This window comes from Lutra lutra, chromosome 13, assembly GCF_902655055.1.
Source record: "Lutra lutra chromosome 13, mLutLut1.2, whole genome shotgun sequence".
In the NCBI taxonomy this organism is placed as follows: domain Eukaryota; kingdom Metazoa; phylum Chordata; class Mammalia; order Carnivora; family Mustelidae; genus Lutra; species Lutra lutra.
The window spans coordinates 88,340,074-88,576,906 of NC_062290.1; the positions used below are offsets into that span (position 1 = coordinate 88,340,074).

At 54.7% G+C, this 236,833-nt stretch overlaps 12 protein-coding genes, 1 long non-coding RNA gene, 1 other non-coding gene and 1 pseudogene across 52 annotated transcripts; 11 read left to right on the plus strand and 4 right to left on the minus strand.

Annotated features, from left to right (window-relative positions):
- Positions 1–6,427: 6,427 nt before the first annotated feature.
- Positions 6,428–10,386, plus strand: LCN2 (lipocalin 2). Its single transcript, XM_047700519.1, has 7 exons — positions 6,428–6,652; positions 7,201–7,337; positions 8,737–8,816; positions 8,938–9,057; positions 9,294–9,395; positions 10,048–10,081; positions 10,207–10,386. The coding sequence occupies exons 1-6, from the start codon at positions 6,515–6,517 to the stop codon at positions 10,068–10,070; spliced, it is 600 nt and encodes a 199-aa protein (XP_047556475.1). The 5' UTR covers positions 6,428–6,514; the 3' UTR covers positions 10,071–10,081; positions 10,207–10,386.
- A 3,601-nt stretch (positions 10,387–13,987) lies between these two features.
- On the plus strand, positions 13,988–17,563 carry BBLN (bublin coiled coil protein). The gene is made up of 2 exons (XM_047699868.1): positions 13,988–14,272; positions 17,093–17,563. The coding sequence occupies exons 1-2, from the start codon at positions 14,194–14,196 to the stop codon at positions 17,263–17,265; spliced, it is 252 nt and encodes an 83-aa protein (XP_047555824.1). The 5' UTR covers positions 13,988–14,193; the 3' UTR covers positions 17,266–17,563.
- CIZ1 (CDKN1A interacting zinc finger protein 1) lies at positions 15,040–35,288 on the minus strand. Of its 10 annotated transcripts, none has more exons than XM_047699859.1 (18): positions 35,000–35,220; positions 34,081–34,198; positions 33,724–33,839; positions 31,645–31,716; positions 29,843–30,072; positions 27,347–27,425; positions 27,069–27,177; positions 25,999–26,543; positions 25,678–25,796; positions 24,889–25,086; positions 24,074–24,198; positions 21,890–21,977; positions 21,494–21,607; positions 21,150–21,302; positions 19,619–19,688; positions 19,287–19,408; positions 18,700–18,855; positions 15,040–16,195 (listed from the first exon to the last, which is right to left on the minus strand). In XM_047699859.1, the coding sequence occupies exons 1-18, from the start codon at positions 35,151–35,153 to the stop codon at positions 16,106–16,108; spliced, it is 2,658 nt and encodes an 885-aa protein (XP_047555815.1). In that variant the 5' UTR covers positions 35,154–35,220; the 3' UTR covers positions 15,040–16,105. The 10 variants fall into 10 exon arrangements, with proteins under 10 accessions (XP_047555815.1, XP_047555814.1, XP_047555822.1 ...); XM_047699858.1 differs by having other exon boundaries at positions 27,347–27,440; positions 35,000–35,219; XM_047699866.1 differs by lacking the exon at positions 35,000–35,220 and adding an exon at positions 34,697–34,848 and having other exon boundaries at positions 27,347–27,524.
- A 4,913-nt stretch (positions 35,289–40,201) lies between these two features.
- Positions 40,202–85,126, plus strand: DNM1 (dynamin 1). 13 transcript variants are annotated; one of them, XM_047699033.1, is made up of 23 exons: positions 40,202–40,486; positions 54,492–54,565; positions 54,833–54,982; positions 55,266–55,469; positions 55,676–55,774; positions 55,871–56,031; positions 56,972–57,114; positions 57,221–57,356; positions 57,568–57,635; positions 58,752–58,890; positions 67,167–67,253; positions 70,321–70,391; positions 70,560–70,611; positions 70,817–70,828; positions 73,394–73,507; positions 77,395–77,504; positions 78,145–78,256; positions 78,696–78,707; positions 79,061–79,231; positions 80,297–80,538; positions 80,904–81,119; positions 83,216–83,252; positions 84,798–85,126. In XM_047699033.1, exons 1-22 carry the CDS (start codon positions 40,326–40,328, stop codon positions 83,235–83,237), a joined length of 2,556 nt encoding a protein of 851 aa, XP_047554989.1. In that variant the 5' UTR covers positions 40,202–40,325; the 3' UTR covers positions 83,238–83,252; positions 84,798–85,126. The 13 variants fall into 13 exon arrangements, 10 of the variants coding, with proteins under 10 accessions (XP_047554989.1, XP_047554991.1, XP_047554990.1 ...); XM_047699035.1 differs by lacking the exon at positions 58,752–58,890 and adding an exon at positions 60,480–60,618 and having other exon boundaries at positions 84,119–85,126; XM_047699034.1 differs by lacking the exon at positions 58,752–58,890 and adding an exon at positions 60,480–60,618 and having other exon boundaries at positions 84,122–85,126.
- A 962-nt stretch (positions 85,127–86,088) lies between these two features.
- Positions 86,089–104,267, minus strand: GOLGA2 (golgin A2). 11 transcript variants are annotated; one of them, XM_047699019.1, is made up of 28 exons: positions 104,117–104,267; positions 102,530–102,652; positions 101,324–101,404; positions 98,402–98,518; positions 98,100–98,143; positions 97,916–97,979; positions 97,246–97,302; positions 96,982–97,062; positions 96,160–96,198; positions 95,814–95,876; positions 95,628–95,721; positions 95,423–95,529; positions 94,380–94,438; positions 93,949–94,090; positions 92,553–92,642; positions 92,338–92,445; positions 92,046–92,133; positions 91,335–91,672; positions 90,978–91,091; positions 90,298–90,543; positions 90,133–90,208; positions 89,819–89,907; positions 89,307–89,522; positions 89,109–89,211; positions 88,916–89,022; positions 88,682–88,835; positions 88,037–88,563; positions 86,089–87,502 (listed from the first exon to the last, which is right to left on the minus strand). In XM_047699019.1, the coding sequence occupies exons 1-27, from the start codon at positions 104,195–104,197 to the stop codon at positions 88,340–88,342; spliced, it is 3,105 nt and encodes a 1,034-aa protein (XP_047554975.1). In that variant the 5' UTR covers positions 104,198–104,267; the 3' UTR covers positions 86,089–87,502; positions 88,037–88,339. The 11 variants fall into 11 exon arrangements, with proteins under 11 accessions (XP_047554975.1, XP_047554974.1, XP_047554972.1 ...); XM_047699018.1 differs by having other exon boundaries at positions 88,679–88,835; XM_047699016.1 differs by having other exon boundaries at positions 88,670–88,835.
- Positions 104,268–104,430: 163 nt separating this feature from the next.
- Positions 104,431–112,948, plus strand: SWI5 (SWI5 homologous recombination repair protein). 3 transcript variants are annotated; one of them, XM_047699038.1, is made up of 6 exons: positions 104,438–104,632; positions 104,930–104,978; positions 106,806–106,927; positions 108,375–108,469; positions 111,702–111,772; positions 112,809–112,926. In XM_047699038.1, exons 1-6 carry the CDS (start codon positions 104,535–104,537, stop codon positions 112,827–112,829), a joined length of 456 nt encoding a protein of 151 aa, XP_047554994.1. In that variant the 5' UTR covers positions 104,438–104,534; the 3' UTR covers positions 112,830–112,926. The 3 variants fall into 3 exon arrangements, with proteins under 3 accessions (XP_047554993.1, XP_047554994.1, XP_047554995.1); XM_047699037.1 differs by having other exon boundaries at positions 104,431–104,632; positions 111,702–112,948; XM_047699039.1 differs by lacking the exons at positions 111,702–111,772; positions 112,809–112,926 and adding an exon at positions 110,017–110,356 and having other exon boundaries at positions 104,449–104,632.
- Positions 112,949–119,361: 6,413 nt separating this feature from the next.
- On the plus strand, positions 119,362–124,377 carry LOC125084061 (uncharacterized). Its single transcript, XR_007122454.1, has 2 exons — positions 119,362–119,710; positions 124,154–124,377. It is a non-coding gene; the product is annotated as an uncharacterized LOC125084061 (long non-coding RNA).
- Positions 124,378–134,770: 10,393 nt separating this feature from the next.
- On the minus strand, positions 134,771–144,859 carry TRUB2 (TruB pseudouridine synthase family member 2). The gene is made up of 8 exons (XM_047700181.1): positions 144,636–144,859; positions 144,148–144,279; positions 142,271–142,345; positions 141,036–141,097; positions 139,789–139,870; positions 136,719–136,791; positions 136,041–136,177; positions 134,771–135,284 (listed from the first exon to the last, which is right to left on the minus strand). The coding sequence occupies exons 1-8, from the start codon at positions 144,844–144,846 to the stop codon at positions 134,959–134,961; spliced, it is 1,098 nt and encodes a 365-aa protein (XP_047556137.1). The 5' UTR covers positions 144,847–144,859; the 3' UTR covers positions 134,771–134,958.
- A 259-nt stretch (positions 144,860–145,118) lies between these two features.
- COQ4 (coenzyme Q4) lies at positions 145,119–153,186 on the plus strand. 2 transcript variants are annotated; one of them, XM_047700182.1, is made up of 7 exons: positions 145,119–145,247; positions 145,321–145,452; positions 146,549–146,645; positions 147,176–147,278; positions 151,383–151,512; positions 151,995–152,088; positions 152,608–153,186. In XM_047700182.1, the coding sequence occupies exons 1-7, from the start codon at positions 145,178–145,180 to the stop codon at positions 152,780–152,782; spliced, it is 801 nt and encodes a 266-aa protein (XP_047556138.1). In that variant the 5' UTR covers positions 145,119–145,177; the 3' UTR covers positions 152,783–153,186. The 2 variants fall into 2 exon arrangements, with proteins under 2 accessions (XP_047556138.1, XP_047556139.1); XM_047700183.1 differs by lacking the exon at positions 151,995–152,088.
- A 5,379-nt stretch (positions 153,187–158,565) lies between these two features.
- Positions 158,566–158,656, minus strand: TRNAR-UCU (transfer RNA arginine (anticodon UCU)). Its single transcript is given in 2 exon segments — positions 158,566–158,601; positions 158,620–158,656. It is a non-coding gene; the product is annotated as a tRNA-Arg (tRNA).
- Positions 158,657–159,017: 361 nt separating this feature from the next.
- SLC27A4 (solute carrier family 27 member 4) lies at positions 159,018–173,235 on the plus strand. 2 transcript variants are annotated; one of them, XM_047700499.1, is made up of 13 exons: positions 159,018–159,325; positions 160,628–160,794; positions 163,153–163,547; positions 164,984–165,142; positions 166,235–166,304; positions 166,395–166,486; positions 167,521–167,630; positions 167,840–168,049; positions 168,399–168,525; positions 169,164–169,301; positions 169,469–169,633; positions 169,728–169,874; positions 172,385–173,235. In XM_047700499.1, the coding sequence occupies exons 2-13, from the start codon at positions 160,634–160,636 to the stop codon at positions 172,540–172,542; spliced, it is 1,932 nt and encodes a 643-aa protein (XP_047556455.1). In that variant the 5' UTR covers positions 159,018–159,325; positions 160,628–160,633; the 3' UTR covers positions 172,543–173,235. The 2 variants fall into 2 exon arrangements, with proteins under 2 accessions (XP_047556455.1, XP_047556454.1); XM_047700498.1 differs by having other exon boundaries at positions 159,019–159,306.
- Positions 173,236–180,204: 6,969 nt separating this feature from the next.
- URM1 (ubiquitin related modifier 1) lies at positions 180,205–195,578 on the plus strand. Its single transcript, XM_047700413.1, has 5 exons — positions 180,205–180,341; positions 184,487–184,557; positions 192,732–192,813; positions 194,125–194,173; positions 194,507–195,578. Exons 1-5 carry the CDS (start codon positions 180,274–180,276, stop codon positions 194,573–194,575), a joined length of 339 nt encoding a protein of 112 aa, XP_047556369.1. The 5' UTR covers positions 180,205–180,273; the 3' UTR covers positions 194,576–195,578.
- Positions 195,451–201,420, plus strand: LOC125083027 (uncharacterized). Its single transcript, XM_047698922.1, has 3 exons — positions 195,451–195,470; positions 197,186–197,654; positions 199,319–201,420. Exons 1-3 carry the CDS (start codon positions 195,451–195,453, stop codon positions 199,496–199,498), a joined length of 669 nt encoding a protein of 222 aa, XP_047554878.1. The 3' UTR covers positions 199,499–201,420.
- Positions 201,421–207,899: 6,479 nt separating this feature from the next.
- On the plus strand, positions 207,900–208,080 carry LOC125084206 (uncharacterized; annotated as a pseudogene).
- Positions 208,081–213,018: 4,938 nt separating this feature from the next.
- CERCAM (cerebral endothelial cell adhesion molecule) lies at positions 213,019–227,110 on the plus strand. 4 transcript variants are annotated; one of them, XM_047700765.1, is made up of 18 exons: positions 213,305–213,386; positions 214,568–214,748; positions 215,564–215,637; positions 215,849–215,989; positions 216,218–216,374; positions 216,973–217,120; positions 218,524–218,634; positions 218,823–218,940; positions 219,488–219,622; positions 219,727–219,931; positions 221,969–222,088; positions 222,417–222,493; positions 222,595–222,701; positions 223,541–223,673; positions 225,110–225,237; positions 225,435–225,638; positions 226,003–226,261; positions 226,774–227,110. In XM_047700765.1, exons 2-17 carry the CDS (start codon positions 214,616–214,618, stop codon positions 226,259–226,261), a joined length of 2,250 nt encoding a protein of 749 aa, XP_047556721.1. In that variant the 5' UTR covers positions 213,305–213,386; positions 214,568–214,615; the 3' UTR covers positions 226,774–227,110. The 4 variants fall into 4 exon arrangements, with proteins under 4 accessions (XP_047556722.1, XP_047556721.1, XP_047556723.1 ...); XM_047700766.1 differs by lacking the exon at positions 214,568–214,748 and having other exon boundaries at positions 213,019–213,386; positions 215,875–215,989; positions 216,218–216,358; XM_047700767.1 differs by lacking the exons at positions 213,305–213,386; positions 214,568–214,748 and having other exon boundaries at positions 215,529–215,671; positions 215,875–215,989.
- Positions 227,111–236,833: the final 9,723 nt, after the last annotated feature.

The window sequence follows — 236,833 nt, forward strand, 5'->3', positions numbered from 1 at the left end:
TTGTTTCTCATGCATCATAGGGAATACAGTCCATGGTATAGCATGAGACAAAAGGAAGCTACACTTGGGGCAAAGCATAACCAGAAGCTGAGTCACTGTGTTGTACACCTGAAACTCATGTAACCTGGCGTATCAACTGTACTCAAATAGAAGAAGTTGTTTTAATTTATTTCTCACAGTTCTGGAGGCTGGGAAGTCCAAGGTCAAGGCGCTGGCCGGTTCAGTGTCTGGCGAGCGCCCGATTCCTGGCTCATAGGTGGCTGCTGTCTCGCCGTCCTCACATCGGGGAAGGGGTGAGAGGGGTCTCCGGGGTCTCTTATAAAGGCACTAATCCCATTCATGAGGGCTGCACTCTTATTATCTAATCACCTCCAAAAGATACCCCCCCCCCAGCAAATACTACTGCCCTGAGAATTAGCTTTCAACATAGGAGTGGGGGGGTGGTATGACACAAACCTTCAGTCCAGGACTCAGGGACCAAAGAACAAGGGAGAGAACAAGGAGCCATGGGACAGTCCAGTCCTGGCAGACCTGGCTGAGCAATTCAGGAGGGACACCTGCAGCTGCACTGACCTGGAGGGGAGGCCGGTGTCCACCCAAGACCTAAAGGACTCTGGGCACAGAGAGAGGTGCCCAGACCTGTGCCCTGTGTCCTCTGGCCTCTGTAGAGGGCTTGGTGCACGCTCTCGGCATTTCCTCCACCCCCTCACCAGCCTCCTGGCCCCTCTCCCCACTCCCCATTGGTCCAAGTTGGCCCCTTCTCCTGAAGCTGAACACACTCTCCCTTTGGGGCCTGACCTCGTCCTTTGCCTGTCATAGCCTGTCTCATGACCCCCTCCCCCAGGGAAAGGCTCAGTCACAGACCATACCGCATGTGAAATAAGCACAGGGTGAGAGGAAGAGCCACTGTGACCCCAGCCTTCCTCAACCTGGCATGAACGGGGAGGGGCAGAAGGGCTGGAGCCCTACACTTCCAGGAGGACCTCAAAGGAGCCTGAGTACCTCTCAGACATCTGTACTCTTTTCACCTTTCCAGAACCCATTCCCCTGCTCCCTGGGCTGGGCACTCTCCTGGTGGGTCCTGGGTTCTCAGAGTGCAAAGGAGAATCAGTCTTTTTTTTTTTTTTTAAAGATTTTTTATTTATTTAACAGAGAGAAAGAGAGATCACAAGCAGACAGAGAGAGGGGGGTAAGCAGGCTCCTCGCCGAGCAGAGAGCCCGGTGCGGGGCTTGATCCCAGGACCCTGAGACCATGACCTAAGCTGATGGCAGAGGCTTAACCCACTGAGCCACCCAGGCCCCCCAAGGAGAATCAGACTAGTCTTCTCACACAAGCTACCTTGGATGGTGTCCCTCAGAGGCCTAGCCAAGGGCCTGGCGGGCAGGGAGCATGGGGGTGCTTGACCAGGAGTGGTCAAGGTGGAGATGATCTTTCCTGGGGTGCTCAGGGCTACAGCCCCGGCAGGAAGGGTGCACAGCTGGGAGGAGCCAGGTCTTGGCTAGCACCAGGACCCTGCCAGGTAGAGGTGTCTCCTGCCCAGCCCCACAGGAGCCCAGTATCTACCCACTAACTGTCAGATGCCCGGTGCCCACGGCAGGGCCTGCCCAGAGCAGTGGCCTCCAGTCCCCACTGAGGTCATCATGGACCTTCTAGCCTGCATGGGAGCCCAGGCTCCAGAGTGAGAGGCAGGGGCACCCAGCTAGGAGGCATGCTTGGGCCAGGTACCTGAGGGCCAGACTGAGGAGGAAGCCCTGGGCCAGATCTCATATGGCAAGGCCTGCTGCCCCCTGCCCAGTGGGCCCAAAGGACATTTGCAGAAGGAGGGACCCAGTGGGTGCTTGTGGGAGGGATAGGGAGGGCTGCCTTTTAGAGGGTCCCAACCAGATGGAAGGGGCAGGAACCAGGAGATCCTTGAGGCCCCCTCATAAGCCCTAGCACAACAGATGGGGCCTGGGGATTGGAAAGCTGCTTCTGGAAACTAGAAACTCAAGCCAGGGCTCTGGAGGAGCAGGCCTTCCTCCTCCAGGGTGTTTGGACCACAATGGCCAAGGAAGGCTCATCTCTGGACACCAAGAGTTCCTGCGGCCGTGACTGGTCTCCTGGAGGCATTCCCCCAGCACTCAGGGGGATCATGGTGTGGACCTGCTGTTTGGACTCTGGCCAACTCCAAGGGCTCCAGGGTAGACGGGACCCTGAAGGCCACAATGCTCACTCATTTGAGTCCATAACACATCACACAGAAGCCTTGGGGCCAAGTCCCTCCTGGGAGAAGCTGGGGCTGGGGCCTTCGAAGTCCTGCTCTGGACTTTTTTTTGACACAAGGAGAGAGACAGTGAGAGAGGGAACACAAGCAAGGGGAGTGGGAGAGGGGAAAGCAGGCTTCCCACCGGGCAGGGAGCCCAGTATGGGGCTCAGTCCCACAACCCCACGACCCTGGAATCATGACCTGAGCCAAAGGCAGATACTTAACGACTGAGCCACCCAGGCGCCCCTATCCCCTTCACTCTTACCCTTCCCTTGGCTTCTGAGCTGAGCCACCAGAGGGGAGAGGTAGCTAGGCTAGGAAGGGCGGAAGAGGTGGCCATCACCAGTTGTCAGCTGAGGCCAAGCACACACAGAGATAACAATAGACAGATAAGGCCCAGACACGCCTAGAGCCAACACCCATAGAAGACTGGGTTTGCTTAGAAGCTCCGAGTCGGCCTCAGGTAGAGACGGCGCCCCATGTGCGTGCCCAGCCTCTGTTAAACAACACAGATTGGGCTGAGTAATTTAAAACATCAAACTGGATTTATTGACAACTCATGAATCAGGCAGCACCCCATCTAGCAAAAAGAATGGAGCTTTGTTGAGCTGCAGAGAAGGAAAGGTTTTTAAAGGTAGAGAAGGAACAAAAGAAAGGAAACTATTATCAAGGAATCCATTGTTTTAGGCAAGGTCACCCACATAAGGGAAATGGGAGGGATCTCTCAGTAAATTCCCTGGCGCTGGGCTTCCTGGGTGGCTTGGTCATTAAGCATTTGCCTTCGGCTCAGGTCATGATCCTACGGTCCTAGGATCGAGCCCCACATCGGGCTTTCTGCTCAGGAGGAAGCCTGCTTCTCCCTCTCCCACTCCCCCTGCTTGTGTTCCCTCTCTCGCTGTGTCTTTCTCTGTCAAATAAATAAATAATCTTAAAAAAAAAATTTTCGTGGTGGAAATTCCATGTGGACTGGTCAAAGGATACATGGGGGAAGGTGTGGTGCAGGGGGGTCAGGACCACAGTTGAGTTAGGCCGTAGGTCTTGGCTTTGCTGATTTAGGGCCCTTAACATAAGTGAATCCATCTTGGGCCTGTGGTTTTCCTTTCAACACCTCACAGCATCTGCAACGCAGCTGTCTTTAGGGAGGGAAAAACTGGCAGGGGTGGGGTGGGCAAGGGTGGGCACCTCCTCACGGAGTCAGGATTCAACTAGGGGCCCCTGAGCCGGGCCTTCTCCCTTCTTGCAACTGGCCCTAACCCCTCCCCACTTCATACCTTCATGAGCAGGGGTGTGAATTCATACCAAAGGAGTGTTGGCCATGCTACCTCATGACTTCTCAAGTCTAGAATATTCTGTCCAGTGATAGGCACTGCCTGTCAGTCTCCCTCTGACCCAGCAGTCACGGCAAACTCAAAGATAATCTTTTAAGGTCAAAGGGAGGAGCAGGGGTAGAGCTTCTAGGGCTGTGAGTGGGGATGACAGAGGTGAGAGGTGGCCCTTGGTGACTTCAGAGGGCACGTGGGCTTTGGTAGCAACATCATTTCCCCAAAGCTTTGCTCATCCTCTCTTTCTGCTTTTTCATCATCCTGAGAGGTCTGAGTGGGCGGGGGGTTCGCTGGGGGCCTTTTTGGCATCAGGGAGGTAGAGGCTGCCCTGACCCCCCCCCATCTCAGGACCCCTTGAGTCCCTTCCCTCAGGGTCCACCACCCAAAGCCCAGACTAGGGGAGCGGGTTCCCCTGTAGCAGCTAGAAGAGCCAAGGAGGCCCCGGAAGTCATCTGAGGCCAGTGAGCCCTCAGTTCTGCCTCAGGCCAGGCGGCTCTTCTGGTGACTTCTAGGAGACACCACCCAGGGGCTAGGACCCTGCACTGCCTCCCGTGGACAACCAGGCCCCCATGAGGAATCTGCTTCCCTCTAGGACAAAGCTGGGATCAACCATGGCAGAAACAGTTCTGGGGGCCCAGGCCTAGGCCCCTGGGCTCCACAGCCCAAGACTGTGGCCAGAGCCGGCAGATGGTATCGATGCTCTCTCAAGGATGAGACCGAGTCCTTGCACGCACTGTGACCCAAAGTACCTGGTGTCCAGAGCAGCAAGGTAGAGAGCCCTGCTTTGGGCCCCAGGCCCCCAGCCTGCTTCACCCAGTGCAGGGCCATGTCCTTCATTGTCCCCCCACCGGGATGGAGCTGGGACTGCTGCCCCAGAGCCCTGCTTTGTCAAGCTGTCTCATTTGCAGCAGCCAGACCCAGCTTGAGGGTCTCTGTCCCCTGGGCCTACAGGAGGGGCCAAGTCCCTTAGGGATCAGCTGAGGTCCGGGGCCACCTCTGCCAGCTGGGGAGCAGCAGACTCACCATGAGAACACTGCCTAGTGGGCTTTCATTGGAGAAAGGGTATCTCACCCCGGGCCAGGCCCTGGTGTGGGGTCCCTGGGAGGGCCAGGATCTGGGTCCATGAGTGCAGGGTACATATTCTGTCCTTCCCTGCCAGGAAGGTCCACTTTCAGCTGCCTCCCCTTCCCTGGAGGGGAACCAGGAAGTAGTGATGGGGTTTTGGAATATAAGTGAGGTTCAGGCGGACCAACGACCAAGAAAGAATTCTTGAGGGCACCTGGGTGGTTCAGTCAGTTAAGCGTCTGCCTTGGGCTCGGGTCATGATCCCAGAATCCTGGAATCAAAGCCCACACTGGGCTCCCTGCTCAGCAGGGAGTCTCTTTCTCTGCCCCTCTCCTGGCTGGTGCTTTCTCTCTCTCTCTCTCTCTCTCTCTCGCTTGCTCATTCTCTTTCTCTCTCTCAAATAAATAAATAAATAAATAATTTTTTGAAAGAATTTTTGAGACGTCTTTGGTGCAAAATGATGTTTTATTAAAGCACAGGGACAGAATCCTTGGGCAGAAAAAGCTGCCACCCCAGGGTTGTGAGCGGTGACTAATTATATACTTGGGAGTTGTGCAGGGGTAAAGAGGAGGGAGATTTCAAATGGATTTTCCTAGTTAAAGAAGACTCACAAGATACTGCCTTTGTTGGGGCACCTGGGTGACTCAGTGGGTTAAAGCCTCTGCCTTCGGCTCAGGTCACGATCCCAGAGTCTTGGGATCGAGCCCTGAGTCGCATCGGGCTCTCTGCTCAGCAGGGAGCCTGCTTCCTTCTCTCTCTGCCTGCCTCTCTGCCTACTTGTGATCTCTGTCTCTGTCAAAAAATAAATAAATAAAATCTTTCAAAAAAAAAAAAAAGAAAAGATCCTGCCTTTGTCAAGTTAAGGTTGTTTTTCCCTCTAGCAAGACATTAATACAAGGGTAGTTGGGAGCCTCCTGGAGGAGCATATGCTCCGCCCGCTTCAAGCATCTGTCAATGGGCTGCAGCCTATAAGGACATTTTTTTTTTTAAGATTTTACTTATTTATTTGAGAGAGAGAGAGAGCAAGAGAGAGCACAAGCAGGAGGAGCAACAGAGGGAGAGGGAGAAGCAGGCTCCTCGGTGAGCAGGGAGCCCCACCCCGCCAGGCTTCATCCAGGGTCTCCAAGATCCTGACCTGAGCCAAAGGCAGACGCTTAACCAACTGAGCCACCCGGGCGCCCCGGTTATAAGGACATTTCATTGTATCTACATTTCCTTCTGGAAGCTAGGTCGATAGAAATGCTGATTGCTAAAACTTTTGTAAACTGAGAGAGATTCACTTGTTGCAGGATTGTGATCTCTGTAAGTTAACTGTTTTTCCTTTCCTTAGCTTTGGGGCATCCAGGAGTGCCTGAGGAATGTCACATATATGGGGGGTGGGTTGTGGGGTGTCAGCTTGCCTTCTGTTTTCCCTCATCAGTACCACAGTCTGTTGGCGAGAGGCACTGTCTGTCTTCATCAGGCGCCGGAAAGGGCCTCTCCGCACTTACCCCACCCTGGACTTGAGCTGAGCAGAGGCTCCTAGAGGTCAGGGATGACAGCTTGTCCAGATAGGAGACGGTGGACCACACACAAAGGATTCCTTGTCCCTGGCAGAGATGTGGAGCTCTGGGGAATGCCCCTCCCCCCTCCCTGGCCGTCCTGCCCCTCACCTTGCATAATCCTGACCTGGGGGAAAGGGACCGAGAGCTTGCCCAATGTTTCAGCCTGAGCTGCTGGCAACTGCCTCACCCTTCCTGGATTTGGCAAAGGATAAATTCGCTCCACCCTGGCGTGAGCCACTGGTCAGGGGACCATAAATAGGGTCCCCGGGGCAGCCTTCTCACTAGCTTCTCCTCCTTAGCTGCTGTCCGGCACGCCAGTTTCCTAAGCCCTGAAGTCATGGCCCGAGGTATCCTGTGTCTGGGCCTCGTCCTGCTGGGGGCCCTGCAGGCTCCGGCCCAGGACTTCCTCATAAGTCCGATCCCAGTCCCACTTCTGGACTCGATCCCCCTGCAGCCCGACTTCCAGGAGGACCAGGTAAGGGGCCTGGAGGGGCAGCTGCAGGGAGGCGCCTGGGGCAGAGTGTGAACAGAATGAGGAGAGGCAGAGTCTTAGGGAACGTGTCAGGGCCGGATGGGCTCAGGCTTCAGCTCAGCTCACCCTCAGGTCGCTTGATGGAAGGCACACCCCATACCCCCGTCCTCACCCCAACTTAGCTGTCAAGAGAGTCACTTGAGCGGAACTTGCCAGGTCCACGATCCCTTCCATAATCCCCACAGTCCTTGCAAGGTAGGGACATCTTCAGGCCCTCCGCATGATAAGGAAACAGGAACAGGGACTTTAGTGGGCCACTTGCCAAGGGTCACCCTGTCCCTACCAGACTCAGGGCTCCCTCCTGGCTGGGGGCCCCCAACTTCTGTGGCTGCATCAACGCAGGCCTGTGTGGCCAGTCAGGGTCCCTGCTGCCCAGCTCCTGGCTCCCAGTCAGGCTGCCTAGAGGTACCTGCAAGGACAGAGCAGCAGGGGGGCCCTCCGGGGGTGGTTCCTGGGCTCTACATATCAACTGCCACCCCTCCCCGCCCTAGTTCCAGGGAAAATGGTACGTCATAGGCATAGCAGGGAACTCGATTAATGCAACAAGAAGAGCCCGGTTCAAGATGTACACCACCACATACGAGTTGAAGGACGACCACAGCTACAATGTCACCTCCACCCTGATCCGGTGAGAGCCACCACCTCCTGGGTGGGGGGTGGGGGGTGCGGCAGGGACGTCCCGGGGGTCTGAGTGGCAGACTGATGTCAAAGCCCAGCGATGATTGAAGGTGAAAGGTGGACATTCATCCTACCGTTGGGTACCAGATCCCCCTGCATTCATCCCCTCCTTCATTCTCTAGATCAATATTTATCGGTCACTTCAGTGCAGACACACAGACAGTACTGGGGATGGATAGTACAGACAGCCCTAGGGAAATGGGAGTGGAGAGAGCAGGGGCATCCTCGAGTGGGAGGAGGGTCACTCGATCCAGCCTGGAATCCCACCCAGGGCTACATCAAGGGCTTCCAGACAGGTGGTCTCTAGGCTGGGCCTCAAGGAAGTTCCAGCTCCTTCAGGAGATCATCACAGGGCTGCCCTGAGCTGGGGCTGATGAGCAGCCTGGAGAGGGGCGGTGGCCGAAAGGCAGGGTCCTCAGACACCAGTACCAAACGGAACTGGTGACAAGCAGGTATGGCTGCAGCAAGGAGAGGAATGAGGGAGGCTGGTCAGTCCCAGGTCGAAGATGACCAGGATGGGGGCAGATGAGGACCTACAGAAGGGAGCCAAGAATTACCCAGCTCCTGTGGGCTTCTGGCTCTGGAACTTGGGGGATGGGGCTGGAGCACTTGCGGTGAAGGGAACAGAAGAAGGGCAGGTTTGGGGAGATGAGCTCTGGGGTGCCAGGGTACCAGATGGGATGCCCGTGAGAGAGCAGGGTCGGCCCAAGAGCTAAGGGCATCCTCGGCATCAACAGACTGTAGCCTTTGGAGCGTGAATCCCCCAGGAGACTCTACGGCAGGAAGCTGTAAGATAAGAGGGATGCGTTCACTAGGGAAGAGCCAGACCCACTGGAGCAGGGTAGGCTGTGGTCCTCCTGAGGCCAGGTGGGCTGTCACCTTTTTTAAAAAATATTGTATTTAGGGGCGCCTGGGTGGCTCAGTGGGTTGAAGCCTCTGCCTTCGGCTCGGGTCATGATCTCAGGGTCCTGGGATCGAGCCCCACATAGGGCTCTCTGCTCAGCATGGAGCCTGCTTCCCTTTCTCTCTCTCTGCCTGCCTCTCTGCCTGCTTGTGATCTCTCTCCCTCTGTCAAATAAATAAATAAAGTCTTTTTAAAAAATATATTGTATTTATTAGAGAGAGAGAGAGCGCGCATGTGTGCACACATGAGCAAGCAGGGGCGGGAATAGAGGGAGAGAGGATCTCAAGCAGCCTGTGCCGAGCACAGAGCTGGACTGGGGGCTCCATCCCAGGATCCTGAGATCAGGACCTGAGCCAAAATCAAGAGTCAGATGCTTCATCGACTGAGCCCCGCGGGCGCCGCTGGACTGTCACCCTCTTACCCACCACCCATCTCGTTTCCACAGGAACGAGAGCTGTGACCACTGGATCAGAACTTTCGTCCCAAGTCTCTTGCCTGGCCAATTCACTTTGGGCAACATCAAGAGTGAGTCCTGAGCAGGGCGGGTCTCCACAGGGCACAGACGCCATCCTGCGGGGGCTGGGGAGGAAAAACCGTTCCCGGCCCCCGACCAGGGTGGGCTGACCCCCTCACGGCCACGCTGCAGGTCATGTCGGGGTGCAGAACTACACTGTGCGTGTCATGATGACCAACTACAACCAGTTCGCCATGGTGTTCTTCAAGAAAGTTCACGACAACCACGAGTTCTTCAAGATCACCCTCTACGGTGGGTCCTCTCCCACTGCCCCTGGGACCGTGCTCCTGTTCATGCTGGGGGCGAAGACGCCCATCCCACCCAGGCCCCAAGGTCCCTTTACTCTGAGCCCCTGGGAGGTGGGAGAGGGGTCTTCCCGCAGGTCTGTCCCTACCCCTCCCATGAGGAAGGGCTCTGAGGCCTCATTCACAAGTTCAAGACTATTTATGGAGCATTTGCCTGCCACTCACTGGCCATCTTGACCATAGGGAGGACCAAGCAGCTGAGCACCGATCTGAAGAAGTATTTCACCCGCTTTGCCAAATCCCTGGGCCTCACCAATAACCACATCATCTTCCCTATCCCCATTGGTAATTGTCAGCTACGGAGAGGAGAAGGGGACATGGGGGACTGTCCAGGTCTAATGTTGCCTCACAAGGGAAAGGGGAAGTGGGAAACTTGGGCCCCTGCTGCCATCACTGGAGACCCTGGGAGCCACTTTGGGATCATGAAGACCCTGCCACGCCTAGGGGTCTGTGGGGCACCCAGCAGGGTGGGTCCCAAGGTCCAAGTTTCCCATCTCCTTGCCTGGTCACCTTCCCCTCTGCCCAGGTCTGCTTGTCCTGGGCTGGTTCCCCCTTGGCCCTGGGGCTTGCTCACCACTGACTTGGGAGGTGCTCAGGGGGCCTGGCCTGGACAGGCACCTTCCCAAGGCTGCAGGGCAGTCAGGACTCAGCAGAGAAATGGGCAGAAGGTCTGGTACCCAAGCAGGCATGTGGCTGGGCCTCAGTGGCCACCTCTGGAGAATGGGGGTCACCCAGGTCTGTTTGTCCTCTGGCTTCTCTCCCCATCCCCTGCCCCCATCATCCACCCCTCTGCTGTATCATCCTTGAAGGGAACCCCAGATCATCTGTGGCTGGGCCAAGCAGGGGCCCAGGGCATCCCAGGGGAAGTATAGGGGCCCTGAAGGTCAGGGATCCCCCCATACACCCCTGCCCATGCTGACCACTCTATCCCCCGCAGACGAGTGCATTGATGATGAGTGAACGAGCATGCGGTGAGTATGGCCCAGGAGGAAGGGGCTGATGAGAGCCAGAATGCAGCGGGAGAGGGTCCCAGGCTTGCCTTTGCCCCCCCTGCCCATCACTGCTGCCCTCTTTGTTCCCCTGACTCTCTTTTTAGGTGCATTCTGTCCCCACCCCGTCACCCTCATGCCGACCTCTGCCCAGGGCACCGCCTAGCTGTCCCCACCAACCTGGACACCAAGAGAGAGCCGGGAGACCCTTCTCACTGCACAGCCCACCAGCTGCTCCCCAGGCTGCCCTTCTGATGGAACCCCTCCTTGCTCGCTAAATAAACACATGCCCCCAAGTCCCGAGTCTGTGCTCCTTGACCCCTAGGCCGTCTGAGAGGGAGAAGAGCAAAGGGTGGGCTCCTGTTAGCATCACTCCCAGGGACTTGGTCCCCAGAGAGAGCTGGGGGCCGCGGAAACAGAGTCCACCTCTGACCAAACACCTGCAGCTCCCAGCTCCGGGCCCAGCCCCAGCCCCAGCAGCAGCCCGCACTGACCCCCACCCCCCGCACACTGATGGGCACATCTCATACCCATGTTCAGCCACCTGCAGCAGGGTCCGGGAGATGTGGGGGTTTGGGGGGACTGAGTGCTGTCACCCACACTTCACCAGGGCCCTGTAGATCCTGGAAGACTGCAGCCAGGGTTAGGGGTGCACAGCAGATAGGGCAGAAGCGTGTCCAGCTTGAGGCCGTGCCAGGCACAGAGGGCCACTGGAGGTGGTCCCCTTTCCCTCTGCCAACCCCCCTGTGGGCCCACTGGTGGGTGGCAGTGTCCATGCTGACCCTATTCCCAGTGCTGTCCCTCCCCCACATCCCACCTCTGTGATAACCTTTGGATCACCAAGGTCAGGGCCAGGGGAGGCAAAGAGGAGAATATGCCGCCAGGAAGCCAGATTCCAGAAGCCTTGAGGGCTCCAGGCCTATACCCAGCACTTGGCTGGGCCTGTGTGTGGGGCCTGACCAGCCCCTGTCCACCCCTGTGTGTCTGCATCACACCACATCGTAAACTTGAACTCCCTCCCTGGCCTCTTCTGCCCTTGCAAGGTCAGAAGCCAGAGGCGGTGAGGTTCTGAAGAAACCCAGGTGTTCCAGCGACTTGCACACTTACCCTTGGGCGGGGTGGGGGGTGGGGAGGGTGGGATAGTGGGGAGATACTGGAGCTCTGAGCAGTCCTAGACTCAGCCCCAAGGCAGCCAGACAGGCCTGAGACCCAGGCCCACCAGATAGGCTGCAGCCTTAGAAGTCTGGATCAGGGAACGCTTGGATGGCTCAGTTGGTTAAGCGTCTGCCTTCTACTTAGGTCATGATCTCAGATTCCTGGGATCAAGCCCTTAATAAAGCCCAGCACAGAGCCCCATGGGGCTCTCTGCTCAGCAGGGTGTCTGCTTCTCCCTCTCCCTCTGTGTTTTCTCTCTCATTCTCAAAACAAAACAAAGCAAACAAACAAACACAAAAACAGTGGTCTGGGGCAGGTTCCAGGAAGAGACCAGCTTGCTGCAGCGTTGGCTGAGGGAGGAAGGATGGAGGCTCTCCCCAAGCCCAGAAAGACCCACACTGAGAAGGGCACCCAAGGGACGGCTGGCCAGGGCCCACTAGCTGGCCAAGGGGGTGGGAAGCCGGCCCAGGCATGCCTGGTGCTGGGGCTCCGCTTCGGGGAACGGAAACCGACCGCTTCTTTGCTTTGGCCCAAGCCATGCAGCCTCCTGGCACCACATGGGCCTGCTGGGTCTTCCAGGATCAAACTCAGGCCACAAATGGGCTTTGTGTTTCTTCCCAGGGTCACTGGGTTTTTATCAGTTTCCTATTGCTGCTATAATAGATTATCACACACTGGCATCTTTTTATTTATTTATTTATTTATTTATTTATTTGACAGAGATCACAAGTAGGCAGAGAGGCAGGCAGAGAGAGAGAGGAGAAAGCAGACTCCCCACGGAGCAGAGAGCCCGATGTAGAGCTTGATCCCAGGACCCTGGGATCATGACCTGAGCCAAAGGCAGAGGTTTTAAACCACTGAGCAACCCAGGCACCCCCACACACTGGCATCTTAAGACAATATACACTTATTTTCTTACAGTTCTGGAGGCCAAAATTCTGAAATCATTTTCACTAGCTAAAATCAAAGGGTCAGCAGGGCTGTGCTTCCTCCAGAGGCTCTTGGGGGAGAGTCCCCGTCTTTGCCTTGGGGTTCTTTCCTCCTTCTTTAAGATAGCAGTGCGGCATCTCCGAATCTCTCTCTTTGCTGAGGTCCTCACGTGGCCTTCTTTCTTGTTTGCAGTCAAATTTCCCTTGGCATCCCTCTCTCTAGGGACACTTATGATTACATCCCAGAATACTTCCTGTAATCACATCAGCTCCCGCCCTTTTTTCAAATAAGGTATTGTTCTTAGGTTCCAAGGATTTCGATCTAGATATCTTTGGGGGCAGACCACTACACTGAGTCCAGAGGGAACCATGGCAGGGCTAATGAGACGGGGACACAGAGGGGAACAAGGACTGCAGAGGCAGGGCAGCACCAGAGCACATCCCTTTCCCTCATCAGGGCTGGATGGAGTAGGTCGCTGTTTTGTCCTGTGGTCTGGTTTATGGACCTTGATCAAGGCAGTGAGGTGGGCGGAGGGAGAGGCCTTCCCTGGGACCCCAGCACTGCACCAGACTCCAGCGTGCCTGGGGCACCTGCTGTGACTGACCGTGAGGTATGCAGATCTGTGCGGATCTATGCGAGCCGAGGTTTGTTTCTGAGAAACTACGTGACTTTCTGAGGGTTTGTCTGATCCTTCCCCTGTGCCCTGGAGTCTGCGTGTTTCTCCCGTGGTCTAGACATCGAGTCAGGTCCCATTGATCTCATGTGTGATTTCACATTTAAGAGGAAAACACTTGTCTGTGTTTTTGTTTGGGTGTCTCGTCCCTACAGCGATAAATGTGTTTGGATTACATGGGCACATCCACACCGGTGACCTGTGTTTCTGTCCTGTCTCTGCAGACCTGTGTGCCATGCTCGGATACAGGTGTTTCTATGCCAGTCAGGGCTCATGGGGCTTTGCTTTCTTGGTTGGTGAAATGCCAGGTGGTCCTAAGGAGGGCCTCTAAGCCACCTGCCGAAGGCAGATGCCCAGGCCTCTTGCTTTCTCAGCCCTGCTTACTGGTTCAAGGCAGTCCTCACCTCCATTCCACCTGGGTCTGGGAGAAGGCGAGGCTGCCAGTGTGCAAGTCAGTGGAGGCACGAATGATAGGCTGTAGACTCCATCTTCCTCAGGGGGATATGGTGGGACATACCCAGGTCTGACGGCTATCCCAAGGATGTCCTGCCCACAGAAAGCACGAGCATGAGACCAGCACCGGGCAGCTACAGGGACGGGACTCCCAATAAGTCAATCAGCCAGACCCCTGGCCAGGATAATACCTCTGGGTCCAGCTCAGGAGGGACAGTGGCTTAGTGGGTGACTTTGGGCAGGCCTCCCTTTCTCACCAGGTAAAAGGGGTGGGGGGTGATGGCGGCTGGGCCAACCTTCTCCTGACGCCACGCGCACCACTGTGCCACACAGACCGTGACTCTCACAGAGGCTGTGAACCTAAATCTTCCGAAGCCATACGGAGCCTTAGAGACAACGCGTTTCAGATTTCGCGCACGCGGAGGCGCCGATTCGCCAACCCGCAAGGCCGCAGCTGCAGGAAGAGCTGAGTGGAGGGGCCGGGGTGCCCGCCTCCTTCTCCGGGGCTCCACGCCTCTTCCACCACCTAGGCTTCTGGGAGGGCAACCGCGGTTGGCCCCGCCCCGCGGCCGGGAAGGGGCGGGGATGGGGCGGGGCGCGACTGTGAGGCAGGGAGTGGGCGGGACTCTGGATGTTGGGGCGGAGTCTGACGGTGGGCGGAGACGCAGTTCTGGCGGTGGGGCGGGGAGGGGGCGGAGCTCGCGCCGCGAGGTTCCGGCCTTGGGGGCGGGGCCCCGGCCGCCCCGGCGCGTTCCGCGGTGCCGTTCCACTCTTCCGGCCTCGCGTTCCATCCGGCGCCTCCACCTTCCGCCCGGCGCCGGCAGTCGGCGCGAGGGTCGCTGGGTTCCACCGTCGCGCGGCCCTCGCGGCGCCCGAACCCGCAATGTCGGGCCCCAACGGGGACCTGGGCATGTCGGTGGAGGCGGGCGCGGAAGGCGAGGACGACGGCTTCGGGGAAGCAGGTGACCAACGGCGGGCTGCTGAAGCGACCTTTGCTTTCTCAGGGCTGCAGTCCTGGAAAGGGGAAGCGGGGCCGCGCTGGGGGGTTGGAAGGGACCGCAGAGTCCTCCTACTCCTCGTCCCTGGTGCTGCGGCTGCAGGCGCCGGCGGGTGGGTTCAGGGCGAGCATCTGCGAGTGGGTCCCTGGAAACCGCAGTACCAGAGAACTGCGGGCAACCGGCCCCGTTTTACAGATGGGGAAGCTGAGGCCGCTTCAGGATCACTCTCCCTTTTGGCATTTGCTCCAGCCGCATCCTGTAGCCCCTGGGGAGACGGAGACTCCTGAGGGGATGGGGCGGGTGGTCCGTCTTGGCTTAGCGGGTGGATCTGTCTGGGTGGGCGAACCCGCCTTGCTGAGTAAGCATCTCTAGCCACCTTTGCTGGTGTGACCCGGAGCCTTGGCGAATGTGACCTGCTTATAGAGCAGCCTGTTGCCTGCCCAGCACTGCGGGGGAGGGAGGCAGAGAGAGACCCATCAGCTCCCTCTCACCTTGGGGAGCCTCAGTTTCCCCGACTGTTAATTAAGTCTATGATTGGTGTCTCCGGCATTGAGATGTGTCAGGATTAAATGAAGCAGGAAAAAAAAAAGGAAAATATTTAATAGGATTGAAGCATGCAGGTGTTTGGTGAGTGGTTATTTTTCTCTTTAGTGTAATAAAGATTGGTTTCCCAAGCCGAAGGGCAGGACTTAGTAAATGTGAGAAAAGTATGCAGTCTGCTTTTTGTTTTGTTTGGCTAACAGCTTTATTGAGCTCTAATTCACATATTATACAATGTATCCATTTAAATTGTACATGTCAGTGGGTTTTAGGATGTTCAGAATCATGCATCCATCACAGTAGTTTCAGAACACTTTGATCACCTGGGAACTGCGTTTAATAAAGAGGGAGAGGACCTCCCACAGGGTGGTAAGTAGTAGGCTGGCTAGTTTGCCCTGGGCGCTGCAGGTGAACAGCAGCTGGATGTGTAGAAGGAAGCCTGCAGTGGCAGCGAGAGCCTTCAGGAAAAGCCGCTCAGGTGTCACACTGAGTGAGTGTTGGCAGATTCACGGGACTTAGTGCAGTGGGGAGGTGGCTGTCCCAGGCAGAAGGCAAAGGCTTAGCACTGGGAGTGTCCTTGACACAGATAAACCCTGGCCCCAGTGGTGTGGGGACACCACCTGCCTCTGGCCTTGTGTCACCTGACAAAGAATGTGCAGTGTTGATAATAATGACCATCTACTAAGTACTTGCTGTGGCCAGACCCTATCTGAGTTTTTAGTACATTGGAATCCTCACAATCTGGTCCTTATTCCCGTCCCAAAAAGACGCAGTCACTGGCTGGGGTGGAGCAGGGCGGGACCGAAATCCAGGTGCCCTGCTCCCTCTGAATCTTGGCTGTGCCACCAACCAGCTGGCGGATCCTGGGTAGGTCCCTTCCTTCTTGGGCCTCAGTTTTCCCATCGGTACCACAAGGGGCTTGGACTCTACAATCCAGGAGGGACTTTCCAGGACTGTCCTCTGTGAGGTGTGCCAGCTTCGGGCGATGGTGCTCTTCCCCCAGAATGCACACTTGCACCCATATCCCAGACACACTCCTCCAGCCCTGGCCTTTTCCAAACACTGCCAGCGGCTTCCCTCTTTGTCCCAGGCTGGCAGCTGAGTGTGTCTGAGTCACAGGGCTGGCTCTGAACTGGGTCCGCAGTGGGCACAGGCCCAGATCTTGGATCCTAAGGGACACTGTGCTGCTGAGAGGCAGGTCAGGAGTGGCTGTGGAGGAGGGGGTGATGGTTTCTGGTGGAGACCAGGGAAGGCTTCTTAGAAGAGGAGGCGTTTTGAGCTGGTCCTTGAATGACTTGTGGTTGAGGCATTCTGAGTGGCAGAGACAGGTGAGCAAAGGCAGAAAGGCTAGAAAGTCAGAGGCTTTGTTCACTCATCCATCCATCCATCCATCCATCCATCCATTCAGCTTGTGCTTACTGTGTGACCACGAGGGCACCATGGAGACAGCAGGGAACACAAGAACATTCCCTGTCTCACGAACTCTCTAGTCTGGTGGGGGACACAGCAGCACACACTCACAGTAGTCTAACCTGAGGTGGGAGGGCTGTGGAGGTGTGTGGAGGACAAGGGGATCAGGAATAGAGGCCCGATCCCGTCTGGGGAATTGAGAAAGCTCCCTGTGGCTACATCCATGCTGAGACATGAAGGATGAGAGGGACACATCCAGGAGGAGACGGGGAGGGGAGACAGGAGGACGCATTGCAGGCAGATGCAACAGCAGGTTCAGGGGGCGGGAGGTGGGTAGAGACCAGTGAGAGGAAAGGAAAGGGTGTGGGAGGCGGGGCTAGAGGGGGCGGGACTCGGGGCGGGGCCTTGGAGTCTGGGCGGTGCTTTTCCGGGGCGGGGTTAGGGAGCCTCGGAAGAGCTGGAGAGTAGGGCTCTAGCCTAGAATGGCTGATTCTGAAGGTGGGCTCTGGACTCTAGGCAGTTGATGAAGGAAGTGGAGAGGAGACTTGGCACCTGGCAGGACTTCCCGGGCAGAACACTGTCTGGCTGACTTCCCCCGAGCACCCTAATCCTAGAAAAAAGGGTGGGGCTGGCTGGGGGCTCTAATAATACCACAAAGGTATTATTTCTTTTCACTTTTGATATCCACCCATTTTCCAGATGGTGACACAGAGGGTCAGAAAGGAGGAGTAGGGACTTGTCCAAAGCCCTTTTGTCCCACAGGCAGGGGGACAGTTTGGGGGAAGGTCTCTTTGAGCCCTGAGGAGACTTGGCTCTCTTTTCCCTTCCTCCCAGAATATGCTGCCATCAATTCCATGTTGGACCAGATCAACTCCTGTCTAGACCACCTAGAGGAGAAGAACGACCACCTCCATGCCCGCCTCCAGGAGCTGCTTGAGTCCAACCGGCAGACACGCCTTGAGTTCCAGCAGCAGCTCGGGGAGGCCCCTAGTGATGCCAGTTCCTAGGTTCTGGGAGCCCCCAGCAGGCCCCAACCCTGCCTCCCTGGGCGAGATTCTGGCCTGGGAACTCACCACCTGGCTTAGATACCTTCTCAAGAGCTGGCCTACTGGTGGGTCTGCCTGCCTCAGTCACCCTTCCGGTATACCCCTTGGCATGCCTGGGCCAGACCCCACCACCCAACATCCCCTTCTGGGGTCAAACGTGGGCCCACAACCCACCCGCCTTGCCTGCCTGCCAAGTTCCGGGGCACTTCCCACTCTACCCAGGCCTTGAGCGTCCACATTAAATGGGTCTCCGACACCACTGTGCCTTTCCTCTGTATCCTGAGTGAGGACTCCACTGGCCCCCAGAGGTGACTGGCAACTCACGGGCCTGCTGGTGGGGTAGGGGTTCTTGGCCTTCTTGTTATTTCTGGACACAGAGGGAGCAGGTGAGGGGTGAGGCAGGGCTTCCTTCCTACCTGGTGCCCTCCTGGACAACAGTGGATTCCCCAGCCCAGCTGAGACAGCACGGGACGTGCTGTGTGACCCTGTGGATACACTCAGCTTCTCTGGGTCCTAGGGCCTTTCACTAAGACAGCCAACTCCTATTCATGCTGTGTAACCTCGCTCCTGGCCTCAGTCTTCCCAGCTGGCCAATCATGGGGTTGATCTGTTTGTCCACTCTCTAAGGGTTTTTTCCAAATGGGGAAGTAGCAGAACTAAAGAACCAGCCCCTCCTGGGCTCCATTCGCTGATGATTCATCTTAGGGTCACCTGACAAGGATGGGCCCTGCTGTTGAGCCACAAACTCAGAGGACAGGGCGACACCCAACTCCTGTGCTTCAGTTTCCAGAGTCCCCCTGGAGGGAGAGGCCAGCGCAGGGGTCCAGAGCCCAGGCCCAGGGCAAATTCTAGCCACTCATCAGATGTATGACCTCTAGCAAGTCACTTGACCTTGCTAGGCCTCAGTTTTTTCACCTATAATTTGGGAACCACAATAAGACCTACCCCCCCAGGGTCCCTGTGAGGAGTAAGTGAGATCTGAGTTGAAATGAGATCTGAAGGTGAAGGCGCTTTCCTAGCCCTGATGACCCTATTAGAGAGGGAGACAGGCTGTGAGAGATAAAGTGCCTTGTGACCCCAGAGGCCCTGCTTAGGGAGCCTGTCTGGCCTCCCAGCTTGGCCACTAGAGAGGGTGGATGCTGGCTGAGAGCAGGCTGGGGTGCTCCCTTCCCCCATCCACCCAGACAGAAGGGCTGGTGGGTACTGCACAGCCAAATTACCTTCTTTTATTCGACTTTCAGGAAAAACACCAACCTTGTCAAATTTCTACACAAGACTTCTGTAAAGCACAGCGGACCCCGACCCAGACAGGGGGGGCATGAGGCGCTCCCTCCATCAGGGTTTGAGGCGTGTTGAGCGCCGTGGTAGTGGGGGCGGAGGGGGTTGGGCTGTCACCTTGCTGGGGGTTTTCGCTGGGTCCTGGGTGCTGGGCTGGGTGGATGTGCGGCTGCCAGAAGTGAACAGAGCAGTCAAGGCGTTGCGGGCGTTGATCGCACACTGGCGGCTCACGGGCCTGCTGGTAGGGCTGGGGTTCTTGGCTTTCTTGTATTTCTGGACACAGAAGGTACAGATGAGGCAGGGCCTCTCCCCAACCTGGTATGCTCCATGCCAGCAGCTGCCTCCCCAGCCTGGCCAAGACTGCATGGGACATGCTGTGACTGCACGTGTGTGTGTGTGTGTGTGTGTGTGAGAGAGAGAGAGAGACCCCATGCTGTGACTGTGTGTGTGTGTGTGTGTGTGTGTGAGAGAGAGAGAGACCCCATACGGTGCTCTCAGCCTCCTGGGGCCAGAGCTCTGGCATTAACAGCCTGGCCCTCAGCTCCCCCCAGAACAGTAGCAGGAAAAGCTGGGTCCCACCCCTACTCAGGTTCCCTCTGGGCAGGGCCTCCTAGGGGGTGTGCCCGTAGGCTGAGGCCAAGCGCAGGAGGAAGATGGCTGCTGGCCGTGCTGGGTGGGCAGGTGGGGCAGGAGGCCCCGCTCACCTGCAGGTTCTCGAAGTGGGCCAAGGACTTGCAGTGGGAGAGCTGTGCCCCTGAGTTGCTGTGGTAGAACTTGTGGCAGATGCGGCAGATGTAGCCCATCACGGGCACCAGGAAGTCCACACCTGTGGGACAGCAGCGTCCAGGGACTCACCCCACTAAGCCAACCCGGTGGCCCTCCCTCTCTGGGGCCCCATATGTTCGTCCACCCTCCAGGTGTGAGGAGAGAAGAGGACAAGGGGAGAGGCGGCCTGGCCAGGATGCCGTGGCTGGGATCTGGGGGCTGGGCCTGGGGGCCTCAGCTGCTGCAGGTGAGGTCAGGATCAGAGTCTTACCGTATGCGGTATTGGGGCTATAGGTTTCTGAGCCTTTCCACTCCTCTATGGATATATCTCTGGACCTCACCTAGAAATATACAAATGTGGGCCTTGGTTCCAGCTTCCTCTGTGCTCCTCCCACACACAGGTGGGGCCTGGTTCCCACCCATGCTCCTCAACACCACTCCCTTGATTCCCAGGAGGATATCCAGGAGGTTGTGGGTGGCATTCTCTGAGCCTTTGCACACGCTGATCCTGCCAGAGTGTCCTTCCCAATCTATAATCTTTGAGTTCAGCTCAATCAGTCCCCTCCTCCAGGAAGCCCTCCTGCTTCCGAGTGACCATAATCCATGCCAGGTGTGCCCAACACATCATGAGTGTCCTCTCTGAATCCCCATGGTTCACCCATTTTACATAAGAAGAAACTGAGGTCCAGGCACAGTAACTCACTTGTCCAGGGTTCACAGAGGAGCAGGGTAGGTAACCCTGGTGAGCCCTAAGCCCTGGATACACTCTTAACCACGAGCCCCTGCCAGCTCCCTGAATGCCTGATGTTGCAGTGACCTCAGTCCCGGGGGGCTGGGTTTCAGGTGATCAAGGAAGCCTCATCTCACCTGCTGGACACGAGCCCCTTCCGGAGGAGGCCCCTTCGGACTCCAGCCGCACAGCCCCACCATGCCTGGTAGTGCCCTCGTCCCCTTACCAGGCAAACAAATGTGCCTTCCAAGAGTGACAACCATTCCCCTTTGCCTGGGCTTTGACCCACCTTCACAGCCTGAGCTGGGACTCCAGAACTGGGGCTCAGAGAAGCCAAGGGGCTTACCTGAGGTCACGCCACGGCTGGTTGCATGTAACAAAGTGGCCTCACCCCAAACCCACTTGGGGCTGAAGACTGCCCTCGCAACCGTCCATCCACAGCCCCTCCACAATGCCCCTCTGGCTGCCCCTCTCCACTCCGGCCTGCAACGGGCAAGCTCTGGGCAGGCAAGGGCCTTGATCCCCATGTAGTGCCACATCCAGCACCAGGGCCTGGCTCTGAGTAGCTCCTTTTCATTTCTTACACAAAAAGAACGCAAGTTCCTCCAGGTCCTTGCTCGTTATGAGCACAGGCTCTGGAGCCTCACTTCCCAGCATCCAAGTCAGTGAGATTCAGCCAGGAATGTGCTTGGTATATACCTGGCATATAATAAATGCTTGGTGTTGACTGCTACTACCACCATCATCCTCATCTCACACTGATGCTTCCTGTGTACCCCGCATAGTTCTCTCCAGTGCCCTTACTGGCCTGAGATGCCCTCTCCCTCCCTCAACACACGTCCAGATTTCAGGCAGGCTTCGAGGTCCTGTTGCCGGCCACCCTGTGGTCCTCACGATGTGTGTTTGCACCTAGTCATATGGAATACAGTCTTGTTCATACTAAATCATGGCACGCGTTAGTGCCTACAAATGCCAGCACTGTGCCCCTGGCCTCTGGGAGGGGGGTGAGGTCCCGGCTGGTCTGGGAGTTTAGTCTCCAGCCTGCCTCCCACGCCCCCCCTGCCCCAAGCACCTGCTTGCAGAATTCCTCCTCAACCTCGATCTCTTCTTCCTCGTCGTCGTCATCCTCCTCCTCCTCTTCATCACCCTCAAAGCAGCCCACGGCATCCACCGTGATGAAGTGGTCCTCATCCTGGCCAGCCGTCTCCTTCTCGAGCATCTTCAGCTGCCCAGGGGGATGGGCCAGGGCTCAGGTCCACTCTAGGCGGCCGAGATGCCACCCACCCCCAGCCCTGAGAGCCCCAATCCCTCTGGACTTGCCGAGTTCAGACTGAGCTAAACCTCAGCCCGCTGTGTGGCCTCGGCCAAGGCTCTGGGCCTCTCTGGGCTCATGTCCTCCGAGGGAGCTGGGGTTACCTCCTTGGCTTTGTCCTTGTGTCCCTGGGACTTCACGTGCTCCACAAACTTGCGGGGGGTCTTGAAATAGCGGTTGCAAATGGTGCAGAAAGGTCGCAGGGATTGCTTGGCGATCTGACGAAAGGAGGGCAGGTGGCGAGCAGTGTCCCCAGGGGCAGCCAGACTGTGCCCAGTGACACCTCCTCTCCCACCTGCAGGCCGCCACTTCTGGCATCAGCTGGCTGTGCTCTGCCCCTTCCCCAGAACATGGGCACACGTCCCCCTCCCCGTGCCATGGGCTTCCAGCAGGTGGCAACGGAGGACAGAGATAGGGCAGGGCAAGAGAGGAGCTGCCAGAGGACCCCTACGAGCCCTGTGGCTGGGAGACAGCATTGTGGGTGCCCTAGCAGCTCAGACCTTGTGGTCCTGCGTCCTGCGGTGCTGGATCAGGTCCCCCATGTAGTAGAGCTGACAGGTGTTACACCAGCGCCTCGGCGGGGGCTCTCTGAATGGTGACAAACAGAACGAATGTGACACTGCCCTTGTTGGGAAGACAGCCACTCTCCCAGGATGCGCCATAAATGTAACGCAACTCCAACATGATGTGTTTTTAGAAACTTAACAACGGTTCTGAGATGCATCTGGAAAAATACTTAGACAAGAAGAATAACCACAGAAGCTGGGCGGGGAGAGACTGAGAAGCATCTGGGACACCAGGAGGCTAGCAGGACGGTGACAGACCTGAACCTACCTGACCTTGACAGATCAGATGCCCTGTCCTTCCTGGACCTGTTCTTGCCCCCCCCAGTAAGCCAGATTCCCCCCTGGTACCCCAAAGGGCCACTGCCACAGCATTTTCTACAGCAGACAGGGAGGACCTGATCCCCTCTCTGCCTCCACTGGACTGTGGCGACCTCTGGGAGGCCAGGGACTCCCATTGCAGGGTCCCAGGGCCAGGCACGGGATCAGCCCCGAGTTTCTGACTGCGTGGGACGAAGGAAGGACAGGCAGCCTATTGGAAGGACTGTGTGGCCTCAGGGGCCCCAGTCAGGCTTCAAGGGGCGACATCATCAGGAGACAGTTCAGTGAGTTCCCTGACCCTAAAGCCTGTTTGCAGGATGGGCCACATCTTTCTAGTTTCCTTGCATCCACAAGATAGGTTTTTATATAACTGAGCTCATTCTGCAAATGTGGATTGGAATCCTGTTCTTTTTTTTTTTTTTTTTTTTTAAGATTTTATTTATTTATTTGACAGGCAGAGATCACAAGTAGGCAGAGAGGCAGGCAGAGAGAGAGGAAGGGAAGCAGGCTCCCTGCTGAGCAGAGAGCCTGATGCAGGGCTCAATTCCAGGGCCCTGGGACCATGACCTGAGCTGAAGGCAGAGGCTTTTACCCACTGAGCCACCCAGGTTCCCCTGGAACCCTGTTCTAACCTGACGTTTCCACAACCTCCTAAATTCCCTGCTACTGTCCTACTTAGGAGCTGTTCCACCACATGGACAAGCCTGAGCTAACCTATCCCACAGGAGTGGAGATCTGCCACACTTTCCAAAGAAAATTATTCAACCTGACCATCCTCTGCAAGGAACGTTTTCAGGAGTCACCTTTCTTCTGTATTTATGATTACTTCCACCAAGGAGAATTCCTGGGTCCCCTCCCTGAGCAGGGGGAGGTTTAAGGCTCAAGAATGTGCTACACGCCGTGTCGGGAAGTTCTTCTCAAAGTGAGAACCACCTAATGGAGAGGCCGCTGCCTCTGGAGAGAGCGCTCTGTCACCCAGGGCATGCAAGCCGCAAGCTCTGAGCTGTGACCCTCTGTGAGTGCTCCCAGCGGAGTCCCCAGCCACTGCCTTGGGGCCTGTCCAGCCCATGATGGGGTTGGATTTGGCCTCCCTAGGCTTTGTTTCATTTTGATTCTGAACTAGCTGCTAACATTCTGAAATTGGGAGACTTCACGTACAAAGCTGGGTTTCTAGATTCTCCAGAACAATCAAGAGACCTGAGGCGGAGGGGCAGCAGTCCTGTGGGACAGAGCCCATGCCCCCCAGCACAGCCTGAAGCAGCGCTGACCTGCTTCTCCCCTTCCCGTAGGCCTCTGTGACCTCCCACAGAGTGGTGAAAGGTCTCCCAGAGTCTACCAGGCCTCCTCAGCCCATGAGCTAGTCCTGGACTCCACAAGGGCTCATATTTTGGATCAATGACGCACCCATGACAATAAAAGGGGGAGATGGAGGGTAGCTGTAACCTCGGGCTACAAGATGACCAATGGGGAGGGGTCAGCACCTATGCCAGGGAACCAGGGGTCTGTGCCATGACCCACTTCCTTCCCATGTGGGTGGTCACACTGTTCCTGCCTGGATGGCACCTTAACAGACTATCTAGTTCATGAATTCTTGCACTGCACCCTTCACGAGGCAATTTTACAGATGAGGAAAACTGAGGTCTACAGGTAAACAGTTAACGGTGTGAAGGGGCCTCTGGCGGTGAACAATACTGAACCCAAAGGGAGACCTTGCAGATGGTGGACTCAGGGCCCCCCCATCAGCCTGGCCTGCAAGGCCATCCACCCCCCAGCATGGAGCCTTCGAGATCCCCCACTCACTCATCTTCTCTCTCCAGCACATCCCGGGGCACGGGCAGCAGGGACAGGAGGCAGGCCTGGCTCGTGTGCTGGAGCTCCCCGAGCCGCTGCTGGTGCTGGGCCCCTGACATGTGGTTCTGGAACTCCTGCGGCGGGATGAAGAGTGAGCCCGGGATCGGTGGGGGAGGGTGGGGCCTGGCCTCAGCTTCATGGCCACCCCGTTGTCACCACCACCATCACTGAGGCCATTTTTCTTACAACAGCCCTGCGGGGGCCAGAGAATGATGGCAAACAGAGGCACCGAGTGAGCACACAGCAGCCAGGGCTTCGGCAGCTCCCCTGGACACTGCGTGAGCCCCTCAGAGACAAGGAGCAGTCCGACTGGCCTCCAGACCCCACGGCTCTGCTCAGGACGACACGGGCAAGCAGTCACAACAATACAAGCATAGTGCTATTAAGGCTACTACGCCGCTCGGGGCTGGGCCGGGGGCTCTGGACTTCAAGGTCAAGTCACCGAATCTTCAGAGCCTCCTAGCAAGGTGGGTTCTTGATGTTTCTTCATCTGATACACATGGAAGCGGAGGAAACGGAGGGGAGTCTGCCCTCCGGCGTCTACACTGCTAGCCAGAGCTGATTCAGACCTGGCCTGCTGGACCCACAGATCCTAACTTCTTGGCTGGTCGGGAAATGTCTCCAGAGCAGATGCACAGCTGCCGTGGATGGCGCTCACCGTGCTCAAGGGGCCACTCGGGCAAGGCTGCCTGGCCTGGGCACACCCTGCAGACACCCCCACCCTGCCCACCGGAAGCCCCTCCCGGGGCCCGAGCCTACAGTACCTGCTGGCTGCTACAGTTGGCCTTACAGAGGCAGCAGAAGAACTGGAGGGTCTGCTTAGAAGGCGTGCTGCTGGAGGCTGGGGCAGTGGACGTGGAGTCGCCAGCGCGAGGCACAGGGGTGATGGGGACGGTGCTGAAGGCCCGGCTGTCGCTGCTCTGCAGGATGGTGACCTTCAGGGAGCCCGCGGCACCCCACACCTGCACCGGGAGCAGGGGCAAGAGCTACCACCGGTGGGGCACCTGTGATGGGCCAGGCCCCCCATGCTCTGGCATCTTGCTGGAACCTTCCTGACAGCCCCCTTCACAGATGGGGAAACTGAGGACTGAGCTGGTAGGTGACTGTCCAGGCTCACAGAGCTAGGGAGTACCACAGCCAGGACTCGGCCCTAAGCCCACCCTGCCCCACCCTCCCGTGACAGATGGAGAAAGGGAGGCCCAAAGAAGGAACCGGGTTTGGCCGCAGTGACACCCTGAGGCAGAGCTGGAACCCGAACCGCATGCATAGGTGTTGGCTCTGTGCTCTCTTCCCTGGAGCAACGTTCCCCCTGTGAGGGGACCAAGGGGTCCAGTCTGGGGACAAGCAGGTTGGAAGGGACTTGTCGCCACAAGTACCTCCAGTTCTTCCAAGCAAAGGCATGCGAAGGCAACGGAGCCACAGTCAAAGCCAGTCTGCTCTGCCCAGGGCTCATGTGGTGGGGAAGCAGGAGGGGCCAGAGGGGTTGGGGTGGACGACCCTCCCGCTGCTGGGCCCCCTGGTCCCCAAGCAGCCCCAGCAGCACACCAACCCACCCCTAGCATCTCTCTCGCTCTTTTTTCACATTCTCCCACATCCAGGCCACCGGTCAACTCGTCCTGGCTCTCCACGCTGACCTGGGTGCCCCCTGGCTCTGGCGAGGCCTTCTCCGCGCCTGAAATGATAGATGGGTCCATCTCCCACCGGCCGATGGACCTGGGATTGATAGTCCCCTTCTCTACCCACAGCCAGGCCCTTGAAGCCTCTGGTGGGGACAGCCCCAAGCCCTGGTCAGGACGCCCGGCGCCAGGGGAGGAGCCAAGGGTCCGGGCAAGGCTGTCCTATGCCGCGGGAACTGGGTGCCAGGGCTCACTTACCGGCTGAAGTATCTCTCTTATCCGGCGGCGACTCCGGCGCTGTGGAACTAACCGGAACCGGCGCCGGCTCCAGTATGGGCACTGACACCCGTGGCGGGGGCTGAAGCCGTCCCTCAGTCTGGTCCGGCGGCTGCCCGGGCGACGGCGCTGGAGGGTGCCCCTGTGGCTGATCCGGGGGCTGGACCTGAGGATACGTCTGCGTCTGTGCCTGCTTCTGCAGCTGGGGCTGCACCTGTTTCTGCGGCCCCGCCCCCTCCCGCCCAGGCAGTGGCCCCACGTGCTCCGGAGAGGTCTGCGTCTCCGCCTGCTTCTGTGGTTGGCGCCTCGCCGGAGTGTCCACGGGGGGTGTCAGTGGCGGCGTCTGCGGCTGCACCTGGGCCTGGATCTGCAGAACCCGTGGCTGGAATCGTGGCAACACTCGGGCTTCCGGTGGCTCGGGCAGCAGCTCAGGTGTCTGTGTCTGCTTTGGTGCCGTGGTGCGGGCCCGAGGCGGGACCTTCGCCTGCAGCTGCCCGGGGAGCCCCTTCTCTGTGGGCAACTCTGAGCTAGAGAGGATCAAAAGATAGCTTCCAGCGTCTCCCAGCTGACCCTTCAGGGACTTCTCAAAAAGGCCAAGATCCAATTTCAGTTCTAGTTCTAGCACATACAAGCTGGGCATTCTGGGAAGGGCCTACAGTTCTCCCAGCCCCAGCCGCGCCTAAATAAATTGGGAGGATCACTCAGCCCTACCTCCCACAATCTGCTAAAATGAATCCAAGGCCCTGTAAAGCTGCCCACCCTCCGCCCACTTGGAGGTCCCAGATGCACACGTTCACTTGTCCAACCCAGCCACCTAGCCTGCCTCCAGATGGCTCAGTCCCAGGGAAGACACCAAAGACTCTGGCGAGGGGCCTTCCCAAGTGAGATGCAGAAGTGGGTTTGACCTTCTTCCAAGCCAGATGCCAAGGCCCTTTTCTTCCTCCAGCTCTCTGAAGGGTCCTCACCACCCCCCCAACGCCCCTCGCCCCCAGCCTTTGCGAGAATGAGGGTATCCGTCCCCTGGGCCTGGGCAGGTTTTGCGCATCGGTTACCTCTTTGACCTCTTAGCTGGTGGCTCAGATGCCTCGCAAGACTCGGGGGTAGGTGCTGGAGTGCGCTTCTCCTTCGTGATGTCGTCTGTGCAAGGTGGGGAGCCTTGGTCTGGAACGGAGGGCAGAAGAGTGACTGCCGATGCCGTGTAGAGCACAAGCTAGCTCCGAGAGATGGGGCCTGGGCTCCCGCTGCGCCAAGAGCCCTGCTTCCCAGGTCTGCCCCCATCACTGCCCCAATCCGTGGCCCCTCCAAAAGCCCAGCAGCCTCCCTCCCTTACCTTTTGGCATGTTTGTTCGGGACTCGTCAGCTTCCTCAGACCCCTCTGGGGGGTCTGACTCGTCTTCCACGGGCGTGGTCTGAGAAGAAGAATCCTGCTTCCTTTCAGAAACTGGTTCTGACATCTGCCGCCCACCCTTGCAAGTACACTCTGTCCCAGCAGCAGAAGCGATGGTCCCCTAGGAGATGAAGGGGCCTGGGGACCTCTGGTGGGCCTGGTCCAGAAGAACCTACAGATGATCCTAAGCACCCCAGGAATCGTCTCTAGGTGGGTCCATCTAGCTGCCTGGCTGTTCACCCAGATTTGGAGGATACAGAGGGGCCCTCCTAACTCCACAAGCATCTTCTCCACGAAGCAACCACAAGGATCCTTCTAAAATGCAAACTTGATTGTGGCTTTTGCCCCTTTCAGTCTGAAGTCCTTCTCTGACTCTAAAGTAGACCTTCCTTACCCAAGCCCAAAACCACCACCCAGTCTCACCTCTGCCCGCACGCCCCCACCTCCAGCCAGCTTCCCTGCTCTCCCCTTCACCCTCTCTAGGTCCACACTGGCCTTCTCTCCGGTTCCCCAAAGTCCTAGGCTTCTTCCTGCCCTGGGCCCTCACCCTCTCAAAGGTACTTCTTACAGGAAGCCCTCTTGACCCCAGAGCAGACCCTTCATATGGGTTCCCAGAGAAGCCTGGGCTTCCTTTTTGTGGCTTTTTCCAAAGTCTTAATTCATTGGTGGCAATTTTATTTGCACGAATGTCTCACCACTGCTGCCACCTTCTGCCTGGACCTCCCCAGCCTAAGACCTACAGGAGGGTCAGGCCAGATGTGCCATTGGCACCAGGGAGGCCCTTAGAGGACTCACAGATGTTTGCTAAATAAATGCATGGCTCCAGCAGGTCCCGGGCACTCCAGTAAGCCCCAGGAGCCTGCTCCCGCCTTCCTGAGACCGAGGAACAAGCACGGAGCGGAAACGTACACCACATCAGGACTTCAGCCCTTCGGAAACTATCTGGCTCTCATCCCGCACAACAGGCGCATTGCTGGCCTGCAAGTCAGGAGGCCTGGGCTCTGGGCCTGTGCAGCCCAGGGCAGCCTCCACCCCACTCCCCGAGCCTCAGTTTCCCCAGATGTAAAACGAGTGGCGGGGAGCACTAGACAAGAAGACCATGTGAGGACAGGCCCCAACTGGCAGGCTGGAGGCTGGGATCCCTCTCTGGAGGGAGACGCCTCACCTTCAGATGTGGGCTGGCCTCAGGGTAGCCCAAAAGGGGGAATGGGGGTTGCCGCGCCTGCCCCAGAATGTTCTCAAGAGCGTGCTGTGTGTGAGGAGCTGCTGGGACACTCAGGGACAGGACAGTCCCGGAGAAGTTATCCCCTCGCAAGTCTCCTTGACTCTCTCTGCTTATGTCAGGGAGAGCCTCCTCTGATACCTTTCAGCACCCCCCGCCCCGGCCCCATCTCCCAACAAGGCTCAAGGAGCTGGGGGTACAGTTCCAGAACCTTCAGATGGCAACAGTGTAGAGTTTAGGGTTTCGTAACATTGTTTTACCCCCCCATTACCTTTCTTTTACTTGCACAGACAGCAATTAATTTAGATTGTTTTTGGAATTTCAGGTAGTGACATAATGTTTCCTTATTAAATAAATGTAATGGAGAAGATAATTCATTTAAAGCTAGGCCCCCACCCCAGGTGCCTGGCTTTTCAGCTCTCCAAATGTCACCAGCCAAACTGACATACAGGTTTTGAAGACTTGGTACAAAAGACCAAGGAAGGGGCGCCTGGGTGGCTCAGTGGGTTAAGCCGCTGCCTTCGGCTCAGGTCATGATCTCAGGGTCCTGGGATCTAGTCCCACATTGGGCTCTCTGCTCAGCAGGGAGCCTGCTTCCCTCTCTCTCTCTGCCTGCCTCTCTGTCTATTTGTGATCTCTCTCTGTCAAATAAATAAAAATTAAAAAAAAAAAAATCTTAAAAAAAAAAAAAGACCAAGGAATATAAAATGCCTCGTTCGTTTTTTAAATATTGATTAAAGGCTGAAATGATAATATTTTTTTTTCCATACTGGGTTCACTAAAATCTGTTGGTAAAATTAATTTCACCAGTTTCTTTTTCCTTTGTTAATGTGATTACGAGAGAAACGTAAATTCCATATATGGCTCATCTTTTCTTTCTACAGGGCAGCATGGATTTACTGAGAACCATTAAAGGGCACCTCAAACTACTAGAGTGTTCTGTCATTTGTGTCTCCGTGAGTTTGCAAAGAGAGATACATCAGGTCAATTAAGATTACTGGTGGCGTTTGGATAGGGAAAACATCGCATCAGAGGTTCACGAATATCTGAAATTTGGGAAACCCTAAACAAGGCCAACTTACACTCCTCTTTTTACATATGGGGAAACTGAGGACCAGACTGAGCCAGGTGGGTGCAGCTGGGCTGATGCCCAGGTATGACCTTCCCGTGGCCATCCCCGCTCTCAGCACCACCAACCCCCATCGGCCATCACTTACCTTGTGATGGGGGGTGCTGGAGGTGGGGGTACGGGCCCGTTTCTGGGGAGTCCGCCCTGAAAGGTTGATCTGGGAGGGGTTCATGGGGACCCCGACAGGAGGGGGACCCAGCAAGGACTGCCGAGTGGCCTGGGGGAAGAACTGCTGTAGATTCGGGGTAGCCAGCTGCGGGGGAGTGAGGCTGGGGGGCGTCAGGTTCGGGGTCGCCAGGCTGTAGCCCCGGAGGTTACCTGCAGGCCGGAAGAAGGGAGAAGGGTTACAATGCTATCACATGCTAGAGGCCAGGGTCAGGCCTCAGCCCCCCAAAGCAACATGGAAACAACACAGATGACTTTAATAGGGACCCTTCCCATGCAACAGCAGCCAGGGGAGAGAGGTGAGAACCGAAGGCCCACTCCCACCTTGGCCATTGGTGATGAAGGGACTTTAGGGCTGGTTTTCTGCTCAAGCTGAGGAGGAGCGGGACACCCTGATCAGCAGCTTGTGCACACCCGCAACTCCACTCCCTCCAACATGCTTTGGGGCACACCTTAAGGTATGTGAGACCCAGCACAGTACCCCTAGGGAGAATCAAGAAGTTGACTGAGTGGTCCCTGGAATAATAAGACATTGTCCTATCCCACCCACCCTCCATCAAAAGTCTACTGGGAACCAGGCACTCGCTAAGCACTTTGCATGCACGGCCTCAGTCACTCGGCCCAGCCACCCCTCAGGGTGGGTGTTATGGTCCCTACCAATGACAAAACAGACATAAAGTGTAGGTGTAGCTTGCCCAGGGTCTCTGCTCATTCTGCCTTCACTCCTCTCCACCTGCTTAATCCTTCCATAGCTTCCTGCTGCTTGGAAAGGAGCCCATTCCTCACCTTACAGGGGTCTGGCCCTGCCCTCCTCCCACACCTCCTTTCTTGCCATTCTCCCCACACATGCACCCACTATACTCCAGCCACATGTTTCTGTGTTTCTGTGCATCCCTCAGCAAGCTGGTTCCTTCCCGCCTCTGGGCCTTTGCATATGCTGTTCCTTCTGCCTGGACTTTCCTGCCCTGACTACCTCTGGTCATCCTTCAGATCTCCCGTTAGGTGTTTATCCGCTGAGAGGCCTTCTCAGATCCGCTGTGGGTGCCCAGAGGTGCCAGCTTCCCTGTCGTGGGACGAACTGCACAATTTCCTTGTCTGCTTCCCACCACCCAACCACCCTGGGAACTCCTATAAGGGCAAGCACCTCATCTAACTCAGAGGCCCAGTGCTCAGGAAGTTTGAGTGTAAGCGACAGTTAGAATCCTTGCTCCAAAGCTGGGACAGGAAGCATAGGGGTTGAGGACATGGGTCAAATGTGCTGTCACATCTAGTTCAAGTCCTATAGCCCAAGCTCTGTGAGCAAATCACTTCCCCCTTCTCAGCCTCAGTTCCTTCATCTGTACAATGGGATAATAATAGTGCTTGACCCGTGGTTTTATGAGGATTCACTGAAATATACAAGTGTGCTTGGGATCCAGGAAGTGTTCAATTAACATTGACTTAAAACAAAACAAATACAGGTACACACATGTGCAAAGAGAATGCCAACTGGCTATTAAAAACAGTAAGATCAAGAGATCTCAAAGATCTAACAGAAAAATGGACAAAGGACATGGACAAGTCACAAAAAGAAATATGAATGTTTAACAAACAAGTAAAAAACATTCGACTGAACTAGCACTCCAAGAAATGTAAATTAAAACACTAATGATGTAGCTCTTTTGCCGACCCAGTTAGTAAATCATGTATATATACATACATATATATATAAAAAGCGTATAATACCCAGTGTTGCTGTGGGCATGGTGAGACCGGTACTGTCATACGTGGCTGGTGGCATTGCAAACTGGTCCAGTCCTTTGGGAAAGCAAGTTGGCAATACTTATCAAGAGTCATAAAACATCCGTCCCCCGACACAGCTTTCCTACTTTTCGCAATACATTCTAAGAAAATCGTCTCAAACATGACATTCAGTCCCGTGTTATTTAAAACAGAGAAAAAAAGAAAAAGAAAAAAAAAGGGAGGGTGGGGAGAAAAAGGAAGCAGCTGAGTTTAGGTACATAAGGGCTTGCCCTCCAGTGGAACGTGAACAGCTGTTAAAAAATTATTTTTAGGGGCGCCACTAAAGCCTCTGCCTTCAGCTCAGGTCATGATCCCAGGGTCCTGGGATCGAGCCCCGCATCAGGCTCTCTGCTCAGCAGGGAGCCTGCTCCCCCCTCTCTCTGCCTGCCTCTCTGCCTACTTGTGATCTCTGTCTGTCAAATAGATAAATAAAATCTTAAAAAAAATAAATAAATAATAATAATAATTTTTAGGGGTGCCTGGGTGGCTCAGTCAGTTAAGCAGCTGCCTTCGACTCAGGTCACAATCCTGGGGGCCTGGGATCAAGCCCTACATGGGGATCTGCTTCTCCCTCTCCCTCTGCTGTTCCCCCTGCTCATGCTCTCTTTCTCTGTCAAATAAATAAATAAAATCTTAAATAATAATAATAATAATAATTTTTATAGAGACTGTCAAATCATCTGGTGAATGATCATGCCATTCTTGTCCAGGAAAAAGAAGATACAACCTTTCACTTCCATGTCAGTAACCAACCACAATCATATACAAATACCCAAGTTTGGGCCTAGAAAAAATTGGGAGGAAATACACCCAACCCGTGACAGGTGTCTTTTGTTTTTGTTTTCCTTCAGGAGGTGAGTGAGTCTACCTATGAAATTTGGGTTTCCTTATCCTCTAAAAAAAATTTCTTTTTCACTTTTGTTTGACAAGTGTGACTTTTAAAATGGGAAAGAAAAGGAGGGACATATATGTGTATACATCGTGGGTCCGTGTGTGTGCTTTTGTCTCTCCACCTATCCACTGATCATTTATAAATCAATTCCAGGACCTTCCACGCCTGTGTGGCAGGGCTGGGAGTGACAACCAACACATCTTCCAACCTGGCAGCGTACCCCACTGAATGGCAGGACAGCCTAGGGTCTAAGAACACAGCTCTGTAGCAAGACCTGGGCTCTAACTCTCCCTCTAATCCATACCTACTCCCTGTGTGACCGTGGGCACATGATTCCTCTCTAGGAATCAGTTTTTTCATCTGTAAAATAAGATCATGAGTGTATCTTCCTCCACCCCCCCACCCCCAGGGTTGTCAGCAGAGCCGAGGAATTGTGTTTGTAAAGGTCTCAGCACAGTGCACCACCCAGAAGGACACAGCAAGCCACAGCTACCGTGCAGGAGGGGCTGGGTCTGAACAGGACCTTGCCCCAGGTCACTGGGGTCCTAAGATTAATACTGAATGGGCTCAGGTATCTGGAGCAGCATCTTAAAAGAAAGAGCTGAGAGACTGCTCTCCACATGGGGAAACTGAGACAAGGGCACAGGACTACTACATAAGGCTAGAGACACCCACACGGAGATCTAGGGGGTCAGAAGGCTCAGGCCTTAATCTAGCTGCATGACCCTGGGCAAACAGCTTCCCCCAGGTCTGGACCTCAGCCTCCTCATCTGTCAAATGGGATGCAGGGGAGAGTGGTCCAAAGAGATCTTTTTCTCCATCATCTCATCTAATGTGAATGGGAGGGAGTTTGTGCTGAGGACTGACCACAGAGCCAGCACCACGGCCAAGGGCACGCCTTTGCCATCAGATAGACCCATGTCCCACTGAGCAACGCTGGGACTACCATCTCCTGCAGCCTCTGAGTCCTCAGCTGCGGATTAGGACACCTCAGCTGCGGACTAGGACACCGAGGGTAGCTCCCTCTCAGAGTTAGCATGTGGATTTGCTGAGGCTGAGTGCCAGCGGGGATGCTGGGGATGCAACCTGGGCACCAGCATGAAGATGCAGTGAGAAGGGGCGGGTCCTACCTTGCAACTGCTGCAAAAGCAAAGCTCTCTGTAGCACAGAGCCATTGAGGAGGGAGGCGGAGTTGGCACCTTGGAGATTCAGAAGCTGCTGCTGTGGCTGCTGCTGGGGAAGCCCCCTGTGTGTTGGAAGGTGGGGGGTGGTCAGAGGGCTTTGGGGGCGTCAGACCCTCCCTCTTCCCTCACCTCCATTCCCTTCCCCTCTCTACCGCAGCCACCGGAACCTCTCAAGGTGGGACCTGACGGCTTCCGGGGCTGAGACAGGGGTGTCCCTGGGAGAAAGGGCTGGGATGGGGTTTCCACGAGGGGGGTTCTGAGTGCCAGGGCTGAAGCCGCCCACCCCTCCGGAGGGGAGCTCACCGGCTGACGGCCATGGGCAGCGGGGCTTGCGGGGGAGACTGCTGGAGCAGCTGTTGGAGCTGGAGGAGCTGCTGCTGCTGGAGTTGCTGCTGCTGGAGCTGCTGGTTGAACATGGTGGCTGAAGGAGGGACACGGAGTAAGGCAGGACCCCTGAGTCCACGCCTACCCACCCCCGCCCCTACCCACCCTCCTCAAACACCTGCCCTCTGAGCTTCACCGCCACATCCCAGTCCTGCCAAAAGCATGCCGCATTCGCACGCCGATGCTTTCAATACCCCTGCCCCCGCCACTTTCCCGCAAATCCTGCCGACTGTCCTTCCCTCGAACGCCCAACCCCGCCCGCCATCTCCCCCACTCCCAGGGCTCGGTCCTCCCGGGGGCGTCCGACCCAAATGCACATGCCCCGCCCCCAGCCTTTCTCGCGCGGTCACAGCCCGATGCCAACCCCTCTCCACACAGCCAACCCACCCTAGTGCCTATTTTGTGTCAATAACAGCACCCCCAGCCTTTCGCTTTGGCCTCCGAACAAAGTGAGAGGAAGGCTTCCCTCCCCCACTCCGCTAACCCTTCCTCTGCAGATCCAGCCGGCATTACACATCAAATCTGGTCACCCCACCTGCCCGCGATGCCCGCAGCCTCCATCCAGGTGGCCCCTGAGCCTTCCGGGTGTCCCCCAGTCGCACTCGGGCCGCGCACTTGGCTTCCCCGAGCCCGCTCCGCAGTCGCCCCGCCTCCACTGGCAGAGCGGGCTGGGCTCCTGGAGCCTGCGGCTCCCCCCCGGCCCGGCCGCTTGAAAAGCTGGTCTGCGGATCGGACCGCCGCAGCGCCCTCTGGAGGACCGGAGGACCCGGTGCCGCTAGCCGCGCCGCGAGGTTCCGCCCCGCGTTCTGGTCTCGCTGCAGGGAAGGCGCCGGCTTACCCGGCGCCTCGGCTGCGACCCGCACGGCTGGGGGCTGCCAGGGGGCCCTAGGCGGCGCCGACCCTCCGCCCCGCGTCCTCTGCCCCGGGAACCAGTGGCTCCGAGCCCGAGGTCCGTCTGTCTCCCGGAGGGGTCTGTTGTCTGGCGGGGACATTGCGGGCGACTTCGAGAAGGACTGTCCCAACCGACCTCCCCGTGGCCGCCAGTGTCCCGCGATCCGTGGGCCCCGCGCGGGGCTGGGGTGGGAGGGGCCGTGCAGCCGGCCTCGGCACATTCGGGGACCGAGACCCAGCGAGAGGGTGACAAGCACAGCGGGCTGGTGAATTTGCCCTCGAAGCGGGTGGGGATGTCCGACTCAACGTGTTTCTTCGATTTGACTCGGGACGGGGTGAGGAGGGCTGAGTTCCATTATGAAAAACAGCGCTCATCCTGAGCCTGAAACTGTTCTGCCCCAAGGACTCTTTAATGACGACTCGGTCCCTCATTCCGGTGCCCTTCTCCTTGGTCCCCACATGGAGTCGCTGAGCCAAACAACCCTCGGCTCTAAGCAGCGATCCCTTTTCCTTTTTCTGTTACCTAAAACCGTCCCTAAAGGTAACAACAACCCGGAGCAATGGGCTTCTTTTGCATTAAGCGCCGCTTTTGCGGGGGACACGGCGCACGGTGGCGCTAGAGGCAAGCGAACTGGAGGTCGGTCCCGCGTGCTCGGCCGCGGAGGCCCGAGTGAGTCAACCAATCGCTGCAGTCGTGCGACGAGCGCAGCCCTAAAAGCTGGGGACCCGCTCCGCTGCAGCCCGGGGCGGCGGCACCCGCTAATTCCGCCTGGATTTAGAGGCGCGAAGGTGGCTCAGCGTGGCCACCGCACCAGGCGGGGACCGGAGTCAGTACGACTGCCCCTGGGTGGAAGGGCAGCCTGGACCGTGGGAGCTTTGAAGGCCTGGTCTTGGGCATAATTTATCCCGAAGGGCAGGGAGCGCTAGGGGAGGGTGTCTGGGGAAGAGTGCGACAGCATCACATCCTCCCGGCTTAGAAAACTCACTCTGGTGAGAACCAAGACGCAACCAATGGGGACGGAGAGAAGGAGCCGAGTTAAGATCGCTTAGGCTTCCCAACTAGGTCCAATCACGCAGAAGTCTGAGAGGTCGATCCGGGCTCGACTCCCTTCTGGCTAGGGGACCCGGGCCCCTTGGGGAGTCCTCTCTGAGCCGGTCTATAAAATGGGTGTTCCCTCCCTGGGTGGGTGTGAAGATGATATTACGTAATGCTAAGCGCTGGCACTTGGCACTGAGTGAGCTTAGCAAATTGCCAAAGTAAAACAAACAAACAAACAAAAAAAAAACTAAAAATAATGCTCATGCCCGTGATCCTGTGTTGATTCATCTTTCAGAAAAGCAATCTGCAAATTCTCTATCAAGACTCTTGAACGTGTTCTGCCCTTTGACCTGGTAGTTTGGCTTGTAGGCAACGTTCCCAAGAAAATAATCAGAAAGGAGACTTTTTAAAGGCAGCAGGTCATTCATGGAAAACATTATTTATAATGGCTGTCTGGAAAGTAATCAACTTTAGGGGAACAGCTAAGTAAATCATGGTGTCTACCTTTGAAGGAGTAGCACACAGCCATCAGAAATTATGCTTTCAAAGGTTATGCAAATACCCACGATATGTTGTGAAGTGAACTCAGCAGGTTACAAAATTGCCTACACAATTATGATCCTAGTTTTAGAAAAAATAAATATATGTGCATAGTGGGCTCGTGGGGGGGGGTTACTTTCTTTCCTTTTTTCAATTTGCTGTAATCGGTTTGGATGACTTTATCATGGGGAGGGAATGGAACATTTTTTAGAATGTATATGACTTTGTCCTGACTCCTTTTTTTTTTTTTAGATTTTATTTATTTATTTTGACAAATCACAAGTGGGCAGAGAAGCAGGCAGAGAGAGAGAGAGAGAGAGAGGGGAAAGCAGGCTCCCCGCTGAGCAGAGAGCCTGATGCGGGCTCGATCCCAGAACTCCAAGATCATGACCTGAGCGGAGGGCAGAGGCTTAACCCACTGAGCCACCCAGGTGCCCCTTGTCCTGACTCCTTGAAGACAAGACAAGATAATGGCTGGTAACTTGTTGGGGACACTGTTGGGGCAAAACTCATGTTAACTGCTTTTAACCAATCTCTTGCTGGCAAAGGCCCCCAATGTTCAAAGGGAAAAGAGATGCCCCCTCTCTTTGCATCTGAAATGAAGTCTGAGGCTGTAGCCTTACCTGGAGGCCTCTTACTTGCCTCTAATTTGAGCTGCACCTTTATCACGTAATGAACTCTCATGTTCATATAGATCTACCTCCAGACCTACTCTGCTCCAGGATTCTGCCCGTCTCTTCCCGTGATACTACTACATAGTGTGATTATTACAGTTTGGAAATATATTTTAATGCCTGATAGTACAAGCCCCCAACATTTTCATGCTTTACCCAAAAAAAAAAAAAAAAAAAAAAAAAAAGAATCTCTGGACAATTCCCAATTATGTAAATAAAATTTTTTCCAGCTAAATTGAAGAATGATTTTGTTAACCCCTTCCTCCCACCCCCCACCAAATCTCAAGCTGCATATAATGATATATATTGGAGCTTCTTCTGTTCTGATGCACATAGGAATCTCCTGGGGCTCTTGGTTCTTGTTAAACGCAGGTTGTGAGCCAGCAGGCCGTGAGCAGAGCCTGAGATTCTATATCTTTTTTTTTTTTTTAAGATTTTATTTATTTATTTGACAGATAGAGATCACAAGTAGGCAGAGAGGCAGACAGAGAGAGAGGAAGCAGGAGGAAGGAAGCAGGCTCCCTGCTGAGCAGAAAGCCCTATGCAGGGCTAGATCCCAGGACCCTGGGATCATGACCCGAGCCTAAGGCAGAGGCTTTAACCCACTGAGCCACCCAGGCGCCCCTCTATATCTTTTTTTTTTTTTAAGATTTTATTTATTTGACACAGAGAGGGCATAAGCACGGGGGGCTGGGGGAGAAGGCTCCCTACTGAGCAGAGAGTCCAAGGCAGGGCTCGATCCCAGGACCCTGGAACCATGACCTGAGCTGAAGGCAGATGCTTAACCTACTGAGCCACCCAAGTGCCCTGAGATTCCACGTTTCTGACAAACTTCAGATGATGTCCAAGCTCCTGGTCTGGTACCAGACCTATAGGATGATCCCATTTCTGTAAAAACAAAATGAAATAAAACGAATATATAGAGGACCAACCAGAGAATAAACACCATAAAAGCTATAAATAGTGTTTATCTGTGGGTGGGAGGATGACCAGGAGCTTTCAAATACTGGGTAAAGTCTGACTTTTACAGTAAGTTTCACTACTGTAATTAGGAAAAACAATCCAGCTGGATGGCGCCCCTCTGGGCAAACATCTGCAAACCGCACCCCTTCCCCAAATTAATGGCTCCACTCCAGGCTTTATCTCTGCCCTCTCTGGTTCTCAGAGCATAATAAAGGGGCCGGGTATAAGCAGCTGCTCCGGCAGTGTGCTGTAGGTAGCTGAGGCTCCAGGTGCCTGGAGGGCTCAATCAGTTGGTTTAATTAAATTCTCCTGAGCACCAAGCCAAGGCCCGGCCCCTGACAGGGATTCCAATCTCTCATCATCCCCATTACCCAGATTAGAAAACTGAGGCTCAGAGACAGGAAGGGACATGGATCACCCAGCTTGACCAAAGCCCAGGGCCTGCTCATTTTCCTCTGCCTGCCTGGAAAATCCCCCACCTCCAGATGTCCACGTGGGTAACTCCCCAACTTCCTTTAGGTCTCTGTTCACATTTTTACCAGAATCCTACTCTCACCGTGCTAAACAAAGAGCAACACTACCCCCGCCCCAACCTTCCCCAGCTTTCTTGCTTTCCAAAGCACCCATCACCACCTGACAGAATCCTATTTATTGGCTCGTTGGTGGTTTGTTCCTCTTTTTCCACATATGGATATAAGCCACATACGGTTAAGGACTTTGTCCATTTTTCTCACTGTTTTATTGCTAGGGTCTAGCATAGGGTCTGGCTCAGGTAATATGCACTGAACTGGTGAGTGAATGGTGGTCTCTGATTCCCAGGGCACTGCTCTCCCAGCAGTGCTCCCCCGCCCCCACATTCACATATAGAGGGACCCCCTGATGCCCAGCAGCACAGAGTAAGCTGGCCTCTCTTTTCTAGCCTCCTTGTGGGGAGTCCAAATTAGGTTCCTCAGAATCAGAGGTGGATGGCTAGGCCTGGGGCCCACGGTCTCTCCATGTGAACGGGATACATAGGGCTAGGGCTATAGGAGTCCTGGATTCGAATTCCAGTTTTACCACCACCCTGATGGGTTGAGGCAAAGACTGACACTGACTAGGACAAGAAGTCCCAACTCTCCCAAGAAGGCCTTCCACGGTCACGGCCCTGGCCCTTCCTGTTCATTCAGCCTGGCTTGCTTTCCTCCTTGATCTGCCTGTGACTGGCTCCTTCTCATCATCTAGGTCTCTTCTCAAATGTCACCTCCTCAGAAAACCACCCACCTCCTCCTGGGCTAAATGGACCTTTTGCACCGACACAGGTACCTCTCTTCACACCCTGTTTACTTCTTCCATCACCGTTAGTGTAAACTGTTTTCGCTTTTACGATTTCATGTACCTGTTTCTTCATTCACTGTCTGTCTCCACCACCCCGATGCAAGATCTGAAGGTCATGTTCACTGCTGTATCTCCACTGCTTACAACAGGGGCTGGCTTATAGTAGCTGCTCAATAAATATTTCTTGAATTAATGTTCTGTTCTATCTCCATCTAGAAACGGAAACTGAGGGCCAAAGGCGGGAAGGGCATGCCACCATGAGTAAGTGGCAGAACCTAGAGCAGAAGGCAGCGAGGCTGAGGCCGAGCGGAACTCCAGATCAGGAGACGTGACCTTGAAGGAGACCCATCTCTCTCCAAGCCTCAGTTTCCTCATCTGTAAGATGGAGACAGCCATGACCACTAGCCGAGAGGTCCAGTACTAGGGGTGAAACCTTGCCCATTTCCAGGAATGATAGCTGCAGTACAGCACCAGAGCCCCCCAAACGCGGCTCAAGCGCCCCGAAAGCCGTAGATGGAGAAAACTACAATCCCCATAGTGCCGCAGGGAGCACCTGCGCACGACGGCCAGCCCGCAGAGCCGGGGGCGCCCTCTGGCGGCATCCTGGCGCAGAGCTCCGCTCCGCTCACGGAGGGGCGGGGGGTCCGCGGCGCAGACAGTCGGAGCGCTCGGCTGCAGCGGCGGAGCCGAAGCCGGGAGCGGGAGCGGCTGCCGGATCGCAGCCCGCGGGGCCCGCCGCAGCCATGGGCAACCGCGGCATGGAGGATCTCATCCCGCTGGTTAACCGGCTGCAGGACGCCTTCTCCGCTATCGGCCAGAACGCGGACCTCGACCTGCCGCAGATCGCCGTGGTGGGCGGCCAGAGCGCTGGCAAGAGCTCGGTGCTCGAGAATTTCGTAGGCAGGTAGGAGCGGCGCGCCCCGGAGCGCGGACTGCCCCCAGCCCGGGTCCCCGGGCCTCCGCCCCCGGCCAGGACGGCGCCGCGACCTCGCAGCCCTCGGCGCTGCCCCCGCGGTTGGCGCGCCCCCCGCCTGCAGCCAGACGGAGGGTGCCCCCCAACCCCGAGACCCCCTCAGGGAGGGCAGCGCCCCCCGCTCGTCCTCAAACGTCGTCAAGCCACCGACCACGGTATCACGCCCCCCTCCTCCCGCCACATCCCTTAGGGAAGACCGCGCTCTGCTAAGAGACCCTGGCGAAGGGTCCCCCCTCCCCCAGTATAGGCACCAGGGGGGGCCTGCATTACTAAGCGCCTCCCTTCGGCTCCCGCGTCCCTCGGAGCCGGCAGTACCCCAAGGGCAGTGCTCCCCAGCCCTAGGCTCCACGGAGGACAGCTCCCTTCCCCATGAGGATCCCTGGGCCGTGGCTAGGGACCCCCCTCCAAGCTGTGTCCCTGAGAGAGGACACAGCCCCCGGACATCGAGAACCAGTCACAGCCTCCCTCCTCACACACACACCTCTGCAGCTCCCGCCGCCATCCGTGTGCGCAGCGCGGCGGCGGAGGGGGGAGGATGGGGGGTTGCTGCAGGCCAGGAGGGGGTTGGCGGCGAGACCGCTTCTGATCCTCTTGCGAGCCGCCGGCCCCTGGCTCGGCTGCCGCCCCTGGGTGGGGAGGCGCCTGCCACCGTCGCTCTCCCCCCGGGCCTGGCAGAGGGATCGTAATGGAGGGAGAAGGCGGCGGAGGGCAGAGATGACTAAGACAGGGAAGCAGGATGGCGGGGAGGGGGGAGCCATTTGCACAACCTAATCCCCCTCCTGTCTCTGATCCCCCAGGGCGCTGGGAGGGCCAGGTGGCAGGGAGTGGGGGACAACCGCTAAGACAAAAGGCCCCCGGTTTAGGGGGGCAGGTGGGGTCGTGACCCCCCCCCCAGGGTCCCCAGGGAAAATGGAGGCAGGGATGGCTTTTTGGTGTTAAGAAGAGGATGGCGCCCTCCTGGGAGCGGGATGGGGGCTGAGCACACGGGGAGAGGCAGTGACACAGGCCTCCCCACTCCCTCCCTCACCTTCTTCAAAAACCCTAGCTTTCTCCCAGTGACCTTTGCTGCTAAGGAAGTACTGGCATGTGAGAGAGGGAAGCAGAGGCCCCTCCTCCCTCAGAGAGACAGCAGTTCTGAGGGGACATCCTGGGTCCAAGCCAGATTCTGCTGTGAAGCCTCAGGAGAGTCACTTGCCCTCTCTGAGCCTGTTTCCCCACCTCTGTTAAGGACAGTTTCACTGGATGGTTGTTCCTACCCCTCAGATGACCTGGGAAACCCAGTGCCAACCCTCGGGCTGGAGGGAAGGATTCTGACTGGAGCAGTGTATCTGGGAGATGTTGGAAAGCCACCGTGGGGGCGGCTGGGCCCATCTGGTCAGCAGCGGGGGAGGCCGTCTGTCTCTTGGGTATGGGCTCCCATAGAGCCCCCCTCCTGCTCACATGACCTTCAGAGCTGCAGAGACAAACAGGCAAGAGATACACAGATGGGCCCCTTCCCTGTGGCCCAGGAGTCAGGGTGAGGGGGTGGCGGGGACTTTGGACACAGCAAAGCCCAGAGGCCTTAGTGCTTTAAGAAACACCCACAGAAATGTGGCACTTTACAGTGTACTAACCACATTCCTACCTTTCGTCTGTAGAACATTCGCTGAAAGCCTGCTTATTCCTGAGCTGTGTGCTCTGGGCAGGAAGCATGGAGTGGGGGGAGGGGTGGGAAGGTGACCATATTCCCCACCACCACCCCTGCTGAGCCCTTCTCAGGTGCCCCATACCATTCTCCCCAGGATGGCCCACAGCAGCTTCATGAGGCAGGTACCCTGATGCCCATTCTGGAGCTAAGGGAAGAAACCCCAAGGTTAGATGCCTTGCCCAAAATCCCCCAGCCAGGAAGGACAGCATCTCTTAGAGTCCAAAGCTCAGTTTCCTAATCTCAGTCTTGAGAGCCTCTGAGAGCCAGGCCCTGAAGAGGGACATGCAGGTGCATGGGCCTCCATCTTCCCTATCTGTAGAATGGGACTACAGACCATTGCTGCCCTACCTGCTCGACCAGGCAGTGCTGGGCTTCAGGGAGTTCATGGGTATAAACATCCTTTGGTAAACACACGAGAGACAGCTGTTGGTGATCATTTAGGCTTGGGGACCCATGTGTGCCAGGGCCAACCCAGCCCCTGTCTTCCTGGAGATCACTGTCTAGCCAAGGCAGGTGCCAGCAAGTAGGCAACACAGTGGGCCAGCGCGGCCACTGCTGAATTGGCCCCCTGTTAGCTTGTTGAGTGGAACAAGATGTGGACTCTGTACCCCCTGAGGCCCGGGTCCTCTCACGGCCGCAAGCACCCTGGGGCCCTCTAACAGTGGCCCTGTGGGAGGATGTGCGGGGTGTCTGGGTGCGAGCCCAGGGCAGATGAGGGGGGCTTGGCCTGAGGTGGGGGCACGGGTGGGAAAGCGTTATTTGATCCTCATAAAAGCTAGTGAGGAGGCCAGGGCTGGGGCACCTGGAGGGAGTTCAGTTGGGCCCCTAGCCAGCCCTACCTGCTCCCTCATGGGATCCTGACCTCTCCACCTAGGCCTGGGTCCCCAGACCCGTGAGCATGGAAACAGCCGTTCCGTCTCCATCTCCTGGGGCTTCCCCGGAGCCAACCCCCCAGGGAGAGGAAGTGGAAAAATACACCATAGGGAGCAGAGGCTGCCCCAGGCCAGCCTGGGATCCCAGGCACCCCTGGATGGCCCTGTGGTCAGCTCTGCGGCAGAAGTGGCACAGCAGCCGCCTGGGACCCTGCTAGGACTTGTCTGGATCGATGTTCCTTCTTCATCCCCCTTTTACAGAAGGGAAAATTGAGGCTAATTCAGTTAATTATTCGGACATTCGTGGAGTGTCCACAGTGCTACAGCGCTGGAGAGTCTAGGTTAGAAAAGACAAAACCTTTGCCTTCCACAGGGGGAAACTCTGAAATGGTAAACGGGGTCCGTCCTGTGGAAGGGGAAAAGGAAGGTCAGCAATGGTTTCTAGGAAGGGGTAGCATCTGAGATGAGAAGCCATGGGACTGAGACGCATTCTAGGTGGAGGGAACTGTTTGTGCAAAAGCCCTGGGGCAGTAACAAATTTGGCTTGTTCAAAGAACGGAAAGGAGCCCCTGTGGCTGGTGTTTGTTGTGCAAGGGCAACATGAGACATCAGAGAGGTAGCCAGGGGTTGGATCTACAAGACCCTGAGGCTCTGGTGAGTAGTTGGGTTGATTTTCATTTCTGCCAGAAGCTTTTCAGGAGTGGAGCACCTTGAGCGATTCCAGCAAGTGTGTAACTTGGGGAGGGGGCGGGGGACAGGTGAGGAGTTGGTTCCAGTGCGCAGGCGCTGAGGAGGGACACGGTCCAGGGCTTTCACAGCAGGAGGAGGAGAACGGTGGGGTTCAGGGTACATTTTGGAGGAAAGTCCCACATGACGTGCGGTGGATGGGATGTGCCGGGTGAGAGGAAAGGGACTCGAGGATGACGTCAGTGTCTTTGATTCTGGGTGGGTGTTGGTGCCGTTACCAGAGGACAGCAGGAGCAGGTTTGGGGGGCGGGGGCAGGACCAGGAGCTCGATTTTGAGCATGTTGAGTCTGAAGTGTAAGGTGGGCAGTGTGGTGATGCAAGCCGGAAGCTCAGGGGAAGGCGGGCTAGAAGTGTAAATTTGGAACTCACCCATCGCGGAGAGGTGGGATTTAAACCCATGGGAGTAGATGAGATCATCTCAGGGTGAGTGTAGACAGAGGAGTGTGTGCAGGGCCCCAGGATACCCCAGCATTTTGTGAGTAGATGCCTGCTACCCTAGGCCACCCTCCTTTGTCTGCCCCCGGCTCTGCCCACCCCTCCACAACACCTGTCCGGCACCAAGAGTGGGGTGCCCTGGGACAAGATCTCAGGCTCTGCCCTCCCTCCCCCACGCTGGTGCCTAGTAGGCTGACAAATGGGTAATGCCCACCCTCCCTGCCCTCTTGGCCCCTGGGGAGGCAAAGGCCGGTGAGAATGTGGCAGAGGGGCTGAGAGCTTGGGCTCCGGAATCCGACCTGGGTTCGTAGCTCAGCCCTGCCACTTCCAGGCTGAGTGACCTTGGGCATGTTTCTGAAACCCTGCTCAGCTCCTATTTCCTCATCTGTAAAATGGGGATAATAATAGAACCTCCCTTGTGGGGTTGTGCTGAGTGTTGAGATAATGCCCATGAAACACTTGGGGGGAGACCTCGCAGAGGTGACGTGCCAGGTCTCTTCTGCCTGGACACAGGGCAGGCTGGGAGGCAACTGGGGCATGAGTGGTGGCAGGGGGCCTGGTGAGCGGGCCTCTGCCCAAAGCCCAAGGTGGGGCCTGAGAGGCAAGGTTTTGGGTTTCCCTAGTGACTCTGCCTACCCTGCTCAGGCTCCCTGTCTTCTTGCCTCCTACCAATCTCCTTGTCACTTCCTCCATGTTTTCATCCCAGCATGGTCTTGGTGCCAGTCTATGGCCTCTGAGAGCCCCTCTCTTGGTCATCCCCAGGCTCTCCAGTGGGGGACAGCCCACCCTTACTAAGCTCTCATCCTCTGAATGCTTTGGGATACATCTGAGTGGTTCCAATTCCCAGATTTGGATACTGAGGCCAAAGGGAATTAGGGGATAGCCTGAGACATCCTAGGTGGAGAATCACTGACTGTGGAGGGGCAGAAGGGACTGACATTGGCTTGGCACTTGCGGCTTACCAGCCCCTGAGGATACTGCCATGAGCCAGTAGGACACATCCTTACTCTCAGGGGGCTCACAGCTGAGCAGGACAGAGAGACACTAAATCACACCAGGAGCCCTTTTGTTGTGTATTTGAAGCAGGGTATTGGGAACCTTCTTTTGAAAAGAGGGGTGTCATCGGGGGGGCCAGAGAAGGCCTCCCTGAGGAGGTGGCATTTGAGGCTGGACCTGAGCAAGAAAGGGACCCAGTCAGGCAAAGGAGTGAACACACCCCAGGTACAGGGTCCCATCTGAGCCAAGACCCAAGGAGGGAAGGAGCCCAGTGGGTTAGAGAACCCAGACAAAAGACAGTGTAACCGAGCGACAAGTGGACGCCCCAGGGAGACCAGGAAGGTGACGAGGCACCCCAGCAGCCCCTCAGCGGCCACCAGCACCCAGAGAGCTGACTCCCTGCCAGGCAGCCACCCTGCTCCAGTTTCTGAGCGCTCAAAGCCAGCACCTGCTGTGTGCCGAACACACGTCCACAACCAGACTCACGTGCTCATCCCAGGCCAGAGAACATCTTTTCCAAACCCCTGCCCCATCCAGGGGCCCCAAGGAGTCGGGAATGAAAGGTGACTCTGGCAGACAGCATCTGATCCAAGCTCCAATAGAATCGAGTTTCCCTGACCTTGGCTGGGGTTACAGGGTCAGAAACTCGGGGAAGGGCAAGGGGGAGGGGGTGCGTGGGCAGAAATGGAGGCCCACGTGCCTGATGTCTAAATATTCTAGTTATAAATCAAGCTAAAGGATCGCTGAACACAATACATTCTGCTCTCCCACCTTGACAAACCCACTTTCATAACAACCTGGCAGACTGGGTTTGAATTTAGAATTTCAGACTCAGAGTTCCGTGCTGGGGTGTGGCATTGTGGGGACAGGTGGCCCCTCTCCCCAGGCTGCCCCTGTCTCTTCTTACTCGAGCCTACACCAGAAGGGGCTTCCTGGCCTCACATGCAGACACCCCGCCCTCACATCTGAGCTCCATCCACGGTGCCAGAAAGGACCCCCACCCCCACCCCCCTCTTGGCAGGGCAGAAGCCTGGAGGAGGCCTCGAGACTGAGAGGGAATTCCAGAACACTCAGGTGTGACCTAGGAAGGGTGCATAAGCTCCAGCTGGGCACTGACCCTTGGCCCATGGGGACCCCTTGCTCTAGAGATCCAAAGAGGGACCCTTAAAGTGTGGGGCAGGGGTTGTGATTCCCCATGTCCAAGGGCAGTGCTGATTATTATTTTCTTGGAACCAACAAACTGTTAGTTGGAAGAACAGACTCTCATCCCCCATTTTCAGGTGGTGAGATGGCTCAGAGAGGGTAGGCACCTGTCCGAAGTCCCACAGCAACGGAATGGGTACCGGTCCCCAGCCTCCGTGTCAGTTCCTCTTCACCCCCACCCACGTGTACACATATGACACCCCTCAGCTTCTCCTCCGCTCTCCCCGGCTGTCTCTCTGGACTCTGACCCCTCCCCGGCATGAATTCCAGCTAAGGACCAAGAGCGGTGCGGGGACGGCTGAAACCGTTGCAGGCATGAGGAAAAATGACTCCTAGTCTTGGAAGGTGTTCAAGGCAACCTTCTAAATGGCATCTGCCCACTGCCCTGGCCGAAGGCTCTGGCACCAACATCCCCTCCTAGGTTATCCTCCCCATGCGAGTCAGGCCCAGGCCCTGTGGATCCTGCCCTCCGTCCGCCCTCCTCTCTGTTCCCCAGCTGCCCCCACCTTTGTCTTAGCTCCTGGGGCAGCCTTCTCTCGTGCCCACAACCCTTTCTCCACCTGACAGCTCGGAGTCTCTCTATGGCCTCCCAATCTGACCTCCTCTGCTTCAAGCCCTCTTTGGCCTCTGGCCTCCAAACCAAGCCCGTTGCTCCTGAGTTGGGCCCCTCAGTCCTGCCTGCCATAGCCAGCCCTACTTCCTTCTAGCCTCTCCCCGCGGGTCTGCCCTAGTATCTTGCAGTTCATGGAAAAAATGCTCCCCGCCCCCGCACTCTCCTGGTTTATGCTGTCCTCATCTTCACCATGCCCTCGTCTCCCTCCTTCCCTGGCTCATCCTCCAAGTCTCACGTCAGCCAACACCTCCTCCAGGATGCCTTCCCTGATCACCTTCTCCCCCTATGACCGACTCCTCAGCGTGTGGAGTAGGGGTCAGTTTTCTCCCAGGACAAGGGGCTGCAGAGGAAGAAAGAGGCCAAAGCCTTGGGCGCAGGGGTCCCGGCAGACAGCAGCTCCAATTACGGTTCCTTCTTCTTCTTTTTTTTTTTTTTTAAATTTTAAACCACAGTTACTTTTAGCATTTCACCTGTTTATTAGTGCCTCCCTTGCATCACTCCGGCTCAGAGGCGTCTGGTCTGAGCCCAGGGAAATGAGGCCACCAGGCAGGATGCGGAGAAAAATCTCAGCGGGAGAATGCACGCTCCCCTCTGACCTGAGTCCCAAATCTGGGGGAACGCAATGCTCAGTAGCACACACAGGGCACCTAGCCACTGGCGGGCACCCTCCGTTGGAGCCTCCCACAGCCAGGATCTCAGGGCATCGCCTCAGCAGCCCTAGGAGGGAGCTGCTGGCTTGTGTCCCATTTCACTAGTGCGGAAACTGAGGTTCGGAGCAGGGAAATCATTCAATGGTGGAGCTGAGATTCTTTTGCCTCGAGCTACTGGTGGTAAGAAATGAACATCAGGCATAGCTCTGTGTCCAGTGATGCCCCTGCTGCGCTGCTAGGCAAACAGAGCTGCTGCAGGAGTGTGGACTGGAGCCCAGTGAGTGTGTGGGAACGTGAGGGGTCCCTGACCTCGTCTCTTTTCATACCAGCCTCACACAGCCCCGCAAGGAACAATCTAGAGTATTAGGTGGTTGCACCTGGGAGGTTCAGGCATGATGATGATGCCGGCGTCCTGGGATCGAGCCCTGCATGGGGCTCCCTGCTCAGCAGGGAGCCTGCCTTTCTGTCTGCCTCTGCCTGCCTCTCTGCCCGCTTGTGCTTTCTCTCTCTCTGACAAATAAATAAATTTTTAAAAATCTTTAAAAAAAGGAATTATTAAAAAATAAAATCTTAAAAAAGGACGCAGATTTCTTAAGCAGCTTTATTGAGGTATAATTTACACGCCATAAAATTCACCTGTTTTTGGTGCACAGCTCAATGATTTTTAGTGCATTTACAGAGTTGTGCAACCATCATCACAGTCTAAATTTAAAACCCTTCCAGCACCCCAAAAAGAAGCCTCGTGATGATGCGGATTTTCAAGCAGAGCCTCTGACCAGCAGTCCGCAAGCCCTCAGTGTTCGCTGTGATTTTTATTGGAAATGATATACTGTTTACAACGGTGGTCCCCAGGTGTTGGGATGATCATGGTTTTCTTATTTTTAAATGTTTTGTATATTTTCCGAGTATGTTTTCAGAGGGGGAACATATGATTTTTACAAGCAGGAGGCAAAAGAGAAATCTATTTCCATCTTGAAAATAGAAAGTCATCAACACTTGCAAGGGAGGGGGGAAAGAAGGAAGGAAGGAGGGAGGAAAGGATAAGGAGGAAGGAAAGATCATCGCTTTTCTTTAGTAGGGAAAACGGTTTGCTGAGGAGAAAGTGTGCACTTGGAGTCCAGAGCCCTGGGTGCTCTCCTACCCAGTCACCAACTTGAGCTATGACCTTGGGCAACACTTCCCTGCCTTGTGCCTCAGTTTCCACACCAGTACAATGAGGGTGATGGTGGGAAAACTAGAGGAGCTTGTCTTCATTTTTTTTTTAAGATTTTATTTATTTATTTGAGAGAGAGAGACTGTGTGAGCACAGAGGGAGAGGGAAAAGCAGACTCCCAACTGAGCAGGGAGCCTGATGCAGGACTCGATCCCAGAACCCCGGGATCATGACCCAAGCCAAAGACAGACGCTTAACAGACTGAGCCACCCAGGCACCCCAAGGAGCTCATCTTCAGATCATTCTCTTGGCCAGCAGGGCTGCCCCGAGTGCCAGCTACATGCCCCGCTCCATGCTGGGTACTGGGGCCACTGTGGTCAAGAGAACCAGCCCAGTCCCTGCTCTCAGGACATCAGAGCATCCGGGGAAGCCAGGCCAGGACTGCCTTGAAATATTCCAACCTCAGCTGGAAACACATGGGCTGTGTGGTGTGGGCATGCCTGGGGCCTCCTGTGGCAGCGGGAACAGAGAGGGACTTGTTGCCTGGAGGCCACCTCACCTCCTCCCCACTGTATTTCTTGGCCCACCCCCTCCCTTGCCTCCACCCCAGCCCTGTGCTTCAGAAGGCACCTCAGAGCCTGCCTGCCTCCCTTGCCTTCTGCTTTCAGGAGAAAGATTTGGCTGGAATTATCCTGGCGCACCCGCCCGCTCTTCCTGCTGGCCCCCAGGGGACCCCCCCTTCCAACTCCCTCCCTGCTGCATCATCTGGTGGGAGCCCAGCCTGTGTTCTCAGCTTTGCTCAGCAAGTTACGTTCTTTATAATCGTAACAGCTACCACTTCTTCAGGCATCGATATATGCGAGCCTCGTGGTAACCCATTTTACTGATGTGGAAACTGAGGCTCACAGAGGTATGGCCACCTGTCCAGAGCCACACAGTTCCTGAGTGGCAGCTCTGACATTCAACGCCAGGCCTGTCTGACCTCAGAGCCCAGGAAACAGGAGACTTAGAAGGAAGGTGGCTGCTGGGTGTGAGCCAGACCAAGCCGGCTGCTCGCTGATGTTGTTTGCGCTCAACAGGACCTGGGAAGCAGGGTCCCTGAGCTCTGGCCCCAGATCTCAGGTCCTAGAGTAGAGTAGGGGAGGGTCACTCTGGGCCTTTGGTTCACTTTCTCCAGACCCCTCTGAGTAGGACGGTGTCAATTCAGACAGGGAGCATGTGGTCCTTGGAGGCCTCCAGAGATGTTTACTTCATCCTCCCTGTGCCTCAGGTTTGAAAGCGCCTCTGCAGATGGCAAGGCAAGGCCTCCTCGGGAAACCACCATCTGTCCAGAAGGAGTAGGGAGAGCTGGCAGGCCACCATGCACCCCTCCCACATGGCTCCCGGGGCTGGTGGGCCCAGCACACTCTTCTCGGTCCTCCCTCAGCCTAAGCAGGAGCTGGGTGGGAGGTGCGGGGCGGCACTGGCTGGGGGCCAGGCTGGGCTGAACAGAGCGCTGTGTGTCCAGGTGGAAGGCAGGAGCCATGGAGGGGTTCAGCCATGCTCTGTCTCTTGAGCGTTGCCTGAGGACCTACCAACGGCCAGGCCTGGGGTGAGCCTGGGAATCCAGCAGGGAGCAAGGATTCAGTCTGGACGTGTGAACCAGCCAGTGCTCTTTGCTGCCTGCTCAGGCGTGGGGTTGGGCCCCTCTCAGCCACCTCTCCCGTCACAGCTCCCTGCACCTCTCTAGGCCTCTGTCCCCTCCTCTAGACAGTGATGGAAGAATGACATGGCCTCTGAAAGCTTCTCCTCTTGTGCATCATTTGCACCTAACCTTTCATGGTCAGGATCTCGAGGTCCAGGTCAGTGCCTGGAGGAGGCGGGCAGAGCGTTCTGTGGGATCTCGCATTCCCTGCTGAAATTTGGGTACTCTCCTAGAGAGGGGGCTGAGAAGGGGTAGCACCCTGGGCAGACCCCTGGAGGTGCTGAGCACCTACTAGGTACCAGGCCCAGGCTAAACTCTTTGCACGAAAAGCTTCCACCGGCCTTCTTGCAGCCCACATGTGGTCGTGGCTGATGCCTGGTTTCTATGATGCTGGTTCGCTGCTGAAGGTTTTGAGGCCCAGAGAGTGAAGCACCTTGGCCAGACTGCAGAATGGCTTTAAGGTGGGATTTGAACCCAGGGCCTATGCCTGGCATTGGCTCCTAACCAAGGGAACATGAAAGGGACATGGGGGGGGGTCATATTTAAAAATCAGGTTCCCTCTCCCCCACCCCTGCCCCACTAGATCCTAACCCAGCATATCTGAGGAACATGCATTTTTTTTTAAAGATTTTATTTATTTATTTGACAGAAATCACGAGTAGGCACAGAGGCAGGCAGAGAGGGAGGGGGAAGCAGACTCCCCACTGAGCAGAGAGCCCAATGCAGGGCTCAATCCCAGGACCCTGAGATCATGACCTGAGCCAAAGGCAGAGGCTTAACCCACTGAGCCACCCAGGTGCCCTGAGAAACATGCATTTTAATAAGCTGCCCCTGCAGGGCACCTGGGTGGCTCAGTGGGTTAAAGTCTCTCTGCCTTTGGCTCAGGTCATGATCCCAGGGTCCTGGGATCGAGCCCTGCATTGGGCTCTCTGCTCAGTGGGGAGTCTGCTTCCCCCTCCCTCTCTGCCTGCCTCTGTGCCTACTCGTGATTTCTGTCAAATAAATAAATAAAATCTTTTTTTTTTAAAGATTTTATTTATTTATTTGACAGAGAGAGATCACAAGCAGGCAGAGAGGCAGGTAGAGAGAGAGGAGGAAGCAGGCTCCCCGCTGAGCAGAGAGCCCGATTCGGGGCTCGATCCCAGGACCCTGAGATCATGACCCGAGCCGAAGGCAGCAGCTTAACCCACTGAGCCACCCAGGTGCCCCAATAAATAAAATCTTTAAAAAAAATAATAATAAGCTGCCCCTGCGGGCCTCATGAGGGCCTTGCTCTGAGAACCTGTGCCATGACAGAGATGGGACCTTTCCCCACCCAGGCACCCCCATCACCACCCTGGCCCTGGAGATCCTGGTGTGAGGAAGGGCTCTACTCCCACACATAGCCCTGCTCCTCTAATCTCTGCTTCCCATAAGCTGCTTGTCCTTTAAGTAGCCCTGGGGAACCAGCGACTTGGGGAAGCCTGGCCCAGACCCCTAACCACCCCTTCAGCTGGGCCCTAGGCTCCCCATACCCTCTATGCAACATCTCATTGGCCTTCAACCTGCAGGTCTGCTGGGGCTGAGCGGGCCTCTCTGTGCAGGGAGGGGGGCTCTCAGGGAAGAGCTCTCAGGGAAGGTCCATGTCTCTGCGTGGGGGGCTTTCTGTGGGGAGTCCCATCCTTCCCAGCCCCTCCTATAGTTTCCATGGCAACTGCTGTTGCCATGGTATTGCTGGGTGAGGAGCTGGCTGGGGGAAAGGGTGGACCCCAGGCCCCCATGCCCACCCGAGCCTCTATGAGAACAGATGTCCTATCAACACAGCCCTGGGGGTTCCCAAATACTAGACAGTCACCCCCAGAGGAGTGAGTAAAGGATGGGAGGGTTAGAGACAGGAACTGCCTCACCACCATCCCACCCCCCCACCGCCCCGTTAAATCCCCTCCTTCTCTGAGCTGCCTGGCGTATCTCCCTTGGAGCACGTGTCACACCGCATTGCATTATCTGTTTACTTGTCTATCTCTCCCTCTGCACTGCAAGCTCCTCCTCTGGGTAGGGAGCGTCTGACTCATCACATCACATCCCCTGGTCCCAGCACAGGGCCTGGCACAGAGCAGCTGCTTCCAAATCTGTCCGAGACGGAATGTAATTGAATTACATAAAAAGCCAATTCTGGCTTTTTGGGTTGAAGGAGGAGCAGAGTTCGACAGGAAACTTCCCAGTCTCTGGGGCCCCACAGGCCCTTGGGTTTGACCCGTGCCCATCTGGGTGACCTTGGACAAGTCACTTCACCTCTGAGCCCCAGTGGCTTCATCTGTAAAATGATCGTTTCCATGTCGGGGCCCTGTTTTGAGGGCCAGGGGGTTCAGTCAGCATTTATCAAGTGCCTCTTATATGCTAAGCCTTGGGCTAGACAGTGCGATCCAGGGGTGAGCAGAAAGATGCCGGGCCTGCCTTTCTGAAGCTCCATCTTGCAGAAATGAAAAGTGCTTGCTTAGCACCTGGAAATGCTGAATAAAGGCAGGATTTGTCATCCTTCTCCTTCCCCATAGAAGTAGCTGACTCCTCCCTATTGGCCTCTCATCTCCCCAGAGGAGGGGCGGAGTAGGAAGAAGTCTCCCCAGGACCCAAGAGAAGGCCTTGAACCCAGGAGCTTGGGCCTACTCTGTTGTGCCTGGGACCCTCCTGGCGGGGGAGTGAGGGGGTGGAGGGTGGTACAGGAAGCTGTGTGGTCCAGGTCAGGCTCTGGGCTGGGGGTGGGAAACCTGGGTTCTTCTCAGGCTCCGTCCAAGTCCTGAAGGAGCTTGAATGTCTCTTCCCCTTCTTGGGCCTCCATGTGCCTCTCCGTGAATGAGGTGGCCAGCTGGATCCCTCTGGTCCCTCAGGCTATAGCCCGCTCCCCGATTTCCTGTGTCCTGGGGATCCCATGACTGCTGTTCTGACCGCCTTGTCCCTGAAGAGACCTCCACCCTCAGACTTGCGCCGGCCTGGGTGGGGCCGTGGGTGGGGGTGGATAGAGAAGTGCTGACAGGACAGAGAATCAGCACCCACAAGGGCTAGCCAGAAGGACTGCTGAGGTTGACATCGGCACAAGCAGATAGTTGGGGTATAGACATCAGGTCTGGGCCAGTGACTCGGGGACCCCTCAGGTCCCGTCTTTCAGAGACTGGGTCTGCACGGGACTGAAGCACAGGGAGCTCTCCCAGCAGAGTCAAACAGATCTGCCTCCGGAGCCTGCTCTGCTGGATACCAGCGGCGCAGTCTGAACACCTCTGAGCCTCGGTCTCCTCATCTGGAAAATGGGGATAATAACAGCACCTGTCTCACAAGGCTGTTGGGTGGAGTGCATGAGATATTGCCCACAAGGAGCCTGGTGTGCAGTAGGCCCTTGAAGAAGCATGAATTCCCTTGCCTCCCCCCCCCCCCCAATCCCTCCTCATCCTCAGCCTCAGCCAGATGGGGCCCCCAGGGAAGGGGAAGTGAGATGCTGCCCTTCCCCCACAGCGGAAAGGAGAGGAGAAGGTGCAGCTCCATTTCCTTGAGACCCACTCTGTGGCCTCTGGGCGCTTGGGCACACAGGGCACCCCACCCCACAGTTGAATGGTGGTGACTGGGTTGGCAGAGGGACTTCTTGTTGGCCCAGAACCAACACAGAGCATACCCGAGAGAGATCTGGGGGTTATTGGTCTCCTGGCAGTTGATAGGCATAAATCTGTGACCCAGGGTACTGGGTGGGGGGGAGGTCCCTTCTACCTTTCTCGGATGCCATCTCCCCTCCGTGGCCTGAAACCCCTTGGACTAAGGTGTGGTGGGCACTTAGGGAGAGTGTTGGGACTCCCAGTGGCAGGACAGATGCCCCCAGGACAGAGGGAGCCTATTCAGGCCCTGACCCTCCTCTCGCTCCCACCTCATTGCAGGGACTTCCTGCCCCGAGGGTCAGGCATCGTCACCCGACGCCCCCTGGTCCTGCAGCTGGTCAATGCCACCACAGGTACGCGCTCTGCCAGCAGCCCCACTCTCCCCAAAGAGCGGTCCGGCCTAGCCCCTGAACTTGCTTGCTGTGTGCCTTTGGCCCTGGATTCCCCGTCTGGAAGTGGGGATAAAAATGCATAACGGAGACTGTGGTGGTGTTGTGGGGAGGGAGGGGAGAGAAGGCAGTGTTTGGGGGGTTGTGCAGTGGAAGAGGGGACCCGGGCGGATTTCAGGTTAAGATGCTTACCCCTCCACCGTTCTTCCCCAACTCCCCACTCTGGGGCAGAATATGCCGAATTCCTGCACTGCAAGGGGAAGAAATTCACCGACTTCGAGGAGGTGCGCCTGGAGATTGAGGCTGAGACCGACCGGGTCACGGGCACTAACAAGGGCATCTCCCCGGTGCCCATCAACCTCCGCGTCTACTCGCCGCACGGTGAGGAGACATGGCCCCGCCCCGGGCCTCCTGGCCCCCTGGCTTGGCTCCGCCCCCACAGCGACCCCGCTCCTCTGCCCATCCTACCCCAAACTCCACCCCGCCATGGCTCCGCCCACCGCTGGCCACGCCTTGCACGGCCCCACTCCCCTGGCTTCAGCCCAGCGTTTCCCTAATCCCGTCCACCTCCCGCCGGATCCTCTCTAGCCGACCCCGTTCCTTAATCCGCCCGCCCACCGCCACGCCCCTCGCCTTGAGCCCGCCCTCCTGCCACCTTGTCCAGTGCTGAACCTGACACTGGTGGACCTGCCCGGAATGACCAAGGTCCCGGTGGGGGACCAACCTCCTGACATCGAGTTCCAGATCCGGGACATGCTCATGCAGTTTGTCACCAAGGAGAACTGCCTCATCCTGGCTGTGTCCCCGGCCAACTCCGACCTGGCCAACTCTGATGCTCTCAAGGTTGCCAAGGAGGTGGACCCCCAGGGTAGGTTCCTGAGGGCAGCAGAAGTGCAAGGCCCTGGGGCTCTACTTTCTGGGCCAGGAGGAGCCACTTTGAAGAGTAAAGGAGGCAGGTGGTGGGTGAGGGAGGGTATGGGAAGGGAGATGGGCGGAGCCGGTGGTCGCAGTTCACGGGGTCTCAGGTGGGAGGGCTAGTGCAGATGCAGATGAGCCTCTTCTGCGGCCCCCCAGGCCAGCGCACCATCGGGGTCATCACCAAGCTGGATCTGATGGACGAGGGCACAGATGCCCGTGATGTGCTGGAGAACAAGCTTCTCCCCCTGCGCAGAGGTAGGCAGGCCCCTCCCCTAACCTGCTGCTCTGCCCCTCTCCTTCACCCCACCCTGCGCAAGGCTGCTCGCCCCTGACCTCTACCGCCTTCCACAGGCTACATAGGGGTGGTGAACCGGAGCCAGAAGGACATTGATGGCAAGAAGGATATCACGGCCGCTTTGGCCGCTGAGCGCAAGTTCTTCCTCTCCCACCCATCCTACCGCCACTTGGCAGACCGCATGGGCACACCCTACCTGCAGAAGGTCCTCAATCAGGTGGGAGCTCAGGCCTGGGGAAAGCAGCATGGGGACAGAACCAGTCAAATGTGAGGGTGACCCACAGAGGAGTCCTCCTCGTGGGTGTGATGAGGATGGGAGGGAGCGAGAAAGGGCATGTGGCATAGGGGCGAACTGGGGACTTGGGGCCCTACAGACCTGACACTCCAGCTCTTTGAACTTGAGAATTACCCTGCGGGAGGCCTAAACTCAGAGGGGAAGAGGGGGCAGCCCTCCAGCCATTCCTGCCCAGAAACATTTTATTTGGCCCTCATGGTGTCTAGAAATCAGGTAATTTCAAATAAAAATCTAGACTCCCGGTTTCTACTGAAAATTGCACGCGGCGCCTAGCTGGCTCAGTTGGTAGAGCCTGTACTCTCCATGTCAGAGTTTTAAGTTTGAGCCCCACAGTGGGCATAGAGATTATGTAAAAATAAGATCTTTAGGGGCGCCTGGGTGGCTCAGTTGGTTAAGCAACTGCCCTCAGCTCGGGTCATGATCCTGGAGTCGCAGGATCGTGTCCAGTGTCCGGTTCCCTGCTCTGTGGGGAGTCTGCTTCTCCCTCTGACCCTCCCCCCCCCCCCGTCTTGTGCTCTCTCTCATTCTCTCTCTTTCAAATAAATAAAATCTTAAAAATAAAATCTTTAAAAGAAAGAAAGAAAGAAAGAAAGAAAGAAAGAAAGAAAGAAGGAAAATTGCGTTGTTCACTCATGAATTCAGTTCATACACCCACTGTATGCCAGGCCCAGGCCCCAGCGGCTTTGCTTCTCGTGGGCAGAGCGGTGATGGGCAAGGTCATGGCTGCCTTCTACCGCTTCCAACCTCACCACATCCACAGGTGCCCTGGCATCCTGGCCCCTGCTTGACCCTCCGGGTAACTGCGTTTGTGACCATGGCCTTAACCCCTGTCTCATTCTGCGCCCCCCTCCCCCGCCCCCAGCAACTGACCAACCACATCCGGGACACACTGCCGGGGCTTCGGAACAAGCTGCAGAGCCAGCTCCTGTCCATAGAGAAGGAGGTGGAAGAGTACAAGAACTTCCGGCCTGATGACCCAGCGCGCAAGACCAAGGCCCTGCTGCAGTGAGGCCCGCCCCGGCTTCTGACTCCCCAGCACAGGGCTCCCCCAGGGCTCCCTCCACAAGGCAGCTGCAGCCTCCTCACACCATCCCACTCTCTCCACCCCCAGGATGGTCCAGCAGTTTGCCGTGGACTTTGAGAAGCGCATTGAGGGCTCAGGGGACCAGATCGACACCTATGAATTGTCAGGAGGAGCTCGCATCAACCGGATCTTCCATGAGCGCTTCCCCTTTGAGCTAGTCAAGGTAGGACAGTCTCCCCAGGGCCCCGGGGCGGGGGCAGGGGTGGGGAGGTGGGGTGGGACGCTTTTGCTTAGGACTACCCACCCTACCCCTCCCCAGGACTTTCACGAATACATTTGCTGACCTGGCGCCCAACTCTGGGCAGGGTGCATGGGTCTTGGCCTTCCGGGAAGCAGGAAGGCCCTGACCAGCTATCACCTGCTCTCCTACACAGATGGAATTTGATGAGAAGGAGCTCCGAAGGGAGATCAGCTACGCCATCAAGAATATCCATGGCATTAGGCACGTATTGGGACCGGGGAAGGGGGCTGAGCCCTGGAAGGCAGGGTGTCTGGTGCCAAGGCACAGGGAGAGAAGTGAGCTGCCCTCAGGAAGGACCAAGAGCCCTGGTCCCCAGTCCCCTCCACCCTTTCTGGTTCCCAGCTCAAATAGGCTCGGGCTGGGGGAGGTGGACTGGAGGCATGGGCCACCCCCTCCCTGCAACTTGCTGTCCTCCTTTGCTGTCCCTGGAGCCAGGGCCTGCAGGCTGGACCAGCTGGGCAGAGCCTAGGACATAGGTGGCCGGGGAGACATCCTCTAGGCTTGGACCTCCTGCACATCCTCAGGATGAGACAGCCTCCCTCAGTCCTCTCCAGGAGGTGCCAAACCACTGGGGAGGGCCTGGGATGGAGCTGCTAGTAAATGTCTGTGTCCTTTTAGGATGGGACAGGGCCTCTCAACCCTCCAGACCCTCCCGTAGTCTCATTAGCCCCAAGTGGGCCCCATTCCACATCACTGCCCTTCTTCTAGCCAGCCTCATGGCCTTTGGAACAGGAAAGGGGACTAGAAAAAGGACTCTTCCTTAAAAGCTTCACCCCCTTCAAGGACCGAGACCCACACTGTTCATTCAACAAGAAAATTTAAAGCACCTGCTATGTGCGAGGCAGTGAACGAGACCAAAATATCCCTGCATTTAAGCAGGTTCAATTCCAAGGTTTGGCATGGAAATTACAGACTGATAACTGCATTGGCCTTGACACCAGAAAAAAAAAAAAAAATCTCTCTCCTGATCTTAAAATAAAATGTTTTATCCCCAGAAAGGCTCTTAAAGAGAACCCAGTTTGGCAGTTTTCATACCATTTCTGGCCATAGCACCTTTTGTACGAACAGAATTTTCAGAGGAAGCAGGACATACATGACTATAAGCAGACCGTGTCTTGCCCCCAAAGAGCGTCTAGTGGAAAGTCCTTCATTAGAAACCCTCCCACCCGTTTTACAGATGAGAACACTGACGCCCAGAGAGGGGGAGTGGGAGGACCCCAAGGGCAGAGTTCAGGGGGTCGGGCGGGGCCCTGGCCTGGCACTCCTGGCCCGAGCTGGCCTGTGACACTGTGCCCTTCTCCCGCTCCGGGCGTTCAGAACGGGGCTCTTTACCCCAGACATGGCCTTTGAGACCATTGTGAAAAAGCAGGTGAAGAAGATCCGAGAACCGTGTCTCAAGTGTGTGGACATGGTTATCTCGGAGCTAATCAGCACGGTTAGACAGTGCACCAAGAAGGTAACCCGGTGGCCCGGGCCAGCCCCCCCCACCTCTGCCCCGCTCCTGCACCGCTGCCAGGCGCTCCTTTCCCCACATCCCTCACCACCTCCTCGGTAGCATGTACAGACCTCGACGGGGTGGGGGAGGCAGGCCACCAAGGACCAAGACAGGGGGCCTCTATGAGGGGGCCTTACCCACCCCCTGGCCCCCAGATGTAGGGATTAGACATTGATAAGACAGGTGTGATGGCGACTGTTCATCCTCTGAGCCCACCAAGAGCTCCCCCAGCTCAGGGAGAATAGGCCTGGAGGGACCCTGAGCCCTCTTCCAGCTTTGGGGGTCCCCTTTGGGGGCTCCAGGGACCCCACAGGCAGGTGAGATACAGGGCCTTCTGGATGGCTAGAGGGGTGCAGAGGACCCGGGTCTAGCAGGTACCCTGACTCCCCACTGTCTTTCATCCTCCCAATTCTCACCCCAGCCTCACTCAGGACTCTCACTCAGGACCTTCCTCTTCCCTTCCATCCACATCCAACCTTCCAGGCACAGAGCCCTCTTCCATCTGTTACGTCATCTGAGCTTCACAGAACCTCCCAAGGAGGACAGGGCAGGGAGGATGGCACCCATGTCACAGCAGGAAAACTGAGGCTTAGGAGATCAAGTGACTTGTCCCAGGTCATATAAGTTAGTAAGTGGCAGAGCTATTACTCGAAGCCAAGGCTTTGGACTCCAAATCCAGTACTTCTTTGATTCCACGCTCAGCCTCCCTTCCTTCCCTCTCCCCACTGCTGCCCTGGCCCCTCTCTACCACCACTTCCACTCTTTCTGTCTTTCCTCTTCTCTCTTTCTGTCTTTCCCAGCTGAGTTCCTCCAGACCCTTTTGGAGGAGAGGCAAAGGATGCCCCTTGTGGAGAAAGGGAAGGGCAGGAGTAGAACAGAGAGCTGGAGAGTGGAGGTCAGGCAGCTACGCAACTCCAGGAGGCATCATCTGCACCATGGTCTATGCAAATGGAGCCCCCTGGAGTTGTGCAGTGCACAGCCTGGGCAGCTGGATGCAGCGATCCTGGTTGAGGTAGGGAATCATGCTAGGCTTTGGAGCCAGGATGAAGTGAATACAGGAGATTCTGGCAAACCTTGAATTGAACAGAACGGGTGGGTGGGGTTCTGGCCTGGGACCCTTAGGAGGACCCAAAGGCTGTGACAAAGATAGCATTGGAAAAGACAGAGAGGGCTGGCTCAGTGTAGCTGAGGAGTAGGGGTCGGGGGGAGCCCCAAGCCCTGGGAAGAGGATCTAAACTTAGGAAGGGGCCTTGTTTGGAGCAGGGGTTGGTCCCTCAGAAGCCCCCCACCCCATATCCACAGAGTCTTGGGGGATACTTGGCAGCTCCTGGGAGGTGCCGACCCCGGGTGGCGGTAGGGAGGGCCGGTCCCACGCTCACATTGTCTTCTGTTCTCTCTCTCTTTCTCCGTGTCGGTGTCTCTCTCTCTTCCCCCATGCCCGTACCATCCTCCACTCCCGAATCCTGGCTCTGCTTGGCTTTCACTCCCTTCCTTCTCCCCACCTGCCCACGGCTGCTCCTCCTGTCCCGTCCCCTCCTCCCCGGGTGCAGGACGGGCCTCTTCACACCTGACCTCGCTTTTGAAGCCACAGTGAAAAAGCAGGTGCAGAAGCTCAAAGAGCCCAGTATCAAGTGTGTGGATATGGTAGTCAGTGAGCTCACGGCCACCATCAGAAAGTGTAGCGAAAAGGTATGACGGCCACCAGGGCGGGGCTGGGCCTGGCTGTCCCTTCCTCATGGCCATGGCCTCCCGTGGGAAGAACCATCTGCTGAGCAGGCCTGACAGCCTCTCCGCCACCCACGTGGACCCAGATGCCTGTGCTGGCCGGGTGACTCTGGGCCCTTAGGTTTTGTGCCAGCCTATAACCCTGGGTCTGCTTACACTTAACGATCCTTTTAGGCCCCCATCGCTGCTAGAAGACTTTGCTCCAACCCGAGCATCCTCAGCGGTCCCTTTTCACTAAGAATGACAGTGGTGACAACGATGAGAAGGGGATGGCTGGTATTTGTTAAGCAGCTATTATGGGCCAAGCACTGAGCTAAGTGCTCATCTTTGTTAACTGACTTAAGCCTCCCAACAACCCTGAGAAGTGGGTAATGTTATCCCCATTTTACAGATGAATCAACCGAGTCTCAGAAAAGAAGAGCAGAGTGGGATTCAGAGTTAGGGAAGTGGGGGAGGGGTGGATAGATCTGGGATCCAGGCCTCCTGGGGTGGGGGAAGCCAGCCCAGTTCCTCAAAACCAATTGCCTTAAAGCATCTTGGATTACTCACTTTATGGTAATCCATATGCATTCGACAGGGCCAGCCTCTTTTGGGTCTGTGACCTTTTTAAAGGCCTTCTTCCTATTTGTCTACTTTTGGGCATTCTGAGGATTTTTAGCCAGATCATCCGAAGGCAGTTCTTCCCCAGGGAGTGCATGAGAATCAGGTGCCTGGGGGAGACTTTCCAGGATTCCAATGCCCCTGCCCAGCAAAGCTGATTCAGAATCTCCAGGAGAGCCCAGCCTCTCCTATATTTGAAAAAGCTCTCTATGCTGGGCGGTGGGGGCACTTCTGCCTTAACTGTATGTTGCAAGTAAGTTTCACAGGTTTCGTGGCTCGTGCGTAATCACTCACGTGCACACCTTCCCTTATCCTGTCTCACTTTGCCCACTTATGTGGACAGAAAGCAAATTAGCATCCACGCTGTGCCTTTTCCAGGTGTAATAAAACCCGGGCCGGAATCCCCACTGGGTTAGTACTGACGGAGGCATCTGGGTCACCGTCCCACTGCCCACTGAGTTCTCGGCGACACAATCTTTTGTTACACTTTAAAAAACACCGAGTTTATTTTAAACTGCCTTAAATCTCTTTACAAACGAAGACGAGATATAACTACATTTTTTTTAACTTTTGCTTTTCATTATTAAAACTAATACCTTCTCAATTCTAAACACTGGGGAAATGACAAAGCTTAAAAAGGCAGCAACCCTCCCTTCCCAGGAAGCCACTACTGAGATTTTTGTATGTTTCTTGCAAGTATATGCCTTTAAAAAAAAAATTGAAATGATCAGTATTAATTTTGTTCTGATCCTACACAATTGTTACAAAAATACTCAAACAGTACAGAGAAAGCAAAGTCCCTATAATCGTACAACCCTAAAGATAAGGACTATTAGCTTCCTAACTAATTACAAAAATACACCAGTTTTAACCTAAATGGAATCATACTATACACACTGATTTCAGAACTCTTTTACTGAGCAATATGTAATGGAATCCTTTACGTAATTGCAAGATCTACCCTTGAGCTGCTGAATCATAGTCCACTGTAGAAATATGCCTTGATCTATATATCCAATATCCTACTGACATTGCCATTGTTTCAAACTTTTTTTTCTTTTACAAACAGTGCTGCAGTGACCAACCTTACAAATGTATTTATAGTACGTACCTATTTTTTTTTTAAGATTTTATTTATTTATTTGGCAGACAGAGATCTCAAGTAGGCAGAGAGGCAGGCAAAGAGAGAGAGGGGGAAGCAGGCTCCCTGATGAGCAGAGAGCCCGATTCAGGGCTCGATTCCAGGACCCCGAGATCATGACCTGAGCCGAAGGCAGCGGCCCAACCCACTGAGCCACCCAGGCGCCCATTAATAATTTTTTTAAAAGATTTTATTTGTTTATTTGACAGAGAGAGAGAGAGAGAGAGCACAAATTGGCAGAGCGGCAGGCAGAGGGAGAGGGAGAAGCAGGCTCTCTGCTGAGCAGGGAACCCAATGCGGGGCTTGATCCCAGCACCCTGGGATTATGACCTCAGCCAAAGGCCGCCGCCTAACTACTGAGCCACCCAGGCACCCCTATTCTGCTTTTTCTTTAGGGAAAATTTCTAGAAAGACAATGGCCAGTCAGTGGATATGAACATTCATGATTTGGGTAACTTCCCCACTTCCCCAACATTGTCCTATTCCTCCTAATTTTTTTCCCTTGTCTTTTTCCCTCTAAGGGTTATTTATTTATTTTGAGAGTGGGGGAAGGGGCAGAGGGAGAGAGAGAAAAATAAAAAATCCCAAGCAGGGGCACCTCAGTGGCTCAGGTAGTTAAGCATCTGCCTTCGGCTCAGATCATGATCCTAGAATCCTAGAATCGAGCCCCAAGTCGGGCTTCCTGCTCTGCGGGGAGCCTGCTTCTCCCTTTCCCTGCCACTCCCCCTGCTTGTATGTGTGCTCTCTCTCTCTCTGTATTAAATAAATACATAAAATCTTAAAAGAAAGAAAGAAAGAAAGAAATCCCAAGCAGACACCCTGCTGAGTGCAGAGCCCAACAGGGGGCTCAGTCTCATGACCCTGAGACCATGACCTGAGCAGAAATCACAAATTGGGCCCTTAACTAACTGAGCCACCTGGGCACTCCCTCCAAATCTTTTTTTCTTTTTCTTTTTTTTTTTTTTAAGATTTTATTTATTTATCTGACAGAGAGAGAGATCACAAGTAGGCAGAGGCAGGCAGAGAGAGAGAGGAAGGTAAGCAGGCTCCCCGCCGAGCAGAAAGCCCGATGTGGGGCTCGATCCCAGGACCCTGGGATCACGACCCGAGCCGAAGGCAGAGGCTTAACCCACTGAGCCCCCAAATCTTTTTTCTATACATAGGTTTATTTTCCTTGTTAGGTAGCCCCACTGTGAATATATTAGCATCCTGCTTTTTCTTTTAGTAACACACATGGGGGGGGGTATGTTACATAGTCTACATAAACCTTTTTTAGTGGTTGCGTGATATTCTACTGAACAGATTTGTCATGATTTATGTAACATGTAGTACATGTTTTTCTATTGGTGAACATGTTTTTTTTAAGATTTATTTATTTTAGAGAGAGACCACGAGCAGGAGGGGCAGAAGGAGAGAAAGAATCTCCAGCAGCCTCCGCGCTCAGCGTGGAGCCCGATGTAGGGTTCGATCTCACGACTCTGAGATCAGGACCTGAGCCAAAACCAAGAGTCAAACGCTTAACCCACTGCACCACCCAGGCCATTTAAATTGTCTCTGGTTTTTCAATATTATAAATAATCTGGCAATGAACATCCTTAGTAATCTCTACACCCAACATGGGGCTTGAACTCATCACCCCGAGATCAAGAGTCACACACTCTACCGACTGAACGAGCCAGGCCCCACTGAACATCTTTGCCTATACAAAAATCCTCTTTCTCTAGGATTTTTTTCCTTAGGATAGATTCTTAGAAAACTGATTACTAGAATCAAACATTTAAAAACTATGAAACAATCTGCCGAATTGCATTCCAAAGGAAAGCAGTAATTATCGTAAATGGTAACATTTTGGAAACAACCCAGATATCCATCAAGAGGGGATCGATTATGTAAATATCATACAGTCAGTGGCAGACTATAGCTATTAAAAGGGCAAGATATATTTATTTCCATTCACATGTCCCTCCCCAGTGTACTGTGGGAAAAGAGCAGGTTTCAAAAGACAATATAGTATTTGGGGGAGGAAATGGTATGTGTGAATAATAAAATCCCAAAGGCATAGTCATCACATTGCTAACCATTATGTTAAGGGAGGGCAAGGAGAATAGGAACTTTTCCATTTCTACTTTGCAAATTTTAGTCTTGCAGTGAGTCTAGATTTTTGTCAGCAGGAATACTGATAACCAAAACTTTAAAAAAGAAAGCTTATAAATTATTTCTAAAAAATAATGTTGCCTTTTGATGTATTGAATGAGTAGTAATGATTTTTTTTTCTTTACATGGCAAAACTTCACCCATCTTCTTTATTTTTTTCTTCCCCAAGTCTTTTTAAGTTTACCCAGGCACCTCCCAGAGGCTTCTAAATAGTCCATTCTAACTCTTCCCGGGCCTGCTGGGATTACAGCTTTCCTCTGGATGAAATCTGGAGTTTAATGTCACCCATGGGGTGTGCTGCTTAATCCTCCCAAGGACGCTAAGAGGGAAGGCGCTGTTACTGCCCCATTTTCCACATGGAGAAACTGAGGCTCGGGGAGGTTGCAGTCACTTTCTTAAGGAGAGTTGGCAGGGCAGGGACTGGCTTTGAAACAAGAGTCATGTGGCTCCCGGGCCTGAATCCTTGGCCACTCACTCATGGGCTCCAAGCTGACCGCCCCTACTCAGCCAAGGACTGGGAGAGAAATGTTCCATCTTAAAAACTGGCTAAAAGTCCTGGAAAGGCTCAGAGACAGCCAGAATGGAAAAAGATGCTCAAAGGGAACAGAACTTCTCAAAGAGGCTGAGGCTGCCCTGTCATGTGTGACACATGGAAAATTTGACAAATGTAACATCCAGAACCAGTGGGAGAATTGGTTATGTTCTTTACCAAACTGCTCCCCCTTCCCTCCTTGCCCACCTCCCCCCTCCAACACACCCCCCCACCCCGCCATAGCCCTGCCCTGGGAGGAAGCACGTGGGACCACCTCAGAGGAGGTGACTCAGTCCTGAATGTCTGCCCCAAGTTGGAGACTTCAAGGACTACAGCCCCTCCTTGGGCCTCATGGGGCAGTGGGTCCACCAGGCCCGTCCAGCCAGTGTTTGTTTGGAAGCCCCCGGTCTCGCACTACATCTCCCCCCAGGTCCCTTGTGTTTGGCCACATCAGCCACACCTTGGCATAGCCATGGGATGGTCGGGGGTGAAGGGGGAGGATGAACCATCTCTCACGTCTGCCTCTCCTGGGCATCCAGGGTGCCACTTTCTTCCCCATCCTTCTGCCTTTCCCATGCCCCTCGCCCCATTTCCTTGGCCGCCATCTTGCCCTCAGGATCACGACCTGTAACCCAGGCACACTAACCTCCAGATCTCTTCCCACATAGAGGGGTTCACCTCAGGGGCCTGACCCAGGCATGGGAAGAGGGATAGGACTGGTTCAAGATTTGCCAGACCCGGGTCCCACGTGACAACCAAGTGGGGAGGGCAGGCCAGCAGGACTTGAAGTTCCTGTGGGCGGTCTCCCCATCATTCAGCTCAGCGAGGCCCCCTCCCCAAGGAAGAGCTGGTTTCATGAGCCAGAGGGGCTGGTGTCTACTCACCCTGGCAAGAAGGGCAAAAACATCCATTCTTCATTCATTCTCTCATTCCTTCAACCTGCCCTCTCTGAGCCGTGGCTGTGTGCCTAGCCTGCCCCTGCCCCAGGGTAATGGCAATCCATTTGTGGGGAAGGGAGCCACAGAGAGGCCCCTAACCCAGCTCTTGGGGGTGGTCAGGGCGGGCTTCCTGGAGGAGGTGGCATCCAACAGTCTTGTAGGAGAATGAAGCAATTTGGGCTTTGTCCAGAGTCCAGCTGAGATGAGGGTAGAGTTCATAGGAAGAAGGAGGGTTTCGAGGAACTTCCCCTTCCTCTGCCTCAGTTGATAAAAACTGGAGGGAAATTGGTACTGGTGAGCTCCTACCCCAAAGGAGTGGGGTAGAGATAAGTTGGCTGGGCAGATGCCGCTGGGGATGACGGTGCCAGGCCGGGGCATGCAAAGGGAGGCAAAACCGGGTGGATTCTACCAAGAGGGCCCGGGGTCCAGCTAGGCCCCCACGGGGTACTGCTCATGCTGCTGGGACCTGATTCCGCATGCCCCACCCCCACCCGATGCCCTCGCATGCCTTACCTGTGGCTCCTGCATGTCCTGTATGTGCCTGCTGGTCTCCCCCCACCCCCTCCCTCAGCTCTGACAAGGACTATTGCCTGTCCCCAGCCTGACTCAGGAGGCCAGCTGGCACCTCGGGCCCTGCCCTCCCCAGATTCTTCCTGGACAGGAATCTTGAGGCTGTTCTCTGCCTGATTCCCCTCCTGACTGTCCCTCCAAGCCTTTGGGAGGACAAGGATTAGCTCTGGGGGTCAATGAAAGCTTTGGGAGCAAACGGACCCCCCCACAGAAGCCTCCATCCAATAGTCTGTTTCCAAGATGGCTGCCACCAAGATGGCGGAGAAGGCTGGACCCCATGGCATTTCTGCCCATGGGAACTGCCCTCCCCCCGAAGGTGCCCAAGTAGGCCTGGAAGAGGGCCTGGAACCCCAAAGACCCTTGAATTGCCGTTTGGAACCCACACTTGAGGGAAAGGGTGGCCATGGCTTGGTGCCTTCAGCTTCCTGGGACCCCAGGCCTCTCTTCCCCTCATCTCAGGCCTTCTGTGTGTCCTGCCACCCCATGCCCCTGGGTCCCTGGATTCTGGTGGGGTGGGGGTGCTCCCCGCCGGTGCCCCCCTGTGTACGTGGCTCTCTCCCCTCCCACCCCTCCCCAGCTGCAGCAGTATCCCCGGCTGCGGGAGGAGATGGAGCGCATCGTGACCACCCACATTCGGGAGCGTGAGGGTCGCACCAAGGAGCAGGTGAGCCCTCGGCACTCTGGTGCCCACCCCCCACCCCCACCCCAGCCCCCAGCCCTCCTCCTTCTCCTTCCTATTTGCCTCTTCTGTCTCAGTCTCCTTTACACGTTCTCACCTCATACTCTCTGCTTCTCTAACTTTTTTATTGTGGTCGAATATATAGAACATAAAATTTGCCATTTTCACCACTTTTCAGTGTGGGTTCAGTTACATGAAGCACATTCACCTGTTGTGTGACCATCACCCCCGTCTCCAGAACCTTTTCATCCTCCCCAAACGAAGTTCTGTGCCATTAAACAGTGACTCTCCAGCCCCTGCCTCCACCCAGCCCCTGGCAACTCTGATCTCCTTTGTGTTTCCGTGAATTTGACAACTCTAGAGACCTCATATTCGTGGAAACTTACAGTAACTGTCCTTTTGTGTCTGGCTTGTTTCACTTAGCGTGGTTTGCTCAAGGTCCAGCTAGACCACACCAGGTGTCACGGTTCCCTTCTTTTTTAAAAAAAAATTATTTAAATTCAATTAGTTAACATATAGTGTATTATTAGTTTCAGAGGTAGAGGTCAGTGATTCATTGGTTGTATATAACACCCAGGGCTTGTTACATCCCGTGCCCTCGTTAATGCCCCTCACCCAGTTACCCCATCCCTACACCCCCCTCCCCTCCAGCAACCCTCAGTTTGTTTCCTATGATTAAGAGTCTCTTATGGTTTGTCTCCCTCTCTGATTTCTTCTTGTTTTATTTTTCCCTCCCTTCCACTATGCGCTTCTGTTTTGTTTCTTAAATTCCACACATGAGTGAAATCATTTAATAATTGTCTTTCTCTAGTTTGACTCATTTCGCTTAGCATAGTAACCTCTAGTTCCATCCATCTCGTTGCAAATGGCTAGGTTTCATTTTTGGCGACTACATAATATTTGTGTGTGTGTGTGTGTGTGTGTGTGTGTGTGTGTGTGTCTCCCACATCTTCTTTATCCATTCATCTATTGATGGACATCGGGGCTCTTTCCATAGTTAAGCTATTATGGACATTGCTGCTATGAACATTGGGGTGCGGGTGCCCCTTCTGAATTTCCTTCCTTTTTAAGGACTATCTGAATGATATTCCATTGCCCAAATAGACTTTTATTTAGTCATTTATCAGACATCCATTCCTTCGTTCACAAACATAGTCACTGAATGCTGCCTCTGAGCTGGGAGGAGCAGACAAGCCTGCCTCCTCATAGCCCACACGAGGCCCATAGACAAGTCCTCTTACTTGTACGTTTCTCTTGTCATCCTTCTGTCTGTACCCACCCCTGGCTCCTAATTCCTAACCTCCATACTAACACGCCCCTTCTCCATGACAGTGCTGTCCCCCAGTCGTTCACAACTTTGTTCGCATGTTGTGTTTTTGAATCCTCATTGATCTCTTCAATTACAAAAGTGATAAATAATAAAATATTCAATCGGTATAAAAGTAATTAAATTACAGGTAAAGTGTTCCTTCATTCACTCTTCCCTGCCCCTGGTTCCTCCCACAAAATAACCATTATTAACAGTTTGGTATGTTCCCTTCAAGGCCCAAGCATTTTGTTTTAAGATCTTACTTATTGGGATGCCTGGGGGACTCAGTCGTTTAAGCATCTGCCTTCTGCTCAGATCATGATCTCAGGGTCCTGGAATTGAGCCCCACATTGGACTCCCTGCTCAGTGAGGGGTCTGCTTGTTCCTCTACCCTTCCCCCCACCTCTTGCACTCTCTCTCTCTTAAATAAATAAGATCTTTTGAAAAAAGGTTAAAAAATAATTTAAAAATCCAAAAAAGATCCTGCCATATATTTTCCACTTTTAAAAAAAGATCTTATTTATTTATTTGAGAGAGAGAGCGAGCAAGAGCACAAGTCAGGGGCAGGGGCGTAGGAAGAGGGACAAACAGACTCCCTACTCAATGGGGAGCCAGACCTGGAGCTCCGTCCCAGGACCCTGGGATCATGACCTGAGCTGAAGTCAGCCATTTAACCAACTGAGCCACCCAGGCGCCCCTCGGCATTTTTTCCCGAGACATATACACATTCCAGTTTCCACCTTAATCTCCAATAACCACAGTCCCGCTGTGTGTCTTGCCTTTTTTCTCTAAAGATAATTGTAGTAGCTAACATCTGTTGAGCACCCATTACATGTCAGACATGTGAGCTGCCTCATTTCATCGTGACTTCGCCGCTCCTAGGATGCAGACACATTTCATCTGCAGAACTGGAGGCTCAGTGAGCACAGGTGTATTATGGGGAGCAGTGGGGCTTGGGTCTAAACCCGGCGGTGTGCATCGGGAATGTTCCTCTGGTCACAACTCAGTTACAAATCCCACCACTCTTCCTCATTTGCAAAGGGAATCTTCCAGCGCCGGAACCTAGAAATTGTCCTCATTCTTTTGAATATTGTAGAATGCTTTATTGTTCAGAGGATACCATAATTTATTTCACCCTCTGATGGCCATTAGCTTGTTTCCAGTTTTTCTCCATTACAAACTACACCACACGGAACATATATCTTTGCTCACTTGGATGAGTTTATCTATGAGACCTACAATACATATTATATATACAGTTCTAGCAGTGAGTAAGTGCATTTTAATATTGTTAAATGTTGCCCAATAACTCTCCAAGATGGTGGCCCTGATTTGCACTTCCACCAACAGTATATGAAAATCCATCTTCCCACAATCATGGCCACCCTGGTCATTACCAATATTTATTTTTAATTTGATAGGTTATAAAAGGCTCTCATTGTTTTAACTTAGATTTCATTATTAATGAGGGTGAACATTTTTTACATATCGTTATATATTATATGTATTTTCTCTATGGATTACCCATTCGTGTTCTCTGGCTAATTTGATTTGTGTGGCATGTCTCTTTCCTTTATTGACTTGTAGGAACTCTTTATTTTTTATGGATCCTATTATTGAAGGCTTGGTTGATTTATTATAGGTTCTATAAGTGCTATAAGTATGTTTCTTCCAGCCCTTCATGCATTTTAAAACCCTGCCATTTTTTTTTCCCCTTGCCTGCCAACATGTGTATCCTCGAAGGTCATGCTTCTCATTGACATTGAGCTGGCGTACATGAACACCAATCATGAGGACTTCATAGGCTTTGCCAAGTGAGTGCTCCCTAGGCAGAGAAGGCGACACCTCCTCTGTGTGTGCGTGTGTGTAGGACCCAGGCCTGCTAGGTTAACCCTCTGGGTCCAGTGCCCACTAAGCAGTGGCACTGAAGTTAGGCCTCTTGAGAGAAGAAATTCCGAGACCCTTCCCCCTCTCCCTGTCAGTGCTCAGCAGAGGAGCAACCAGATGAACAAGAAGAAGGCTTCAGGGAACCAGGTGAGTGAACCCCAGTGCCCCAGCCGGAGGGATGGAGGGTGCCGGATGGACGCCAAGCTCTCAGAGCCCCCTCCCCCGAGAGGAAGGGTCCCACGGGGGCCAGGGAGCCTGTCAGCTGCCAGCCACAAGCCTCCCACTCTGCCTCAGTAACCCTCTCTCCTCTCTCCCGATGCTTCTCGTGGTTGCTATGGTTACCTCTTTGCAGGATGAGATTCTGGTGAGTACCAGGACTGGGGCTCTTGGCTTATGTAGTGAAGGGGAGGAGGGGGCCCATCTGTAGTGGGGAGCACAGGGGGCAGAAGGGCACTCTTTAGCTTGAGCTGCTTGCACACATCAGCACGTGGTGTCCACATGTGCTCGCAGTCCAGAGGCGAGGCCCAGTCATTCACAGAGTCCCATCAACCTGCCCATCAGCACGCATGAGCTTAGCACCTACTTCAGGCAGAGGTAGACCTTGTGGGCTGGGTGGGTGAAAATGGCTGGCAGGGGCACTCAGTAGGTCCTCCTCAGATATCTGTTGGATGGATGGATGGTTGGATGGATGGATGGATGGATGGATGGATGGATGGTAGGTAACCATCTCTACCGGAGAGTTGAGTAAAGAGATGAATGAATGTCAAGAGAGAAGTCCCTCCTCACCCATTCTCTCCTTCCGATCTCTGTTGAAAACACCACTTCTCCCCCTACATGAGCCATTGTCTGGAATCTTCCAGAGGCCGCAGTTTCTTTATAACAATCTAGGTGTTTGTGTGACTATTGGCTTCATACCTATTTCTTTCTCAAACCCCATGAGGGGAAGGACTGGGTCTCTCTTGTCCGTCAGCAAATTCTCCGCCCTACAGGCCAGTGCCTGGCACATAGTAGGTGCTCAGTAGAACGAAGGCATTAATGAGTGTGATATCCCAGGGCAATTCAGTTCAGCAAACACTCGGTGGTGCCTATACTGGGCTGGCCCCCGGACAGGGGTCAGATTCCAGCCCTGCCCCCTGGGGACCTGAGTCTGCAGTCAGGACCCAGGTAGGGTGGGGGTTGGAGGGGTAGAGGTTCCTGGTGCAGGGGCTCTAGAAGGGTTTTTTTGTTTTTTTTTTTTGTTTTTTTTTTTTTAATATTTTATTTATTTATTTCACAGACAGAGATCACAAGTAGGCAGAGAGGCAGGCAGAGAGAGAGAGAAGCAGGCCCTCTGCAGAGCAGAGAGCCTGATGCGGGGCTCGATCCCAGGACTCTGGGATCATGACCCGAGCTGAAGGCAGAGGATTCAACCCACTGAGCCACCCAGGTGCCCCTCTAGAAGGGGTTTTGACAGAGCTGGAGGCAGCCAAGGGAGGGCAAAGGCTGCAAGTCAGAGCAGGGAGTAGCTGACAAGGTCTGCTGATCAGATCTTGGAGTGCCAGGCCATGGTATTTGGACTGAGTTCCAAAGACAGTGACAAGACATTGAGGGGATCCTCACCAGACCTGGACAGAATGAGAGAGGCACCATGAGGCACCTGGCTGTCATGTTTCTGTAAATGGCAAAGGCAGCTGCTCAGCTTCTGATCCACTGTCGCTTGGGTTCTCTGCAAGGTCTTGGGGAGGCCAGAGGGTCAAGGAGGGCTCCAGGGGGGCTTCAAGGGTCTCAGAAGCAGGCCTGACTGCAGACGACATTCCTGCCAGCCCCAGGTTCCTCGTCCTCAGCTCTTCTCTGGATGCTCAGAGAGCCAGGGATGTCAGGGCTGGGGGAGGGAGCTCTTTCTCTATGATCCACCCCGGGGGTCTAGTCAGTGGCCTTGTCCTTGGAGCAGAATCTACAGGCCCTGTCTTTGGTGGTGGCTCAGGATGGTCTTGGGGACAGCTGCTTCCTGCTGTGGAAACAGATCTTTGCCTGTTACTCTGGGCTCCCCAGGGAGGAAGGGGTCTGTTCCATTCATGCTCAGCCCTTTACCCTGCTCCCACTCCCTACCACCCCACTCCTGTCCCTGCCTTGGGGCCAAAGACCCCTAGAACCCCACTACCATAGCACATGCCACAAATATTGATTGATTGATTGCTTACTGTCTGCCAAGCACACTGCAAGGTGCTGGGATATACCAGTGAGCAAGAGAGTTCATAATTTAACAAGACCAGCTGACATCAGCAGATAATCTCTCTCTCTCTCTCACTCACACACACACACACACACACACACACACACGCGTGCGCGCACAATTTTGAAATCTCACCCATTGTCATAGAAGAAGACTTAAGGGAGTTATAAAAGACTGCAAGACTATAATGGGGGTCCAGACATACTGGGGGCTAAGGAGGGCCTGCCTGAGAATGGGACTTCTGAGCTGATACCCAGAGGGTGAAGAGGAATTTGGCAGACCAACAGGAGGGAAGTGCTTTCTAGGCAGAGACAGCAGAGCACGTATAAAGTCCCTGAGGTCAGGAACAAGTCTTAGAATAAGGTGAATCTTAAGCTGAAAAGACATTCAGTGTTGTCTTGCCCAGTTGGCTCCCTAAACTCTGTTTGCACACTTTTAGAGGTGGGGAGCTCATCCCCTACCAAGGCTACCAGTCCCCTCCTCAGATGGCTCTGTCAGAAGGCTGTTTATCCTGAGCTAACCTCCGCCTTTCTCCATCTTCCAGTCTGTTCCCTTGTGGTTCAAACCACAGCAGGTCTGACCCACACCCTCCCTGCCCGGCCAGGCCTCCTAGAGCTAGAGGAGGGGTGGGATTTGGAGTGGCTTTCTTTGCCTATCCCATTGTCCACAGGGAGTCCTGGCCTCTGCCCACTGACCTCCTGCCCTCTCACCCTCCAGGTCATCCGGAAGGGCTGGCTGACCATCAATAATATTGGCATCATGAAGGGGGGCTCCAAGGAGTACTGGTTTGTGTTGACCGCTGAGAATCTGTCCTGGTACAAGGACGATGAGGTAAGTAAAGGGCCATGGTCATCAAGGGCTTCGGCTGGGGCCAGAGTCAGGCTCAGACACTACCAAGGGCTTGGAGGAGACCGGGCCACCCAATGAACAGGGCTTTTCTTAAATCCCATCAGAGACCCCTGGGCAGAAGTGGGCGGCAAGGATCAGGCGCAGGCAATCCTGGGAGTCTGTCCAGGCTGAACAGAGAAGGTGGCTTGGCAGTAGCGGGGGGCCTGGGACTGAGCGCCCTGGAGAGGGTGGACAGGGGTGCTGGGCGCCCCTCCCTGACCCCGCCAGCCCTGTGGCCTTCCTGTTTTCCTGCTCCAGGGTGTGCCGCCTCCCCCGTGGCCCCGCAGGCCTATGACACACACATATCCAGCTGCCAGACACCCTGTTAACCCCGGCACCCCAGTCCCCCAGACGCCAGCTGCGCAAGGGAGGTGCCCCAGGTGCCTCCAGGCCGAGGGGCTGGGACTGCTGGGGCCCCGCAGAGACTCCACACCAAACCCTTCCCTGCCCACAGGGGCACGCAGAACCCCTGCCACTTCCCTCCCTCGCTGCCGGTCTCCTTTAAGAATGAGTCTATTTGGCTTCCACATCTGGATTCCAGAGGTGACCAGAGAGAATAGGGAGGGCTTGGGGTGTGTGTGGGGAGGGGACTTGTGGTAATGAACTCCAGCTGGCCACAGAGTGGGGGAGGGGACCTTCTTCCTGAGGAAGCTTTCGGAGGAGAGGGCACTCTCAGTGGGGAAGTGGAGCTGGGATGGGGGCTGTGATTTTGGTCTCTGAGCTCCCTCCCTGATCCCTGCCCCCTCCAAGTCGCCCTGGGCAAGCCCCCCCTTCCCCATCTTGGGCTGGGCCCTCCGTTGTCACTGGTTGGGACGCCAAGCCATCTGGACCTCATTACCCCAACCCTGGCCTCTCCCTGAGCATGGGGCCCCTGGAAGGGATGGAGTGTGAGGTGGTGTGACGTGGGTGGGGGGGGGGTCGCTTCCTGCTCTGTTGCTCAGGCGGGCTGCCTAGACCCCTCGTGGGCTGGGGATGCTGACTGCTGGGCCCAGAACTCCTGGTCCTCTTATATCGCAAGGTCCTCATGTGTTGGGCCAGGGGACAGTGTGGCCTGGGGCTGGGGGCTTCGCTGCCCGGGAATGTATCCAAGAGGGGCCCCGTTCTTGGGTGGCGGGGTCTTTTTGAGCTTCGTGTGTACATTGGGGTGGGGTCGTGTGTGGGGCGCAGTGGGGGTGGGCAGTGAGCGCCAGGTGGTGGGGTGTGTGAGGCTCATGGATGCTGTGGGGGGGCGTTGGAGGAGTGTTTGGGGTATAAGCATCTAGGTGTGGTCGGGAGAAGACTGCGCGTGCCTGGGCCCTGTGTGGAAGGGAGGGTGTATGGATGTGCTCAGGATGGAAGGACGGGAGCAAGCCGGTGTTCCCTGGCGAGGGTGTGTGTGTGTGCGCACACGTGTGTGCCCCTGGGATGTGCAAGTGTGCTGGGGGCATGAGTGTGTGGCTTGAGTTTGGGTGTGGGAATGTATATGCCTGAGTTGTCGGGGTGTGCATGTCGAGTTGTTGAGTGTGTGCATGTGTGTGTGTGTGTGTGTGATGTGAGTGGATTTTTGCACTAGACCAGCTTGCGACGTGGAGGTGGTCTGGCCTGCAGAGAGAATGGTCTGTCCCCCTCTCTCCCCAGCCACCAGCCCTCTGGTCTTTGGGACTTGGGTGGCCCTCTGGGCAGACAGGCAGCTGCCCCTATCCCGAGTCCTCATTTGCCCCCCTTCTCAGGCTTCCTCGCCACCCATCAGCACCCCCTTCCCGTCTCACAGCAGGGTGCCCCCTTCCCCCTGCACCTCCTCCCAGCACTCCCTTTGCGCGCCCCCCCCCCTACCCGCCAGCTCCCTGCCCCGTCTCCCGGTTCCGGTTCTGGGATGGTGGGTGGGGGTCGGTCCAGCTCTCCAGCGGCGGCGCCGAGGGTCTAACCCAGCCCAGCCTAACCAATGTGCAGACTACTGTACAATTTGGGAGTCCTGAACAGATAGTCTAAACACTGGGTAGACGGAGTGGAGGTGTCCTCTGGTGCATCCAGGCAGCGGTGTCTGTCCGTCGGGTGGGAGCTTCAGCCCCCTGTCCTGGAGATCCAAGGCCCCCAGCCCCAGCCCAGCCAGTCCGTGGTCCCCTCTCTGCTCCCGACTCCCCTTCTGCCTCCTTTGACGTGGCAGGGGTGAGCGGGAGCTTCGGCTGGGAAGGAGGGGCCTGGGGAGGGGGCCGGCCAGCAGGAAGGGAGGGGTGGGGGGAGGAGGCCGCTCCTACCTAGAGTCCAACCCCAGAGTGCAGGGCGGGTGGTGACGGGGCCTCCCTCGAATGCTTCCAGATGTTCTCTGGCCGCGTGTGCAACTTCCTCCTCTCCTCCCCCAGCCGCCCTCTGGGGCTCCCGGCCACCCGTCTGGTATAAAGAAGGCTTTATGTGGCCGGATGGGCTAGGCGGGTGTCGGGGGCAGAAGGAGGTGGGCAGGATGGCGCCAGGACTGGGGAGCAGGGTCCTCCTCAACCCAGCACCGCCCCCCCCCGCCCTCTCTTCCCGGCCCAACCTGAGATCCTGGATGAGCTTCATGCCCAAGACTTGAGTCCCTGAGATCTACACAGGCATCCCCCCCGACCACAGCACGGTCCTGGGGTATGGGCATGCAGGGTAGCAGCAGCAGAAACCCTTCTCCTCCCAGAGCCCCATCCAAGTGTGCACGCAGGCCTGGCTCCCATGTGCCCATCCAAGATACACAGATACATGTTTACAGCATGACCAGAGAAACAGGACCAACACATAAAAGAAAGGGGGCCTGGAACAAAGAAAATATGGGGACGGTGAGCCAAAATATATGCCAAACTTTCTAGGGAGTGAACTGTCTAGTTTGGCCTTATTGCTTCTTATGATAATGAGTTCCCTGTCACTGGGGGTGTGCAAATGGCAGGGGAGCCATTCCTTGTCTGAGACAGGCATGTCTGTCCTCCCAGATGACTACAGATAAATTAAACGTGTTTGACGCATGCAACAAACCATCTGCGTATAAACACGTGTGCCCACAGTGTGCCCCCCAGGCACGCTCCATATAAACACAGATGTTTACAGTTGTCACACACACCTATGAGAGTGGGCACGCATCCACCTTGACACACAAACATGCTCACAAGGATCCATGGCCATGCTGGGCATCTCCTCGGGCACACATGCGCACACACACACCTGGGCAGCACAGACGGGCACACATACACACGGGTTCACAGGTCCATGCTCCGGCAGGCGTGTGTTTGCACAAGCACACAACTTCATACATGTTGCACACACAGACATACCATCTCCAGGCTTGTGCTGTGCCCCTGATTGCTAACACATGGACGGCTGGGGGCGGGTGGTGGGCTGAGCCAGCCCTTTGAAGCTGCTGGAGCTGGTGGCCCCCCGTCACTGTCTCCACAGTCAGGAAATGAAGTCAGCAGCTTAGCCAAAGCAGGTCTCGTTGGCCATGCCGGGGGCGAGAGAGGCTTGAGTGTGAAGTCCCTGCCGGGGGCTGGCCTGGATGGTATCCAGGGCTTGCTTGGGGTGGGACTGGGAGCCCCCCCTCAGTCTCTCCACCCTGCACTCTTGGGCTCTGGCACGTATGCAGAGGTGGTGGGAATGGCTTGAATGCCGTTGGGAACGAGAGATGCCCGGCAGGCCCCAGGCTCCCTGGCCAGGCTTTCTTCAGACAGCACCCGTGCCTTGCATGGCACACAGGTGCCCCCGAAGCCCAGGGCCACTCTGGGGCCCCACAGCCCCAGCCTGCCCCGCCCCACCACATAGAAAACCCTCTTAGGTTGGGAGGAGTAGCAGGGAGCAGTGCTGACCTCGCCCATCACTCCCACCTCTCTCCACAGGAGAAAGAGAAGAAATACATGCTCTCCGTGGACAACCTGAAGCTACGGGATGTGGAGAAAGGGTTCATGTCAAGCAAGCACATCTTTGCCCTCTTTAACACTGAGCAGAGGTGGGTCCCCAGACTTCAAGCCCCCAACCACCCTCAGAAAGGACAGGGACCTGCCCCGAGCCCCATGGCAAGTCATTCCTTTGACAAATATTTAGTTGGTCACTGGGTGAGCACCTGCTCTGGCAGGCCTGGGGATCAAAGAAGAACCCTTCAGGCCTGGTCCCCTTCTTGCTACTCAGTGTCTAGTCAGGTCGGTAACAGTACTGCGCCTCTCCCCTCCTAGGCCAGGGCCGTCTCCTGCAGGCTTCCCCTTACTCGAGATGAGGGATCAGTAGAGCTTCCGTCAGAGAGGTCCCCAGGAAGGCAGGGGGAGCCAATGGGTACTGCATGGTCAGGGGTGCCCCTCTTATGAGGGCTCATCCCCCCACTTTTTAGTCCCTTTCTAATAGAACATTTGACTGCCAATTTCACTGAATCCTCACAATGACCCAGGGAAGCAGGAGCCGTTTTATTAACCTATCTTCCAGGCGAGGAAACTGAATCTTGGAAGGAGAGGGGACTTGCCCAGGGTCACACAGCTGGGAAATGAGAAAGCCAGGCCTGGACCCCAGACGTGATGCCTCCAATCTGTGCACGCCCTTGACCACCTGCATGAATGGGTTTTGCGTCTTCTCCCCTCCCCGCCTGCCCCATCCTGCAGGAATGTCTACAAGGATTATCGGCAGCTGGAGCTGGCCTGTGAGACACAGGAGGAGGTGGACAGCTGGAAGGCCTCCTTCCTGAGGGCTGGCGTGTATCCTGAGCGTGTTGGGGTGAGTGGTGGGGTGGCGGGGACAAGTGACTTCCCATAGGGGCCCTGGGTCACTATCCTCAGGAATGTCATGTCACGGTTCTGAGCGCTTCTGGGGCTCAGAAATAGCATGGATCCTCCCCTTACCTGCGCTGGCGTGGGATCAGAGTGAAGCCTTCCTCCCATCCTCCAAAGCCGGTTTTTCGTGACCCTCTGCCACAGATGGCACTTCCTGCATCCCCTTGGTATCGCGGTGGCTTTTTGTGGCTACCTTCACTTTCCTCCTCTCTTTCACCGTGGCAATGTCTACAGTTGCCCTAGGGTTGGGGTAGAGTGCCCTGGGTTCACTTGCCTTTTCCTTTCTGTGTGTGTCTGCTTCGGCTGTGCTTGCTGGTGGCGGCGGTGGTGGTGGTGCCAATGCCGGTGTCATGACCTCTGTGGCTTTGGTGTGGGCCTCCCAGGACAAGGAGAAAGTGAGTGTCCCCCTCCCTCGCCCTCTGCCAGGTGTCTCCAGCCTGGCAGCAGCTCTGGCCAGCTCTTTAGCATCAGGAGTTGACCCTGGAAAGTCTTTCCTAATTGATGGACTGGGAAACTGAGGCAAATTCTAGGCACTGGACTGAGAGCCAAGATAAGGCTGAATGAGGGTCTGGGATCCTAAGAGGCACTGGGGTGGGTAGAGTGCAGACGCGGTATGTTTGGGGGAGCTGGTGTTTGTTCTCTGTACGGCAGTGTTCCAGGCACCCTTGGAGGGGCCGAGACCCTGGGGGTGCCTGGAACCTGGCTGCGAGGGCCCCACCACCCTGATGCCCTCTCTTCTCAACGGCAGGCCAGTGAGACTGAGGAGAACGGCTCAGACAGTTTCATGCACTCCATGGACCCGCAGCTAGAGCGGCAGGTGGAGACCATCCGGAACCTGGTGGACTCATACATGGCCATTGTGAACAAGACTGTACGGGACCTCATGCCGAAGACCATCATGCATCTCATGATCAACAATGTAGGTGCAAACCCTTCATGGCCGGGGGTGCTTGCTCTCTGGGGACCAGGGAGGCAGTGGCCAGGCTGGCCTGGGGGAGGCACACCCAGTCCCTGGGGATCGGGTCTCAAGAGGTAGATATAGGTCCACACCAGAGCTGTCCAAAAGAAATATAATGTGAGCTTTGTACATTATATTGTAGAGTCACATACCCAAGTTGCTCCAAACATGCTTAAATGTTTCCCAAAAGGAACCAGGAATCACATCTTTAGGGAACCCCCAGACCATGTTTTGAAATGCACGCCCCGCAGAATGGCTTAATGAAAAAGCCTGGCCCCCAGAGAATGAAAACTGTGCTTGAATCCTGGTTTTGCCACAAATTCTGTTTGACTTTCAGTAAACCACCCTCTCTGAGCCTGTTTCCCTATATGTAAAAATATGGATAATAATAGAGTTGAGAAGTAAAGCATATATAAAGCAGAACAACATGGTGCCTGGCACATAGTAGGTGCTCAGCGTATGTTTGTAGCAAATAAGTGAGACACAGGCCTATGGCGTAAAAACCTCAGCGCCTCTCCATGAATATCCAGGACCAGGGCCAGGTAGCACCACGGAGAATAAGGAACATATTAACCCACCGCCTACACAGAGACACATTTCACCCAATCCAGGCAGGCACCACCTGACACGTGTTACTCAAGGGCTCAGAAAATTTTAAACTGGCATCTACCTTACTTTGGTCCCCTGGAGTGCACAAGTCCTTGGCAAAGGTGTAACTAACTGCCCCATTTTATAGATAGGGAAACTGAGGCTGAGACAAAGCTGAGTAACTAGGTGTCCTCATTGCGTGATAGGCCCTGAGTGCCTTCCCATATCTATGACCTTGGACAGGTCACTTTTCCTCTCTGGACCAACTGAGAAAAGGGCAAGGAGGGAGGCGGGGAAGCGGGGTGAGATGACCGAGTTCAGGTGGTGGCAAAGCCAGGACCCGGGGAGCTCCCAGCCCAGCGTGCGGTCCTCGCGAGGGGCGGCCAGAGCGGTACAGGGGTCAGGTCCCAGCCCGTCCTTCTCTTCGCGTGCCCGCAGACGAAGGAATTCATCTTCTCGGAACTGCTGGCCAACCTGTACTCATGCGGGGACCAGAACACGCTGATGGAGGAGTCGGCGGAGCAGGCGCAGCGGCGCGACGAGATGCTGCGCATGTACCACGCACTGAAGGAGGCGCTCAGCATCATCGGCGATATCAACACGACCACTGTCAGCACGCCCATGCCCCCGCCCGTGGACGACTCCTGGCTGCAGGTGCAGAGCGTACCGGCCGGACGCAGGTACCAGGGCCGGCCCCCACGGCCCCAAAGCCCCCCATCCCGGGGCCCGCGGGAGGAGGGCCGGGACCGGGCAGTGGCGCGCCCGCGTCACCGGAACGGCTCCCACCTGGAGCAGGGGGCGGGGCTTAGAGATGGGCGGGGCTTGTCGCGGGGCGGGGCTTGCCGTGAAGCGCTGGCTGCGGGGCTGGGTGGAGCTGGAACTTGGATCCACCGGAGGCGGGGCTTAAACTCCGGGAGCAAGTAGGATGCTGTGGGGCGGGGCTTCCGCGCATGGGCGTGGCCGGCGCTGGGCTGGGGCGGGGCCTCAGGGTGGGCGGAGCAGCTCATCTCTCCCCTCCTTGTCTTCCGCGCCCTGTCGCACGCAGGTCACCCACGTCCAGCCCCACGCCGCAGCGCCGAGCCCCCGCCGTGCCCCCAGCCCGGCCCGGGTCGCGGGGCCCTGCTCCTGGGCCTCCGCCTGCTGGGTCCGCCCTGGGGGGGGCGCCCCCCGTGCCCTCCAGGCCGGGGGCTTCCCCTGACCCCTTCGGCCCTCCCCCCCAGGTGCCCTCGCGCCCCAACCGCGCCCCGCCCGGGGTCCCCAGGTGAGTAGGGGCTGAATACGGCGGGAGAGACCACCGGGCGGGCGTAGCTGGGAGGGAGGTGTGGCCAGAACTGGCCCTCTCCATCCAGGGCGCTCCGACGTGGGTGCAGGAGCCACGGGACGAGTGGCCGAGGGCTTGCGGAGCCTGCCCCCCAGGGAGCGCTGAGTCCCGGAGGTGGTCCTTTCTGGGGAGGGGGCCGTGGGACTCATCCCACCTGCCCCCTTCTTTCCAGCACTTGCATGGCGCTTCCCTTCCTTTTCCCTCCTCTCTCCCACACGTTGCATTCCTCCTCCTTTCTCCTGGCTCTCCTCCTTCTCCATTCTGTTCTCAGTTCCTCTCTCCCAGCCCCTTGTGACCTACCTCAGGTCTGGGGAACTTTGAACCCAGATCCTCTCCAGATGTGGAGTTTTTCCACTTACATGCAGGGCTACTCTGAGTCCTGACTCTTTGAGCTGTCCCAGGGGGTGCCTGGCCTCTGGCCCACAGGAACAGAGGCCAGGCTCTGACTGACCAGCAAGGTGTGTGATGTGTGTGTGGGCGTGCACACGAGTGTGAGTGTAAGAATGGCATCCAGGCACGGACTAGGATACGGAGCAGCTGGGAAGGGGCCTGGAAGCCATGGGGCAGTCTAATGGCTTTCTTCTATGGCTCTGCCTCTGGCCCTGCCTGGCCTGGACCAACATGGTGGGTGCTGGGCAGGAGTGGGTGAAGCCTGCCCCATTCCCAGAGATTTCCAAGGAAAAGGCTTCTGCTTCCTCCCCTGGATTTGCCTCTTGATTTATGACCCTTTTTCAAGGAAGCTCATTCTGATATCTCAGTCCCTGTTTCCACTGGCCACGTCCCTTGAGCAAGAACACATCAGACCAGTAGCATCTACTTGTGCTTCCAGATGGCTGGAGGCGTAGGGCCTAGCTTTCGTGGGTCTAGCCTCCATGAGCCCCAAAGGAAGCCGAGATGGGACTTGCTTCCATGGAGATCTGATGACCAAAACAGATGGGGTAAAGCAGGCAGCAGGGTATTGGTCAAGAGCACGGGATTGGAGTCCAGAAGTTCTGGTTCATCCTAGGCTTTAGGCAAGTCACTTTCCCTTCCTGGCCCTCAGTTTCCCTCCTACCACATGGTATTTAACATTCTGCCTTTCTCCCAGGGCTGGTGTGAGGATCAAGGGAGACAGTGACTATAGAGAAGCCGCATGAATTGCAAATGTGGCCATAGGAACGCTTTGCTAACTTCCCTCGTGAGTTCAGATTCTTAAGGGTATTTGACATGAGGTCTGCGCTGAGGGGTGACATATGGGAAGAGGAAGATTTGGCGCCTGCTCTAACTCCAGTCTTTGTAACACACGAGAAACACTTGGCAAGTCCCGGCCCCCTCGGGGAAGAGAACAGTCTGGGAAGCTTCAAGACAGATTGACCCGGGGGAGGACTGGGGGCTGATGGAGATAAGACTCAGGTGATGAGGAGTCAGGGACATCTGGGTATGGAGCAGCGGTATGGTACGGGCAAAGGGTTAGCATGGGATGCATTGAGGAGAGCAGCTGGCCAGAGAAGAGCGAAGATAGGAGGAGGAAGAATAAGAAGAGGTTGCTCTGGGTACGGTGGGGCAGGCTGCAGAACCTTAAAAGGTCACAGAAGAGTTTATCTTCTTGGGACTCAATGCTGTGGGGACTAGGCAGCCATGGAAGGTTCTCGGGCAGAGAGATGGCCAATGGACCCTAAGAAAGCAAGCCCTGTCTCTTATGGGAACGTTACAGGGGGCCCTCTGAGCACGAGTGTGCAGGGAGCTGGTGCAAATGCCTCCTGTGTATGGGCGAGCTTCTGTGTTGTGACTCAGCCCACGCGTGTGCTTCAGTGTGCCGAGTGGTTGCATGCCCCAGATCCGTGCTGCACGCGCCGGCCAGTGAGGGTGCTGGGCAGCGGGAGGTGGAGGTGTGTGCGTGTTGTTCGTGGGCATGTGTGTCAGCGTGTGCATGCGGGGCCGTGGGGCCTCCCAGCATGTGTGTGCACGCCCGGGCGTGTGCGTGTGCGTGGCCCCACCCCCAGGCCTGCCACCTCCGTGTGTGTGAACTGCCATGTTGATTTCGTGCTGTCTTTCAGAATCACTATCAGTGACCCCTGAGGAGCGTCAGCCACGGTAGGTGCACACACGCCTCTCTGCCCGCTGCATGAACGGTGTGTCTGCCCCCCCGCTGCACCAGCTCCATACTGGGGGGCACACCTGGGACCTCAGAGCCAGGCTCCCCTCCCTCTCCCTTCTGCAGCTCCAGACTTATTCTTTCCTCTTTCTGTCCTCGCTGCCAGCTGGCTCTCTCGCCTCCCTCACAGCGAGCCTCGGGACTCAGTGCCACTCACCTCCATGGCTGAGCCTGGGGAGCTCTTGGGACAGGCTCCGCACCCAAGCTGGCAGTCACGGGTGCTCTCGGGAGCCATCAGAGAGGGCAGAGAGCTCGTGGTTGATGGTGTAGAACCAGGGAATTTGGAGGGGCTTGTGCGTGGGTCGGACTTAGCCAGCCAGAGGCCTTGGAACTTCGTCCTGGGGGTCCCACACTCGCTCCCCAATCGGAGCCGTGCTGTTGGGGCAGGGCAGAGGAGGGCACGGCCGCACCTCCTCTTCCGTGCCGGCTGATGAGCAGCCATCGGGGGCGAAGGCTCTGGTTGGTTGCTGCTTTCTGAAAGCTGAAGGGCCCTGGGCACAGCTCACAGGTGAGGCAGGGTCACACAGGCCGTCTCCCTCCCTCCTTGGTGTTGTCATGAAGGCATGACAAACAACAGTGTCCTCGGCCCCAGGTGAAGCACCATAGCTAGCCCACAGGCTCGTGGGCCCGGGGCCTGGTGCTCCTGGGGTGACCTATGCTTTTCGGCCAAGGGGACCACAGTGTCCGCCGACCTAGGCAAATCAGCTTCTCTGAGTCCCCACTCTGGCTGGGCTGCATAGTTACCCAGTGACCCACCTGCCACTCTGTCCCTGCCGCTGACTCTTGCCCTTCTGCTTTTCCCCAGCAGGAAGGGCCCAGCCTCACCTACGCGACCTGTGGTCCCCCGACCAGCTGAGGCTCCCCTCTTAGACTTATAAGCCTGTGGCCGCTGGCATCCGGCTTACCTGACCTCCCTGCCTCCCCAGGGTCCCTTCTGAGGACTCCGGGTTTTCTGCCTACCCAGAGGGGCCTCCAGTGCTCCCTCCAGCCATCCTTTTAGCTTTGCCCTCCTGGTTCAAACAGTGTTCTTTCTCCTCCTGTCTCCCTCTGTGAGGACTGGTGGCTGTGGCCTGGGGCTCGCGACCCCACACTTGGAGGCTAGGGATGGCTCTGGGCCATTACGTTGGAAGACGGGTGGTGTGGGGGTAGAGGGAAGGCAGGGGGTGCCGAGCATGTGCCTGGAGCTGTGGGTGCACTGCCTGGTGGTGTATGAGAGACCAGCGTGCGTGGCAGGGGGAGCGCCGCCCCGGCCTCCCCCCACCCCCAAGACCCCTGGGAAGCTGTGGCCCCCACCCACCTCCAGGTCCTCCCGCCTTCCCTTTCTCTCTCCTCCATTCCAGAGCCCTCGTCCACACCCTCAGCTTCATCTTCTCCCCCTACCTCCCCACCCCCTCCCCCCGCCCCACCGGGCTTGGCTGCCCTTGCCTTACCACTTCTCTCCCTCCTTCTCTCCGTTCTCTCTTTGCTTTCTCTCCAACTGCCAGCCGATCGGGTCAGGCAAGTCCATCCCGTCCTGAGAGCCCCAGGCCCCCCTTCGACCTCTAACCAGATCCCTCTATTCCTCGGAGACCTCCCTTTCCAAGCCTGCCTGGACGGCTGTTCCGTGACTTAACAGTGGCTCCCCAGCCCCAAAGCCTCCCCCTTCATCTGTGACTTAGTCTGTTGTAGTGGTGAGCTGACACATCCAGGCGTGATGATGTGGTGAGAACTTGTGCCCCTCTGTGGTATTGCTCCTACCCCAATCTATAAATAACTATAAATACTCATATATATATATATACACACACACACACATACACATACACACACACACACACACACACACACACACACACACACACACACACACGGCCGCCACAGCCTCGCCTCTAGTGTTGGCAATCATCATGCTATCTGTGAGGAGTCTTGTGGCCTAACCACCAGGGAACACTGTCACCCTGACGTCCCCCTCTCCAAGGTGTGCCACCTCTGATGAGCCTCCCTGTCACGCCCCGCCTATGGACAGCCACTTTTCCGTCCCTCCCCGCCCGAGCCCGGGGGGTGCTGTCCTGGAGGCTGTGTGGCTCTCTACCACCGGTCTTGCTGTCTCTTGGCTGAGAATAAAACCCATTTCTGGATGATGGGAAGCTGCCCTCTGTTGGTTTATGTTCTTTGTGGAGTTCAGGGGAAGGGGAAGGCTTAAACACTGGGACACAGGGGTGGGGAAGGGCCCAGCCGTTGCTAGGGTGCTGTAAGGAGTGGCGAAAAAAAGTCCCATCCTTTGCACGCCCTATTGGGAAAGCACCTGGCAGGGCAGGGGGTGGGGGTTGCGGTTCAAGGGTTCTCATCCTGGGAAGCCAGCTCTGCTCACTGCAGGGCAGGGGCACCAACTCAGCCTGGAGGAAGGAAGGGGGCACTGGCACACACTGTGGATGGACAGGACCACAGGCCAGCAGAGGGGCAGGGTGATGGGTCGGAAACTACCTCAACTGGAAGGCACCACTCTTGCGTGCTGGGACCCTGTTGTCCCTCCCCAGGATTAGATCAGGCCTCAGGGCCTCTGACCCTCTGGGCCATTAGGACAGCAGTGCCCCCTTAAGAGTCCCAGGGAAGGGCCTCTGGGATCCCCCAGACCTCCCCCAGCAGCATGGGGGTGAGACAGGCCTGGCCCATCTCTAACAGCTCCGCTCAGCCTCAGACGCGCTGGCAGGATCTGCTCCCTGTCCCGTGCCCAACGCGCACACCCCAGCACCGGGTGGCCAGGGACTGGAAACAGGCACTTGCAAGGCGGAGCAGTATGGCTAAATCCGTTTATTTATTCCGAAATAAAAAGCAAACAGGAGTCGAATCACCTGGGCTAAAGCCCGTCCCCGCCTTCTTATGGTCTTCCTTTGTCCTGTTATGCTATTAATAAATAAGTTTCCCCATTTCCTGGATACTGTTAACCTCTTGCCCATTTGTCAGCTCCAACCTCTATGATACAGGGGGTGTTGGGTCCCCAGAATATACAAAATATTACACAAGTACAGTATAATACACTGAGGAGGGAGCCCACCCCACCACCAGCTTAGGGCTTTGCCTGGCCTCAGAGAGGCCCGGGAGAGTGCTGCCCGGTCGTCTAGCTGGACAGGGGGGGACTTGTGCCCCAAAGTGCCTCTGAATAGAGGATGCGTGAGCCCCTCTGAATGAGGACTGCTTGGTGGGGGTGAGGTGGTCACCAGGGAACCCCTGCTCCCCAAGAGAGGGAGCCTCCTAAATTAACTTACTGAGCCTCTGGCTCTGTGTTTTTCTGGAACCACGCAGAGTCCAGATATAAAGATACAGCTGTTGCCTCGGTGGCAAAGGGGGTCTGCACCTATTTCTCCCCATTAGGAGGCTTTTCTTTTTTTCTTTTTTATTCTTTTTTTTTCTCTTTTTTTTTTTTTTTTTTTAGGCGGCTTTTCATACCTATAAATAAACTATTTAACTTACTGAGCCTCTGGCTCTTTGTTTTTCTGGAACCACGAAGAGTCCAGATATAAAGATACAGGTCTTGCCTAGGTGGCAAGGGGGTCTGCACCTATTTCTCCCCATTAGGGGGCTTTTTTTTAAATTCTTTTTTTTTCTTTTTTTTTTCTTTTTTATTCTTTTTCTTCTTTTTTATTCTTTTTTTAATTCTTTTTTTTCTTTTTTATTATTTTTTTCTTTTTTTTTGTTTTTTATTCTTTTTTTTTTTTTTTTTTTAGGGGGCTTTTCATACCTATAAATAAACTATTTAACTTACTGAGCCTCTGGCTCTTTGTTTTTCTGGAACCACGAAGAGTCCAGATATAAAGATACAGGTCTTGCCTAGGTGGCAAGGGGGTCTGCACCTATTTCTCCCCATCAGGAGGCTTTGCTTTTCTTTTTTTTTTTTTCTTTTTTATTCTTTTTTATTCTTTTTTTTTCTTTTTTTCCTTTTTTTTCCTTTTTTTTAATTTTTATTTTTTTTAGGGGGCTTTTCATACCTATAAATAAACTATTTAACTTACTGAGCCTCTGGCTCTGTTTTTCTGGAACCACGAAGAGTCCAGATATAAAGATACAGGTCTTGCCTAGGTGGCAAGGGGGTCTGCACCTATTTCTCCCCATTGGGGGCTTTTCTTTTTTTTTTTTTTCTTCTTTTTTCTTCTTTTTTTTCTTTTTTTTTATTTTTATTTTTTTTAGGGGGCTTTTCATACCTATAAATAAACTAACTTACTGAGCCTCTGGCTCTTTGTTTTTCTGGAACCACGAAGAGTCCAGATATATATTTTAGTATATGTGCTGCCGAAGCGAGCACAAGAGTCCAGATATAAAGATACAGGTCTTGCCTAGGTGGCAAGGGGGTCTGCACCTATTTCTCCCCATTAGGGGGCTTTTCTTTTTTTTTTTTTTTTTTTTTTTTTTATTCTTTTTTTCCTTTTTTTTCTTTTTTTATTCTTTTTTTTTCTTTTTTATTTTTTTTTAGGGGGCTTTTCATACCTATAAATAAACTATTTAACTTACTGAGCCTCTGGCTCTTTGTTTTTTCTGGAACCACGAAGAGTCCAGATATAAAGATACAGGTCTTGCCTAGGTGGCAAGGGGGTCTGCACCTATTTCTCCCCATTGGGGGCTTTTCTTTTTTTTTTTTTTTTTCTTTTTTATTCTTTTTTTTTTTTTTTCTTTTTTATTCTTTTTTTTCTTTTTTTCCTTTTTTTTCCCTTTTTTTTTATTTTTATTTTTTTTAGGGGGCTTTTCATACCTATAAATAAACTATTTAACTTACTGAGCCTCTGGCTCTTTGTTTTTCTGGAACCACGAAGAGTCCAGATATAAAGATACAGGTCTTGCCTAGGTGGCAAGGGGGTCTGCACCTATTTCTCCCCATTAGGGGGCTTATCATACCCCTTTTTAGGGGTTCTATCTTGCTAGTGTAGGGAAAAAAAGGTACCTGGGAAGGAATGATAGGGTGGCGGGGACATGAAGGAAGGATAGGGTGGCGGGGACAGGGTGGGGGCAGAGCCCCCAGCCCCACTGCTTCAGATGTTGCTTGTTGGCGACGGGCTTAGATCACCATGATCTTCACCTCGTCGTTGTCATCAGCCCGGTAGAAGAAAGGGATGCAGGGGTTGTCGCCCAAGCCTGGGCGCTGCTGGGTGTTCTGCATCTCTCGCAGCAGCTGTAAGATCTGCTGTGCAGTAGGGTTCTCGGGGGCACTGCGGCCCGGCAGGGCCTCTCCCTGGGGAGGTGCCACACTCTCCTTGTTGGCCAGGTTCACCTCTTGAATATCTTTCAGGGCAGGGTGGGGAGGGGGGAGAGAGGCAGGGCTCTGAGTGCTGTGCCAGCTCTCCCCACCCCCGCCCCCCAAACCACCTGCCCTGAGGGTTCTACTCACCGCCCTGGCCATCGCCCTGGCCATCGGCATCGCCAAGCTCTCGGGCTGGGGTTGCCGCAGCAGGCTCCCCAGCAGGGTTCTGGGCAGCGGCCAGGTACTTGCCCTGCCATTTGTCACGCTCGTCGACTAGGCGAAGCACCAAGTCCTGCAGCTCCAGCAGCTTCACCTGGGGGGAGAGGGGCTGAGCACCCTTGTGAGCCCCACCCCCACCCCGCCCTGCTCCTGGGGCTGCTCAGGGTCCCCTACCTTCATTTCCTCCTTGTCCTGAGCCAGCCGGCTAATGTACTCCTCCTTCTCCCGGTGCCGCTCCTTGAGCACGGCCCTCTGACTCTGGTAGAGGGCAATATACTCTCCTGCGGGCAGAGGGGCACGTGCTCAGGCTCGGGGGGCCATGGCGGAGTTCCTCCCCACCGCCTCTGGCGCCAGCCCTGCCGCTCACCAATAGTGTCCGTCTCTCCAGAAAGCTGGATGCACCGATGCTCCAGCTCATCCACCCGCTCCTTCAGATCCACCTTCTCCTGTATGAGGGCCGTGAAGCGGCCCTGCGCCCAGAGGAGTCAGGGGTCAGGGTTTGGCAGCAGCCTGGGGGCCCCCCCACCCTGCCAGGCTGAGCTGGAGCCCGAGGAGAGGCGCTCACCTGCAGCTTGTCCATTGCCTCCTGGAGGGCCTGGTGGGTCTCCACAGGCACACTGTCATCCCCGCTCCCGGGGGCCTTGTCACCTGCCTCCTGCTCTTGGCCGGGGGCCACCAGGTGAGCCAGGCGCTGACAATGCAGCTTTTGTTGCTTCAGCTGCCCACGCAGCCGGGCCTTCTCTTCCTCAGCACCGGCTAAGGCCGAGTTCAAATATGCCACCTGCGGGCAAGACGTGCAGGTGTGCTTTCGTGGTGGGGGGGTGCTGCTCAGGATGAGCAGAGGGCAGGGGGGTGGCGGGAGCTGCTCCTCTGCCGGCCTTTCTCAGTGGGCACAAGCCTGGGCTTCAAGGATGGAGCGACAGCTGACAGCTGGCTCCCAGGGGTGTCAGGGGTCAAGAGAAGTCAAGGGAGGCAGACCAAGGGGTAAGGAGGGTGCCCCAGTGTGTGGGGGGGGCCACAGAGGGAAGCACGAAGGGGGGACAGGGAAGGAAGAGGCAACAACGGGGGCCCACTCACCATGGCCTCTCGGCTATCCAGGCCCTCTGGCATGCTCAGCTTCGGACGGGCAGCCGCCTCGTCCTCCTCCTCACCGTCCAGTCCGTCTCCTGTCGGGGCAGCCGGTGGGGGGTGGTGCTCAGACAACCCAAGAGGGGAGGTGGAGTGGGCCAGGGAGGAAAGCTTGAGGCGGGCTCCAGCCCACCTCCCTGTGCGACCTTGGGCCAGCCCGTCCCCCCGAAGGAGAAGGAATCCCTGTCCTAAAGATCCCTTCATACACTAAAGTTGCCCTCCTCCCTGGGCTCTGTCCTCCTCCCCTGGGTGCTTCCACCTACCTTCTCCAGGCATAGCCATGAGGCTCAGCTGGGCCTGGAGCTGCTGGTTCTGCTGGGTGGCAGCTTCCAGGCGTCCCTGAGGGGCCAGAAAAGAGTGAGGAGGGACACAGAGGTGGCAGGCCCTCCCCTTGGGGGCCCAGCCCTCGAGCCCTCAAACGCCCTCACCTGGGTCTCCTCTAACTCTTGGCGGGCCTTCTCGGCCGCCACCTTGACCTCAATATCCTCGCTCTGCAGCCGGTCCATGAGCTGGGTCTGCACCAGGACCTGCCTCTGCAGGAGCTCCTTGTCCGAAGCCAGTTGCTGGTAGGCAGCCACGTGCTGCTGATAGGCCGCCACATACTGCTGCAGGTGGCTCACATACTGGTCGCGCTGCTGCTGCAGGCTCTCGGCCTCCTGGCTCTTCAGCTCCACCTGCAGGAAGACCCCGGAACTGAGACTTCGGAGCCCAGGCTGGGGAAGTCAGGTGTGGGGGGTAGGAGGGGGCTTGCTAATCTCCCTTTTAGACTAAGGACATGGAAGCCCAGAGGTGAGAAGCAGAATAGTGACCAGTGGAACTAGGGGCGGCACCCAGGGCCGAATCTGAGAAGCTGCCCTCGGCACATGGTCTCTTGCTCTCTGGTTAAAGGGCTCAGGGTCTCTAGCCAGAGCGGCGACCTCCGGGCCCAGGGCTACCCACTTCGTAAAGTCAGAGAACGGGGAGCAACAAGGAGCCTCGCCATAGGCAGGCTGGGAAGGATCTGGGAGTCCCGTGCCCCCCCACCCCCGCCGGCTGGAGCTGCCTTGTCCTGGCCAAGCCTCCCACCACCCTGCAGGCGGGTGTCTGTCTGCCAGGGCGCGGGGCTTACTGTCTCCTTCAGCTCCCCCAGCTTCTCCTGCAGCTGGCCCAGTCTCTTGGCCAGCTCATTCTTGATGTGCTGTTCTGTCTGCAGCGCAGTGGTAACCTCCATGTTCTCATTGGACTGGACAGAGGGGAAGAGTCAGCGGCCACCCGGGGCAGCCTGGGCCCCCGGAACATAACATCCGCCTCCCGTGGCTCATCTGAGCGGGGCTCTCTGGCTCACAGCGTGCCTTCACGGGGACCGTGTCACATGGGGTCCTTACCCCCCACCCAAACCCCATTTTACGGCTGGGGAAACAGAGGCCCAGAGGGGTTCGGTGTCCCGCCCTGCACCAAAGGGCTTGGCCAGGGAGGGGCTGCACACCAGCTTGACGAAGCCGTCCTGCAGCTCAGCCAGCTGCTCCTTGAGCTCGCGGTTCTGGGACAGCGCACGGCTGATGGTGGTGCGGTCGCTCTGCATGGTCTCCAGGATCCTCTTGCGCTCCTCAGCCTGGTCCCCCCAGCACTCGGCGGCGCGCTCCAGCTCCAGCAGCCGCTGCTCCTGCTCCTGGTTCAGGCGACTCAGACCTTCGTTGTCCTTCACCTGGGCTTGCAGCTGCCCGGCCAGGATCTCCAGTTCCTTCTGTAGTTGCTCCGCCTCCATTTGCAGCCGCTGCTCCTCCTCCGAGGGCCCAGCTGGGGGCTCTGGGGCTGGAGGCACCACTGGGGGGAGGGGGGGGGTGCACGGTAGGGACCCCTCACCTCTGTGCCTTCCGAAACCCCTCTGCTTGGTTCACAGCTCCTCCCTGGGCCTCGTCACCCCAAACCTGGGCTTCCTGGCTAACAGTGCCCTCACACTCGTGGGACAGGCTCTTTCTAGAACCTTTCGGATAGAGTTCTTTAGGTTTTTGTGCTCAAGACAACTCTGGCTGATTGTCAGTGGGCACTGTACCCAGCCTGGCCAACTCCTGGTATAGCCCTCCTTCCCTCGGCCACAGTCCCCTTTCATCCGTCCATGCTCCTAGGGCCACTCCAAGGCACCCTGACCAGCCCTCTGCCACCAATCCTGTTCCCAGATCGTCCAGCCCTGGCTTACCCAGCTGCTTCTTCAGTTCGGCCACGCTGGCCTCCAGTTCCTGCACCTGACACACACTATGCTCCTTCTCGTCCCTCAGTTTGTGCATCTGCCCAAAGCACAGGGGGAGGGGCATGTGGGGGGCGGGAAGGGAGGACCAATGCTCTCTCTCCCCCCACCGCACCCCTGTAAACACTACACAGCCATCTTGGGCTGCCCACGGCAAGTGACAGGATTCCCATTTTACTGAGGCCCGGGAAAGACCAAGTGACCTGTCTAAGGTGGGTGGGGGGGCCTGAAGGTCGCATCTCACCTGTTCGGACATTTGCCGCATTTTGTCTTGCCAGTAAGCACTGTCCTCCTTCAGATTCTCCACATAACAGTCTCTTTCAAATTGCAGTTGCTTCAGTAAATCGCTCAGCTGCAGAGAGAGGCAGAAAAGGTAGCAGGGGCTGTCCCTGAGCCTCACCGGCTCCTGGGCACCTGGGGTCATCCTCCTTCCACCCGCCTCGGTCTGCCAGGCCTCACCTGCCCCACACGGGCCTCCAGGCGTGCCCGTTCCTCTAGGGCCTGCTGTAACTCCTGGCTGCTATCGTGGGGTTTCAATTCACTAGAAAACTGGAGCATGAAAGACGAGGTTGTTAGATGTGGGGAGCCCACGCTGTACCATGCAAACCGCCCCCCCACTGCAAAAGGGTCTGAGCTGGGGTAATGTACGAACTGGGATAACATAACGACTTGGGATAAACAAAGATCTCTGTGCTCACGTTGTTAGGACTGTACCCAGAGGCTTTCTGAAACTAAATATTCACTGTTCCTCTAGCTCCCAGGACCCCCCCGGACCTGATGTGTATCCTTCCAGATCCTTTCCTGGCTATAGTGAATAAAGCTACAAACTGGTCCAGGGGTGGTCGGGTCACAGAGTCCAGGCGTCCACCAACTTCAGGGCAACCTCAAGGCCTCACTTTGTATCACTAGCAGGCCCGCTTACTAGACTGCGCATCACAGGAATGGGCCACAGAGGGACATTCCATTAACACTTGCTGAATGGATGGGGAGCCGGATGGCTGGATGGGTACAGAGCTCTGTCTGCTGCCCAGGCTAGACCCAATTGGAGACTCCTGTTCCGCTCTGGGGGACTGACCATAAGAGGAGCCCTAACAGATCAGGTCCCATCCAGGAGAAAGCAATCAGGAGGGTGACAGACCACATGGGCCCCAGCTGGGTCTGTGTAGCTTGGAAAAGATGAGGGAGCCATAAGGAATCTGTACACAGGCTCCCCCACCCCCCCAGTATCAGAAGGTCTGTCTTGGGAAAGAGACGAGATTTTTCCTGTGTTGATCGGGAGGGAAGAGAGCCCCAACGAGGGAAACAACTTGAAGGCAGAGTATGGCTCAGTGTGAAGAAACCCTGACTGAGGGGAGCCTCTGACCTTGGTGGCCCACCCTCCAAGAGGAAGCAGGAGGATTCACAGGCTAGCCTTGTGCCTGACACCTATGCAACAATGGTTTGCACCCAGAACACTTTGAAAAACCAAATAAAAAAATCCCTGAGAGGGGCGCCTGGGTGACTCAGTGGGTTAAAGCCTCTGCCTTCAGCTTAGGTCATGATCCCAGGGTCCTGGGATCGAGCCCTGCATCAGGCTCTCTGCTCAGTGTGGAGCCTGCTTCCCTCTCTCTGTCTCTGCCTGCTTGTGATCTCTGTCTGTCATATAAATAAATAAAATCTTAAAAAAAAAAAAAAAATCCCTGAGACTCTGATTCCACAGATCTGGGCTGGGCCCTGATGTGTGGAGTTTGATCAATGTTTGGAGCAGGATTCTACAGCAGGGCCAGAACGAGAATGCCGACCTTGCAGCTCGTGGATGGAGGTGGCCCGTGACCCCGATGGGTGGGGCTCGGGCTCCCTGCAGCTCCAGCCTTACCTGCTGCAGCAGAAGCTCTGACATCTCCAGCTTTTTCTGCAGCTCCTCCATCTTGAGCTTCATGCCCGCCTTCTCGTTCACCAACACCCGAAGCTTCTCTTCCAGTTCCGAGTTCTGCTGCTTCAGGTCCTCGGTGTTTTTGCTGTGGCCACAGGCAGCGAGGAAAGACATGAGTCAGAACAGAAAGGAGCCCTCTGGTGATCAACCCGCCACACTTGCCACAGAGCCACGGAACGGGGGCATCGGAAGGGACCCCAGGGCACGAGAGTCCCCAGGGGCAGGCCAGAAAGAAGACCTGAGTGGCCTGAAGCCATGGCCTGCATTGGTGGCACTGCTGGGCCCAGAGCCCAGCTCTCCACCTGTCCAAACCCAGCCAACCCCCTCCCCCAGCTCCTGCACCCCTCCCACTGCCCAGCCCCCTGCCATCCTACTTGTTCTTGTATAACTCCAGCTTCAGGGCATCTCGCTCTTTGGTTAGGTCCTTGTTGTGCTGCAAACACAGAAAGGCGAAGTCAGGAGTGGTGGCCAGGGGGAGGGCTCAGCAGGCAGACTACCAGCAGCCCTAACCACGCCACAGCCACCCTGCACGTTTTGTTCAAAGCCTTTCCAAGCCCACGCTCCCATTTGCCACAGCCAAGAGCTTGGGAAGGGCGGGACAGATTCATGGCTGGCCAGCGGAGGCCCAGACAGAGCAGGTGGCATCACTGTCCGTCACAAGGAGCATCATGACTGACCCTTCCCCAAGGGCACCAGCAGGCACCAGGCTAAGGATCGCGTTCAAGCCTCACGACCACTGCATGGGGCAGGCCTGGCTCTGTCTGTTTTACAGGTGAGCACAGAGTGTCACAGGTGAAGTCGTTTGCCTGCGATCCCCGACAGAGTGGGAATTAAACACCCAGCCTGTCTGACTCTTCAACCACATTTCCTCCCTGCGGTGGGGGAGCAGATACAAAGAATGAAATTAAATCTGCACTGTGATCTGTCTCCTTTTTGAATGCTCTAGTCACAGGCTCAGCACTCAGAAGGCGCAGAGGTGACAGGTCCTCCCATCTACCCTGATCCTCTCCCTGGGTTTTTATAAATCATTTCACACACCTTCTATTACATACATGTGTCCCTTCCTCCACAAATGGTAACATAAGTAAAAGTGCTGTCCTGAATAAATAAATAAAATCTTAAAAAAGGGGGGGGGGGTGCCTGGGTGGCTCAGTGGGTTAAAGCCTCTGCCTTCGGCTCAGGTCATGATCTCAGGGTCCTGGGATGGAGCCCCGCATCGGGCTCTCTGCTCAGCAGGGAGCCTGCTTCCCTTCCTCTCTCTCTGCCTGCCTCTCTGCTACTTGTGATCTCTGCCTGTCAAATAAATAAATAAAATCTTAAAAAAAAAAATACACTCCATCTTGTGGAAGGGACCTTCGGGCCCCTCCCCTGCCAGGGAAGCTGCGCCTTGAGTGGACGGGTCCGACGATGGACTCACCCTCTCCACCTGTTTCTGCTGCGTGGAGACGGCAGACAGGGTGCGCTCCAGTTCTCCGATGCGCTGGCGGGAAGACTGCAGACGACTAGCAAGATCTTCAGATTCTCCTGGAATGACAGAGTTCAAAATGGAACCCAAGAAGGAATCCCACCCAAGGCCCGCCCACGTGTGAGGCTGGGGGACGGGAGGGCGCCTGGACTCCCACCTGCTTTTTGCCTGGCTGCCTGCTGGGTATGCGCCAAGGCTGTCTGTAACTCAGTCTTCTCAGACACCAGAATTCCTATGGTCTGGATATGAACCTTCGGGAGAGAAGGAAGAGGGGTGCTGAAGAGGAGGGAAGGAAGCATTTCCTTGGGGGGGGGGGCGGGAGACAGACCGCAGTTCCACGCACCTGCAGTTGCTCCCTTAGGGAGCCCTGCTCCTTGGCAAGCTTCTGCTCAAACTCCTTCTTCTCCTGTAGGAAGGACACAACATGGCTGACTGGGAGGAGGCAGAGATGAAACCGGAAAGGACGTGCTCCCAGAATGCCGCTGACGGCCCAGGACAGCCTCAACAACGTGGCCAGATCCTAGGGGGGCTGGGGGGCGCTGGAGAGGGGCCAGGGGGTGGGGAAGGGGTAGGGGACGAGGGGGCCTTTTATTCCTCCAGGCTGGGAGCCAGATGAGCATGGGCCTCTACACTTGAACCCTCCCCAAACCCATCTGCCACGTGACCAGCAGACAAAGAAATCACGTTACTTTTTCCAGTTGGTCCAAAGATTCCTGGTTTTGCTTCTTCTGTGGGAAGAGTCGAAGGAAGGTAACTCAGTCTGTCGGCCTTTTGCTACCTTCCCCACACCAAGATGGAGGATGGGCAGGGGCTGGGAATGGGTTTTAAAGGGAAAGTTCACAGGGAGATGAACAGACACACTGTCCTCAAGCTCCCGAGGAAAGAGACTTTGGGTCTCAGGTGGCTTTGCTCAAGTGAGAGTCTGGATCCAGATGCCCGTGAAAGGACAAGGACCTGAACGTCTAGAAATGGGAGCTGAGAAGTGAGAAACTACCCTTCTGTCGGCCTGTGGGTGGGGAGGGGTGCATTCATTCAACAAATATTTACTGAGCACACCTCCCCCACAGGCCAGATTCTGTTGAATGAGAAGGACCTGATTTTCTGAGCCAAAAGGGACCTCGGCCACCTCTAATTCTATCTCCTTGGGACACTGAAGCCCAGAGAGGAGAGGGGACTGGTCTGAGTTGAAAGATGGAGCAAATGAGGGACTGAGTCAGGGCTGGAGTGCACGGGTCAAGCCAGTGCTTCCTCTGGGAAGCAAGAGCCCTGGGAGCAAGTACAGGGAGGGCTCAAGCAGGGGTGTCTGGAAAACAGAGAGGAGGCGAAGAAGGCAGCCACAGAGAGCCATGCTGCATGCTCCATGCTCCAGGGTCCCTCCAATGGAGACTTAGGCCCCCGGGCACCCCATTCTCCCCTGGCAGGGGCCCCCAGCCCCTTTCTTCAGGGCCCCAGGGAGAAACTGGAGCCCCAGAGTGGCAGCGTGGAACCAGGGGACCCCACTGGACTCTTACCAATTCTTCTATCTTGTTACTGAGTTGTTTGTTTGTTAGATTGCTGGAGTCCAGGGCTAGTGATAGCTCTTGGTACCGGCTCTGAGGCGCATGCAGAGGAGGAGGAGGAGGATGGGGGCGGGGAGAGGTAGAGAGAGCAGTCATTAGGGTTGAGGGCTGTCTGGGCCATCTCAGCTGGCAGCGGGGCACCCAGCCCCCGCCGTGGGAGGTGGGGGGGGGGGGCTGGCCTGCAGGGTCACTGGGCCACAGTCCAGACCCACTTACCTCCAGATCCTTCATATTAGCAGATGACAGGCCCTCTCCATTGACGTAGGATGAAGACTAGGAGGCACAAAACGGCGCACATGGAGGCGCGCTCCGCTCCCCTCCCCATTCCCTAACCCTCTGACTCCTCGAACTGCCCATCAGACGCAAACCGATCTGCCTAAGCCCTTTGTGCCAACTCCTTCTAGTTCTTATCTCCCCCTCCATGGCCCCCTCCCAGGTGGCTCCCATTCTGTGCTTCCTGCGGAGGGATCAAAGGATGTAACCAGCTTCGAGGTCCAAACCCTTCAGTTTGGGGAGCTTCAAAGAGGACTCAAAGGGGGCCCCTGGGTGGCTCAGTCCATTAAGCATCTGCATTTGACTCAGCTCATGATCCCAGGGTCCTGGGATCAAGTCCCGCATCGGGCTCCCTGCTCAGTGGGGAGTCTGCCTCTCCCTCTCCCACTCCTCCTGCTTGTGTTCCCTCTCTCTCTGTGTCAGATAATTCAATAAAATCTTTTTAAAATTAAAAAAAAAAAAAAAAAAAGAAGAGTCATGCCGAGCTGAACATTGCCCAGCAAGCTAGCTGCTCCCGGGCTCTTCCTTCCCTCTTGGGAACCTCTACCTCGGTTTCTTTCTGTCACATTCCCCACCATCTACCCTCTCCCTTGGGTTTCAAGTTCTGGGGTACCTCAGACACAAGACCATTGAGCTGCTGAGAAAGTTGTCGCAGGCTCTCGGTAGATGACAGACATCTGGGGACAAACATGGGAGTCAGGGGTGCAGGAGGTTCAATGGGAAAGAGGGGGTGGCCGGCAGTAGCCTGTCCCGACTCCCTCGGCCTAGGGGCTGCTGGCCCTATAGGAGATACTCACTCGTTTTCATCCGTAAGGAAAGGGCCATTTTCTGCATCGTGACTCTGTTCAGGAAGAAACACATGAGGTTGTTACTCAGCTGCTCATGAAGACCACCCAGGGGCGGGGTGGGGAGGCAACCTGCCAGCTTCCCAAACTTCAAGGAAAGACCTGGTCTTGGCCTCCCCCACCTCAGTCCTCCGGGAGGAACCAAGCTACCTGAAGAAAGGGGAAGAGGACCCAGAGCAGGTCCAGTCCTCTGAGGAGGAGGAGGTGGGGGTGGACACAGAGTGGGGCGGCAGGTGGCGGGGTGAGGTACAAACCTGAACTGACGCCATGCTAGTAACACGAAGGGGACTAGCACAAGGCGAAGGGACACCATCAGGTGCCACGGTGTCATCAATAGTTGGTTTGGCAGGAGTGGCGCGGTCTTTGGGCGCCTGTCACAGAACAGAGCAGGGGGTTAGGGGGCCATGCGGATAAGAAGGCGCCCGGCTGCCATGGATGCGGGGGTACGGAGTGAGCAGGACAGGGGTTGCTGGGGTCAGAGGGACGGTCACACATGCTGGGAGCCACTGTGGAGCGTGGCTGTGACTCGCCCGAGCTGAGGGCGGCTCTGCAGCCTTCTGGACGGCCAAAGCTCCAAGCAGGGTCTGTGCGACCTCCTTCCTGAAAGTGGGGGCCTTGTTCTCCATGGAGCTCGGCAAGGGACAGTATCAGGCTCTTGACCTGTGGCAGCCACAGCAGGTGGAGAACAGGGGTGCCCAGTCAGGGAGAAGGAAGGCACTGCTCTTCGGGGATGCCAGAGTGATCCTCGCCCTGGGCTCCTGGCAGGCAGAGGGTGGTGGTGATAAGGGACGTGGTCAACCACTATCTGTTTCCTTCCTCTCTGCTCTCTTCTCCCTTCCCCTCTCCTATCCTCCACTACTGGCTCTATCTGCCCAGTTCGGGACTTTTCTGGGAAAGAAGCTACCAAACTCGAAACCTCACCCTACTCCTGCAGGTAAAAAAGAAAAACACAGCCACTAGGCCCACCCCAACCTCCTAGCTCCAAAATTAGCTACCCAACTGAGAACCAGCATGAGAAGCCAGAGCTAAGAGGTCTCCCCTCTGACTCCTGGTACCCTGGGGAACAATCCTGGGGCTGGGGACAAGGAGCCATGAAGAAACTGCTCCCCCTTCCCCACCTGGACCCACCTGCTTGACCAGGGCCCCACCCAGCCTCTTTCTGGGCTCACACGTGACATCTGGCTCTACAGATCTAATGTCTGATGAGGTACAAAAATGAGCAGACAGGTGGGGAAGATGGCTGCCAAGCTCGAGTTTGAAGAGGGGAGCACATTAGGGAGCCAAGGCCTGGCCAGCGGGGCCGGCGCCAGGAGGAAGAGGGACCCAGGGCTGGATGTTCTCTGGACATCAGCCCTGACCTCTGAAAAGTCAACTCCACTGCCCTCCTTAGAGCTAGTGATGCAGAGCCGGGGAAGCTGAGGATAAATCAAGCAATTTGCGTGTTTACTGTCCCGGCTGTGACCTTTGACCCTGAAACCAACTGGTCAACAGAATCTCCCAGGTAACAGCAGGGGCTCAGCAGCTGGCCGGGCTTGAAGACTTTAGGGAAGGTGGGCACTTCCAGCCCTGGGCCCTGGCAAGCTCTGGGTGCCTCCTGGCATCCTGGGGTCCCATGGATCCCTAGCACTAGACCCAAGAATGTTCAGAGGAGGAATAAAAATGATTTTCTGAGGACTTAAATATATGTAACACGACGCTTTTATGATCAACCAAGCTATTTCACAATTTTAGGTCTTAGAGCAAAAGTATGGAGTATTTTAAAAAATCACTCTCCACTCCCCCAACACTCCCATTCCATTAAAATTTTATTTCTTCATGAGTCCCCATTTCTGGAAATGCTATCAGCTCTGTCCAGGATCCTATAACCACAAGCCTGTGTTGCAGGAACAGAAAACAAGTGGGAAATGGCCATGGAGACAGAAAGGATTGAAAAACCACAAAAAGGATCTGGGTCTTCGTTTCCAGGACAACAGGGGGGTGCGGGCACAGGTTCTTAGAACTCAGTGCAAATACCAGCTTCAGGAGCCCTCTAGGCCAGGGCTCCCTTCCCCGTGCCCCTCAGCAGCTCCTCTGAGCCCACCAGGTGAGTCAAAGCACCTAGACAGACCTGATACCCCGGGTTTGAGCGGTCCCAGTGAGTAAAAGGCTCTCACACCAGCATCCAGGGCTCTGTGCCCACCCTCTGCCCATGCCCATCTCTTGCAGGACCTGGCTGAATTTCAGCCCTACTGCCCTGGCCGAATTTCAGCCCTACTGCCCTGGCCTGGGCGGTGTCCCAGGACAAAGTGGGAACATCATGTCCAGAGAACCCACCAAGGCTCCCTCTCTAGGCAACACTCTGTGAGCTCATAATACTGGTTGTTACCTGGATCCCTCCCTCCCTCTGCCCGGAGCTCCCACTTCCCCCCACTCTCCATCTGGATAAATGCTACCCACCTGTAATCTTCAAACCAGTCTCTTGAGTCCATTTAGAACAAACCTCACCCTTAGCTGGGCACTTGGAACGTTGCCACATTCTACCCTTGCTTCTTGAGGTAGGGTCGGCCTCCCTCAGTCCACGTTCGACCTGGCTTACCTCTTTTCTGGAGCGCCTAGCCAATCGCCTCCCCTAGCAAGGGCCACTGAACACAGAGCCGAGTGTCCAGCTGATTTTTAAAAGAGAACAGGGGCGGGATATGACCTCGAACCTTGTAACTGTAACGTACGCTCCCTTTGTCTTAAACCCTGCAGTTACTTACTCTCAACCCAAAATGGATTCATCCAGTTCAGAGAGAGCACAAACTGCTACGCAGTCTGTTGGGTCTTTTGGGGACAGGAGCCCAAAGGGCAAGCCTGAAGGTTTGCTTTTATTTAATCTCTCCGAGTCTGACATGCCGCTGGGTATTCATACCCAAGGCTCGAAAAGCCCAGATCCCACGCACCTGCTCTGGAAGCTTTTCCAAATTACCTTTAAATGTCAAGGTGTGTCTCACTTTCTTCAAGATGATAAAAGATGTGGGGCAAGGAAAACAACCCAACCAACCAAGCAGGTGGAAAAAGCAGACGTGAACAGGCTGAGGTTTAATGAAAGCAACACAAAATAAGCCAGAGGCATAGCCTCCCCCAAACCAGAGAAGCCTTGGGGCATGCACAGCCAGGAGAAAGCAAGCCAGAGAGGAAGCTTGGCACTGCCTCACCTGCCACTTGTCCAATGGGGGGAGTGCTACCCCATTGGAGCGGTTAAGGTCGGACACCAGCACCTTCAGGATGTCCTGAATCTACAGGAGGCGAGAAGGGAGAAACAAGGGCAAGGGGAGAGAGAAAAGTGGCTTAGAGAGAGGTGAGAGAGTCAGGGAAGGAAGAAGGGAAGCGAGAAGGGAACAAATCCATGGCCTGGGCCGCCTTCCCAAACGGCCACCGGCTGCCTTGCTGGAGACAGAAATCAAGGTACACAAAGGGAAAAGTCCCCTGAACTAGACAGAGAATGCAGTCACTGGCCCGATGCAGCAGTTTTCTTAATACATTCATGAGACCTGCTCCTCAGGCCCAGGATGCTGGGGACGAATCTGACAGGAATGCCATCTCCCTTCGAAAAATCAGACTTCTGAGGAAGGGTTCGCTTGAACAAAGGGGGTTCCAGCTAGAAGTCTGAAAGGTACGGATCTGCTCCAACAATATCCTCTTACGGATGAGGCCACTTGACCCAGGGGAGGAAGTGATTTTCCTGAGGTCGCCCAGCAAGCTGGTGGCAAAGATGGACTCAAAAGTCAATGTCACCTAACCCAAGTGCTTGGGCCCCTCCTCACTACACCCTGGGCCTCTTCCGGTGCTTCCTAAAGGGACAGTGTGACGGCATATGGCTGCTCTGTGTGGCTTCCCGTTTGAGGCCGGGGATGAGGAAAGTCACCAGATCAGTACATCAAATACCACTACCCTTTAGCAAATCTTTACCCTGCACCAGGCCCTATAGCAGGCCTGGGTGGCTCAGTCAGTTAAATGTCCGGCTCTTGATTTCTTTCTCCTCAAGTTACGATCTCAGGGTCCCAGGATGGAGCTCCATGTCAGGCTCTGTGCTCAGCCGGAAGTCCGCTTGAGGATTTTCTCTCTCTCCCTCTCCCATTCCCTCTCCTTTTGTCCCCCACCCCCACCCCTCTCTCTCTCAAATAAATAAATCTTAAAAAAAAAAAAAAATCAACCATCTCATTCCAGTGTCACAAGTGTAAGTAAGATAACATTACCCCAATCTTCCTGATGTGGAAATATAGCCCTAGCAGTGACATTATCCCTGGCAAAGGGAGAGCTAGGACTCAAACCTGTACCTGACACTTCCATAACCTTAACCACCACCCTCTACTCCCCTTGGAGCACCCCTGGTCCCAGGAGTTTGGCCAGCCAATACTCACATCCTCAGGGGAGTGACAACTATGAGAAGCTGTTGTTTCTGAGCAACTCCCATTTTTGATCTTCCGTTTTTTCTTTACTCCTGCAGGAGTACCAGGATTATTCTTCTGCTGATACTCCCTCAACTGCAGAAAAGAAAAGCAGTGAGAACTCTAAGCTCCTATATTCACACCCAACTCCCAATATAGGAGTATATAGCAAACTTTGTAGTTTACGATATACTCCTATATTCGCCATCTGATTTAATGCCATCAACAGCCCTACAAGGTGCTGTAATTCTCAGTGACCGCAGAAATGGAATGATAACAGGGCATTATAAAGGGGGGGGGGAGCAACAATGGAATTTAAACCTAGTCTTCTGACTCTGAGTCCTGGGGGTATGCCATGAAATCAGCAAGTGCCAAGAGGCAAAACCAGAAGTGGAGATGAAAAAGTAAACATCTGAGTAATCTAGGGTCCTTTCCTACCCATCTGTTAAAGCTGCACACTGGTACTTATCAAACTTTTACATTAACGTATCCTGATGGCAGAAGGCAATGAAGGCACACACCTAGTGAACGTGGACAACCCAAGCACCATTTCACTAGAAGTCTATTATAATCTTACAAATCTATGCAAATGTCATCCCTAGGTACATTAATATAAAAGGACTTTTCTCCCTGAATCAAGCACAACTTATACTTCAGTCCCATATTATCCTGTGGCATTTAGAAAACTCCATGTTGAGATGATGATTTGGGGAAGATTCCCACCTGTGAAGTTCAGGTTCCAGAGATCTGTTCCACAGAGGATAAGCAGATCTCACTCCAAAGAGCACTGATTGAGGGGGATTCTGGTCCCAGAATCACAGGGAATTAAAATGTGAGGTAGAGAATTCAGATTTAAAATGTGAAAGTCTTTCTGGACAGTATAAACCTAGGAGGAAACCATACCAAAGAAAACACATTCTCCCCTTGTCACCAAGGTGTTATCAACGTTCCGTGATCACTTAAGTCAGTTGTGTAAGGATGGGGTACAGTCTTAGAGTAAGGGCTCCTGAAACCTCTTCCACCTAGGTCCCATAGTCCCCAGTCCCCTTTAAGCTGGATATTTGTGCCGCGACCCGAGAAACCGGAAAGGGTATGAAAACACTGGGGGACTGGGTAGTAAGATCAAACACCGGACTCGTGGCGCTAATGACAGTTCCGAGGGGGATTGTGACGTAACTACATTCCACTCCTCCCTACCGACGCCCGAGTCGCCGCTCCGCGGTGGGGGAGGGGAAAGCAGGGCCGGGACCGAGGTCCTCCGAGACCCGGACCGGCCAGGGGAGTCCGGTCCTCTAGTTCTGGGTGGCAGAAGGCGAGGGTCAAGCCCGGAGCGAGGATCCCGGGGGTCACAGGCCCAAAGTCACCCAGGGGCGACAGGCGAGGGCGAGGGCTGGGCTGCCGGGGGGCGGGACTGGCTGAGAAGACTTTGGGTGGGGGAGCGCCAAGGGGCGCCGAGGGGCTCGCCCTGTGTGCCTCAGGGGCAGCACAGACTCTGGCCACGGCCCGGCCGTCGGAGAGGCCTTTGGCTGGGTCAGGGAGCCGCGACTCGGCACATTTTACCTTTTTCTTGGCAGCTGCCAATTTGCTCTGTCGGGTTTCTTCCGACATCCCGGGAAGGGGGGAGGGAAGGGGGGGCCACATCACCAAATCCCGTCAACCACTGCGGAATAGCTTCCGCTGGTCAAAGCGCCGGTGTGCGACTGAGCCAGAAAAGGAGGGACCCGGAGATTCTAGGCAGCAGCTGGGTGGGCGTGGCCCCAATACTTGAATCCTATTGGCCGGAGAGAAAGATGAAAGGAAAGGGGGCGTGGTCAGACGGCCGCGGGCCCCAAGGGACAGGTGGAGTCACAATGAAAGCTGCGCGCGCAGCCGCTGTCCCCGCCCACCTCGAGGGAGGGGCGGGGCTTGAGGTGGCAGGCTGCGCGCGCACATCTCCCTATCTGACCGTTCCCGGCCTCCGTCATCAGATTCCGAAAAAATGGCGGGCCTGAGGGGCTGCTCTCCCGCCCTCGCCCTGGACCCTCCTGCACTACATACTCCTCCGAGACGGGGGCCTCGGACCCCAGGGCTCCGGAGGTGGGCAAGGAGCGGAGGGCAGGGCGAAAGGGCATCCCTTCATAGTCCCCTTCCGGACTCCCCATGGCCCTGCCCCAGACTCTCCCATCCCAGAGATCACTTCCGGAAACCTCCCATCTAGCCCTCCACACACTCCCCCTCTCAAGAGTCTCCCCTTCCTTGAGGATCCCTACCCTGATACTGAACCATAACTAACCCCTTTCCCAACTCCTAACCTCCCACACCACCCACACACCCCTTTCCACCCAGAGCCGACTCTAGGCTCAATCAGCATTTTTCCCTCGGATTCCTCTCCAGGACTCAGCCAGGACTTTCCAAAAGTTGCCGCGGGACCTTCCGATCCCCGGTGAGTATGTCTATGCACCCCTCCCTTCTCACCCTCCACCGTGGAAGTCGGTGCTGCTCCCGGCCCCTCCTCTATCCCCAACAGTAGCTGATCCACCCCAGCCCTCTTCAAACCTTCCCCCAGCAGACCTTGTTCTGCTGAGAAACCCCAGGTCATTTCTCAGTCCTTCCCCTTCTCTTCCTCCCTGCCCACCAAGCTTCAAAGAAGCCCTGTCCTGGCATTTGCTGGTGGTACCCCAGGCTCTCCCAGTGGGCTCTGTCTCTCCTCCTTGCTGACAGCACCACAAGTGGTTGGTTTTGAAAACCCCAGGATCCCCTCCCTCACCTGTTCCACCCCACACAGAAACCACTCTCATTCCCTCAGAGGCACGTGCTCTCTCCCGCCTTTGCCATTTGGTTATACTGTCCCTTTCTGGAATACTCTTCCTCCCAGCTCTTTAGCAAGGTGGTGCCTGCTCATCCTTTAGAGTAGAGGTCCCCCAGGGAAGCCTCACCCCCACTTCTGACTCACTCCAGTTGCTGAGACACTCCCTTGGCACACTGTACTTCACCTTAAAAGTACTTTTTCAGGCTTGGTGGCTTTTTTTTTTTTTAAGATTTTATTTATTTGACAGACAGAGATCACAAGTAGTTAGAGAGGCAGGCGGAGAGAGAGGAGGAAGCAGGCTCCCCAAAGAGCAGAGAGCCCGAATCGGGACTCAATCCTAGGACCCTGGGATCATGACCTGAGCCGAAGGCAGAGGCTTTAATCCACTGAGCCACCCAGCCGCCCCTGGTTTTTTGGTTTTTTATTTTAAGATTTTATTTATTTATTTGTCAGAGAGAGCACAAGCAGGCAGAGCGGCAGGCAGTGGGAGAGGGAGAAGCAGGCTCCCTGCCAAGCAGGGAGCCCGAATCAGGACTCAATCCCAGGACTCTGGGATCATGACCTGAGCCAAAGGCAGATACTTAACCAACTGAGCCACCCAGGCATCCCTGACACGTTTTATTGAGTGTCTACTATGTGCCAGGCCCTGTTGGGGACACAGTGAACAAAACACTGTCCCTGCCCTCGTGGGGTTTACACTCCAGGGGCATAAGGCTGACAGTGAACAGAATATTATTTATGAAATGTATATGTCAAGTGGTGATGGGTGTTATAAAATATCAGGACAAAAGAATAGTGAGCTATTGAGGAGTGACCATTTTAGGCGGGGTGGTCTGTGAAGGCCTTCCTGATGAAGTGTGAGTAGAGCTTTAAATGGAGATATCTGGAGGAAAAACATAATTATTTAGGGGCAGAAAGGGCAAAGATGAACTGCAGCCCCGGGGAAGGGGATTGTTACCCAATGGAATTATAAGCCCAATGACATCACAGACTTGAGCATCTGAGGTCTGATTTGGGGCCAGGATGGGCCCTTTAATTAGGACTAGGTGTGGCTAGGACTGAAAGAAAACCCCAAATAATGGTGGCCTAAACCCAGGCCTCTGTCTTGTTCCACTGCACCTTCAGCATGGTTCTACCTATGGCCCAAAACACTGTTCAGCTCTTTGATTACATCCACATTCCAGCCAGCAGGGAGGAGGAAGACAGGCCAGAGAAAGGCGTACCCTCTCGCTGGAAGGACAATTCCCAGACATTGCATACATAATTTCTGATTAACTTCCACTTGCCAGAACTTGGAGGGCTACATCTAATTCCAAGGGCAGCAGGGCAATGTAATCTTATTGGGGGTAGGGGGTATTGGTCACCAAGCAGAAGGTGGGGCAGTGGTTGTTGAAAACAATGTGTAGGTTCTGAATTGTGGATAATGGGTCACTCTGGCTAATGACTTTGTGTGCCGCTCAGCGGCCGTCTCCCAAGTCTGGCCAGGCTGATGGGGCCGGTGGGGAGTCTCTGCACCTTGACATTCAGAAACTGAAGGAAAAGAGGGACCTGCTGGACAAGGAGATCGTCCAGTTAATATCTGAGTAAGTCTCTTTGGGTTCCTCAGCATGCTTAAGATAACTTTTAACCTGGGCCCGGTAACTGAAACCCAGCCACACTAGCTTAGTGTAAAACAAGGGCTATGTCCTATGGAGGGATTCAACGTGTATCAGCAGCCTCTCTCGGGTAGGGGGTGGTCAGACCCAGGAGGAGCAGGAACAAGGGAATGGAAAGCTGTCCAGAGCAGAGGTTATCGCTCTCTCAGTCCATCTCTATTTCTGCTTCTGGTCCTTCTCTGCCTCTGCTTCTGTCTGCACACCACCTCCATTCTCTCTCTACAGGTGGGCTCTCCAGGGCTTGGGGAAAGCTGGCTCTTCCCCAACTCCTGGACTTTCTCACGGCCCTCGCTCCAGCCAGGTGGCACAGACTGAGCAGTCTTTGAATGTGCATTTCACGCAGGAGGGGAATCTGACTAGCCACCCATGTGCCCATCTGTGAATCCCCCTGCGGTGGCCAGGGTCACATAGCACCAGTGTGGCTGGGAACTGCTCCCTCAGGGCACAGGGAGATTTGCCTCCTGAGGGCAGGGTCTGTCTTGTCCATAGTAGATCCTTAGTGAACATTTGTGGTTTTTTGTTTTTCTAAGATTTTATTTATTTACATGACAGACAGAGATCACAAGGAGGCAGAGAGAGAGGGGGAAAGCAGGTTCCCCACTGAGCAGAGAGCCCGATGTGGGGCTTGATCCCAGGACCCCGAGATCATGACCTGAGCCGTCTTGTGGGGCAGCTGGGGGCTCAGTGGGTTAAGCCTCTGCCTTCAGCTCAGGTCCTGATCTCAGGGTCCTGGGATCGAGTCCCACATCGGGCTCTCTGCTCAGTGGGGAGTCTGCTTCCCTCTCTGCCTGCTGCTCCCCCTGCTTGTGCGCTCTCTCTCTCTGATGAATAAATAAATCTTTAAATAGATGCCTTGTTACTCTCTGAACCTTGGATCCTCCTTAGCTTTCTTTTTTTGTTTGTTTAATTTAATAAAGATTTATTTATTTATCTGTCAGAAAGATAAAGAGAACACAAATGGGGACAGTGGCAGACGGAGGGAGAGGCAGGCTCCTCACTGAGCAGGGAGCCTGACGCAGGACTTGATCCTAGGACCCTGGGATCATGACCCGAGCTAAAGGCAGACGCTTAACCAACTGAGCCATCCAGGTGTACCTCTCCTCAGCTTTCTTTTTTCTTTTTTTTTTTTTTTAACTTTTTTAATAAGATTTTTTTATTTATTTGACACAGAGAGAACACAAGTAGGCAGAGAGGCAGGCAGAGGGGGAAGCAGGCTCCCCACTGAGTAGAGAGCCTGATGCGGGGCTGGATATCAGGACCCTGAGATCATGACCTGAGCTGAAGGCAGAGGCTTAACCCACTGAGCCACCCGAGAGCCCCTCTCCTCAGCTTTCTTAAAGATAGTCTCTCTCTCTCTCTCCACCCCTCACCCCAGAGGCTACAGTGTGGATGAACTGGAGGACCACATCTCCCAGCTCCATGAGTATAATGACATCAAGGATGTAGGCCAGATGCTTCTAGGCAAACTAGGTGAGCAACAGGACCCCAGAGGAGCACCAGGGCTTGGAGGGAAGGAGTCTGCATTCCCCCGGGGTGTCTGGATTTTGCTCCTGGGCCCTCTAACTTGCCAGCCTTCCTATCCTCCTCAGCCGGCCCCTCCCCGAATGCCCTGGTGCAGCTGTACAGCTCTTGCAGGAGTCCCTGAGGTTTCTTCCCTCAAGTGTAGAGCCCGCTTCAGTGCCCCAGGCAGGTTTGAACATGAACTTGCCTGCCTGCTAGATTGAGGGCTGTGGTTCCCGGTCTTCTGGGGCCTACTCAGCCTTAAGTGGCTGACTTGCTCCAGAGGCAGAAGATCACAGAAGGGGGACTCTGTGACTTTAAGGAGTATTTTGTTCTTCCTTGAACACAGTCACTATCCAGAGGGCTCAGCCAAGGCACAGACATCTGTGTGCCTGGGCTGGTTAGGACAGTCCGGTTTGGAGGAAGCGAAGGCATGGATGGCCTCAGTCCAGTCACCTGGCTGGGGTCAGTGGACACTCCAGCGTTCAGCAGCCAGTGACTGTGTGGGAGAGGGTGCGGGGCTGGGATGTCTGCCTGGTCGCTGCGGGAGTTTAGCACTTCCTGTAGAATTGCCCATCAGCATCCAGGAGTCTGTGGCGGGGAGGGCTTCTCTGTTCCAGTGGAGACTGGGTCCCAAGGAAGGAAAGGGGACAACAGGAGGAGGGAAATACAGATGGAGAAAGGAGGGTGATCAGGCCCCAAGGAGAAAGGGAGGTGAGGGGACTGTAGCCTGGTGGTTAAGCACATCAGTTCTTGGGAGATGGAACCCAGCTTGAGACCTGTCTTTCCCGGCCTGGGACCTGGAGAGGACAGAGCAGCCTCTCCTCTGAGGTGACATTTACTGAGCACCTGCTCTGCGCTGCTCTGCAGGGTGTGGGGCACCCTAGTGAACCTACTTAAAGGACCCCGTTCTCATGTGACTCAGGTTTTGGTATTAGAGGAGGGGTGGGGAAAGGTCAGTAAGTAAAGGAACATGAACAAAGGAATTATAAAATGTGTTAAGTGTTATGAGGGAAACAAAGGCCAGAGATGGAAAGGAATATTGAGGTTTGAACAGGGTGGTGGGTAGGGAGGAGCTAAGGCAGTAAGGATAGGCCTCTCAGGAGACCCCTTCCCCTGGGAGGAAGAAAGTGTCTTTGAGGGAGCAGGAGAAATGGCACCACCAAATGGCCAGGGCATGACCCATGGGCCAGGCGAAGGAGTGAGGGTTTTCAGCAGTCCCCAGGTGGGATGTAAATATAAGTTTGCCTTTTCAGCAGGTGGCTGTAGCTGCTCTGTGTGGAGTCCCTGTTTGACTCCTCTGTGAAGTGGGGTAAGGGTTCAGTAAGTCTAGTTTGGGGTGACCAAGCAGAGCCCACAGTGGTAGGGTCTGGAAGGAGTAGCAAGAGGATATGTCAGCCAACTAGGGGAGCAGGGGGGAGGTCCAGGAGTGGGTCCTGGGGAGGTCAGGCCTTTGGCCATTCTCCCTTCCACTCCTCCCAAGCGACATGCGTTCTTCCTTCTTTCTTTCCTTTCAGCCGTGATCCGAGGTGTCACCACCAAAGAACTGTATCCAGAATTTGGCCTGGATGTGAATGACTGAGCCAAGGTTCACAGCCCTTTGTCCACAGCCCAGTGAGACAGGCAGATTTAAACATGAGAGGCAGTGAGAGCCCAGCACCCACAGGCTTCCCAGCAAGGAAGTGTCAGAAGCCATTTTCTAGAGAACTCAGTCTGAGTCAGAGGGAGCCCAGACAAGAGCTGGACAGCGAAGAGCTATTCCCTGCTCCAAGTTTCCTGAAATGTTCCCAAGATGTATCTATGTGTGTATGTCTCCCATTTGTAAATAAACACACAAGCAATCTGGGTGTGAATCTATACATTGAGACCCTCTCCTCTGGTAGCCCCTTAATCTTCCTCTGGAGAAAGAGAGCCTGCCTTGGATTGTACCGAGCTTACATGTACCAAGCACGGTGCTGAGCACCTGACATCCGTTATCTCTAATGCCTTAGTCCATCCCATGAGAAATGAATATTGGTATCCCCCCCGTACAGATGAGCAAATTGAGGCTCAGAGAAGCAAAGTGACTTACCCAAGGTCACACAGCCAGTAAGTGGCAGAGCAGAGATTCAAGCATAAGTCTCATTCTGAGGCTTATGGTGTGCAATACAGCCTTTCTGGGTTGGGGGCCAGGCAGGGAGGAGCTGAGTGTGAGGCAGTGACGCTGGGGGAATTCTTCCCTTGTGAGTCCCATCTGCACAAGGAAGTTTCCAGGCCCGACTACAGTCCTCTGCCACGGTGGGGCAAGCTGTCGCTTCTCCCTTGTGTCTTGCTTGTCCTGATCCACCAGCACCGGCAGAAGGAAGACGAGTGTTGCAAGTGCCAGGTGCAATCCAGAATGGCAGGATTTCACACTGGACCCGCCAAGAGTTCTGACTGTCCCAGCTGCTCAGCCGGCTGTCCCTGCTGGACATCTTCTTGAGATCATCAGTGTGATAGCAGAGCTTGAGGGCAGGCCGCCATGAGGTGAAGGAAGCACAGTTTCTAAAAACCAGCCATGTGAGTCAGGCCTGGGTGTGGGTTCCAGCTCTGCCCACCTAGGAGCCGTGTGATCACAGCCACTGACTTGGCCTCTATAAGCAGAAATCACAGTAGGACCATATGCGGCGGGCGGTTAGCATAAGCTGCCTCAGCAAACAACCCCACATCTCCGTGGCTGAGCACAGGAAAGTTTACTGATCAAATCTGATGAAGGTCTGGGACCGCCCCCTACCCCCTCCCCTGCCGCATTTTAGGGCTTCGCTGGAATCCACAGCAGGGAGTGGAGACGAGGAGACGCCTCAAGTCTGAATCAACCCGTCCCCCTATCGGCAGCCATCACTCCTCTCACAGACAGTTGTCCAGAACAACTAGTCTCGGGGCCCAAACCCACCAAAGGAGACTGGGACTGGGAAAGGAGGGTGAGCACCTGGATATGGGGCGGGGACTGGCTGCCGTCTGAGCCCCACCTGCCTAGCTGCCAGTGCCCCATCCGCGCTCCTCAGTGGCTGGCCTGACCTGTGCCCATGCCTGTGCCCCGGCCCCGGCCCCGTCCAGGTGGCAGACACATTCACACATTCGTTTCGGATGCATGCCCTCCTTGATGACCACGAGAGCCAGAGCGCTTTCCCATTTGGGGCCATTTCTTGCCATTTCCTATACCTTCACGTCATTGTGTCCACAGGTTTTCACAACCACCTGACACCAGACAGCTCCCATCATCCTCCTCACTTTGTAGAAGAGGAAACAGGCTCAGTGAGTAGAAGCAACCTGTCAAAGTCACACAGTGGCCAAGCGGGAACAAAAGCCCCTGTCTGTCTGGCTCCAGACTCCGGCCTTCCAACCCGGGCCCCACACTGTGAGGCCTTCATGGGTTCTCCTCCCAGCCTGGGTGCCCTCTGAGGACAAGACTGTCAGATTCATCTCGAGTGACACCTTCTGTGCCTGCACCTCACATGTATTTAGTATTTCCCTACCAAATGTGACCCTGATCCCAACCTCTAGGTCCTGAGGGAGAGCTAGTGATCTAACTGGAGATGGGTGCAGGACGGGGTCAGGCTTTCAGAGTCTCTCACATGTCTGAAGTCCTACACAGCTGTCCCCTCACTTTTCCCTTGCAGCTTCCTGGGCCACATCACCTTCCAGTGTAGGAGGAGCAAGAGAGGTCAGCAGCCAGGCTTGGGGTGAGGGGGGCAGCCTCAGGAGGAGAGGCCCCCACCTGCAGGTTCCCCCCCCACCTCGCCCCATTTTCTCCACACAGACAGCTGGCTTGTCGTATCTCTGTCTACACTGTGTGTCTCCATGCCAGGAGCTGGGAGCCACAGCCCCTGGTTCTCTGCCATGCAGTGTTCACCTGCCAGCAGAAGTCAGGGGTCTAAGAAATGATGACAATGCAGTTCGATCAAAGGCTGTTGTGGGTCACAGAAACACGTGAACAGCACCTAACCAGTTTGGGACACTGGGGAAATGTCACAGGGTAGAGACACCCATGCATGTACTGGGAGTCCTCCAGACAAGAACATGGGTGAGGATTCCAGGAGGAGAAATGACATTGACAGAGGCCCTGAGGCGGAGATCTTGGTGGACCCAGGACAGGTACTGGGCACTCAGTCTGCTTGGACAGGGATTAGAGACAATTTTCTGACTATTTACTTGGACTCTTGGTGCAGATGGGACCCTACTCCAGACACAGTGTTAACCCAGCTCTGCATTTGGGGCTGATGATTTTTGCAGGGAGATAGGTACAGTTTTTATTTTCTGTAACTCACATTTCATGATCTAACTCCTACAGTTTGAAAAAAAAATCCAATGAGACATTAGCTCCAATGAAGACGTTAAAAGAAGACACATAGTGGGTGCCTGACAGGCTCGCTCGGAAAAGGGTGCAACTCTTGATCTCGGGGTTCATGTGTTTGAGCCCCATGTGGAGCATGGAGATTACTTAAATAAAACTTTAAAAAAACAAAAATAAGGGACACTTCAGTGGCTCAGTCGGTTAAGGGTCTGACTCTTGACTTCATCTCAGGTCATGATCTCAGGGTCTTGAGATGGAGCCCCGTGTCGGGCTCTGTGCAGGGCATGGATCCTGCTTAAGATTCTCTCTCTCTCTCTCTCTCTAAAAATTAAAAATAAAAAAGACACATAATTAAAAACAACAGGGAATGCCCCAAAATAATAATAACCCTGGGGCGCCTGGGTGGCTCAGTAGGTTAAAGCCTCTGCCTTCGGCTCGGGTCATGATCCCAGGGTCCTGGGATCGAACCCCGCATCGGGCTCTCTGCTCAGCAGGGAGCCTGCTTCCTCCTCTATCTCTCTGCCTGCCTCTCTGCCTGCTTGTGATCTCTGTCTGTCAAATAAATAAATAAATAAAATCTTAAAAAAAAAATAATAGGGGCGCCTGGGTGGCTCAGTGGTTTAAGCCTCTGCCTTCAGCTCAGGTCATGATCTCAGGGTCCTGGGATTGAGCCCCACGTCTGGCTCTCTGCTCAGCGGGGAGCCTGCTTCCCCCTCTGTCTGCCTGCTTCCTCCTCTCTGCCTGTTTCTCTGCCTACTTGTGATCTCTCTCTCTGTGAATAAATAAATAAAAATCTTTTAAAAATAATAATAATAACCCTTATTCAAGATGGGAGGATTCTGGGTGTTTTCTCTTTTCTTATGTTTTTCTCTAGAGCAGGCTGCTATCACACGGTGGGTCCGGTGCCAGAACCCCTACACCTCCCACCTGCTGACTCTCTCCATTCCCAGTCCAGCCAGTTAACCCTGACCTTCCCGGAATTAATCCTTTATTTGCTTTGCTTTATTCCTTCCCTTTTTCCTTAACTCTGTACTAGTTATTTTGCTTGATTCTAAACTTATCCTCAACCCTAGTTCCAAATATTACTAGAGATCATTTTTCCCTGGACCCTCGCCTCTTTACAAAATACAGAAAGACCTGAGTCCCAAGACCTCTTGTGGCTATGTACTTGTATTCTGGCAGTTGTCCTGAGTTGCGTTTCTTCTGGAAGGCATCGCATGGCACTGGGGCTGATCCCAGGTTCTCAAGCTGAGAATGAATGAATGAATACACTGCCCAGAACTCCTGAGACCAAGAAGGATGCTGAAAAGGAAAGCATCACCTGAATCCATTTCCTCTTTTGTGAGGTCAGGTCTGTCCGGTGTCGTGGCAGGCGGAGACCTCTAGGGGGCAGTGTCTGCCCAGAGATGCGCCGAAGGCGGGGGAGGCAAGCACTAGGAAGGTTTTGCTGGGAAGGTCCCAGCCTGCGGAGCCACTGGCCTAGGACAACCAGATCGTCAACACGCCCCACACAGAAGTGGGGTTCTCGCGGGCAGCACCCCTCTCAGGAGTCTGGAGTGACCCCAACCCCTGCCACAGGCGGTAAGGAGCCCACTGGCTGTGAGATGCGGAGAGTGACAAGTGCCATTTCTCAGGGGTCGCCTCTGTGGCGGCAGAGGAGGGTACCTCTGTCACAGACCTCAATGGTTTGATCGCATCTAGTGTAAACCTGACTCAAAACCATTTATTATCCAGCCCCTACGGCATGAACACAACACAACCTGCATTGTTGTCATCCCTGGGGACGGAAAGGGGTCATTTCTGGACAGCCCACCCTCAGGGAGGCAGTGTCACCAAACAGCACCCCACTTAGGCTCTGCTCAGAAGGGGACGCATCGGGGAAGGGGTGTGGGGAGGAAGGCCAGGAGCCCAGGGCCCCACTGTGGTGGGAGAAGGATGCCTGCAGCCACCCCCCACGCCTGCCCCGGATGCCCTGGAGGCACTGTGATGAAAGTTCTGGGTCAGGTGGATGGGGACTGACAATAAGGTGGAAGGTGACAGCCACACACTCAAACCTGTCAACAAGCCGGAGGGCTCCCCAGAGAAAGGGTTGATGGTGGTAGCAGCTACCCTTTACGAAACGCCCAGGCCGAGAGACAAGCATGTCACCAGGTACATCCCATCCCCACCTCCCAATCACTGAGTGCATTAGGTGGAGTCTCCCCATTTCCAAACAGCAGCTCAGGGGTGGAGTGACTCGCTCCAGGTCACAGGGCAGATTAATAGCTGCACTGTCCGACCCCAGGGCCTGGCTCCACGGGGGGATGTCCTGCCTCCCCAGCAGAGGCCCAGCCTCCCAGGAGTCTCTCACCCAACATTATGCGTTGACAAAAGGAGGAGTTAGAACCTGAACCCAGAACTCTCTGAGCCCTTAAGCTCAAGGTCTTAACCACAAATCTCCTGTGCTTCTTAGAATTTGTATCTGCCCAAGCCCTGACCTAGCAGCCAGGCCAGTGGCCAACAGTGAACAGCCTTGGCCTTGACCCCTCTTTCCCAATTCGTCTGAGCAGGAGGCTTTGCTCCCTTCCCGGGGACCCTCTCATTCCTAACATCGGGGCAGGACCAGACCCTCTCCCGACCTTTAGCTTCCTCAGCCTCTTGTGTTCATCCCGGAATCCCAAAGGATCTCAGCCGGAATGACCATCACAGCATATAACACCGGGAGAGCATTGCCAGACCCCAGGCCTAGAGTTCAGCGCGATAGCGCCTGTGTTTGCGCAGATTCCTAAGAGGTACAAGCCTATTCCCGTTTTCCAGAAGAGGCAAATGAAACTCAGAGAGGGTAAGCCACTTTCCCAAGGTCACACATCTAAGAGCAGACTTAGAGGTTAAAGTTTCCAAAGATGTGCACTTTAAAGTCCAGGTAATAATTTCCAAACCTCTGATTATCATAATTATCTGAAAGGGCTTTTTAAAAATAAAGATTTGGGTGCCTGACTCCGCCTGAGGGATTCTGATTTTGTAGGCCTGGGGCAGGCCTGTATTTTTTTAACGAGCTCTCCAGGTGTTCTTGATATATGACCTCTCTGGTGAGTGAGCCTTGGCAGTTGGTGAAATGGCTTCTAACCGCGGGTAATAACGTCGGATCAAACACTGCCTCCAAACCAGCTATATTTCAACCCATCTAGAGTCCTGGCCCAAAAGATCCAGCTCTAGCTCAGACTCCAGTGGGATCTGATCTGCCTTCTCCCCAGAGCCCTCTCACAGGTCCCCGTGTTTGTTGGCTCGGCCACTTGGCCAGAGGGACCTGTCGCCCCACCCTCCCCCTGGCTCCAGCGGACTTGCCTGGCTGGTTTGCCGGGACCAGCTCCACCCGTCTTGCCATCTTAGGGCTCCTCTTGCTTCTGACTTATCAGGGGCTCAGGAAGTACTTGCAGCGGTCGGCGGCGGGGACCACGTGGAAGAGGGCTGGACGGGGAGTCACTCTAACCACAGGCTGCATTGCAGACCACAAGGGGACTGGCAGGCGCCCCCAGACAGCCCCCATCCCCCACCCCCTGCCACCGCGGCCAGTACCAGTCCCTCCCTGGCCACCCACCTGATGCTTGTCTCTCTCAGCCAACCTCCACCACCCCCACACAGGCACTTCTGTAGTGTGACTAATGTGGGCCCCTCCTGCTCTCCAGCCCGTCTCTCTCCATCGTCCCACCCTTCCTGCTAAGGTGCTCGAAAGAGGGGGTTAGTTAGGGACTGACAAGATTCGCAGCGGAGATCCAGATGTGGATGATATGGTGTTGGAAAGAGTTCTTTGTTTGGCTTTGAAACCGTGGCCAAACAGAGGAAGTTCAGCAGGCCGTGCCACGGACAGACAGTTGTAGGAGGCTGGGTTAGCATGAACTTGGCCGAGTCTATACTGGAGGTAAAATAAAAGGTGTTGTGGCCACTTCCTGAGGGATCAGAGCTGTGAAGGTGGGGTTTAATGATTCTAAAGATACAGGCCATTGTGTCCGCTCATTATTATGATAATGTCTATGTGTGTTCTAGGCGAGGAGTGCTAGGTCCTTCTAACTTTCAGTGGGACATTTCCAGAGCCCAGCTTCTGAGGTGGTAAAGTCTGGGGAGGGGTGGGGACAGGAGGGCTGGGAAGGTAGGAATAGGAGAGGGGGCACCTAGGAGAGAGGGAGTAAGGGGAGTGCTCTGGGCCAACCTATAAAGAGAAAATTCTTACATTGAAAGCTGCGGTTATCTGGGCATTAATATCCAATGCGCATGTTCTCGGCACCGCTCCAAACTCTGGGGATGCAATAGTGGGAAAACAAATATCCCAGGGCTTGTGAACCGACACACTAAGGCTGGGAGAAGACAATAAATCAAATAAAAGATAAATCATCCTTTGGATGGTGCCAAGTGCCAGCAAGAAGAATAAACAGGGAAGAGAGATGGAACCTGAAGCCTATAAAATTTGGGTCCCCTTCCCCAAAGACATATTGAATGAATTCAAGTTTAGGTCCTGGGCTCAAAAGGGGGCCTATTCTAGAGCAGAATAATTTTTCTAAGTATATATTTTTTAAAGATTTTATTTGACAGAAAGAGAGTTTTTTTACGATGTATATTTCTTTATTTTTTTAAGATTTATTTATCTCAGAGAGAGAGAGAGAGAGAGAGGGAGCAGGGGGAGGCGCAGAGGGAGAGGGAGAGAGAATCCTTGAGCAGACACCCTGCCCCGCTGAACGCAGAGCCCAGCATGGGACTCAATCCCAGGACCCTGAGATCATGACCTACGCTGATATCAAGAGCCGGCCACTTAACCAACTGAGCCACCCAGGCACCCCTAAAGATGTTTATTTTTAAGTCATCCTTAAACCCTATATGGGGCTCAAACTCACAACCCTGAGATCAGGAGTCCTGTGTTTCACCGACTGAGCCAGCCAGCCGGGTTTCTGGGGCAGTCTCTTAGAGGTTTTTGTTTTTGTTTTGTTTTATTTACTTGTTAGAGAAAGAGCACACAAGCAGGGGGAGCAGCAGAGGCAGAGGGAGAAGCAGGCTCCTGGCTGAGCAGGGAGCCCCATGCAGGGCTGTGCCAAAGGCAGACACTTAACCAACTGAGAGTCTCCTCCTTTTTTTAAGAGTTGTCCCCCCGCCACCCCGCCCGGGGTGGTTTTAAGTAGGGTGGGAAGGTGACAGTGGAGTGGAGACCCACAGGAGGGGACAGAGGGCACTGAACAAGTGGAGACGGTCTTGAGATAGGAGCGTTTGAGGAACAGTGTGGAAACCCATGTGGGCTCCCTAGGGCAAATGATGGAAAGGGAAGGGGTGGGGCCGGGGCGGGCAGCAGATAGTGAGGGCCTTTGAAGGACCTTGGCTTCTATTCTAGGGGAGCAAGGAAAAGCTTTGCACAGAAAAGTAACAAGTCTGACTTGCATTTTTACAAAATCCCTCTGTCCACCAAGTGGATGGGTTATGAGGGTGGACCCGGGTGAAGGTTGGTAAATGGTCAGATTCCGAAAACAACAGCATTTTGAAGGCACAGCCAGCAGCATTTGCTAATGGATGAAGAATGGGGCGTGTGGGAAAGGGGGCCTACTGGGATCTGGGCCACAGTGACTGGAAGGGTGGAGTTGGCTCCCTGGAGCGAGGAAGGGACTGGGGGGGTAGGGGAGGTGGGGGGGTGGGGGGGGATAAGGAGCTGGGTTTGGGTTCTGTGAGGTTTGAGCCGCCAAGAAGCGAGAATGCTGGGTGATAGGGATTTGGGGATGGAGCTCCTGGGAAAGGTCAGGCCGGACATAGAGCTGGGGACATCCACCTTGTAACAACCCCTGGTTTCCAGAGCCATGTGATTTCCCCTGACATCACCTAGGACTGTGTGAGCTGAGAAAAGAGCTGGAAGGAGGCTGGGAGCACCAATGAGGAGAACTCGGAGGATAAGGGATCCCATAAAGAAGACCAAAAAGCAACCAGGGAGGGAGGAGGAGCCCAGGGGAAGGCCCTTGAAGACATCCCGGGCGGGGGAGGCGGGGGGGGGGGGGGGGGCGGCGGGAGGGGCTTACTGTGACCTTGGCAGGAGCGGTTTCTGGAGCGCAGTGGAGACTGAAAGTCTGATTGGAGGGGTTTCAGGCGGCATGAGACAAGAACAGAGGACAGTCACCAGAGACAGACTTTCCGGTTTTGTTCTTAAAGGTGGTACAGAAACTAAGTAACTGGAGAGAGACCTAAGGTCAATAAAGAGTTCATGTTTGTTTTTCTGTATGGGAATTGGTGGGGGTGGTAAAATATACATAAATTTGACCATTTTAAACCTTTTTAAGTGTAGTTCAGGGGCATTTCCCATCCCCTCCCCAGCCCCTGGCACCCAACCTTCTACTGTCTGTCTATATGACCTTGATGACCCTAGGGACCTCCTAAGTAGTGGAATCATACGGTATTTTCTTCTCTTTCTTTCTTTTAAAGGTTTTTTTTGGGGGGGGGGGTGGACAGAGAGATCACAAGTAGGCAGAGAGGCAGGCAGAGAGAGCAGGGGAAGCAGGCTCCCCGCTGAGCAGAGAGCCTGATGTGGGGCTTGATCCCAGGACCCTGAGATCATGACCTGAGCCAAAGGCAGAGACTCAACCCACTGAGCCACCCAGGCACCCCAGTATTTGTCTTCTCATAACTGGCTTGTTTCAGTTAACATCATCCTCAAGCCTCATTCGTGCTGTGGCAGGTGCCAGGACTGCCTTCCTTTCTCATCCTTGAATAATGTTTCATTGTATGGATGGACCACATTTTTGATCTTGAACTTATCCTTCCCATGGACATGGGCGTCGTTTCTCTCTTGGCTACCGTGAATGCCGTGACGCACGTGAGTGTGCAAATATCCGTCTGAGTCTTTGCCTTCAATTCTTTGGGGTGTATGTCCAGAAGTGGAACTGCCGAATCCTATGGTAATTCTATGTTTAATTTTTTGAGGAACTGCCGTGCTGTTTTCTACTTGTGTGTTTTTAAATTTTTTAAATTTTTATTTATTTGAGAGAGAACAGGCAGGGGCAGTGGCAGGCAAGGGGGAGGAAGAAACAGGACCCCGCTGAGCAGGCAGCCCCGATGTGGGACTCAATCCCAGGACCCCACGATCATGACCTGAGCCAAAGGCAGACGTTTAACCAACTGAGCCACCCAGGGGCCCCCCATTGTGTGTTTTTAAGATATGAGATGTAGAGGCACGTGTGTATGCTGATGGGAATGATCAAGTAAAAAAGAGACAATCATGAAGCCCAAGAGACAGGGAATTGCCAGGGTGATGACCTTAGCTCAGGAGAAACGGTAGGGTCAGGTGCACAAGCCCAGGTATACCTCATTGTAGCGCACTTTGCTTTATTGTGTTTTGCAGATACTTGTTTGCAAATTGAAGGTTTGTGGCAATCTGGCATTGAGTCCTACTGGCGCCATTTTTCCAACAGCATTTGCTTACTTTGTGTCCCTCCGTCACAGTTCGGTCATCCTCTCAACATTCCAAACTTTCTCATTATTATTATATTTGTGGGGTTTTTTGTTTGTTTTTTTTTTTAAGATTTATTTATTTATTTATTTATTTATTTATTTGACAGACAGAGATCACAAGTAGGCAGAGAGGCAGGCAGAGAGAGAGAGGAGGAAGCAGGCTCCCCACTGAGCAGAAAGTCCGATGCGGGGCTCGATCCCAGGACCCCGAGATCATGACCTGAGCTGAAGGCAGAGGCTTAACCCACTGAGCCACCCAGGCGCCCCTCATTATTATTATATTTGTTGTGGTGATCTGTGATCAGTGATCTGGGATGTTACCGTTGTAATTTTTGGGGGGGCACCATGAACTTTGCTCATAGAAAACAGTGAACAGGGGCACCTGGGTGGCTCAGTGGGTTAAGCCGCTGCCTTCGGCTCAGGTCATGATCTCAGGGTCCTGGGATCGAGTCCCGCATCGGGCTCTCTGCTCAGCAGGGAGCCTGCTTCCCTCTCTCTCTCTCTCTCTCTCTGCCTACTTGCGATCTCTCTGTGTCAAATAAATAAATAAAATCTTTAAAAAAAAAAAAAGAAAGAAAGAAAACAGTGAACATGGGGCGCCTGGGTGGCTCAGTGGGTTAAAACCTCTATGTTCAGCTCAGGTCATGATCCCAGGGTCCTCAGATCGAGCCCTGCATCAGGCTCTCTGCTCAACAGGGAGCCTGCTTCCCCCTCTCTCTCTCTCTGCCTGCCTCTCTGCCTACTTGTGATCTGTCTGTCAAATAAATAAATAAAATCTTAAAAAAAAAAAAAAAAAAGAGACAGCGAACTTAACTGATCAATGTGTGTGTTCTCATTGCTCCACTGACCAGCCATTTCCCACTCCGTCTCTTTCTTTCCTCCAGCCTTCCTATTCTCTGAAATGCAACAATATTGAAATTAGATCAATTAATAACCCTATAGTAGCTTCTAAGTGTTCAGTGGTTTAGATAGAAGACCAGACAGACCATAACACATGCCCTTAAGCCAATGGCTAATCAGGATCAAGGCTTGATTCTCTTCAATGCTGTAAAGGCTGAAAGACGTGAAAAGCTGCAGAAGAAAGTCTAGTTTACAACCTGAAGTAGAGGTTGGTTCATGAGGTATAGAAAGAGACCAGTCTCTGTAACATAAAAATGTAAGGTAAAACAGCGAGTGTTGATGGAGAAGCTCCAGCAAATTCTCCAGAAGACCTAGCTCAGATCACTAATGCAGGCGACTACACGAAAAAAGATTATTTTTTTACCAAATTTTTTTTAAAGATTTTATTTATTTATTTATTTGACAGAGAGAAACGGCAAAAGAGGGAACACAAGCAGGGGGAGTTGAAGAGGGAGAAGCAGGCTTCCCGTTGGGTGGGGGCGTCCAATGCGGAACTCGATCCCAGGACTCTGGGATCATGACCCAAGCTGAAGGCAGATGCTTAACGACTGAGCCACCCAGGTGCGCCGAAACAACAGATTTTTTTTTTAAGACTTTATTTATTTATTTGACAGACAGAGATCACAAGTAGGCAGAGACACAGGCAGAGAGAGAGAGAGGAAGCAGGCTCCCTGCCAAGCAGAGAGCCCGATGCGGGGCTCAATCCCAGGACCCTGAGACCATGACCCGAGCCGAAGGCAGAGGCTTTAACCCAATGAGCCACCCAGGCACCCCATAACAGTTTTGGTTTGTTTTTTTTTAAGATTTTATCTATTTATCTGACAGACAGATCACAAGTAGGCAGAGAGGCAGGCAGAGAGAGGAAGGGAAGCAGGCTCCCCGCCGAGCAGAAAGCCCGACCGACGTGGGGCTGGATGCCAGGACCCTGGGACCACGAACCGAGCCGAAGGCAGAGGCTTCAACCCACTGAGCCACCCAGGCACCCCCCCCCCCCATAACAGATTTTTAATGTAGACAGAACAGCCTTCTGTTGGAAGAAGATGCCATCGAGGACATTCCTAGCTAGAGAGGAGAAGTCAATGCCCGGCTTCAAAGCTTCCAAGGACAGGCTGGCTCTCGGGTTAGGGGACTTTAAGTTAAAGCGAATGAATGTTCATGGACCATTCCAAAAATCCTAAGGCCCTTAAGAATTGCCAAATCTGGGACGCCTGGGTGGCTCAGTGGGTTAAAGCCTCTGCCTTTGGCTCGGGTCATGATCTCAGGGTCCTGGGATCAAGCCCCGCATCGGGCTCTCCACTCGGTGGGGAGCCTGCTTCCTCCTCTCTCTCTCTCTGCCTGCCTCTCTGCCTGCTTGTGATCTCTGTCTGTCAAATAAATAAAAATAAAATCTTAAAAAAAAAAAAAAAGAATTGCCGAATCTACTTTGCCTGTGCCCTCTCAGTGGAACCACAAAGCCTGGATGATGACACATCTATTTACAGCGCAATTTATTGAATATTTTAAGCCCACTGTTGAGACCTGCTACTCAAGAAAAAAAAAATTGCTTTCAATATATTACTGCTCACTGACAATGTACCTGGTTACCCAAGAGAGTGATGGAGATGGACAATAGACTATGTTTTCATGCCACCTACCACAACATCCATCCTGAAACCCATGGATCAAGCAGTCATTTCAAGTTCCTAATGTTATTGTTTAAGAAATATATTTTGTGGGGCGCCTGGGTGGCTCAGTCGGTCAAGCATTTTTTGCAACACCATTTGTTGAAGAGACTTCCTTTTTTCCATTAGATCTTCTTTCCTGCTTTGTCGAAGATTAGTTGACCATAGAGTTAAAGGTCCATTTCTGGGGTCTCTGTTCTGTTCCCCTGATCTATGCGTGTGTTTTTGTATCAATACCATACTGTCTGGATGATTACAGCTTCATAGTAGAGCTTGAAGTCCAGAATTGTGATGTGTCCAGCTTTGGTTTTCTTTTTCAAGATTGCTCTGGCCATTCAGGGTCTTTGGTGGCTCCATACAAATTTCGGTTTGTGCGAGGTCTATGAAAAATGCTGGTGGTGTTTTGATAGGAATAGCATTAAATGTGTTAGATTGCTTTGGAATTAGTATAGACATTTGAACAACGCTTGTTCTTCCAGTTCCTGAGCACGGAATGCTTTTTCATTCCTCTGTGTCCTCTTCAATCTCTTTCATATGTCTTCTGTAGTTTTCAGAGTACAGATCTTTCAACTCTTTAGTTAGGTTTATTCCTAGGTATCTTATTGTTTTGTAATGGGATTGACTCCTTGATTTCGTTTTCTGCTGCTTCGTTATTGGTGTATAGAGATGCAACAGATTTCCGCACATTGATTTTATATCCTGTGGCTTTGCTGAATTTGTGTGTGAGTTCTAACAATTTTTTTGGTGGAGTCTTTCAGGTTTTCTACAGGGAGTATCATGTCATCTGCAAATAGTGAAAGTCTGACTTTCCTTGCCTTTTATTTCAGGATGCCTTTTATTTCTTTTTGTTGTCTTATGGCTGAGGCTAAGACTTCCAGTAATTTGTTCAATAGTAATGGTGAGGGCGCCTGGTTGGCTCAGTGGGTTAAGCCTCTGCCTTCAGCTCAGGTCATGGTCTCAGGGTCCTGGGATTGAGGCCCGCATCGAGCTTTCTGCCCAGCAAGGATCCTGCTTCCCCTTCTCCCTCTGCCTGCCTCTCTGCCTACTTGTGATCTTTCTCTCTGTCAAATAAATAAATAAAATCTTAAAAAAAAAAAAAAGTAATGGTGAGAGTAGACATTCTTGTCTTGTTCCTGACCATTGGGGAAAGGGTCTCATTTTTTCCCCCACTGAAGTCGATGTTAGCTGTGGGTCTTTTATATATGACTTTTATGATGTTGAGGTATCTTCCATACATCCCTACTTTGTTGAGGGTTTTTATCAGGGATCCCACTTTGAGAAAACCCCTACTGTGGACAGGATGCTATCACACAGCATCACAAGCTACAGAGACATCATTCATGAGAGGAAGAGTCAGCTGATGCAGCAAACTCCGTTGGCTTATTTTGGGAAATTTCATGGCCCACCCACCTTCAGCTACCACCACCCTGACCAGTCGGCAGCATCGACATCCAGGCAAGACCCTCCACCAGCAAAAAGATGATGATTTGCTGAAAGCTCAGATAACAGTTATCTTTTTTTTTTTTTTTTTTTTTTTAGCAATAAAGTGTTTTTAAAAGTGGGGGAGGATGGGACAGAGGGAGAGAGAGAATCTTAAGCAGGTTCCATGCCCAGGGTGGAGCCTGACATGGGCCTCGATCTCACAACCCTGAGATCTGACCTGAGCCGAAATCAAGAGTCGGACGATTAACTTAACGAGCCACCGAGCCCTGTATTGTTTTTTTAGACATAATTCTATGGCGTACTTAATAGACTGCAATAGGGTGTAAACATAACTTTTATATACAGTGGGAAACATAAAAGTTCATTTAACTCACTTTTCATGATTCACTTTATTGCCATGCTCTGAACTGAACTGTGCGGCGAACTGAACCCACAATGTCTCCAAGGTATGCCCGTCGAGGGTTGGCCTAGGGTAGCAGCCCCGGGAGTCCATCCTTAGTTACAGGAGGAAAGACAGATTTTATAGACGTGGACGCAGGTTTCCTTCCAAGCACTCATTTCTCCCATTATTTTCCCACCCGCTCCTCTTGGGACACACACTCCGGGAGACTAAGGGTGTTCTCTGTCCTTGGACACCAGTGCCAGAGCAGTGGCTGGCCCACAGAAGTGGGTGGGGGAAGACTGAATTAATTCACATTTTTTCCATGGATAGACTGGGTTGATGTTCACACCCTGGCCCATCTGCCACCAAAGGCCCACCCAGACACACAGGGACAAGGCTGCACACCCATGGGCAACGGGCAGATACAGAGGCCTGTGGGTTTGCTGATGACATTGCTGGAGTTATTAAGAACACGCTTTGTGCACAGTAGGTGCATATGGCATTGCCTGTGTTTTGGCTTTAAAAACAGTCTCTTTCTTGAAATGATGGATTCAGTAGGGCACCCTGAAACTCAACTTACAAATCTCACATTGCTAACATGTTTGGCACAATTTAATGATCGCTGTTAAGTTCTAGCCTCTTCGGGGTTAAAACTCCTCCTAAGGAAAACATTTTACCGTCTCAGGGACTTGGAGTGGTTTTTCCCAGTCAACTGAGGCTGCCTAGTGATGTAATAGTTTGGCCATGACTCGGGGTTCTCCAGTCCCCCACAATCAAATTGATTGATTGATTGATTTAGAGAGCAGGTGTGCAAGAGGAGGGAAGGCAGAGAGACAGGGAGACAGAGAATCTTAAGCAGACTCTGTGCTGTGAGTGGAGCTCCATGCAGGGCTCAAATCCCAACTCCCACGACTCTGAGATCATGACCCAAGCTGAACCCAAGAGTCGGACGCCTAACCAACTGAGCCACCCAGGCACGCCAATCATGGTATCTTTCATACCAGCGTGATCATGGGAGCACTAGAGATGGTCAATGTAAAATTCTCAACACAGAGCCTGCTTGGCAGAAACCCGCTATAAGTGACAGCCACTCTTGTTAATATCACTGTCCTTTTCATGGGGTGCCTGTGACCCAGGCTCAGTGGATTAGGCCTTTGCCTTCAGCTCAGGTCATGATCTCAAGGTCCTGGGATTGAGCCCCACATCGGGCTTTCTGCTCAGCAGGGAGCCTGCTTCCTCACTCCACCACCTGCCTCTCTGCCTACTTGTGATCTCTCTCTGTCAAATAAATAAAAATCTTTTAAATATATATATATATATCGCATATATATCATATATATATATACGATATATATATATATATATATATATATATATATATATATATATAACATATATCACTGTCCTTTTCAAAGCACTTGGCCTGCTGACCACCGGATGTGGCCAGGCCCTGGGCCTGGGTGCTAGGCCCTGGGAGTAACTGATAGTGATGGCACGAGCTTAGTTTTTCAGGAAGGCATCATGGGCAGCCAGTTTCTACCTTCTGGTGAAGTTGGTGCAAGTGTCAGAAGAGAGGCCCTAAGGGGCCAGAGCCTCTGAAGGAACAAATCCTAGTCACCCTAGCTCTTAACCCTGTGAGGTTCAAGAAGATGCACAGGTGAGGGCGCTTGGGTGGCTCAGTGGGTTAAGCATCTGCCTTCGGCTCAGGTCATGATCTCAGGGTCCCAGAATCGAGCCCCACATCGGGCTCTCTTCTCAGCAGGGCACCTGCTTCCCCCACCCCTCTGCCTATATCTGATCTCTCTCTCTCTCTCTCTGTCAAATAAATAATCCTTTAAAAAAAGAAAGAAAGAAAACGCACAGGTGACGAAACCCAGGTGGATCGTTCATCCAGCAGATTCTCGGTCAGATTACAAAGCTAAAGGTCCAAGGTCCCACCTTCTGACAATGCAGAACACTCACTTTGGGTGCAAACGTCTTTAAGGTAATTCCTATTTGGAGGCAATCAAGTCAATCTGGATATTGCTTCTCCTCAGAGGACCTATTGTCCCCGGATAAATCAGAGAGACACTCTTTGACCTGCGCTTGCCATTCCCTTAGCCTAAAAGGCTTCTTCCTCCAGATAATCTCCCTGGCTCTGTGCCGGACCCCCTTCAGCTTTTTATTCAAATGACCCCTTCCTAAGCTGCCCTGTTTAACATTCTCTCCTGGCTGTTTTGGAGCTGTCCCCTTTACTAAAGTATTCCTGGTGCCTGTGGCGGGATCAGGAAAATACTGGGCACTCGTATTTGTTGGTCGAATTCTGGGTAAAGTGGCTGGAACCCCAAGCCTTTGGGAAAGCTGTCCCATCCTCCTGGCAATAGAGTAGATAGATTCTGTCTGATAGAGAGGAACAACCCAAGGTGGGAGAAGGTTGGAGCTTTCCTGTACCCCTGGGCCACCCACATAGGGTCTGGAGGAAGGAGCCCCTGTACCTGATGGACAGACAGGGAGAAATGGCCACGCTCTATCACACACGAAAGAAGCAAGTTGTGACACGCCATGTATATTATAATTCCACTTTGTTAAACAAGTAACCATTTGGGTTTCCATATAGTCAACATACAGACACTGAACTCATATACAGGTGAAAGGAAAACCCGTTCCCTCTCTGCTCACAATACTACTGACATCACCCGTGTGTGGTTTTCCATACAAACAATTCTCAGGGGACAAGGACTGGTGTTCCACAATTTAACTCAATTCTGATGCTAACCGCCTGGAGTTAACCAGGTTAACACAGGTTTCCGGGGCTTAGTCCCACAAGACGGCCCCCACTTCAGACGCTAATGGCGCATCTTGGATAGTCACCTGTCTGTGGACCGACCGGCTATAGATTGGGAATTCCCATGATCCCCCTCATTAATCATGATCATTTGCTTGAATAGCTTGTGGAACTGCTGGTGACCAGTTTACTATAAATGGTACAACTCAGGAACAGCCAAATGGAAGAGCCTCGCAGGGCTCCTTGCCAAGGTACTGCAGGGTGGGGCAGAGGGGGGCGGAGCTTCCATGTCCTCTCGGGGTACACCACCCTCTGGGCGCCTATATGTGTTCATGGAACGTGGAGTTCTCCCAACCACATCATTTAGGGGGCTTTATGGAGCTCCCATTCAGCAGGCAGGTGTGGTTGAAGTGGGGCCTTATTATGAATGACAAAGGTATTCCTTTCACCTTTGTCACTTAGGAAATCACGCAGGTTGTAGGTGCTCTGGCCACAGAAGATGGGGAGGAAGACCATGTATTTCTTATTATATCTCAGTATCACAACAGGGATTCAATTCTTTAAACACAGTTACTAAGCACCTATTGTGTGCCAGGCCTGGGACTCGTTAGTAAGCCACCAGTCGCTCCAGCAAAAAGGCAGGATGGCCTCATGGTTAGGAAGGCTGACTCTGGACAGCATAGATCTGATCCTGAACTCTCTTGCTGGGGTGTCCTTGGGCATGTCATTTGCCTTCAATTTCCTCTTCCGTAAACCAGGGATAGCCATAGTGCCTAAACCCTAGGCCCATGTGAGGATTAAATGAGATCAGGTATGTTCGGCTCTTAGCCCAGGGCCTGGCACAAAGACAGCTCTCTGGAGGCATTTACTCATCGGGCTCATCTCGGTTCATCTTACCCTTCTGTGAGACAGGCACTGTTGTCATCACTTCTACCTGACGGATGGAGGAAACCAAGACTCACCCACATGGAGCTACTGGCCCAGTTCACATCCTGAGGAGAGGCAGGGCTGGGATTCAAACCCAGGTGGTCAGTCCCACAGTGCGCCTCGGACCACGTCAGCCCACAGAGGGAGCATGTATTGTGTTCCTAAATGAAAAAGAGATACATCCTGTTGTGATGTGGTTTGGGGGCAGTACCCAGATACTCGTCCAACACCAGTCTACATGTTGCTATGAAGGCATTTGAAAAATGAAATCACCATGTACATCAGTGGCTGTATCAGGTTACCCTAAGAGGTATGGGTGGGCCTTATCCAATCAGTTGAAGGCCTTAAAATAAGAAGGGGAAAAAAACCCTGAGGTCCTCCACAGAAGAGGGAGGAGCCTGTTTCCAGGCTCTCTTGGGGCTCAAGCTACAATAGCTACTCTGTCCTGGTTCTTTTTTTTTTTTTTTTTAAGATTTTATTTATTTATTTGACAGACAGAGATCACAGTAGGCAGAGAGGCAGGTAGAGAGAGAGAGGAGGAAGCAGGCTCCCTGCTGAGCAGAGAGCCTGATGCGGGACTCAATCCCAGGACCCTGAGATCATGACCTGAGCCGAAGGCAGAGGCCTAACCCACTGAGCCACCCAGGCGCCCTCTGTCCTGGGTCTTCAGCCTGCCGCCTGCTGCTCTACCCTGCAGGTTTTGGATTTGCCAAGTTCCACAGTCATGTGACCAAATTTTTAAAAAGTTTTTATTTATTTATTTATTTTTAGTGATCTCTACATGCAACATGGGGCTCCACCTCACAGCTCCATGATCAAGAGTCACATGCTCCACCAGCTGAGCCAGCCAGGTGTCCCCACGTGAGCAAATTTCCTAAAATAAATCTCTCTCTAGATACACACTTCCTGTTGGTCCTGTTTCTCTCAAGAGCCTTGACACACACATCCCCCCATCCTAGGAGCCCACGATGTGGCTCCAGTGCATGAAGAAGACAAAGCCCTCATCTCAACAGACTCCTGAGAGAGATATTTATTTTTAAAGACTCATTTATTTATTTAAGAGAGAGAGAGTGAGCAGGGGGTAGGGGCAGAGGGAGAGGGACAGAGTCTCAAACAGACTTCACACAGAGCAGGGAACCCAGTGTGGGGCTCAATCTCATGCCACCGAGATCACAAACCAAGCCAAAACAGACCTGGACACTTAACGGACTGTGCCGCTCAAAGGCCCCATTTTTCTGTTTCATAATCTAAGATCAACTACCCAAATTTTGCAAATTCTAGAATGAGATACAGATGGACTTCTCATATACAGTGCAATCAAATAAAAAGTTTAAATTCTTTTTTTTTAAACACTTTTTTAAAAATTTATTTATTTGACAGAGAGATCACAAGTAGGCAGAGAGGCAGGCAGAGAGAGAGGAGGGAAGCAGGCTCCCCGCTGAGCAGAGAGCCCGACGCGGGGCTCGATCCCAGGACCCCGAGACCATGACCCGAGCCGAAGGCAGAGGCTTTAACCTGCTGAGCCACCCAGGTGCCCCAAAGTTTAAATTCTTAATTGGACAAGGGAAGGGGAGATGCTTAATGAAAGGCCTGGAGAGAGACCCCGGAGGGGACAGCTAAATTCCCTGATCCTGGGTAGCTACCCTCTAGGTCCCAGGAGCCCTGAGCTCTCCCTGCTGCCCCAGACAATCTGCAGCCAATGGGGAGGGGAGCACAGAACCTGCCGTGACCTGGGGGGAGTCTTTTGGCTACATGACAACAGTGACCTGCGGAGCACTGAGCCAGCCCAGGTGAAGGTCTAGCCATGTGTTGTGGCTCGAACTGTGTCCCTACACAATTCTCATGTTGAAGTCCTAATCCCTAGCACCTAAGAATGTGAACTGTTTTTGGAAATACGATCATTGCAGATGTAGTTAGTTAAGAGGAGGTCATACTGACTATAGTAAGTACTGCATCTAACCAGTGTCCTTATGAAAGGGGAGATTTGGACACGGGCGCGCACACAGGGAGAAGGCCACGGGAACGTGAAGGCAGAGATGTGAGTGATGCTTCTAGAAGCCAAGGAGCACCACAGGTCGCCAGCAAACCACCAAAAGCCAACACAGAAGCTTGGCACAGAGTCTTTCTCATCCCTCAGAAAGAGCTGACCCTGCCGACACTCTGCTTTTGGACCCCTCGCCTTCTATGCTTAGGCTGACAAGACAATCACTTTCTGCTGTTGAAGCCACTTGGTTCGTGGTACTCTGTTAGGGCGCCCCTGATAAACGAGCTCCCTGTGCCCATCATTCGTGGATGTTGGCTTCTGTCTTCTTAAACAGCCTCAAATAGCCATCCAAGTGTCCTGAAGACCGCAGAAGGGAATGGCCACACCTAGCTGGTTCCTGGGCTGGGGGGCTGTTTTTATAGCTCTGGTATCAGAATCCTTAGGGACTTGCCAAAATGCAGACTTGCCAGGCCCTAGTCCAGACCCACTGAGTCAGAATCCAAGGTTTGGGGCCAGAATGTGGATTCTCAAAGATCTCTCCACTTTTTTTTTTTTTTTTTTAAAGATTTGTTTATTTGACACAGAGAGTGCACATGAGCAAGGGGAGGGTTGAGGAAGGGCAGAGGAAGAGGGAGAGAGAGAATCTTCAAGCAGACTCCCTATTCAGCACAGAGCCCAACATGGGGCTCAATCTCACAATCCTGCGATCGTGACCTGAGCTGAAATCAAGGGTCGGACGCTTAACCAATAGGCGCCTTGGATCTTCTTTTTCCGGTAGACTTTTTTTTAGAACAGTTGTTCACAGAAAAATTGAGAGGATAGTACAGAGAATTCCTGTATCTTCAGCACGAACTTGCCATACTGTCGTACTATTAACATTTCACATGCACATGCATATTTGTTAGATAATGAATGCTGACACGTTACTATTAACTAACACCCAGAAATTATTTTCCTTTGTTTTACCTAAAGTCCTCTTTTCTGTTCCAGGGTCCCCTACTACATCTATTATTTTTAAAAGATTTTTTAAAAAGATTTTATCTATTTATTTATTTGAAAGGGACAGAATGCGAGAGAGAGAGAGAGAGAGAGAGAGAGTAGAGAGAGCAAGAGCGAGCATAAGAGGGGGAAAGTCAGAGGGAGAAGCAGACTCCCCACAGAGAAGAGAGCCCAATGTGGGGCTTGATCCTGGACTCCAGGATCATGACCTGTGCTGAAGGCAGTCGCCCAACCAACCAAGCCACCCAGGCTCCCCATTTTTAAAAGATTCTAGTTATTTATTTGTCAGAGAGGGAGGGAGGAAGTATGAGCAGGGGGAGCCGAAGGTAGAGGGAGAAGCAGGCTCCCCACTGAGCAAGGAGCCCAATTCAGGGCTTGATCCCAGGACCCTAGGATCATGATCTGAGCCAAAGGCAGATGCTTGACTGACTGAGCCACCCAGGTGCGTCCCCCCACCCCCACTTACACACACATAGTACCTCTAGTGGGCATGTCTCCTTTGGCTCCTCTTGGCTATGGTGGTTTCTCAGACTTCACTGCTTTCGATAACCTTGATAGCTTTGAGAACTACTAGTCAGGTATTTTATAGGGTGCTGCACCACCAAAATCTGCCCCACGTCCTTCTCATAAGACTGGGGCTCTGGGTTATTGGGAGGAAGACCACAGAGGTAAAGGGCCATTTTCATTACATCACAGCAAGAGGACATACCAGCAACAGGACTTACCACTGTCACTGTTGACCTTGATCACCTGGCTTGATCACCTTGATCACTTGTCAAGTTCCCAGCTGATTTTTATGCCAGATAAACAGGAGGAGATGAGCAGAATGCCTCTGACTCAGTGACAACTCTTTTAGGTCACTGTTCAGAAGAAAGGAGTCCCAGTAACCTGTGGGGTCACACAGAGCACAGGTCTGCCTTACGAGTCCCCGGGGCAAGCACCTGACCATGATTTGTCACAATCCCACCAGGTAGGCAAAATCATTATCCCCATGTTATTTATTTTTTTAAGATTTTACTTATTTATTTGACAGACAGAGATCACAAGTAGGCAGAGAGGCAGGCGGGGGGTGGGGTGGGGGGAGACAGGCTCCCTGCTGAGCAGAGAGCACGATGTGGGGCTCCATCCCAGGACCCTGAGACCATGACCCTGAGACCATGACCTGAGCCGAAGGCAGAGGCTTTAACCCACTGAGCCACCCAGACGCTCCCATTATCCCCATGTTATGTTTGAGGGAGCTGCTCTTCTGAGGCCCCATGGCCAGAAACCAGCCGAGCCACATCTGTTCAGCCTTGCTCTGAGCTCCGCGCTGCCCCCACTTGAAGGCGAGGGTGCCGGTGGATGGGGCCTCCTCTCCCAGGGTGACAGCCGGGAGGAGAGATGTACAGGGCTTCCCCTCAGGGCCCAGACTGGAACCTTAGCCAGAGGTCAATCTGCTCATTCTAGCCCAAATGTTCTGAGTGGGAAAATATCCAAACAGATAGAAGTTAAAAGAGAGCCAGGCCCAAACAAACAACAAAACAAAAAAAACAGGGGCGCCTGGGTGGCTCAGTGGGTTAAAGCCTCTGCCTTCGGCTCGAGTCATGATCTCAGGGTCCTGGGATCGAGCCCCACGTCGGGCTCTCTGCTCTGCGGGGAGCCTGCTTCCTCTTCTCTCTCTGCCTGCTTCTCTGCCTACTTGTGATCTCTGTCAAATAAATAAATAATTTTTTTTTTAAGATTTTATTTATTTATTTGACAGAGAGAGATCACAAGTAGACGGAGAGGCAGGCAGAGAGAGAGAGAGAGAGGGAAGCAGGCTCCCCGCTGAGCAGAGAGCCCGACGCGGGCCTCGATCCCAGGACCCTGAGATCATGACCCGAGCCGAAGGCAGCGGCTTAACCCACTGAGCCACCCAGGCGCCCTAAATAAATTCTTTAAAAAAAAAAAAAAAAAAACCCAATCCACATGGGATCAAGGTGTCCAAAGCCTAGGAAAATCAAATTGGCAGGAAAAAATGACTAAAAAAAATTTTTTTTCTTAAAGATTTATTTTTGTGAGAGAGAGAGAGGGCACATGCAGGCATGCACAAGGGGGAGGAGGGTCAGAAGGAGAAGCAGGCTTCCCATTGAGCAGGAAGCCCCATGCGGGACTCAATCCCAGGACCCTGGGATCACGACCTGAGCCAAAGGCAGATGCTTAACCCACTGAGCCACTCAGGTGCCCAGAAAAACTGGTTTTTGATCCTTTTCCTGAGGTTATTAGAATAGAGACTTTTCAATTTTTTTTTTTTTTTAAGTAATCTCTATACCCAACACGGGGCTCGAACTCACAACCCCAAATTCAAACATTAGATGCTCTACACACTGAGCCAGCCAGGCTCCCGGAGAATAGAGCCTTTGGCCCTGTATGCCCCATATTTGCTTAGTCAGTCCCTTATTGATGGATGGTAATGTGTTTCCTATTTGTTACTATACATTGTAGCTATCACCTTCTAAGTACCTAGAACTGTCTGCAACTTATGCCAGAAGACAGATTCCTGAAACTAGAACTGCTGAGTCACAGAGCAGGAGTATTTTTAATTTTGACACAGTACTACCAAGTTACTCCTAAAAGGTTACTAAGTTGTACCTTCCCCTTCCTACCAATAGTACCCACTGCCCATTTTCTCACATCATCACCAGTATTAGATACTCTTTTTGTTGTTTGGAAAGGCAAGGAAAAGTCATTATCATTTTCATCTGTATGTCTCTCATTGTTAGAGATACTGAGTATCATTTCCGGTTTTTAGTGGCCATTTGGATTTTTTTTTTTTTAAGATTTTATTTATTTATTTGACAGAGATCACAAGTAGGCAGAAAGGCAGGCAGAGAGAGAGAGAGGAGGAAGCAGGCTCTCTGCCAAGCAGATAGCCCCATGCGGGGCCTGACCCCAGAACCCTGGGACCACGACCCAAGCCGAAGGCAGAGGCCTCAACCCACTGAGTCACCCAGGCGCCCCAATTTTTTTTTTTTTAAGATTTTATTTATTTACGTCTCAGAGTGAGCACAGGCAGACAGAATGGCAGGCAGAGGCAGAGGGAGAGGCAGGCTTCCCGCTGAGCAAGGAGCCCGATGCGGGACTGAATCCCAAGATGCTGGGATCACGAGCCAAAGGCAGCCGTTTAACCCACTGAGCCACCCAGGCGCCCCTGGATATTCATTCTTTTTTTTTTTTTTTATTTTTATATTTTATTTATTTATTTGACAGAGAGAGATCACAAGCAGATGGAGAGGTAGGCAGAGAAAGAGAGAGAGGGAAGCAGGCTCCCTGCTGAGCAGAGAGCCCGATGCGGGCCTCGATCCCAGGACCCTGAGATCATGACCTGAGCCGAAGGCAGCGGCTTAACCCACTGAGCCACCCAGGCGCCCTGGATATTCATTCTTAAACATATTACAAGTATTTTGATCTGTCTTATCATTTATCATCTGTTCCTCCATAGGAAAAGTTTTTCCTTTTCCGTGGGGTCAAGTCTGTTGATCTTCTTTCTTACAGTTTCAGACGTTTCTGTCACATGTAGAAAAGCTTCCCTTACTCTTGCATTCCGCAGTTATCTGTTCCAGCTCATGAACAATTCTTATCCATCCACTGTCCCGCCAGGCCAGCCGCAGGGTCTGTCAATGCCCAGCACAGCTCTCTGGCCCCAAGGCAGAGCTCGGCTCCCTAGAGTCCCAGGGCTGGCCAGGACCCTGAAGCTGCTGCGTGCCCAGCCCTGGCCCCAAGCTCTTCTCCAGCTCTGCGGCCACCCGGGGAGCTGCACCCTGGATGGCATCCTGGATGCTATCTAAGTCCCAATGGGTCCTCAGGAGAGCATCATCTAGGGTGAAAAAGCCATCCCGTGTGCGCCGCACTTGGGAGCAGACGGCGGTGGTCTTCAGCTCCAGGCCGATCTCATGCACCAGCCTTCTCAGCTGCTTCTGTGTCTCATGCATGCACTGCACCTCTGTCGGGGACATACAACAGATCCCAAGGCTAGGCGCACAGCCTCCGGTTATCTGATCTAGATCGCACTGTGATACCTCTTGGCTATGTGATCACCTTAACTGAAGACCAAGCTCTCCAGGGCTTTGCTATTCAAAGCGCAGCCCAGGGGCCAGCCCTGAAGGTTGATTAGATGTGCAGAACCTTGGGTTCCACCCAGACCTACAGAATCAGAGTTTGCTCCCCATCCCCCAAGACCTCCAGGGGATTTGTGCACAGGTTAACTTCCAGAAGGCAGCTCTAGTCTAAGACTTAAGGCTCATCTGTAAAATGGGTGGTGAGGAATCTCAAGAGATAATGTACTCAAGGTGCTTATCTTTGGGAGTCCCGGTCAACAGTCAAGAAGCCCTTATGACTCGAGGAGGAGAGAGTAGGAAGGAGGGAGGGGCTGAGCTGGGTGGGACTGGGGAGGTGAGGGCGCTGTCTGATATCCCACGGCTACTTGAAACATTGGGAGGCACTGGAAATGAACCGCTGAGTATAAACTTACTCGCTAAGCTCCGGCTTCAAAGCTAACTTGGCAGCATACAGGACAGGATTGGCCTGTGTGTTCTGTGATGGGCCAAGTTCAGTCCAAGGCTGAGAAGGCAGCTGGCCGCTGGTGCGGTAGCCAGCAGACACCAGGGCGGGCATGGGCTGGCCTCTGCAAGGGCATTCCACAGTGACTCCCCAAACCCAGGAGCCCCGTCTCATGCTCCAACTTCCTGGGGCAACTTACGTATGAGGAATTCCGGAGGCGCAAAGTGGATGCACTGGATGGCCGTGACCAGCATTGGGGACTTGTTCATGGGCCGGATCAAGCCTCTCACAGCCATCTCATAGGCCTCCTGGGTCTGCAAGTCCAGGTTGGAGTACCTGGGGATCAGAAGAGGGCTGGCGTGGGATGGGGAGCCGGGCCCAGTTTACCCCTGGCCCTGCCCCGCTCGTGAAGAGCTTTCCTGAAGCTTTTCCTTCACTTTCCATCTTCCCTGCCCCTCCAGCTGCCCTCTTCTCTGTCCCCTCCAATCCCTAAACGCAGGCTCTGGCCTCCTCTGCAGTCTCCCTGCTTCCTGGCACGGGCGTGCTGTCTGCTCCTGCCCACTGGCTCTAGGTCATGTCATCTGGGTTCCTGGCTTCCCTCTCCACTAAGTCATAAACTCTCACTGAGGCTAGCTGGGGTCTCTTGATCTCCCCTGGTCTCCCCAGGGGCTGGTCTGGCACAAAGAAACACTTCTGGGTGCTGTGGAAGCAAGGGCTGGTCCATGTCTGCTTTCCGGCTGCAAAATGAAAAGTCCTTAGAATCTGCCCCAGGGTGGGCGGAGCCTACAGGGAGCCCAGTGGGCACTTCTCACTTCTTACTCTCCCAGCACCCCCTCAAGGGCCCCTCTCAGGAGAGTGTGGATGGGGCCCTACTTACATCACCAGGGCCTTCTGATGGGAACCCTGGATCAGGGCCAGGATTCGGTCCAGCTTCTCTCTGGTCACATGATCTGGAAAAGCCAAAGGATGGTCAGCCCCCAGTGTCTGCCGAGGACAGGCCACAACAAACTGGCAAACTCCCTTCCCTCAAACCAGCCCCATCCTTGGAACCTGGAGGGGCCCCAGGGCAACCTCTGGTCCCAGGGCTCCCACTCAGGGGCTTGAGAGTCCTTTGAAACTCTTACGAAAGCCCAGGACCCTCTTCTCAGAAAGTTATGCTTGAACTCAGCATTGTGAGGACATTTTTTTTTTTTTTAAAGATTTTATTTATTTATTTGACAGAGAGAGATCACAAGCAGGCAGAGAGGCAGGCGGAGAGAGAGGAGGAAGCAGGCTCCGTGCTGAGCAGAGAGCCCGATGCGGGGCTCGATCCCAGGACCCTGAGATCATGACCTGAGCTGAAGGCAGCGGCTTAACCCACTGAGCCACCCAGGCGCCCCATGTGAGGACATTTTTAAGGGGCTCAAGGACTCCAACTTAAGAATACTTTCTTTGGGAAAGGAGGCTCCAAGCCGTACTATGGCTTATCCAACATTCTAAGCCAGGTCCTCCGAGCCTCAGTCTGGGTTTTTATATGCCAGGGACCCTGGGAGGGAGAGTGCCATCTGTCTGAAAGTAGACACAGATGGCGAGAGGCTCCGCCTGCTAGTCCCGAGTGACTAGGGCATGCAGCAGCTAGGCCTGGGTATTCTCACAGACTGCCAGGAGGCGGACCCTGCGGCCCAGCTGGGCCAGAGTTCTGAGCACAGGGGTGGTGACCAAAGGTCTGCCAGCTCATGCAGAGCCTAGACCTCTGATCTCCTCTGTTTGGCTTTCTTCATGCTGCTGTTCTACCTGAAATGGACCCACCACGACTGCCTCCTCCCTCCTCGACAGCCCAGCTCAAATGCGGCCTCCTCCAGAAACCCCTCCTGGAGCATGTCACTTCTTCATCCTGCCTCCTGCAGCTCTGCCCTTGGGTTTCTGCCCAGCATTTAATTTGCTTTGGTTTGGGACACCGGGGTGGCTTAGTCAGTCAAGTGTCTGCCTTCAGCTTAGGGCATGGCCCCAGGATCGAGACCCACATCGGGCTCCTTGCTCAATGGGGAGCCTGCTTCTCCCTCTGTCTGCAGCTCCTCCTGCTTGTGCTTTTTCTCTCTCTCAGATAAATTTAAAAAATCTTTTAATTTACTTTGGTTTTAACATTATTCTTTAGTTATATAATTGACATACGAATCTTCTTTAAGAAATATGTTTTTAGGGGCGCCTGGGTGGCTCAGTGGGTTAAGCCTCTGCCTTCAGCTCAGGTCATGATCTCAGGGTCCTGGGATCGAGCCCCGAGTCGGGCTCTCTGCTCAGCAGGGAGCCTGCTTCCCTCTCTCTCTGCCTGCCTCTCTGCCTACTTGTGATCTCTCTGTCAAATAAATAAAATAAAATAAGAAGGGAAACCAAACCAAAAAAAAAAAAAATGTTTTTATAAGATTTATTTGAGAGAGAGAGAACGTGCATACACGTGCATGCCAGAAGAAGGGGGAGAGGGAGAGGATCTTAAGTAGGCACCCCTCTTCTTTAAGATTTAGATCAGGGGGCACCCGCGCGGCTCAGTGGGTTAAGTTTCCAACTCTTGATTTCTGCTGAGGTCGTGATCTCAGGGTTGTGACATCAAGCCCTGTGCCGGGCTCCACACTCAGTGTGGAGCCTGCTTAAGATCATCTCCCCTTGCCCCTTCTCCCTGAATGCACATTCTTCCTCTCTCTCTCTCTCTCCCTCTCAAATAAATAAGTGAATAAATAAAATCTTAGAAAAAAAGAAAAAAGAAAGAAATTTAGCTCAGCGTTATTAACAAGCATCTCCCCTCTTCCAAATTCCCGCTGCCTCCCAACCAGAGTGTCAACCTGGTAACTGTCTCTGGACGTGTTTTGGATGCTGACACACTCACCCGTACAGATTACATAGTGTTACTCTGCCACGGTCTTAATCCTGTGCACAAGATGCAGAGGTGTGTGTCAGCTCTCCCTGCTAGACTGAGTTCACTGAGCCTGGGGACCCCATCTGATTCATCATACATCCGCCCCCCAAGAGCCTGGCCCATGGCTGGTGCCCAAAAACATCTGTCAAATAAGAAAATGTAATTGGGGGCACCTGGGTGGCTCAGTCAGTTAATTTTCTGCCTTCAGCTCAGGTCCCCATCCCAGGGTCCCAAAATCGAGCCCCGCATCAGGCTCCCTGCTCAGCAGGGAGTCTGCTTCTCCCTCTCTCTCTGCCTGCCACTCTGCCTACTTGTGCTCTCTGTCAAATAAATAAAATCTAAAACAAAACAAAACAAAAACATAACTGATCTTACAGAAAGTGTTAGAACATTGGGAGTGTAAGAAGTGAAGAATGAGCCATCCAACCGTCCATCCATCCGCCTACCTACCCCCTCCCCCCTCCCATGTCCCAGGCTGTGCACTGCGTGTAACCACAGGCTTGGAATGACATGGTCCCTGCTCCCACGGGGACAGTGTGGGGTGGAAAGACAGATAATAAATAATCACTAATCATGGGGCACCTGGGTGGCTCAGTCAGTTGACCATCTAACTCTTGATTTTGGCTCAGGTCATTATCGCAGAGTCATGGGATCGAGCCCCATATCGAGCTCTGCACCCTGAGCATGGAGTCTGCTTGAGATTCTCTCTCCCTTGTTGCTTTTGCCCTTCCTTCCGCTCTCTGTCTCTAATAAATAAACTTTAAGAAATCACTAATCATTAGTTGGTTCCTGTTCTCAGAGCCCATCTAGTTCATCTGGGGTTAGAGGAGCTTCCCTGGGGAGGTGACATTTGTGCCAGGTCGGGAGGCAGAGGGAACACAGGGCAACTGTACCTGCGAGACAGAACGATGTGCCCACAGGCCTCCAACAGCCAGCCTGAGCGTGCTGGAGTCAGCGGGGCCTGCATGGCCAGTGTGGGGGTGAGAAGCAAGGGAGAGCAAGCGTGAAGGCAGCCACAGCCGCTCTCCTCCCACCGCCCTGGGCTCCTGCGGGCTCTCACCGTACGTTGACTTCTCCACCAGCCGCCCCTCGTCACAGAAGTCATCTGTGGCTTTGCCCAGGAGGCCCCGTACTGTGTAATCCTGCAGGGGCAGGGAAGGAAAGATGTACTCAGAGTCCCTGCTCACCCTTAGCACCGAGGAGGGAGGTGCGCCCAGCAGCTCCCACCCCCGACCTTCTAGACAGGCTGCAGATGGGGGGGTCCTCAGGTCTCCCCGCAGGGAGCCAGGCACTCAGCGCCCACCCAGCCACCCCACTGTGCCCCCCCAGGAAGGGTGCCAGACTCCCCTTTGACAGCAAGCACCTGCCCACAAAGGGCGGTGACCACCCCGTGCCTCCACGTCTCTCCTCTCTAACGAGACCTGACAACTGCTCAGGCCGGGCCCCTCCCACTGCTCCTGGTTGGCTTCTCCCCAGCCTCCAAATACGTGGCTAGCGGCCTCTGCCACACAGAAGTGATGACAGCAGCAGCGATAATAATTTACGGAGTATCTACCATGCGCCAGTGACTGGGCTAAGTACAGTGCATGTAACTTAAACTTCAGAGTGACCCTAGAGAGGAGGTACTATTAGCACTCCCATTTTACAAATGAAAAAAATGGAAGAACATGAGTGTTAAGTAATCTACCCAGGGACCCACAGCTGGCAGAGGGCCAGAAGTCAGTTTCAAAAGGAAGCCATATGGCTCCAGAATCTGTGCTCTTAACCATTAAAAATGGAGGCCCCCTAACACAGCACCTCTGTCCCCACTCATGGTGCCAGACTCCACGGCCCCAGCCCAGAGACAAGCTCCCTGATGCCTGGATGGTGACGTCCACCTCTTAGTTTTGGAGCAGGGGAGCGGGGATGGAGTGGTGTCACGATCAGGCTCTGGGGTTGGACAGATCCAGGTGCAAATCGCAGTTCTGTTCCTTACAGGCTACGCAACCCTGCGCAAATGACATCCCCTCTCTGTGCCAGTGGTCTCATCGGTGAGATGGGTTAACAGCAGATCCCACTTTGTGGGGAAGTGGTGAGGCACCCACAAGGGAATCCACGTGTAGTGCTCAGCAGAGCAGACAGCACACTGTAAGGCTAGAGGTCATTACCACGCTATCCCTACAGTCTCCTCCAGCACCGAGCCATGAAACAAGGCTGGCTGATAACCTGGGTGTTACCCCATGGAGTCCTCTCAGCTTCAGATTTCCTGCCAGTGAGCCCCCGGAAAAGGACCGGGGGCTGAATGAGTTGTCCCCAGCGCCCCCATACCTTGGTGAGGTGAGCGTTGTACATGCTGGTGAGAAGCCTGCATCCATGTCCCACGCCGAGCACTGGAAGACACCCAGGCTGATCTCACACCTGCCTCCCCCCTTCCCGTTGCCCTGGGACCTCCAGCCCCCACAACCACCACCCCCATACTTCCATCTCCAATGCTACTAAAGCCAGCAAGAGGACAAGGACAGTTTCTTCTACAGGGAGCAAGTGAGCTCCCCCAGGGAAGATATGAAATTGTAGGTTTTGGGGCCCACCCATTTGTACTGACTCTGACTCCTGGAAGGGAGGGGCCTTGATCCTTAGTAAGAACCCAGGGAGTTCTGATCCACTCAAAAGAAACACACCAGTGGCTCAGTCACACAGACCTGCCCTCAAATCTGGGGTGGCTCTAAGCATGTCCATTAGCCTCCTTGGGCCTCAGGCTCCCCATCTGTAAAATGGGGATACAAGATACTGTCTGATCCCTGTGTGTGTTGTGAACACTGAGGCAATGCGCAGGAAGTAGTAAGCATAAAGGAAGGGCCCCCAAAAGGGGCATTGTGGCCACTCCCTGCCTCTTCCTGCCTTTTTCTCCCTCTGGCTGAAGGAGAGAATGAGCCTCCATTCACTCCTGGAGCGGGAGGACAGGGAGAGGGAGCATGAGATCATGTCTGCCTGCCTGTGCCCCAGGAAGCGAGATAAGGGGGCTGTGACTACCGCGCATGGAGGATGTGGCCACCGCCTGACCCTAGGGACACAGATGGCTCATGACTCAGGGCTTTGTGTGTCCAGCCCCAGTGACATTCAGACCCTGGCCAGTGGGGCCAGAGTCACGCGCTTGGCTACCCCACACAAGTGATGACAGTTTTTGCTCCCTGGACCAGGGGCGGTCAATAGCCACATGACCCAAACCCAGTCACCTAAGCTCCTGGACACTTCTTTTCCTCGTGAAAATCATAAACCACCTACCTAATAAGGTTGTCATGAAAACACGTGTGTAAAGGACTTCATACTGCACGTGACACGCAGACATCACTTGTTAAAGGTGGGCAATTACGACATCCCCCCTTCTACTAGCTGACCAGACTTGGGGCAGGAAGCAGGGAAGGCAGGCAGTGGCAGGCAATGGCTGTCAGGCTGGAAGTGGGCGGGGTTCGTGGTAACTCGCCCCCATCCCTCACCTCCCCCCACTCCCAGGGTCTTCTCCCAAGACTGTATCACTGCACCCCTGGGCTCACCACACCACCTACCAAGCACCCCAGATGCTTGGGCATCCAGCCGGTGTCCCACGCCAATCTTCAGGCTGGTGAATGCTGGTCCACAGACTAGAAACAAACAAACGGGGTCCCTTTGCTCCCTGGATTGCTGGATCCATCCTCCAGGATGACTTCAGCCTGCACCATGGCTTCATTCCTAGGATGTAGCCTCTTGGAGCCCAAAAGAAGAGCAGTTTGGACTCTCGGGCTTCCCCACTGCAGAATCTGGGGCCTAGAACCATTTCCTCAGTTCCCTGACTCCAGAAAAAGGGCCTGTTACTCTGCCTATCATCGTTCCCCGGGTGAGAGGCTTTGAGGGGACTAGACAGTACACTGGGACGCAACTTTCCTACTCAGCCGCAGCAGAAGGAGAGTCCTGGTCACCCCAGTAAGAAAATGGAGGTGGAAAGTTCCTGAAGGCAGTGAATGGGTCCCAAGTTCTAACCCTAAGGCCAGAACTCACCAGGTGCTCAGGAAATAACTAATGAGGGATGCCTGAGTGGCTCAGTTGGTTAAGCGTCTGCCTTTGGCTCAGATCATGATCCCAGGGTCCTAGGATCCAGTCCCACACTGGGCTTCTTGCTCAGCAGGGAGTCTGGCTTCTCTCTCTGCCTTTCCCCCTGCTCACACTCTCTAATAAATAAATCAAATCTTTAAAGAAATTAAAATAAAAACATTTTTTAAAATGTGCATCAATTATACCTCAATGACGCTATTTAAAAAAAAAAAAAAAAAAAAAGAACGTATGTAGGAATGAGCCAGAAGCATATACACTTCCACAGAACAAGAGGTATCTGGGGGAAGGATACGGGATGGTTAAGTGCCTACTGAATCCAGGCTTTGTTATTTAATGTCAACACTGAGCCTCAGTTTCCTCATTTATGAAATGAGAACAGGACCCACCTCACGTGGTGGTGAAGATTTAATGAAATGGTACTTGGTAAAAGCTTAACATGGTATGTAGTACAGGAGAGATTCTCAGTACATACTTGTTACTGCTATACTGTAGAGTCACTAAATATCACTGCCAAAGGGATTTTAGTAGTTTCTGGCTGAATCCCTCAGTCTTCCTAATCTTGTCTAGTGACAGGGAGCTTATTACAACTAGTTCCATTCTTGGGCAGCTTTGCTGACTAAAAAAGTCACTCTTGGGGTGCCTGGGTGGGGTGGCTCAGTGGGTTAAAGCCTCTGCCTTCAGCTCAGGTCATGATCCCAGGGTCCTGGGATCGAGCCCCTCACCAGGCTCTCTGCTTGGCGGGGACCCTGCTTCCCCTTCTCTCTCTGCCTGCCTCTCTGCCTACTTGTGATCTCTGTCAAATAAATAAATAAAATCTTTAAAAATTTTTAAAAAGTCACTCTTTCCCAAGAGCCCAAAAGTCCCGCCTTAGGACTTCTACCTGAGGGTCTCAATTCCCATCTGGAATCCCAGCATAGCTAAAAGGTCCAGCAAGCTACAGTCCAAGCCAAATCCTCAAGCCTGTTTTTTCAATGGCCCATGAGTTAATTTTTTTTTTCATTTTGCAATGATCCCCCTAAAATCAAGAAAATAATATTTTGTGACATAGGAAAATTATATGAAACTCAAATGTCACTTTCCATAAATAAAGTTCTATTGGAACACAGCTAGGCTCACTGCATTCCATATTGCCTACGGGTTCTTTGCACTACATGGCAGAATCGGGCCTGCAAAGCCTAAAATATTTGCTATCTGGCCCTTTTGCAGGAAAATTTGCCTATTCCTGGTCAAATAAATCTTTCATCCCCGCTGTGGCCTTTCAAGGGACAAGAGTCTGAGCACGCACAGGGACACTGACTCTGAGCACAGACTGCCTGGGAAATGACACCCAAGCCCCTGCCTCAATGTGCCTTACCCAGCGGATGGTTGGTGAGGGTGGGCACACTGGTGGCGGTGAGAGTAAGCGCCTTCTCTTCACCGTCCCCCACGGGACCCAGCAGGAAACGAACACGCTGCTCAGGAGCGGGAGCCTTCCCAGCATTGACACCTGAGTACACAAAGGTCAAGACATCAGGTCAGTTCTGTCCAGACACCTGGGGCAGGTGAGACTGGGAGGTACAGAGACATGGAAAAGAAAGTCCACGATGTAGCGAACAGCAGCAGTTAAGCATCAGGCGCGGGTTCAAAATCTGACTCTATTACCTATGACACCAGACAATACTGTTTAGCCATCTGAACGCAGGGGAAAGTGAGGAATAACGGAGTGTACAGACTCCTTGATTAGGAAAGCGCTCAGCCCAGAGGACTGGGTCACATGACTCCATTTGGCCAGGAGGCTCGGAAGCGGAGATGGACTCCCGGGAGAACAGGAGCAGGATCGTGGGTCTGCTTCGAGGGGCTCACCCTTCAGAAGCTGCAGCTCCACGGTGTCCCGCACGTGCTTCCATTTCAGCCCCGGGGGCTTGTAGACCGCGAAGAGCCCGTGGAGCCGCGCCAGGCCGCGGGACCCCATCCCCGAAGCCCGCGCGGCGCCCGCTGGTGAAGTAGCTGCACCCGAACGGAAGTGCCGTACGGTCCCCCTCCCAAATGTGGTCCGGACCATGGGTGCCGCCATGTTTCGTAGCCGGAAGAGGTTCACGTCCTATTGGCCTCGGGGAAAACGCACGGAAGAGAGGACAGTAGGGCCCGACGCTGAACCTCGAGCGGAAATCACTCGGGGACCCTTTCTGGGAGTGAGGGGAAATGGGGAGTTTTGCTTCGGTGGGAATAGATGGTAGACAGGTCGCCTGGGTTTCCTTCTCATACTGAGCGATAGGGCCCTCTCCTGTCCGTGCTACGATTTTTCCTCCTTCAAAGGCCCTTCTGGGCGCTCTGCGGCTGGAGGCGTTTGCAGCTTCGGCCCTGCCCGCGCGGGTTCCCGCGGCCGCCGGCGGGTGCCCGCTGCCATGGCGACGCTGCTGCGCTCGGCCCTGCGCCCACTCCGCGCGCTCGGTGGCCTCCGGGGACCGGCTGCAGGCAAGTGGCGGAGGCGGGAGGGAGGCCTGGGGTGCCGGGCTCTTCTGACCGCGGCCTTTTCCTCGCCCAGTAGATGTGCCGCTCCGAGGCGTGCGCCATGGCGCCGGCCTGCTCTACCCCGGGCACATCCCCACCTCCCCGCTGCAGAAGGCGCTGCTGGCCGCCGGCGCGGCGGGAATGGCTCTCTATAACCCGTACCGCCACGGTAAGGTCGCCCGCATCCGGCGCTCCCGGGGGGGCAGCGGGGGCTTGGCGCGCGCCCTTGGCCTGGGAACCTGGGCAGGTGCCCGCCCCTTCCTCTACCCGCCCCCTAGGGGTAACTGGAGAGTAGACTAGGTCTGGGTTCCCAAACCCGGCTGCATCCCATCACCACGCGCAAGGTTCACAAAAAGGCAGATGCCCGAGTCCCACCCTGAGCTCAGTCCAAATCAGCCCGAGCCTGGGGAGGGGAGGGAAGGGCCAGCATTTTTAAAGTTGTTTTTTAAAATAACCACCTACGGAAGATTCTGTCAACCAGCCACATTGAGAAACCCGTGGACTAAATAGATGATTTACGAAGTTCGTTATAACATACATCAAATTATTCCACTAAATACTCAAGTTTATAAGGTCAGACACCCCGACCGCCCTGTTGCACTGTTCTCAGAAGTATTTCTGCCTGGCACATAGCAGATGCTCAATAAATGTTTGCTGGATGTATGACTGGAACATCTTAGGGTTCTACAGTAGTTTTCTCATTCTCAGGATTCTAAGTCTGGAAGGTATTATTTCTTCTACGAATAGAAATGACAGTGCTAATTGCTCACTGACCCCATATGCCACCTGCTTCCTGAACTAAATGTTTTATTTGCACGAGGTTCTTGATTTTTCACATTAACCCTGTAAGAAGGGTGTTCTCCACATTTCATAAATTAGTACCCTGAGGCTTGGAAATGTGAAGCATTTTGCACAAGTTCACTTAGACAGGGATTGTACCTAAACCCAAACCTAGCACTCTGATTTCAAAGCCTGTGATCAATGGAGGCATGATATTCTGTTGTAATAATGGGTGTAAAAGTGACTTATAAACTCGAGCGCTGTCCTAACCAGAGCCATCACAGCCTGTTAGATTAATAACAATGATAATGACGATAGGTACATACGTTGAGCCCTTACTGTGTGCCACATGATTTGCTAAATGTTTAACATGCATCCTTGTAACTAAGAGATAGATAAGTTTTTGGTTTATCATGTAGGAGGTTCAGACCAGGTCTGATACCTAGGATCTTATCTTCCATTTGTTCCCATTTCTTTCCTTTTAGACATGGTCGCAGTTCTAGGGGAGACCACAGGACACTGTTCCCTGAAGGTCCTCAGGGACCAGATGAGGAAGGATCCAGAGGGTGCCAAGATCCTGCAGTAGGTCCCAGCTGTACCTGGGGGGTTGGGGACATTCTCTGGGGATCCTGACCTCTCTGGAGTCACACTGTGTTCCTCTAGGGAGCTCTTCTTGGTGTCCTGGCCACGTGCACATGCTGGGCACTGCCTAGCTCCATGGGTGCCATTCATATATACACTATGATGACCTATGGGTAGTGCAATGTGGTAGCCTCAGCCCAGATCCCACCATAGAGCCCTCTGCCTTCCCTTTGCTCCCATAACAGGCTAGCTATAACCCCTGCCCCTGCAGTGCCCTTTGTGAGTACCTGGCTCACACCTGAGGCTTGCTCCTAAGATTATGCCACTGCAGGCCGGAACCATGACCTTAGCTTGCGGTAGTCTCCTCAGTCCCTGCCACCGTCCTGGCCAGAAGCAGGTGCTGCAATAGGATTTGTGGCCCCTTTGATGCTCTCTGCCGCTTCGCCTCCCATACCCTTGCTCCAGCTGGACCTCTCAGCTGCCTTTGCAGCTGCCTTCCCAGTACCTAAGTCCTGCCTTCTGCCATGCAGGGAGCGTCCCCGGATCTCACTGTCCACCCTTGACGTAGACAAGCTCCGTAGTCTGCCTGAGGGCTCCCTTGGCCAAGAGTATCTCCGTTTCCTGGATGTTAATGTGAGTTTCCAGCTTCTGTGCATTTGGCAATCCCTAGGAAAGGCAGAGAAGGGCATGGGAGTGACATCCTGAGGAAGGAGAAGTCCTGAGTGGCCACCGTGGCCAGGTGTGCTTTTTGTCTCTTGTCCCAAGGTTTTGTCGTCCACAAACAATAGTACTGGCCAGGATCTAATAGCCGCTTACTGGGTGTCAGCTGCCAGGCTCATACCTGATCTTGCTGAACCCTCCCAGCAAGAAGGTTCATGCTTGACCCTCCCTGTTGAGTACGTCTTATTACTATCCCCTTTAATAGGTGAAGAAATGAGGCTCAGAGCCCTTAAGCAATTTGATGATTCCATACAGCCAGTATGAATTCGTACTCACTTACTGCCTTTTTTTTAAAGATTTTATTTTTAAGTCTGTCTCTATGCCTGGTGTGGGGCTTGAACTCACAGCCCCGAGATCAAAAGTTGCATGCTCCACTGACTAAGCCAGTCAGGCGTCCCCAGATCATGCTTTTATCTGCTGTATTATGTCCCCCTGTTTCAGAGACAGTGCTTTCCCCAAGGTATGACAGGCTGTGGCAGTCTCTGTCCCAGGCAGGGAGGAGAGAGTCCCAAATCCTGAGGAACTCATCACGCGTTCAGGATCTGCTGTGTGCCACCCATCGTTCCAGGAGCTGGGGATAGAATGGTGAACTAGACAAAGTCCTGCTCTCGTGGCGCTAATACTCTGGTTTGGGGAGGAAATCAAGTAATAGAAGAAAAAATTTCATATAAAAATTCAGGTCAAATATTTATTGACTGCTTGGAATCTACAACACTGTTCTCAGTAATTGAGATACAGTGAATGTACTTGAGAGGAGAGAGAGCACGAGTTGGGGGGAACGAGATGGAAAAGGAGAAGCAGATTCCCCACTGAGCTGGGAGCCCGACACGGGACTTGGTCCCAGGAACCTGAGATCCTGACCTGAGCCAAAGTCATATGCTTAACCCAGGTGCCTCAGAAACAGATAATTCTCTGTTTGTAGGGGCTTCCCGGTGCTTTCCGGGATGGTTGGCCACATCCCCGGCCTCTCTCCATGGCTTCGGGTAGCATTCCTACTAAGTCACGACGGCCATGAATCTCTGCAGACATGGCAAATATCCCCCAGGGGGCGGTTAAGAAGCTACTGCTCTGGATTTGTCCCTGAGATAATAATCTGCTCCCCATATTCTCCGACACTTGCTCCTGCCTCATTTCCTACCATCTCCTCGGATTTCACCAGGAAGCAAGTTACTTCATCCATGGGAAACCCACCAGGGTGGCCGCCTTCTTCTGAAGTCCCCGGAGCCTTTCCTCTTGTTGCTGTGGAGGGGATGGGACGGCCAGGGCCTCCCTGGGCACCCTGCCCAGTCTCAGCACTAGTTGTGGTAATAGCCATAGAGATTGTGACACTTGTAGGGCACTGAAACCAGCAGCCCACAGAATGTGAAGGAACACCTTTGTCCCAGCAGAGGTTGAGATCAGAGTTCAAGGTAAGGCCACCCTCTCTGAGGCTGTCATTGGTGGGGGGTATGGTCATCTTGTGGCATCAAGATTATGGGCCTGGGCTCTGGAGTTAAGAGTAGCCTGAATTAGAATCCTACCTCTCTTCTCAGCTTTATGGCCCTGGGCAGATCATTGGACCTCTTTGAGCTTCCTATTCCTTATCTGAAGGCAGGGCACCTAATGTTTATCTTCCAGGGCACTTGAGTGGCTTATAATTAATGGATGTTAAGGCTGTTGGCTTTGGAATCAAGTTGACTTTGTTTCAAATCCTGATTCAGCCACTTGCTTAGCTGTGTGATGTTGGGCAACTCACTCAACTTCTCTGAACCTCATCTTTCTTATCTTTAACTGAGGATCCTAAAGTGTCTACCCCCAGATGGTTGTGAGGATGCCTTATGATGACATATGTGAGGGACTTCATAGAGTGCTGGCACATAGTAGGTACTCCGTAAATGTCACTGCTGTCACTCTGATCACCCTCAGCTTCACACGGCATGTAGAACTCCCTGGAGAAGAAATTAGGAACCGGGATCCAGTGAGATCACAGACCACAGACGAAGGCACTGAGCCAACAGCCCGAAAGCAATGAAACCACCAAATCCTTTGGGCTCTGGACAGGCTGACACCATGCTTGGGGAACAGGAACACTAGGCTGCTCCCGTTCTGCATGGGTGCTGCTGAGGACTCAGAGAGGCAGTGGGTGGGTCACAGAGAGACAGTTGACATCCTTTCCTGGGGTCAGAAAAGTCCCTGGCAGTCTAGCAGTGAACAAAGCAGCCAGCAGCCGTGGGCAGCCGAAAGGCCGCTACAGCACCACTCACAGAAAGCGACCACAAGCCGATAGGTCACTTCCAATCTGTTATTAGCCACTTCAGTAAAAGCAAAAAGAAACACATTAATAGCCTATTTTTTTTAACCCAGCGTACTAACAATACCGTCATTTCAACATGTAATCGCTATTTCTAAATTACTGAGATTTCATTGTTCTCTTCACACCAAGTCTTCGAAACCCGGTGTGCATTTGATGCCTACCACAGCATAGCTAGGTTGGAGCTGTCCCATTTCCAGGCTTGGTGGCCATTTGGGGTGAGGGGCTGCTGTAGTGGAAAGTCCAGGTCTGGAAGAGGGGCACGTGCACTGCATATCACAAGACATGGAACACTGCAAGAGACGGTAATGTGGACCTGAGCAGTCTGAGGGTCACGGACTGCCTCCCTGCAGTGGGGACACTTACAGCGAGTCAGAAAGAACAGGTGGGAGTGCCTGGGTGGCTCAGTGGGTTAAGCCTCTACCTTCGGCTCAGGTCATAATCTCAGGGTTCAGGGATCAAGCCCTGCATCGGGCTCTCTGCTCAGCGGGGAGCCTGCTTCCGCCTCTCTCTCTGCCTACTTGTGATCTCTCTCTCTTTGTCAAATAAGTAAAATCTTTAAGAAAAAAAGGAAAAGAAAGGACAGGTAGGCATTGCCAAGGTAAAGCTGTGGCTGGTGGGGGAGAGCATCCTAGGCTGAGAACAGCTCATGGTAAGGATCAGGGCTGGGGCATCTGGCTCGCTCAGTCAGTGGAAAATGTGACTCTTGATCTTGGGGTTATAAGTTCAAGCCCCCCCGGTGGGTGTAGAGATTACTTAAAAAAATTAGGGACACCTTGGTGGCACAGTCATTTAAGTGACTGACCTTGGTTTTGGCTCAGGTTGTGATCTCAGGGTCCTGGGATCGAGCCCTGCGTTGGGCTCCACACTCAGCACGGAGTCTACTTGGGATTCTCCCTTTCCCTCTGTCTCTCCCCGCGTGTGTACCCACCATCTCTCTCTCTCTCTCTCTCTCTCTCTCAAATATATAAATAAATTTTTTTTATTTGGGTGAGAGAGCAGCAGACTCCCCATTGAGCAGGGAGCCCATGTAGGACTCGATCCCAGGACCCCAGGATTATGACCTGAGCCCAAGACAGATGCTCAACCAACTGAGCCACCCAGGCACTGCCCCCCGATCCAATTAAATCTTTAAAAAAGAAAGTATCAGGGACCTTGGAAAGTTCTTTTTTCCTTTTTCTCCCCATTTTATTTCTACTTGTGGTTAAAAAAAAAACACAATAAAAAAAGAGTTTTCATCTCAGTGGGGCCTGGCTGCCCGGTCGGAGGAGTATGTGACTCTTGATCTCAGGGTTGTGAGTTCTAGCCCCACGCTGGGGGTAGAGTTTACCTTAAAGAAAAAAAAAAAGAGTTGTCATCTTAACCATCTCAAGCGGACAGTTCAGTGGTGTTAAATATATTCACATTGCTGTGAAACCAACCTCCAGAGCTTTTCTTTCTTGTAAAACTGAAACCTTATCCCCTTAAGCACCCATCGCTTCCCCCTACTGCCAGGAGCTGTTTTGCCATAAATTCCAACAGGCTTGGACATTATGTGTGTCAGGGTAGGCCATGGGGGTGTCTGCCACTATGTTCCCTACCCGAGGATTCGTCCCCTGTTGGCCCGTGTGGGCAGAAACCATCCGTGGTATGTGTTTGGTGGGAGTGGTTGACAGTCTGGGAGATGCTGGCTAGTTTGGCCTTGGGAACAGCTGGGAAGAGATCTAGGGGAGGTTCACGGTTGTCAGAGGGTCTCCCCAGATACCCGAGCACCCACCCGATTCGTGGACGACGAGGAGCTGGCCTATGTGATCCAGCGGTACCGGGAGATCCACGACATGCTCCACACCCTGCTGGGAATGCCCACCAACATCCTGGGTGAGTGGGGACCCCTGGTGGCCCTGGGGCTGGTGGGGGGACAGGGTGCTAGCCAGTCTGTCCACCTGGGCCTGACACCCACCAGTCAGCTGGCTCAATGCCTCATTTTCCGCTTTCTGAACGTCTTGGTAGCATCTGTGCCCTGCATCCCCTCTCTGTTCCACTGCCTCTGTGGTTCCTGAGCCGATGCCGCATCCAAGCATCGGGCTCCCTGCTCTCAAACCTGCCACACCTCCTACGGCCTACAGGAACCACCCTGGAATTCTCAACCTGGCTTTTGGAGTCCTCTGCACTCTGAGCCCAAGCTTCCTTCCCAGCCCTTATCTCCTGCTCTTCCTTGGACCCTCTCCTTCACCCAAAGACCAGCAGGGGCCAGGCCTGGGCACGAGAGAGAGCAAAGAGGAGCAGATGCTTTGTTCTGTCCTGGCGGGAGCACCATGGCCTCTCCTCACCCCCCACCCCGTCCCTTGCCCTGCCCCCAGGGGAGATCGTGGTGAAGTGGTTTGAGGCTGTCCAGACCGGCCTGCCCATGTGCATCCTGGGTGCCCTCTTTGGACCGATCCGACTCAGTGCCCAGTAAGTGCTGAGGTGGCGAGGGGTTGAGGGAGACCTCAGAGGAGCCGGGCTCCAGGAAATGGGACAAGCATGCAGCCTTCCCGAGCAGCCCCAGTGGTTCTCCAGGAAGCCAGGGTAGAAAGATCAGGGCAGGAGGGAGAAGCTGGCCTGGCTCAGGGTCTCCAGGGCAATGGAGGAAAGCCTCGATGTTTCACAGGACTCTAGGGTCTCCTGGGCCAGGCCTCAGTGTTGGGTCAGAACATGGAATGGGGGAGGGGGTCGCAAATCCAGTGTTAGTTCCTGGAGTTAGGTAGCCCTTGTTTAAATCTGGGCTTTGGCATATTCAAAATGTGTGGCTTTGGGCACAAGATTTTACCTGAGTTTCCATTTCCTCATCTGCTGCTGGGGATAATAAGATGGGGATAATAACTACCTTCATTTTAAGGTGTTTTTGAAGGCAGAAAATGCAGATCAACTTCTGGGCATACAGCACACCCGGCCCTGTGGATCTTATGTCTTTTTTCCTCTGCTGCCCCACAGGAGCCTACGAGTGTTGGTTTCAGAGCTCATCCCGTGGGCGGTGCAGAATGGGCGCAGAGCCCCATGTGTCCTCAACCTGTACTACGAGCAGCGCTGGGAGCAGCCCCTGAGGGCTCTACGGGAGGAGCTGGGCATCACAGACCCCCCCAGCGTGCATGTCAGGGGCCTGGCCTAGGCCCTGAGCCACCGCCCATACTCCCACCTTCCCTAGGTGCAGAGGACTGTTTGGCCATTACCTTTGTTCTTTTTCTTTGAACACTGACCCTTGGACATCCTTTGTCATAATTTGTCATAACCACTGATGAGTGGCTTCGAGGACCACCCAGGAGGGAGGAGGCAGAGCAGCAGGGCTCCCAGGAGAGCGAGGAGCTGCCCAAAGAGCACCAGGTGTGAGCGAGAATCCGTCATCCAGCCTGGTGCTGGGGAGTCTCAAGTCCACTGCTCCTATTCTGTACCCGTCCTTGCCAATGAGGGTTTTCTGGGTGCCAGGTTGGGTGTCCTCCAGGAGGAAGGGCTCTACCAGTTCCAAAGACCTGAGAAGGGCAGGTCTCCACTGTCTGAATAAAGTCTGCCATCAGACCAAGTATCCGCTGCTTCTGCCTTTGCCCCGTGCTGCCCATGGCTCTTCGAGCCCCGGGGCACACATCCCCTCCAGCCTGAGCTTCAGCAACGTGTCCTCTTTCCTTTGGTCTGGGACTGGGATTCCGATTCCTAATTCCTCCATCGTTTTCCAGCAGAGGGGCTTAGGGCAAGTTTATTCCCTTTCTCTCAGCCCATTTCATCATCAGTAAAAGGGGAAGAGAACCAACACCCACTTCCTAGCATTCCTGTGAGGATTTTGGAAGGGCTTCAGAGAAAGGCCCCCTCCCCCGGGCAGAAAGCGAGTATCGAAACTGTGTTCACAGGTGAGGAGGCAGCTGTGAGGCTGCTGGTTCATTCTGGAGTGCCACCTGGGCATTTTCTCTGGGGCAGGGCCAAAGAGTGGGGACAGGCGGGGTGAAAGGATCATGGCAGGAGCAGCTAGCCGTGTCTGGAGATTTAGAACCAGACACAGTCTCAGGATGGCAGAGCCTTTAGAGTTTTGGGGGCCAGCTCCCCACTGTATGGATAGGACAACTAAGGCCTAGAGATAGGCAAGGAATTGCCTGAACTAACTAGAACACAGGCCACAAGACTTCCTGGTTGGGCTTCCTGTGCCTCAGTTTCCCTATTCATAACAAGGGCTACGGTTTTATAGCTGGACTATGTGCCTAAGCAACTGAGATACATTATTGCATCGATGCCTCCAACAACCCAAAGAGATGTATTATTACTTGTGAGGCAATAGGAGCAGAACCAGGGACTGTCTGAGACCTGCCCCACACTGCCAGCCCAGTGCCTCAGCCTACCTTGTGCTGACCACATCCCAACTGGGCCTCCCAGTGGCGGAGGGGGGAGGCTGGACGCCTACCTCAGATCCAGAGCTTTTTCAAGAGGGAAGCCTTGTCCTGAGCTCTTTGGATTTCTGCAAAAAAAAGGAGGGATGAGCTTTCCAGACCTAATCCGTCTTTGTACTATGGACCACCTTTCCAGATCTGTCATGTTTCCACAGCTTTCCAGAGTCCAGGCGCCCCTACCCTCATGTCAGTAAAAGTCAGCTGTGCCAGATGCGGGGGGCAAAGTCAGACTCAGCATGCCTTCTCTGCCCAGCTGGGGAGTTCACCTGCTCCGGCCATTTGGTGCCTGAATAACCCTGAGACTTTACAGCATTGGCGAGATGGGCACTGGGCATCATGGTTAGCTGGGAATGTAGTCTGGTCTCCAGATCTTAAGGTGGCATTTTTTTTTTTAATTTCTTTATTTAACAGAGAGAGAGATCACAAGTAGGCAGAGAGGCAGGCAGAGAGAGAGGAGAAAGCAGGCTCCCTGCTGAGCAGAGAGCCCAATGTAGGGCTCGATCCCAGGACCTTGGGATCATGACCTGAGCCGAAGGCAGAGGCCTAACCCACTGAGCCACCCAGGCGCCCCTAGGTGGCATTTTTTTTTAAAAAGATTTTATTTGACAGAGAGATCACAAGTAGGCAGAGAGGCAGACAGAGAGAGAGAGAGGGAAGCAGGCCCCCTGCCGAGCAGAGAGCCTGATGCGGGACTCGATCCCAGGACTCTGGGATCATGACCTGAGCCGAAGGCAGAGGCTTAACCCACCGAGCCACCCAGGCGCCCCTTAAGGTGGCATTTTTGCCACAGACTCATGACTGGCAAAAAGATCTACTGGCAGTAGCTACCGCTTCCTTACTTATCACAGCCCATAAGTCTCTGCCAACTTCTACCTAGAAACTTCCATTCTTCATCTCCATAAACTATATTGGCCTTCTTCCTATCTTTGGGAATAGCGTTCTGTCCCCTCCTCATCACACGGCCGACGACCTGTCATTCACAATTGTGCTCAAACGTCACCTCCTGGGAGAGGCCTTCCCTGGCCAGTCACTTGAAGAAGTGCCCAGCCCCTTGCTGCACACACCATGTCACCTCATTTTCTCTCTGGCACTTACCACTCTGAAATGATCTTCCTTATTCATTTATTCCTGAGTTCTGTGTCAGCCCCAAGAGGGCAGGGAACCTGGTTCTTTCCGCTCACTGCTGGGAATAGTGCTTGACCCACCGTAGGGGCTCACTGCTTCGTTAGTTGAAAGAGTGGACGCTGAGCCCTGAGCAGAGAACCCCACAAGAACCTCACTTCACGGTAAAGACTGGGGGCCTCAGGTTTGGGGCGTGGCCTTTCAAGTCACACAGCTGGGCTGTGGTGGAGCTTGTCCCTGGGACCCACGGATCTTGAGTCCTCTCCTGGTAGCTCAGAGAAAGCTCCCTTTTCCTCTGCCTGATAATAGCCATTGGTAGCTGGCTTCAGAGCAATGTTTGGGGGCACAGGCTCTGAGGACAGACAGACCTGGCCCTGGCCCTGCCCCTGCCCAGCACTGCACCCTTGCGGTAGTCCTGTCACCCCTTTGAGCCCCTGGCTCCCCACCTGAAACACGGGGAGAGTATATACCTATCCCACAGCAGGGCCATTATGCATGTGTAATGACTGACCACATAGTACATGTTCAGGAAGTAGAAGCTGTCGTTTGCCAGAAAGTTCCTTCGAGGCCTCTGAAGTCACCAGGTACTCAATGAAGCCAAAGGTGTTTGTTTTGCACACACCCAGAGTGGGAGGACTTCTGTAGTTCAGAGGTCCCAATGCCAAGCGTGACCATGGATCTACAGGGTAAGTATCCACTGCGTGCCAGGGACCAAACCACTTCTGTCCCCTGGGGAACTCAAGTGCCTTCAAGTGAGTCCAGATGGCGTTCTCTCATCTGGCAAGTCTGGAGGTTCGAGTGCTGGTGTTGATTCTCCAATGCAGGGCAGATGGGGGTCATGTCGGTGGAAGGGAGCCCATAGTGAGGTCAGGCTAAGCTCAGCCTGTCCCACAGACGATAGCACCCAACACCTGGCCTCCTCAGAAACCCTCAGTGGCTCTTCACTGCCTGGGATACAAAGGCCTTTCCAGTCACGTTTCCCACCACACGGCCCTCCCCTGTCCATGTGTCCTGCTGCACAACACCCCTAGTCTCTGGTTATTTCACAAATACCTCCTGAGTGTCAGCCAAACGCGAGGGGTCCCGTGGTGATGGAGACAGCGGCATCCCCGCCCTCTTGGAGTTGAGCAGTTACAACAGCCAACGGCCTTCGATGTGCCCACCCTGTGCCGAGAGCCTGCCACGCGCCATCTCATTGAGTCCATACCAAGCGCGAGGAGGCAGGAACCATGATGACTGTATTCCCATTCTGTAATGAGGACACTGAGGGAGCACCTGGCTGGCTCAGTCTGTAGAGCATGGGACTCTTGGTCTTGGGGTTGTGAGTTCAAACCCCACACCAGGTGTAGAGATTGCTTAAAAATAAATCTCTTTTTTTTTAAAGATTTTATTTATTTACTTGACAGATAGAGATCAGAAGCAGGCAGAGAGGCAGGCAGAGAGACAGGAGGAAGCAAGCTCCCTGCTGAGCAGAGAGCCCGATGCGGGGCTCGATCCCAGGATCCTGGGATCATGACCTGAGCCAAAGGCAGAGGCTTAAATCCACTGAGCCACCCAGGCGCCCCTAAAAATAAAATCTTAAAAAAAAAAAATGAGGACACCGAGCCTCCACGAGGAGAGGTGATTTACCCAGTGCCTCAGGTGCACCTAGGAGTGAAACCCAGATGTACCTGACTGGGAAGGCAAAGAAGACAAGTCATGATAGTGTGCGATGGGTGTTGACAGAAGTACAGTGGGCACTTGCTGAAGGGTGACCTATTTAGTGATCTAACCTCCACTGGCCTCTCTCTGCGTCCATCTAGATTGTAAGCAATTTGAAGACAGACTGTTCTGTTACTTGTGTCACATCCCCCCCTCAGGCCAGGTTCAGGAGCTGGGTGGAGTACTGCTTTGGCCCCACCATTGTGACCAGCCTGGGTGGAGGAGAGTAGCAGGGCTGCACACCAGCACCATCTTCCATCTCCTTTGCCCACAGTACATGTGACCTCAGCAGACAATGTGGAAATGATCATGTTTGTTATATCCATGGATCCTGGCCTGGATCAAGTCAGAGCCTTCAAGCCTGTCATTCATTCAACAAATATTTATCAAGCTAAGCCCTGTGGACATAATCAGAGATAATCTTCATGTCTAGATTTTGAATGTGCTTTGTGGTCAGTATGCTTGTAAACTACAATAGTAAATAAAATATGTCATACGCTAACTCGAACTCTGTAAGGTTTGAGCACTCTTAGTATGTCCTAATTTTCATACGTAAGAAGCAGAGACTGAACTTTCAGCTGAGAAGCTGTTCCGTATATGTTGGACGCCAACGCAGAAGCCCATCACCACTGCACCACACTGCCTCTTGAATGTAATAGCGATGGGGTGGGGCAGAGCTTTAATTTACCTGGGTTCCCCAAACGGATGCACTCTATACTCTGAAAAGAATAAATCCAAGTACTTCTCAGACCAAAATTTCATTTTTCATTCCTATGAGGAGACCCGGAAAACTGCCCTTCCCCCTTTTACAGACTTCTTCCCGGATTAAGGAATTAGAGGATGTATTTAAGGATAAGTGGGGAGAGGCACCTGGGTGGCTCAGTGGGTTAAGCTTCTGTCTTTGGCTCAGGTCATGATCTCAGGGTGCTGGGATTGAGCCCCACATCCAGTTCTCTGCTCAACAGGGAGCCTGCTATCCCCCACAACTCCCTATCCCCCCATCTGCCTCTCTGCCTACTTGTAATCTCTCTGCCAAATAAATAAATAAAATATTTAAAAAAAAAAAAAAAGGATAAGTGGTGGGGCGCCTGGGTGGCTCAGTAATTTGAGCGATGGACTCTTGATTTCTGCTCAGGTCATGAACTCAGGGTTGTAAGCTCAAGCCCCATATTGGGCTCCAGGATCAGTGTGGAATGTCAGCTTGCCCCTCTCCCTCTTCCCCTTCCCCACTCGCATACTCTCTCTTAAACAAACAAATAAAATATTTTAAAAAAATAAAATAAAAGGATAAGTGGAAATTGTGCATGCCCAACATGTTTGATTATCAAGGAACCAAGTTTTCAGAGGCCCATAGCCACACAGCACTGGGCTTGGCCAATGTCCCGGGGCTTGGCAGGTGGGATGGCAAATCCAGTCCTAGGCTTGGAAGTTAGCTGATTTCCGGGCAAGGTCCAGAGCGATCAGATGCCGATTAGGTACAAGTCTACAGATCCGTACCCTTTGTACCACCAGGTGCAACTGCCTGCTTGCAAGATACCAAGGATGGGAAAGAATGCTGAGGTAATAGCTCTGACGTCCTGTTTATTGCTGTCGCAGATACAGAGGTCCCCGCCTCAAGTCTGCACATCTTCTGAATCATGTGAAGGTACTGGAGTCCCTAAAATATCCACATGAGAGTGAGCGAGGAGCTATCAAAATTCGACTCTGGTGGGACTCGAACCCACAACCTTTGAATCACCACACCAGGATCGGCTAGAAGTCCAATGCGCTATCCATTGCGCCACAGAGCCACCTACTTAAGCCTCTCTCAGCTCACCTCTCTGCCTACACCGCCCTTTTAGCGTTCTTTTGGTGTGGCGTCGGCCTTGGTGGAACCCTGCCCATCTCTGCGCGCAGACTCCGGATTCTCCGCCCACGCTGCGGGTGGGGGTGCTCCTCACAACCCGCCAACGCCAGGGGCTTGCCGGCTCCGGGACCAGACCCAGCCGGCCCGTCTCCTTCCCTCCCGGGGGTCTCCGCGGCGGGGCGGGGCTGCGCGGCGCGGACTACAACTCCCAGCGTACCGCGCGGGGCGCCGCCCGGGGCCGTCGCGCGCGCAGGCGGGCTGGGCCGGGCGGCGTCGGGCGCGTTGGGGCTGCGCGGCGCCGAGGTCTCTGCGGCTCACGGGCCGCGGGGAAGGCGCGGGAGGCGGTGCTGCGGGCCGGCGCAGCCGGTTTGGGTTGCAGGAGGCGGGCGGGGGAGGAGCGCCGCGGACGGGCGGGGCCGGGCTGCGGGCGGGGCTGGCTGGGCGGCCGGGCCATGCAGGGCGCAGAGCCGGTGGAGCTCTGCTGAGACCCGGCTCTGCGCGCCCAGGGGCGGCTCATGCCCCCTGCGCTACCCACTACGCTGCCGCAGCCAGGCCGCATCTGGACGGGGCGCCGCGCGGCGGGGCCGACTCCGGGTGAGCATAGGCCAAGTCGGTGGGTCCCGGGCGGGGAATGTGCCCGGCTGAGGCGTGGGGAGGTGGTGGGGCCGGCTGGGGTGAGGGGGGCGCCCTGCTGCTCTGTCTCCTTGCCTGGTGCTATGCTGCCCTGGCTGCTTAGGGGCGAGGGCGGTTCGCAGTGACACTGGACGGGGGCCGGATGGATGTCGGCATCCCCTTCCCTTCTCCTCCCATCCCCCAGCCTTCCGGGACGGGTTCCTGTTCTCTGCCCTGGCCGGCTTTGGGAGCCCAGAGGTCTGAAGACCTTAGAGACCTTGGCATTGGATACGGGAGCGCCGGTTTGGTCCTCCTCCCGGCTTTTGCTTTTTGTGTGAAGTGGGGAGATGGTCTGTAAGGACTCCCTGGGGTCCAGACCATGTCTTCATCCTGGCTTGGAGACCGTGAGGCTACATCCTAGTCATGACCTTCAGCTCCTCCCCAGGAATAGGAGAACTCGGAGAGAAAACGGAGTCCCATCTGCTGGCTCTTGAGCCAGTCCCTAAAGCGCCAGGAGTAGAGACCAAGAGTCCTAACGTCAGTCCAGTCAGCCGTTCTCCTTCCTCTTTAGCCCAATCCCCAAAGAGTCATCGGAGTGGCTTCCCGAGTGTGTTTGCAGGGGGTGACTTCAGGGCCCTCCAGTGCTCCCTCAAACACCTTTCCCTTCTAGACAGTCACCTCTCAGGCACCTCCAGGCTCTAACCCATTTGCTCTGTCGCCCTCTGTGGGCCAGCAGAGGCATGACACTGTCTGAGTTTGTGAGCTGGGTGGGAGCCAGGCCCCTTCCCAGAGAGCTGCCCCTTTGGGTATTGTGGCTTGCTCTGTTCATCCAAAGACCCAAGGAGGGTGTTTGGATTAGGAATCAAGCCAGAGACGCTTAAGTTAATACCCCCCTCTCTCCAAGCCATTTTGGTTAGAGATCCTGGATGTTAGGAGAGTGGACTGTCCTGTTTTGGCTGGAAGGGCTTCCAAGAGCAATTCTCACTATACCCATAACGTAGAGGGAGAGGCTATGGCCTAACGTAGGAGAGAACTAACTTATCCAAGGTCACGGGGACAGTTGTAGAAGGAGATGGGACTAAGGAGCTACAACTCAGCCTCTGCCTCTTAGCCATGGAACTCCTCAAGTCCCATGCCTCTAGCCTGTCTCTTCAAGACAGCCCTGGAAAGGGTCCCCATCCTCAGCTACCTACTTGTATGACTAAGCTTCACTACAGGTTGACCCTTAGGATCATAGTGGCTGCCTGGACCTGGAGGTAGGGGACATAGACATTTGGCTCCACTGACTATTCTGTGCCCACAGGCCACAATGCTGCTCGGGGCATCTGTGGTGGGGGTGCTGCTGTTCTCCAGGCTGGTGCTGAAACTGCCTTGGACCCAAGTGGGGTTCTCCCTGCTGTTCCTCTACCTGGGGTCTGGAGGTTGGCGCTTTGTCCGAATCTTCGTCAAGACCATCAGGCGTGATATCTTGTGAGTATCTGGTCCAGTCCATCCAACCCTGGATTCTCATATAACACGATGGGCTCCTAATTCCCAAAGTCTCTACAGACCACGTCTCTGTGAGCACAGGCCCCCTGGGCCCCAGAGGAGCAGCCTCTGCTTTACCCCCTTCCCCAGGCACTGGTACCTGGTATCTCCATTGCCAGGGTGAAAGTCTTCTCCTAGAAGATCTCTCTAACTTGGTGCCATTTAGCCTAGGGCAGACTTAGGGGCCCAGGACGTACAAGGGCCCAGGTGTGTCAAGACATCTGCAAAGGGTCCTAAGGCTAAGCAGTAGCTTGTGAGAAAATGAAGAGGAACCCCGTGGGAAGGTCTGTGTCCATAAGTCTGAGAGGGCACAAGGTTCAGAGCAGGGCCCCATATCAGATGTCTGGGGAAACCTATTCCCCAGAGAAAGTCAGGTACTGTCCAAGGGCTCTCCTGTACCAGAAACACCTGCTGCTACCTGTTGTGTGACAGGCATTAGGCTGGCTCTGGGACTCAGGAAGGGGAAGGCTGACCTAGTCTTGGGCCCAGCTCAGACTGGTCAGGGAGATAAGGAGATCCAGTAAATCCCTAAACTAACAGTACTGTGTGGGCAGAGACCCTGGCAGCCTTGCTCGCAGTGGTGTCCTAGTGCTCAGCACAGTGACCGGAGCTCAGAACAGGCAGCTCAGCACCTGTCATCTGAATTAATTGTAAAAGGAAGTACTGAGTGGCCACTGCCCGAAGGGTGCTAGCAGAGAGCTGTGGGACTGTAGGGCAGGGAGAGATGGCTTCAGGCCAGGGCCTTGGGGAATCAGAGAAGGCTGCCTGGAGACAAAAAGCTGTAGTTGAGCGGCATCTCCAGGTGATGGGAGCTGGGGATTCCAGCCAGAGGGTAAGCATCTGAATAGGCAGAGAAGTCAGGGAACTGGAAACTTTCAAAGGTCAGAGGAGACAGAGGCAGGGCAGGAAAGGGGGATATTGCCAAGTGGTTCTTTTTTTTTTAATTACTTATTTGTTTATATTTAAATTTTAATTCAATTAATTAACATAATGTATTACTTGTTTCAGCAGTATAGGTCTGTGACTTATTAGTCTCTTGTAATACCCACTGGTCATTACAACATGTACCCTCCCCAGTGTCCCCCACCCAGTCACCCCATCCCCCCATCCCTCTCCCCTCCAGCAGCCCTCAGCTTGTTTCCTTAGATTAAGAGTCTCTTATGGCTTATCTCCCTCTCTGGTTTCATCTTGTTTCATTTTTTCCTCTCTTCCCCTATGATCCTCTGCCTTGTTTTTCAAATTCCACATATTAATGAGATCATATGATAATTATCTTTCTCTGATTGACTTATTTTCCTTAGCATAGTACCCTCTAGTTCCATCCACGTCATTGCCAGTGGCAAGGTTTCTTTTTTTTTGATGGCTGTGTAATATTCCATTTTATATATATATATATATATATATATATATATATATATATATATATCCACATATATATATATATATCCCCCATCTTTTTTTTTTTTTTTAAAGATTTTTATTTATTTATTTGACAGAGAGAGATCACAAGCAGGCAGAGAGGCAGGCAGAGAGAGAGGAGGAAGCAGGTTCTCTGCTGAGCAGAGAGCCCGATGCGGGGCTCGATCCCAGGACCCTGAGATCATGACCTGAGCCGAAGGCAGCGGCTTAATCTGCTGAGCCACCCAGGCGCCCCCCCCATCTTCTTTATCCTTTCATCTGTCGATGGACATTTGGGCTCTTTCCATAGTTTTTGCCCAGTGATTCTACATTTGGTGAAGCTCTAGGCCCGGTACTGAGTGGGGCGCAGGGGACAAGGTGGTGAACAGGATGGAGCCTTAGCCTTGGTGGGTTCACAGGGAAGGAGACTGAACAAGTCTTAAACTTACCCTTTATTTACTGTGGCAGGGGTCTGCAGAGGTGCACTACAGGGTGGTCCTAAATGAGTTGGGACTTTGACTTGGACCCTGGAGTTCAGGAATGCTCTGACTGAGCAGCAGACTCAGAGCAAAGCTTCGAGGGTCGTAGGTGTTGAACTCGGGAGCCAGAGAGGACCGGGCTCCTGATCTCAGCCTGTGAAGCCTGGGCAAGCTGTGGTGCTGCAGACCCTCATTTCCTCCTCTGCACTGGGGGCGGAGTCATTGCCCAGTCCCTGGTGTTACTGTGCAGCATGGGTGGGCCAGCACCTGTCACAGTGCGCAGCACACCGGTGCTGGGAAAGGGGAGTGTTGCAAGTGATTGGGCTCAGGAGCCTCCGGCTTGTGGGACAGCCACCTGGGCCGGGGTATCGGGACCCCACTCCCAACCCCAGTAGTCATGGCTCCCTTGCTTGCTCCCACCTAGCGGCGGCCTGGTACTCTTCAAGGTGAAGGGGAAGGTCCGGCGGTACCTGCGGGAGCAGCGGACGGTGCCCATTTTGTTTGCATCTACGGTACAGCGCCACCCCGACAAGACAGCCTTGATCTTTGAGGGCACGGACACCCACTGGACCTTCCGCCAGCTGGATGATTACTCCAGCAGCGTGGCCAACTTCCTGCAGGCTCGGGGCCTGGCCTCGGGTGACGTGGCCGCTCTCTTCATGGAGAACCGCAACGAGTTTGTGGGTCTGTGGCTAGGCATGGCCAAGCTGGGCGTGGAGGCGGCTCTGATCAACACCAACCTCCGGCGGGACGCCCTACGCCACTGCCTGGCCTCTTCCCAGGCCCGCGTTCTCGTCTTTGGCAGTGAGATGGCCCCGGGTGAGCCCCGGGCTGTGGGGTCAGGGGAGGAGGCCCACAGGGTCTTGCACACACCACAGCCCACCCGCCCCCCCACGCCTGGGGGAGGCCGTATGGCTCAGAGGGGAAGGCCATGAGCCCTGGTGTCAGACAGCCTGGGCCCTGCCACTTGTAAGCTGGAGATCCTGAGTAAGAGACTGGAAATGTCTGTGACTCAGTTTCCTCACTGTAGTACCTGCCCCATATCATTTTCAAGAGCCTTCGCCTGAAGCACTAACAAAGTGGCTGCTAGGTGAGCCCACAGAAATAATGGTAACCATTCCTGGTGACTAATTAGGCCTCATTTGCCTCATCTATAAAATGAGAGCAAGAATGTATTCTCTGATCTTTGGCAAAGCTTATGTTTTCTTTCTTTCTTTTTTTTTTTAAAGATTTTATTTATTTATTTGACAGACAGAGATCACAGGTAGGCAGAGAGGCAGGCAGAGAGAGGAGGAAGCGGGCTCCCAGCCGAGCAGAGAGCCCGATGTGGGACTCGATCCCAGGACTCTGGGATCACGACCTGAACCGAGGGCAGAGGCTTTAACCCACTGAGCCACACAGGCGCCCCAAAGCTTACATTTTCTTTGCTGCCATGTTGAGCACTGACTGAGTACTGAGCTCGGTGCTTTACAAAAGCAGCTGTCCTCTCCACAAAGCCTGGTGAGGTAAGGATGGCTCTCGTGGCTTTACAGATGAGGAGACAGACATTCAGAGTGGCGAGAGGAGCTCACATAGGGTCACACCGAAGCAGGATTTCATCCTGGGCTTGACTGCCATGGTGGGGGATGACGGCGGGCAAGATTACTGACGTGCCGAGAGGGGGAGAGGAAGGATGCCACAGGGAGAGGGCGGAGGGTTGGACAAGTCTAGAGGGAGGCAGAAGTGGAGCCGCGGGGGCCAGGATTGGTCTGTGTCCAGTGCAGGTGAGTATCTAGACTGTTGCAGTGCACCAGGGAGCCTGAGGGAAATTTCCACCTTCTGAAGAGGCTGGAGGCTGCTGACCTCTGACCCTCCACACCGCCCTTCTAATCGGTGCCTGCAGATGAGCATGGTACAGCGTGTAAGGACGCAGACGTCAGCATGCGGTAGAGCTGGCTTGGCATCCCAGCTCCAGCACATTCTAGCTGAGAGCAGGCCCCTCCATTCTTGGATCCTTGTCTTCTCACCTAGGGGCTGCTGTTGGCGCCTACCTCCTGGGCTGTGTGAACAGGAGCACGCACGTAAGGAGCCCGCTGGGCAGCCAGGGAGCTCTTGCTCCTGTTGGCATCTAATAACCAGGACCCAGGTGCTTCACATGTCCTCCTCCCTGCACACAGCCAGTCTCCCCTGACAACACGCCAGCCCTGACACAAGCAGAGGTTCTGGGGATGTGAGGTTCTCAGCCTGCCCGCTGATCGCCCCTGTCTCCCTTGCAGCCATCTTTGAAATCCAAGGCAATTTGGACCCCTCGCTCAGCCTCTTCTGCTCCGGCTCCTGGGAGCCAAGCACAGTGCCTGCCGGCACAGAGCACCTAGACCCCCTGCTGGAGGAAGCCCCCAAGCACCTGCCCAGTCGTCCCAACAAGGGCTTCACAGGTGGGTTCCACACCCCACGGAGGGGTTCTCGGATGGGCCCAGGACAGAGTGCTGGCCCCAGGGCCAGAGGCCTGGGTTCTTCTGCAAACTTGCTGTGTGACCTGGAGCGAGTCCTGTCACCTCCCTTTTTCCATCGGGGAAGATGAGGACAGTGACCATGGGGTCACTCTGAGGGCTAAAGAGCCTGTGTGTGTAAAGATGCCAGGCACGGTGCCAAGTACTCAGGAGCTCACAAAACCTGATCCTTTGACTTGTTGAACAAGCCTTCATGGCCGCCTGTCACACGCAGCAGGATCACGTGGAGCCCAGGAGACCGCTCGGTCTGAATTTCAGCTGGGGTCGGGCCAGAGGCTGGATCCCCTAAATATTCACCCAGCACCTGTCAGCCTGGAGTCCTCTCTGTGCATGGGCTGCCCTGCCTCCCCACCCCCTCCTCCAGGCAGCCTTCTGACCCCGCAGCCTCTCCTGCGCTCCACCTGCCCTGTGGAGCCCCCAGTCCGCTGCACTGCCCGGAGGGTCAGAGCTGGCACTGAGTTCATCCGTCAGTCCCACTGCTTCACTGGTGTCCCGAGCCCCTGAGCTCGCCTCTCTCTGAACTGCGGTTCCCACAGCCGTGACAGTGGGGCCGGTAACAGGATCGATTTTATGGAGTAGCTTTGGGGTTTGAAAAAGGTAGAGTGGAAAGCTGGGGTGTGACAGACAGTGCTCAGGAACCATCTTTGTTGGCCTCGTGGTCATCTTATCTCTGTCATGTGTGAATTTTGTCTCCCTGGTGCTTTTGTAAGCAGCTCGAGGGCAGGGTCTCTGCCAGGGTCAGCCTGGTGTCCTCAGGCCCAGCCACACAGGACATGCAGTCATCCCAGGGCGTTCCTGGCTTCCTAGAACGTCCCGCCGGGGCGGGGGGGTGGGCGGCGGGGAGGTGGCTGAGCCTCTGCCTAACCGAATGTGACAGTCCCCCAGCTGGGCCCCTGGATGGTGTAGAGACAAGATCTGCGTGCAGAAGCTCCATGGACACAGCTCCCGGCAGCCAGTGTCTCCCCAGCCCTGAGTGGTCTCTTCTCACAGCCCCTCATGTGTTTCTCTCTTTTTCAGATAAGCTCTTCTACATCTACACATCGGGCACCACGGGGCTGCCCAAAGCCGCCATCGTGGTGCACAGTAGGTAAGGGGCACGTGCTGGGGGGTGGAGCCCGGGAGCCCCTCCTCTTGCCTCCCCAGGGGCTTGCGAAGCGCCCTCTCTGTGCCCTCCCAGGTACTACCGCATGGCCGCCCTGGTATACTACGGATTCCGGATGCGGCCCGACGACATTGTCTACGATTGCCTGCCCCTCTACCACTCCGCAGGTAATCCGGGCCGCCCTCCCAGCCTCCCGCGCTCTGGGGCCTCGGGAATCCCACCCCTCTTGGCAGGCAGCATCTTGTGGGTAGAAGCATGTGAGCTTTGGAGTCAAATTTGGGTTCAGATTCAGATGTGGCCGTTGACTGGGCCTCTGAACGAAAAATGGCCACACCAGTTCCACAGTGTGTGTGGCCGCGTCCTGCAGGATGCTAGGGCTAGTCCGGCCTGGCAGTTCGTTTCCTCAGGTGTACACAGCCTTGCGGCTTGGGCAGGGCAGCACAGAGATGGAATAGTTTATTCCTGCCCTCAAGGTGCTTAAAGTCCCGTGTGGATTTAGGGCAGGATGAACAATGGGAACTCACCTGACTTTAATACAAGAAATGGCATGGTGAGGGGCACCTGGGTGGCTCAGTGGGTTAAAGCCTCTGCCTTCAGCTCAGGTCATGATCCCAGGGTCCTGGGATTGAGCCCCGCATCGGGCTCTCTGCTCAGCGGGGAGCCTGCTTCCCCCCCTTCTTTCTCTGCCTGCCTCTCTGCCTAATTGTGATCTCTCTCTGTCAAATAAATAAATAAAATTTAAAAAAAAAGAAAGAAAGAAATGGCATGGTGAGTGTGGAGACAGGCAGGGAGCAGGAGCTCAGCTCAAGAGAAGAGCCCAGTGATGGTCAGGAAGACTTCCTGGAGGAGGTGCTCCCTAGTCAGGCAGATGTGAGCTGCGGAAGCGAGGAGAGCTAACTTGGTCCCCCTCTGGCTGAATGGCAGCCTTCTAGGTACAAGAGCAGGAGCTTGGGGCCAACTCCGGGGCCCCTGGGACCATCTAAGGAGCATGCCCTCGATCCCATACTGGGGAAGCACTGGGGAACCATGGGAGGTGTCTGACGAAGGGAGAGGTGTGATCAGTTAGTGCTGGAGGAACAGGACAGGGGAGAGGGCCTGGGAAAGGGCTTTTGAGGAGATGGGCTGGGCCAGAGGAGACTCTGGAAGGAGGGGTCTCCTGGCTCCCTGACCTCCATGCGCCCCTCCCTGCCCCCACCTTTAGGAAACATCGTGGGCATGGGGCAGTGCCTACTGCACGGCATGACAGTGGTCATCCGGAAGAAGTTCTCAGCCTCCCGGTTCTGGGACGACTGTATCAAGTACAACTGCACGGTGAGTGAGGAGGCTAGAGGACGGGTATCCCTGTGTCCACATGACCTGTTGGCCTTGTTTGGGGACCTCTGCCTTGCAGCTGAGGCTAATCGTTCACCGAGGGCACCATTTCCGGTGTTCCAGTGGGGAGACTGAGGCCCAGGGCCCATGGGGTTAGGAGGTGAAGGGAGAGCAGTTGCGGGCCAGCCTTACACCTGCTCCGCCCCCAGATCGTGCAGTACATCGGTGAGCTGTGCCGCTACCTCCTGAACCAGCCGCCCCGGGAGGTGGAGCACCAGCACCGGGTGCGCATGGCGCTCGGCAACGGCCTCCGCCAGTCCATCTGGACCGACTTTTCTAGCCGTTTCCACATCCCCCAGGTGGCCGAGTTCTACGGGGCCACAGAATGTAACTGCAGTTTGGGCAACTTCGACAGCCAGGTGGGCAGTGGGACAGTGGAGGGCGGGCGGGGTGCAGCGTGGAATGTGGGCGCCGGAGCATCCCACTGTCTGGGGCAGCAGGGATGCAGCGTGGAATGTGGGTGCTCTAGCCCCCTGCTGTCTGGTCAGTGTGGAGTGTGGGCACTGGAGCATCCTGCTGTCTGGTCAGGGCAGGAGGGGCACAGCGCAGAGTGTGGGTGCCAAGCCCCCCGCTGTCTGATCAGGGGAGGAGGGGTACAGCATGGAATGTGGGTGCCGAGCCCCCACCATCTGGTTGAGGCACTATCTGGTGTGGGCACCAGGCCTCCTAATGCTGTCCAGTCTCAGACCCAAGTCTTGGCCTTTACAGGTGGGCGCCTGTGGCTTCAACAGCCGCATCCTGTCCTTTGTGTACCCTATCCGGCTGGTACGAGTCAATGAGGACACCATGGAACTGATCCGGGGGCCCGACGGCGTCTGCCTTCCCTGCCAGCCAGGTCTGCCCCAGGGTTGGAAGGAGGGTCAGAGCAGGAAAGGTTAAGCCGGGAGGGAGATGGCACTGGACTGGGTGAGTGGGAAGCCCTTTTCTGACCAGTGGCCATCACTCTGCTCTACTCTTAGGACGACGCATCGTTTATTTTTTCTCCACTTGTCCTTCCGTTCCTCATCCCTTTTTCCCATCAGTCCGTTGATTCACTGTTGTGTGGAGGACCCCCGAGTGGACGCTGGCTTAGCCTCTAAGCTCTGTGCCCGAGTCCCATTGAGGCTGATGGCAGCGCCACCTCCAGGAGTTGCCCTGGGGGTCATGTGTGCTAAGGAACGTACAGCTCTTTGAGCAGAGCCAGGGGCCCAAGGAGCGCTGGCTCTGGTCAGGCTGTCCACATAGAGCTCGGCCACCCTTTTGTGTCATTCATCTTGCCATCCGCTCTGTGACCAGACGTTACTGAGGGCCCCCGTGTACTGGACCCACCAGGAGCAGCTCCCTGCCCTCGGGGCTCCCACTCCAGAGCTAGATAGGGTTTCTGTGGGAAGCGGTGTGACCGGAAGTCAGATCAAAATGCAGGGCACATTTGGAGGTGGGGAACGGGGAGTGGAAGCCACCAGGATAGAGCAGCGCTGCCCTCTCTGCCCCCAGGGGAGCCGGGCCAGCTGGTGGGCCGTATCATCCAGCAGGACCCCCTGCGCCGCTTCGATGGCTATCTGAACCAGGGTGCCAGCAACAAGAAGATCGCCAAGGACGTGTTCCAAAAGGGGGACCAGGCCTACCTCACCGGTGGGTGGGCACCAGCCCCTTTGTGGGGGGGGAGGCAGGCTGGAGAGAAATGAAGGGCCCTCCCCCACCTTCCGAGGATACGGCCCCAGTCCCAACCCGCCCCGTCAAGCAGATCCTGGGGTCCTGTGCGGCTGGCCCCCGCCCTGCGTCATACTCCGCCCCTGCAGGCGACGTACTGGTGATGGACGAGCTGGGCTACCTGTACTTCCGAGACCGCACGGGAGACACATTCCGCTGGAAAGGGGAGAACGTGTCCACCACCGAGGTGGAGGGCACGCTCAGCCGCCTGCTGGCCATGGCTGACGTGGCCGTGTACGGTGTGGAAGTGCCAGGTACCCACAGGCTGGTGGGAGTTGCCAGGCATGTGTGGGGAGGCACCTCCGGGGGGCACGACCGGCCCCTCACGGTGCCCGCTGCCTCCCCCAGGAACTGAGGGCCGGGCCGGAATGGCTGCTGTGGCCAGTCCCGCCAGTGACTGTGACCTGGTGCGCTTCGCACAGCTGCTGGAGAAGGAGCTGCCCCTGTACGCCCGCCCCATCTTCCTGCGCTTCCTGCCAGAGCTGCACAAAACAGGTAGGTCCCCTCCCCTGCCCCAGCTCCAGGAGGGTTCCAGGCCTGTGCCCCTAACTGGCTCCTTTTTGGGACCTGGGGGACTGTCATTTGTCCTTCAGCCACAGCGTTGCTGTGTCATTGTACACAGACCTCCCTGTGTACAAGTGAGCAGACTGAGCCCTTAGACAGAGAAGGCTCACATACCCACGAGTGGAACGAACATTCACTGAGTACCTACTGGGGGCCTGCCAGGCCCCGTGCTAGGCGTTGGCGGTTGAGGTGACTGATTCTGATGGGACTTTTGCTCTCTAGGGGGAGGCAGCACAGGATAAGGAATTCCAAGGGCAAAGAAGAGAATACATACAGATTGAACTGACAGAAAAGCAAATGAAGTGGGGTGTGGTGCCTGGGAGGCTCCCCAGAGGAGGTGACCTTTGAGCTGAGACCTGAATGGAGTGGGAGGCATTCTGGGCTGGTCCCTAAGACCAGAGGGCACTTGGGCAGGAGAGGAAGGAAGGGAGGCCCCTAAAGCCGGAGCCAAGGAGAGCTGTGGACAGCGGCATCAGGTGGGGCAGAGAGGCCAGCGGGGACCAGAAGACTCTGGGCTGGGGAGGGCCTGGGCTATGGCGGGGCAGCTGGGAGCCACAAGTGTTTGAGAAGAGCAGTGACCTGTGTGAGGTGCGTGTTCCACACAGCCCTCTGGCTGCTATGCGGGGTGAGGGGGAGGGCTATGGGCCCTGGGGGAGCAGGGAGACTAGCAAGGGGCTGTTACTCTTGTCAGCAGAGAGGTGAGTCCACAGTTACATAGCTGGGTGGTGCCAGCTTTCTGTCTATTGGACCACTGACGGCTCCCCTGATGGGCAGAAGTCAGTCCTTGCTGCCCTGTCCTGACCACCGCCCCCCACCCCGAGCCTCTCATCAGCTGCTCATCCTTGGGCCACCTCCCTTGTGCTCATCATGTCAACCCCTGCCTTATTGAAATGTCTTCCCTGACCCATGTCACCCCTGCGAGGTGGAAGGCTCATAGGAGCACCTAAAGTGCAGAGTGTCTAATGGGGACACTGCTGCTGGGCTCATGCTCAAGGCTGGGAGCTCCTGAGGTTTGGGTGACATCTGACTGTGCAGGAGAGAGGCAGGGAAGAGACCTCGGGTGTCAGAGGCTTTGCTGCAGAACAAGCATCCCTAAACTCCCTGCAGTGCTTAAAACAGCCGTTTTTTTGCTCTCGATTGTGGGTCCGCAGTTTGGGGTTAAGTTCTGCAGAGCGGTTCTTCCGTCAGCCCCACCTGGTGTGGAAGAGCTGTCATCGCTCGTGATTTAGCTGGGGGCTGGAAGGGGTAGGATGTCCTTACTTGCCTATCTGGCTCCCAGCAGGCTGCTCTGGCAGTGCCCGCCTGCAGAGCCATCTGCGACGAGGATGATGTCCGGTGTGTGCACTGAGCAACACTGCGGCCACTAGCCCCGTGCAGCCACTGGGAGCACTCCCCCTGGGGCCTGTGAGCCGGAGGAGCAGAATTTTACATTTGCCTTCATTTTAATTAAATGTATAGAGCCCCATATGGCCAGTGGCTATCCTGCTGGATAGGGCCAGTCCCGGGGGGGCATCCCTGGGCTGTCTCACCTCTGCTCTGTGCAGCTTCTCTCCCTTCAGAGACTACACTGGCGACAGGCACCCCACCTGGAGTGGAAGCTGCAGGGCCCCTCAAGGCCTGGGCTCTCCAAACACTCATGTTCTGTGGGTCAAAGCAAGTCACAAGGTCACTTCAGATTCAGGTGGTGGGTGAGAGAGACCCCAGCTCTGGCTGGGAGAAGTGGCCAGGCCACCAGGCGGCAGAGTGTGCGTCCAGGGAAGGAAGGAATCTGGCCATTTCTGGCCATCTGTCGCACCCAGCTTCAGATCCCGGCTCCAGCGCTTATTAGCTGTGTGGTATTGGCCCCGGGGTGTGCCTCGCCGCGCCAGTCTTCTCCTCGGTCCAGTGGGCTGATGCCAGTGACTGAGACGTGCAATTTCCGTGAGCTACCACTGAGAAAACAGGGCTGCTGTTGAAACTGTTGCTCCAAACTCTAGAGGTGTTAAAAGCTGAAAACACGTGCAGTGTAGCAGACTCCATAAAAGATGGTGCATACCAGCCCCTGGGATTTATGTGCAGCTGATGTGAGCTCACACCTGTACCTGGGAGGTGCCCAAAGCACAGAGGGCCCGAGCTCTGGCCCGCCCTCTGCTGTCACTCAGGGCATGTGGCCTTAGAGGGATAGTTTCCCCTCTTTGGTGCTCAGTTTCTCCAGCTGCAAGCAGAAGGCAGGTAGCGTGGCCCCCACCGTGGCTCCAGGGCCGCTCTGAGCAGCAGTATGTGATCTAATTAGCGGGAACCACCTTTGCAAAGTGTCCAGGGCTGTGCACTGCTGTCCTCCATGCCCCATTCCTGTGTTTTCCTCACCCTCTTCCTCTGCCCCTCTTCAGCTTTGGTATGCGGCTTCCCAGGCCTCAGGCCCCTGCCCTGCACCCTCTGACCCATCTTCCCTGCTCCCTCAGGGACTTTCAAGTTACAGAAGACAGAGCTTCGGAAGGAAGGCTTTGACCCGGAGGTTGTGAAAGACCCACTGTTCTACCTGGATGCCCGGAAGGGCCGCTACGTCCCGCTGGACCAAGAGGCCTACACCCGCATCCAGGCAGGCGAGGAGAAGCTGTGATTTGCCCCGAGTCCCTCTAAGGGCCAGCGGGTGCTGGATCCAGAGCCCCAGCTCCCACCCCAGAGGGGTCCAGGGCAATGCCAGACCAAAGCAAGCAGGGCCCAGCACCTCCACCCCGCGGTGCTGGCCCCTCCCCCTCAAAACTGCCTAGTGACTCACCGCCGCCTCCCCCTGCCCCCCAGGAGGCTTTCTGTGAAAGCCTCAAGTCCGTGTTCTGTCTTCAAGGCCAGGTGGGGCCTTGGCCCCAGGCTGAGACAGACCGGGCCCCTTACAGATGATGTCTTGGGTAGGGCAGGGGCAGGTGGAAGGTTGCCAAGCACTCTCCAGAGTGCAGGGAGCTTGTAAATGGGACCAGGGCAGAAACCCCCAGACTCAGGAAGTCAGCAGAGTGGGCGGGGGCTGCAGGAGGAGGATCCTGGCCCCGGAGCTGTTCCAGTGTCACTCAGCACTGCCTGCGCCTCCAGGAGGATCGGAGGAGGACCCCGACCTGCAGCGGGCGGCCTGGATTGAGTGCCCCCCACCACCACCATCCTCCTCTCCTGGATGGCAGCCTGGCTGCCCCTCAGGCGGGACCTTTCTCCTTGTAGGTCTGTCCCCATCACTTTCTCCGTCGCAATCCTGGGCTGGCTATGAGAGGAGGAGGAGTTGGGGGGGGTCTTTCAGGGACCAATAAACTGCCTTGACTCCCCCTAGCCTATGTGCGCCGCCTGAGCTCACTGCTCCTGCTCAGGCCCCACCTCCCGCCCATCCACCCCATTCACTCACTCAGACTTAGGGACTCAGCAGGTAAGACGCCCTCCACGAGTTGGCGGTGTATTTAATAGCATGAGCTTGAAAGTCCAGAACAGCTGTGTCATTTTGGAGTTTGCGGTCTAGGGCAAGTGACTGGTCTCTGCATCTGTGAAAGGGGAATGGTCAGGAGGATTCAGAGAGCACAGGTACCCATTTCGAGGAAAGGGCTATGTAGAGCCTTTGAGGGAGAAAACCTTAACCCAGAGTCTGATCCCATCTCCAGACCCTTGCTCATGCATTTCCCCAGGGGTCTGGGGGCTGTGCCAGCCAGAGCTGAGCTGCCTGACCAGCTGTGGCAGAGTCCAGGAAAGCTTCCAGGGCTGCAGCACCAGCTGTACCAGTGGAGAGGCAGCTGTCTCCGAGGCCCCATCGCTGGAGTCACACCCAGGCTGGAAACGCAGGGCGCACTGGGAACAGGTCCGACCCAGCCCTGAGCAGTAGGCGATGTGTGCCCCTGGGCCTTGCCTTCACTCTTCAAGCTTCCCCGCAGTCTGTCAGTCATTTGCTGAGGTCACACAGCAGTAGGGGGTGGGGGTAGGCGGCTGGAATGCAAACCCAAGCCCCTGTGGCTTCCTGCTCCCCCACCCGCCTCCTGGTGTAAAAGGCCAGGGGAAAGCCCAAAGAGCTTCCATTCCACCCATGCCTGCGGAGCCAACTGTGGGCCGCGCCCGAGGCCTGCAGCTGAGGGCCAGGGTGAGATCTGGGATGCCTCCTGGGGGAGTGACTCTGAAAGATAGAGGAATCTGATGCTGCCCTTGGGGGGCAATGGGGGGCAGAGCTGGAGTCCTTGGAGAGTCGTGCTGAGGGGGTTGTGGAGGGGGTTGGCATTCACGGCTGCAGTGTCCCAGTGTGACCAGCAGAGGGCAGGCAGAGCCTGGAGAATGCCATCTTGGTCCTTAGCCACTCAGCCTCCAGACGTCGGAAGGAAGGGGCTGTGAATCCCACCTCAGGCCCAGCCAGGTACCCAGTCCACAGCGCCACAGTGTCAAGGCTTTCATGGACTAGAATCAGACTTCCAAGGGGCTGGACCTGGCTGACAGTGTGGCTTTGTTTCTTTTACCCTTAGCCCTGAGTGCTTCCCAATGGGATAGCGCCCCCCACTCAGGGGGCCCCATTCCTTCCTTGAGGTTGAGCACAGTCACCAAAAGGCAGTATAGAGTGGCGGTTAAAAGCTCCAGCTTGAACAGGCATATGTTCAAGCTGCCAGGCTAAGCCTCACTTCTTCCCCTGTGAATGGAGCTCTAGGATAACTGTGAGCTTGCGTTGTGCCTGGAGGTCTCTTAACATGCGGTCTGGGTGCTGATGTCTGCTCAGTACATAGCAGTTACAAGATTTTAAAAAGATCTATATTCAGGTGTTAAGACCCCAGACTAGGCCTGAGTTGACCACTTCCACACCGAACCCCCTTGAAGGGCCTTGGGAGCTCTCCCATCTGCCTCCGATCATCCTCACCACGGCTGTGAGTCATCACGCACACACAGCAGATCGCAGTCTGTGCTTGTGAAGTTAACAGCAGCTACTGCTTATTGGGCGTTTCCTGATGTTTATATGGTGTTTCATGGTTTACAAAGTGCCGTGTAAGTTCATCTATGGAGCAGACTGTAAAGGCGGGGTAGGGGGAGCGGGGCGGGGGGGCGCGGGCAGAGGCCGTGCTCGGTTTGAGCAAGACAGACCAGGGAGCCGACTTGGGGACAGGAGAGAGAGGGAGCTGGCGAGTGAAGAGGCAGAGTGTGTGTGGTGTTCGCTGTACCTGTTAACCCAGCGCCCTGGTGAGGCGGGCAACCCTGTTTCCTGGTCAGGGAGGTTTTCAAGGAAGAGGTATCCAAAACTGGGTGGAGAAGAGTGTCCCAGACAAAAGGCCTGGGAGTGCGCGGCCTGCAGGGAGGCTGCCGGGGAGTGTGGGTCAGGGGTGGGGCACAGCTGAAGCAAGATATGAAAAATGAGCCCTTTGTGGGCACCTGTCCTTGCGTGCGCTTCCGGAGACCAGGCCAGGCTAGGAGGTCCCTGCATTGGGTCAAACCCACTCCTTAGACTTGCTAACGGCCACCGAGAATGGAGACCCTCCTCTGTGCCAGGCGCTGTGCAACGTGCTCTGTCCCTTGGTTTAAATCCATACCACAAAGCAGCTGCTATTTTCATCCCCATTCCACAGATGAGGAATCTGAGGCTCAGGGAGGCAAAATCTCTCCCTAGACCACAGAGCCCATGAATGGCAGCGCTGGGCTGCAAACCCCCTTCCCCGAGCCTCAATATTGCCATCTGCCACAGCGCCAGGGGGAGGCTGGAAAGCGCCTGCCTCGAACATCCCCGGAGGTCCTACCGCCCTCAGGACGGGCAAGTGGCCGACCAAGCCAGTGCTTGGCGTATCAGTTTCAGTCCCTGGGAAGAAGGTTAAATACCTCCGAGGGGCCCATTGAGGCGGTGGCAGTAAGGGAGGGGGTGACCAAGTGACTTTCAAAGGGGCCTGAATGCCTGGCTGGCCCCTCCCCCCGAGGAGGGGGCCCTGCTTCCTCCCAGCCTAATGATATTCCGGACTCAGCCCTCGTCTTTGGCGGCAGTTTAACCCCAGCCTGGGCGGATTTCTTTCTCACTGATCTCAGCTTGACACCCAATTAGCACAAGAATGGGAGGAGGAAGCCTGCGAGAGGCGCCTCCCAGCCTCCCGGGGCGCACGAGGGGAGCAGGCGGGAAGACAAAGGGCAGCGGGCAGGGGGGCACCCGCGCCCTCGGCTCCCCCCTGCAGACCCTGCCATTGTCTCCCTGGTTGCTTCAGAGGGGCTGGAGGCCAACGCCCAGGCTGGCCGGCCTGCTGGAGGGGACTGGGGATGGGGCCCAAGCCCTTCTGCCTAGATCCCAGGGGAAGGCATTTGGGTGATCAGGACCCAACGGGAGGCCGCTGGGGTCAGTGATGCTGAAGGCTCTACAACCTGGGATTGAGGCCCGACACTTAGGGCCTGTGGGCAAACCACTGGTTCTGAGCCTTGATTTTCTCGTTTGGAAAATGGGGATAAGAGTAGTCCCCATGAGCGGTCAGTCAGGCAGTGCATGTACCGCACCTGGCAGGTGTAAGGCGGGCATTCAATAAACACTCCTTGAATGAATATGTTAAACTAATATTGTTACTAATTAAGAGGTTGAGTGGGTAGGGGCGCCTGGGTCCTGGGATCAAGCCCTGCATCGGGCTCACTGCTCAGCGGAGAGCCTGCTTCCCCCCTCCCCTTCTCTGCCTGCCCCTCTGCCTACCTGTGCTCTCTCTGTTAAATAAAAAATTTTTTAAATTAAAAAAAAAAAAAAGGTTGAGTGGGGTAGGCTTCAGGTCAGGAGAAGGATTTTCTGAGACCCAGGCATTCACAACATGGGCTGATGATGGTGATGATGATGATGATTTTAACTTTTATTTGAGAGAGGGAGAGGGAGAAGCAGACTCCCTGATGAGCAGAGACCATAGGGCTTGATCCAGGGACTTCAGGATCACGACCTGAGTGGAAGGCAGATGATCACCCAGACTGAGCTACCCAGGCACCCCTAGAACGGGCTGATTTACCCAGAAGGGAACTCCCATCTCTGGGACTAAGCAAGAAGCTAGAGGAATCCCTGTCTGTTGAGATGTGGGAAGATGCCCTCTTCCTAGGTGACCTCTCCCACCTACCATTCCTTTGGATTTGGGCTTAGGTGTGACTTCCAGGGAAGCCTTCCCCTGATACCAGTGCTGGATTAGGGCCCTCCTCCAGCACCCCCAGGGCCCTATCCTCCCCCTTTAGAACACTGATCACACCGCATGGTCCATTTTTACATTTCTGTGTCTTCTCCTAGAACAGCCCCAGAAGGGCAGGGACCTGTTGTTTTTTTTCACTGTTGTGTTCCCAGCACCAGCACTGGGCCAGGCACTTAACAGGTGCTTAGTGAATGTTTGTCAGATGGCTGGCGCCCTTCAAATGCTCCCTAGCTCCCGAGTTCCAGCCCTAGGAGGGGACAGTTCCCAGGGTGAGAGGATACTCCATGCATAGAGGGTGAGCTGAGATCAGAGGCTCAAGGGCTCTGAACACCTTCTAGGAAGGCCCTTATCTTGTTGGCAAAAAGAAGCCAGTGAATGACTTGGAGTGGGGAGTGGTATGTGTTCACTCACTCATCCCGCACTTACCAAACCCCGTACAATTACAAAGCTCCTTACCTCAAGCCGAGGATCAAAGAGGAATCAAGCAAGATTTCTGCCCTGCAGGAGCTGGGTCTAATGGAAGAATCTTAGAATATTTTTGCCGAAACTACCTTAGATCATTTGGGCCCCAACCTTCTTTAAAGATTGGGGAAACTCAGTTCCAGAGAGGGAAAGTGACCAACCCACACAGCATGGTACACGTGGGGCCTTTCCATTTACCGCAGGATTCCTTTGTGCCCTTTGAGGACCAGGGCTCTGTCTCATTTGTCCTCACTTTGCCAGTGCCCTGGAACCATGCCTAATACATTGAAATGGCTCAGGGTTCTCCATGGAGTCAAATTGTACAGTGAAGTCAAGGCCAGAATGAGGGAGGTGGGAGGCAGGCAGAGACACAGGTACAGGTGCTGGGTGCTGGTGGTGGTGGAAGACTGGGGGAGGGTTGCAAAATCAGCTTAGACAGGAGATGAATCCAAATCGGTGATTTGAATATGGGAGAGAATTAAGAACAATGTCCAAAGTTTCTTGAGTGTTTCAGTGGGTGGCAGTCCTATCCTTGAAATGGGGAACACAGGAGAGGACCTATTTTAGGGAAGGAGGCATGTGCCTAGAACTCAGTCCTTGCTACAACCCTCTGAGTTAGGGGTTGTTGTTATCCCTATTTTACAGATGAGGAAACTGAGGCACAAACATGTAAGTTAAGGGACTTAAAGAAAACAGCTAGAAGTGGTGGGACCTGGGTATAAAGCTGGGAGGTGAATGCCTAGATGCTGCTGCTTTTTTTTTTTTTTTTTAAGATTTTATTTATTTCACGGATAGAGATCAGAAGTAGGCAGAGAGAGAGGAGGAAGCAGGCTCCCTGCTGAGCAGAGAGCCTGATGTGGGGCTCGATCCCAGGACTGGGATCATAACTGGAGCCAAAGGCAGAGGATTTAACCCACTGAGTCACATAGGTGCCCCCCCTTTTTTTTAAGATTTTACTTATTAGACCTAGAGAGAATGAGTGGGGGGAGGGCCAGAGGGAGGTGAGTCTCAAGCCAACTCCTTGCTGAGCACAGAGCCTGGTCCAGGATTCAATCTCACAACTCCGAAATCACGGCCAAAGCCAAAGAATCAAAAGCCTAACTGACTGTGCCAGGCGGGCGCCCTGAACTCCTTGCCCTTAACCATTATATCATTCCACCATTGACCATCAGGCTACCCCACTGTAGGCTACCAATGCTGAGTTCAATTTGGAAGTGTGGTTTAGACGCCCTGGGACATTTGTGTTACTCCAATTCTCCCCTGGGCTTTTGTAACAAGCTCTAGTGGTCTCCTATCTTCCTTGTTCTCCTTCAAACCATTTACACTGCAGCAAGTAAGGATATTTTATTTTACTTTTTTAGTTTTTTTCTTTTTAAAAAAGATTTTATTTATTTATTTATTGACAGAAACAGACACAGCAAGAGAGGGAACAGAAGCAGGGGGAGTGGGAGAGGTAGAAGCAGGCTTCCCACTGAGCAGGGATCTCGATTCGGGGCTCGATCCCAGGATCCTGGAATCACGACCTGAGCCGAAGGCAGATGCTTAATGACTGAGCCACCCAGGGGCCCCTAGTTGTTTTTTGTTTTATTTTGTTTTGTTTTTAAGATTTATTTATTTGAGAGAGACTGCACATGAGTGGGGAGAGGGGCAGAGGAATAGGGAGAGTGAGAATCTGAAGCAGACACCTGCTGAGCTCAGAGCCTGACTCGGGGCTGGATCTCAGGATCCTGAGATCATGACCTGAACTGAAATCAAGTCGGATGCTCAACGGACTGAGCCACCCAGGTGCCCCAGGTAAGCATATTTTAAAACATAGTTCAAATGTCACCCCTTTCCCCCAAACCTTTCAGAGACCTCCCACTGCTCTTAGAACAGAGACTGAAATTCTTACCTGGCTCCCAAGGTATGATTTGGCCCCTGCCCCCTTTCTAGCCTCATCTCTTGCCAGGCCTTCTGCTTCCCAACTTCCTATTTCCCTTTTTGGGGTGCTCCAGCACGGTCTCCCACCCAGAGCCTTTACAGCTTCTGTTCTCCTTACTGGAATGCTCCCAGAGGTTTCTCTACCCCTCACATCCACCTACTTTATTCAGGCTTTAGAGTGCAGTTCGGATCCAGCACAGTGTGTTTTCTTTTTGAAGTTCGTGTCACTTCAGAACACTTCCTTCGGTTTGAGATTTTATATTTATTAGTATGATTAGTTCGTTTATTTGGTTACAGCCATCTTCGCCCACTAGCCTGTGAATGCCCTGAAGGCACGAACCTCGCCCATCGCGTTCACCACTGCACCTGTAGCAGTCACCAAGATGACGGGTACACGGAGGACCGGCAAGAAGTACCTATTGAGTGAGTAAAACCCAAATCGATAACCAAAGGGGCGGATGGACAGCGACTCAATAGCTCAGGAGAGATTGCTGGGCTGGAAATAAAGATTTGCAGTCGCTTATAATTCAAGTGAGGACGAATGGACGTGCTCCCCAAGCGCTGTGCGGACCTAAGATTTGTAACGTGGCTCACAGGTACTGTGCGAAGATGCCCGGGCTCCCGCCACGCCGTGGCTCGCACAAGCCGCGGTCCCCCCAGCCCTCTGAACCCCTCACTAAAAGGCAGAGGGAGACCAAGTCAAGAGCCTCCAGCAGCGCCGGGACCTACCCTCCTCCGCTCCTTGCTCCCGGCCTTCCTCCAATAGTTGCGGAGAATGGCTCCCTGGGTGCCGCCTCTTCCGTCCACAGCGACCGGAAGTGGGGCGGGAGCGCCGGAAGTTGATGGGAATTTCCTGTGAGCTCGGCTTCCTCAACATGGCAGCGCCCTTGTCAGTGGAGGTGGAGTTCGGGTGAGTCGCAGAACTGGGGCGCCGTGGGGATGGATTGAAGTCGTCGGGCCGGAACTCCCCTCCCTCTGCTTTGGGCCCCGTCACGACCGAATCGCTGAGGCTCCCGGCTCCTTCCCAGAGCTACGCCACCCGCCTCGGAGAGTCTGAGAGGCTCGGTCTCCCTTGGCGACGGGGCCGTATGTCCGGGAATAGAGGCGCAAGGCGAGGCGTGGAGGTGCCCTTTGGGCACTCCTCAGTGCCCTGTGCCCTGCCGGACCCACTAGGCGTGACAGTTAGCTGGCGGCCTCCTTACCTTCCTTGATAATCCCGTTTTGGACCAGGCCCGTGTGTCTGGCATCTGAGCTCCTAGAACCGAGAAGGACCACCCTTCACCCCCCAGATTTCTTCCCCTGGGCAGCAGTTTCTTGCACGGTTACTAGAACCTGTTTCTCTTGGGATATGTAGCCAAGACGGGACTCCTTCTCTCTTTTAAGATTTAGGAGTGTTAAACAGACCTGAAGCCCTTTCAGGATCTTCAGGATGAACTTGCTGATAGCCTTCTGCAGATCTTGAGTCAGGTGGAAATGTGGGGATAAATAAAGAGCACAGTGGAGGAGGCTAAGTTGACAGTACAGCATGCGTGAGACGAGAGGAGTGGGACTGGGGCACACACACCAACAGCTGAAGAAAACCCAGATCAGGGAGGAAATCTCCTCAAGCCACTATCTTCAGTCCCTTACAGACAGGTTTGTCGTGTGATTTCAGAGCTGAGAAAGACCACAGAGCGTAGAGAGAAGGCAAAGAAACTGAGACCCAACAGATGGGTGGTACAATTAGGGTCACATGAGAAAAGCCGGGACTAGATGTGTGTGTGCACGTGTGTGTGAAGATAAACAAGCCAAGGCTTATATGAAAGGGGAAGTCTGAAACGGGAATCTAAAACCTCTACCCGTAAATGCCTTTCCTTCCATTGGGTGCCCGCAGTTTCTTTCATGTTTTCCCTTCACTGGATAGTCCATTCAGTAACCATTTATTGAGTGCCTATCATGTGCCAGGCAGTGAGCCAGGCACTGAGGATACAAGGATAAATAGAACTCTGTCCATGTCCTCCAGTGTTCAGTGTTTCTGTCCGTTAGAATAAGGGAGTAGTCTCATGAATGTTAACTGCGTTTTAATTGACAATATTGTCTGGCCCCATGGGTCCAGTTAGAACGATACTGGGCTGGCCTCCTGTCTATTTTGCTTAACTGACCCTTGGCTCAGCTATACACCCACCCTACCCCAGGCCTTCATAGCTTGGATGTTCTAGGAGAATCCCTGCTGTTTTGACCTCTCCTGAAAAGGGAGAAGCTGCAGGCTGCCGGTGTTAAGGGCTATCTGGAGTGTGCTTACCTTTCATTCTTACTGAGTCAGACATGGTATTTGTTCATCAGGAATGTGTCTGCCAGGTACTGTGCTGGCAGCAGTGATCAGTCCTTCTATGAGGAAGATATGGCCCCCGCCTTCCAGAGCTTACGGACTAACTTAATTACCCCTTTTTTTAGCCTGAATATCTCTAGCTTCAGCCTCCCTCACCCCCAAGAGCAAGAGTGAGCCCCACAACTTTCCTCCCCTGTCTCCTCATCTCCTAACACCTCCTGTCACTGACACAGCATCCCATGAGAATGGCACCTTCTCAGGAAGCAAGACTGTCTAAGATGTATGCCAAACCCAGTTTCCTTCTCTCTTTGTCCCAGTGCATGTTTCGCCCTTAGCTTCTCTTTCATTATCTACATTTCTTAGTGGATTTCCTTCACCCATCACTGTGAACCTGAGAAGATTTGCAAAGAAACTGCCTTGCCCATCATCCTCTCCCTTCTGTCTCTTGAGGGCCACTCTGGTCCTTGAAGAGTCCAGTTAGGATTTTGCCTCTTTCCCCTGAGCAGATGTGGTTCTGTCAGTCCCCCACCAGCTTTGACAAACTCTCTAGAAGACCTCTCACACCTTTCACTCTCTTGTCAGGAACCAGTTCTTCCGTCCTTTGTTGTGCTTTCTGAACTATCCTGAGCAGCAAATCTCCTCCTATCACACAAGATTCAGAGTATGCAGTGGAGATGTGTTGTGTGTCCCTGCAGTCCAGATGTGCGATTATCATCCCTTTTCCTTATTCCTGAGACTGGTCGGTGTTGGCAAAGGGAGGTAGGGCCATTAAGGCCAGAGAAGAAGGAGAAATGGGCATTTTCATTTATTCGGCAAATACTTCTTGAGTGCCTACTGTGTGTGTCAGACCCTGTTTTAGGCAGAGCTTATAGTCTAGCAGGTAGAAGGGAAATTAAACAAAACAAAAAATACATGAGATGAGCTAATGGAGATAAGGTAGAAACAGTGAGGGCAGTTTGCGGATCATTTGTACCAGCCACTAGTACCAGCAAACACTCCCATCAGGAATTAGGGGTGGAGGGAAGATGAAGTAGCTTCAGATGTAACTCCTTAGCTGAGTTTGAACAGCAGACCCTGTAGGACATCAGAATGTTTGGCTTTGGTTCTCTTCTGTGACCAAAACAGGCCCCTTGCCCGCCTTCCTGAATCTCTCCAGAGGCTGGGTGTTCACCTTCCTCCCCTCCAGATGCGCTGGCAGTAGAAATGCCAACCCCTCCCTTGGGGGCCCAGTGAACCCAGTGGTGACAGGTCACTCTGAGCGAGACTGCTTCTCCCATTCTCCGCTTGCAAAGGGAAAAACAGCCTTGGCCTCTGAGCCTGGTACCACCAGGTTTGGCCACTCTTGGTTGTTTGCCTGGGTCCCAGTGCCCCCAGTTCCCACCCCTCTTCTCTGACCCCCAACTCCTAAGCCCCTTGCCTGTCCCCCTCCCCCACCCCAGCTGCTGCATATGCCAGCCCCCACCCAGGAGAGAACGAGGCTCTTGGAAGGGGATAAATGGAGGCTCTGTGCAGGCCTGCAGCTGAAATGGCCCTGCGCGCGGCCACAGATGGGCCTCCTCTCCCCCTCCACATTTCTGCATCAACAAAGCGTGACCTTGTTTAGATGACAGTCGCCCCATGTTTCCCCCATGACAATGCTTGCCTTGCCTTTGCCTCCCAGTGGACTGTCTCAGGACATCTCTGTTCTCTGAAATTGGGAAAGGGTGGCGGGGTGGGAAGCGTCACATCCATCACAAGTCTGTTAAGGCCTTCTCAGTTAAGATCCACGTGAAGTCTGAGATGGGAATCAGGAGACCCAGAGGAAGAAGCACTATGGGGCATTGAAAGAGCCCTGGTGTCCTCATCATAAGCCGCAGCTTCTGGACTTGGCTCCAAGCATCTCTGTGTCCCAGCTTCCCCTTGGCCGGGTCCTGGCATACGGAAGTGAACCAAGATCTACCTTCAAGGGGCTTTCTGACCTTTGGGGAGTCTGGTTTTCTTTCTGCCAAAGTTGCTGGGGCTGAGCAGAAATCAGTTGGAATTTAGATCTTACTTCAGCCACTGCTTGTATGACTTTGGACAAGTCAGTTAACGTCTCCGGGCCTCGGTCTCCTTCTCCATTGGATGGAACATGATAATGTTTGCCTTCCTTCCTCCTTACTTGGGATGCTCTGCGGATGAAATGAGATGAAGAGAGTTCTAGTAAATGGCAAAGTTACTGCTCAGCCCCGTGGAGTCTCAGCCTGCAGCACTGTGGTGTGCCCACCAGGCCAGCAGTGAGTGGCACAAACAGACCCACCCCTGGCCAGCGGAAACCCCTCAACACGCAGGGTCTCCGTCGTGTCTGATGCTGGCTCCTCAACACTTGTGTAGATAGAAAGAGATTGAGGCTTGGGAACACGAAGTCATGTGCCTGGGGTCTGGGCATCAGGTAGAGGTGGAGCGTGGTCTCCATCTCAGCGCAAGGGCTCCAAAGCTTGTGCCCCACACCCATATACTGAGCTGCCTCTTGAGAAAGCAGAGGAGTCAAAATGAGACTCTCCAAACTTGGGTGCCTGATCATTGGTAGAAATTATTTACATCCCACTTGTCCGCATCAGGAAGTCACGTGTGCGAATCAGTCGCATACTTGTACTCGAGCTGCCCCTGGGCCTTGGTCTGTGCATCTCCTGGGCTTCTCATGTCAGCCCCTCCCTCCTCAGTTCTCAGCCTTGGCTGGGTTTTTGCAGGAGCTCACCTGGTGGTCTTTCTCTGGCCCTCCTTTGCAGAGGCGGCGCGGAGCTCCTTTTTGACGGCATAAAGAAACATCAGGTCACCTTACCTGGACAGGAGGAGCCCTGTGAGTATGCGCTTCCCGAGCCCCTCTCTGGGGGCCGTTGAGCAGGAGTCTAAGGAGGGAATGGGTAGGCTCTCCCTGGGAGAGGAGAGTGGGAGGAGAGTAAGGAAGAGACTTCACCAGAGTACCCTTCCCCCGTGCTCTCTGGGATGAGCCCGCTTTGCAGGAGGGACATAGCGTAGCTTAGTCCTTACAGATGCAGGTTCTTTATTCAGACAGACTGGAGTCTGGATCTCCTTAAAACCTCAGGCCCTGCGGAGCCTCACCTCTCTGAGCGTTAGTGTCCTTACATGGGCGGTAGGGACGGAAGTCCTTATGCGCTAAAAGCTATAGCATGCGTCTCCGTTGTTATTCGATGGCAGCAGAGCGGTGTCCTCATGAAGGGAGTCACCTTTATCAAGGATGGAACAGTGTGGATGGGCTCACATGGTGAGAGGATTTAGATGAGGCGGAAAGTATCCAGCCGGAGAGGATAGGGACATCAACTAAGGGACACGGGGTTTTTCATTCATCTGTCTGAGCACCCGTTCATCTTCCTGTCGCAAGTATGTATTGAGCACCTCCTGTGTGACAGACCACGAGCCAGGCGCCGGGGAGATATGTGAATATGAGCCAGTTCCTGCCTTCACGCTGGGGGGTGGGGTTCGAAGAGGTAACTTGCAGGCGTCCAGCTGGGTACATGTCCATGTAGCCCAGAGGCAGGAGCCTGGGCATGGCAACCCCAGAGATGCTCGGCGGCCCTGGCAGTGGGTCCTCACAGGAACAGGACGCTTAGGAATGGGAGCCCATCTCCGCCTTGGGCTGAGATGCTTCTGGCGGTGGGGAGGGAAAATCAGTCCTATGAGGAGGTAGGGGACTGGGGTTCATGGAAACGGGCAGATGAGAAATGGCCGTGAGGTCTGACAGGGTTCTTCTGGAGCTGGACACACATCTGTGGGAACCAGTTGCCCAAATTCACTGGCTGCCAAGGCTGTCTGTGACCCTCCCTTGGGTTGGGGAGCAGTGGCACAGTGGTGGGGCGGGCGTGTCTGTGTGCCACATTCTGACCCTGCGGGACATTGACCAAAGCACAGGACGCTGCTGTCCTTGACCTGGAAGTGGGCGCAAGCTGGGGTAAAATGTCAGGACTGGGGGACAGTGTGCGTCCCCACTGGGGGAAGACCCGGGAAGATATTTCTTCGTTAGACAGATGGCCACACACAGCCTGAGGAGGGCACGAGGGGCTCTCAGAAGACGCCTGTCAGAGGGGTGCCTGGTGGCTCAGTGGGTTAAAGCCTCTGCCTTAGGCTCAGGTCGTGATTCCAGGGTCCTGGGATCGAGCCTCTCACATCGGGCTCTCTGCTCAGCAGGGAGCCTGCTTCCTCCTCTCTCTCAGCCTGCTTCTCTGCCTACTTGTGATCTCTGTCTGTCAAATGAATAAATAAAATCTTAAAAAAAAAAAAAGCCTGTCAGAGATCCTGGCTGGGAAGTTAGTGAAGCCTCAGGAGTTAGGATTCATTTCCCCTGCGTTTGCATGGTGCAGACGTCCCCAGGCTTAGTGACTCCAGCTGCTGTCCTTCGTCCAGTGGCTGAACGGCTGCCGTGGGCCAGAGCTGGAAGAAGTGCTCACTCCGAGGCTGTGGTTGCCAGATCTTGTTCTGGTGCCTTCTTTGTATCAGGCACAGTGCTAGCTGCTGGGCACGCGGTGGTGAGCAAAACACTTAAGGTTCTTGCCCTACATAGACTATAGCAGAAGGGGATGCGGGCTGCAAACCAGGAAACACCGAATGTGCTGGGCATTGGCGTCAGGAAAGCAGACAGGTGTTTCGAGGGAGAACACGTGGTGAGGGAAGGCCTTGAAAGGGGTGACTTTGAGGTGAAGGCCTGAAGGGTAGAAAGCAGCCAGCCTGATAAGTTGGGAGGGAGAGCAGAGGTGCAGGGGGCCCGTTCCAGGCAGAGGGGGTGGCTCTTGTGAGGGCCTCCAGGTCAGCGGCCTCTGGGTGGCCTTCAGTCCAGGAACCGAAGAAAGGCCAGTGTGATGAGGACCACAGGCTCTTGGGCATGGTAGGCACAACCTCAGTTGGTTGTGCAAGTAATTGTCACAGATTCTTAGATGCTGGCCGCCATTGCTGTTCCCATTTTAAAAACTGGAAACCCCAACTCAGAGGTGTCAAGGGTCATCTTAGTCCACACCATGCAGTTATTTAAATGGCTGAGCTGGGATTTAGAACCAGATTTTAGGGTCTCCGGAGTCCTTGCATGGTGCCACGACTCCCTGAGTCCCATGACCTCTCACGCCTGCAGTGTATTTTCTGGTTTCTGCACTTTTCATTCGTTCGTTCGTTCATTCATGCCTTCAACAACTACTTACTTTAATTTTTGTAATGACCCCAGTAGATATTATATATGATCAAGGAAACCAAACCTCAGAGAGAGACCTGTCCAGAGTTATCTGAGTAGGGAGGCGGGGCTAAGACCCAGGTAGCTGATCTCTCCTCCGTTCACTGTTTTGCAGGTAGCTGGGACCTACCCTCCCACCTCTGGGATGGCAGAGAAGCAGGCATGGGAGAGAAGCTGAAATGGCCCCTTGACTTAGTCTCTGGGCCCTTGGCTGTGGGTTTCCATCCCTAGTCCCATGTTTGCCCTGCTGTGCCCAGAGACGTAGGTCACAGCGCAGCCGCAGAGCTGGCTGGCAGCTGCCAGGCATCACCCTGGCACACAGGAGCCCAGCGGGTGCCGCCGGCAGAGTCTCACTCTTCCCCCCGGCCCGTGCCCAGCTCTGTCGCCTGGCAGCCTTCCCAGCCCAGGGGCTGCCACTTGGCCAAGCAGGTCTTGGAGACTCCGGCAGAGAAAATAGCAACCATAAGATTATGGATTGTGACAAGTCTCACAAACAAGGGGACTCCAGGGCCCTGGGTCCCGGGCCAGGGGAGAGCTTCTAACCCAGCCAACTTGGGAAAAGAGGATGGGCAAGACCAAAGGGGGCGAGCCTGCCCGAGGAGCTCTGGCAGTACATGTTTGCAGATCCCTTACTTCTGTGGGTCTCTTTTTTCCCGTCTGTGAAACGGGACGTCGGGCCAGAGTTAGTCTTTTTTGAGCTGGTTACCCATTGAACAGCCGCAGTTCAGAAAAGTTGCTTCCAGATCTGAGCACACAATTCTGTACATGAGGATGTGTTGTTGGTGAGACATGTGCTTATCGAGGGGGACGTCCTAATAACCATCTCTGAGGAACAGGCCATCTCCTTGATTGGCAGGGGTTGGTAGGCGCCATCAGTTTCGGACATGGTGGCCACTGGGGGCTGGTTTTTAGGCATCAAGGTCTCTTCAGTGCAAGGCTCCCAGCCTGTGATGGATCAGTGGCCTGGAGCAAACCCAAAACGGCAGGGGAGACAGACTGTCCCTGTGTGGGCCTTACCTGCCCTGGTCCCCAGGAGGAGACATCAGGCCTCACCTTTCCCTGCCCTTCTCCCTCTGCCCTGCCTTTGTATTGCAGGGTGGCTGGCCTGGGAGCTGGAGCTCCCTGTGCTTTAAACTGCTTAGCATGCATTTCACAGCCTCTCTGGGGCCAGCTGTTCCTTTCTCTGCTCTGGGGCCTGTTTGCTGATCCCCTCCCCACCACCCTCCTCTCCCCCAACCCCTCCCAGTCCCTGTGCAAAATTGCTTTTGAAAAGATCCACTTTCTGCTTAATTAAACAATGAGGAGCGTCCCCTGCACATCTGTAAACCTCCTTCTGAGGCCAGTTTAGCCCACAAACTGCTCCATTCTTAGCCCCATTCACTTGTAAATGGACCCTCTGATGTTCCCTCTACCCTCTCTTCTCCTTTACTCCCCCCATCCCTGCTCTTTCTTCTCCCTTTTCAACTAAGGTCTGGGGTGGGCTCCCAGAAGAGCCTGGAGCCTGGTGGACTTGGTGGGAACTGGAGCAGTTTAACCTTATGGAGGAGAAGACTTAGGGGAACCAGCTCTCCCAGATCTGAGTGGCATGGGGAAGAGGGGCCGCTTTTGTTGGTGTGGTCGCCATGGACCAGCAAGGCTCCTTGTGGGGAGTGTCAGGAAGACAGATTTCTGGTTAGGAGAAAAGCTCTCCCTGGAGGTCGTCCAAGAGAGGCTGGATGTGTGTCTCTTGCAGTTGGGGTTCAATAATAGATAAGACCTTTTCAGCCCTAGAAGGTAGGATGGACATGGGTGGAGGGGCCCTGCCACAGTGGAGGGTCAGTATCCCCAGACAAGGACAGTCTACTGGAGCGGGCGATCCTGGCAGGAGCTTCTGTAGGTGCTCCCTAAGAGTGGTGTGCATGGTGCCCCTTTGCCGGCAGCTGGCAGCCAAGAGGATAAGGAGCCTTGAGTCACTGTGGCCAAATGGACATTGTCGTGTGTGTTGGACACTCCACAGGGCCTGCTGCTGCCTTGTGCCGGAACCAGCAATGGTTTGAGGTTTGGACTGCTGTCCCCATTAGTCAGAGGCTGACCCTGAGACTGAAAGGCGGGGTGACTTCCTGCCCAGGGCATCTGGCAACGCGCAGCCCAGGGTCTCCTGGCTCCGGAAGCCCAGGCCTTGGCCACCCTGTCGCAGAGCAGCGGCTGAGTGCTCGGGCCAGGCTTCCTCACCGGAGACCTCATATTGGGTGCTCATCTGGCGCCTGTGTTCTGGGCGCCCCCCCAGCCTCAGAATGGGATTCCTTCCATCTGGGTTGTCAGGGAGCATGTTAGGGCTCTGAACATCCAAAACGGAGGGAAGGGGCCACCTGGCTGGCTCAGTCAGCAGAGCATCGGACTCTTGATCTTGGGGTCGTGAGTTCAAGTCCCACGTTGGATATAGAGGTTACTTGAAAAAAATAAATCAATAAAACGATTTTTATAAATAATTAAATAAAATGGAGGGAAGGCCAGTGTCTGGGGCCCCCTCACCATTCCTAATTCCCCCCATTCCTTCATCGCCTTTCCTGCTTCTGATGGCAAGGTCATGGGTCCCTCGGAAAGCCCCAGCCAGTCCCAGAGCTATCCCATGAGTGAACCCCACCTGCCAGGCTGTCCAGGCAGAATCCCCAGGCGGCCAGGGGCCTGCGCAGAGCCTGCAGAAGCTCAGGACACTGGGAGAGGGCAAAGGGTACAGGTTTCTCCTCTGGATCACAGAATGATTACGGCACGGAGGTGCCGGGAGCCCCATGTGGATCGTCTTACTCCGTCCTCACGATACCCCTGTTATTGGCATTCTTACCCTTCCCACTTCCCCGGGAGGGAAGCTGAGGCTCAGAGAACCCTGTGGCCAAGGAAGGGTTAAGCAGAGTCAGGGACTGGTGGCTCTGGGGGATCTCCCGTGCACCTTCAGGAAATAATAGCTCAAACCCAGAACCAGGACTGTCTCTGTTCTCAACCTCTCCTCCCTGCTCTGCAGTGTCCACGTGTCAGTGGACATCACAGGCGGGTTCTTTACGTGAGACTCGGTGCTGTGTGCTGGGGGCCAGTGCCGGGTCCTCGGGACACACTCCAGTTCATAACGGTCACGCGTGCATTTGAGCTGGATCTTGATACTTCGTGTCACCAGAGAAACACGGAGCACATTTGGGGTTCACAAGGAAGGAGAGGCCTCTTCCAGAGCAGACCTATCTCAAGGCCCCTGCATGGTCCGCCCTGCATGGTCCGGCCCCTGGCGACTGCTCTGGCCTCCTCTCCTGCTGATCTTGTCTTCTCTATTCTGTTACCTTGAACCTGCCGATCCCATCTTGCCTCAGATCTTTATGTATGTTCCTTCTTCTGCCCGGGGTGCTTCTCCCTCCCGCTCTACTCATCCTTCAGGCCTCGGCATCAACCCGAACATCTCAGAACAGTTTTCCTGCCCCGCACTAAGGAGATAGCCTTTATGGCAACTAATTCAATCAGTGGTGGCCGTCTCCCCTGCTAGCCTGTTAACTCCCTGAGAGTGGGCTCTACATCTGCTGTCTTCCTAGCACCTGGCACATAGTAGTTGCTCAATAAATATTTGTCTTGTGAACGACTGCATGGGATCCCAGGAGAGAAGCCGCCCTCAGTGGAAGTGGGAAGGCAGGAGGACCTAGAGTGGGAAGGTGAACGGGAGATCCCCCAGAGCCACCAGTCCCCGACTCTGCTTAACCCTTCCTCCTCCCCTGGGCACCTTTGGAAGCCGACCATCTGGCTTGGAAGCTATTTGCATATTGTCTGGGCCTCAGCAAGCCTAGCAAGATGTCCCTGGGGGTGTGTTTCAGGCCAGGCCGAGTGGCCCTTGCAAGGCCTCCCTGCGAAGGGAGCAGTGAGTAAGAGTTCCAACTCTCCCCACCCCCAAATCCAGGCATGGGGGAACAATACGGCGACCTCACCATGGAAACAGGCTATCAAGAATGTGGGCAGGCCTGGGGGCCACAGAGGAGGGAGGGAGTGACCTCAGCAAAGAGGAGCATCATGATAAATGAGCCTATACTGACAGCAGACTCACCCCCCAGTCCACCCCTCTGGGACTCCATGATGGTGCCATCTCTCGGATGACCCCAACATGACCACTAGCCCTCCCCCGCCTCCCCCAGCCTGCCCAGAGTGGAGCAGAGACCCCCTCCTTTTGGAGGGAGCCCAGGCCCTTAACCCAACTGGGTCCTGATTCTGTACAGGCTAGCCAGGGCCGTGGAGGTGCAGCTGGTGGCCCTGGGGCCAGGCACTGCCCGGTGCCTCTTTGCTCCTCCACACACACAGGCACAACTCCGCCTGCCGCGGCTGGCTGATGGATGTGTCAGACCCCGGCGGCCGTATCGAGCGGCCACAAGATGTATGGGCTGGCGGCCCACCAGACAGTGCCAAGATGGTGGCCGAGGGGGAGCCTCTGAAACCGGGCCTCAATGGGGAGCCCAGCCAGGAGTCCGAATGGACTGCAGCTAGTTGGAGGCGACACTCCACACCCCCTGCCCACTCCAGGGACCATGAGGGCTCCAATCTGCTTTGTTTAAAAGCAGGAATCACAGCCAAAGGCTGCAGCCTCGGGTCTTGGACACTCTGCCCATGGCCTGTGCTCTGCTGGCGGATGATCTGGGGAAGTTGGCACGGAGCAGAGTGAACGGGGCCATCCTGGTGCAGCCTGCCGGCCTCCCAGGAGGGTGGCATGCAGGTCAGGGAGAATGGTCCAGAACTCTGGCCAAGGCCGGTTCTGTGGTGGAGACACGCCACTGGGCCAAGACTGGGGCAGAGTGGAGCTTCTCGGCCAAGCAGCCTTTCCCGCAGCGGCAGGTTGGGGCTCTCGCTCTGTGCAGAGAAACCAAGACGCTGCCTGGGCCCGTCCCCAGCTTCGCCCCTGAGCTTTGCTCATGCGTGGGTCCAGGACAGCAGACCCCTCTGGGAGACTAAGTCAGGATGGAGGTGGCTGGCCCCAAGCCTCTACCGGCTTCCCAGAGACTAGTTGTCTCCCTGGGCCTTCAGCCCTCAAGTGGTCTCGGGGAGAGAAGGAACTCCTGCAGCCTCAGGGACATCTGTTGGAGGACTGGATGGTCGAGAGCTGTGGGCCTTGAGGAGTTTATGGAGGCAGCTGTCAGTGTGCTGTGGTCTGGGACCCTGTTCCTAGGAAAGGAGAGGTGATCAGGGCACAGGCGGCTCAGAACCTCCATGCGGTGTGCCTAGAGCTCAGTGGCTGTCCCGGAACCCCTGAGGGGCTGATCTCAGTGTCCAAGCTGAACCTTGTGCCACTTCAGGGCCGTCCCCGGCCTGGGGAGGCTCTGTGAAGCTGGGGGTAGCAGGACAGTGATTTGTCAGCGGCTCTGGCTGGTGAAGGATCCTTCTGTCCTTCTGCCAGAGGAAATTAACTGATGTTATCGGCTCAGCAATTGTTTTTCTTCCCTCACAAAGGGAAATATATGCAGACCCCCCCGAGAGCAAAGCTGAGTCCTCCCCATCTGGGACTGGCTGGAGAGAGAAGGTGGAGGGGTCCTTCAGGGCCCTTCAGGAGCCCGTCTGTCAGGAGGGCTTGTCGCCTCTTTCAGCCCTGAGCAGTACCACTTTCTCTGAAGGCCTCTCTGGCAGGATGCTGGTTCCCTGACCCCCTTCCTCACTCTGGGAATCTGCAAGTCCAGGGCCATGAGAGCCTGGTCTCAAGGCGGCCCCTTACACCCCATGTTCCCTTCCTTCTGATCCAGGCAAGGCTCTGGGGGCCGGGAATTGTTGGGGTTTGACACGAGTTCGTTCTGTGCCTTCGTCTCTAGGGGTCATCCGGGACCTCCTTGTCTGGATCAAGAAGAACTTGCTAAAAGAGCGGCCAGAGTTGTTCATCCAGGGAGACAGCGTGTGAGTCCCTTTCTTCCCTTCCCTGAGGAGGGCAGGTGGGGGCGGGGGGCGGGGAGGAGGTTTGAGCCCCTATCCTTGGGATCACCCACAGCTTTCCCAGGGTCCTGTTCTCCCCGTTATTCTCCTTCCATCTCTGGGCCTCAGCTACTCTCTCCATACAGGAAGTCCTGACAAAAAGATGCTGCCCACAGTCCCTTGCATCCCTCGACAGTCTGGGGCTCTGGTTGTCCCATAGAACTTCCTGTGATGCTGGAAATGCTGTGTATTCTGTGCTGTTCCTCGTAGTAGCTGCCAAGCACATGAGCCTGTGGAGCCCTAGAAATTCAAATAGTGCCTCAGAGATACCGTACTGGAGGGCACAGGTGTGAAATTCCAGGGAATCACTGTGCACAAGGGCACACACGCAGGTGCACACACACACGTGCACTGGGGTGAGCACACCCCTATCCCTAGCCGAGAGCTTCTTGACCTGTCCCAGATCTAGCCCAGCCTCCTGGGAAAAGGGGCACGCTCCCTGTGCCAGGGAGTCACTCTGCTTCTGCAAGAAGGCAGCCTAATGTGTAGGAGAGGTGGGCAAGGCACTTGTGGGTCCCAGTCATTATCCCCTTGAGGCAGAGGTCACCAGCCGGGGCTAAGGCTGCCGTTCAAGCCCTGGCTCAGGTCATGGTCCAGCCATCATGGAGGTCACACCCCCCACCCCCCGCCAAGGAGAGTAGTGCTTCCTGGGCTATTTCGAGCAGGGGCCAGGAGGGTACCTGTCCGGTTGTCAGCCTCCCCTGCCTTACACCAGGACGGGCTGCTCTCGGGGTTGAGGGTACTTGAGGCCCCGGGCAGCCTTCCCTGATTCCAAGGAGCCAAGAGAGCCTCTGCTCCAGGACGGGCCTGTGGGAGGCCCCAGAGAGTGAGGTGAGACCCCTGGAAAAATATGCTGCCGCTAGTGGTTACCGGCATAGACACAGGCGGGCAGGCGCCTGACATGCATCATCCCGGCTCATCCTGGCGCAGACCTGGGAAGATGGCTGTGTAACTTGTGCCATTTTCAGATGAGGAAACTGGTGCTCAGAGAATCAAAATGAGTTGTCTGTGGTCTGGGAGGTGGTGTTGGAATTTGTACCCATTTTCCAGATTGTCCCAAAGGCTATGACTGGCCTGGTTTCCTTTAGATTCAGTGTCCCCTCCACTTCCTGGGTGCTTTTTAATCTGAACCTCAGGAGGACAAGGTCCCACCACATTGTCCTCCAGCCTCTACCCCTCTGCCGCCGACTACCTCCCGTCCTTCCCTCACTGCTGCTCACACCCTCTTTCCCACAGGCGGCCAGGAATTCTGGTGCTGATTAACGATGCGGACTGGGAACTGCTGGTCAGTACCTCAGGAGACGTCCCTCCCCTCACTGCTGCCCCAGGACAGTCTTGGGTCTTTCATCAGGCCCGGTGGGAGTAGCTGACTAGCCCCCTGTCCCACTTGGCTTCTAAACTGGGGCCACTGAACTGTCCCACCCCAGGGAGGAAGGAGCAGGGAGCAGGGGGAGGTGATGCCCTCTACTTCTTCCTGAAGATTTGCAGGTTAATGTTCAGGGCACCCATTTTTCTGGTAGATTTTCTCCTCCTCTCCCGAAGTGGCCAGGCCCCCTCCTCCCCTCCCGCCAGCTGAGGAGAAGTCCCTAATGGTCTCCTCCTCTCTCTCCTGGGCCAGGGCGAGCTGGACTACCAGCTGCAGGACCAAGACAGCATCCTCTTCATATCCACGCTGCACGGTGGCTGAGGACCCTACTCTGTGCCCGGGCTCCCATGGGGTGGGGAGAAGAGCACAGTCAGACATCCCCTGGGGCCCCGCTTCCAGGTCTCCCTGTCCCCCTTGGCCGCTTTCTTCCCGGCTCTGTCCCCCGAGCTCCCTCCAGGCAGGGAAAAGAGGCCAGGTGCTAAAAATGAGCCTTTCTCAGGCACGTGAGTGGGGGCAGGCGGGCTCAGCCCTGCGTCCTCCCCCAGCAGCCGAGGTGGGGGAGGGTGCCCCTCTGGTTTGTTATAACAGGAGGGGGCTCCCTGGCCAGGTGACCCAGCTGCCGTCTACTCCTTGTGTCTCCGTCCAAACACCGAGTGACCACTGACAAGGCACTCCAGCTCCCGGGCTCTGGTGTCTTCATGGGGAAGATGAATGGACTGGAATAGCTGATAGGAGGCCCCTCCCTTCTCCCAAGATAGGAGGAGTCTCTGCCTCAGTTTCCCCATCTAAACAGCAGAGGGCTATGGCTGTCCCCCACTGATATCATTATGGAACCCCACCTGGGGTCGCCTATTCAGTGCTGACTCCCCCCTCCCAGCAGCTGCTCTCCCAACCACACCCCTCCTCCTGCTCCCCCATCCCCAGCCCTTGACCCTGGCTGGCCTTCCCCCCCCCACAGGCCACCAGATGGGCTCCTAAGACCCTCCCCCAGCAAAAGGCTGCCTGCAGCTCGTTCTGGAGAGGGAGAGCGAGGAGCAGGCAAAAGCTTGGACTGGCACATAGAGGCCTGGGGGGTCAGAGGGCCTCAGTTTCCTCCTCAACAGCAACTGAATATTTTAAGTATCTGAAAGCAGGCGTGATCCTTGATGGCACAGATGTAGACTTGATCTCCTTTCCCACCTCCTGCAGGAAGCAGGATGGGGGCAGGCAGCACCTGGTAGGCAGGGTGGTTTGCCCCTCCTCCCTCCATGCCTTCTGGAAGTCTTGGGGCCTCAGTGCCTGCAACAGCTGGCCTTGGGCAAATAAAAGACTAGGTTGTTTACTAGCTTTGCCTGGAGTTTTCATCCTTAGAAACCAGTGGCACCCCAGAACCCCCCCAGCCATGGTCCCTGGTCCAACCTCTCTGCCCTCAGCCTAGGGCTTTCAGAGCTGCCCTTCACCCAAAAAGAGGGCAGGGGTTAAAACCCAGACTACACAGACGGTCTGGGAGAGAGTGGTCTGATAGGGCCATCTGGAGAAGGGGATGGCAGAGCCTGTCCGTGCTGACCAGTCTGGGCCCAGGACACTTCTCTACTTGTCCAAGACCAGGCTTTGTTCCACCAGCTGCAGCCTGCAGCCCCAGAAACGAGACTGGGGGTGTCCTATCAGACTGCTGAACCTCCCTTCCCATGATCTGGAGAAGAAGCTTCGCCAGGGGGGGAAACCTCAAAAAAAAAAAAAAAAAAAAATAGGGCATTAGCATCATCCCACCCAAAACATTGCTTTTCATTAAATGTCAATAATTTAAGGTGGAACCTCCCTCCTTCTGTGGAGGTAAAAGTGCCAGATGATTGCCTCTGCAGTGCCGGGGGTGGAGGGGATGTGTGCGCACATCATTCTCAAGGCCTAGAGGACACACGACCCCTGGCTTCTGGGCTTCTCTTCAGCGGTCTGTGGGTAGAGAGCCTCTGGGTATGTGTAGGCAGGGGCCAGCCATGTTGGGGTTATGGGTAGGAGCTGGTCTGAGTGCAAATTGAGGCCAGTGTTGGGTCTGAGTTTTGTCTAGAAAGGCACTATGACCAGCAGAACTTGGTGCTGAGGTCAGGGTCTCCATGTTAGGGAACGATGCAAGGGATTTGAAATGGCACCCTACAATCGCACTGATTCCTGTAACCTGGAGGTCCCTCTTTGCCTCGAGTCCCACTGGAGTGGCCCATTGTCCCACCTGGGAGTCCAAGTCCTGGAAACTGGAGGAGAAAATTCCTTTCCTGCCTGCACTGGGAAGAGGGAGAGTAGGTTCGGGATATCCCTTCTGCCAGGGCACCCCAATTAATGCTGAGGAGGAAGGCAGGACCCTACACTAAGAAAACCGGGTTCTCCGCACCCTCGCTGAAACTGTCCCAAGCCCCGCTCTGCAGCATTTTGGGTCATTTTCAGTCCCCAGCAGGACAGAGGTCAGGAACAGGTGACCTGGGCTCAGCCCCAGCGATGCCCAGCTGCCCCCCACAACTCCTGAACCCCCACTTTTGAGTAAATAAACGAATAAGTAAACCCCACTATCTCCGAAGATTTGTCTTTAATGAAAAGGATTCATTTGTCCAAGTTGTTTCCAAAGCCAAGGGGATCGCCCGGCTGGAGCGCATCATTCCCGACGCTTCTCGGACTCCTGAGTCCTGCAGCGGCTGGAGGAGGCTTAGCCCATCGGTCCGTCTGTTGGGGCTGGCGGGAGGGGTCGGTTTATTTGGGATTTAGGGGTTGGTTTACGCTCTTTTGTTTAGGGGGTATTGGTCGGGACTAGGTTAAAACCAATTCAAAACGAATTCGTGAGCGTTTTCTGCCGGCATCTCCTTTCGCCCCGACTCGCTGCGGCTCGGGCCGAGGGCAGGCTCCCCGGACCACATTCGTGTCCCGCCACGGCGTGCCAGCTTCATTCCCGGCCGAAATTTGAAAAAGGGGAAAACGACGCTATCGACTGGAGGCCCCCGCCAGCCACGACTGGTCACCCGCAGAGGAGGAGGAGAAGGAGGAGGACGACGACGACGACGACGATGAGGATGGCGGCGCTGGTGGCAGGGACCGGCGTCCCTCCTTTGCGCTCCCGGCTGGGGCCGCGATCGTGGCGCTGGGGCCAGCCAGCCGCCTCCCCCGAGGGGTCTCGCCGGTGCGGAGCTTGGTCCCTGCGGCTTCCGCCCCTGTTGCGCCCGGAGCTCAGCCACAGATGTCCAGCCACAATTCTCGGTTGGCCGCAGACTCGTACAAGAATTGCGTTTGGACAATCAGTGGCGAAGCCCCCGAGTTCGGGGCCCCGGTTTCCTGCGTGCGGGGTTCCGCTTGGCTCCTTAAAAGCGCCGGACCAGGAGATCTCCGGAGCTGCGCGTCCGACTACCTCGCAGACGCTCAGCGGTCGCGGCCCATCCCCGCGGTAAGGTGGACGAACAAGCACGCGGATCCCGACCCTGCGTGGGGATCCCCATCGCCCCTGGCGTGTGTCTCCTTCGATCGCGGCCCGGGGTCCCTAGAGTAGCCCGCGTTGGGTCTCCGCGCCGCCCTGAGTCGGGGGAATCTCCTCTCTCAGGCCCGGGGAACCCCAACTCCCTTCTCCCCACCCCCAGCCTGCGCTCCCTGGGCTCGCCGGGAATCCGGAAAGCAGGGGCCCGAGGCCGGGTCTCCGAGCCCGGGGTGCGGGCTGCTGGACTCGTGGGGTCCCCGCCCCCGCCCAGCCCCGCGCACGCACCGGCTCCGGCGCTCTCCGCTTCCCTGTGGCTGAGTCGCGGCCGGGGCGCCAGCGGTAGCGGTGGCGGCGGTGGCCGGGGCGGCGGGGAGCGCTGGAATGCGCCGCCGGGTCACCTGCAGCGCCCGGGGAGCCGGGCTGGGAGCCGGCGGGCTGGCGAAGCGTAGGGCTGAACCCGAGCGGGCGCCTCTGGCGGCTCGGGGCCGGGGCGGGCTTTTAGTGGGCCGCTCCAACAATACGGGCCTGGCGCGGAGAAAGGGGCTCGGCTGCAATTGGTACTGGATTTGAATAACGCCACGGGGCCATCAATGGTCATTGTGTCGGCGGGTAATGAATCTCCGCTGTCTCTCGGGCTGGCCAGGCAGCTGCAACCTGCGCTCAGGCAGCTCTTAAAGACATAGCGTGCCCCTCCCCGGGGGCGCCCCCCTCCCCTGCACCGGCGGGACCCCTCGCCCTCCCACCCCCACCCTGCGCCCTAGACTCCCAGTGCCCTGCCTGCTCCCTAGGCCGAACCCTTTGCTCATCGCCCCCTCCCTCATCCTGGGCCAGGCACCCACATCTCGGTGCTGCACTCCCATGGACCTGACCCAGGCCCCCTGGCCTGGGCTGAGCTCCCCAGGAGTGCCCAGGAGACCCCAGAGGCTTTTCCAGGCCCAACCCTGGCCTCCCATCTGCAGCTATACCTGAGGGCCTCCAGAGCCCTCCTTCTTTAAGCTGCCGCCCTAGGGGCTTCTAGCTAGAGGGTGAGGGGGAACAGTCTGGAGGTCAGAGGGTCACCCCCTTAAAAGGCTCTGCTCAGGGGTAAGGGAGGAGGGCATGCAGTCCCAGCCCCCAGGCTGAAGATGCCATCTCCAGAGACCACACCCCCACTAGGGATCTGGAGACTGCCCTCTCCCCAGACCAAGGACAAGGGCTTGATTCCCAGGATACCTCCTGCAGGCTCCTGGACACCTCAGCTCCGCGTGGAGGGGGCTGGCTGGGGGGGTGGAGGAGTAGGGGGAGGGTGAGAGGGGCGTGGATGCTATTAATGTTTATCTTGTCTCTTCTACTGGACAGACCACTGGTTCGGGAGGGTTGGGGCTCTGTCTAGGTCTGATGTGCCTCCCACCCCCAGCCCAGCCAGGTCTGGCACAGAGAAGGTTCTGTCAGCTGGGGGAATACATACCAGTTCCTCACCCACGCTGCTCAGCCTGTCTTTCCCAGGGAATCCCACACCCTGGGCCTGTAGAGTGTGGCCATTCCGCCCATACATCCTGTGGTCCTCCGTCCGCCCCACGGTTCCCCAGACACTCAGAGGACCCCTGTCACCGCCCTGAAATCCTCTCCTCTGCCCATCTGTCCTCGTGCACCCACAGGATTGCTATCATCAGTTTGTCTGTTCTCACCAGACAAGTGGATCCTACTACTCTTGCCTCTGGAGCCTAGCACAGTGCCGCCCCCCACACACCACGCCCATCACTGAGTGTCCATTATTATCTGCTGCTGGCTTAAACGTGAATCACCTATGCCTCTTGGAGTTTCTTCCAAGAAGTTGAAAAAAAAATATGGCTTCTGGGGAGCAGTACTTCAAGTCAGGGTTTCATGGAGAGAGAACCCTGCTAACCAGGTCCCAACTCTCGGGACGAACCATCTAATAATAATAATAATAATAATAATAGCCACAACAAATACTTGAAGTGCCAAGAACTAAGCGCTTTGAAGGCAGTAGCCTGTGGACTGTCCTGAGAAGTGGATACTGTTAGCAGCCCCACTTTACAGATGAAGAAACTGAGACCAGAGGCAGTGAAGTTCGTAGCCGCTAGCCAGCAGGCGACCAAGCCAGAGCTGGAACTCATTGGCCGCTGGTTTCCAGCTTTCACTCAGCGGGGCAGAGATACTGACGGGACTTGTGGAAAGGGGCACAGGCAAAGTGGTAGGACCCAGGAGACACCCACGTCTTAGAAATCCAGTCCCAGACCTGGTCCAGTCTGACAAGAACACAACTTTGACGGAGCTGGCCAGAGTGGTCTCTGCACCCGTGCAGAACTCCCGGAACTCCCAGGGCCTCCTCCTCAGAAAGCCACATTCTACAATCTAATCTACATTTTCCACCTCCGGGGTATGTCAGAGCTATTTAAAGCCATCAGTCCTGGGCAGAGAAGGGTCAGTTGGCCTCATCCTCATCCTCAGGGAAACTGAGGAGCCAGGAAGGGTCTTATCACGCGAGTCATTGGAAAGATATTTCTGGAATGCCTACTGTGTGCTGGTCGGGGATTCAGCCACGGGCAGTTTCCCCCCTAAGGCTGATCTGGGAGAGGGAAAGGGGGGAGGAGACCCCAGCCCCCCTAGAGTGGGGAGTCAGGTGAAGGCAGTGGGCCGCTGAGGCGGGCACTGTTCCAGGCAGAGGGCATGGCACGCCCCAAAGCTGACAAGCAAGAAAGAACTGGGAGAGTGGGAAGGGAAGCCATTCAGCGTGGCTGGAGCTTGGAGAGGAAGAGGAAGTGCCAGATAAAGCTGGGGTTGACCCTGCCGGGCCCTGTCGGACACTGGAGGATTTGTGATTTTATCCTAAACACAGTGGGGATCCTGGAGGGTCTGACAAGTTCAGATTTACATTTTTAAAGGTTTGCTGAGGCTGTTGTGTCAAGAATGGGGGTGGGGCAGGGGATGGGGCAAGCTGGATGTCAGGAGACCCATTGAGCTACTTACTACTGCTGTTTTGCAGGTGACAGCTGGTGGTGGCCTGGGATTAGAAGATGGCAGAGCAGGGTCCCAAACTGTGTTCTTGACAAGCAGGTGACCTCAGGAAGGTCACCTGGCAATGAATAATATTTAGTGGCTATCTGAGGTGTACTCTGTGCTGGAGGCTGGGGGGAGGGCAAAGAGAAAGATGAACCATCTGCTGTTGCCTCTCCAGAAGTATCCATCCAGGGGACAAGGGGACAGGTGTACAGCCAGCCAGCCAGCCAGCCCCCGTGAAAGGAGCAGGAAAACTCTCTAACTGAAATATTAGCAGAGTTATTGGAGATTATAGAAGACCAAACAGTTCATTCCAACAGGACCTGAGGAATCTTCTGGAAGAGGCAGCATTACCTTGGGCAAGTGAATACCAATAGACTGAACTCAACTCTAGTTATTACCTCTGTGAAATGGGGCCATTAGGCCTGTCCTGCCTCCTTAGAGACGGTTGTGGTGTTGGGAGGATCCAAACACATACCTGGCGTTTGCTCACAGTAAGATTTTATCACTGCCTTCTAACACACACACACCCACACACACCCACCCACACGCACACACATGGATATTAGTTCAGGCTCAGCATTCAGCTGCTGTAACTTCTGCTCTACCTTCTGCCTTATTAAGACCAACACAGGGGCGCCTGTGTGGCTCAGTCTGTTGGGCGTCTGCCTTCGGCTTAGGTCGTGATCCCAGAGTCCTGGGATCAAGCCCCGTGTCGGGCTCCCTACTTGGCAGGGAGTCTGCTTCTCCCTCTTTCTCTCCCTCTCCCTCTGTGTGCTCACTTGCTCTGCTCTCAAATAAATAAATAAAATCTAAAAAAATAAAAAAAAAAAGTCCAGCACTTCAGGAAGGAGGTGACAAAGTTGTCCACACTGCCCATTAAGACTGCTCTATGCCCCCGAACTGTCATTGTACCAAACACTGTGCCCAGGACAGAGGACATGCTCAGTAAACACCTGTTGAAGGAATGACTGAATAGGCGGGTGCCTTACTGGAGTAATAATTAGATGAATAGGTGGATGGACGGACGGACGAAAAAAACAGGTGTTGGGACACACTTGGATGAAAGACGACTAGAGCTCCTGAATGTGTGAATGTAGCCAATCAGCTGAGGTTCTAGATACAAAGCAGCACACGTTGCTGGGAGTGGGCACAGGGAAGGAGGCCGGAAGAGACTTCCTGAGGCAGCCTGGCCTCTGTGCTTCAGAAATAGGCCCAAGACATGGAGCAGAGCAGATAAGTGCCCAGGGACCCGGCTGGGGGCGCGGGAGTCAGGTTGTAGCTCTGGGCACGATATTTCCAACCCTGGAGTCCTGTCCCCGAATGTTGCTATCAATCCCCGTTTCAGGGTGGCCTTCGGAGGAACTAAAGAGCCCTGTCCCAGGTCATCGTGCCTCCCCAGGCCAGGCCCTGCCGGTGCAGAGAGTTCTCTAAGAGCCGATGAGCGGCCGGGCTCCTTACATGCTGGTAACCAAGTGGGCTACCTTCATAAATGAATTGCCAACCTGGCATGTCCCTATTCGCAGAAGATAACGAAGCCAGACCTTTGTCCCCACCCAAGGGGACCCTAAGAACCCCTGCACCCTGCATAGCATGTTCTAGTTTATAAAAGATAATGTTCCTGGCTGGCTCAGTAGGTAGAGCATGTGACTCTTGATCGCGGGGTCGTGAGTTCAAACCCAATGTTGGGTGTAGAGCTTTCTTTAAAAAAGTTCCTCTCCAGGAGATGGTGACAGGACAAGGAAGCTTTCCCAACGAAAGCGACCTCCACCCACCTGGGGTGCTTCATCCCATCACCTGTGCTCTCGTCTTCATCACACATATCGCTCTGTAAGCCTCTCCTCACCCGCTGTCTTATTTGCCCACTAGCATGTGTGCCTTTTGCGGGCAGGGATCACGTCCTGTTCATTGCTCTGTCCCTGGCACCTAGAGCAATGCCCGAGTCTTAGAAAGTGCTAAACTTTATTAAATATCCCAGTAAAGGGATAACTAACTAGATGCATGGATCATTGTAAGCCAGTCAACAACCACTATACGTCAGCACAGGTGCTGGGCTGAACACTTTTTAGGATCCCTACGGCTTTGTGAGAAATACCCATTTTACAGATCAGAAACTTGAGGCCCGGAGAGAGGAAGCCACCTCCCCCAGATAGAGAGCTACTGAGCAGCAGAGCCGAGTTTTAGACCCGAGTCTGTCTAACAGCAAAGCCCACGTTGTTCACCCTGATACCTGGTACTCAGTTGCTCCAGCGCCCAGTGAGCTTGGGGCTATTGGAAGAGGACTGGGACATATTGTCTGATTCCATTTATAGAAATATCCAGAACTGGGCGCCTGGGTGGCTCAGTGGGTTAAGCCACTGCCTTCGGCTCAGGTCATGATCTCAGGGTCCTGGGATCGAGTCCCGCGTCGGGCTCTCTGCTCAGCAGGGAGCCTGCTTCCCTTCCTTTCTCTCTGCCTGCCTCTCTGCCTACTTGTGATCTCTGTCTGTCAAATAAATAAATAAAATCTTAAAAAAAAAAAAAAAAAAAGAAATATCCAGAACAGGCAAATCTAACAGGCAAAGCAGATTAGTGGTTGCCTAGGATGGGAAGCAGGGGGAGTTGAGGGGGGAGGGGGAAGGAAGGCTAACGGGCACAGGGATTCTTCTGGGGATGACATGGATATCCTAAATTGATTGAGCTGATGGTTGCGCAACTCTGTGAACATACTAGAAGCCATTAAATTGTACATTTTCAACTTTTTTTTTAAGGATTTTATTTATTTATTTGACAGAGATCACAAGTAAGCAGAGAGGCAGGCAGAGAGAGAGGAAGAAGCAGGATCCCTGCCGAGCAGAGAGCCCGATGCACGGCTCGATTCCAGGACCCTGGGATCATGACCTGAGCCAAAGGCAGAGGCTTTAACCCACTGAGCCACCCAGGTGCCCCTAAATTGTACATTTTATTTGGGCGATCACATGGTGTATGAATTATACCTCAGGAAAGTTGCTGTTAGAGTGGGGTAGGGGCGCCTGGGTGGCTCCGTCAGTGGAGCTTCTGACTCTTGGTTTCAGCTCAGGTCAAGGTCTCATCAATCTTGAGATCGAGCCCCACGTGAGGCTCCTGCACTCAACAGGGAATCTGCTTGAGATTCTCTCTCCCCCTCCCTCTGTTCCTCCCCCACTTGCACTTGGGCGCGCATGCGGGCTCTCTCTCTCTCTCTTTCTAAAATAAAGACTTGAGTAGAGGGGAGAGAGGTGGGGGATGGGCAAAATGGGTGAAGGGGTGTGGGAGGTATGAGCTTCCAGTTAATGTTACGAATGAGTAAGTTGTGGGAATGAAAGGCACAGCCTAGGGAACACGGTCTATGATACTATAATAGTGTTGCATGGCGACAGATGGTGGCTGCCCTTGCGGTGGGCACAGCATAACTATGAGAGTGGAATCACCCTGTTGTACACCTGAAACTAATGTCACAACTAAAAAAACGTTTTTTATAAAAAAGAGTTATGGGGGAAGGGCACCTGACTGGCTCGGTGGTCCAGAGACCATGCAACTCTTGATCTTGGGGTCGTGAGTTCGAGCCCCACGTTGGGCATAGATCTGACTTTAAAAAAAGAAATAAAAAAGGAGTTGGGGCTGAAGTGTCTTACTGTCATTTACCGGCTTGCTTGGCAAGTCACTTCCTGTCTCTCTGAGCATCGGTTTCCTAACCAGTAAAACGGGAAAAATAAATGTCTCTTGGGATCTCGGGATCGACGCAAGCATTAAATGAGATAGTAGTACACGTCATTATTCCCATTTTGTCGAGGAGGAAACTTAGACCCAGAGGTGGGAAGTGACTTAGCCTGAAAATAGAGCTGGAGGGTGACAGGTGAGGGACTCACGGGGGAGGGGAGACTTGGGGAGGGGCTGGGGCTGCTTTTTTCAACCTTACTAGACTGGACCCCTGTGTGTGGACCTGCCCATCGCACCATTCCCTTCCATTCTCCACCTTCTCTGGGGCTCTGAGTCTCCCCACTGTCCAAGCCCAGAGCACACCAAGGTAGTGAGGTTCCCCCCAGAATACGGGATGCCCTTGCCCCAGCCCCCACCCTGCTCCCCTCCTGGGGCTGTGATACTGTCTTGCTTTTGCTTGTAATAAAGAAAATATCTCAGCTACCCTTCCACAGTTGCTTGGCAACCCCAAAGGGGGGTTGGGGGGAGCCAAGGGGAGGAGGGAAGGGGGAGGACTCTGGAGCCAATCTGGAGACAAAGAGTAGGATTTTGGTGACATGGAGCCAGTTCTTAGTGCTAACCTGGCCTGGCCTGGGAGGCGGGTGGGGAGGGGGCTTCCTCCCACCCCAGCGGCTCACACCAATAAATATGCATTAGGGAAGTGGGCAGAGTTTTTCCCACAGACCTGAAAGGCCACAGCTGACCTTTCTACCCTCTTTATGTACCAACGTGACAGTCAGAGAGAGCAAAGAGCAGGACCCCCTGAGATGCCTCCTCCGTGGCCTTCTGACTTGGGGAAACTTTTCACCCTCCTCCTTCCCCTGGCCTCAGACCAGGTCACAGCCTCACCCAGACCCCTGTCCCAAGGATTTCAGGTGGGAGTCAGGAGTGCCCAGCCTCAGGGGCGGCCTCAGGCCCTTTCAGTGCCTTGGGACAGAGAGCCAGGCATGAGGCCCTGCAAAGGCGCTTCCTGCCTCCTGGGTCAGTCTCTGCCTGTGGCTCCCCATACTATGCTCCTCCCCACCCCACCCCACCTCTCCTGGGGCCGCCTCCCCAGGAGCCCCTTTTTCTGGTTCTCTGCCAGTCCCTTCTGTGGCGCTCTGTTCCCCTTCTCTTTCCCAGCATCCCTTCGTGCCTCTCTTTTCCCACCACTCCCTTCTCTCTTTCCCTCTTTCCCTCTTCTCCTTTGGGGTGGGCCCTTTCTTCCCCAGCCCCCCTACTTCTGCAGTGCCCCCTCCGAAAACTATGAAGTCCTGGGAGATGCCATTTCCCTGAAGTGAAGATGGCATTGGGGGGGGGCACATTTTGCAAAGGAGGGAGTGTGGGGGTGGTGATCTCTCCCTGGTGTCCTGGCTTGCTGGCCGCTGGCCGGGGGTGGAGAAAGTCTGCTCTGAATGGAGTCAGTGTAGAGAGAGGAAAAGCAAACACCTCAGCCTGGGCCATACTGGCCCCGTTTCGGGGTGGGGGGGCCACGATGGGGTAGGGGCCTGGGCTCATCTCAGTCTCTCCCTGATCAGCCCTCTCCTGGCTCCCGAGGGCCCTGGCTTCCTGGACCCCTGGCCCACAGCATCCACAAAGGAGTGGGTTTAGGGGCTGCAGACAAGCCCTCTAGGACACAGGAGACGCCTCCCCCCAGTCTTTCCCTGCCCCACTGCCTCACCTCCAGCCAGTGCCCTTCCTGCCAGGCAGATGCCAGGAAAATCTGTGCCTGGGAAGGACGGTCTGTCACCTGAGGGCCTGTTTGACCAGCCCTTCCAGCAGCGGGAACTGGGGAGTAAGTCACCTTGTGCCAGAGATGGTCCCAGCAGTGCCATCTATGTCCCGGGCTGAGGGGACCCCAAGATGCTCTGCCCAGGTGAGTTCTCCTCTGGCCCCACAGCCAGACAGTGAGGGAGGGGGAAGCTGGAACCACCCCTCAACCCCCAAGAATCTGTGACATTTTCTGCTGGGCTGTCTCACCCTCCATCCGTGAGGCTTGTGTCGCTGGGACTTGGGTGAGGGGAGCTACAGGGAAGGGTGGCTTGAGAAGCTGGAGGTGAGGTCTGAGGTTGAGGGGAGAGAGCAGGGGCTGGAGTCTACTCCTGGGCTCCAAGCCAATTTTCTGATTAGACTTGTGGAATCAGGGTGGCTCATTGGGTTAAAGCCTCTGCCTTCGGCTCAGGTCATGATCCCAGGGTCCTCTGCTCGGCAGGGAGCCTGCTTCCTCCTCTCTCTGCCTGCCTCTCTGCCTACTTGTGATCTTTGTCTGTCAAATAAATAAATAAATCTTTAAAAAAAAAAAAAAAAAGACTTGTGGAATCAGAGAGGCTCCTGGGATGGTCTCCCTTGAACACTTTGGATTCTAAAAGACTCTTGGAATGAGCTCAGAGAGGGGCAGCAGCTCATCCTGGGTGACACAGCAGGTTGGCGGAGCTGTCTCAGACCCACCAGGCTCCCCTTCCAGGCTGAAGGCAGTACTGTTGGCTCAGTGGACACCACGCTTGGCCACCTCTTCTTCACTTTCCACATAGAGTTTGGGCCCTCTGCATTTAAGGGGTGTAGAGGGGCAGACTCGGAACAGGACCTCCCAGGGCCCCCTTCCCTTTCTGTCCTCTTCCAGGGTGGGGCACCTTGCCCAGGGCTGGGCAACCCGTGCCATAATCTTCTCTGACTGCCCCCCGGGAGGCCAGGATTGGCCTCTGCCTGACAGGTGCCAGAGAACAGGGCCCCCCTTGCTCTGGGTGTCCGACCATCAGACCCTCCTCCTGTAATCAAAACACAGCCATTGTTGACACAGGAGGGTCAACAGCGGACTGCATGCTATCAAGCCCTAGCAGTGCCCGCCTTGAGGCGTCCTGGCCATTGGACTTGGCTACGCAGATCTTGCTGAATAGAAACGGGCATCCCTCGCTGTGTCTGGTGCCATTCGAAGACCTGTGTAGCTCGCTATATAGTCAGCACGCTCCTACAGGGTAAGTCTAGCTTTACAGGTGGGGAAACTGAGGCATGGAGTGTTGCAGGAAGTTGACCACCATGGACCTACTACCAGGAAAAATCAGAGCTGGGATTGGAACCCATAGCCTGGCTGCAAAGCCAGGAGCCCGTAGATGTTCCGGCCTGCTTCTAATTCCTAGGAGGTCTCCTCTAGAGGTCATTTCGACCAATCCCCTGCATCTGGGTGTCTGCCCAGGCCAACCTCTGTTCACAGACAAGAATCAATCTCGTTTTTTAAAAGCACCTGCTCCAAGAGTGGAACTCCCCCTGGGGGTAATCAGACATTTATTTATTCATAGCCTTCTGGCCCGGAGGAGAGGCCCTCCCACCCAGAACTCCCCAGGGTCCAGCTGCCTCGTTGTGTCCTCGCTGCAGTGTAATCAGAAGTGAGCCAGCCCTGTCCTGTGTCTCGGCCCCACAGACTCCAAGCTGTGTGGCCATGGACAAGTGACTCAACTTCTCTGAGCCTCAGTTACCAACTGTCCGCTGGTGTTGACGATGCGCCTGCTTTGTGAGGTTGCTGAGAAGGAAATGATCCAAGGGGAGGACAAGACTGTCTTTTCAGGGATCGTTTCTATAGTTTGTTACTGGAGAAGTTCCTCAGAAACCACGAGGAGGATGCAGCGTTCCCTCCCGAGTGGGAAGCCAGCTCTGCAATGGCCATTTGTCATCCATAATTGTCCTTCTCTTCCTTTGGAAGAGCGAGAGGGAGAGGGTGGCACGGAGTGGTCTCTGTCATTAAAAAAAAAAAAAAAAGGGATGAAGGCCAGAAGGGGGTCAGTGATTATAGTGCCTGGCATCTGGGAAGTGCCCAGAACTGAAGGGGTCAATACTTCTCCCTATCACCATGTTGCCATCATCATCATCGACGTCATGGAAATCCCTCTCCTTGCAAGATCAGAACCTCATGCTTTGGGCCTTCTAGTGTATAGCCTCCTTATTACAGATAGGGAAACTGAGGCCCAGAGTGGGGAAACACTGGCCCAGGGTCACGTGTCAAATTGGTGGCAGAGCAAGAAGCAGCACTCAGCCCCCGCCCCACTGCCCCCGAGTCCCCCGTGAGATCCCCATCCCTTCTCCTTGGCTCCCTCCCCGCTCAGGTCCTCTTCTGGGGAGCTCAGGGTGGGGGGGGGGGTGCTGGCACCCAGTCCCGCCCAGGCAGAGCCAGGGAGAGAAGAGGTGGCGGTGCCTGGAGGTGTAGGCGCTGAAGCCCGGCGCGTTCTCAGCCCCGGCTCTTTGTCTGTGGCTTTGTGATGGTAAGTGCGGCTCCTAAATCAGTTCTGTGACACCGTTATTGTTGCCCAGCGCGCAAAAAGTCTAAACTTTTCCCCTGAGGTCAAGAATGTGGCCGGTCCCCAAGCGGCCAGGAGCAAGGGCCTGGGTGGCTGGGGGTGGGGCTGGGGCCTCACCCCGAGCCGGGGCGAGATGTGGAGGGGAGGGGGTCAGCGGGAACAAAACGCTTTGAAATGCCTCCTCTCCATCACTGCCAACATTGTCCGCTGCCCGCGGGGGGCCTGGCACCGCCTCGCCGGGGCTCCGGCCCCCAGCCCTGGCCAGGCCCGGCCCGGCATCTGAAAATGGACAGAAGGTTATTGTCCCTCTTCGCAGTCCTTTGTCTGCCCCAGTTCCAGATGTCTAGGCTGGGACCAGGGAGCTGACCCATGGTGGGCAGGGGGGAGAGGACAAAGGGGGAGAGCACGGGTCACTGCATCCTGAGGGGTCGTTCCCAGACCCTGAGATCCCACCCAGCCGAGGCCCAGTCACCTTCTGGGCTGTCTCAGCCCTGGGATTGTCCCTGTTCCCTTGTTCCTCTTCCCCCTCCCACCAGACCAGGTTCCTGGCTCAGGAGGGAAGGCCACGGGGTGCAGGAGTTCAGAGCAGGCTGCCTTGGGATCCCCACCGCTCTCCCCCAGTCATTGCGATCCTGGGCAAATCGCAGCCCTCTTGTAGCCTGCGGTCGGCAGGCGTGGAGGTTCCACTGACCAGGGCTCATTGATTCACAAGTGGCGACAGAACCCTCCTGCGTGCCAGCTCCGCCCTGGGCGTGGGGGGACACGGGGCTGGGTGGGCCACTCAGACCCTTCCAGATTGCAGTTAGTAGTCCTAACAGAAAAGGGGTGATATCCGCTCCCCTCCTTGCTGGGTCCTGGGCCAACCACCTCACCTGTATTATCTTATCCTTTTCACAACAAAGTCAAGGACACAATATTTTCCAGCTTTGGACGCTGAGGCTGGGATGTCAAGTCACTTGCCCAAAGCTGGGCTGCTGGAAGCAGCAAAGCTGGGATTCTAGCCCAGGCTGACCCGTGGCCACGGACGGGAATGATCTGCTAATAAGCACTTGGAAGGTACTGAGCACGGAGCCTGGCCTGGCTCCAGGAGCTGGTGCTGTGAACTCCACCAGTTACCCCATTTCACAGATGGGCCTCCTGATGGATGCCCAGACCCGGGAAAAGGAAGTGGGGGTGGGGGGCAAGGAGCTCGTGGTGGGGGGAGGACTGAACTAGCACCACCACCAAGGGCTCCAACTTGGGGAACCACCAGGGCAGCCCAGTTTATAACCCCAGCTCTGGGCAGGCTTGGGCAAGCCACTTAGACTCGCCACATCTCCCCTTCCTCATCTGTAAGATGAAAATCTTGCCTGCTTCACAGAACGTTGTGAAAATTAAGTCAGTGACTATGGTTAAAGCACTTAGCACAGTGCCTGGTACGCAGTGTGCAGTTCATGATAGCTTCTATTATTATTATTATTATTATTACTATTACTATTTTATTGTTCTGAACGGGGCTCCCATTTGTCCCTTTGAAATTTCCTCTCACCTGGGGTCACCTGAGGACAAGGCTCTGCCGGAGGGAGAGGGTGTCAGGTGAGCAGCTTTGGGGGTTGGGGAGAGCGAGGCTTGGTCTTCTTGGGGTCTCTGGAAGTCTGTCCCCAGGCTGCTCCCCAGGGGCGGGGCAGTGGAGAAAGGAGCTGGGCCCAGAGGAGTTAACAGCTTGCAGGCCCCGGGCCCAGCCGCCCTGCCACGCTACAGCCCGGGCAAAGGATCTGAGCTGAGAAGCCAGGCCTGCTCCCTGATGGGCAAAACAGCTGGCTGCCGGGGGAAAACAGCTGGCCTTGCCTCAGCTTCCCGAGGACGGAGGCAGAACCTCAGAGGAGGATAGCTCCTCATCTGGGGTCCTGGGAGACAAGGGCATGCGCAAAAGGGAGAGAGAGGGTGGTCCGCTGGGGTGGGTGTAGGCGTTGGGTGGGACCCCTGGAGATGAGGGGGTGTGGGCAGATCCCTGGAGCAGAGGCCAACGTATGCAAGGTCTCAGCGGAGTGACTCCAGCTGGGCGAGGGGTCTCAGTCTCCCCTTAAAGAGGAGAGATGAGGGGCAGGGGAGCCGAGGAGAGGTCAAGCCTGCACTGGGCCGGCCTTGGGTCCTCATGGAACGGGGCTTGGAACCTGAGCTAAGAGGGAAGCCAGGCGGGTCTCCTGGACTCCTAACCGCCGAGCTGTACCCAGGACCAGGAGCAAGGCATGGGCTCCTCCTCTGGGCAGGATGCTGGGCTCCCTTGACCACAAAGCAGGACAGGGGCCCAGAGAGCCCCCAACCCAGGAGACGTGAAGCTGGCAGCTGGTAAGAGCTCCGTCCACGCATTCTCTTCACCGTGGGCCCCTGTTCCTTGCTTGCTTGGCTGCCAGGCTGTGAGGACCCCTAAACTCGGGACCGTGTGTGGGCCCCCAGGTACCTTCTCGCTGCCCCCGCGCACGGGCAGAGAAGCAGCACCTCCACACGAGGTGGGGCAAGATAGGCTGCTGGGGGTAAACAGGTATAGCCAGAGTCCCCGCCTGCTGGGGCTCCTGGCCCCCAAGCCCCGCAGGCCAGACACCCCTAATTTATTTCTGACCAAGGGGCTTCTCTAGCCCAACTTCCTAACCTCCAGGAAGAGGGGGTCGGCCCCTACCTTGGGTGCGCCCCTCCCAGATGGAAGCCTCCCCACAAAGCCTTTGCGGGCGCAGGCCTTGGGGCCGAGGCCCCCAGCGAGGGGAGAGGGCTCGGGGGAGGGACGGTTCTTTCAGGGTCTCTAGTGCCCAAAGCCAGACGAAAGCCTGAGGCGCTGGCGCCACCTCCTGGCTCTGGCCAGAACCACAAGGGCTGAAGGGTGGCCGCGAAGATGCTGTTTTGGGTGGGCTGGGGGTGACCCAGAGCCTAGTAAAATGATGGTTCAGGGCTGGTCCGGACCTGTTCAGCCAGATGGGCCCAAGCCATCATTTTTTTCCAGGCATATAATCCACATGACCTGGAGAATGAGGCCAGAGTCCCCAGAGAACAGCAGCTTCAAACCTCAGCCTGCATCACAGTGGCCCAGAAGCCTTGTTGGTTTAACCTCGGCTCCCACAGCGCGTCCGGTTCCCTGGGTATGAAGAGGGGCCTAGGAATTCGCATTTCTAACCATTTCCAGGTGAGGCTGATGCTGGCTGGGTCCGGGGACCGTGCTCCGACAACCCCGCTTCCGCATTTCTGTGAACTTGGCCCAATATTACCTCTGTAGAGTATTGCCTATTCTTATATTTTGAGGCAAAAAATAGAGGAAATGGCCACACAGATGCACGATCAGTCCACCAAATAAATATAAAGACTATATATTTATTTGGCAGAGAGCAAGAGAGCACAAGCAGGGGGAGCTGCAGGCAGAGGGAGAAGTAGGGAGCCTGATGCAAGGCTTGATTCCAGGACCCCAGGATCATGACCCAAGTGGAATGCAGACACTTACCTGACTGAGCCCCCGAGCGCCCCTCTACCATATTTCTAGTGAGAGCCCATCCTATGTCCGGCTGGCCCTGCTCTAGGGCTGGGCATAAAATGGTAAATCAGGGTCCCTGCCTCAGAATTCACAGCAAGGTAGATCTGGCATGTGATCCCTCCCTTTTCCCGGGAGTCGAGAAGGTGGCTCAGAATAAGGTCCAGAGAGACCCTGAGTCACGTTCCACCAGCTTCTTCTCTGGTCTTCCCGATTCAGTAACTAGCCCACCAGCAGGCCAGCTGCAAACCCCATCGCCCTGATTCCTCGCTCAGTCTCTCGCATGCAATCCCATGAGGCTGGGGGCTCTGCCCACCATCATCTCTCCCTGAATGTGGATTTCCTGCCTCCATCCTTGCCTTCATCGTCCACCCTCTATGTGGCAGCCAGAGCAATCTTTTTTTTTTTTAAGACTTTATTTATTTGACACAGAGAGAGAGAGAGAGCAGCAAGGGGGAGTGGCAGGCAGAGGGAGAGGGAGAAGCAGGCTCCCCGCTGAGTAGGGAGCCCGATGGATACGGGGCTCCATCCCAGGACCCTGGGATCATGACCTGAGCCAAAGGCAGATGCTTAACTGAGTGAGCCACTCAGGCACCCCCAGAGCAATCTTTTTAAGACAAATCCCATCACTTCTCTGCTAACCGCCCACCCGCGGTGTCTTCCTATTGCACTTAAAAAAAAAAAAAAAAAAAAAAATCCGGGGCACCTGGGTGGCTCAGTGGGTTGAAGCCTCTGCCTTCAGCTCGGGTCATGATCCCTCTCTGCTCAGCGGGGAGCCTGCTTCCTCCTCTCTCTCTGACTGCCTCTCTGCCTACTTGTGATCTCTGTCTATCAAATTAAAAAAAAAAAAAATCCAAACTCCTTCTGCAGTTCCAAGGCCCTAGGGGATCCTCACCTCTTCCCACTCTCCGCTTACTCACTGGGCTCCAACCACCGTCCTCCTTGCTTGTTCCCCTCACGGGACCTCGGCCAGACCTGTTCTGTCCCTGTGGAACACTCTTCCCCCAGAACTGCCCCCGGCTGGCTCTCCTTGCTCCCTGAAATAGCTCCACTGAGTTTTCTACTCAGTGTTGCCTCCCACCCCGAGCTGCTCCCTGTTCGTAAATGGTTCCATGTCACTCGCAGCACTTAACCTTTTTTGGAAACTATCTCTTAACGGTTTGCTTGCTTCCTGTCTGTCCCCTCACCCGAATGTGAGTCCCCTAGAGGCAGAGGTCGTCCTCCTTGTGCACCTTCTACCTGCACAACGTAGTGAGTACATATGTACTCTAGTGAATATGTGCTCAATAAATTCTTGTGGAATGAATGGGATAATATAGGATATATAACGTCAGGGTATGGGCCCCGACATGGCATGCAAAAGGCTTTCCAGAAGAACCAAGTTTAGGCTGATACGAGAGGGCCTGTAGGAGTTGGCCAGAAAGACCAGTTCAGGCAGATGGAAGCAAAAAAAAGGGGGGGGGCACCTTGGTGGCTCAGTGGGTTAAGCCTCTGAGCCTGTTTCCCCCTCCCTCTCTGCCTACTTGTGATCTCTGTCTGTCAAATAATAAAATCTTAAAAAAAAACAAAAAGGATGTGGGACGGTCCTAAAGCATGGAATGTTCAGGAAACTGTACCTTGTCCAGACTGGCTTGAGCAGGAGATTAGAGGGGAAGGGAGGGGTAGGGGAGGGAAGAGGAGTTGGAGAAGGCCCATGTGGGGCCTCCGTGCTCCCAGTGGGCAGTCCCTGTAGGGTGGAAACCACAGGCATTTAGAAAGGGTGGCTGCAGGTAGAATGGTTTCCAGGGAGAAAGCTTGCAGGGCAGGTCTCTGGGAGACCCCGTAGGCCCCGTGAACTGTGCTGGTTCCCTGAGCCAGGCAGGAAGGAAAGAGCTGACCACGTGCAGGAGATACTGAGAAGGCGGGCAAGGTGATGGAATGGGCTGAGAGAGGGGCGTGTCTGTCATCAGGGCCACCCGGCTCTCCAGCTTGAGGGACAGGGAGGCTGAGGTGCCGTTCTCTAGACTGAGGAGGCCACGGGTGGGGGGAGCACGTTTGCGGGGGGAAAGTTGGGATTCTGTTTTGAACAGGTGGAATCTTGGGGCGCCTGGCTGGCTCAGCTGGTAGAGCATGTGACTCTAGATCTCAGGGTTGTGAGGTTGAGCCCTGCACTGGGTGTAGAGTTTACTTAAAAAACAAAAACAATGGGACGCCTGGGTGGCTCAGTTGGTTAAGCAGCTGCCTTCGGTTCAGGTCATGATCCCAGCGTCCTGGGATCGAGTCCCACATCGGGCTCCTTGCTTGGCAGCGAGCCTGCTTCTCCCTCTGCCTCTGCCTGCCACTCTGTCTGCCTGTGCTCACTCTCGCTTCTCTCTCTATGACAAATAAATAAATAAAATCTTTAAAAAAAAAAAAAAAAACAAACAAAGTGGAGACACATATGGGTTTTCTAGAAAGACAGAGTGGCCCATGCGGTCAGCTGCTGAAACGAGCCCTCTTGGATGAGGAGGGCAATATCCGTTGAGGGGAGTGACCAGCAGGACCCTGGTCTTGGCAGAGCAGTTCGGCCAGAGCAGCCACGATGGGAGATGAGGGAGGGAGACCTGGAGCAAAGCACAGATCCCCGTGCCAGAGGTTTGGAGGGAGAGAGAGAGAAGGCTGTGGCTGGGGGCCAGCAGGCAGCTTGGCATTTTCCTCTTTTAAGCTGGGAGAGATTTAAGTCCTTTGGAATGTCACAAGAAGCACCCAGAAGAGAGGGAGGCTGACGATCCAAGAAGGGCAAGGGGATGGCATTTGGAGCTTCGGGACCTTTCCATCATGAGGAGGGTGAGGAGGGTGTGTGTCTTCCGTTGTACCAGGCAGTGAGAGCTGAGGCAGGTTTGGGGGCAGGGGATGGAGATTTGGAGGCTGGGAATGAGAGCTCTCAGGTGAGGGCTTCTCTTTTCTTGCTGGAGTGCGGGCTTCAGGAGCTGTGAGGTCCCGCAGAGGAGGCGGGGCAGGAGCACATGGAAACTGGCCCATTGGGCTGGGCGAGAGTCCAGCTGAGAGTGGAAATCCTGGGTCTATAGTAGCCACACTGTGCCAAAAAGCAAGATGGTTACAGGGTTTTCCCAGGCAGGGATGATGGGGGAACCCACAGGCAAGGGAGTCAGTGACAGGATGGGTCACTGGATGGACTGCGGAAGGAGGAAGGGGACGGTGGGAGGCATCAGTGCACTCAGAGGAGAAGGAGGAGAAAGAGAACTTGAGGCCAAAGAAGAATTTGGGAGCCCCTGTGACCAAAAGGGTGGTCTGAGGCTCTGGGATGACTCCAGGACTGGTCAGGTGGGGCAAACACAACTTGGCTTTAGAAATGGAATCCCCATTCTGGGGCTGGGTATGCCTTCCGACCAGAGGCCACCATGCAAGGGAGGGGAATCTTCCATGAGGCCTCAGACCTTTCGTTGCAGGGCCACTGGCCGCCAAAGCTTTGACTGGGACCCACTGTAAGTTTGGGAGACACGCCGAAGACCAGGACTCCCAGGTTCGATGCCCCTACAAGGCTGCCCGGTAACCAGGCAAGTTCATCCCTTGCTGGTTCCCTACCCTCTTCCCTGACTCTGGAAAGAGCCTGAACGGAGACCCAAAGATGATATAGAAAAGTAGCCCCCCCCCACCCCAACCCCTCCACGCAGCCCATGGGTTGGGGGTGAATGGAAGGGCAGCCTGGCTTCTTCTCCAGTCCTGTCTTCTAGCCCCAGCAACTCTTTCCCGGCGTCAGGCTCCATGCAGAGAGAAGCTTCGAGTGCATTCATTCTTTCCAGGCATCACTGCAAACCCATCCACAGATGAGGACCAGAGGCTCAGGGAAAGTGTCCAGTCTGCGTTCACAGCAGGTACTGAGCTGGAGTCTGACACTGGGGCCTTCAGGCCTCTCCCTTTCTGCCCTCCCCGAGGGGAAGCTGGAGCCCCCTCCCCATCTCAGCAGGGGCCTCGGGACCCCGACTCTGCCGCAGGGGAGGCTATACCTCCTGCTTTGAGCAGGGCGGGTCACGGTGCAGCCTCTGGGATGCCCCCTGGACCTATTACACTGAGACTGAGTGTGGGCTTTGATCTCTTAAAAGGCCGGAGCAGCGCCGGCGCTGACCGCGGAGGAGAGGAGGACGACACGCGGAGGACGCCGGGCTCGGGACGAATCTGGATGGCGCGCCAAGATCCGGGAGGACCCCCACCTGCCTCCCCCGCCGTGGGGTGTCACCGCGCAGGTCTGCGAAGTTCCGCGTGAGTCCGCCAGAGGGCGCCTGGGGGCGGAGGCGGGGCGGGAGCCGGGAGCCCGGCTAGGGCCGCGGCAGGTCGGTCCCGCCCCGCGGGGCTGCGGCTCAGGTCCGGGGGACGGGTGGGTGGCCGGGGAATCCGGACTCAGGGGCGTCGGACGCTCACTACAGCCGGATTCCGGGCGCTGAACGCACCGGGCTTCGGAGTGGAGAGTTCTCGGGCGCCAGGGCTGCTCGGACGCCGTCCCCCCGGACCCTCCCCTGGGTTCCCCTTCACCCCCCCACCCCCGGCGCCCAGCCGGGATGGGGCTGCCCCTGGGTCGCGCGTGGGGCGGGTCTCCGAGCCCTGGCTCTCCGCCGCCCCTGGCCCAGGAGAGGACACTTGAGAATCAGCGCGTAGCGGGTGGGAGGGCGAGCCCTGTCTTGGGGGGTACGCTCCCTCCCCCTCCTCGGGTTGCCTCGGCCCCTCCCTGGCCCCAGGCCCCGCCCCACCCCGGCCGCCCCGCCCACTCCCCTCCGCCGGGCCGGAGCCCCGGGGGCAGCCGGAGCGCCCGCCATGCCCGTCGCTCCCGCCGCCCCGCTGCTCCAGCTGCTGCTACTGCTAGGGCCGTGGTCCCAGGCTGCGGGCGTCGAGGAGCCGCCGCTGCCCGCCGTGGTCCTTACCATCCTGGCCCGCAATGCCGAGCACTCACTGCCCCACTACCTGGGCGCGCTGGAGCGGCTGGACTACCCCCGGGCCAGGCTGGCCCTCTGGTGAGAGATACCGGGCACTGGCACCCTCTGGGCATGTACCCCCCCTTCCCGCCCCACAGATAGCCTCCACCCCACACCCATGACCCCGTCTGCGTGGTCCAGACACCACCCAGACAGGCCCCTCCCCTGGCAGACAGGCCCCGCCCGGTCCTGAGCCCCTGGACCGAACCCTTATCCCTTTGGCCCTGCAGACTGACCTCTGAGGCCTTAGGTTGACCCCGGAACACTCACTCCAGCCCCTACTCCTCTGGGGACCTCCTCTGGCTTTAAGTTGTGTCCCCTTGCCCCAGCCTCAGAGCCCAAACTCAAGCTCCCTTGGGCCCTGTGGTTGGCTTGACCTGGAGCAGGGCAGGCAGGAAGGGCTGGTGTGCCCTGGGTCCCCACGTGGCAGAGATCAGCAGAACTGGGGGTTCCTGGGGAGCAGGTGAGGGTGCTGTCTGGCTCCGTGCTCCTCTGCAGTGGGCACTCAGACCTGCTCCTCCTTCCCAGGGCTGGTTCCAGCCTCTCTGTGGAGGGTCTGGGTCCTTCCAGCTAGTCCCCCCACCCCCCAGAGCCCCTTCCCTAGAGTCTCTTCCCCAGGCGTCCCCACAGGGCTCCCTGGAATCAGAGGCCCTAGTCTGTGAAAGCCAAAGCAGGGAGGAGTCCCAAGCTGAGGTCGGGGATAGACTTGGGAGGACTGACCAGCTACCCACCCCCCCCCAGCACATCCAAGTTGCACTGCGGGTGGAGGCCGGGCCTGGGGAGGCTGCCCACAATTACCACAGTTTGGGAGTTAGTTCCCACCCCTACAGGACTTGACACGTAGTTAGTCTTCATTTCTGGGGAATTGGCTTAAAGGGGCAGTATCCCCTAAAACTTGGGATCTTGGCTAAGCTCTCTGTGCCCCCCGTCTGTCTTGGGAGCCCCTTCTGCAGAGGAGAGGTTATGCTCTGCTGCTGCGGAGTGCAGGCCCACCAGCACTTCTCAGGGATGTTCGCAGGAAGGTTTGGTCCTTACTACAATTTTCGGGGGGAGGGAAGCAGCAGGTCTTCTGTCTGGTCCTAACTCAGAGAAGGGGAGGGACGATCTCCTGGCAAGGAAGGTGCAGTCCTCCCAGCCCAGCTGCTTTGTCTTTCAAATGCATTCATGTTCTGGTGTCTCAGCCCATGAGCCAGGCAGGACAGCTGGTGTCCCTTCCAGAGGGAGAGAGAGAAGCCTCTAGATGGACGGGACTCGCCTGAGGTCACACAGTAGGTCACAGACCTGTGCCCTGGACCTGGGGGCTTGCCTTACTCTGTAGCACACGTCCTTCCCCCGCAGCACCCAAGCCTTGGCAGCTTTGGTGCTCCAGGGGTCAAGGCTGCCTCGGGGTTTGGCCCTTCTATGGCGGTGCCCTCTCACCCTTCTTCCTCCCGTGTCCCCAGGTGTGCCACGGACCACAACACGGACAACAGCACGCAGATGCTGCAGGAGTGGCTGGCCGCTGTGGGTGACGACTATGCCACTGTGGTCTGGAGGCCCGAGGGGGAGCCCAGGTGGTGATGGGGGGAAGGGTGCTTGGGAAGAGGGGCGGCAACCACAACCCAGAGAGGAAAAGAGACAGCCAGACAGCCAGACAGCCGCAAGCCACCGCCTCCAGGCCAGGGCTCTATCTACTGCCCTGCCACACAGGGGACCGTGTGCACCTGCCCCTGGCAAATTTCTCATCTCTTCACCCTCTCAGGTCCTACCCAGATGAAGAGGGTCCCAAGCACTGGACCAAAGAAAGGCACCAGTTTCTGATGGAATTGAAACAGGAAGCCCTGACCTTTGCCAGGGACTGGGGGGCTGACTACATCCTGGTAAGAAAGCCTGGCTAGATGGGTTTCCCACAGGTGGCAATATCTGTTCCTGACAGAAGTCTCGGTGTGACTTACCCACCTGTAGGCTGGACCCTTCTGCTAGCAACCTGGATTGGAACCCAGAGCTTGGATCCCTATGCACGAGGGCAGATTGGCTACGAAGCCAATCCCTGAGATAGACTGCAGGGTGTATACTGAGCCTAGGTTCCTGGGCTAGAGTCTGGAGTATAAACTGAGCTTGGTTCCCCAGATGAGAACTCAGCATAGGTCTTTGGCTCTACTCCCAAAGTCAGATCTAGAATAAAAGCTCTTTGATCAGCAATTCAGGTTGAATCTCTGGCCCCGATCCCAGAGCCAGTGCTGCAGACCACCAGATCCTTGGTGCAGAAACAGACCTACTGGTTTACAGGTTAGAACTCACTGACAGGATGCCACTGGATCCCAGGAGACATGCAGGGGTCTCTGGCAATCTGGAGGGATCCCACTTAGTGACTCCTTAGGGGTACTGCCAGGCAAGGCTGGGGTCTGTGACAAGCCCTCTGAAAAGTTTGCAGATACAGACAACATTCTGACCAACAACCAGACGCTGAGGCTTCTGATAGAGCAGGGGCTGCCCGTCGTGGCCCCGATGCTGGACTCCCAGACCTACTACTCCAATTTCTGGTGCGGGATCACGCCCCAGGTAAGGCTGGGGATGGAGGCCTCGGGGTCTTTGGGCCATGGCAGCAGGGCAGTGTTCTGGGGATGGAGGGGTTCTGTCATGGTGAGAGCAACCCCTTTCTCCAGGGCTATTACCGTCGCACGGCCGACTACTTCCCCACCAAGAACCGCCAGCGCCGGGGCTGCTTCCGGGTCCCTATGGTCCATTCTACCTTCCTGGTGTCCTTGCGGGCCGAGGGGGCAGCCCAGCTCGCCTTCTACCCTCCTCATCCCAACTACACCTGGCCCTTCGACGATATCATTGTCTTCGCCTATGCCTGCCAGGCCGCTGGTAAGGACCAGCTCTCTGTGAGCACCCCTGGAGGCCTCTAGGGCTTTGCACATGCTGTTCCCTCTGTTTTGCATGCCCTTCCCCGGTCTCCAATCTCCAGTCCATCCTGTTAAACTCCTGTTTGTCTGGGTCGTAGCCTTTCTTGAGCCTGCTCCCCTGGGAGGTTTGATGTCCTTCTGGTTCCCCATCATGGCACTTTCACATATTCCTTCATTAGGCAAATATTTATGGAGCACCCACCATGTGCCAGGCACTGGGGAGACAGTGGTGAGTAAAGTCAGGCAGTCACTGAACTGCCAGACTGGTCCAGTCTGTCCAAGGATCACACCAACCAATGTCCGATCACAGCCATGATGGGAAGGAACGCTTCTTAATTCTACATGCTCAGTGAGCTTAGACCAGAGTAGATCTGGTCAGGGAAGGCTTCCTGAAGTGTGTGAACTTTGAGGCTGAGATCTGAAGTATGGGAAAGCATTAACAAGTGCCAGAAAGAACATTTTGGGCAACAGGACAGCAGGTGCAAAGGCCCTGTGGTAGCAGGCAATGTAAGAAGGCAGGTGACAGGTGCACAGTAAGTGAGAGGAAGCATGGCAGAGGCTGAGGCAGGGAAGGTAGGCAGGGCCAGCTTATGTGGCCCTGACTGGCAAGCATCTGGTCTTTATTTTTATTTATTTGTTAAAGATTTTATTTATTTATTTGACACAGAGAGAGAGATCACAAGTAGGCAGAGAGGCAGGCAGAGAGAGAGGAGGAAGCAGGCACCCCGCCGAGCAGAGAGCCCGATGCAGGGCTTGATCCCAAGACCCTGAGACCATGACCCGAGCCGAAGGCAGAGGCCCAACCCTCTGAGCCACCCAGGCACCCCAAGCATCTGGTCTTTAGCCTGAGAACACTCATCAGAGGAGTGTGCGATTGGCTTCGCACACTGAAAAAAATACCCGGGTGTTGGCGTTATTTTTAAGATGAAAAGTACCGCAGAGTCTTTGGGCTGGGTGGGGATAGATCCAATCCTGTGGAAGAGCCAGAGATGAGAGTGAGCCATAGACATGCAGTGTTGGGGAAAGGATCTGGAGAGGACTGCACAGGCCAATTCAGGGAGAAGGAGAAGTGATGCTGGAACCCAGGGGCACTGCCCCTGAGTAAGCAGTGGGCCCACGTGGCCGGCGGGGGCGGGGGGGGGGGTGCGTCGTCACTGGCTTTTTCGTGCAAGAGGTGTTGGTGGAGTTGGCTGCAGACGTGTGAGGCCAAAAAAACACACACACGAAAAAAACAACATATCAGGCACAAAAGGCGAGGGAAGGGAAAACAAACCGGTGGAGAATCCATGAGGAGGAGCAAAGCGTTGCCATGTTTTTGTCATTGCTACCACTGCGGCAGGTGTCAGCCACTGTTAACTGGTCAGCGGTTTGCAGGGGCTTTTGTCCCCATCATTCAGGCTTCCAGCACCCAGCCACAGAGTCCCCGCACTGGTCCAGGCTCTGGGTGCCGCGCTGGGCCTGGGGTTGACTTTTAAGCAGATTCTGTACGCCTGCTGCTCAAGAGTTCGCAGTTTTTAGGAGATAAAGAGAAAAAAGTAATTACAGTAAAGGCAACAAATACTGAAGAAATAGAAAAGGCCACTCTGGTTGGTGGGTGGAGGGCAGCGTGGAGAAGCATGAGAGGGTGTGGGGTCGCTCCTGGGGTCTGGGCATGAGAGGATGGGGCTGGTTCCAGGTGGGGCCTTGAGCGGGTAGGGGCAATGGCCTGGCCTGAAGACTGTGGTCAGATGGGAGTTTGCTTCCTCCTCCCTCCCCATGACCCCCAGGGGCAGGGCTCTGTCCTGCTCACCCCCATCCCCCCACACCCAGCTGGTGCTGTAGACCTGTCTGTCGAATGTGTAAGCCAGCTCAGCTAGAAGGGTGCCTTAGACATTGTTTGAGTTAAGCCCTTTCTCCCTCCAACTCCACAGCAGGGGACGCGGAGTCCCAGAAAGGATGCCTGCCTTGGATCCCGAGAGCCCTGCCCCCGCCCTAGCCCTCACTTGTCCTCTCTCCACAGGGGTCACGGTCCACGTGTGCAATGAGCACCGTTATGGGTACATGAACGTGCCCGTGAAATCCCACCAGGGGCTGGAGGACGAGAAGGTCAACTTCATCCACCTAATCCTGGAAGCGCTGGGTGAGGGCTGGGAGCCAGGACACTGGCCTGCGGCCACGGTGGCCTCCCACCCCCTTGGGCCCCTTCTCTGGGCCCTTGGACCTGACTGGGCAGTGGGCTTGGGGTCTCGGCCTCACCTCTAACTTAGTCCCTGACTCTGGGCAAGTCCTTCTCCCCGCTAAGCCTCAGTGTCCCCATCTATAAGAGGCAGGTGGATCCTGTGATTTCTGAGGGCCCTTCCTCCTGGGTGTTCTGAGGGGGCAGGGGTAAAGGGGGGGCACTGGGACTGCAGGGTCACTGCTGACAAGAGCCAATAGGGATTCATGATGGGGGGTACTTTCCTCTGCAGTGGACGGGCCCCCCATGCGGGCCTCAGTGCACGTGTCCCGGCCCCCAAAGAGACCCAGCAAGATGGGGTTTGATGAGGTAAGTTCCCTCCGCCCACAGAGCTGGGGTCAAGAAGTGGGTGGGCTCTCTCCTCCCACTACACCCACCCCTCCCGCACCCACCTTCCCTGCCTCCTCCAGGTGTTTGTCATCAGCCTGGCCCGCCGGCCCGACCGCCGAGAGCGCATGCTAAGCTCGCTCTGGGAGATGGAGATTTCTGGGCGGGTGGTGGAAGCTGTGGACGGCCGGTGAGGCTCCCCGGGGGCGGGGCCCTGGGCAGCTGGGGGAGCAGTGTGGTCCCCCGGAGCTCCCTGGGGATGGGAAGAACAGACAAATGAGCGGAATGAGCTGGCTGTCCCAGGAGGTGCTCAGACAGGGCCGGAGTGATGATTCCGCCTGAGAGTCCCAGGACAGAGGAAACGGGGCCAGGCGGCCCCCTCGGCCTATCAGAGGGAGGAGAGCATGGCTTAAGGCCTGGAATCTGGAGCCCCTAGGCTTGCGTTCCAGCTCTGCCACTTACCAGCTGGGTGACCTCCGGCAAGTCACCGGCCCCTCCCAGCCCTGCTGTGTGAATGGCACATAATTGTGCCTTCCTCGTAGCACTTCTAAGGGCTTGGTGAGGATTGAGCCAGGGCCTGACACATGGAAGTATCCCAAAGGTTACGTGTCTTTATTATTATCAGGCTTAGTCTTCTCTGTCATGGACTGAGGGCCCTGACGGGTGGGGGAGGGGGTGGAGGCCAGTCCCAGGGGAACCAGTGCTCACAGGGCTGCACTCGCCCGCGGTGTCGGCCCCTCGGGCCCCCGCCCTTGCGACGGCAGGATGTCCATCCTCTCCTTGGCCCTGTCCCCCATGTTCATCCTGGGGAGCATGTCCCTCAGGCTGCTGCCCATCTCCCCGTCTTCTATTCCCGCTCTCGAGAGTCACCCCGGTCTTGGGTGGCTCTGGTTCCCCGGGTTGTCACCAATGTCTTCAGGCCACACGAAGCAGTAATAAGGCCAAGACCTTTAAATTAAACTCCAGTGTGACGGCCCCCGATGGGTGCAGGCCAGGCACCCCTCACCCCATGATTCCCGTCTCCCTCAGGACACTCAACAGCAGTATCATGAGGAGCCTCGGCGTGGACCTGCTGCCCGGCTACCAGGACCCCTACTCGGGCCGCACACTGACCAAGGGCGAGGTGGGCTGCTTCCTCAGCCACTACTCCATCTGGGAGGAGGTGAGGACGCTGTCCCCGCAGGGAGAGCTGCGGCGGGAGGGAGCACTCTGTTCACGGCTGTGTGCTCCGCACCCAGGGGAACCAATGGGTGAATGGGTAAACCAAGGAAGACCTGGTCAGGCCCTTTAAACCTTCTGTGTGTTCAACCCTGTGCCGTGTCTGTTCTGTAATCTCTACGGAGCACGTCCTGTGAGCCAGGAGATCTGAGAATACAGAAGGAAACAAGGAAGAGACCCCTCTCTCCCTTTTGGGGGCTCAGGGACCAGAATGGGGCACGGAAACCAGGGAAGAACCAAGTTTGCCATGGAGGGGAGATGTACAGACTGTCCTGGAGTGTGGATTGGCCAGAATTCCTGGCCTGGTGTGGGGTCGGGGTGGGCCTCACCATCGAGGGTCAGTGAGAAGAGCCTTCTGGGCAGAGGAAGACAGTGGGGCAAAGGCCCTGGGGCAGACAGGAGCTGTGTGTCCAGGGGATGGGAAGAAGAAAGGGCTCGGGCTTGGCCTGGAAGCCTCAGCTCAGGGCTGGGAGTGGGTGAACACTGGTGAGAGGTCACTGCCTGGCCACTGCAGGAGGGACCAGGGGACTGGCCCTCCAAGGGGCATGTGTCCCCTCTAGGAGGCAGCACCCAGATCCACTCCTTATTTTTACTTTCCACTGTAGCCAAAATAGGAGCACGTGAGCTTATATTTATCTTCTATTGTTCCTTTTTGTTGTTATTGTTAAGATTTTATTTATTAATTTGACAGAAGGAGAGAGCACAGGCAGGCAGAGCGGCAGGCTGGGGGAGTGGGAGAGGGAGAAGCAGGCTCCCCATGGGGCAGGGAGCCCAATGCAGGGCTCGATCCCAGGGCCCCAGGATCACGACCAGAGCCAAAGGCAGATGCTTAACAACTGAGCCACCCAGGCGCCCATCTTCTGCTGTCCCTGAACAGACTGAAGCATGACTTCCATTTCACCATTTACTGAGCTAATTTCATGTTCTTTTCACATTTCCAGAAGTTACAAAAATACTTTTTCTTAGGGATCGTGAGGGCTTAGGTCTTCCTCCCACCCCCAGCCAGCCCATCTTCCTTTAGGACAGCTCAGGAGGCCGTCTGAGGAGCTGGGCCTGGAGTTTCCCTACTACAGCACAGGGACATCGTGTGTCTTGCCTCCTTAGGGTCCCCGGGATCTAGCAGCACTCAGTGAACACAGCCAAGGTTATGATTGCCATCCACTGCTTGGAGAGCTAGACTCGGGCCCTGGAGGACTTCAGTCCCCGGGCGGTGGGAGCCCCAGCAGGCTTTGGAGCAGCTGAGGGATGTGGCCAGGGCTGAGCCTTTGCCATATAACAGAGGCCAGGGAAAGTCTATCAGTGTCAGGCGGGGGAAGGGGACATCTAAAGAGCCACCCCCGTGTTGTGTGTCGTTCCCCCCACCCCACCCCATTATCGCAGGTGGCGGCCAGGGGTCTGGCCCAGGTCCTGGTGTTTGAGGACGACGTGCGTTTTGAGAGCAACTTCCGGGGGCGACTGGAGCGGCTGATGGAGGAGGTGGAGGCAGAGAAGCTGCCGTGGGACCTAATGTAGGCAGCCTGTACCTGCGGGAGTGGGGTGGGGGGCTGGGGGGCAAGGAGCGACCTCTGGGGCTCTGCCTCCTCCTGCTGGGAGCCTGGCCAGTCCTCCCCACTGAGCCTGGCCTGTGGGATGTGATTAGGGAAGGGGTCCTTGGACACCCTGGGGACCTACAGTGACTCCTGGTTCCCCTCGGGGTCACCCGCAGCTACCTGGGTCGGAAGCAGGTGAACCCCGAGGAGGAGGCCGCTGTGGAGAGGCTGCCGCATCTGGTGGTGGCAGGGTACTCCTACTGGACCCTGGCCTATGTCTTGAGCCTGGCGGGAGCTCGCAAGCTGCTGGCCTCCCAGCCCCTGTGCCGAATGCTGCCTGTGGACGAGTTCCTGCCCATCATGTTTGACCGGCACCCCAAGTGAGTCTCCGACGGGGGCCGGCAGGGTCCGCTCATCCGGGGAGCCCACAGCGGCCAGGGCAGCCAGAGAGACTGAGGCTGGGTCACTTACTCGAGGTCACCAAGGAGTAGCCTGGCCCGGCCCTGGAGTCAGACCAACCTAGGTGTAAATTCTGGGCTGCCCGTGTGGTTCTTAGTCAAGCCCCGTCCCTGTTGTGAGCCTCAGTTTCCCCATCTGGAAAATGGGGAGACTAGAAACCCTGCTTCTTGAGTTTGTTGTGCAGTCTTGAGGGCGAGGTCTGTGAGGAGTCCAGCTCCGGGCAGGCGTGCGGTGTGGCTGGTGGGGCCCACCTCAGGCCACCTGAGCCTCCCCGCTGCCCCACAGCGAGCAGTACAAGGCGCACTTCTGGCCGCGGGACCTGCGCGCCTTCTCCGCCCGGCCGTTGCTCGCTGCCCCCACGCACTACGCAGGGGACGCTGAGTGGCTCAGCGACACGGAGACATCCTCGCCCTGGGACGATGACAGCGGCCGCATCATCAGCTGGAGCGGCTCTCACAAGACCCTGCGTGGCCCCCGCCTGGACCTAGCTGGCAGCAGTGGGCACAGCCTCCCCCCACCACCCCACCCCCGGGATGAGCTCTAGGTGAGTGTGGGGCCGAGAAGAAGACCCCAGCCCCGTGTGTCTCGGTGTGCTCTCCCCTTCTAGGCTGTCTCTGGGTCTCTGTTTCCCCTTCTCAGCCTGCCTTCTCTCCTCCCTCTCTCTGGCTGTGCTCTGCCAGTCTCTGTCTGTGGTTCCCTGCATTTCTCTGTCTACCTCATGCTCTCTCTCTTTCTCTCCGCTTCTCTCTGTCTCTTGGACCTTCTCTGTGTCTTCTTTCTTTCTTTTTTAAGATTTTTTTTAACTTATTTGAGAGAGAGAGAGAGATGAGCAGAGGAGAGGAGCAGAGGGAAAGGGAGAAGCAGGCTCCCTGCTAAGCAGAGAGCCACCGCCCACCATGTGGGACTTGATCCCAGGACCCTGAGATCATGACCTGAGCTGAAGGCACCCGTTTCACCGACTGAGCCACACAGGCGCCCTGTGTTTTTTTCTGTCTCTGCCTCTGGATATCGGGCTCTAGTTCTACTTCTCTCTTCTTGTCTCATCCGTCCCACCAGGGCCAGGCAGTGACTCCAGAGAACCACCCGGGAGCAGGCTGCTGCTGGCCAGGGAGCAGAGTTGGAAATAGCTTCAGGAGTCGTCACCAGGAGCCACAGACCCCACAGAGACCCGACTATCACCTTAGGCATGGCCACTTTGTCTTCTGGCTCCCTCTTGCATTGGGAGAAACCACTCCAAGATGGGCCCCTTCTCTGAAGGTCATGGAGAGAAAAGGCAGGGCTCACAGGCCCTCTCACCCTGCCTGGTCTGACTCAGGGCCTGGTGTGGAGAGAAGGAGGGGGGCTCCCCAGCCTTCGGCTTCAAGCTGGACAGATGCCGGGAGCCCTGCCCTCTCTGTGGACCCAACTGCTGGGGCCCCTCCGCCACCTTCTACCTCCACCCCAGCCCCCTCCCCACTCGACACCTGGGTCTCACTTGCCTGGGCCCATCCTCTCCGCTGGCCACTGGGAAGTGCAGGGAGGTGGGAGGAGAGCCCTTGCAGGCCTGGCACCCAGCACAGAGTAGGCCCTCAATAAAAGCCAGCTGGTGTTTGCACTTTATATTTTTAACTCCTGGACCAGCCTCTTGGTGTGTCCTGAGGTCTGGGAGGGAAGGGCTCCCGATCCATGGATGGGCTGTTGGAGCGACACAGAGGGGAGGGCAGCCTGGGGGAGGAGTCAGGCTGACCTGGGATCACCATCTCCTTGCTAGGTGATCTTGGGTGGGATGCCATCCCTCCCTGGGTCCTAGTCTGCTCGGTGGTGAAGTGGACACGGAAGAGAAGCATGGCAGGGCCTGGGTGGGTATGAATGGCTAGACCCGGAGCCCAGTCCACAGTGAATACTCACACACTGGGGCTGTCCTGGGCATCACCAGCCCCACCTTGCTGGGCAGGGTGGGCTCAGACCCAGGACTGCGGAGCCTCCTCCCCTTTCACTCTTTGCTTTGTGCAGGGGCTGCCCTGCCCTGGAGAGGGATGGGGGAGATGGATCCGAGGCTCACCTCTGGCCCTAACCCGCGTGGCCACCAGAAGGCGAAAGAAAGCAGAACATGGACCTTTGTGGGCCAGGGCCCTCTGCTGGTGGGGGTCCCACAAGGGGAAAGGAAGCCTGGGGCATCTGGAATCCGCCTGTCGTGCTGCTGCCGGGCTACCTACAACAGCTCCAGGTTCTCCCGCTCTCTTGCTTGGGAGCTGCTGGCTTTCTTTCCTCCGCATCCTCCCTCCACAGGGCCAGGCATCTGGGCCCAGCACCTGTCTCCAATGCCTGCACTCCAGCAGCTGGAGGGGGTAGGGAGGTGTCTCCTTGCCTTGGCCTCTACCAGCACAAGTCTATGGCACTGGCGTGTCTAGGTTTCCTTCTTCAGAGGAGCCTCCTCCCCTGGCAGTCCCTTGACTTGGTTGTACAAGCACCGGGGTCCTGGCAGAGTCAGGCAGGCACCCCTTGCTTCTGTCCTGGGGATGAGGTCCAGCTGGCCTGGCTTTGGTCCTGGGACCTGGCAGGCTGTGAGTAGGACTTTGGGTCAAAGCTATTGTTTGACCCAGGTGCTTTGTTAGTTCCAAGAGTGAAAGTCATCAATTCCAGATGGTGATGATCTTGAGCAAATACCTTTTCTCTCTAGGCTTCCGGTGTCCCCTTCACTCATTAAAACAACCATTTATTTTATTTATTTATTTTTAAAGATTTTATTTATTCATTTGACAGAGAGAAACAGGAAGAGAGAGAACACACAGGCAGGGGGAGTGGGAGAGGGAGCAGCAGGCTCCCCGCAGAGCAGGGAGCCTGATATGGAGCTTGATTCCAGGACCCCGGGATCATGACCCGAGCCGAAGGCAGATGCTTAATGATTAAGCCACCCAGGTGCCCCTAAAACAACCATTTATTGGGCCCATCCTATGAGCCAGGTTTAGGCATGAGGGATACAGCAGTGCATACAAGTGTCCCCAAAATTCTTGACCTAGTGCTGCTGACATTCTAGAAGAGAGAGAGGCAGAAATAAGTAAGTAAATATTAGAGGGGTAGGCGCTATAGAGCAAAATGAGGGAGAAAACATCAAGTATGGTCTGAGAAGTTAACATCTGAACAAAGACTCAGACATGAGGGGGCGAGCTGTGGGGATATCTGAAGCAAGCCCATTCCAGACCAAGGGAATAGCATATGCAAAGGTCCTGAGGTAGGAGCAGGACTGGCAGGTTCAAAAGATAGCAAGGAAGCCAGTGTGGCTGAAACAGAGTAAGGAAGGCCTGGAGAGCCTGGAGATGATGGAGCCAAGTTCAGGGCCACAGCAAGGAGGACCTTGGAGGACATTCTGGCTTTTACTCTGGAACAGGGGGCCCCTAGAGGGTTTGAGGCTGAAAATTGACTCTATCTAACTTATTTTAACATGATTACCCTGGCAACTGTACTAAGAATAAACTGTAGGTTGGTTCAGGAGAGAAACAAGGAGAGAAGTTAGGAACCCATTGTAATAATCCAGGTGAGACACACAGGGCTTCAGACCAGGGTGTTTGCTAGCAGTGGGGCGGTGAGAAGAGCCCTCCCTCGATGGTGGCTGGTCCCTGCAAACCTCGGTGCTCCTGGAAGCCCCAGCATGGGCTCCCCAGGCAGAGAAAGCTGGTGTGAGCTGTCTCTGTCTGTCTGTTTCTAGTTCTGTGACCTCAGGCAAGTGTCCTGAGCCTCCTCTAGCCTCAGTGTTCTGCTCTATAAAATGGGGTCAGCACTCGTGCCAAGCTGACTGGATGTGGTGAGGCCTGGCCGAGCTCATGCGGGTGAGCACACTGCCCGATGAAGAGGGAATGCCGCACTGATGGTTGTCGGCATCACGGCGACGCACCAGTGACAGAGTGGATCAGGATGGGCTTGGGACGTCTGCCTGAGTCAGAAGAGAGTGGGGGGCTCTGGAAACAGATAATCTAATTTCCAGTTTCCCCTCTGCCTCTTGTTTCTGCTGCTTAAGTAGGTACCTCTCCTTGTGGTAAAACCCTTCCGTTTTCTCCTCTGTAGAATGGAAGAGGCGTGATTTTGTTTTAAAGATTTTTATTTATTTATTTATTTATTTGACACAGAGAGAGAGAGAGAGAGAGAGAGAGAGAGCTGTGCACAAGCAAGGGGAGCGGCAGGCAGAAGGAGAGGGAGAAGCAGGCTCTCCACTGAGCAGAGAGCCTGACTCAGGGCTCCATCTCAGGACCCCGGGATCATGACCTTGAGCCGAAGGCAGACACTTAACTGACTGAACCACCGAGGCGCCCCGGTCTCAAACATTAGAGGTCATCTGAATCCCCTGCAGAACGTATTCAAACACTGGTTGCTGAGCCCTGTCCCTGGAGTTCCATATTCTGTAGGTCCGGGTGGGGTCTGAGATTTGCACCTCTACCATGTTCCTTGGTGGTGCTGACTGGTGCTGGGGTGTGGGGACCACACTCAGAACCACTGGTTTGGGCAACTGCCTAACCAGGACTCTCAGTGAGCCCAGAGTCCATCCAGTCTCAGGAGTGCAGGGCCACTGGTCAAAGGGCCTAAGAGGAGCCTAAGCCTTAGTAAGGCCTGGAATTTTCTTTCCACCAGTTCCGCCTGTGGCCTGAGAGAAAACGCCAGGCCCTCTCTGGAGCCCAGAGTCCTTCTCCCCAGGGCAGTAATGTGAGGGCTGCCTCGGCTCCTGGGGGATGGGGCTCCAGGATGGAAATCACTGATATATAGGCCCTTGGGCAAATGGAGATGAGCCTGGGCCAGGGCTGGGTCAGGGCACTGCGGGGCATCCCTCTGCTGTTCGCTGCTCACAGGGTTGGGGTCCAGCACCAGAGCTCCTAGCTAGCTCCTCAACTGTGGGTCTTTCTAACCAACAACACAAGCCCACATTCATTGTTGAAATTTGCAAAAACAGGGGCACCTGGGTGGCTCAGTGGGTTAAAGCCTCTGCCTTCGGCTCAGGTCATGATCCCAGGGTCCTGGGATCAAGCCCCACATCGGGCTCTCTGCTCGGCAGGGAGCCTGCTTCCTCCTCTCTCTCTCTCTCTCTCTCTCTCTGCCTGCCTCTCTGCCTACTTGTGATCTCTGTCTGTCAAATAAATAAATAAAATATTTTAAAAAAATTTGCAAAAACAGAAGGAGGTAAATAAAACCATCAGTGTTAACATTCTGAGACCGTGTCTTCTGGTTTAAGAAGAATATTTTTTTTAAGTAGGCTCTATACCCAACGTGGGACTTAAACTCATGACCTCAAGATCAAGAGTTTTGTGTTCTACTGACTGACCAGCCACGTGCCCCTAGAATTTTTAAAATTTCTCTTTCCTTTTTTTTCCTTTTAAACATTTTATTATTTGTTATTTTTTTTAAAAGATTTTATTTATTTATCTGACAGGTAGAGATCGCAAGTAGGCAGAGAGGCAGGCAGAGAGAGAAGTGGAAGCAGGCTCCCTGCTGAGCAGAGAGCCCGATCCGAGGCTTGAACCCGGGGACCCTGAGATCATGACCTGAGCCCAAGGCAGCTGGTTAACCACCCAGGTGCCCCAGAGTGTGCAATTCTTGAGCTCAGGGTAATAAGTTCAAGCCCCACACCAGGTGTAGAGATTACTTTTAAAAAAACAACACTTAAACTTTACAGAAATTCGCAATGTACCAGTGAAAATCTCTCTCATAATTCCATCTTCCATCAGTCCTAACAGTTCAGTGTATATCCCTCCAGATTCTCTTTACTTGCTGGTAGTAACTTAGGTGGTTTTCATGCAGAAACAGAATCGTGGCTCTACTCAGTTTAACATGTCACCTTTTATTCCTCTCCGTTGTAATGTCTGGGGATCTTTCCATGCTTGAATAATCTGTCTTATCATATTTATTTATTTATTTATTTATTTTTAAAAGATTTATTTATTTATTTATTTGACAGACAGAGATCACAAGTAGGCAGAGAGGCAGGCAGAGAGAGGAAGGAAGCAGGCTCCCTGCTGAGCAGAGAGCCTGATGTGGGGCTCGATCCCAGGACCCTGAGATCCTGACTTGAGCCGGAGGCAGAGGCTTTAACCCACTGAGCCACCCAGGCGCCCCTGTCTTATCATATTTAACAGCGGTGTAGTGTTTTCTGAGTATATGTAATATAATTTATCAAGCAGCTGGGATTGATTTTTCATCCTTCCACAAATATTAGTCATTTTAATTAGGTCTCAGGTTAGACAGACTGTGAGTTGAGATCTGGGATCTAGGAGATCCTCCCTGCTTCATTCTGACTATCCTCCAATGTTTCTTTTTTGTTGTTTGTTTGTTTCAGGGGTACAGGTCTATGAATCATCAGTCTTACATAATTCACAGCACTCACCATAGCACATACCCTCCCCAGTGTCCATCACCCCGCCACCCCATCCCTCCCCACCCCTCCAGCAACCCTCAGCTTGCTTCCTGAGATTAAGTCTTTTATGGTTTTTCTCCCTCTCTGGTTCATCTTGTTTCATTTTTCTTTTTTTTTTTTTTTTAAGGTTTTATTTATTTACTTGACAGACAGAGATCACAAGTAGGCAGAGAGGCAGACAGAGGGAGAGGGGGAAGCAGGCTTCCTGCTGAACAGAGAGCCTGATGTGGGCCTCGATCCCAGGATCCTGGGATCATTACCTGAGCCGAAGGCAGAGGCTTTAACCCACTGAGCCACCCAGGCGCCCCTTGTCTCATTTTCCCCTCCCTTCCCCTATGATCCTCTGTCTTGTTTCTCCTCCTTTAGTCTTTCTTTTTCTTTTTTGTCTTTCTTTTTGCCTTTAAATTTATTTATTATTATTGTTAAAATTGAAATAAGTTGACACACAAGGTTGCATTAGTTTTGGGTGTACAGCATAGTGATGTCACAAGTTTATACATCATTCTGCCCACCACATGTGTAGTTACCATACAACACTGTTAAAATATCATTGACTATATTCCCTATGCTGTGACTTTTATCCCTATGATTTGCTCATTCCATAACTGGAAGCTCATATCTCCCACCCCCCTTCACCCATTTTGGCCATCCTCCCCCCCACAAGAAACAACAGTTTGTTCTCTGCGTTTATGGGTCTCTTTCTGCTTTTTTGTTTGTTTATTTATTTGTTCATTTGTTTTGGTTTTTAGATTTCACATATAAGTAAAATCAGATGGTATTCATCTTTCTCTGTCTGACTTATTTCCCTTAGCACAATGGGTCCTTTAGACCCATTCATGTTGTTGCAAATGTCAATATTGCATTATTTTTTTAAAGATTTTATTCATTTATTTGTCAGAGAGACAGAGAGAGCACAGGCAGGGGGGCGGCAGGCAGAGGGGAAGCAGGTTCCCTGCTGAGCAGGGAGCCCCTTGTGGGACTCAATTCCAGGACCCTGGGATCATGACCTGAATGGAAGGCAGATGCTTAACTGACTGAGCCACCCAGGCGTCCACAATCTCTCTCTCTCTCTTTTATGGCTGAGCAGTATTCCATAGTGTGTGTGTGCGTGTGTGTGTGTACGTGTGTGTACCACATCTTTGTCCATTTACCTATCAGGGGACACTTAGTCTGCTCCCATATCTTGGTTATTAAAAGTAATGCTGCATTAGCATTCAGGTGCATATTAACTTTTAGAATTAGTGTTTCTATTTTCTTTCTTTTGAAAAGATTTTTATTTGTTTATTTGTTTATTTTGAGAGAGAAAGAGAGCAGGGGGAGGAGTAGACTGAGAGGGAGAGAGAGAATCTTAAGCAGGCTCCATGCCCGGCATGGAGCCCAACTCAGGACTTAATCCCAAGACCCTGAGATCCTGGCCTAAGCCGAAGTCAAGAGTTAGATGCTTAATGGACAGAGCTACCAGGTGCCCCTTAAAAGCTTTTATTTTTAAGTAATCTCTACTCCCACGGTGAGGCTTGAAGTCACGACCCAGATACCAAAAGCCGCATTCTTTATCCACTGAGCCAGATGGACACCCCCGTTTTTAATTTTTGGAGGAACCTTCAAACTGGTTTCTACAGTGGCTGCACCAGTTTGCATTCCCACCAACAGTGCATGAACTTTCCTTTTTCTCCACATCCTTGCCAACCCTTGTTATTTCTTGTCCTGACAGGTGTGAGGTGACATCTCATTGAGGTTTTGAGATTTTATTTATTTATTTATTTAGAGAGCTCGACCTGGGGTGGGGGGTAATAGGGACAGAGGGAGAGAGGGAGAGAGAGAATCCCAAGCAGACTCTACACTGAGCACGGAGCCTGACACAGGGCTCTAGCCTATGACTCGGAGATCATGACCTGAGCCAAAATCAAGAGTCTAATGTTCAGGGTGCCAGGGTGGCTCAATTGGTTAAGCATCTACCTTTGGCTCAGGTCGTGATCCCAGGGTCCAAGGATTGAGCCCCGCATTGGGCTCTCTGCTCAGAGGGGAGCCTGCTTCTTCCTCCCCCTCTGCCTGCTCTTCTCCTGCTTGTGCTCTCTAGCTCTCTCTCTCTCTCTCTCGCTGTCAAATAAATAAAATCTTAAGAGAGTCTGATGTTCAATCAACTGAGCCACCCAGGCGACCCTCACTGACATTTTGATTCGCAATTCCCTGATGATGAGTGATGTTGAGCATGTCTTCATGTGTCTGTTGGACAACTGTATGTCTTCTTTGGGAAAATGTCTATTCAGGTCCTCTGCCCATCTTTTAATTGAGTTATTTGTGGTTTTTTGGTGTTCAGTTGTATAAGTTCTTTATGTATTTTGGATACTAAGCCCTCATTGTATATATCATTTGCATATCATTTGTATATCTCCTCCCATTTATATCATTTGATATTTGTGTATCTCCTCCCTTTCAGAGTCTGTCTTTTCATTCTGTTGATGGTTTCTCTCACTGTGCAAAAGCTTTTTTTTTTTTTTAAAGATTTATTTATTTATTTATTGACAGACAGAGATCACAAGTAGGCAGAGAGGCAGGCAGAGAGAGAGGAAGGGAAGCAGGCTCCCTGCTAATCAGAGAGCCTGATGCGGGGCTCCATCCCAGGACCCTGAGATCATGACCTGAGCCAAAGGCAGTGGCCTAACCCACTGAGCCACCCAGGTGCCCCCCCCTTTTTTTAAATTTTATTTATTTAACAGAGATCACAAGTAGGCTGAGAAGCAGGCAGAGAGAAGGAGGTAGGCAGGCTCTCGGTTGAGCCCGATTCGGGGCTCAATCCCAGGACCCTGGGATCATGACCTGAGCCGAAGGCAGAGGCTTTAACCCACTGAGCCACCCAGGTGCCCTTTTTATTTTGGGATAGTCCCAAGAGTTTATTTTTGCTTGAGGAGACATACTGAGAAAAATGTTGCTAAGACTAATGTCAAAGAAATTACTGCCTATTCTCTTCTGATTACTTCTTTATAACTGCTCTGTGCCGCTCATCCTTGCACCAACTTCCAGGGAGAAATAATACACAAAGGGTGTGCACTGTGCAAATGCATATTGCCTGTTACTAATTGCCTTTTGCTCCAAACCCGTAAGGTTTCCTGGTCCTCGTGGAGCCCTCTTTTTTTGCCTGGGCTACAGGCAAGCCTGAGGGACACCTCTCTCTCTTTTCCCTGAGTCTCTCACCCCCTTGGGAAGGTAAGGAGGAGTCAGTCCAAAGACAATTACATTGAGGAAAAGGAAGGCTGAAAGGAAATTTCCCTTTAAGGTCTAAATTTTTTCTTAACTTTTTTTTTAAAAAAGATTTTTAAAATTTATTTGACAGAGAAAGACACAGCGAGAGAGGGAACACAAACAGTGGGAGTGGGAGAGGGAGAAGCAGGCTTCCCACTGATCAGGGAGCCCAATGTGGGGCTCGATCACAGCGTCCTGGGATCATGACCTGAGCCAAACGCAGATGCTTAATGACTGAGCCACCCAGGCACCCCTTAATTTTTATTTTTTTAAAGATTTATTAATTTGACAGAGCATGCATGTGCGCGCGAGAGAGAGCTCACGAGAGAAGTGCAGGAGGAAAGCAGAGGGAGAGAAGCAGACTCCCCTCTCAGGATGGACCCCATCCCCTGGCTCTATCCCACAACTCTGAGATCATGACCTGAGCCAAAACCAAGAGTTGGACACTTAATTGACTGAGCAACCCAAGTGCCCCAAAAGATTATATCAATTTTTAATCCTACCAGCAACATATGAGACTCCTTGTTTCCCAATGTCCTTGTCAGTGCAGGGCGTTGATCTTTAAAAAAAAAAAAAAAAAAAAAAAAAAAAAAAAGGCCAATCCTGGCCAAGCTCAGAGTAGTTTGCATTCAGAAGACATGGTCAAGCAATCCGAAGTCAGAGAGGTTGGCCATGGTCTCCTCATAGACTAGGCAGAGTGTGCTGGCCTCGTGTTTCTTGAACTGGGTTTAGCACATAGCAGAGACTTAATATTGGTTCAGTGAATGTGGGAGCGTTGAGAAATGATCAACAATCATGTGCGGGGGTAACAAGAGACATTTTACAGAGATAATTGACCTAGGCCTGGCAGCAAGAAGTTTACCTGGAGCTGCAAGGAGGACATCTCTTCCACTGAAGGGGGAATTAAAGGATGGGGGAAATTAAAGATGAGGGCAGGCGGGGAGAAGGTAGATGGCTTTATTTTTCTCTACAAAAAAGGAGATTTGGAGTACCCGACGGTAAGAGGCAAAGGTTTGGAAAAGCCACTTGGGGAGAGGGCAAGGATCCAGGGACAAATGGAACAATTCTGGGTGGTCGTGAGGGCTCAGGAGACGGTGGAGGCAATGACGTGTGGGTTTCATCCTTGCAGAACCTCAGGGAGAAAATGAACGGGTGCGGACGACTCCCTAAAACGGGGGAACGAATATGGTGGGCTCGGCCGGTGACATCGAAGCCAGAAAAGCAGGTACTATGTGGAGAGGGGGGAAGCTGGAATTTCAGATTTCACGTGGACCAGTTGTGTGGCCCTGGGGGGTGCATGGCTGAGGTGCAGGGAAAAGTCCTGGCCGGGAGGGTGTGGAGGGACTGAGGCCAGCTTGGCCTCAGGATGTCAAAGTCTCCCAGAATCCAGGGCGGCACGGTGAGCCACGTGACGACCCCCCCTTGATTGGTCGAGAGTGGGCATAGTGGAGAAGATGGCGGCTCAGCGAGAACCTCATCGAAGTAGGTCCGTACACACAG

What these genes read in the sequence shown, in the direction of transcription:
- LCN2 (XM_047700519.1), top strand. Translation starts at nt 6,515, where the DNA reads ATGGCCCGAGGTATCCTGTGTCTGGGCCTCGTCCTGCTGGGGGCCCTG. An exon ending in CCGACTTCCAGGAGGACCAG is followed by an intron (nt 6,653 to 7,200) that starts GTAAGGGGCCTG and finishes TCCCCGCCCTAG; the next exon opens with TTCCAGGGAAAATGGTACGT. An exon ending in CACTTTGGGCAACATCAAGA is followed by an intron (nt 8,817 to 8,937) that starts GTGAGTCCTGAG and finishes GCCACGCTGCAG; the next exon opens with GTCATGTCGGGGTGCAGAAC.
- COQ4 (XM_047700182.1), top strand. Translation starts at nt 145,178, where the DNA reads ATGGCGACGCTGCTGCGCTCGGCCCTGCGCCCACTCCGCGCGCTCGGT. An exon ending in CCTCCGGGGACCGGCTGCAG is followed by an intron (nt 145,248 to 145,320) that starts GCAAGTGGCGGA and finishes CTCGCCCAGTAG; the next exon opens with ATGTGCCGCTCCGAGGCGTG. An exon ending in CTATAACCCGTACCGCCACG is followed by an intron (nt 145,453 to 146,548) that starts GTAAGGTCGCCC and finishes CTTTCCTTTTAG; the next exon opens with ACATGGTCGCAGTTCTAGGG.
- TRUB2 (XM_047700181.1), bottom strand. Translation starts at nt 144,846, where the DNA reads ATGGCGGCACCCATGGTCCGGACCACATTTGGGAGGGGGACCGTACGG. An exon ending in CCTCACCAACCATCCGCTGG is followed by an intron (nt 142,346 to 144,147) that starts GTAAGGCACATT and finishes GTTTGTTTCTAG; the next exon opens with TCTGTGGACCAGCATTCACC. An exon ending in CATCAGAAGGCCCTGGTGAT is followed by an intron (nt 136,178 to 136,718) that starts GTAAGTAGGGCC and finishes TCTGATCCCCAG; the next exon opens with GTACTCCAACCTGGACTTGC.
- SWI5 (XM_047699037.1), top strand. Translation starts at nt 104,535, where the DNA reads ATGGCGGGCCTGAGGGGCTGCTCTCCCGCCCTCGCCCTGGACCCTCCT. An exon ending in GCGGGACCTTCCGATCCCCG is followed by an intron (nt 104,979 to 106,805) that starts GTGAGTATGTCT and finishes TGTGCCGCTCAG; the next exon opens with CGGCCGTCTCCCAAGTCTGG. An exon ending in GATGCTTCTAGGCAAACTAG is followed by an intron (nt 108,470 to 111,701) that starts GTGAGCAACAGG and finishes TTGTGTCCACAG; the next exon opens with GTTTTCACAACCACCTGACA.
- BBLN (XM_047699868.1), top strand. Translation starts at nt 14,194, where the DNA reads ATGTCGGGCCCCAACGGGGACCTGGGCATGTCGGTGGAGGCGGGCGCG. An exon ending in CGACGGCTTCGGGGAAGCAG is followed by an intron (nt 14,273 to 17,092) that starts GTGACCAACGGC and finishes CCTTCCTCCCAG; the next exon opens with AATATGCTGCCATCAATTCC.
- SLC27A4 (XM_047700499.1), top strand. Translation starts at nt 160,634, where the DNA reads ATGCTGCTCGGGGCATCTGTGGTGGGGGTGCTGCTGTTCTCCAGGCTG. An exon ending in GTATCAAGTACAACTGCACG is followed by an intron (nt 167,631 to 167,839) that starts GTGAGTGAGGAG and finishes CTCCGCCCCCAG; the next exon opens with ATCGTGCAGTACATCGGTGA. An exon ending in TGGGCAACTTCGACAGCCAG is followed by an intron (nt 168,050 to 168,398) that starts GTGGGCAGTGGG and finishes TGGCCTTTACAG; the next exon opens with GTGGGCGCCTGTGGCTTCAA.
- CIZ1 (XM_047699857.1), bottom strand. Translation starts at nt 35,153, where the DNA reads ATGTCCCCGCCAGACAACAGACCCCTCCGGGAGACAGACGGACCTCGG. An exon ending in GCTTTTGCAGCAGTTGCAAG is followed by an intron (nt 31,717 to 33,723) that starts GTAGGACCCGCC and finishes GCTTTCCCAAAG; the next exon opens with GACTGGACCAGTTTGCAATG. An exon ending in CCCACTTCGAGAACCTGCAG is followed by an intron (nt 18,856 to 19,286) that starts GTGAGCGGGGCC and finishes TTCTGTGTCCAG; the next exon opens with AAATACAAGAAAGCCAAGAA.
- GOLGA2 (XM_047699016.1), bottom strand. Translation starts at nt 104,197, where the DNA reads ATGTGGCCCCCCCTTCCCTCCCCCCTTCCCGGGATGTCGGAAGAAACC. An exon ending in CTTTGGACCAACTGGAAAAA is followed by an intron (nt 95,877 to 96,159) that starts GTAACGTGATTT and finishes TCCTTCCTACAG; the next exon opens with GAGAAGAAGGAGTTTGAGCA. An exon ending in TGGATAGCCGAGAGGCCATG is followed by an intron (nt 89,523 to 89,818) that starts GTGAGTGGGCCC and finishes TCTTGCCCGCAG; the next exon opens with GTGGCATATTTGAACTCGGC.
- LOC125083027 (XM_047698922.1), top strand. Translation starts at nt 195,451, where the DNA reads ATGGGGGCAGGCAGCACCTG. An exon ending in ATGGGGGCAGGCAGCACCTG is followed by an intron (nt 195,471 to 197,185) that starts GTAGGCAGGGTG and finishes AATTTGAAAAAG; the next exon opens with GGGAAAACGACGCTATCGAC. An exon ending in GGTCGCGGCCCATCCCCGCG is followed by an intron (nt 197,655 to 199,318) that starts GTAAGGTGGACG and finishes GTGCACCCACAG; the next exon opens with GATTGCTATCATCAGTTTGT.
- DNM1 (XM_047699028.1), top strand. Translation starts at nt 40,326, where the DNA reads ATGGGCAACCGCGGCATGGAGGATCTCATCCCGCTGGTTAACCGGCTG. An exon ending in CCGCGTCTACTCGCCGCACG is followed by an intron (nt 54,983 to 55,265) that starts GTGAGGAGACAT and finishes CACCTTGTCCAG; the next exon opens with TGCTGAACCTGACACTGGTG. An exon ending in TGCAGAAGGTCCTCAATCAG is followed by an intron (nt 56,032 to 56,971) that starts GTGGGAGCTCAG and finishes CCCCGCCCCCAG; the next exon opens with CAACTGACCAACCACATCCG.
- CERCAM (XM_047700765.1), top strand. Translation starts at nt 214,616, where the DNA reads ATGAGGAGGGCAATATCCGTTGAGGGGAGTGACCAGCAGGACCCTGGT. An exon ending in CCGAAGACCAGGACTCCCAG is followed by an intron (nt 215,638 to 215,848) that starts GTTCGATGCCCC and finishes CCTGTCTTCTAG; the next exon opens with CCCCAGCAACTCTTTCCCGG. An exon ending in CCTAATCCTGGAAGCGCTGG is followed by an intron (nt 222,089 to 222,416) that starts GTGAGGGCTGGG and finishes TTTCCTCTGCAG; the next exon opens with TGGACGGGCCCCCCATGCGG.
- URM1 (XM_047700413.1), top strand. Translation starts at nt 180,274, where the DNA reads ATGGGAATTTCCTGTGAGCTCGGCTTCCTCAACATGGCAGCGCCCTTG. An exon ending in TCAGTGGAGGTGGAGTTCGG is followed by an intron (nt 180,342 to 184,486) that starts GTGAGTCGCAGA and finishes CCTCCTTTGCAG; the next exon opens with AGGCGGCGCGGAGCTCCTTT. An exon ending in TTCATCCAGGGAGACAGCGT is followed by an intron (nt 192,814 to 194,124) that starts GTGAGTCCCTTT and finishes TCTTTCCCACAG; the next exon opens with GCGGCCAGGAATTCTGGTGC.